Here is a 288,358-nt window from a genome sequence, read left to right on the forward strand (position 1 = left end):
TATTGTAGTTTATATAGAATTGTAACAAGATGTTGATCTGGTACCGTGATCGTACACGTTCTCTTTAGAATGTAAATACACAGCGGGCATGTTAGTACAGCTGTCGATTTCACTACTTGCCCAGAACTTTGGTTCTTGGTCGCCAAACCAATATTATTTTAAACTGTATTGTTTTTATTTACACAACATTTACTTTGTTACTGAGAGGTAGATTTCATAAATACGTAACTCACGTAATACTATAAATTCGATATAATTAATAGAGTAAATATTTATATTGAAAAATTACCATTCAATAGAACCTTTCATACCAAAACCACCAAACCGTAATGTAATTATTATAGTTATTAGTATATATTTGCGATTATGATCGTTTAAAAAAAATTTTTCTGGCTAATACCTTTGGCATAATAAATAATAGAACCACTAAATATATTTAATACGTGAATTAAAATCACAATATATCTCAGTAAATATATAGGAATAGGCTTAGATGTTAAACATATTAAATTGTTTGATAGTTGATGTTTCTTGAGTCACTTCCCTTCCGTCTATTCTAACTAGAAGTATTTCATTATTAAAACTTATTTTTATAAACGCAAGTATTTCGCTGATTACAACAGAAAAGCGCTTGCCTGTAGATATCACGTAATGTCAATATAATATTGTGTAAATTTTATGTAAATATATAACTCTTGTTTATAGCCGCTAAATAGGTTTTCGTAAATCGTATATGTCAAATTCCTAATCCATTACGCATTACATATATCACCCTATACGAATTGGTATTGTGTGCGTGTAATTATTCAAACGCGTGTTTACGTCCTCCCAAATCTGTCATTCTATGTAAAGTACGTGGCTTACTTGAGATCCTGGTACACTTTCTGTATATCTGAAGTACCGAGATAGAACAATAAACAATTTAAAATTGCTAAACTAGTTTATTAATTAAAAACTCATCAGAATTTTACTAAGTTTAAAAATAACAGTGACGTGTTGTCCTTCATAGCAAGATCTTCACGGGACATTCTTTGATAGTTGACCATGTGATTCGGTGAAGGATAGTTTATTTTAAAATATCCTTCTGTAACTACGATAATTAATGTATGAAAGTTCAATAATGGGAACAAAGCGACAAATGAACATTAATTAAATGTGAAGAAAATTATTATTAATTTAAACTTTGATTGATTTCTGCATATTTCTCTAGACGCCTATATTCTTTTTGGCCGGCCTTAATTCTTTACATATACGTACATATATGCCTGTTTGTAGTTTTAATAAAAACACTGTATAAGATTTTTCAGTTTAATGAGCTTGGCAAGTGTAAGTTCATCTTTATACCGTCGTGAGAATGAAATACGCGGTTTCCTTTAAGAAAACAGCGCGGAGCAATTTCGGCGTAAGCATTTTTCCTCATCCATCTTAATTTAATTAGTTTTCTGTGATCTGAACATGTGAGTGGATTACCAAATTGTTAATGGTTTTTCATAACATTTCTTCACAGCATCATTATGCTATTGTGGCCCTTGGGGTTCATTTCACGTAACTTATTAATCTTAGTAGCAGATTGTAAAACATGTAAATAATTTAGAATTTATAAAAAATCTTTACCCATGAGAAGTTATTAAAAACAATTTCGTTATACATTATAAATGCCCTTAATTTATGCCCGTTGACTCTGACTTTGATACTTTCATTAAATGGTGTCTCATATATGTTGCTTGATTATAAAAAGTGAAAATGATTAAAAAAAAGAAATAGAAAAAATTATGCATTCGCTTATAAAATACGGTTGCTCAGGTTAGTGTCTGTGTAGCAATGGGCGTGTTATTCTAGTGAAGTAAAATCGTGTGACCACGTGCCTTTAACAAAAAGTTGACGGCATGTGTGGCACAGAAGCCTTATAATCTACTTACCTATAAAATAAATAAATCAGCGGCGCTACAACCTCTTTAGGTCTTGGCCTCAGATTTCTGGATCTATTTCATGATCATTTTTAAAAGGCAAGTAGGTGATCAGCCTTCACACGCCGTCGACTTTTTGGGTATAAGACATATCGCTTTCCTCACGATAATTTCCTTCACCGTTCGAGCAAATGTTAAATGCGCACATAGAAAGAAAGTCCTTTGGTGCTCAGCCGGGGATCGAACCTACGACCTCAGGTATGAGTCGCACGCTGAAGTCACTAGGCCAACACTGCTCAACCTATAGCCACTGCTTACCTATACAGTAAATAAAATGACCATCAAGAAACAGATACAGAAATCCCAAAGTAGCGCGTAGTAGTAGAAACAAAAGCCGATCGTGCACTTACTCACACACTTAGATAGTATCGCAACATCTTGTCCAAGGAGTAAGTTAATGGTGAAAGTGTAATACGTATTAACAATAAGACAAGAGTATTAACAATAAGACATGCTTGGTAATAAACTCGATTCTCGAGCACTTACCTAAATAGAACATCAAGTAACCCTTGATCCCACTTCGAGACCTTTCCACTTTCACGTAAATAGCAACAAGAATCTTATGCTTAGAATTATCGTCGATTTTAAGTTGAGACTTCTTAACCGATTTTGTTTTACTAAGTACAGATTATTATTTATTGTTAAGCTTCTGATGTTATTTTAATAAGACTCTAATTATATTATTATATTATATTATTCATTAAGACTAATTCACTCTAATTACACTAAACTAAAGTACTCACCTGTCTCTTTTCACTGCAGCGTAAATACAATTTGACGGAAAGAGACGAAAATGATTAGTTACAAAACTGCAATTGCGTTAGTTTTTATGTATTAGAGGCAATACTTTTTGCTACTAGATAGTCATTATAATTTTTATTATAATTATTACTATATACGAGTAATTATATAGTTCCTCAATATAAACTAGAGAATAAAGTGATTATTTGACAATCCTCCTTACGACTCGTCGTTCGTGGGGACACAATTACGAAATAACACTAATTTAAGTTGTTATTATAACGGTTGTTGCTTGGCACAGCCCTGCGATTCTGTAACTCACTTTTCGAACTCACACAGCGGTTTTCGAATCGGCGGTCACTCTCAAATCAGTCGTGAAGCAGTCATTTTATGAGTCAGTCAAAAGTGAGTTACAGAATCGCAGGGCTGAACTCATTTCAAGCGATCGATCCAAGCAGAAGAAGTATTAAAGGAGTAAAGTCAAATTATTAAGACAGCACTTCTGCGCCAAGTTCTCACAAAATATTGTAGGAATACTTACGCAGGTAGAGCTGGTTATAAAATATAGTGAAGTTATTATTGCTATATACAACCCAAAAATGTATACCTACTCATAATATTTCAGCATACTAAATATTTGAGAACTATTTAACTAAGTAAACCTAGCTATATGACTGTGTTACGACAATTTGCGTGTAAGCTTTCGTAAGATTATTTATATAATAACTAAACGATAATAAAAGACTTATTATTAATTTGTTCCTAGACATCAGAATGAATATAAACAATATCGAGTTAAAACTTATATGGGAAAATAAAATTTACTTAAGATTTTAAATTTCATTGAGAATTATTTATTTAAAATATAATTTTGATCAATTTTAGTTCAATTAAAAAAAATATTTTGTTTAAAGAAAATATCTTTCGATTGATGGTATAAAAACAGACTTAAGCACGTTACTATTTTTTTGTCTACAATACTCGGCTCCTAGAGTAGAAAATCTATATGTCGTGTCCACCTTTATAACTGTAAAAGCAATAACATGACCAATTAGCCTGACATGTAATCGTTAGACAAACCTGATATATATGAAATAACGAGTATATTTAGCCTCTGGCTGATAATGTATATGTAATAAATTAATAGCCTCGTGACTGTAATTAATTGTTGTGTATTGTGGGAATAAATGAGTGGCGGTGACGGTTTGTGATCACGTTTTGGGTATCAATGGGAGGTAAACAAATCAATGTTGAGGTGTATTCATTATAGCACTCATGTAACTCATAATGAATATATTGACTGACTAGAATATGTAAATTGTATTTATTATTGCTAATAAATTGTACTATAAGCTTTTTTAAATACAACTTTACAATGACTTCTGTACAATAGAAACAAAAATATAGACGTTAAATTCTTCGTATGTGTATGCGTAGCTAGTCTGTAGCTTGTCCGTTGGATGACGTAGCTTGTACGTAGCATGTGTGTAATTCAGAATTGCTTCTGAAATTATAAAAATATAGACATTAAATTCTTCCTATGTGTATGCGTACCTAGTCCGTAGCATATGCGTAGGTTGTCAGTTGCACGACGTAGCTAGTCCGTAGCATATGTGTATTTAATGCAGAATTGCTTCTGAAATTATAAAAATATAAACATTAAATTCTTCGTATCTTACATGTTAAATAATATTTTAAAACGAATCAACATTGGAAAGTTAGGACGGACAATAGGACGGAGGTTCCGTCATGGCCTGTGCCATTTAGTAACAAAATATTTTTTTTCTATATTAATGATATAGTAATTATTGTCTTGCTGGAAATCAAACTAAGGAACTTTGGTTGAACCAGAACTTCAAATAATCATGTAAGATAATGTAAGATAATTATAAATAGTTAAACTCTGCATTGGTAATAATTTGACGAGAGATTTTTTGGCCATATCATAATTGCAGTATGCGTTAAATTCGGAGTTTGAAGCTACATATTTAATATATTTGATATGAATTTGTGATGGAAAATTATTAAAAATATTCTAAAGAAGTTTTAACAGCAGTAATAGCTATTCTATAACGAATCTTATAGATCTTTAATATAAGTTCAATTTCGTTAAGTACTTTTTAACGATCTAACAATTTGAGCTTAAAGCTGAGTGAAATCAAATCGGAAACGGAAATAGAATAATTTGCACATTACAAATCAGATTATAGAAGACGTTGGTATGATTATGGATTAAATAAAAAAATTCAATTGATTTTTGAGTATTATGTCCGTTTGTGCTCACTATATTTTTATTAGAGAATACCGTGATAATTTCATATGGATATTTCAAATGAAACTCTTATCATAAGCTAGCTAGATAATTCAATAGCTTATTTAATCAAAGATTACCCCCATGGTTAAATAGTCACCATAGCGTGTAATCCTAACAGCAATATTAAGGCTTCCCATAAAATAATAATTGCTTCGAATAGTAAGTAAGTACCCAGGTAAGTACTTGGTAAGTAGCGACCCTTATACTTGCCATAATAATAAATGTTACAGGCACAGATATGTAACAGCTCCTTGGAACTTTAACAAACAATAGATAGCATATGCGTAGCTTATCCGTAGTGTATGCATAGCTAGTCCGTAGCATATGCGTAGCCAATCCGTAGCGTATACATAGCTAGTCCGTATCATATGCGTAGCTAATCCGTGACGTAACATAGCTAGACCGTAGCATATGCGTAGCTAATCCGTAGCGTAAGCATAGCTAGTCCGTAGCATATGAGTAGCCAATCCGTAGCGTAAGCATAGCTAGTCCGTATCATGTGCGTAGCTAATCTGTAGCGTATGCATAATAATTCCGTAGCATATGCGTTGCTTAACCATTGCATGACGTAGCTTGTCCGTAGCATGTGTATATTTAATACAGAATTGCTGCTAAAATTTAAAAAATATAAATATAAAATTCTTCGTATCTTACTTGATAAAATAATATTCAAAAACGATTCAACTTACCAATAATACATCACAATACACAATAAGCACTCCATTCGGAGGTGATATTTCGTTTCCATTACCTGCTGTAATCTGGCTCGGCCATAAAAGGCTTTGACCATTCAATGGACAGATTTTACAAGATAAATGGCTGGACCGTCATTGTCAATGATCGCTTTAAGTCATGAATATATTCAACCCTTTTATTATACAAGAATCAAAATGCCAAGTATAATTTTACTATCACTGTTAACGATCATAAAATAACTACAATTATCATCAAAATAAATATATTTTTAATTATAAATGCTTAGTTTAGTTTAATACAACTCTAGGTTATTAGAATCTTCTTTAATGAATAAATATGTTATTTAAAATAATTACAAAACGAATATTGTAGCTTATATAAATAGGTTAAGTTAACGGTCATATTTTTCTCACAATTGTAGTTCAATTCAGAAAATATATTAATGTATTCCCACTGCTACACAATACAAATATAATCAGCTTATAAATTGCTATTAAATTATCGATTTGTTCGATTGTGCAACGTGTACAACACGCTACAAACATTTGTTAAAAAGTAAAAATCAGAAAAATAACACGTTCAATATTTTAACATATCAGCCAATTCAGCGCGAATGTAAGTCTAGATATAATATAAAATATGCTGCTATTATGGCAGAATAGACAGGCTGCGATAGAGTGCGTGAGTTATGTTTTTCCAATCTGCACTGTTAGATATTTTTTTCGTTATTAGATTTTTGAGCGTTAAATAACGTTTTCTACCCGAGTATTGCATTATAATCTTAACATCTAGTATTGCCTAATGTTAATTTATCAGCACTCCTTTAATATCGAAATTATTTTCAACGAAAATTTGTCAAGATTTTGTTGTGAAAACAGGTTTTTCATAAAATGTTCCTATAGAACGACAGCTGTACGTGCTCAGGCGAAGGTGGTTTAATCCCACCAAGATAGGGAGGACTACCATTAAAATTTTACCAAACCTGTGATACGGAAATTAAGACTACATCGAAGTCGCATACAAAATCTTATTGGATACTAAATTACCAGCATTTATCTCAACAAACTTATTATTCCTGTTAATGTTGTTTTAAGCATTCCTAAGCATCTAGGAACCTCTTAACCAGGTGATCAAGTGAGTCTTGAGACATTGTCAAATAAAAGAAATAGAAAATATCAATAAAAAATTCAGCTTTTATAACGTACTAAAATCCAAAACGGACATGTAAAGTATAAATCGCCCGGTTTGATCTCAGCATTTCAAGGCTTCTTTGGAACATTTCCAACTTATATCGCGCTTCGAGAAGGCTTTAAGATCAATTTATTAAATTAAATGCGGGCCTCTTCATCTTGGATTTTTGTATGGGTTTGTTATGATAGCAAATGTTCTGTAAAGATGTTTGGGTAAACGAAGATAAAGTACACTTGGAATAGTTTTCACAGTAATGTATAACGATAAAAAAACATGCAATAAATAAAAGCCTTCACTAAAATTTAGTTTTTTAGTCAATATCTGCATTAAGGCTGATTTACACAGGGTCAGTAGACAAGTCAGGCGCAGCGCCAATGTCGGCGCCGCGACTGACTTTAACTGTTTACATGAAGTAAGTAGTAGTGGTGCGTTTCCCACGATGAGCACACGTGTGTAAAGTCAGTGGGAAAAATGAATTCGCGAAAACAACTGAAACGACGATTTAATTATTTGTTGAAAAATTTATCAATTTTGCTGTTGAATGAGTTAATAGAAATGGTAGAAAATGAGATAACTAAAAATAAACGACAATGGGTAAGAAAATGGATTGACGATAGAAACGAAACTGGTGGCTCTGCTTTGTTGCTGAAGCAATTGCGATTTGAAGATCCTGCGGAGTACAAACTGGCCATATAATTGCACCGATTTTAAGGTTTCGTCTTCGCTAAGCTTCATTTTTATCGCCAGCGAAAAAAACGTGGTCACTCTACAACGCAGTGGCAGTGACTAACCACGCACTGACTTGTCTGTTTACGCGGGGTTTATTTGGCTGGCGCGGGGGTACGCGGGTGGCGGGGGGCGCCGACTGACTTTAAAATATTCGTGTCCGAATATTCAAGTCAGCGCTGACTTCAAGCCACTATACTGACTTCAAATCAGTTTACACAGGGTTTTTTCGGGTCAGCACTGACTTGCCTCGAATTTGTAGTCAGTTACTGACCCTGTGTAAATCAGCTCTTAAATTATGCTTTTGATAAAAACCTTTACTTAGTAAGGAAAGTAATGCCTCCATAGTTCCTTGGGTATTGCATCTTGCGAGTTATCTGAAGGACTTGGTTTCTCGTTATACTTTTGTTTTGATGCAAAGATAATATCTTAGAAAACATAAATTAGATAATCTCGTTGATAGAAAACGTTGTAATGTGATCAAATAATATTTTTATATTGTATAAATAACTTCTAAAACTGATACTTTATCTTATTAAGGATTGGCCTTCCACGAAGGACGCTTCATTAATATAATTCAGCTTGAATAACCAAATAATACATCTTCATATAGTTTTATGTCCAAAATCGCGTACAATGAAACATTATTAAATAGCATCAATTTGTCACTGGCCCTAATAACCCGGGGCAAACGCTTAATGGACGAGAATTGGAGCCGATAAATAAGAAAATTGGCGACCCCACGTGCTTCTGATGTACAATTAATTATACTCACATGCAGGCCATTTAGTTGACATACTAAATAACCCTTATCACCAATAATTAGCTGAGCTTACGCATTTCTTTCTTTTGATGGTGTTTCATTGTTTGTTATCTGCCCTGCGATTCTGTAACTCACTTTTCGAACTCACACAGTGGTTTTCGCATCGGCGGCTGTGTGAGTTCGAAAAGTGAGTTACAGAGTCGCAGGGCTGAACTCGCAATCTACATCAAAACGCGAAAACTAACTCTTTTAGTAGACTGTGCAGAAAATGTGAAAGACGAAACAGAAGATTGTGTCGCCTGTCTATGATTGGATCAGAGATGCCTCAAACGTAAGAATGAGAATAAAAGCATCCTGTTTGCGGGATCATTTCGTCTTTTGTTTTTCATTCTCACATATTGCTTTGGAAAATCCCAGCCAGTTACAAATATTCTAGAGAAATCCTTACTTGAAATCGTTTATAAAATTTCGGTTGAAATCACATCAGTATTATTTTTATTTATTATTGTTATACGAGCAAATATAGAGTAGCGTTGGTTCTTTAGTCCGTCATTATTTTTAATAATTTATTTTGTAAAACTAACATTTTGTATGCGAACGGGAACTGCCCTAGCTAAAAATATTCACAACTTTAAATAAACCTCCACCACGCATAATATGTTTGGATAGACAACAGCCCAGACCTATCGAGTGAAGTACTATTTGTTCCGTTCGTATTTTTAACTCCCTTTTTTTATCGTATCCTAGTACCTCTCAATGTTTTAATTTTTTTGAAATTAACCAAAAAACAAATTATACATTATTTTATACACTCGTATAACAAATATTTTTGGAACACTTTTAGACTGCATAAAAACATATATAGATACAAATATTTCTCGTACTCAATTGGAAGAAATAAACAAAGTGCTTAAAAACTAACCTAACTTAAAAAAACTGTTTTTGCACTTCATTTGTTCGGCCTTATAACCAGGCAACACTCAGTAGAAATTGAAGTAAAACAATGAATAGCAATAGTTATGTCATAACAGACTCAGCAAAAGTGTACAAATAAGGTGTATGTAAAATATATCACATATTGTATAATTTTATACACAAGGAATGCAAATGTAATGTGAAGATAGTTTAAATTGTAAAAATGTATAGGTGGAACAATTAATAGTAAATATAAGTAGCTAATTCATCATCAAGGTTTAAGAAAAATGCTCAAAAAGGATATTAATAGCATACCTATTTTGTGTTTAGTGTTTTTTACATAGGTACTAACAGTGTTATAAAAGGATGAAAACATGTCCAGCAGTCGTTTGTTTTCCTTCTTTACAACGTATTGTTGGCCAAAACACAATTTAATAGAAAGAGATTAACTTAGTTTAAACAATGACGTTCCTGATTTCATTCTTATGAAAAGGGTAAGTATTTGATTAGATTCCGTAAGCTGTCAAGATAAATTCCCTGATAAAACATATCCATGTCAAGTTAACTGTTATGCCTAATCATAAACAAAGTTATACAAACATTAATTAAACAAGCATACAATCAAAAGTTCGAGTCCGATGCTTGATTAAGTACAGTGGGAGTGGCGGATAATTAATTAGAGTGGACGGACGGAACACATTCGCTCGCACTGACCACAAATTGGCTAATTTATTGCGTGAGCTGTTGATCGTTTACTAGAAGTTCGTTGGAATTACACAGTGTTTGAGTTTTACTATTGACATTCTTTCGATTTATTCTTTGTTTGCTATGTCGGGACACACACGACGCATTAATACAAATCAACCAAAATGTATTTAATAAAAATAGAAGGTATAAACAAGCAAGAGCAAGAAGGACAGACAAAAAACACTCCGCCACTCTTTTTTGGAAGGAAGAATTCAAAGGAAATTATTGTAAGGAAGTGCGATTATGGACATCATGCTTCTTGAAATATTGTAACAAAATTTCATAATATTAATATTACACACTCGTAGAATTCCATGGTGGCATACAGAAGGCTTATAAGCATTACGAAGAGCCAGCGTTGACACAAGTTATGCAATATTCGGTTAAAATATAATTATCAAGGACAACGTTTAAGGTTCTCTTTTGCTATTGTTACAGTATATTTGCGTTTAAAAACAGTAGCCAACTTATGTTAATGTATAATTGTAGCTATAATAAAGATTAATCGAACTGACAAAATTTAATGTTCCTGCCAGATCTCTACGCTCGCACAGAACTTTTAACCTACCGACTCCCAGAAGCAACAATGGGTTCCGTGAGCCTCTTCACAGGATGTGTTCTACCTTGGATTCTGCCACTAACATCGACCCTTTCTCGCACTCCTCTACTGCTTCATTTAATAAGTGAAAACTATTATTGTCCTAAGCCTTGTATCTTCCTTGCTTATTATAGCTAGGTACTAGTTTGTTTGTCGTTCTCCTAATTTATAAATTTTGTGCTGTCATGTTTTGCTTTGTATAATATTTTTTATTAGTGAATTTTTTTGTGGATATGTCCAATGTTTTAGTTCCCTTAATAAACAATAGTATTTAGATTTTTTATTTTCATATTTGCAATTAACACTTAGTCCCACGAAGGAAAATATCGTTAAGAAACCGACACGTCTAGTCCACGACGTGTATCAGACTCAGAAAGCGAATCTCCTTATTTCTTATAAAGAAAATTAATCAAGAATACAGATACAGAAGTGTGTCTTGGGAATACATGACGAGTAACCATAACCAATTTATTTAATATGCCGTACTAAAGGTGCCATAGACACGCGACCCTTTACTTGATTACCCCATTTTTTTATTGAGATATCACTTAATGCCATATAATTCTTATTGGAGTGTACTTTATTTAATGTTTTATAATAGTTTCGTTCAAATAAATCGTTTATAAAAATAATATGTAATGCGCGGTTTCCGTGTCCAAAATTTCCGTAAATTTGATAGATTCGATCTATTTGGATTGCGATTAATATACGTATGTTGGATTACGCTGAGTTGAATATACAACTTGTAAAGAACATTATCCTATAAGACAGATACCATATTTATTTATTTACCAATCATGACAGGCATAACTTTAGTTGCACACTGACTGAATTCACAAGAATTGCATTATCTATATATATTATGTTTAGGTTTTTAAGTTTTTACTTGTTATGTTTATATTATGTTTTACGTTAGTTTTCTATTGTATTAGTATTAAGTTACTGTAGAAATAGGAAATAAGGAAAATAAATAAATAAATAAATAACAAATACAAGATATAATATAAATTATACGAGTGTGTAGAAGTGTAAATTATTTCAGATAAGATTATTATTTTTTTGTATAAAAGTTGAGTAAAATATGAGTTACACGACTAAAATTAAAATAAATAAAACAATAGGCACGAAAATGTAAACACAAACTGTATTAATTTTATTAGCCTGTCGGTTGCCGTAAAAAGTCATATGTTAATTTCATAGAATTATAAAAAAAACAAGAAAAATTGAATTCTATAAATAATGGACAAAGTGTTCAATAACGGATTTATATAAATAACAAGCCTCCTTCAAGTTTATGAAAGCGTACTAAAACTAATCATGATCGAACCGACATCGATCGTGTTATTGAGATGCTTACTTCAAAATCCTACTATCACACCGTTCTCTTCTTTATTTCGGTAGCAATAGATAATTAAAATATATATCCGCATTAATATCATTCTTGTTTCTAGAATGATAACAGAGTCTAAACGTATCTACTGTATAATAAATATACAATCTGTTACAACAATAATGTAAGTGGAGAGTCCACTGTATGTCGCGCCTGATGTTTTAGTTTTGTGGACCTTTCTAGTAAAATTGCAACTGTCAAAGCAGTTTTCTACACTACCGTGGATAGGAAAGTGCTTGGCTGTTAACTATTTCCCAATTTTTATAATATAATTTGGCGATTCCATTAGGTCTTAATTGTTTACATTTTAGTTAGAACGAGCTTTCTATTGTAAAGCACAGGCCCAAGGCACTGTTGGTCCTAGTTTACACTCATATCCAACTACTATTCAGAGGGGAATGACGCAATACCCACTAACTCTAAACTCTAAATCTAACTCCTGCCTTCGCCGTCAAAATTAACCCTGAGTTCGACAAGGCATTCACTTAGAACACTCTGCGCTATAGTAATGACAGATACCAACGCAGCATAGCCAGTCTAGGCCATGCTTAAGGCGTGCGACCCTCAAATCTGAGGTTGTCCGTTTAAGTAACGGCCGTGAATGGTTTTTTTCTGTATCAAAGGATTAATTCTGGAGCCAAAACCCATATAGGATTGTAACACCACTACATTATTATTATTATTATGTTTAGTAACGGGTTACTTTAGCTCAGGGTCGATTCATGATCTTGGCTAATGACCGTGTGAAACACAGGTTTATTTATGGATTATTATTTTCTAGAATGTGAGCATTATTCTTGTTGTATTTAATATTACATAATTTTGGAGGGATAAATGGATTTCGGAAGGTCTAACAATTTGATGGAAAAAATGATTGATACTTTGTTAAGGGTCCATATCCTTCGAATTTAATTTAATTATTATAACGAGGCGCTCTCAATTCCATAAGGTCAAAGCTTGATAAGTGGATCAACCCAAACGCTGTATCGCAAAATCAGACGCAAAAACCATTGTCTTCATCCGATGCTGCTATTCACTCCGCTGTAATGGAAGTTTGCAGTGATAGAAAATAGTAAATTACGTGTCGGTGTAACACACGGCCGAGTAGATGATAACTCGTCGCAATGAAATGGGCCATGAGCACTTAGATGTGTTTACTTTCCACTAGAGATACTTGGCAGCACTTCACTTACATACTTTTTGTTTGCCTTAAGAGCATTACAGAATAAGCGGTCGTAGTTCAAATGTTTTTGTTCTTCTAACATGCAGTCTAACTTTGGTTGTTAGATTTGTTTGGGCGAACTACGAGGTACTTAACACGTGATAAATATATTCCAGGTTTGATTAATAATAATAATAATAAAATCGTTTATTTGCTAAGATAGTGGTACAATTAGATGGATTAATTATAAAAAAATGCGCAATCAGCCATATATATTTTATTTACATATTTTATTTTATTAGAGGCGCAAACTAGCTGCTGTGGTCTCGGGCAGAATGAGCAGCGCTGTGGAACTTTTTGCACCTCAGCATAATGCTGAGCCAGGGCCAATTACAACCACAGTACACACACATTGCACACTGGAAGCGAACTGAATGGCTAAAGGGAATTTTTAATTTTTATTTTGAATTTTTATTGTTTTTGATGTCTTATTTTTTTTTTCTTTAAGTGTTGTTATTTTGTGTGTTTATGTGTGTGTGTTTTCGTTTGTAATAAATGTTATGTCTATGTCTATATCTATGTCCATATATAAATAGGCATGCAAATGTCATATTAATTTTTATAATGTCATATAATAAAAACATTAACATAATGTCATAATAATAAGTTAAGTTAATTAGAATTGGTGTCTAGCTTATGGTAAATTAAATACTCGCCCACGCTATAAAGGCACCTTGCCTTTAAAATTTAATAACCTTCCCCTTGATTCTTCTGCATGATTCTGAATGATGTAATAATTAAGTCAGGATTTTAAAGGTTAAAATTTTAAAAAATTAATTGAGAAGAAAAAAACATCGTATCTTTAATTGTTATTATTACTTAATGAACGTGTACAAATAAGGTGTATTTAAAATATATCACATATTGTATAATTTTATACACAAGGAATGCAAATGTAATGTGAAGATAGTTTAAATTGTAAAAATGTATAGGTGGAACAATTAATAGTAAATTTAAGTAGCATCATCGAAGTTGAAGTGAAATGCTCAAATAGGATATTAATAGCATACCTATTTTGTGTGAGCAGCGCTGTGGAACTTTTTGCACCTCAGCATAATGCTGAGCCAGGGCCAATTACAACCACAGTACACACACATTGCACACTGGAAGCGAACTGAATGGCTAAAGGGAATTTTTAATTTTTATTTTGAATTTTTATTGTTTTTGATGTCTTATTTTTTTTTTCTTTAAGTGTTGTTATTTTGTGTGTTTATGTGTGTGTGTTTTCGTTTGTAATAAATGTTATGTCTATGTCTATATCTATGTCCATATATAAATAGGCATGCAAATGTCATATTAATTTTTATAATGTCATATAATAAAAACATTAACATAATGTCATAATAATAAGTTAAGTTAATTAGAATTGGTGTCTAGCTTATGGTAAATTAAATACTCGCCCACGCTATAAAGGCACCTTGCCTTTAAAATTTAATAACCTTCCCCTTGATTCTTCTGCATGATTCTGAATGATGTAATAATTAAGTCAGGATTTTAAAGGTTAAAATTTTAAAAAATTAATTGAGAAGAAAAAAACATCGTATCTTTAATTGTTATTATTACTTAATGAACCATGCAATTATTATAAAGTCTGTATATACAAATGAGATAAACTTTTTCGTACTTTGATTATAATATATTAGATTTAAACCCAAAATATTTAATTAAAACGAACCTTATTTTTCACAAATACACATTCGAGATAATTTAATAAATGACTCTGAGTGCTGTCAATCAATAAATCCTAAACAACTGTCGGTAATTGTAGTAGAACCCTATTCACTCAGATTTGTTGAAAACAGATATCATTATCCAATAACTAAACGTATTAGGGGGGATAATCCGACTTTACCTGTGAATAATCGCATTGTTGACACCCACGTAGGATTAATCAATAGACTCACACATTAGAGATTTCATTTAGCCTTTTTTTTTTTTTTTTTTTTCTTTTAGCCTTGCGATTCTGTAACTCACTTTCACTATCATTATGATAAGGAGGGAGCTTGTAATTTACTGTTTATCAGAATGCCAAATCATAAAATTACTGCTTCACGACTGATTTGAGCGCGACCGCCGCTGTGTGAGTTCGTGAGTTACAGAATCGCAAGGCAGTAAAGAAATTAACCTAAGTCAACTTGTATGTAAAGTCTATATAATAATTTTTTTTCGCCTTAAAAAGCCAGTTTTCGAACATTTTAATTGGAATACAACACCCTTAAATAAAGTGAACCCCTAAGCATCTTAAAATATAAACTTCGCGTTTAAAAAGATGCTCTTATCTGAGGCATAGAGAATAGACGTCTGTGTCGGTTTCAGTAATACCTTTTCTTTAGTCAGATAGGTTCAGCCAGTGTTGCACACAGAAAGAAATATGTCTTGACGTGTGTAAAAAGGTCTACTATTCATCCAACCTAAAGGATGGCTCATCGAAGAATCTTACCCCTGTCTGTCAAAGGTCCTAATGGCTGATGATGACATATAGCATATCGTTTAGAAACGCTTCGTTTCATGGTACATCGCTATTCTGCATATGACGTCATCGCATGGATTGTATCCGCAGATTGTATCGATACTGGTGCACACAGTTACCACTACTCTAATATTCATATAATGTACTTAACTTAAAAATAAATCAGTGGCGTTACAACCTTTTTTTAGGTCTCGGCCTCTCAAATTTATGTGTTTGTTTCATGATCATTTGACAATCTAATGGGCAAGTAGGTGATCAGCCTCCTGTGCCTGACACACGCCCTCGACTTTTTGGGTCGAAGGCCAGTCGGTTTCCTCACGATGTTTTCCTTCACCGTTCGAGCGAATGTGAAATGCGTATATAGAAAGAAAGGCCATTGGTGCACAGCCGGGGATCGAACCTACGACCTCAGCGATGACAGTTGCACGCTGAATCCACTAGGCCAACACTGCTCGCACTTAACTTAAAAGTGGATCAAAATAAAAATGCTTTACACATATATTAAACACATAACCCGCTTGCATCTGTGCTGCACTCGGTATTATGAAGATAAATAGATTTTATTACCCTCTCGCGACTATATAAATAACACTCAAAGAGGCAGACACGAGCAAATGATATAGCACACTTTTTTTGTCGACACTTTTAAAGCGCTCTTAATAGAAAACGCAGCCCTGCGATGGTGGCTGACTATTTTTTTTAAACAAACACTGCAAGTCTGCCAAGCATGCATTTCATTTTTTTTAATTATAAAAAAACTTGATTATAACTTGAAAATATGTTTTTTTTACATTTTAAGAGGCTGTCAATTGACAATGCAGCGCTACCATGGTGGCAGACGTGGTCTGGGAATAGGGAATATCGCAAATCGTATCTAGATATTTTTCTCGCCAGCTCCCTAGCTACTAAGACAACACTGTTTTAGTATAGATAGTAGTACCAATAATATAAACTTATTAAAATAAAACTCCTGGTGGTGATGGTGAAACTATGGTGATATAAACGCGTTTTTTTTAGAATAATAATTTAGTTTCAAAGGCATTATATCAGTCATACTTAGGCAGAGAGAGGACATGTTTTATTTACAGTAGCAGTACATAAACTAAACTTAAAATAAATAATCAACGCTTTTGTATTATTCAGGCGCTTAGCACTGTAAAAAAAACATTCCATGGATCTTCTTTCTTTGTTGTAGTATTTTTTACCCTCCCGCGACACCTATATTCGCTTCCTTATTATTGTTCTCGCTGAGAAATTTAATATCCAGCAATAGTAGTATATTTGCCAATTGTTCTTTCGAGAATTCTTATCAATCTTTATAGCTTTCACTGTTTTATAAACTATGTAGGTGTGGTAAAATAATATTTTTCGGCTGCTTTCATCTTATTAAGCTTTTTGGTTGAAATTTAATACTAAAAAAATATATTTTTACACGGTTTTTAAAGAAATACGGCAACATTAAATATGGACAATATATCTCGCAGCCATATCCAACAAGTACCATTATTTTTGATAATGATTAACGACCTTCCAAGCGTTATTTAATCTTCCAAAGTCCTATTATTTGTCGACAACCTTAAGGTTTTTAAAGTAATTAAGACAAACAATAACAGTCTGTGTATTCAACTAGATTTTGATAAACTGCTGCATTGGTGAAAATTAAATAAACTCCACTTTTACTATTACAAATGGAAAGTGACCTTTATAACCTCTCCGAACAAAATACTTTAGGCGCGTTAACCAGTCCAGTCTAAGATTTGAGCATATTCGGTCTATTACAGATGCTGCATTTAGGAAGTTAGGGTTTGTCCATGTCATGGTTCGAAACCATACGGTCGAATGGTCCCCTCATGACAGGTAATATAGGGTAATGATTGAAAGGGTGCAAAAGAAGTTCCTTAGAAAATTATATAAAAGAAGCGTAGATACTACTTATTTCCTTACCTCTACCCTACTAAGAGCTTCATGGGAGTTTCTGGGTATGATTCACTAGAGCTTTGATCAAATTTGATTTAAGAATAATTTATAACGAATCGGAATGCGCATAATTTTTATGTAATAGCAAATGGGCTCACCTGATGTTAAGTGATGCCGCCGCCCATGGACACTCACATTGCCAGAAGGCTCGCAAGTTCGTTGCCGGCCTTTTAAGCTCTTTTTCTTGAAATTGACCTATGTTGGTCGTAAAGTGCAGAATTACCCCCCCAGTATACGAAGGGCAGCCTGTGCGTCCATTACCGGGTGCTGAGCGTCCCGGTGGAGGACGCCCAGAGGGGCAATCTCCACCCCCCTGTGGTGGGTGTGTGGAGATAGAAAGATTGTTGGGAGAGATTATGAGACTATACGTTCCGGACAATTATCACCGCTGCCACAACATAACCTTTTTGCTGTTTCGACTCGCACTGTCCAGCGTCTACAAGCTCCCATTCCCCGCTTACTGAGAGTAAGAGCTTAATAGATTTCTCGACACTTCGAAGAGTGACCTATTTGTGAAGCGTGTGTATGGATGGGGGGATAGGTAATATATTATGATTTAAAAATATACTTAGAAATTATTAATAATAGCAAAAGGTTTTCTGTAGATTAAAAAAAAATAAAAACATCACATCTAGGTACTCAGTGATGTCTATAACTTACTTATAACGTTTTTATACCATATGTACTTATATTTTGTGCCTGACGTACGCCGTCGACTTTTTGGGTGTAAGACATGCCGGTTAACCCACGATGTGCATAGACAGAAAGTCCATAGGTGCATAGCCGAGATCGAACCTACGACCACAGGGGTGAGAGTCGTGTGCTGAAGCCAGGCCAACACTGCTCTGATTATATTTTACTCAAATTTTCCAAATTTATTGTTCTATTGTGCATTAACAGAAAACATCTGATAAACAAAGAATTTCTAACGGATATTAGATTCAGTAGAGCTCCACCTGTCTCGGTTTATTTAATTAAAGAATGTTTTCGTTCGCAATGCCGGAGGACAAAATCTTGCTCCGATATTCTGATCAAATAAAAAGGAAAAATTTGGCTCGCTAATACAAAGTTTGAAATTCTTGGCTCACCAGCGTCCTCTTTAGTATTGGGTAATTTAACTGCCAGGATGAAATTATTAATAATTAGGTTTATTCTCTGGATTGAGAAAAAATTATATTAGAGTTTTTATAAAAAATTGTATATCTACGTTTGCCGTCTATAATGAATTGACTTATATATATTATGGAGTAAACAAACTTCGTGATACACTCTATTTTAATTTTATTATGATCAATTTGTTTGATCTGGTAGAAAAAAAATTATGTCTTATTGTCCACCATACAAGTAGTATTTTATAGTAGAAGTTTCTTTTTTTTAAGTATTTTTTACAAATTATGTATATAATAATAAATAAAAAAATTCACTATGGGGGAAAAAGTGAAACCTACTCACAAACACGCGTTATAAAGCGTAGATGCTAAGGTATGAGAATCTCTGGAAACTTGATGAAGAAGAACTTGATTAGTATTTTTTTATGAAACACGGGTAAAGGGCTTATAGGCTTACCTGAAGTTAAGTGACACCACCACCATAAACACACAATTTCAAAAATTCTCCTACCCAAATATGATGCATTTTACTAGTGTCAGCTGTAGACTTCGGTTTCCATACAATTATGATTTTAGGACAATTCCATATTTTTTACTGTTTCGCTTAACGTAACATTTCACCCATAAATATCATGAGTATATTTCCGGAGTAGTTGTCGCCCGTGCGCGGCGGGAGACGCAAAGCCCCTCACACCTAGTTAACCTTTAGAACTTTCTAGGCAAAGGGGAGATTTGACACTCCACACTGTTAGCTTCTTGGCGACATATTGGTTGGGCCAAACCTAAATGTTTAATATGCTTCCGGTTTCCCGCCACTTATGGGGAAACGAAAGCTATACCTTCAATGATTGTGCCAGCACTCACTTTACGCCGGTAAGCGGATAAACAAACACAAGTAATAAACTTTTCTAATAAGCGTCTAGTCAATATTATCTCAGCGAGCATCGAGATTTGTATCTTTGCCAGCGAGTGATTTCCCTAAGTTCATAGCCTCGCTTTTGGCGCCTTGGAAGCATGCCAAGCGGTACTGATTGCTGCTATTGACTCAGATATAACTTCATATCGACCAGTATTCAATTTTGCTTTGTAAAGGATTAATTGCTCGAGGTTTTGTCTTTGTAGTATCAAGAGATCAATTAAAAGGTACGACTGTTGGCAGAGTTTTGAATGCAACCTACATTAGAAGTATCCAAACATATTTATGGTTTGGACAATTCATGGACAACATAAATCTTGAATTAAGCGAAATCTCTGTTAAGGCGGAGTAAATATTCTTATAATAGATTTTAATAAATTAATGTTCCTAAGGGTGTCTCAGTAAGAGTGCACTTTTTAAAATTGTAATATTTTTGGTTTTCCTGCAGTTGTCACCTCTGTTTATTCCGATTATTAAAAATGGAGCGCTTTTCGAAAGAACAACTCGTTATAATTGTGAAAACTCATTACAAAAGTAACGCTGAAAACGCTCGCAAACTTCACCAAATTTTCAGCGGAGAAAGTGCACCTAATGTGTCAACCATTCGAAGAGTGGTCAAGAAATTGGAAGAAACTGGGCCAATTAGGTATGGATAATAAGAATCCTTTGCGTCAACGTACTGGTCGGTCCCTTGAAAACATTGCTGCTGTAAACGAGAGTGTCGCCGAATACCCGAAAACATCAATTCGACTTAGCAAATTTTGACTAAAGGCCTTCATGCGTACAAGATTCAGTTAACTCAGTAGCTCAAACCAGCAGACCAAGGAAGGCACCGGCAATTTGCTCAATGAGTAATGAAGCATAGGGAAGTCGATGCCAATTTTTCGAAAAAAGTCATTTTCTCCGATGAACAGAACACATTATCTCACGAAATTCTGATTTCAACTGGCCACCAAGATCGTGCGATTTAACGCCGTGTGATTTTTTTCTTTGGAGTTTTGTGAAATCTCGAGTTTATGCGAATAAACCCGAAACCATTCCTGAGCTTAAATCAAAAATCCAACGCGTCATCGGTGAGATACAGCCACATCTCTGTGAAAAAGTCATGGAAAATTTCATGAAAAGTGTAATGGCCTGTCATCGGAGCCGTGGAGGTTATTTGCCGTATATTTTATTCCATACTTAATCGGAATATGTGTTCTTTACAATACAATAAAAATATCAGAACTCTGTCATAAAATAGTTGTCTTTATTTAAAAATGAAAAAGTGCACTCTTACTGAGACACCCCTTACTTTGATTAATGGACTACCGTTGTCTGCTTTAAGATTTTTATTATTATTATAAACTCAATTTCATTAAATATGAGAGTTAAGTTGGCGCCTGGTAGATAGTATCCCCTAGATCTGGTGATTTCATCGCTCAACGGATAAGTATCGCAATACAGCGAGGAAATGCTGCCAGCGTTAAAGGTATACTGCCTCAGGGACCACACTTTTTAAATTTGTTTTAATTATCTTTTTAATTATTTTAATTATTACGAAGGTTAAGAAAATTGTAAATACTGTTAATTTGATTGTTATGTTTAGTTACATGGATAATTAAATATTAAACTCTCCACTTAATAAATAGGTTATGTCACTACCATGTTTTGAGAATAACACGGGGTTTTGGTTCTCTTTCCTCGACAAAAAAATCAAGATACAATACAGAGGCATTTAACTAATTTTTATGTGTTTTGTTATTTTTTCACAAATCCCTTTTTAATTTACTACACGAATATTATTCATAAGATCCATGATCCTATCATCGATCCTATCATTTCCGTTTCAAATACGCCGAGAGCGCTCAAGTATTTTTAAACAAAATATTTCTACTTAGTACCGTTATTCTAAAAACCAACAATTTGATATTTACCAAAACAAACAAATCTAAATATGGAAACAAACGGGCATCACGAAGTTATCGTATCCAATATATTGTAACGAGATTTAAGCTTCGAATAAAAAATCGTGTCCATTTATATTCCATGAATTTTTAAGATTGATTATTTTAGTTATCACGTTTTACTGTTGATGTGATTTAAAAAAAATATTCGCATTTCAAGAGTATAGTGACCCTATTCGAGTAGGTCTTACACAATATTAGAAGATGTTTGATAATAAACTTGTACAATTATATTTATAATATATATTCTTAATATGTTCTTTTCCTAAGTCTAAGTGACTTTGATCTTAGTTTTTAATTAAAGAAACCCCTTGATAAGATATACCGTATTAGGCCTGATAACAAACAAGGTGCAATAACATAATCAAGTTCATAAACAATACATAATTGAGCTATTATCAAATAGCGAATACCGGCAATTCTGTTGCACATAGTAGTATTTTATTGACATAACTTTTAGACATAGAAAAACACTTTTTAACGGATTTGAAGTTATGTTTTCTTATAAATTTACAATTATTTTACATAATTTTAAATTTAACCGACGATTCGCGTGCTTTACAGCGTGTGTGGTTACGTTGCCTGAAGACAAAGGGTGTTGAATGTCAAAAAGTATCACAGCTGTAGAAAAAGTGATGTACAGTCGATACCAACTCCGGGGAAATAAATACAGATAACACAACTTTTTCTACTAAATAAAACTATACTCCAAACACCGACTATTTACTTTTTAAAGTGAAAATACCCGATGTATACATATTTTTGTTTAATCTGTATGATAAAACACCCAGCTCTGTAACAAGGGAGCAAACTTTATATAATATTTAACTTCAAAGCTTATATCGCTAAGTTTCCAAGTGCCTGCAACATGTTTAATCATGTTAAGATTCTTTAATACATCACGGACCAACCGAGTAATGAAAGTACAATTACTTGGTAGAACTTGAACATCGTCCATCACAAAGGGTAACGCTTTAGCTTACTCATAATAGAAACATAAATCAAAACTTCCCGACTATACTTAAAGTGTTTGAGTATTACTCTGCAATTTAATCATGTAAGTATATTATCTAAGTAAACAACCGAGTAAAAAAATATTGGAACGAAGTTCCTTACCGCGCGTTGTGAAAGGGGGCTAGACGGAAAAAATTCTTACGAAAAGTTGTCACGACACTTTTTTGCTATTTGCTATTGAATACACCGGTTCTCGTCCGATCACCGAAGTTAAGCAACGTCGGGCGAGGTCAGTACATGGATGGGTGACCGCCTGGGAACAACACCTCGTGATGTTGGTTTTTTTTTTCGTCGTAAGATTGGTGTCGAGAAAATCTATCATACTGTTATGATACCAATTAACATATAAATTAATCGAAAGGAATTTCGTTCCATCCGGGTGTCCCTTGACACCTCTAAAGTTTTATGTTGTTAGGTGTGTTAGCCTAGTGGTTAAATGTATTCTAACCCCGGCTTAGTAATAATAAAATGTGTTCGAATGGTGAAGGAATCGTGAGGAAACTGGAATGTCAGAATTTACGACTTGAGTCTAAAATTACGGCTCTTCATGCAAATCGTCATAGTCGTAGTGACGGATCTGACAAATAGTACACATTTAAAGGGCAGCCGTTTCAAAATAATACAATCATGTTAGTTTTTGTCATTCCTATTTTAATTCATATTATGTTATAATTAAAATTGGCAAGCAAACAAAAGGGATTGTTTTGAAACAAAATAAAAATAATAACATTAAATTACACAGTTTTCTAGAAAAGTTACATGCTTCTATGAGCATCTATCAAATCCGTCACTTTACCGACTGATTAATTTGAAATTTAAAACATATTTTTTTTTTAATGTAGCCGTAATATTTCGTCAATGTGGTATCCAAATATGATAGAAAGTGGATGTTTGATTTTTTTCAAATCCGATATTGTTCTACGATCATGACGAAATAGATTATCTGTTACTGGCGTTATATTTTATGAACCAAAATAAGAAATATTATATTATATTAACCAAATAATAATAATAACTTAACACATAATAAAATATATTCTTCTTACTAATTTTTGTTGTTGTCAGCTGTTCCTTCCCTTCGTGATGTAAATAATTGCTACGCCGTAGCTCGTCGTAGCAACTAACATAGCGCGGGAATCCTCTTCCGGTGTTTGTCTTTCCTAACTTAAACAAACGATGTTATACATACACGGTAAATATAAATAGATAAGTTATGAACGACGCTGCTATCAGTTATGCAAAACACATCCAAATAATTAGTTCAATAATTTACATATTGTGTTTAAATTTATTTCTAACACTCACATCGCTCACAACAAAATAATTTACGTAGAATAAAAACATTAAAACGGTGTAATCGAGAATGTTCCCTGGGGCAAGCAAAATATACAGTATTTACAATAAGTTAACCTTAAAAGTAATAATAATTACGAATTAAATACTAAATTAAAACAAATTTAAAAAGTTTCGTCTCTTTGGGAGGGCGTGTACATTTAATGCTGGCACCATTTATTCGCTGTATTGCTATAGTTATTTGTAGAGCAAAGAAAGCACCACCTGCCTGAAAGCCTGATGTCACCGGTACTATCTACCACGCGTTACTTAAATCTTTAATTAGCGCCAGTGCACTTGAACCCCACGGCCCAAGAGTTTCTACTCCAAAGGGAACAAAATCGAAGTTGGAGGAAAGACTCTTATTATTCTAGAGACGTTTATTATTTTTCGCCTGCTCTACGGCCACGCCAGCTTACATACATATATGTACATTGTACATGCAAATTAATATAAATATTTTATTCTAAAAGTAACAAAGGTTTAAAAATAGAAAATGTACAAAATGATTATAAATGTTTAAGACGTCGAATTGTTAACTGTAAAATATTATGCATCGCAATAACTTTATCACAAGGAGCTTTTATGTATATTAAATGTTTTTTTTTTGATTACTAGTTTTCATTATATGCGTCGTAATCGATATGTCTTTTTGCTAGACTCATTATTACACATAAAAAGAAAAACTCTAACATAATGAATTCAATTATTGAATTGCGTGTTTTGTTAATTCCATGCAATTTCCTGATAGTTATAATTACCATTTTTCCTTTCGTTTACCTTTAATATAACTAAGTTAACGAGTAATTCGTAGACTAATTGATAACTATGCTGAGTTAGTGATCAGTAGTCTGTGAGATGTTTGTCTTTCCATACTCAGACATATTGGCTAGGACTTCATCAGAACTTTTGAAATTAATTTACATATTGTAATAAAATGTTCCCTCATCGTCATTGAGATGGAACTCTACAAAAGCTTTATGTTTAAAAGTTTTACTCAGAGAATACTCGAAGACTAAACAAAATGAAAAACGTTCTGTTTCTTAATTATATACAGAATATATAAAGTTCACTCAAAGGAACTAATTGCACATTTCTGCAACCACCTTATTTTTCATTCCAGGCTAGTAAATACAATTATTGTTTACGTGGAAGGACCTTTCGTTGAGGTCCATTATGTAACCAATAAAAAAAAATTAAATCTGGAGTGACATGCAAACTATTATGATAATCATTACACAAGTCCAGTTGAATTCGTTTAAGCGACCAGAATTTAATCAAAGTAATAATATAATATACCTACTAAATAATTTTACAATATTATAGCTACAAACTTTTCGCGTGTTCCTTTTGTTCGAGACATAATAAATCGATGTCTTCGCCGCAATCTATTTCGAAGCAATGCAAAGGTGTCACGTTTTGATAGTTCTAAACTCAGCCATAGAACAGAGATCGACATTCAACTATGCTATTGTCCAAGTTCTTCGCAGTAAATCCCGCCTCCAGCCAATAGTTGGAAACTCCATCGATTTTCTTATATCTCAGCCGCAAATTGTGAAAGTTGGTATTGTGGCGTTATGAACTGCAGATATCACCGTCTTTATAATGAAAATTTTTGACTCAACTGTATTTGTTTATATATAAATATATAATCTGGATGTGTATGCTATTTTTAATGTTTGTGTGAAGCTTTGATTATTTAATTATATAATACCTAATCTTTTTTTTATGTAATAGGAGGTAAACGGGCAGGAGGCTCACCTGATGTTAAGCGATACCGCCTATGGACACTCACATTGCCAGAAGGCTCGCTCGCAAGTGCATTGCCGGCCTCTAAAAAAATGGGACTGAAACTAAACGATTTGTTTCTGCACTTCTCGCACGAATCATGTTTCTTTTTTTTTTAGTTTTTCTAGGGTTTGCCTTTAACTAGGGTTGCCTGGAAGAGATCGCTTATTAGCGATAAGGCCGCCCGTTGCATCCCTTATATTTTTTTTTTTGTATTGTGTTTGATTTATTGTTTTTTGCAACGAAGTGTTAATAAATAAATAAATAAACGTCATTCGATATGTCAACGCCCAGTATTCCAATGCTAGCTGGAGAGTCTCTTCAAAGTGAGTAGCGACAAAGGGAGTTTATTTATATTGTACAACTTGTATTTTCTTGTGGTTAAATTGGACTAGATTTAGGGTCTGTTTAACAATGTACGGATAAGTTCCAAATTAGCTATTTATTACTTATTGATAGGATTAACACTATTGTTGCGTTTCACGACTGTCAGATAGCGCTATTCGTCACATAAAGTTCATCATAAGTTATGAGACCGATGAAGTGTCAAATAGCACAATTTATCTTCCAAATAATTTATGTGTTGCATAGCTATTTGGTACTTTATCCATAACAACAAACATACCCTTAGTCTACCCCAGTGCGAGACTCCACGTAGAAGAATATCGACTTCAGACACAAGTTTGTTCCGGTTCATTCGTAATGTGAAACTGGTGGTGAGTTTATTAAATTTGGAATAAGACATTCTGATGTTCTGTATTTTGGATTTTATTCTGGATTTTCTACAAAACATTCCTATTGTGTAGAATAACACCTGTCACCAGCCATTTCTCCAACGACCCGTAGCCCGTATGATGACTGCTAGCTTGAGTAGCTTCCTGTATTATAGTGAGTCCATTATGTTAACAATATCGTTAATAAATTGTAGACTTATGTGATTCATTACAAATAATTATTAGCAAAACACATTTACATATTCACTGGACTATATGTGAGCCGATTTATTGTTAAAACATTCGTTTGTCCTAATTGTGTGGTCCAATTAAAACAAAATCTACGTATATAATCGTACTAAGTAACAATGAATAAAAATGGATTAAGATTACTAAACATTTAAATTGGTTTTCATAACTTGACATTGCGAACGCTGTTAGCCTTGCGATCTATTGTCAATAATAATACTTAAAATAATTAAAGTAAACTTTCCGCTCGCTTGTAAAGTTGGAACCGCTTAAATTTGTAAGCCTTAATGAAGAACACAAAGCAAGGTATTCCATTATCATTGCAGCGTATCCGAACGACATAAACAATGATTTCCAATTTCCGCCAACCAGAGACCTTTCCAATCTTCGCTGTCGAAGTTATAGCGAGCATAAATTCTCTACAATAGTTGAACAAGTAATTCTAAGTACAGCTATCTAGCACCGGGTCTCTTAAGTTTAGTGTTTACTGAGTAAATTAAGACAATGTATGAAGTTGCTCGAATTTGTTCTAGTTATGGCAAAATTAGTACGACAGCGCGGAGTTAAAGTAATATTTTAGTGGCGCTTGCGTTTTAAGTTTTAGAGTAGTTTGAATTATTGAAGCTATTTAAATTGTAGCGATTGAGACATCTAAAACTATAAGGTAGGATGGGGGGAACCACCCGAACGTACCGTGCTTATAAAACTATATTTCACATAATAATTTGTACCAAGTATGAAATTAACCAAGCCTAACCTAACCAATTATTCTAATAAAATTCAAGAAAAATGGGGCTTTAGAAGAATACTAAAAACTACGGGATGTCATAAAACATTTAAGTTTTAAATATGCAAGTATAAATGTAGGTTCTTTTAACTGCATATTTAGTGACGACTGTGTGGCGCAGAGATATAATACATAACATTGTAATATGCCATTTCCTATGGCATATTACAATAAAAATTGCGACTAGCAAATTAATGAACTTTGGTCATACAAATACTGTATAATCGAGTTTATTTTATTTAGTAATAAAAAATATCTACGACCATATCTCTGCGTTCCGTAAGCGGCTAGGCTGGTTACCCATTCGTCAGAGACGTGATGCGTTCTATATCTCTTATTTTCCATTCTGTTCAATCCTAAAATCCCAAAAACGATTTCTAATTTTTGGGAGCCCATAGCTATAGCTTAAGCTATTCCGAAAACTATATCCTTGAAATCCCATCTCATAACTCTTCCTTATTTGGCGAATCCTTTAAGGTCTCTGCAGTGATGCTATGGAATACTTCCCGTCCCTATTAGCTTAGCTCCTTCTCTATCTTCATTTAAATCTCTACTGTACAAACATTACATGGTATCCCTAACTTTGGTACTAACTGATCTACAATTATCGTGATTCTTGTGCATTTTTCTTTTTCATGTGTCTTTTCTAATATTGTCCCAATCACTGTTTACATTAACTTAATTGCTTTATTTTGTTCCATTAGTTTTGTCTAAATATGTCTTATATATTTTTGCATTACTTGCTTACTTTATTTATTTATTTTTTTCTCATAGTAGTTGCCTCGAAGATCGTTCGAAAGCGATAAAGCCACTTTGCCCTCCTTTTCATTTAATTACGTTAATAGTATTATAGTTTTGGAACATTTCGTTAATAAATAAATTAATTAATATCTTTATTGAATAAAACCAAAAAAAAACATCTTTAAGTCGCGATTTACCTGAGCCAAAGTGTTACTAGTGTCTCCAGATGTGATATTTAATATTCTATATAGGTATTATTAACATACTAGTAGGTATTTAAGCTTGACCGATTATCGTTTTAAATTATAAATTTTAAACGAAACAAAGGATAATAAAATTGATGTAGCGCTCCGATGAAAAGCATTTAAATTAAACCTTTTTTTTAATAAAAAAGTACTATAACATATCTACAATATGCAAAGTTCATCTGTATCTAATACGAAATATAAACCTACTTAAAATTATGAATAGAAATGCAATTTACAAACCTCATCAATTATTATTCACCGACACGGATGTATGAAATCAAAACATACAAATAAATCAATTTCGATTTGAATTCGGTTGAATGCATAACAATGAAGGCACGTAGCTCTAAATAAACAATCCCGGAGCAACCTTGGCGATAGGTATATAACTACCATGCGTCATAGATTAGATTAAACGGAGCGGTAATTACCCCGGTCGGTTTCTGTTTTAAATCATGCATAGGGCTCGATCGTGTTTGGTTTTTAAGGTAAACAACTAAACAGTAATTACTTATTTTGAGGTACTTCGACGTGAGACGTATGTATATATAATAATATACGTATATAACGTGGTATCTGCCAAAGGTAAACTGATATAATTTTATTTTAAATAAAACATCAGTGGCGCTACAACCTCTTTTAGGTCTGGGCCTCAGATTTATGAATCTGTTTCATGATCATTTTTCAATCTAATAGGCAATTAGGTGATCAGCCTCCTGTGCCTGACACACGCCGTCGACTTTTTGGGTCTAAGACATGTCGGTTTCCTCACGATGTTTTACTTCACCGTTCGAGCGAATGCTAAATGCGCACATAGAAATAAATTTCATTGGTGCACAGCTAGGGAACGAACTTACGACCTCAGGGATGAGACTCGCACGCTGAATACACTAGGCCAACACTGCTCGAATATAGTCATAGGTTCGAACACCGGATACACAAATGAACTATGTCTATATGAGTATGTCTAGATGAGAAACCGGCATGTCTTAGATCTAAAAAAGTCGATGGCATGTGTCAGGCACAGAAGCCTGCTGTACTTGTTTATTAAAAAAACCAATGATCACGAACAAATATATTATACCTGAGATCAAGACCAAATGCTCCACTGGTATTTATAGTATAATTATTCAATTGTTTTTAAATATCTTGAAAATGAAAAGTCGCAATCGGATATTGTATTAAGCATATTCGTTAGATACATAAATACAACTCTATAACATTATGTACTTAGTACTTTTATTGAAAAAATATAGTGTAATCAGACTTACATATTTTTTGGGCAATGGGCGGTCTTATCGCTTAAAAGCATAATCACTAGCTGGCAACCATCATAATAAAAGATAATATTCAACTTCAGTAGCTAAAATATATAAATGCAAATCTTGAATAAAAATATATAAACATACATTCGTAAAAGCCGGTACCACGTTTGCAAATGGATCAATTGTCTTGAACAACTTGACTGAACGTCAACAACCCAAAATCAAGTAGTAACACAAACTGTTACACCATTCTCAATTAATGTCTGGTTGAATACACAACTATACACAACAGTTATGTATATTATACGCTTCTATTATGCAGTTGCAAGGCGTTGCTGTGTTTGTGTTTAACAAGCATCGTATTTGATGGCGAGGTGATTTGATTTCATGCTATTTGGGTTTTCCATTGTTAAATAAACAAATGAACGCTACAATTATAATAATTGAAGATGTATACAGTAAACAGTTATTGTATTGATTCTATGTTGATTGTAATCACAAATAGGTTTAGTCCTTAAAATATTTAGGTTAAAACTTGTAAAATAAACTTCGCCATAGTTGATGCACAAAGCCTTCGGTTCTGAGTTCGCATTGTGGCGGACAATAATATATTTGGGTAAGTCTGATTAGTAAGTTGTTTTACAAAAACAATACATTAAACACACGCAAAAATATTTCTGCATCAACTACATTAGGTTTAGTTAGGCTTTAGAGAATAATTAACAATTTTTGACTATGACTATATATTTCTATACCACATGGTCTGTTCATGTATTATATCTATATTGATATAATGCCATTTCATATTTCCCCTGCATTAATTAATCAGCTAGACATAACTGTACAGATGTGTAATTAATGATAAGTTACCGCATTGACACGCGTGTCACCGGATTACACTCTGAATGCAAATGGAGAAAAACAAAGATGTTAATTGTACTACTAAATCATATACTAACTAGTAAAGTAGTCCTGTAAATTAAAATGTAACCTAACATTAGTTAAGTTTTAGTTAATAAGAGGCGTTAACAAAATGTAAACAATCGTCGCACACTTTAAGCTAATATGAGCCCTTTAGTTTTTATCAGACTCATTTGTAATTTAACATTCTCGTTTCCAATAATGTCCAATAACATAAGTGTCACTTATTCTTAACTCTTCAATAAGTCAAGTAAGATTTTTGTTAATCCAGGGATGCAACCCCACTACATCTTAGTAAGCTTAAATTTCAAACAATTAAAGCCAGTTGCAACCCAGCTTCAAACAAAGTGTTTCATTTATCTATAATATTCCATATCTGAAAATCCATACGAAAAACCGCCACGAAACTGAATTCGTGCTATCGCTTCGTCTTTTGTTTTATCAAGGTCCAAAAAACGTCTTCAAAAATCGGTTTCTACCGATGGTGTTTACAATACACTTAAATATACCGTTAACAGACAACAAACAAGCCTTGACAGTAACTTTACCATCTTGTACAAACTACACAACAAAGTTAAAAGATTCTCATAGTTCGGTTTACTATGTCAATTTCTATTGGGCTCACCGATTCTATTATAAAACTCTTGACACTGGGAAGCTTTCACAACTTTCTGCCTCATAATACCTTGTAAAGACTTCAAGATGCAGTTATATTATATTTACGTCGGTTTGAATGTCCAAGAGGAATTTAAAAGTTTTGCTGATTCTGTATTCAGCTTTATTCCTTTGAGAATTTCTCATAAACATTGCGTTAAGAAATCATACTTGGCAATTTAAAGTTGAGGTAATGTAGGGCATATCTTTAGAAAGTTTTTCATTTCAATCGTGCTTTTTGATATAAATTAAATACTTTCTTGACTGCTTTTTCCTTGGTAGTCTTTTGTCACATAGTTAAAAAAGGTATACGTGAATTTTAGGTGACTTCTGCCCAGAGAGCGGAGCATCTTAAGAATCAAAAAGATTCACCAGATCAGGGCGAAATTTAAGATCACATTTTTTTTTTTTTTTCGTGGGGAAATGCGTTACGCATACCCTCCCGCAGGCACGGTTGACCTTGGTGGGGAAGGGTTATGTGGGACTCGCACTTCACTCGCAAGATCACATACGCTAACCCACGCCTTATAGCTGAAATGGAAATGGGCAGGGTATATTGCAAGGTGTACTGAAGAAAAGGATAGCCGAAGCTACTCGCTAGAAATTTACCTGATATCAAACTACAGTGTACTGGAGGTACACCTCCAGGAACAAGAAACGTGGGAAGACTACAAAATCCATGGACTCGATTTTTAATTATGTACTAGCCCTTAATAATTATCATTACTTAAAATTATTTTTATGAACTGCGCCATCTATCCTTAGCTGTTGATAACTTTATATCGGCGTGATTCTACGTATTTTGTTAAAATCGGCGTTGAATTGTATTACTTATTGGCTTAATTGAGTACGGACAACTACGGGTTAAAATTGCCAGTTCTTCTCTTCCGTTCCACGCCCTTGATTTGAGAACTGGCAGTAAATGTAAAATTAGAAGCATTTAATATATTTCTTTTGTGACGTTCATAATGATGACTTTTGACTTAACGAATAGTTCGTTAATTTAACATTAAAATAAAACAACGACTGTTACTACGTGTTTAATTACTACATTTTCGTTTCCAATAATTAAACATTTTTGTATATTTTCATAACAGGCCTTCAGGTTTACCCTTAAATATAGAATACAGTTCAAGTAATTGTTTATTCTTTTGATTTTTAATATTTCGGATATCCGTACGTCGATTCACGTGTATTTTAGCGCCCTCTGTGCCGGACCAAGCTTTGGCAGCTGATACAAGCCTACTCCAAGGCATTGGCCACTCTCCGCGGAAGTACTGCAATACAATTATAAGCTCTTGTGAAAACATAATTACAAATACAACCAAAAGATGGCGCTTTTAAAACTATGAAAATCATACTTAAAATGAATTTTGGAAGTTATCCTAAATGAAAATACTGTCTGATTTTTTTTCAAAAATACATTCCTTCGTAATATAATAGAATAGTATATGTTATGTTTAACAAAAAATTAAGACGTCCGAAAAATTCTTGGTTTCTAAAAAAATAAGTTAATTATGGACATTTAGACACATCACATAGTCCTAATTTACCTCATTTTTTTTATAATTTTTGGAATGGCAAGAATAGTCTAGTAGAAATGCTATGCCTGCCAATCCAAAAAAATAATATGTGTTTTAATTAAGTAAATTACATTTCCATATCTTACTTGATCAAAAGGCCGCCTTCCAATATGAAACATTATATAGAGCAATGGCGCTCTATTTAGCGGAAAAGTAACGTCACAATCGTCTTGAATCCCAAAATCCTTGTAAATCCTTTCTGAATGCGTTTGTAGATGATCATACAAAACCTAAAATAGATGAGACTAAAATACCTTAAATTATGACGTCATTAAAGTTTGACTGAGAAAATATCTAATGTAATCTATGAGCACCCGAAACTAGCAATCAGATTTACCCATATATATAGATTTTAATAACGTCATAACAGTTAAACTTACCAACAGAAACTAATTTTTTGACTGAATTAATGATTGTCCCGTTACGCTCAATGTCCCGTTTGCACAGTATCTATCTCTCTTCCGCTCGAAGACTTAAGTATGCAATCATTTCATCGATGTTTTGTTAAGACGTTGTTACGTTAAACTATCGTCCGTAAACGTAACGCAACGTCCGACTTTACAGACAACCATTTTTTCATATAAATGTGCTTAAAATTTACCTCATATCAAACTGCACCAGATTCAAAACATAAAATTCCTATAAAAAGACCAGTGTATACATAATAAAATTACCCGAAGGCTATCTCTTCCAGCCGACGTCATCAATATTTGACTAGTTAAAGCCGCGGCATCGTCTGACCTCTCCGCGTTAGATGCAGCAACGTTACCCTAAAAAAAATGCGATTTTAAATGTGTGGTACTAAAAAATCATTTTGTTCCAATTTTTATTTCGCACTTATAATAACCTCTTCAAAAAACTCCGCAAACTCTGGAAAATCTTCCAAGCCAAAAGCGTTTGAGACTGAATGTTTCTTCTTTGTTTCCTCGAACAGATTCTCTATCTCGTTCGTATGTTTGTCGTCCTCGTCTATGGAACAGAGCGCTTCGGCCACAGCTAAAGCTATTGATGATGGACTGCTGTGACTTCCGTCGAAACTAACCGAACTGGACATAGCTGGGAATATTAAAATATATATATACTATGAGAGCGAGAGAGACAGCTTTAGGACAAATCCTTTGATGGGAAGAGAAGAAAACAGGAGAAGGTATTTCCATCTCCTACCACCAGTGTATACTGCAGTGAAGGTTGTTATAGTGCCGCTGAGTTACTAGTAAAATACGAGAGCACTTACCCCACAATACCTACCGCAGGTAGTTTTAGTGGGAATTTCCCACAGAGTCTCGTTGAATATATGACTTAAATGTCAAATCAGTGCAGCCGTTCGCATTTTCGTTTATGGGTAACAAAAGTCAGTACTTAAATCTAAGATTACAATGAGTCGTAGGCATTTATGGCTTAGTTTTTGCATGTAAGAAATTACAAAAAATTGCAAAATTGGTTTTTGTATTGTTAAAATAATATTATTGGTGGTTTGTTGGATACACCTACAATCTAAATCTTACCGTTACACAGTTTTTTTAATCAGTGTAACGGACGGTCACCTTATTAATATTTGTATTGTATTGTTTTGTTGTGTATTGTAATGTAATGTATTGTATTGTATTGTTTTGGATTGCACAACTAAGCAATTAAACTTAATTAAACCTAATATTTAATTTTATCTAAAATTTAATCGGATTTTGATATATCCTTGCTTTTCGATAGAGTATACATAATACTGCAAAAAATAGCTTCTAAATAAAATAAATACTCACTTGTATGCATGGAATGTATCCTGACTTGTTTCGCCCTGGCTTGGTGCCGTACGTTCGTATTCTTTGCATCTCCACACGCTGAAGTTTAAAATATTCACTCAATCAAGCTCCAAAATATGCAAAAGGGCAGTTTTCGCAGCTCATGGACATCCATTTTAGTGGGTGTGTTGCTGGCCTTTGAGGGAAGAATATACTCTTTCTTTAAACAATTGGAGGTCGTATCTCCCAGGGACGAAACCCACCGGGAGTCGATTCCACAATTCTCTTGTTCGCAAAAGAAAATGTCTTGTGACCATGGAAGACTTTCGGTCAAAATATGTTTATTATGGAACATAAGAAACATGTATCACTTCATAAGGTTATTCATCAAAAGGTTATTCCTGGATTTAATCATAATTTGTATTAAAGTAAGATCAAGACCAATTCCGTCAAAATAAGACATTACTTGAAATAATTGGCCAAATAAAATCTTGGGGTCGAGACAAAATCACTTTACGACATCAATCATCATCTATGTATGGAAATGGTCACGTGACAGCTGAGAAATGCCGCAAATAAGTAACAGATTTCCTGACGTAAAAAAAAATTTCTTACGGCGAAAAAAATTTCACATCATCAGCCTAATCAAATCTTTCTTCATTACAATATTAATATAGAACTATAGATGCGGTATTAAGCTACAAGCTATTTTAGATTTTTGAATTGAGGAGCGTTCACGTATTACGACACGCAATTTTTGGAGATTATTGGACCCCCCCCCCATGTAACTCGCCGTAACGTTTTTCAGTACCCAAGTACAGTACTGTACCCAAGTATAGTAAAACGTTTTTTGACCACCTAGTGACTCTTTAGTTACTATTATGTGGTGTAAGTCGAAAAAAAATATTAACAATAACGAGTAATTCAATCCCCGCCCCGCATCGTAACGTTTTACAAAAGGAAAACCCCCCTCCCAAAATTCGTTACATACTTGAACGCTCCCTTGATACATAAAACAAAGTTTTAAAACCGAGCTTAGAAAGTGAACTATGGCTAACTGATTAATCACCTGCGGTTTCCTTCAAAGCCTCTTTCTTAGCCCACTTCAAAAGCTCTTCGTAGACCACAGTAATCAACATTTGCAACACGACAGAGCCGCCAACTGGGTGAATATTTGTTGGCAATGATTTTTCCAATATTTCTGCTGTATTCAAAAAACTACGTGGTATTGAGATCAAGGTACGAGATATGCAGGTTAAACAAAGGGACATTGTCTGAAATAAATGAGAAAGTTTTTGTGTAAATTAATCGTTTATTTTTTGGTCTATCATAAAAATCGGTGGCGCCACAACCCTTGGCCATCAGATTTCTCTATCTGTTTCGTGATTATTTATATTTTCTGATTGGCAAGTGAATCATCTTTCTCTAACACACAGTCAGCGTTTTGGGTCTGTCTTCGTCAGTTTTCTCAATGTCTTTATTCATCGTACAAGTGTGTTGAATGAACACATAGATTCTATTGCTGCACATCCTGGGATCGAACCTACGACCTCAGGGAATAACACGCGCAGGCTACTAGTGGTATTTGGCTGAGCGCTTCTTAGCAAGAAAATGTATCTTCAAACAAGAAGAATATAATGTAGAATATAGCTATCCTAGACCTTCGATCAATAAAACTATAGAAATAGTTAACCAATGAAATTTTATTATAAGAATGAGAAATAATTAATACCGAAACATTTCTAAACACAAAATGGCAAAAAAAATTAATAGTTTTACTTACTGGAAATTGTTTACGCTTTATCGTGACCTGTCTTAAAGAACACTTTTGGTTAAACTACACGATTACTATTAGTCGATAGGTATTAGATACTGTATTTTGTTCCATACGGTTTGTCTAAGTAATTTTATGTTTATGTAGATTTGCACTTGTTGCGATCACCTTATCTAATTATATTATTTTATTTCTTACAGTAGTAATTATGCCCTACTTTTATTGAATTATTTAAAATAATATTACCTGGTACATAGAGGCACCGGACTGTATAGCGTTAACAAGTACGGAAGGTATAAATTCCAAAGCTGTGCCAACCAATCCCATTACTCCAGCCAACCATGAAGGTCTCCTATCGCACCATACCTATTACGACAAAGTTAAACATATCAACTAAAATATATATAGAAAAATATATTTAAAATTAATCGCAAAAGCGCTTCATATAAAGCACGGGCTACATGTAGTTTTTACCAGGAAAAAACATCGTAGCCATGGTAACAAATATGCAGTCCACGTTTTATAACTTAAGCTTATGTTGAAACAAATAAATGTTATCGTCGCTGTAGAATGATAACTTCGTATGTCCAGAGAACCAAACATTACAGGAAACGAAAAATATTTCATTTCGTCAAAATATTAATGTTTTTTTGTCCATAGTTTTAGATGGTAAAAAGGAATTATTTATTAATAACATAAATAAGTCCATACTTCATGATTATACCAGTTAAATGACATCAGAGTCTAAGAATAAAAAATAAATGTTTTTTTTGACATTCGAGGTTATCATTCTAATGACGATATGACACATATTTTTAAATTAATTGCATAAAAAAATATTCGTTTGTAAGAAATATGTTTATTTCCGTCTTGCAATGAGGCAATGTGTCCATGGGCCTATAGTACTTTAGGTACCTCCTGCGTGACACCTGTTTTATATGAAAAAAAAAAACCCGTTCAAGAAGTTTTTAAGCTAAAAAAAAATCAGTGGCGCTACAATCTCTTTAGGCCTCAGATTTCTAAATCTGTTTCATGATCATTTTTGAATCTAATAGGCAAGTAGGTGATATGCCGTCGACTTTTTGGGTTCTAAGACATGTCGCTTTCCTCACGATGTTTTCTTTCACCGTTCAAGCAAATGTTAAATGCGCACCTAGAAAGTCCATTGGTGCACAGCCGGGGATCGAACCTACGACCTCAGGGATGAGAGTCGCACGCTGAAGCAACTAGGCCAACACTGCTCTTTAAGCTATACCTGTCGTTTATCCAAGCAAGCTGCCCAATCTCTACCAGATACTTCCAACGCATAGCATAAAGTGGATTTCACTTCATCCGTACTGCCAATATTCGCTATTATATGAGACAAAGCGCCCACCGCTCTAGCATACTCTTCACCATCTGAAAAATAGCAGTGATCAATGTGAGATATCACTGCGATAGTACAAAAATAATCGTAAGCCAAATTAATAAAGAAATCGTTTGACAGATCTTGACACTAGACGGTTTTAAAGTGTTTTGTCATTTAACTATGAAACTCCTTAAAAATACCTAACGCCTTTGCGTTTATCGGTCGTAAAAGTACCTCCTTTATCATATTATGACTACCATTCATATGTAAAAAAAAACACCAAAACTTTTCAATCAAATTAAAATTTATTATATATAGGTTACTCTACACTTATAAACGTTTATATAACAAAAATCTAGATTTACATTAACCAATTCCCAAACAAATGGTGTAGAGCGAGAAGAACTAGCAAGAAACTACCCGTTATTCTTGATTCGCCAAGTTTACAAGGCAATTGTAAAGAAATGCAACTATTACGTTGTGCTTCACTTAAAATACTCAACATTTCATAATAATAAAGTAACGCTTAGCATCAACACTTACTACTAACTATTATCTTAAAACGTCTAAAATTGGTTACAACACGAGTACACGTACACGTACACGAACTCGTGTACATTGACATACCCTTTTTATCCTCTGTGAACGTACAAAACCCATCTGCTGTACATAGAAACCCATCACATCTATGCCTAGTCCCATCCCCATACCACAAGCCATCGGCGGGCCACCTCGAGTTATCGCTGGACATATTTCGTATAGCAGAGATAAGAAGCATTCTCGCTAAATGACAGTTGCGCATCATTAACACCTGGAATAAAATGGGATTTTTAGCCTGCGAAAATCTGTCAAATTTTTGATATAGATAATAATGAGATGTATGTTGTCAATGTCAAATTAGAATCGTGTTAGGTCTGTCAGAGCGTTAAATGATCTCGTATGTAAAAAACGTACTAAATTTTGATATACCGAAGTTATAATTCGCGTTTCGTTTCTGAATCTTACTCTTAGTTTAAGGAAGAAGGCAAAGCGTTTGTTCTTTATCAGACCAGGAGCGGTACGTAACTTGAATAGCTATTAGCGAGCCTCACGATTCAGTATGCAATTTCGATATAGTTCTCTCAATATCCGCTCATCATTATCTTAATGGCGCTGAACAATATTGAAAAGGTCGGGAGTTCCGGCGAGAACGCGTTTTTCAACATCTCTACTTTTTTAAATTGACTACCATGGAAATGAAAAGAGTAAAAGTTGTATCGAACTTCCTTTATTAAGTTTGTTTACTTTATCCGACCAGTAAGGGATACATATCTATCAACAGATTTTGTTTGAAGTGATAAGTCATATGGGAGGGTAAACCACTTCGTTACGTAACGCGTTACGGCGCCAGTCTCTGACGCATACGACAGCGGTAGGCAGGTTCTCTCACTCTAACCCGCAGAACTAGCCGTATTTCGGACAGACGCTTTTCCCTCTCTACTCAGTGTTTAGTGTGCGTTGGCTATTTACTATAGACAGTGAGCATATAACCTCAAACTATCACCGTTTTCGAAAGTGATTATATAAAAATATGATGAATGAAGCAGACGATCTTCGGAACATTACAGAATTACATCTTCAACTTAGATTAGTTTAAATTATCACTTGCTTCAACTAAAACTATTAATATCATATTATTATTTTTTATTAAATTCACTAAATAAAATTATAGGTAGATGATTCGTTCACCCATATGACATACTAAATATGCCAGCCATAAACATGATTCATTATCATAGATACGGAACGAATTTAAAAATCTTAGCAATCTTTACCTGCCTTCTACTAACTATTAACATTAGGTACGTAGAAATATAACTTTTATTAAGAATATTAAAATGGATACTTAAATAAGTTTATAAGTAGACATTTTACCTTAACAAGCAAACTCCAGGATGGCTGTGGTTGAGCCAGTAATACAATAAGTTCCAAACCGATAGCAGTTTTATTCGGCAAGTCCTGCGTATGCGTCGTGACGTCATCGAAACCATCAAACAAATTGGGACTTACAAACGTAAACCATGGGTAGGGACATTCCTTTGACATTGTTTTTTCTTCCTTCTCTTTAAATGCCTGAAAAAAAACAATTATTTTTCAACGGTATGGACTTTTTGACAGCTTTCATGTTAGAATGCCAAAGAATTATGTTTTTATGTTACCTACATTCAGAGCCGGGATATTTAATATATAGGCCGGGAGATTTTCCCTGCAATTTAACTGGTTTAGTATCTATTTATATTTATCTGTTTAGTTATTTTTTTTTTATAGGCAAGTATCAGACTTTGTGCCTGACACACGCCATAGACGTTTTGGGTCTAAGAGCGCGGCCACACGATGCGGTAACGGTGCGGTGCGGCGCCGTACCGTAATTTCTTTGAGCTATAGGATGCCATACGGGCGTTGCAGTGTGGCAATATATTTTACCCCTCCCCGCTTCGTCTAGCAGGTCCGGCGCGCTTGCGGTGCGACGCCGCGCGGTGGCGCAACGCGTCGTGTGACATGGTATAGTAATTTGTATGTAGGATGACGTTGCGGCACCGCTCCGGCGCGCCGGAGCGCACCGTTACCGCATCGTGTGACCGCGCTCTAAGGCATGCCGCTATCCTCAATATGGTTTCGTTCACTGCGTACATAGATATAAAGTCCAAGCCAGGGTTTGCTAATACTAATAAATTATTTTCATTTAATTTACCTGATGTAGAAAGTGCAATTCGGCTCCTCTAAAAACCATACATTTGAACAGTTCATTGCACTTGGCGTGGACGTCTCTGACGTCACGGCTCTGTGTTGACTTTTGTAACCCAACCAAGTCTGAACCACACGCGCATATGCAAGGTAACAATTGAGCTGTGCACAGCAATATATTCACTATGTCATTTACGAGTAGTGGTATGTGGTCTGTGCTGGTCTAAAAATACAATTGTTGTTGACGTTAAGATTAGCCTTTTATTAATTATTTAAATAAATGTTCTTCAACGAATCACGTACATGACATACTCCACAATTAGGTACACTACGGCCGGCAACGCACTCGCGAGCCCTCTGGCATTGAGAATGTCCATGGGCGGCGGTATCACTTAACATCAGGTGAGCCTCCTGCCCGTTTGCCCCCCGTTCTATAAAAAAAAAAAACACTATCTTTATGGGTTTTTAACAATTTTATATACCTATAGATTTTATATTAAATGAATATGAACACGAATTTATTATTTGATAGCAACTCGGCGTCTGTAGGGGCCTCATAGCCTAGCGGTCTTATTAAAAAAAAAATATATATTATTAAAATTATAATTAAATTATTATTAGTAAATACTATCACCGTCGTATATGAAATTAATTTAATGAAAACAGCAAAATAATATTTATTTATTCGCACCGTTTAATTGTACTGTTACGAAACACGTGTTCTAAATATAAAAATACTAGAATATACAACTTGAACATAGTTTTTATCGATTTTCATGCCACCTAGAACTAACTTAACGATGTAGAATTTAGGTGTCGGTGTGCGCGGGCATCGTAAAAATTCACTCTCATCATTTTTCTCTATCGCGCCAAAAGAAGTATAACTTCAAAAAGTGCAAATTAAAGTATAAGAGCCTAACCACTAGGCCACGAACAGTTTTCTAAAACTCTTTGACTATTAAACAAAACCTCCTAATACCTGACAGTATCGTACTGTGAGTATAGTGAGCGTCTCATTGAGCATTCCGGCGAATATCCTCTGAGCCATACGCGGTGGTACCGTATCCCATAGATCTTTTCGACTGCCTGAAATATTACATTTATTACTGACTAATTTCACCTTAATCTAGTCGTCGTGTAACGCCGCACTTTCTGTCTTTATGCGTATATAACACTCGTACGGTGAAACACATCGTGTGGAAATCGGCATAAGTAAAGCTACGGTTTCCTATAAAAGCGGTGCCGTTAACTAACGTTTTACGGTTGTTAATAACGGCTGTGCTGTGTGTGTGTTTCCTAGAAAGTAGTGCGACCGTATTTTTGAAGTGTTATTCCAATTTCGTTCCACAAATTTCGCTTCATCTGAGCTTGTCTGTACTCTTTGGATTTGATATTGTACAAAGCTTCATCATTTTTAACAAAATCAATTAATTGTTCATCGTTTTCGCTCGTCCAAGTCATTGTATTAATTAAATATGCGCACCGCTACACGCGAAAAACGTTGAACTACTGTTTATCACCGCTATGACGGCCGTCATGCAAATGATAGCACCGCTTTTTGACTTTACGGTGACACTCAACGTTCTCTAGAAAACCTACTCCGATGTTATTTATAGACAACGTATGGGTGACGTCACCCAACGTTACATTACGGCCGTTAGTTAACGGCACCGCTTTTCTAGGAAACCGTAGATTTACACCCAAAAATTTGACGACGTGTGTCAGACATAGCTAGATCACCTATTTGATTAAACAAAACAAATACAGAATTCTGAGGCACAGAAGTTTGTAGCGCCACTTTTTTTTGTTATTAGACACAGATAAAAAAAATAAAGGTAAAATATAATTTATAGGCTAATAATTGTAGTCTATAATAATAAAAAAATTATGTCACTATACAAATTGAAGTCGAATTTTAAATATCTTAAATAAAGAAGAAAGTGTAATGAATAGTAGAACAATCTAAAAATGAGAATTAATTAAAATCGATCGCTTTCGAGTTCTACAATTAACTTACCGTTCATATAAAGCCACCAGCCGTTGACCGAGGGCGTGCCAGCCTGTATAGTCCTTTGCAAGTCTATGGGTCGACCGCCTGAGTCTTGGAGTATGTACAATGACAGAACTCTATTATGCAAGTCTAAAACTCTTTCTCCAACTGCTTCAGACATTGTTACGTATCTTTTGTAACAGGACTGGAATAAATATTAATATTTTCTTGTTCTTTTTCGATATCTTTTCATATTTTTATTATTAGAATAAGCATTTTAAAGAGCTTTACACGAAAAACAACTGAATAAAATTAATCAAATTAAAAATTTAGTTTAATAAGAATATTTAAGTTTCAATTATTGTTTAAAACTTAACAGCTTTTATACCAATGTTAAGTGACCTACATTGAATCCTAATTCCCGAACCTAAATTTAATAATAAAATGTAACAAAAACATAAAAATCATTTTCTTGCACTGGAATTCTGATCAATAAATAATTTAGAAAAATTCAATAGACTTTCGAGAAGGATCAGCTCAGTATAATTTTAAGCCACCCAAAAATTAGTAGACGAACATAAAAATAATATAACCCAATTTATTGGAAACATTTATTGGAATCGGTTTAAAATGCTTACAAATTAAAATGCTAAGTGCATTCAAGGTTTCAATATCTCATAGCAATATTAGACTATTTTCCAAATTAAACACATCATATTTTTTTTTTCAAATGGCTTCTTGTACCTGCATAATAGATTGCATTTCAGCAAGACCTGTATCTTCAATGTGCTGCAAATAGCAGTACAGACTGTTTTTAAGCAAAGCGGCAGCACCCAGGGTCGCAGTTAGAACTGGCAAGTCAGCATGGTCAAGTGCTTCTTGGGCCAGCATATGGAGGTGTTCTAATAAAAAAATAGTGGCAGTACAACCCTTGACCCAAATTTCTGCATCTGATTCGTTATAATTTTCTTAATAGCATGATCGGATTTCTGTGCTTGACACTTGACGATTTTTATAAAGGAATTCACATGCTCACATATTTTCCTTCACCATTGGAGATGTCCACGAGCGGTTAGCACTTACTTCAATGTGCCACCTGCCTACTTGGTTATTAAAAAATTACTGAACCTGTTAACTTGATAAATATTTTACTTTAAAATAGATAGATAATAAAAATCGTTTCAAGAATAATTATTTGACATTTTGCAAGAAATATAAAAAACAGATAGATTTAGGAAAAGAACCTAGTGTTGATCTATTAACTATTTCATAAACAATTTTTATTCATTAGTTGATCCAGCACCATTAAAGAATATCATCATCTTAAAAATGAATAGTTGTCTTTGGTAATATATACCTAATAAAGAATCACTTGACTTGATGGCTAGCTGAACAAACTTATCAGGATCTGATGTTTTAGCCACACCTCCTTCTATATTATCATCTTCTAATGTCACAAACATGCCTGAGCCTTGTCTGAAAAAAATAACAATATTTTATTATAGGGTCAATATTTCTGTTTATGATTCTTAAGGAACTTACTAGGTTACGGACAGACAGACAGAAACTACTTTTAAGTAACATTCTAGTCATAGGTATAAGAAGATTTTTAATATGCTATGCGTATATATATATATATATATATATATATATATATATATATATATATACAGTCAAAACCGTTTATAACGACATCGTTTACAACGACCTATCGGTTATTACAACCAGATTGTATGGTCCCGTCCGAATCCTTAAACTATTCAGTAAACAAACCGCTTATAACAACATCGGATATAGCGACATATCGCTTACAACGACGAAATTTTATCGATATTCATCGGCTATAACGACCAACCGCTTGTTGTCTCAGCAAAACAAAACAATACAAACGATTTGAAATCTTATTTATAAGCATTGAATGAATATTTAGGCATATTATTACCTACGCACTTTCTCCCAACGAACAGTTTCAGCCAACAACGATTTCCGAGGCTCTTAACGCTGTAACAATTTTGCAAAAATTTGTTGCCTTTAACGAACAGTTTGATACTGGTGATACTCATACCTTGAGGAGTATGAAACGTAAAATGCAAAAAATATTTGAGACTGGGCTAAAAAAAAAACAGACCAAAATGACTAATTACTTTTGTACCTAATTATTTCGTAATAAATATTTTTGTTTCTTTTTTGACTTGTTTACATATTATAATATTAACATACCATATTATAACCCATACCTACCTATTCTAGACCGATAACTATGATAATATAACTATATACATACATATGTACCTACTGTACTTGTGTATATGACATTGCTTATAACGACTATCGGATATAACGTCGGCAACTATACGGTCCCTTCAATGTCGTTATAACCGGTTTTGACTGTATATATATATATTTAATTTTATTGTTGTATATATTTACAACAATAAAATTAAATAATAATATATACTTCTCTAAGCAGTTGAAATTCTATCAAACAACATACTTAAAAGCAACTGAGAATTCCTCTTCAAGCCAAAGAACAATTTTTACAGCAGCAAATGAAGCACTCCTAGGAAAATCTAGCCTTCCTCCAACAACTCCACTACAGATCTTTTCAGATAAGACAGTTTGATTATTCTGAAATTATAACATAAATCACTTTAAGTATCATATTGTGCCATATTATGTAAAAGTTAGTTAATAAAAACAAATGTAAATATTTATAAAATATATTTCAAAATACTTTTTAAATATATTCATATTATGTATTTAATTTTAGTTTATTCAAAGTACTTAGCCAAGACTTCGAATGAACCATAAACAAAACAAAAAAAATATATTAAATGCATAGGAAACCAAATACATGTCGATATATTTTAATATGCAGACAAATAAGACTATATATAGATCTAATGTAACTACACTCGCCTGATAATACTCCAAGTCCCTTTGCAACAAAATAGGGATCCTGTCCATAATATTGCCATCTTCAATAACTTCCATTTTGGCAATTAAATAAAACAAAAATGTCAAAATTCCTATCTATATTACTTATTATCCTTTCATAAACAATCAATTATAGTAGGCTATGGTTACATGATTTAAAATCAACATTTTCTATAATTTTTGAGATTTCTTCTTGTAGTAAGCGATGTAGTGGTACACCATCATGCTTGTAAATCCAATAGCCCCCGTTTTTCAAAACAAGATCATAACGTTTTGGTCCAGAAATAGGAGAACTGAGCCAAATCTGCTTGTTAGGTGCTTGCCTGTTTAAAACATATGTTCCATGAGTTGGTCCTAGGTAAACTGTGAGTACACCATCCTAAAAACGGAAAAGAACTTGTCAATACTTGATACTTATGATGTTCATAGTGTCAATCTAATAATTTACAACATAAAAGTTGTATTCAATTTGTGAATTTTTTGATAAAATCAACGCATATAAATTTAATGAAATAAGGTACTTACACTAAACGTTACGTCAGCTACTTTTAGATTGGTGTTTTGGTCAATAATTTCTTCAAAATATTCGCACAAGGATTCTAAAGTTTCGGTACAGATCTCTTCAAATACTGATTGTTCAACATAATCAGAGGTTTCAATATTACTAGGATTTGATGAAAACTTACGGTTCGATGCTATATTATAACTAGAATGAAAAACTTTGATCATCGGATTGCGACGAAATATAGTTGGTGAAATATTGATTCTTTTCTGCGCTAGCCAGCGACTGGTACGAAGAACATTTCGGAACATTTTCTTTTGATACTTTGTTATTGGTCTCCAATAGTTTCCGATTCAATTTATCGGGGTTTGTACTTTTCTAGTTTCTAGGGTTTCAGCTGATTTTTGTTGTTTTTGTCATTGTATGATTGTCATTGCCATTCTTGCGCACGGCAGCATGGCACTGATAAACTTATGACAGATGACTGTAGATTTTAGAGATTGACGTTTGAGATTTTGATACCTGTCTCGTTGAACTGTAGTGTATTATCTACGGATTATATTTAATTACAAAAAATATATACACTAACATTACAGTACTAAACCAATGCGATAATTCCAAAAAAAGTAAGATAAATAAATACTGCCGTATTATGGACCTTCCCAACTGAGATTTGAACCCAAAAGCTCTTTATTTACAGTCAAATATATTTTATAAACTCACATTATTGACTTCAGTCTTCAGTAGCCTCTTCTTTTGGTAACATGTAGGCATTTTGAGGCGGTAACATCCAATGATTTTTTTGATAATTTGACGATAGTACTGAAATAGATTCTTCGGGTATTCTTGGTGTTGGTAGTAAAGAGTTGTACAAATTCCAGTGTGGGCTAATAAATAAAATTTGCCTATCTTGGCGATCTTGCACTTGTCTAAAGTTACAAAGATTGGGTTCATCCCAAGGGTTCCATAATTTTCGAAATGCTTTCATCTGCGAATTATTATGTCTACATGATTGCCCAGATATAATTAATTTCTGTTCGTAGTTTCACTCACAGGATAATTAGTAAATATCATATTGTATTGTCTTTTATTGACATAACTTTTAGACGTAGAAAAACACTTTTTTAACAGATTTGAAGTTTGGTCACGGTTATCACGCACGCTGTAAAGCACGCGAAACGTCGGTTAAATTTAAAATTATGTAAAATAATTATTGTAAATTTATAATAAAACATAACTTCAAATCCGTTAAAAAAGTGTTTTTAAATATCATATTATTAACTATAGTTTGGATAATATACCAAAGTTTCTTCTGAATGTTCATTAGTTTAAGATTAATATGATACGAACTATAAAAGAGCTTATCAACTGGTGGAAAACTTGAAGCAATTTGGGAGTTTTTCTTTATAAAGTATTTTGTCCTCACTTGATCAAAAGAAGCAAACAATGATTTGCGCGGTACAAGCCATCTAACGACATAGTTTTCACCCTGCACTGTGTCTAAACCTCCCCAATAGAGGAAGTAATCTTCATAAAACATCGGAAGCAGTCGGGACATAGGATATGGGCCAACCCGTGTATGTGTTTGTGCTTCTTGAATTCTTGGAAAGCCTTCAATTATCCAACTAAGACGATCGTCAGGATTCACTCCGTACTACGAAATACAAGGATAGGAATGTAAGATGTTGACGCCCGATAACCCTATATATATTCTACCGGAAAACGTAAACGGACGTTGCGTTAAAGAAGTTTCGTATATTGAAAAGAAAACTACCTTTTCATAGTAAAGCCACTAACACAAACAAATGAAGAAAAAGTAATAATACATTAAATGTCCATGAATTGAGAGTGTCCATGGGCGGCGGTATCACTTAACATCAGGTGAGCCTCCTGCCCGTTTGCCTCCTGTTCTATAAAAAAAAAAATTAAATAATGTTAATTTTTTCACGTACTTTGATCATATAACACACCATAACAACTCCGTCTTTGTGGCGTAATGCTTCGTCTTGTGTCATGTAATCCGCTTTAAAAAATGTCACCTATAAAAGTTTAAGGTCGATTCAGCGGTTTTTCACTAAAAATAAATAGTTAATCCTGATTTACTATTAAATATTGATTCTCTGATGCTTATTTTACTGGAGAAAATTCCCAGTATAAACTCCAGCTAGTTCAAGTTTAGTTCATTTTCTTCGAATTTGTTATCCCAAGCACTTAATCACATAACATTCTAATCTACGAGTACAATGCCAATGCATTTAGGAATAGGAGTAAAAAGGTAAGGTATAGGCAACATATAACGCGTGAATTACTTACAATATTTTTAGAGTGGTTGACGGTGATTTCTAGTATGAGTTTCGACATTTTCGACAAACTTAGTTCTATAATTCTATATTAAGTAAAACCAATAAATAAAACCTGCATTTCACCAGGATATCGCCTTTTATCGACTGTATGCTCACTACCTTCCATCATATTTTTACCCCAGTGAAAATGGACTTGTGACAGTACATGTTTTTCTAAAAACGGCCCTCCCTCCAAATATGGACGCTCTGTCCGCCATTTTGCCCCAAGTATCACTAAAATTAATGTTCAGTTAGAATTACACATTGTATAGATTTAATTAATTTTGACGTCGAAACCTGGGACCCTTTATTGGGATCTCTTTAATTAAAGGCAGTTATAAATATTACCATAGTAGTTAAGCGTGTTAATTTCGAATCTTACCCTGGCTTGGTCGTCGCCCCGACGATGCTAATTTATTTATTTCAATCATATACATAGATAGTTTCTATTGCTCGTATGACCAAAGAAAATATTGTGGGGAAAACGTTTTTAAAAATGTATGTAGTGAAGCCTGCTACTTTTTCTGGATAAATAAATAAAAACAAGACAAGGTATTTGACCTTTGAAGAGACAACGTTCTTTTAATCTACTAAAAAGCCTGTCACTTCTGTGAAAAAGGTAAGATGGGGTGTGTGAAGTCGAGGATTTTAGGATGAAATAAATTTAGAGATATGCTTGTCGGTGTAGAAAATTGCAAAATCTGTGTGATAGGATACGACGTATCTAAATCGTTAAGAGTGCCATTATAATAATAAATTTTATTTCGCTTGACGCTTTCCTACGCTAAAAGAAATTACTGCGCAATTGCGCATATTGAAGAAAATTTGTAGGTTTCATAAGGGTCGTCGACCGGCAATTAATTAGCTACCAAGACTTAAAGCTAGTGCACTATTAACCACCTGTGTATCCAGTATTCGTCAATTTTATTTTATGCGGGTAGACATCGAAGTTGTACCACTTAAGTTCCGGACACGGGTAGTATAATGATGCTGCAATAGATACATTGATCGGTGTCGGTAGGTGTCCTTCTGTTTCACTCAAGTAGTAAATCCAAGCTACACTGCCATATTGAGGTACATTTTTAACTTCTTCTTTAGGTGCTTCCTCCTCCTCTATAATGAAAATGCTTAAATTGGTTGCGCTAATATTATTATTCACTTACGGCCTACGGCGTCGTACGATTGGATATTTAATTACATATTTAAAAAATGATGTGTAATGTAACATTTAAACGGTGAAATAATTATTAAAATCAGTCCAGTAGTTTTTAAGTTTATTCGTTACAAACATACGGAATACAAAACTTTCAACTTTATAACATTAGTGTTGATGAAATTTAAGTGTCAGAAACACATTTTAATAGAATTTAATACTATTGATTGTCACGAGTGTGATTTGTATTATTATTATTTTTTTATAGAACAGAGGGCAAACGGCCAGGAGGCTCATCTAACCTGATATTAAAGGATACCGCCGCCCATGGACACTCAATGCCAGAGGGCTCGCGGGTGCGTCGCCGGCCTTTTAAGAATTGGTACGCTCTTTTCTTGTCCTAAGTCGAATTAAAAATTACCTACAAGAGAATGTATGTATTTGATACCCAATATGAATGAAAACAGTCCTAAGCCACAAAGAGCGTTTGGAAATGACTTAGAACTGTTTAGAAAGTTATTTTCTCGGAATATATTATAAGAATTGTATTCCTTGGTTGCGGTTGGAATATTAAAACATTTTTAACATGTCTAATGCCTTATTGTGGTAGATATAATCGTACATGTTAGTATTTTATAATGTAACTAAATTAAACTAAATTCGGTTTCTGTAGTACCTGTTTGTGCGACTGCCGCGGCTTTTAACATTATAAATATAACATAATAATTTGAAGTCGAAATTAATACACAATTTTTTTTGTTTACAAGTTTTCAAATCGAAATAATAACATCACATACTGTCACAATATACTGATGTGACTTTAAGATGACAAGCACGTTTTACTTTATAATTTTTAAAAGATATGTTATAATAATCAGATACCTAAGTACAATTAATTACGAATGTAATTCATGGTTGAAATGACACAGATGCAAAATGATTGTATTGTTTATGCATACGTAGCGACCAAAAACTACCACTTAATACATTGACTTGATTTGACACTTGTCGATCAAAGTAAAAAATAATTGCTAAAATATCTTTTAAAATGCAAAACCAAGAATCTAAACCAAAATATAAGGTGATGGAAGTTTATCCGGATAGAGAACTCTTAGTGTGGGAAAAATGGATAGAAATTAGAAAAGAAGAAACACTGCATTTGGCACAAAAAACTGATAGACCACCAGCTGACCTCACTATGAATATTTTAGAGAAAATACGTGAGGATAAAGAAAGAAAAGTCGTTCTGGAACATGCCCAAATCGAGAAAAAACCGACAGTACGTGGTTATTTGTGGGAACAACCACAGCGGCTAAAACAATGTTGCTATTATGGACCTGTGTACGAAATACAAAGAACAAAAGAAGAAAAGGGCCTTCCTCGAGTTATACAACATATAGGAGTACCGAAATACATACAAGAAACAGAGAAAGGTATTATTGGGGTTCCAGAACGAAAACCATGCGTAAACTTGGACCACGAGTACATGCAATACCGAGAAAAAAGGGAACAAGAGCTTAAGGAGCAGATAAAAAAAATCGATCCATTCAGGTTATATAGGTTTTTTTATACTTATGATAGATTTTATGAAATAATCAATAATAAGTTAATTTTAAATATTTTTATTTTTTACAGACCGGATATAGACGAATTATTAGTAAGAGGCAGTAAACCAAAAACACCACCTCCAAAAATACCGCCTTTACCAAAAGTGACGCTTTCTACCGTAATAACTCGAGGAGATGAAGCAACCTGTTCTATTTACGCTCTAAAAATAAACAACTCTCTTTTCATCAAAGATATACATGATCAAAAAATATCTCATTTACGCGCCATGCAAAATGAATCATGGCATGAGTCTTGTAATACATGGTCATATTATTTTAATACACCAATTAGTCGAGCTGGCAGGTGCAAACTTTATCTACAAAATCCAGGAACAGTAATGATAAAATACTGTTGGAAAAAGATAAAACGATCACTTCCATTTATTCCCGAAGAACCTCTAGAACAAGTATTTTTCTTTAATAAAAATGAAGGTAGTTTATATCCTGGCCAAGAAAAAGAATTATGTTTTACGTTTATATCAGACAAACCTGGAATATACAATGAAATATGGGAGCTTAGTACTACCAACGTCTGTTTTTTTGATACTCTTACTGAAAAATTGGTAATTAATTTAACTGGTGATTCGGTTGAAAATATAGAAAGATTGATAAGAAAGGCCAGGAAGCTAGAAGGAAAAATAAATCATGTTGCCTCACGAAATATTATTATGAGCTTAATTGACGATGCCATTACTAAAGCAGTTAGTATTAAACCCGAAGCTTATCCTTACAAAAAGCTACTTCTTGAAAGAGACATGTTCATAATGAAAAATCCAGTATGTTTCTATCATCAGACAGAAGTTACAAATCTCAGAGATTTATATTCGGAAATGCAACCTAATGAGACATGGGATCTCTCAATAACAAGCTGGAGAAGTGCAATGGTAGAAAAAGAATACGACGACCGAATGAAATATTACGAGCTTCTCAGAAAATCCCACCTTCATTTACTTAAACCTTGGTTTGAAGATGACGATCTTCTACAAGACAAATACCGAGCTGTTAACATTCTTCTTGGGCAGTTGTTTGACAAATTTGATTATGAGTACTTTAGAATTCGGCAATTAATTCTTAATCTACCGGAAGGTGATATGTCAGAAACGACAACTGTTTCTAATATTTTCTTGGAGACTTCACCAATGGATTTCACAATACGAAACATATTCTATGTAAAAATGTATGAACACGTTGCAACTACAATGGAGACGTGTGCAGGAATATTGAGCAATTTGGATTTAAATAGATGGTTACAATTTGATTTTTGTAGATGGTAACATATTACTCATGCAAATCTGTATGAATTTGGTTGGGCGATTTATTTTTCATTTTGTAATCAAGAAAACATCCAATCATTTGAAATAAATATAATACAATAACAAATATTTGGTCACAGTTTCGCTTTCACTTGTTTAACGTAAATAACGGAGTGTCCGGGTGGGTGCCGTTGAGTGGGCCTTACATTCCGTTCGATTGGCGTTTTATCGACACCCTCCAATTGCCTTAAAAGTCCCAGCTGTAAAGAGAATATATACAACATCTTTTATTTTTGAGCTTCCTAATACTGACAGTTTTATTTTTTTATAAAGTAATTAAGTTCAGTCGAAAGCACTAATAAATTGTACCCATGTCAGATAAGTTCTTAAAGGGATTGTCCCGCATTCAACTGACCACAACTAATATGAGTTTTCAGGCCTAGGAATTAATTTTAGTTACTTAGGAATTAGACAGTTAAAAAATAGAAGTACGTCAATCTTTATAAATTTATAGTACTTTTGATTTTTTAAGTAAGACCGAAAGATTAGAATTTTACACCGTTTATCTACCTAAGACTTTTTGGTTTGTCATAAGATTTTAATTTTTCACTGATGGTGTTTAGGCAAACGAGTCATATTCAATAATTTTGCTTATCAATTATACAATTTTTAAACGACTTTGTTAATTATATTCTTTAATTTTTATATTCTTAAGACAATACATTTTCATATGACGTATACTTGTCTGTAGAAAATTCCAAAATCTCGTGGGACAAACATGCTAATTCAAAGATAAAGCAACACTATTTTTCCTGATTTAAATATAATATTTTTTCTATCTAAACAATAATAATATGTTTGGATTAAACATAGATACAAGGACTTTAGCCTAAACGACCCTAATTCCTGTGGAAAATCCCCTGAAAACTAACCTGTTCGCTACCAATCTGGACTGGTTTCTCATATATGATCCAGGTAACACATTCTGTGTATGGCGGCGTTGTTAATGATCCTTTGTACGTGACGTAGCTACCAGTTGTTACTTCCGCTCGATCCATCCAAGCTAATGACGCTGTAAGTAAAGGAACTCATGTAGCAGGAATAATTGGTAAGTATATATAGTAAATGAGGACCAGTGTTAGCTTAGCAAGGCCTGCGACTCGTGATCCTGTGGGCGTACCTTTGATGCCCTACTGTTCCTGATATGTGCGTATTTATGACTGGTGTATGGGCAATATATCATATGGGAAGGATAATATCTAGAGGAATCCTAAGATCAAAAAACTTACGGCGCTTGTCAAGAAACTTACGAATATCAAGGAAAGAGCGAAACAGAAATCTGACGGCAAATCCAATAGTAGTACCTCCAATCCGCTTCTTTATTTTTTATAGAAAATATGAGTTTTTATTTTGCTTTTTGTCCTACTAAGCATTTGCTCTGTAATTTTTTTTATGTATCAAAGTTAAAAAGCAAAATCTATTTCATGAAAAAGATTGTAGATAGAAGAGGATTTTACTAAATATATATTGCTCTCACAAGTCGCTAAAAGGGCACGTATGAGTTGTTCTAGACCAGTGTTGGTTGGATTATGAGGACCACTCACCTGAAGGTAATTGAACAGCATTATCTTGCTTCTTAATTTGGTCCAAGGCTTCAACAAACCAGTCAAAGCTTGGGTTAGGTGCATCAACTGCTTCTAGAAGAAATCCCACGACTGCCAAACCATCAGGGTTTGCCACAGCTGCCTCCATAGATTCATATTTACTATTGTAATGTACGAGATGACATTCTGCTGCGTATCTGAAAAAAATATATTGTCTGATTTTTCATTCCGTAGAATTCTGTCATAAGTGTTGCTACAAACAAAGTTCTCCACCGAAAAAGGGACAAATTTGAGGCAATTAAAAATAAAATGCTACGTTTTTTTATGTTGCCTACAAAAGGGTAAATCTAAATATTTACTTGATCGAGTGATCAAATACAAAAATAACAAATATTTCAATATCACGAACAATATATCGAATTAACTTTAATTACTATATTTTATTCTTTAGCATCACTGCCTACTGTTTCCAGGTTTAGTACACCTTTAAAAACAATGTTATCATTGCTTGGGCGTTTTTACTGTTTGTGATGAAAAGGGACGCAATTATCACTCGCCGTAAAACCACTATTAATGTGAGTACCGCACTTAATAAAATATATACATTCACTAACAAATAAATTGTACTCAGATGGTCAGACTCCCATCCAGTCAAAAAGGTTTGTTATCTCTGACATGTCAAAACATGATAGCTGTCAGAATTCTACGGAATTAAACATCACAGTATAGGATCCATTGCCCATATTTCATTGCTACCCCCTTCATCAATCATCAACTTTAAGAGACGTACTAAACAGTATTGAGTTAGTTAGTTCAGACGTTAAATAAACGTCAAAATTATATCAAACTGCAATCCTTGTTTAAGCCTATTGAGAGACAAGATGGCAGAAGTTTATGATCAGCTGTTATTTGCTAATTTAAGGACATTTTGTAATAGTTCCTTCGTTGTAGATTGGTCTATTAGAGAGAAGTTTGAGGCAATATTTCTTTTTGAATTCAATTATGTTTCACCATCACAAACCTACAGGTGGCGAGAAGTAAATTTATTTTGTTTAACGCGTTTCAGGAACTTCTGGTTTCATATCGGAAAAATATTTTTGCATTCATTTACCAATATAAGTATTAAAAACTTTTTGAACATTTAAATTGTTTTGTGGAGGTTGTTGTAGTCTTTGCAATCCCGTGTAAAACTCGACAATATCTAAAAAAAAACGGCTACCAAAATCTCTAAGTTTTATCAAGAACAATAAGGTTTGCGTTATTATAGTGTTAAATGTATAAAAACATATAATTCAGATAATTTATGATCTAGATGAATTGCGTAATTTTGTTCTCGTCAAAGATAACCCCAATTATCTTCTACATTGAAAACTTTTATATTGAATTTGTATTATTTGATTTTTTAGATGAATTTGTTGCTTTATAATGACGGCCAACTGTGAAGCCTAGTGAAGACTGCATAGATATACACTTCATTGTTAAATGATTACTTTGATATATCTACCCTATGTTCAGTTTCTTATTCATAAACGCAAAAGTCACAGACACTATGAAAATATTGAAGAACTTTGAAAGAAAGACACTCTTTTTAGTGACGTTTCACATATTTCACTCGAATTGCTTTGTAAATGATAATACATATTTGAATATGAAAAGCCATTAAGCCTACGTGAAATAAATACTAACCCATGTCCATCAAGCACATGCTCGCAGCCAGTGAAGTCATCAACCGACCAATGAAAGTGCATCTGCTCAAATATGTACTCCCCTATCAGCGGACCACCACTCAGTATCGGCCGTGTTGCAGAGTCAAATGTGAAATATGCTAGAACAGTATAAAAGTCCTATTTAGTTTATCAAATATATAACGATTTTTATCAAAGCTTTCTGACGGAAAGTGACTTAGAATAAAACTTTTTATCCTATATTATTACATTCTTTACATGACTCAATGTGTCGAGTGCTATAATATATCATGGTCAGCTTATAATGTCTTTTTTTTATAGAACACGGGCAAGAGGCTCACCTGATGTTAAGTGATACCGCCGCCCATGGACACTATGAATGCCAGAGGGCTCGTGGAAGCGTTGCCGGCCTTTTATGAATTGATACGCTCTTTTCTTGAAGGACCTAAGGTGAATTGGTTCGGAAATACTTCAGTAGGCAGCTGGTTCCACTTAGTGGTAGTGCGTGGCAGAAACTGCCTTAAAAACTCTCAGTTGTGGAACGACGGACGTCGAAGTGATACGGGTGGAATTTCATATTCTGTCTCGACGTCCGATGATAGAAACTCAGCTACAGGTATTATCCGAACAACTCCTCTAAACCTCTCTCCTTATACTTATGTTAATCAAGGATAGTATTATACCGAAATAATGAATATATTCTAATTAAGTTTTTTTTAATAAATAAATCATACCCGACTCCTGACTCTCTAAGGGCCCATTTATTTTATTTGTAAATATAAAATAAACAGAAGTGTTAAAAGTGAAAAAAAGCGTTAAATTATTCAAATGCTCTTTTAAGTAATTGTAGCTCCTCCATCGTAGATGCTTCATTAAGTATATCAGTTCATAAAGTAAAAAGGAAACATATTTTTTAATACTCATCATTTTAATAATAATCATTTCTATTGGTCCAAGATCCCAGGGCCGCCAGACATCACGTATTTTCTGACGGATGAAATGTGGACGATTGGGTAGTGTTAGTATGTACTATGATCGTATGCCTACCTGCTAGCTTGGTCAAACGGCCAATTTCCAGGTATCAGGTAATTAAGGTACACAAAAACATTACTTACTTCACGTAAATTCTCATGGCTGATTTTTATATATGTTTTCGAGTGTATAGTTAAAAATAAATTGTCAATACTCCCAGACACTTTCCGTCGGCCATATTGCTTAACAGACGCTTTAAGGGTCTCAAAATAATTAGTCAACTTCACGTAAATTCTGACGCTCCATTTTTATATATGTTCATCCGACAACTATTTTAAAAGCTTTGACAAGAAGACAGACCGATCCAAGGGGCCAATCATCCCCTAAACTAAATTTTAATATCTCTATGAGTGAGAGAGCATTATCTACGCGCATGAGACTGAGTGAGACCGACTGCGCTGTTAAAGCCATGAAAATTACTTGAACAGATATTTTATAATTTTTAGAACTTTTGTTGACCAGTAAATTGTAGCAACAAAAATAAGAAAAAAATTGACACATAATAAATAATACTAAAGTTAGCCGACATTTTTTTTTTTCAATTTATTAATTAGAACTAAAAAATATTTTTTAAAAATACCACTTATATTTAAATAGCAGCAATTTTTTAAATTAATTATTTATTGGAAATTTGGAAACAAAGTGGAAAAATATTAATTCTTCAATATTTCTTAACAGTGGCTTTTAATCTTCATTATCATCATCATCAAATATCAATCTTGAAATTGAATATCTAAATCGTGATCGTCATCATCAGCATTATCCTTATTTTCTTCCTCTGTAAAAAACAAGTTAAACAATGAAGGTCTGAAAAAACTAAAAAGATACAAATAATATGAGAAACGAAAATAATTTACCTGATTGTTCTTCCAGCGACTCACTGACAAAACCCGGTAATTGATCTCCATCGAACCAATGAAAATCATATTTACCATCTTGTAGTGTCCAGCCATTGTTTTCGGGGTTGAAAATATTTATTATCTTCATACTTGCATTGTTCCAAAGCTAGCCCGTCGAAACTGTTGCCAAAGCTCACTTTTACAAGGTGGTAAGTTACAGGCATCGAAGTTTCTTAAATTCTTTCGATTGAATTCTTCATTTATATCAGATATCATGTATGTAAATGATAAACAACTGTAGTCTGGCAGCATCTACATCAATTATTCCAGGAAAATTGTAAACATCACAGATAAATTTTTGTATTATGTTGAATACACGTTCTTCTTCATCTACATCACCAACAAAATCCAACGTACCAAAACGGTGAAATGCTTTGTTGGTACTCTTCATTTTTCTTCAAAATATTAAACGGCTTTTGCTTGCCCTTTTTGAATAATAATAATTTTTCAAGTAATTTTCATGGCTTTAACAGCGCAGTCGGTCTCACTCAGTCTCATGCGCGTAGATAATGCTCTCTCACTCATAGAGATATTAAAATTTAGTTTAGGGGATGATTGGCCCCTTGGATCGGTCTGTCTTCTTGTCAAAGCTTTTAAAATAGTTGTCGGATGAACATATATAAAAATGGAGCGTCAGAATTTACGTGAAGTTGACTAATTATTTTGAGACCCTTAAAGCGTCTGTTAAGCAATATGGCCGACGGAAAGTGTCTGGGAGTATTGACAATTTATTTTTAACTATACACTCGAAAACATATATAAAAATCAGCCATGAGAATTTACGTGAAGTAAGTAATGTTTTTGTGTACCTTAATTACCTGATACCTGGAAATTGGCCGTTTGACCAAGCTAGCAGGTAGGCATACGATCATAGTACATACTAACACTACCCAATCGTCCACATTTCATCCGTCAGAAAATACGTGATGTCTGGCGGCCCTGGGATCTTGCTCTATATATAGCTGTGTTTAACAACATGTAGTATAAAGGAATTCATATGTGTGTGTGAACATAAAGAATAACATATGGGACATCTAAACAAGATCGTAAAAGTGGAGATCGAGCCAAATGAAGATTGCAAATAACAAGGAAGACTTAGAAAAAAGCATTCTGAAGCGTTACGACCCAGATGAACTTCTTAAATTCAATTAACTAAGTAGACGTTGCGGACCCCACATTCTTTTGAAATTGTACCTACATTTACTTATTGAAATATGTTTATCAACAAATCATTAGTCCGAGAGGCCGAAAAATTAAAAGGCCGGCAACGCACTCGCTAGCCCTCTGGAATTGAGTGTCCATGGGCGGTATCACTTAACATTAGGTGAGCCTCCTGCCCGTTTGCTCCCTGTTCTATATAAAACAAAAATAACGAATGAAAAAAAACATTATGCATCTTTATTTTCTAATTAAAATTGTTGTGTTCTACCTAGTTTAGGAGTGTGTAGGAAGTTAGGATTACCGCGAGCAACGTCTCCCGTATGTCAAAATCCAATACGATTTTGACATTCTTTAAGTCTTGACTCGAATTTTACTTTCAGGTTACAGCCCTGCGATTCTGTAACTCACTTTTCGAACTCACACAGCGGTTTTCGCATCGGCGGTCGCTCTCAAAACAGTCGTGAAGCAGTCATTTTATGATTTGGCATTCTGAAAAGGTGGGAGCTTGTAGTTTATTGTTTATTAGAATGCCAAATCATAAAATGACTGCTTCACGACTGATTTCAGAGCGACCGCTGATGCGAAATCCGCTGTGTGAGTTCGAAAAGTGAGTTACAGAATCGCAGGGCAGGAGTTAGAGGTTTATTTATTGTAAGCTTGTTTAAATTTAATTTTTGCGTGCCTTTAAATTTTTAATTAATACTTTTTTAAGACGGTTAACTACCACTTTGTTTATCTGAAACATTCACCAAAAATTTATTATAAAGGGTGTCCAGCAGGAATTTTTCAACTTTAAATTGCGATTATCGAAATAATAGCGGGGTGACGTAAGCAGGGGGGATATCATTCAAAGTGTACGATTTGCGGATTTGTTAGTCGCTATGAGTCACTGGTCGGGAGCGCACCGCGCTTTTGCTGTGGAGCAATATTTGAAGTGCAGTGAATCATTGGTACGTGCACGTCGCGCTTTTTGTACTCATTTTAATATTCGACGACTAAGTGATGGGCCGAGCACGCAACTTATCTGGTCGTGGGTACAAAGATTCAGGCAAGAAGGCACAATGGTAAACAGACCTATTCCTGGACCATCAACGTCAGCAACAACGCCAGAACATGTGTCTCAAGTTCGAAATGAAATTATTCGAAATCCACGAAAATCAATAAGGAAGATTGCGGCCTCCACAGGAATAAAAAAATCAACAGTGCATGTTATTTTGAAAAAGAAATTAAAGCTGCACCCGTACAAAATGCAAATTGTTCAGTATCTCAACGAAAATGACTATCCTTTGCGAGAATCCTTCGCAAGAACAATGCTGGGACGTTTTCGGACAGCACTTGCGCTTAGAAACATTTTATTCAGTGACGAAGCACATTTTCATATTGATGGCTATGTTAACAAACAAAATATGCGATACTGGTGCCCTAACAACCCTAGAGAGCGCCATCAAAAACGTTTACATTGTTTAAAAACGACAGTTTGGTGTGCCATTTCAGCGAGCGGGGTAATTGGCCCTTATTTTTTTAACCAAGGTGAGACGGTCACTGCTCCGGTGTATTGCCGTATGATCGACGAGTTTCTGTTACCGCAATTGCAGCAGTATTCAGGGTACAACAACCGAACACAATTTCAACAGGACGGTGCCACTCCGCACACAGCTAGGGTGTCGATGGAAAGGTTAAGGACAGTTTTTCCGAATAAACTGATCAGCAAGTACGGAGACATTCCATGGCCGCCTCGGTCACCAGACCTCACACCTTGCGATTTTTTTTTATGGGGATACCTCAAATCAAAGGTCTACAACAACAATCCCCGGACAATTCAGGCCCTACAAGAAAACATTCGCCATGAAATTCAAAGCATTACTCCAGCGCTTTGCCGTCGCGTAATCGCAAATGTAAGGGTCCGACTGCAAGAGTGCATTGAAAAAAAAGGCCATCATTTGAATGATATCGTTTTTAAAAAATAAAATCCGCATTGTTTTTCTGTATTATTATGAAATAAAAATAAATAAAAACGATGTAGTTTTTTTTATATTAAATTCTAAAGTTGAAAATATTCCGCTGGACACCCTTTATATAAAAAATGTTATATAACATTGGTATCAGACTTAAAATAATCAATCAGAGAAGTAAGAACATTACGTCTCTGATGACGTTTTGACATGTTTATCATAATTTTTCAAAGTATATAAAATTTACATAATATCCAGTAGTGACTGCTTAGTATTATTTATTGAAATGTGACTTATTTGATAAGATAATTCTATAGAATTTCCAATATCTTATCTCAGTTCATGACTGATTTGGTTAAATAGTTACATTGTTGTCTAGCAAGCGCGTTTGCTAACAAAGGTTAACACATTTGTTCACCAAATCTTTAAGTTCATGCTTTTAAGCGCACGTAATTGTACGTTATGGATAAGCAGACATAAATACAATTGTAAGACTATAAAAGGGGTGGAAATACGAGCTTACTATTCCCACAAATGTAGCGGTTTATTTACCTACTAAACTTAACTGATTAAGATAAAAGTCTACTTTTGCCAAACAATTTGTTATTTGAACGTAAAAATATAGCCCTCATTATTTTAAGAGTCTCTAAGAGAGACATTTCTTTGAATATTTTTAAAGTGTTTAGTCCCATTTAAGTTTCATACAAATATTGCTTAAAATATGACACGAAAGTACGAGAATATATATGTCAGGAAATGCTTGGATTATCAGGAAATGTTTTGGTCGAGTCACTTGACCGTTGACTTTTATTGTCGCTTTGGTAATCAAATAAATTTGAATTGCGCCTGAGCAGCGATAGACTTTTCTATCTATATGCGGAGTTATCACTCACCCGTGCTAAAACATCGTAAGGACGACATGAAAAAGTCGTCACCGCATATCAAATACAAAAGGCTGATCACCTACTTGCCTATTTATATATATAAATATCACAAAACAGATATATAATTCTGAAATTTAAGACCAAGATTGTAGCGTCATCGGTTATTTATTTATTTTAATTTACCTGTCTGTCCAGTATTTAGAAGAACCCCGTGGGAGTCATTATTCCAGTAGCCTTTGAACTTTAGAGGGTCTAATGATGACCAGGTTGGACACCGGTTCACTGATATTGCTATGGGTGACTGAGATGCTCGTAACTTTGATATTTGTTCAGCTGGAACAAATCATTAATAAGTTTATATTGTAAATAATGCGTACGAAATTACCAAATAAATCAGTTTAATTTTTAATTATAGTTGTGTTAATTAGCTATAAAGTAACAGACTTCGTGTTTAAAGAAAAGGGGAAACGGACAGTCTGATCACCGGATGTTTATTGATTTCGCTAGTCATGGATTTGTGCAAGGGAGCGTTCAACTATTACGGAACGAATTTTGTCATTATGTAAAACATTACGATGCGTACCTTTCCAGTACTTTACACCAGATAATGGTAACTTTTAGGTATAAAGAGTCACTAGGTGGTCACGAAACGTTTTACTATTGGGTACAGAAAAACGTTACGGCGCGTTACGTTTACGCTTACGTTACGTACGCATGGGGGGGGTCAGTAAGCTCCAAAAATTGCGTGACGTACTACTTGAATGCTCCCCAAGGTAACAAGATTTCGTAATAATATTTAATTGCTTGTCCTGTAAAGTAATTAAATTGCATTTATCATATTCTGACCTATGGCCACAGATTTATAAGCCCTAAAACAGTATGTATGTTTAAAATATATAAGAAAATATGACATCACAAATTTTACATACATACACATCAATTATGTTGGAGCATAAACATTTCAAAGACTAATCAAGATATAAGATAGATAATCATATCAAGAAAAAAAATAAATATAGTAAACTGCAAAAAGAAAAACTAAAACTATATAGAAACTTACACCTCATTAAGAACGTATTGAGGAGGGCAACCGGGGCTATGGCCTATAGCCTCCACAACAGTGGGCCCCCACGGACCATGTAATGTCAAAAGTTGGCGTAGAGATTACGGAATAAAAATGTTTTAAATTCCGACTAGTAAACACTAGTCAACAACTTTTCTTTTGATATTTTTTTATATGTTTGTTAAATATTTAAAGAATCTACTTGGTTTCACAACAAAGTGGTTGCCTGGAAGAGATCGCGAAGCGATAAGGCCGCCAGTTGCCCTCCTTTTCATTTAATTATGTTCAATTTTGTTAATGCAACGAAGTGTTAATAAATAATAAATAAATAAATTATTTATGGAAAAACTCGATTGAAACAATCGTTCATTTTATTTGGGAAAATAATTTGGGGCCAGGGGGCCTCCACTCTTTTGTTGCCCCGAGCCTAAATCCAGCCCTGGTGCTACACGGAAATGTATCAATCAAAATGCTTCAAACATCAGACGATGTGATATAAGTATTTTCCATTTGATTATGATAAAAGCCACCATTGATTAACATACAAATACCAGATTGTTTATCTAATTCGTTACGATCATGACTTTCAATGAAAAGTACTGCAAATTATAGGAAATATGTGAGGCCTAGTTATCTTTATCGATAATTTTGTTATTAATTACAAAACTATTTTACGATAACTAATCATTGACGACACGACATAGATAAGTAAAACTTAGCTTACAATTAATTTAATTTTTTACAAATTACAAATATAAATATGTAAATATAATAAACTACTCACAATTATACCTATATACTACTAAAATTAAAAAAAAATTAAATGTTACAATCTAGTGGCTAAGCTGTTGCTTAAATAAAAAGATATATCTTCTAATATATAAAATTTTCGTGTCGCGGTGTTTGTAGTTAAACTCTTCCGAAACGGCCTGACCGATTCTCATGAAATTTTGTGTGCATATTGGGTATGTCTGAGAATCGGACAACATCTATTTTTCACCCCCATAAATGTTAAGGGTAGTCCACCGCTAAGTTTTTTTTTTTTATGATACAGCATTAAAAATTACATACATCCCCTAATTTTCACCCCTCTACGATCAACCCCTATTTTTTATTATAAATGATATTACATGGCAAAACGACGTTTGCCAGGTCAGCTAGTTTATTTATAAAAATATTCCAGAATAATATTAACATAGTTTACAGACTTGATACCGCAATGAGTTGCACAATTTTATTTTGCAAACTATGAGTTTGTACGACCGTCAGTATTTAGAATATGTATTATTCACTTGGAAATTAACTTTAATATTTCATTTTTATATATATTTATGTACATTTCACAAATTCAGAAATCGGGATAATTGACTCTACTCATTTTCAATAAATATTTTCTTCCTATAAAGTATCCTTCAACTGAAAGCTGTATTAAACTTATTTCGACCCGCGTGAGCTTCGTGTGTTTTGCCAAAACTATTGCGACCTCTTCAACAATAATCGTTATATTACAGGCAATTCACACAAAACTTTGATTGATTACTTAAGTTTTCCTGAATAATCAAACTATCTATTCAAGACAATATTTGGTAATTTTAAATCGTTCATACAGACAATATAAAGATGTAAGGATTACATCTTAAGGTTAAGAACGCGAAAGTTGAAATAAAAACTCTATAACAAATTACATTTAGGCCAGACAAATGAAAACTTAATTTCAAAGAATAATTTAAGTTAAGCTGTCAATTAATTACAATAAAATAAATATATTTTACCATCTGATGTCGCGGCAGTTTTTGAACTGGACACTTTTAATCCCATAGTAGTATCCATGTTTACTACGTCTAGTTTACAACTGCGAATTTAAGAAAATGATTCGTTTTGAAGGTTGTATCTAATCTAAGATTGCTTTATCTTTTATTGATTATTTGTTGGGCATGCTAATTTTGTTATCAGACTTTGGAGTAAGTGTATTGAATTGTTTCCATCCAACTTCTGGATTGTACCTACTGTTTAATTCAACTATACTAATATATAGAACTGTTGATTTTGTTGAACGGCCTAATCTCGGGGAATTCCTAATCGCCCTAATCTTGTTTACTGTTTCTTTTTTGTATCACGCTCCGAATAAACAAGATGAAACTTCAGGGAATGACTTGGCGAAAAATTAGCGATTAAAAAGAGTGGCGGAGAGTTTATTGCCAGTTCTTCTCTTCCGTTCTACACCCTTGATTTGAGAACTGGCTGTAAATGTAAAATTAGAAGCATTTCATAATCAGGCCTCGACTTACGTCGTCTCGATTTACGTCGTTTCAAGTTACGTCGAACAATGTTTTTACACTATTCCTCAAGCATACGTATGCCGGAAATCGAAACAAATGACGTCATTTCCGGCATAGGAGAAATCACTTGTCTTGTGCAGATTTGGAGAATGCCATGAAATTTTTTGAAGAAATGATCCTAATTTTGAGAGAAGTTTCAACGTTAATAACAAAATTTGTGAGCATGATAGCAAGAAGAAAGAAGCGAAGCAATCTAGAATTGATAGTTTTAAGGCAAAAGTTTAATTTATTATGTCTCATTAGACATTTTGATTACATATTAAAGTTTATGTATATTTATTTTGTGACGTTCATAAGTGTACATTTTGTTACCTATATGAATAAATGATTTTTGAATTTGAAATTGAATTAATAGTTTTACTATGGTTTTTGCTTTTACGCCGCGTGGGCATTAAACATAACTTCACTTATGTACTCATGATATATATTCTTTAAACTTCCTCTAAAAAAACTTATTAAAATAATCTTACTTGATAATAGCAACCTACCAAACAGACTCTTCAGCTTGATAATATTAAATTTATTAGAAAAAAAGATAAAAATTGCTTTTTGTTACAATCCAGTGATTCCGATGGAGATCGTGGCTCAGATATCGTACCTTTTTAACGGAAAATATGCAATGATTTTATATTAAAATTGTTCCGTTTTAGATTATGTGACGAAACGAGGCCAACCTATTAATATTTGACTTACAGTTTCGCTATCTTTTTCAAAACTTTCCAATAATTTTACTTTATATTTCTGGCTTTTTTTTTAAAGACAATTCACACCAATTGACCGAGTCTCATGCTAAGCTGGCGAATCTTGTGTTATGGGTACTAGGCAACGGATATACATTCATATTATACATGGATAGACATATAAATACATATTTAAACACCCAAGACCTAAGCACAACACCAAATACTCATCACCTCGATGTTCGTCTAGCAGGGGTACTAACCACTAGACCAATAAGTCGTCAAATTACAAATTTATTGTTTGAATGAATCCTCTTACTAATAGTAATTAAGTACAAATATAAAGCATGCTGGGCTTGCCTGTTACAGGGTGTAAAATTCGTTTTCATTGTTATTTTTGATGTTTGTATTTGTTAATTCCTAGAGGCAATATTATACGTGTTTCTCTTGATAGAATGCTAACGCGACCCCAAGTTTAACCAATAGTGACGTGATGGGTGGGAGGTATAGTGAGTATGGCTAGCGAGTCCCCCACTCTGTGCGGAATTGTATTCGCCGCGGTAAAAGAAAAATTATGTAAATTTCTATTGTAATCCCCAATGGCAAACCTGTTTTTAAATAAATAAATAAATTAACTTACCGAGTTTTTTCGCCGGAGGAACGTCTTCGACTCTTTGAATACAAGTTCCTTCGTTTTTATTATGAACTAAAATTTCATTATGTTTGTCTGTGGGCTCTTTTAAGCATTTTATTTGAAAATAATTATGAACTTTTTCGTCATTGCGCGTAATAGCCGATTTTGTAAGATGAATTAAGCTTTTTTCCAAGTTCTTCAGTTTCTCTCTTAGAGACCTGTTCTCCGATTCAATAGCTTCTAATTCAATTTCAATATTACGATCAATGTTAAATCTAGTAGTTTCATTTAAACCATACATTTTCGTTTTAATTTCTCTAAATTCTTTACGTAATTTCTTTAAGGTATCCATTTGAGCTTTCGAGATGGTTTCGAGAAATTGAATGATTTCCTTTTGAAATTCCCTTATAACACTTCGTATATACGTTTCTTCAGGTTTGCGTTTTCTTGAACTCATTGTGATTTCTATTACCTTGAAGTCCCATTAGCGGCAATTCATTCAATTGGACCGACAAAGACGTGATCATTCGCAGTGTTAATGATACACATTACATAATAAATACAATATACATATGTAAAAGAAAACTATAAAAAAATAAACCTAAAACTACTGATTTATACATTTACTGCACTAATGTATATGAAATGTCAATAATTGTCAGTAATTGACGTTATAGTCATAATTATGACACTATTTCCCTAGATGTAAAACAGAAAGTAAATGGCTAATCAACAATATACCTACATAATATTCTGTAGTTAAAAGATAATGGCTTTCGTGAACCACATATTTACGATCTTCGAATTAAAGAGACTTACGTGTCCCAGGACATGATAGTTTTTGTTTTGAATTTGATTTATGATCGTATTATGGTCATAGAAAAACTTCTTATATCATGAAGCTGTGTCTAAATAAATAAATCAGTGGCGCTACAATGTCTTTAGGTCTGGGCCTCAGATTTCTGAATCTGTTTCATGATCATTTTTCAATCTAATAGGCAAGTAGGTGATCAGTCTCCAGTGCCTGACACACGCCGTCGACTTTTTGGGTCTAAGACATGTCGATTTCCTCACGATGTTTTCCTTCAGCGTTCGAGCAAATGTTAAATGCGCACATAGAAAGAAATTCGAATGAAGCTGTGTATAGATTATATAAAATCTCATATCGTTACCGACACCAGTTTTATTATTGATTTTACCCCCATTATTCATAAAACCTATATCAGTCTAATTGCACTGATTTAACTGAAGTACTCGTCTCTTTAAGTCAATATGTGATAAAAAGAGATAGAAGAGCACTTTCATTCAATCTATAAAGTTTTTTTAACTAACCACGCAATGGAAAATATGATTTTCTTATAATTTGAACATACAGAAGTTAAAATCCCCTTTTAACACTAGTATTTGTGTGTATATATCGCTAAATATTTTCTATGAAACCAACATTGAATTATTAAAAAAATATAAGTTTAATACTGATATTTTTTTAGCAAAAACATGTAAGTTTAAACATGCACAATGAAGTATTCTATTGACATAACTTTTACACATTTTACCGGATTGAATAATATCCAAATTAAAATCTCAAGATAAACAATCCGCGAAAATAGAGGACACCGTGAGCCATTTCTGCCAAAATCCTCCATCTTCGATACTAACTCCGGGGAAATAAATACAGATAAGCAACTTTTTCTACAGCTGTGATACTTTTTGTCTTCAGTCACCGTCGGATTTTTTTTTAAATTATATATATAATTTAAAATTATGCAAAATTATTTTAAATTTATAATATTACATAACTTCAATCCGGTAAAAAAGTGTTTTCTTTAAACATAATATAGATTAAGCACTAACGATAATTTGCTGATATGATTACTTAATCGTATCGTAAATAACAAAGTTTGATTTATATTTCGTGTAACAATTAAAAAACAGATATTTTTCTGTTTGTCATATATTTCGTAGAAATTGTTTTGGATTTATAATACAAAATTTTTAGTATTGAAACTCATTAAAATATTTGCGAATTATGTGGTTTGGATTTTCTTATTTCACTTTTCTATTTCAAAAAAGTCTTTAATAACAGCGACAAGCACCAATTATTCGATTAAAAAACTACTCTCAGCCTTGCGATTCTGTAACTCACTTTTCGAACTCTCACAGCGGTTTTCGCAGCGGCGGTCGCACTCAAATCAGTCGTGAAGCAGTCATTTTACGATTTGGCATTCTGATAAACAATAAACTACAAGCTCCCTCCGCTTGTCAAGACGTAATTTGAAATTACTTAACAGAATACCATGAGATTCCAAAAATGACGTGAGTGACGAAGGGAGTGTTTTTAGTGCGAGGAAACTCACTTCTACACTAATTTTTAAAACGTATAAATAAAGTTCACGTAAAAAATTTAAGTATCCCGGACAATATATCCCCGCCGCAGCGAAAATTAAATCATTAATACAGTGGACAATGAACTACCATTACTACAGATTATGGGTGTACCACAGCTTGGATTAAGCACTTAATAATATAATTATAATAAGTATAATTATTTTATGTAAACGTGTTAAAGTGTTTTGAGTATTGCAGACATGAGATCCAATCACTGTTTTGATTGGATAAGGTTCCATTTACCACCTTTCGAATATATAAGAAGGGTTTATATTTTCTATCTCTTTCAGGTCTCTATATCATGCAAATTGTCAGATTTATACGCATTGTCTTATAGTGCTTTTCATGAAAGAAGTCCCGCGGCGATTTTTGGAACTAAATTTGACAGGTCGGCAATGTTGTCATTCGTCGATGTTATCAAGTTCGTTTGTTGTGGTAGATTTTTGTGAATTTTTAACTAGCTTAGTGCATTTTAAAGATTGATTACAATGCCAAAAGTTGTAAAAAGTTCGGCTCGAGAAATGATATTAAAGGTGAAAGAGTTCTGTGAAGCGGAACATGAGAATCAAGGTGTTTTAATACCACTAAACAATGTTCGGAAGAGAGTTGCCGCCAAAACAGGTACTTTTTAGAGTTGACATTTAATATTTTTTTGCTGTATTGATGGGACTTTTATGATATAAATTCGTTTTTGCGACAAAATTTAACAAATACATAACGTGATGAAACTAGGTAACTGAAATTAAAACATATTACATATGACATAAGCATTATAAACTTAGTTATAATTATTTTTAATTGTTCATAATTTAATTGCAGGTGTGTCAGAGAAAACTGTAACAAGAATTACAAACGAAGGTAATATGTAACAACAGCGGCGTGTACTTCGAAAAAAATTGTAACCCAACAAGAATAAAAAATTGTATTGCTTTTCTTTACCCTATTTTCTCATCTTTTCCTCATATTTTTGTAAGTAGGTAGAACACCGCTAATATAAGTAAATAAAAATATACTTTTTACATAGCAGAAATATTGTTTCATCGAAGTATGCAGAAAATAATATTTTTTGATAAATTACATCTGCTAAATGTAAATAAAATAGGTAATTTTTTTACTCATAAATGGCAACATTACGGCATGCGATTGCAGCGCCGCGTCTGGGGGACTTCTTTCATGAAAAGGACTATACTTTAAATATGTGATTTCCTTCCGCATTTTCTTCTTTTAAATGGGCTTGTTTAATCTTATGAGTCCCCACGAGGCTTAAGAATATCCATGTTTTCAAATATACTACTATCATTATAAATTATAATAGGCTGTTTTCAGATCAAAATTTTAAGGTACCGCGGATAAGTTTGGTTCAGAAAAATTAATTCTATTAATTCTTTGATTTATCAATGCTAAGTTTTAATAGAAATACCTTTTTATTTCATTTCATTAATGCATATCTCGTTAAATGGTTAAAAATTCAGACTTCATCTAAGTATTGTTTAGTAAAAAATAGTACCTACGGTAGTACATGGACAGCGTACTAACACAGTAGAATCTGCGTGTTCTTTGTGATTAACTGATTCAGGACGCCATTAGTGCTATGCTGAAACGATGCATTAAGAAACAAAGGAATAAATACTAAAAGTTTGACACAAGAAAATAATAGCATTAAGTCTCAAACAATAGTTTTTTTTAAATGGCTCTGGCACAATTTGTGCATTAGCCAGTGTCAAGTATAGGATTTTTTATAATTCGTGCTTGTCTTTAGAAATTCGACCGTGTCCTCCATGTACGTTTTAGGCACTCGCCCGGTACCGCACACCACCACCTTTGGGAGGCCAAAGGCCGAGAACAAATTTAAATTAAATTAAAACTTGCCCTCGAACCGGGATTCGAACCCGGTACCCCTCATCTAGCTGCCACTTATTAAGTTCGCTAGGCTATGAGTCCCCTACAAAAAATTATTTTATATTTGTTGTCCTTATCATGTTTAGATATAGATTTTTACGATAGTGTATTCAATATCCAAACATTTTACTCGATATAACGTTGATAGTTTGCACTAAAACAATCCATATTATTATAGTTTATTACGGAATCGAACGTCCGCAATAAATATTAAATCGCAAGCGCGCTTTACTCGATTTTCACACAATTGTTACGTCAACGATTTGTATAGAAAAAATACTAATCATTAAAATAAACGCTAAATATTAATTAATAAGTATACGATTTTGTTATCTACTATGACTGTATAGATATAGAGAGGTCACCAATAAATCGCACCAACGGACTTCATGACTTAAAGAAACATTCTAGAGCGAACAGTAAGATTTCAAACTATTTATTATTTTAGAATTTAAAATACAAACGTGTGTATGTAGACAAATGACACTTTTGGAGATTAGGGAAACGATAAACGAATCCGCTATGATAGATGGTGCTTGTCACACACCGATTAGATAACTGACTACCACGTGCCGGCCAGTGACCAAACCGGGAAGACACAATGTTGACACTTTAAGGGGAAGACTATTATGATAAAAATGTGCAAACACTACGCAATAGAATGAGAGAACTATTAACTAGAAACAAGCTGTACGTGTGATGTAATCTGTAATCCATAACTAATCTAGCTCCAATACAAAATTAAGGAGTTCTTTGGTGCAACGAGGATATATCAAAAACTACTTAGTTTAATGTTACTACATGTAAGAAAGGTATTAAAAGGTCACGCTATGACCAATAGGAATAACTAAAGACACTGTAAAGCTTGTACTATATCACCAAAACTCTTATATTAATAGTTCTTTCGATTTGCGTTTTAATACTTTTTCAACTTTAATTAAATCATTAGTTAGCAGATTTATGTTAGCAACCTGCTGGACATATTAAATCATCAGCTATGACATAATAATAAATTTCACCGCAGACGTTGTGTGCTCGTACGACATATAAAACAAGTGAAAGTGCAATAAATATAGTCTAGACTAGTATTAAATTGAAAATGTTCTATTCTAGAAAATATGAAACGAGAAAGAATGTAGCCTTAAACAGCGGTCTTCGGATGTTATACAACTGACATGTTAAGTTCGTGGATCTAGATAAGAAATGTAGAGAATATTTGCAATTTTATTACTTCGTTATTAAGCTGATATTACTATAATGGTTACATTTGTGTCGCCTACAGTACAGTGCAATTTCATCGATCGCCGTGACCTGTGCTGATTAGGGCTTATTGTAAATAATTTATTGCAACGGCAAACGATTCGCAAGTATTTCAAGTTCAATTGTGGTCTATAAATCTTTTTCGAGAAACATTAAAATTTTGTTAATAATCCAGAATCTACGAAAATGAATGAATGAGGAATTTCAAGTTTGTTTCTGTGAAGACATATCGTCAATTGATATTTTTCAATGAATTGCATATACATAGTCAAATATTTTTCTGGAAACATTGAAATCTTGTTAATAATACAAAATTCACGAAAATTTATGAATGTGAAATCAATCGTTGAACATTTTTTTTTTCATAGGCAAGTGATGATCGGGCTTCTCTGATATTTTTGGCGTAAAATAATGTGATATTTACCATTAGGCTGCGTAATATCTACCTACTCACCGTCCACAATTTTAAAAAATGTTTAAAAGACTGGCTTCTGAACATTGAGACCTAACACGTAGTTACACATTCAAACACATTACACTCACATGCATCCACACACTCACTCATACACTCACGCGTGTTCGGGTAATTTTTGTTAAAAAGATTGGGAAAAGTTGTTGTAGACAGTTTGAAAAAAAAATATAATTGGCTAAACAAAAAATAATTATTAACTTTGTTATGGAATAAACTTTTAAGTTTGTTATGGAAGAGCTGGGAACCCTGACACAGGTATGTTTATTTAAAGGAGTTCCCAAGTCTTCTTGTAAAGCATTGTTTATAATGAATAAAAACATTTTTATTTATTTATTTACACTATGACTAAATGTTTTTATTTAAATAGCAGTGATGGCCTAGTGGCTTCAGCGAGCGACTCTCATACCCATGGAATTTCTTTCTATGTGCGCATTTAACGTTTGCTCGAACGGTGAAGTAAAACATCGTGAGGAAACCGACATGTCTTAGACTTAAAAAGTCGACTGCGTGTGTCAGGCACTAAAGGCAAATCACCTACATCATATTAGATTTAACAATGATCATGAAACAGATTCAGAAATCTGAGAACAAGACCTAGAGGTTGTAGCGCCACTGATAGTATAACTGCCATATGTTAAAATCGTATTATATTTTGTTATGACAATATACGGAAGCCTCTCTCGCCAAGTCGCGATACTGAATAGTGCTTATTTCACGGTCGAAATTCGAAGGCACGACCAGATAATTAACCGCTTAACCACTCGGCTAAGTAATTTAGCCATATGAACCTGACACATTTTTGATATCTGTCTCAATCCTCTTTTATCAAAATTTAATCACGCAAAACAGACACGGGGTTTTATACCTGTCTAATTAATTAAAGTATTTCCATTTGGCTTTTAAAATTTATCATCCGCACAAAACATAACTCTGATAGATTTCAATTGTTCATCTTACTTCAAATAGCATAGTAACATACACCACATGACTGATAAAAATAATTTAATTTTAACATTAGACGTTTTTAAAGTATCTACTCATTTGTACTTAAAAAACGTTATCATTACTTTATACGCAATCATTTGAAAAGATATATTCTTCTATCGTTGAGCGGTTGTATTTCACGTCGTAGGCTTCCTTGGAAGTCCTCAATAAGTAGAGACTTAAGCGATTTCGCTGCTTCCTGGAAAATTAAAGCTATTAAGAATATCAATCAAATATTACACGGTATTATTTTACTTAGAAGAATTTCAGCTGTTGACAAATATTTACAGAAAACGTGAAAAACCCTAAATGTACAACAAATAAGCTACAACTTTTTTACACGTACAAAATGAATATCCCACTCGTATTCGTGGGTAACAACAGTTATGACAGCATGATATGAGAACAGAAATTATCCTGATATTATGAAAATAGAAAAGCGTCTATGAAACATACAATTTCACAATCGTACATGCTGAATCTATTATTTCAAACTCAAACTCAAAATATCTTTATTCATGTAGGTAAACAAGTACACTTATGAATTGTCGGAAAGAAGTTAAAATAATTGTCAATTTACATTTACTACCAGTTCGCAAGTCAAGGGCGTAGAGCGGGTATTTGGATGTCAGCAAATGTCGACTGAGCTAAAGTTATCGAAAATGCTTGGTATTCCAATATAACGTGGACAGTGGAAGATCGTTTCTTCAGCAGCCATCGAGTCAGCATTGATGGTGTAAAGAGCTTGTTTAGTTGGGTGAATAATCAATGCCCTTCACTTCTTTTCACTGGTTTAGTTAGAACCCCGGTAGGGTCAAAAATTTGATTGTTGTTTGATGACGCGTGTATCAAGCGTATATCACTGTAATAGGGTGCAGTCTGATCATATACTTGTAACTTATATAGACAGGCATTTCATTCATCCATCAGAAACCGTCATTAATTTATATAATAAATTGACTGTTGTTAAGGTAATTTCTTACCCTTGTTATAGGCAATGTTTGATCTCTAATAAGCCAAAGTACAGCCTCTGTACAAGGTGGCACTGTCAAAGAGCCGTGATAACTGGCATAATATTTCAAGGGAGGATTGAAATGACTCAAAGGTTGCGAAGTAATGGTCGAGTTTATTCCTGTTTTTGCGTTACTCAATATGCTTCCTACGCTGCAGTGAGTGTAATTTCTGTACTGTAAAAACACAACCATGTTAGAAAATTTATAAAGATTTTACTATACAAAAGACATTCATATTAAAGTCTCCTAATACTGTATACAATAATAGTTAAGGGTACGTAAGTCTGATGATGTATTAGAATAGCTCTGGACAAATAAACTTTTTATTTTTGTCCCAATGGCGACTCATTGGTCTAGTGGTTAGTACCCTGACTGCGAAGCCATGGGTCCCGGGTTCGATCCCCGGCTGAGACGAACATCGATGTGATGAGCATTTGGTGTTGTGCTTAGGTCTTGGGTGTTTAAATATATATTTATATGTCTATCTATCTATAATATGTATGTATATCCGTTGCCTAGTACCCATAACACAAGCTACACCAGCTTAGCATGGGACTAGGTCAATTGGTGTGAATTGTCTTTAAAAAAATGAAAAAATGGGATATTTCATTATACTAGAGAGGCTAAATACTAAATATAGTTGAATATTTACGATAAGCTTCTGTGAGTTTAACTTCCTAGTAGCTTGACGATCTAATTTAGAAATAATCTATCCACTTAAGGATCTCGAAATAATCGGATCAACGTCAAAGTATTTGCAGTACTTCATAATTTTCAGAAATGTGAAAACAAATTTATCTCTGGCATTCGGGATCTTGAAGGGAAGACAGTTGGGAAAAAGTTAAATGGAGGATTAGAGAATACTTGTTGAAATAATAATGTTTGAAATGCTACTTTTAATTGACGACATTCAGTTAAAGAAAATTATAGTACATTTTTATGGGACGACAGGCAAACGTGCCGGTGGGTCACTTTGAATTCACTTGAATAAAGTGATAACCGGCGCCCATGGACACCTGCAACGCCGGGGGCTGGCAGTTGTGTTGCCGACCTTTCAGGGTATGGTACGCTTTTTCTCGAAGGCCCCTAAGTCGTATCGGTTCGGAAATACCTCTGGCAGCTGGTTCAACAAGTAGGTGGTGCGCGACAGAAATTGCCTCAAAAAGCGCTGTGATGTTGAACACCAGGCATCGAGATGGAGAGGATGGAATTTTGCAATCCGCCTCGACGTCGAATGATGGAATTCGGCCGCAAGCAACATAAGCTATACATTATTTCTAAAATATTTTTCACTTTTTAGCCGAAAGCCTCGAACAATGGACTATTAATGATAGTGTCCGTCTCATTCACACACATACTTTTTATACGTACACGCGAGTTGGAGGAATTGTGATAATAATGAACACAAAGCATGATTACTGTTTACTTCGAATATTTAATTGCTGTACGCTTCCAGCAATTGTGTATTGCTAGTACCTGCAATTACTGTAGTACTGGGAAAATATAACGTTAGAAACAATTATAATTTTCATATATTAATTTTAAGCATTATTATACTCCGCTAAGCAGTAAATTACAAAGGAACAATATATTTCTCCAAATTAATCTAGTAAATGAACTAGCAAACTCTTGTGTCTCATCCTTGAGTGGCAGTTGCTTGAGATGCTCTTCAAATGATATGCTAACATAAATGTAATAATAATAAGTAATCTAGTAGCTACAACCCGCTTTAGATATAATATAATAACTCTAAGGATGACGCCCTTTCAAGCCTTCTGACGGAACAGGTTTTGATTAGTATTTAATTATAAGTGAGGGCTGCATCGTCGCAATTATTTAGTAACGACATTAGCAGTGAAACAATTTAACATCAAGAGGCTTTTAAGCATATTATTAACTAACTTAAAAATCCAAAAAATGTTAAGGCACGTGTATTTGCAGCGTTATAACTAACAAATACCCAGTAGCTGATTAAGGTTTATATGCCATTAAAAACTCGTAAAAAAACCAAGACTCGAGTTATGTAATCTAACATTAGTTAAGTTACATATTATTTATATTTAAGTTAATAATTAGAATGAAACAAAATGTAATCATCGCACACTTGAAGCCAATATGAGCCCTTTAGTTTTTTCCACACTGAAAAATTGTATTACAACATTTATGTGTTTGTAAAGTCAGTTGTTACCGAGCTTCAAACAAAGTGTTTCTTTTAACATATTATATCTGAACATATCTACAACAACTGCCACCGAACTTAATTCACGCAACGTAGTTTTTCTACTGTAAAAAGTTGTAAGATCCATATACTCGTAATACCAAGTCGTTGAATTTATAGTCTCTACTTAAGGGACCTTCTATCTTAAGTTATTACGTAATTAGCTAACCTAACAACATCTTATATAACGATAACAATATTATAAATCTTCTATGTTTTAAATAAATACGTTTTCTTGGCCATCGCATAGAAACACAAATTATCTCAGAAAGTAATTGGTGTTATATTAAATAATATTGTCTAGTGCGATTTCCAAGCCAGTCTAATAAGTAGAAAGGCACTGTTAGTCCATTGAAATGTTACATTTGTTAGAGGACGCAATTTTATTTATGGAACATGTAGGGGGGGTCAATACAAGCTTAAACCCAAGTTTGTGGGGTTGGCGGCCTTGTCCCCCGGCCGCCATCTTGGAAAAATGGGTTAGATACATAAAAAGTCAATCTCACTCGCATTTAGCTCTTGTGATTAGCATTCTTATAGATTTTACGATGTTTAATTGTATCATTACAACAGTATCGTTACATAAATAGCGCTAATAGGAAGAAGCAAAATATACCTTTATTTGTGTAGATAATAATATATAAATTTTACCTAAAAATAAAATTTGTATTATGTTTCCTAAGACGTCCGAGGTCCAATATGAGAGTACATCGATTCCGTTTCTGCCCAAATCGCTAGTATCCGACCTTTTCCCCCCGCGCGCCACCGCCGCCAGCGCCCAGCGGTTGAAACTGGAACGAACTTTCTTACCGCGCTAAAGCAAGCCGCCATAATTCTTGTTCATTGTTTGTCTCATAATAAGAGAACCAGGAAGAGCTTGTTTGGACCTCGGACGTCTTAGGAAACATAATACAAATTTTATTTTTAGGTAAAATTTATATATTATGTGTTCCGTTTGACGTCCGAGGTCCAATATGAGAGACGTGTTTGTTATCTCCTGGTGGCTTGTAAAGTTATTATATAACTAAAAACGCAACAATGTGATTTGAAATATTTATTTCCGATAGAATCATGATAAAATAAACATAATGAAATAAAAAAACCTGGCTAATCATTAAGCGGCCGAAAGTACTGAGAAAGAGACTTTTCTGATTGAGTCTCAGCATTCTGACTATTATTATCTAGATTTCGACAATAAAATTTTTTAAATGTACTCTCGTGACGCCAATTTGCCTTGGCAAGAATTTCATTTACGGGATATCTTTCTAAAAAATTTAGCGAAGCAACAGCTGATCTACAACTACCTGGCGATGCTTCGATACCTGATTCCAAAAGAGTTTTCTTAACCCAACCCCCAATAATTGTGGGCGTAGCTGGTCTTACAGGATCTCTGGTTGTAATAAACAAGTTTGTCAAGGAGCCTCGCCTATTATTAGAGACAGTTATAAGTGTCCTAAGCCAAAATAAGGGATTTAGATGCTTATCCGGGCAAGACAAAAACGTCCAACTTGACTGTCTATACGTTCCTGTATCCGTTTTAGAACCGAAAACCGGATGCAAAGTAATGGAATCACCGTTATCAATAAAATGCTGAGGGTCGCAATGCAAGAGAGTCAAATCATGAACTCTGCGCCCAGAAGCCAATAAAATTATTGTGGCTGTGCGTTTCGAGATATGAAATAAATTTTGTTCATCCAGTTTTAGGCTTTTCAAATAGTTTATAACTATCCTCGCATCCCATACTGGCAATTTCTGCGCGATTGGTCTAGCTATAGATATCGCTTTAAGGATGTGTTTTACTAATTTATTAGATGAAATTTTAACATCGCTTAGAGTCTCACAAATTGATGCTATGACAGATTTGTGAACTAAAATAGATCTATATGCCAGATGATCATTTATAAACAGTTTTGCTAAGTATCTAGCTACATCAGGAGGAGCCGGGAATCGATAGTTTATATTATTTTGTTGACACCAATTTACCCATTTATACCAAATAGGGGCATATGTTTTCCTTGTGGAAGCTCTCCAACACGACGAAAGGAGTTGTTTTTCGTCTCGTGTCCAGTTGTCTGTTAAAGATTCCCAGCCAAAATCAGCCACGCTTCCAACTGTAATTTCTGCACTTGAGGAGGAGGTTGACCCGTTACGGTATTTACCAGGGTTTTGTTTAGATTCCGTATTGGTAGCGAGGGTGCAAGAGCTCGGCCTTTCAAATCCGGGCGCCAAAAAGGCTTCCTCCACCTGGGTGCTATTATTATGAACTTCCCTTGGGATAAGTTGAGATGGTGCAGCACTCGTGGTAGAAGCGCTGGTGGTGGAAATATCCACGCTAGATCGTATCGCCAGCATTTGCTGAAAGCGTCGTGAAAGCAAGCGTTTGAGTCTAATAAGTCTAGCGACACATAACTTGCCACGACATGAGCCTTTCGTGAAGCGAAAAGATCTATTTCGGGGGTTCCCCATCGTCTGAATATGTCCGTGGTTGCCTCTTTCAAGAGATGCCATTCGGTGCCCCTGCGATTGCGCGAGAGGTAATCGGCTTCCACGTTGTACATTCCCGGCAAGTGGTGAGGGATAAGTACAATATTCAAACTGTCCGTCAGTGCCAGAAGATCTTTTGTCAATTTTAACAGCATTTGGGACCTTGTTCCTCCTTCGTTTTTTATGTACGATACAACAGTTTTGCTGTCGCTTTGCAGGATTACCGTCGAGTTCTTTAGGACCTCGGATGTCACAGAGATTGCTGCTACCACAGCGTGCATCTCCTTCAAATTGCAATGCCACTCCATCTGACTTTGAGTCCAAGAACCTTTCAGGGGTTTGTTGTTGACTAGCGCTCCCCATTGTAGATCCGAGGCATCGGTGACAATATAATTCACCTGCCTTGTTTCGAAGTGAATCGGTGTCTTGTGACTGAGGTTGTGTAACCACCATACCATGTCTTGAATCACCTCCTCTGCAAGAGGACTCGGGCAAAGAGGAGATCTCTTTAATGCATTGCTGTGTCGCTGCAGCGTTCGGCAATGCAACCTTCCCCGGTGGGTGATGAAGGTCGCAAAATTGAGATACCCTAAGAGGCGTTGGGCCTGCTTGAGGGTCCAATTGCCGGCTGACAAGCGTGTTATCAGGCACTGACGAATTTTGATTACTTTTTCTACGGGTAAGGACTTTGCATTTGATAGTGTGTCCCACGTGATACCCAGAAAATCGATCGACCTCGTTGGAGTGCATATCGACTTCTCTAGATTTATGGTCCAGCCCAGGTTCTTCAAAAAGGTCATGGCTATGAGAACCTGGGAGTTTAGAATTGTTCTGTCCTGGTGGACCAGTAAGTAATCGTCCAAGAAAACGATCACTCGTAAGCCCTGACGGCGCAATAGCTCGGCTGTCCAATTTGTCACCGACGCAAACATTTTCGGAGCTATGGCCAACCCAAAAGGTAGACATGTCATTTGAAGTAGCCTTCCCTCGTAACTGATACGCAGAAAGCAACGATGTTCGAGGGAAATCGGTATATGGTAATAGGCTTGGCTGAGATCCAGCTTTACCATCCAATCGCCTTTTTGTAGGAAATTTGGCATTTGGTGGTGATGAAACAGATGAAAAGGTTCTGGTTTCATGAACTGATTTAAGGATTTTAGGTTGAAAATGACTCGATTTTTTCCGTTGTTCTTCGTTATTATAAAAAGTGGAGATATGAACGACGGAGTCAGCGGTGCTGGCTCCAGTATATGGTCTCGAATCATGGTATGGATTTCCAACGACATCGAAGTTGAAACAGGTGTTTGCAACTTTTTTAGGATTTCCCGGGTTGGTAGTACTAATGGCGGTTTTCGATTGAAAGGTATTCGAGCGGAGGTTATTATTTTTAGAATGGAAAAAGGAGGTTTTAATTTCGCCCAATTTTTGTGATAGTACCTTAAACAACCGCCCAAAAAGCCCATCGAGTCACTTATGCTTGTATTTATTTTGTTTGTTATATTTGCGCCCCCCTTTTTTCTTATTTTCGTGATCATTGAAGATATGACTCTTTTGTCCTTGTTTTGAGTTGTATCGGTTACCAAGAAAGGGCTTTTGACTGACCTGAGACGTTGAAGCTACAGGCGATTTAGAACGTATGGGTGATTTAACGCGTATTGATTTCGGTTGGGACCCGCGAATTCTGTCAATTTTATCAATACCACCAACTTTTTGCAAATATGAAGATAATTGTTCTGGATTAAACATGTACTCCGAAGAGGGGGGAATTTTATCTAAATCTTCTCTAACATGTTTTCGTTTAACGTTTTTTAGCAATGATTTACGGCGAGATTCTAATACTTCGGCCCGCTTGCCGCAAATAATTTGTAAAACATCGTGAGTAACGGCTTTATAGTCTGAAGTTTGACCAAAACATTCTTGCAATTTATCATGTATAGAATTTGAATTAAGAATCACGGTCGACTGTGAAGACCACTCTAAAACGCTACGTAACGCCTTATTAACAAACTCATTTTGAGCTAAAAACGCATTTGATAAGGCTGCAAAACTTCGTTCCATGAGGTACAATTTTGATGAATCCTCTAGGAACCTTAATTCTTCATTTATTTTTAAATCGGTAAAAGCAGGAAAAGCAACGTATTTCTTTTGTATATCAATATAACGGACACGGTTCCAATCAGAAGTGTTAAACCTCTGCATTGAAATTAATTTTGTAACTCTCTCGGGGATCGCTTTTGCAATTGAAGGTTCTTGAACCGACACGTCTAATTGTGCAATGTCTTTAAAAACAGCCGCATGGTTCAAAAATGGGTCGTCTAGGTCTGCATTATTACATTCGGTTACTTTATTAAACATGCTAGACGACGCAGCAAAATTGTAAAAAGTATTATTTAGATGACTCACCAATTGCTGCGACAATTGCTCAAACCTTAGATCCAAATCTCGAGAAGAATCACGCGAGTTACTGCGCACGGGGTCATTACGTCTTCGTTTTGGCGGCGGTTCTTCATCCTCTTCACTCGTACTCGAACTTTGCGAAGAACTCGGCTTGTCAGAACATGCAGAGACAATATCTCCCGTGATATTAGACTGCTTTGTAAAGTGCGGGTTAGGCACGTTTGACCGCGTGGTCAACACATTTTCACTGATTTTAACACTTTCATTAGCCATTTTGAATTATTTAACGTGAAAACCCGAGTTCACCAATTTACGTAATAATTATTTCCACTTTGAAAAAGAAATTTTAGGTCGATATAACTTAAATATACTGCTTCGTCTTTAAGTTTGCACTAGCGACTGTGCTAGACGAAAAACGACGCAACAATGAACAAGAATTATGGCGGCTTGCTTTAGCGCGGTAAGAAAGTTCGTTCCAGTTTCAACCGCTGGGCGCTGGCGGCGGTGGCGCGCGGGGGGAAAAGGTCGGATACTAGCGATTTGGGCAGAAACGGAATCGATGTACTCTCATATTGGACCTCGGACGTCAAACGGAACACATAATACAAATAAAATATATCAAAAACTGTACTTATAGTACAGATATAAATATGCGAACACAAAAATTAATGCTTAATAAAAATGCTACAAGTGCCTACAGCCGGTGATAAACCCTAATGAATTTGGCTGTTACAACGCTTAAAAAGTTGGAAAAGTCTGCGTGACCAGAAATTTAACTAATAGGCTACGAAATTATTTTATCGTTTATATAGATTACTTAAACTTGGCAATTGGGGTAAAATACGTTCAGTATCGATGGTTAGCTAACAGTCTGCAGACCACGTCTGTTGAAAGGTGCTAAATATTGTAATACACGTATACCAAAGATAATAACTAAATTACTTAATAGCACGCATCACACGTCCCTTTAAAAAGACAAAAAAGTGCGTGAACACAATGTACACATGTCAGAAGTGAAACTTCTTTGGCCAACGAATTTTTAAGTCTTAGAGGGAGGGAAAAAGGAAGATATGTTTTTTTTTTTATTTTTTTTTATAAGTCTTTATCTTGCAATCAGTCAGCTAGACTATGAGCAGATGTGTTGAGAGCTGTTAGGCGTTCAAAGCAAAATCTCCATCGAGACTGCTCCTCTCTTTCAACCGTGTCTATCAAGACTTAGGATTTGTTTTATTAGGTCCGGTATGGTTAGTTGCGTGGCAAGCTTATTAGGATGCATTTCTAGCCTTTTTTTGTATTTCATACTCCAGGTCTTGATCTCCTCTTTGACAGTCCTGATTTTGAGGTGCTCATGAATTTCCGATGTTTTTATAAACCACGGACAGTTGGATATTTGTTTCAAAATGTAATTTTGAACCCTCTGTATGATACTTATGTTAGAGTCACACGCCGAACCCCATAGTTGAATCCCGTATGTCCAAATTGGTTTCAAGAGCATTTCGTAGATGAGTAGCTTATTATCTACTGACAGTTTGGAATTTCTGCCAAGAAGCCAGTAGAGTCCTCTCTATTTCAGGTTGATTTCTTCTCTCTTCTTCTGTATGTGTTGTTTCCATACGAGTCTTCTATCAAGGTATATTCCCAAGTATTTTACACAGTTTTCTTGCGGAAGTTGTTGATTGCACAGAGTTACTGGCGGACAGTCTCCTCTACGGAGAGTGAAGGTTACATGAACAGATTTTGTCACACTAGTTTTTATTCTCCACTTTGAAAGCCAGGTTTCAATTTCTTGCAATCCAGTCTGTAGGAAGTCTGAAGCTTCGATTGGGCTATTACTACATGCCAGTACAGCAGTATCGTCTGCGAATGTTGCTAATGTGACGTGTTCGCTTTGTGGTAAATCACATGTGTAAATGGTATATAAGACTGGGCCCAGGACAGACCCCTGCGGTACTCCAGCTTTGATTGAGTGAAATGGCGATGTACAATCTTCTTCTCTTACTTGAAATATTCTTTCTGTTAGATAAGATTTAATGATGGGGAAGAATGTACAGGGTAGAAGAGTTTTTACTTTATACAAGAGACCTTTGTGCCATACTCTATCAAACGCCTGCTGCACGTCTAGGAAGGCAGAGGAGCAGTACTCCTTTCTCTCTAGTGCCTTCCTTATTACAGAGCAGATTCTATTAACTTGTTCCACAGTGCCATGCTGCTGGCGAAAACCAAACTGGTGGTCCGGGATTATGGCTCTTTGATGAATCTCCTCCAATAATCTGTGCTGTAGGACTGACTCAAAAAGTTTTGAAGTTACGGTTAGCAGACTAATCGGCCTGTAAGAGCTAAGTTCGTTCACTGGCTTCCCTACTTTAGGTATCATAATTACTTGTGAGACTCTCCACAGCGATGGAAAGTGTCCAGTTCTTATTATGCCATTAAATAAGATGGTAAGAAAAACTATGCCTTTTTTGGGAAGTTCCTTCAAGACTTTTTTGTCTATTAAATCAAACCCGGGAGCCTTTTTGTCCTCCAATTTTGAGATCGTTGCGACGACTTCTTTCGGCGTTGTAGGCCTAATCGGCAAATCAAGCTGGAAGTCTTGACTTAAGACCGAATCTATGAAGGAATCATCAGTGTCTGGGTCAGCTTCATTAGGCGTGACTACTTTTGCTAAGTGAACAGCGAAGGCATCAGCTTTTTCTTGTTTTGTCTTTGCCCAAGTGTTATTCTGCAATCGTAACGGCGGTTTGGGATCTATCGGTCTATTATAGTTCTTACAAGCTCGCCATAGAGAGTAGTTTGTAGCATTTGTTGCAGTTAAGGAATCTAGATAACATTCCATAGTTTTGTCCCTTGCATTTTTTATGGCAAGTTTAAGATCCTTGACTGCTTTGTTAAGAGCTCTTTTATCTACTGAAAGCCTGCTAGTGTGCCATACTCTTCGCAGTCTTCTTTTGTTCAGAATCAGTTCTTTTATTTCAAACGATATCTTATTTTGCCGTGGCCTGTTATTCAAGTGCTCTGGAGAGGTTTTCCAGCAGGCAGCTTGAACTGTTGTGGTGAAATGCTTTGTAGCTTCTAAGGAAGGAATGTATGTTAGGAATTTAATTGTCATTAAAATATTAAGTGTCGAAAATTAATACAAATTATACATTTAATTTAAATGAAAACACGTGGCATTTTAACTAACAATTCATTATTTGAGATTTCAATAAATTATTTTGCATAAAATATAAAATACTAATATTTTATAAATTCTCTTTACGAAATTTTAATTTTAAAAATAGAGTTTCTATAAGGTAATTCGCTCTTCTCACTCTCTCTCTCAATCGGTCTCAATCGCTCTCTCCCTTTTTTTCGACATCTTCGTGACGCTAATACTATTATTATTGCGTTTCATCCGTAAAAAAATTAACCTCATGCGCCTAAATAAGTTTCACTTCAAAAAGAATTCCCTGTATTAAGATCAAGCATGATGATCACAATAAAATATTGAGAGAACTTTAAATCGTGGCTCGAAAGGGGCTTCAAGCAATGAAAAATAACTGCTTAGTTGGTTTCAGTAAATAATGTAATAAATATTTAAATAATTTCAACTTATTAGGAACGAATTTGAGCTCCATTCTGTGTTTAATTACGCATTAATTATGAGTAGAGTACACAGGCAATGGTAATTACCGACAATATTTGGAAAGATATTAAAGCTTAAAATCAAAGCTTATTAAATCTTATTCTGAAATACCATGGGTTAAACTATAGTAAGTATAATATTAATATATAATATATATAACATTAACGCATAATTAGTAATTACCCGATTACAAAGCTAAAACTACTATTAATATACAACTCTGGGTACGGCAGGGGAAAACTATTATTAAAAATTATTATATAATTATTTACTTTAACAATATTATATGTTTATCATGATTTTTGTTTGGCAATCAAGTTTTACCTTCGTGACTTTTTCTTCGTTCTAGGTTAGATTCAATATGGATTTTTAAAAATGTATAAAAGTTTTTAATTACAGCTTAAAAATACACATTATACACATACACGGTACAAAAGTTTAACAGTGCTATTAAAAATTTAAAGAAAAACGCTTTTACCGGATTAAAGTTAATACATAAGTATTATTATAAATTTACAATTATTTTGCGCGCGTGGTCACGGTCACCGCACGCTGTAAAGCACGCGAAACGTCGGATAAATTTAAAAATATGTCAAATAATTGTTAATTTATAATAATACATAACTTTAATCCGGTAAAAGCGTTTTTCTTTAAATGTGTAAAGGTTATGTTAATCAAAGACAATACTAAGCGCTATTAAAGTCGATAATTGACCGCTACAGCTTTAGATCTACGGCTGCTCTTATGTGAGTGTACGATGTACAATACACAAGCTCTTTTTTAATTTGCACAACAATTACACTTTGGCAAAACAACAATAAGTACGAACTTTAATGAGGTCAAATTCTCACGCACGCTTTTTAAAATTAGGAGCAAAATGTTTAAATATTATAACTACACAATGGGTCATTACACGTCGTTCGTCCGCTATGGACTCCTTAACTACTTAACCGATTTCAATCAAATTTGAACACCCTGTGCAGTTTGATCTAATTTAAAATATAGGATAGCTTACATATATATATTTATACTGTACGTGTGTATGTCACTAAACTCCTCTTTAACGGCTGGACTGATTTGAATGATTTTTTTGTATGCATTTGATGAGCCCAGCCTTGCGATTCTGTAACTCACTTTTTGAACTCATAAAACAAAATATTTTGTTCTGATAAGAAGGGAGCTTGTAGTTTCTTGTCTAACAGAATGCCAAATCGTAAAGTTAATGCTTTACGACTGATTTGAGCGCGACCGCCGCTGCGAAAACCGCTGTGTGAGTTCGAAAAGTGAGTTACAAAATCGCAGGGCTGGATGGTTTAGATTCACAAATCAGCCCGGCAGATGGCGCTGTACTCAGTACTTTCATATTTTGTTTAATATCCTAATCGCTTGAAATATTATGCAGGACAACGTCTGTGGGGTCCGCTAATAATATAATATAAATTACCATATACAAATTGACGATGCTAAGAAAAGCGAGCCGATCCTTCTTTGAAACATTAATAGCGTCATCAAATGTATCATAATCCGCCGAGACATGCAGCACTTGGCTTTCAAGTGGGTATTGAAGACCACCCACTGAGTGTTCAGACGGCCAGTGAAGTGTAATTGAATGGAAAACATAACGTCGATTGTGAGCTCCTCCTCCGTATATCATCGGTCTGTCTTTCCTACTCCAATCTCCGAATAAACGAACTGAAAACGAAAGATTTATTTGTTTCCTACTTTCACAGTAACTTAATACTAATGCAATGGAAAATTTATTAATATAAAAATTAATCTACTATATAAAAATAAGTCGGGTTTTCCTTCCTGACGCTATAACTCCAGAACGCACGAACCGATTTCCACGGTTTTGCATTCGTTGGAAAGGTCTCGGGCTCCGTGAGGTTTATAGCAAAAACAGTTTCAACAGAAAAGCGGGATCACCAAACGAAATGTTACATAAAACGAAGCCAAACGGTGGCGAAACGTTCGTCGAGTTTGCTAGTAAGTTATAACATAATATAAACAAAACCAAAAACCTAAACCTACTTATAACTCATTATAAATAATGCAATTCTTGTAAATTCCGCCAGTGTGCACCTAAATATATCCGTCTCACATGCAATAATATTCAGTGTGCGCAAGACACGCGTAAATTGTGCTTTAAAATTACTTAACATAAAACAAAACATTTTGTTGAATCATCATTTATTAATTATACTATTTTTGACGTCACAAAAATAAAATACATTCCTATTTATAATACATTCCATTCCTATCCCATCCATACCTAATATAATTGACTGTCTTAAAGATTTTAATCGATATAAATGATGTAATCAACTTTCTTCTTCGGTATACAAATGCTTCTGTAATAACTAATATTAAAAAGTATTGCTATAATATTATTGTTGTTTTTGTATTAATGTTGCAGTTTTATATATTATAATATTGAGACAAAATCATTTATTTTGCTTGAAATAACGAACAATACTTTTCATTAAGCTCTCACTTAAATTTCATATCTTGTATAAAGTTGCTCTACTAAGGTTCCAATTATATGATAAATGCTACAGAATTTTCGTAGAGTTCGCCTAAACGGAAGTTACAAAGGAAAATGTAACTGCTACATAAAATCGTAGCAATAGCTACGCGTAGTGCAATAAAGGGACGCATTAATGTAAGTTGAGATAACGTTCTTAGTAATGGTGAAGCGATAAACTTCATTTTATATCTTTTTCGGTATAAATAGTGCTCATCTCAATGGCCCAGATGGAACTTTCATAAAGAGCAGTGCTTTAACGAGACTGGGAATTTCCTTGTTATAGAAAGTCTCTCAGTTCTGTTCTATCATGATTTTTTTTGAGATCAAACTCAAACGTAAAATAAATTTATTCATATAGGTAAACAAGTACACTTATAAACGTCACACACAGAAGTTAAATTAATTCGAAATTAAGCAGTCTTGGACACCACGTCCTACATTGCCAAAAGAGTGCAGGTCATTTTTCTCGCCATGCCGCGCTCAACGATATTTTACGCGGCTCTCTATTTTGCCTCCGTCAATGTTCCAGCAATTTTGGAGCCAACAAGCATCGCAAGAGACGATGGCAAGCGGCTAGAAGCAGCGGCAAGAGCAGGCAGAAAATAACAAACGGCACAAATATGAGTAAGACACAAATAAGAGTCTTTCCTCCAACTTCGATTTTGTTCCCTTTGGAGTAGAGATAGTACCGGTGATCCAGAGCTGGCACTTTCCTGGTTCAATGAATAAGTATCGCAATACAGCGAAGAAAATTTAAGTAAATTTACTTAAATAATATAACCATTATTATTAAAGAGACCGCAAACACAGGAAATACAGGAAATTCACTCGGATGAAGCTACGGGTGGAAGCTGATAAAATGTTCAAAGCCTCTTATAAGGATGTAAAAAAAGCTTAGTGACCAACCTCCAACAGGAACGGTTGTAAGTTGTCCCACATTTATTTTATTTTTCAAGGATTTCCTTTGAAGGTAGTAAAATTACTTTTTAATCTGTATTTACTAGCCAAAATGGATATTCGGTTCGGTTCAAGGATACTTTATTTCTCAAAGAATTACATTTACTTAGTGAGAAATTTTAGGGGTTAGTAATGTACATCGTTTTGAAACTATTTAAAAATAAGCTATATAAAATCAAAATATTTGTCGCTAAGAGTATGTACAATATTTTTTTACAAAAGTGCAGGTAAGACGCATCGATGTTACACCATGCGCATTGAGTGACTTATGAATAGTAATAATTTCTTAGATATTTGTAATCTAAAGTATATATAAAATTCTCGTGTCACAATAATCGTTCCCATACTCCTCCGAAACAGCTCCACCCATTCTTATGAATTTTTTATGCATATTCAGAAAGTCTGAGAAATGGACAACATCTATTTTTCATCCCCCTAAATGTTAAGGGTGGTCCCACCCTAAATTTTTATTTTTAGACAAAAAACTTTAAATACACACATAAATAAACAAACAACCCTTAATTTTCACTCTTATTGGTTAATTAAACCTTATAACTTGAACTGAGAGGTTTATATAGAGAAAAATCGAAGAAAAACCTAAAACGTTTTTATTCCAGAAAACCGAACAGTCTCTGGGCTAGCATAGCAAAATGTTCCATGTTGGTATGTACTAAAAAGGTAGGCTAAGTAAAATCACATTAAGGAGGAACGAAGTTCGCGGGGGCAGCCAGTTAATCTATATAATTGTTACTTTACTATTTTCAACGGCACTGAGCTCGCAACAGATAAAAAAATATTACCTCTTTCAACTAAAAGACGAAAAATTGTTTTGATATCTTACCTCTATTTCCATCATTATCCATATATAATGCTTCCGGACGTTTATTGTAATTAGAAAATATCATTTTGCGACCCGCTTTTGTCTTTATCAAACCATTAGGAATATCTATTGGTGACTGCGAATGGCCACCACACTCAGGATAATCTAAATACCATTTCATTTGATCTGGAATAATATAATCTGGACTTAATGACAATGCCAACTTTAAAATAAATACAACAGAAACTGACGCCGCCCGGCGCCGATGACTGGCAGTCGAATTTTTGAAGTGAAATTCTGTAATAATCTTAGTAGTAATGAGGTAAAATGAAATAATTGTATTAATTGTATTCATGTCTATGATAATAAAAGCCTTTTGTTAAACTTTATCTAATTTAACTTTACTTAACCAATTTCTGTAAAGTTGCATATAGTAGATCATTTTTCGAAAAATAAGGTCAAAGAAGTTTCACTTCTTACGTGTGTACACTAGTACACGCACACATTTTTACGTATGACCCCCAATAGCATCTCAGGCACGCGATTAGGCAGATCTGTGTGTCGAGAAGCTAGGCACCAGGTGGCAAATATATTTTTTTCCTAAACTAGGTCTGGTGGGATTGGCGTCTCCCGCCGGGCCCGGAAGGCATCTACTTCGACATATTACATTATGAGATGGCGAATGGTTCACATCGCTAGATTATGTCACATGTTTGGCGCTAGGAAATCCTATTTATTAAGATTAACAGTATTGCAATTTACATAAAACTATTTTACTTTTATTACCCTTTTCCGACTTTACAAATTTGCGGTAAAATATGGAAACTGAACTGACTTTTTTTAAAAACAACCGCTCGTTATTGTCTGCACATGATTTTAATAATTGCTAAAATATATTTGGCTAATATTCTAAAAGCAAAAAATAACAATACATACTTTTATAGTCCCAACCAACATCTGAAATTATACAAAAGATTTATTACACAGGGACAGAAATATCGTTACATAAATACAAGTATGTACAAGTTTAGGTATCTCTTCAAGAGGGTTCAGCGTTCAGCAATTGTTTCATTATAATCAAATGGCGATGATAAGGTGCCGATTGACAGCACCCCGATAAGCATAACCTTATTACAACTAAGAAAATATCAAATAGGGAAGAACAACATTGAGTTCTATTTATATTTTTCAATTTTCCTTTAACAATTTGATTGTGCATTTTAAGCGTCATTAGCACATGGTAGCTGTGATGACGTAATGTGTAAATAAATAAAAAGTCTTACCGTTTTTCTGCAATTTGGAATTCCTGCATCTTTTAAACTGTTTCTGAAAGCAGAGAAATTCAGCTAATAAGTATTTTAAAACGAGATACGCTAAATATAGTTTTTTACTTAGAATTGATTCGGTCATTTATTTAAAGGATTGGCAAAGGTTTGATGCACTAAAAAAATCAGTGGCGCTACAACCTTTTTAGGTCTGGGCCTCAGATTTCTGTATCTGTTTCATGATCATTTGTCGATCTATTATGCAAGTTCAGCCTTCTGTGCCTGACACACATCGTCGACTTTTGGATCTATGATCTTCCTCACGATGTTTTCCTGCACAGTTCGAGCGAATGTTAAATGACATAGAAATTTATTAAATTAGTCTATTGGTGTACAGCCGGGGATCGAACTACGACCTCAGAGATGAGAGTCGCATGATGAGCCACTTGGCCAACATTGCACTAAATCGTTAATTTCATTTTAGCATGAACTTTTGCATTTAAATAATCTAAAGGGTTAAGCAATATCAACTAACAAGCAATCTTTTTTTTATTAGCGCCATGTTGAGTTCCGGTGTTTCCGTCGGTAGGCGAAAAACCCACACTGTTGTCGGCTGAAAATATATTTAGGTGAAAATTTCAACAGCCCTAAACGTCAATCAACTAAAAGAGCCATTGAAACGTATAATTCATTTTACACACCAATTATTGTTCCCAAATTTTCTTCCTTTAATTGGTTGATTTTTAATGTGAGAATATTTGGTTTAAATAAATAAAAAAGGGCATATAAATACACTTTACTGGATTAAGACTACTCAATCCAAGATCGTACAACGTCTGAATTATTTTTGTAATTAATAAAAATAATTACAATCTTATTTTTTAATCAAACTTTTAAATTGTAACGTAAGTAACAAGTTCAAAGGTATGTGTAGATCAAATTTATTTCAACCACTAGACAGCCTTTGACAGACTAGGCTTTGTACGGTTGGATAATTTTGTAGATATTTTGTAAACAAATATATTATGTGTTACTTTGGGATATTAATAGCATTCTAATGGTGATATAATATTTGAAATCGGTCAATAAATTTTCAGTTTTTTTTCTTTATAAACCCGGTTGGGGTTGCCTGGAAGAAATCGCTTAGCGATAAGGCCGCCCGTTGCCTAATAAATTATGTAACCTGTTTTTTATTTTTTTTTGTTATAGGTATGCATGTTTTTGTATGAGGTAATAAAGTGTAAATAAATAAACCTCTTTCCTTGGCATATCCTTTATAATCATAAATACATTCAATAATTTGATCTCACTTTTAACATTCTGTCGCGCGCTTCATTGTCCAACTGTTTCTGTATGTCATCTGCGTCATCCAACAATGTGTTCGCCCGCGTACTTGTCTGGTCTTGTATTGCAACTAAAATATCAAGGTAACAGCTAGTATGATTGTTAAGTTAATACGCACGAGCAGTTTTTCCTGAAAACGATGATTGACGCTACTTGCGAGGTACCGCTAAAAGAAAATTCAGCCTCCAGCCAAACGGTTATAACCCGCACTATCAAACGAACATGGCGGCGGACGATGTTGCCATGTTGTTTGAAATTAAAGTTGACCCATCGGTCAACTTTAACTTTGTTAGTTTTGTACATATACGAGTATTTTTAATATAATCAGTCGTATTGTGCCTTTTTTTGAATCCCGCGACCGTTAGTATAATTTTTCTTGACAAAGTCGTAATTAGGATTCGAAAAATCGAACGTAACCACTGAAGAAGAAAAAGAAATCAATAATATCTCATTAAATATAAATTGAACTTATTAATTTTAGATACATTCTAAAATCATAAATCTGCGCATTCGTTGACTGTTAGGCGGAACGAGGTTTTTGGAAGTATTTAAACTGAACTTGTGATATTCTGTGGCGTTTGAGTCTCGGTAGAATTACGAGTATATCACGAAATCATGAAGGATAATCTTTAAATCTCAAGATAAAAGTGTACATAGAAGTAAAATTTTCTTCTGACAGCGAACAGCTACCTCGTCTAGACTTGGTTAGTGTGTTCGACTGAAAGTAATGATTTGCAGTCAAACATAATACACAACAACAGATGAAAAGGCTGAGTAGATACGAAAATCAAAACATGCCATTTTATTGGAGCTGTTAAAACTGGCAGTGCACTTCTGACGTGGATAGACCACATTAAAGAAACAGCATGCCAGGTGGTACATGGCAGAGAGGAATGGCGGGGTTGGAGGAGGTCTTTGCCAAAAAAGGGCACACAGATACAATAGAAGAGGATTAAAATGATAATTATTATTATATTACTCTTTTATAATTAAAGTAGCACTTACTGGGAATGGGGATCTTTATACAGAAAATCAGTATCGTCAAAATATTCTTGTATGTAAGTAGCATGACCAATGTATGGCAATCCGTTTTCATTTACAATATTTAACATATAATTCTTACATCTTAAATATTTAATTATTTTGACACAATAACTTGACATATTTTTTCAAATAAACCCTGATTGTTTATTGTGTCAGTAATGGAATCAAAAACTTATTGTCTTTGGTTTACACGATGAACGATTTTTATATATAATAGACTACAAGCCCATGAAATAAAAATACCTGTGAAATGAACCAACGTGAATAACGCTTAGAAGGCAGTTACTATATCTGAAAATTATGCCGTCATTTCTGAGCGGTACATGTGAGTATGTGAGTGAATGGAATTTCTCAGGTATAAATGAGGAATTTCGACTAATTATTAATGTACGGCTTTGTTATAGTGTACCTATAGATGATTAAAAATAAATGTCAAAAAACCTAGTGCCGTACTAAAGTGATGGTGCCGGAAGTCGGTGCAAATTTTTAATTCGACGATAGTTGCAGAATCAATATAGGTAATTTATTAGTACGGCATTTGTGTAATTCCTTTTGGACACATATACAGATACTTTACTCGTAAACGCCGTACATATTTCCACATAACTTATAGATAAACTGATTGCCGCGGGCACATAGTGGGTAGTTTGTTGGATGTGTTGAATAATTTCGGGAAATTGAAATTCCAATGGAATGACCTCGGAACCAACGGAAATAAACAAAATCCTTGATTCTCGTCCCCAAATAACAAATAGGTGATATGTTTTTTACTTCGTAAATTCTAAAACTGTTACTTTTTTATAATGCTGTATATGTATAATAATGATTTTACATTTTACATTACATAAATAACATAGACAAACAGAATATAGCAATAATCTATCAATTATAAATCAACGTCAACTAAAATGTTACTACGTTTTAATTTATTCTTATTAATAAACAAGCCTTCTTAATTAATTGTCGTACATTTAGGGTCTGTTTCACAATATATGGATAAAGTACCAATTAGCTATGCAACACATAAATTATTTGGAAGATAAATTGTGCTATTTGACACTTCATCGGACTCATACTTATGATGGACTTTATGTGACGAATAGTGCTCTATCTGACAGTCATGAAACGCAACAATAGTGTTTATCCTACCAATAAGTAATAAATAGCTAATTTGGATCTTATGTAGAACATTGTGAAACAGGCCCTAAAGATTGCGTCGCAGCTCATGGATACTAGACCACCAGACAATAAAGTATAAACACTACGCCAGTGACGTCTTATTGAGCTGAATTTTTATTTTGAATTTCGTTATTAATTTTGATTTGTCTGAAACTAAATTGAATTTTTGATGCTGCATAATGCTGCAAAGTTACGTAAACAAGCAGGCAGCTCGCCAAAATTGCTTCTGCGGTAGTACATTTACATTGAAAAGCAGATGTTTGCCTGTGGATTTTCATAAGAGATTATGATGTAACTCCGTTTCAGAGTTATTTGTATGAGCTTTGATTATATAGACACATTTTATAAGGACTGAGAAGGCTGGAAATTTAATATTTTGGAAATAAATACACTTTAGGTTACTCAAGGATTTGTTTTTACTAAGGATTTGTTATTGAGTTTATTCTTTACAAACATACAAAATATCCCATAAAGAACCCTACCGAAGATTACTGTTTAATACTTTGTGTCATAGTTAAACACTAATAATAATGATTCAGTCGTGCAATCTATTAAGAAAAAAATATATACAGACACAAAAATCCGAAGTCCAAGATCAAGATCGTTTATTTTTATAACCGACAGGCTACTACTACTCCTTTCTTGGAAAACACTCTTCTTAAAGCCTCAGCTAGCATCGGTATACTGGGCGTTGACATATGGAATTTTTGAAAGGCCGGCAACGCACTTGCGAGCCTTCTGGCAATGTATGTCCTTGGGTGGTGACTGGTGGTATTACTTAACATCAGATGAGCCTCCTGCCCATTTGTCTCCTATAACATAAAAAAATCCGTGGACCAAGAAGTAAATGTATTTAAAAAAATAAAAGAAAAACTGTCAACTTAGCATCTGGAAAATTAATCCAAATTGCGATTGCAACTAGAACATTGCGCAACTAAACGTGACAACAATTTTATACGCTACATTCGTGTCACGAAATATATTATTATTTTATACTTTATAAAGGACGTTAATATTTAGGGAATGTATGTTTGTGACATTTGTGACGTTTTTCTGAACGTGCTTTCGCTTTAAACTTTTCATGTAATGAAAACTGTTTATTCATTCATATAAATGATTCTGTTTTCTATTTACACAGGATAATGAATCACAGAGATTGTTATATTTGTATGGGTTTAACAAATTAAAGCGCCGCTACCACATCCTTCAATTAATTATAATGGGTAAAATCCAGGGTATAGGTATGTTATCTAAAGCTGGCGGCTTCAACATATTTACACTTTGTGCTTGTGTAGTGTCTGTGAATAAGCGCGAGACGTGATGTCAAACTGACATACAATCACAAATACATCACCAAAAGACTGTCCGTCTCTCTCGCGCTCGGTCAAGCTTATGAGTATAAAAGAGACAGTTATTGTTTTTCTTTTGCTACTGTTTATGTTGATCTTTACTGTTTTATATTATTATTATTTTATACATGTTGATCTTTTTTCAAACATTACCAGGGCAATCTCGTGAAATGGTGCACAATGTTTTTAATAATTTTAAGCATATTAATAAAAACAGTTTAATGAAAAAAATTTATATTTAATATGACATCAGATGCGACTGGGGATTCTAAGAGGAGTATTGAAAGAATAGTATGGAGTAGTGAAGTAAAAGTGAACTAGATGGAGCTTATGTCGAAAAATGAAAAATTATTGACACAAACTACTCTTATACGTTCTTGGTCGGGCTTAGAACTTTTGGATCCACCCTCGTATGCACATAATATTTATATGTATTTGACACATTTTTATTTATTTACAACCCACCCAACCTTACTAAAACCAGAGTAGACTAAAATATATAGCTTGGCAAAAAAGTAATATTTTTAAACATACTGTATAGTGAAATTGCATTAGTGTGAGTACTGTGAACGCGCCAGCTTTCGATAACCGACCTATAACTGTCGTGTTGGTAGAAGGAAAAAATCATGGCTTCGCAACGTTAAGGAGTGAAAGGGTTTTAACGACTGCGGAAGAGTTGCTGCATCAAGACAAGACACGCTTCACGAGACTGACGGTCAACCTCCAGTATTGGAGAGGCACCAAAAAAAGAAAAACAAAGTAACTCGAAAAAAAAGAACGATTACAAAAATGTTTCATCATTATAATGCTACGTTATCCCTATCATATAAAGTGTTAGCCTTTTTTCTATTAAGATTCATAATAGCATAGTTAGTAAATATGGTCTTCGGTTCGATGCCCGCAGACAGTACGGCTGGCAAGTAGTTTCCTTTCCTTTCATATTGTGCCCTATTAATGTAAAAAATCTACAGCTTATGAAATATGTAACTTATTAAGTTTTGCTTAAAATAATAAAACAATTACAAAACAAAACGTTTATTCCAAATATTGAGGCGTAACTTTAAACTTAAAACATTCAATTATTATTACAATTAATTATTACCTAAGGACTAGTAACTATTATTAAATTACAAAATTACAAAATCTCTTTAATGCCGATATAGTTTTTATACTGGATTTTAGTTGCGTAGTATCATTACATAATGAAAATTACTGCGCGGACCCCCTGCAACTCCCAATAGAGAACCTGATTTTAATCTTAATGTTCTATACGCTAATATGAGAGCGATCATCGGAAGTAGTTTTGTCTTAACAATATTAACCTTATTAGATTGCACATTAAAAGCAAATTAAATATATTTATAACTAACTCATTCTTACAATCAAAATTTTGGTCCTATTGAACAAATTAATCTCACTGTACAATACGCAACACAATCAGACTTATAATAAAACGCGGATTCGATTTTGATTGAGGTTTTGTTTGATGCCATAGACATATTTTTTATAGAAAATACGTAACCATGGTAACAAAGACGTGGTATCCAGCGTTTTATAATATAGGCGTATATGACCACTATATGTCAAACAGTGGTACCGTCGCAGAAATATGAAAAAATTTAACTGCGAAGATAAATAGATAATTGTTTTGTTTACACGGAGAAAGATAGGAATTCTGAGAAGCACTGCCTATTCCTTTGTTTAAAAACAGGAAAAGTTCCGAGAACGAAAATAATAGTTGTGTAATACGAGAAATATATTTCCAACGAAGTTCGTTTAATATTCTTACTTAAAATTCTCCGATTAATGTGTACTAGAATAATAGGTTTGGTCAAATTATAAACAAACAGTTGGCTACTTAGGTACACACTACTTATTTTCGAGAACGATATTTTGTTAAAATCTTTGCAAGTACTTGTACATTTTTATAACAATACGTGTTAGTAAATATAATTAGAGTTTTTCGCCATCCAAATGTTGTACATTGTAGTATGAATGGTCAGGGAATCGTTCTAATTCAATATAGTCCATTTCAGTGCACAACAATCGCTCTAACATAGCGACGATTTCTTTGAATTCCGGCCTCGAGCTCGGTTCCGCCTCCCAACAATAGTACATAATGTTGAAAAGCTCTCGACGGCAATGTTCCGGTTTGTCCAGACGATGACCGTCGCGCACCTGCAAATTTGTTCAAGTTAAATGAATTCCAAATTCGAAACTTACATTTAAACGATTCCATTGAATTCAAATTTAGAACTATTTATGCGTACTACTTTTCAGTTACGAAAAAGGCCACTTTTCCCTATTTACTGATGATTTTCTTTACATTCTATACCTGAATATGGTGGACTAGGATAAAAGGATGTATCCAAACAATGCTATTTTAGAAAAAGAATTATGTGAATTATTTAAAACACATTATAAAGAAAAACAAGTGGCAATTTTTTTCATACAGACAACATCTAATTTCGCAATTAAGAAACATAGTTCGTTGTGTATAAATAACTGAAAATTTAAGTATAATATTTAATCAATTTTCAATTTAATCGAGTCAATTTAAAGAATTTATATTCGATATTATTTGACTAATTCCAGTATCTTTATGAATTTAGACTTTGTTAATCCATATATAGGCATAATATATTTGCACGCAACGTCAAGTACGTAATGCGAGAATAATCTATTTCATGAAGTAAATGTCAAAGCGAAACGAAACAAAATACTATAATATTTTTAATGGCGCGTCTAAACGGGCCATGTTTTGCTGCAATTGATGGCTGCACTGTTGGCAACTAATTGTCCGGCCATTAGAAAAATATTTTAATGCAGCTGATGGCCGAACAATCTATGGCTGGGCAATGTGTTGCAATATGTCTGCAATAGTATGGCCCATGATGCAGACTCCTAAACGGGCTATACAAACCGGCAACAATGGCTGACGAAATCACACTTGTCCCAGCAGCTTATATTGTTTTAAAAAAGAAACAGAAAAAGAAGAGATTGTGGATTCGACCTTACTTAAATAGGCGTGAAACTGGAGACAATTTGAGTCTAGAAATAAGTCTGGATGATAAATTATTCAAGAACTAGAATGTCAAAAGCAGTAATTTTTACGTAGTAATCTAACGTCAAATACAGCTGATCGCAAAACACAGAATATAGCAACAGGCACACTTCACTCATAGCAAACGTCATGTCGCGTAGAAAAGGATACACTGTGCTATAACAAAGAGAGTGACTGAAACAACAATAGAACTGGCTGTGCAATATTGCAGTTGAATTCGATAGCCTAGCGATCGTCCGGCCACCCATCGGGGCAATATCGGCCATATGTGGCTATACAAAACATGTTTGGCTATATGGCCGGGACATTACTGCAATATTGCATAGTGTGGCTGCTATTGTTTGCAATGTTGCCGGCCACAGTGTTGCAGCCATCAATTGCAGCAAAACATGGCCCGTTTAGACGCGCCATAACAAAAAATGAGATCATTCACAGATATTATAAAAAATATTGTCTTCATATATATGTATTCCGTAACGCTTAACTAAATTAGTATTGCTTGTATAATTCAAGCCTTTCATTTCTTTTGTTGTATAACATTGTGTTTGAATCGAATTACATGTCCTTAAGGACATAATCCTGTCTTATCTTGTTGAGTAAACATAGTATACTTTAATTAAAGCACTGGCAAGTTTACCTCGGGTACGTTTGTGGCTGTATTTGCCCTACACAAATGGAAATAGGATCTTAATTATACGTCTAGATCAGGCAAACGTTATTAATGGCGGGCCACAAAGTTTAAGATATTCTAGGAGAGCCAGAGTTATAGAAAAATGCATTGTGTTTTAAAGCTTTTATTCATAATAATATAAAAACACTAGCTGACCCGGCAAGCGTTGTTTTGCAATTTATATTATTTCTAGGAAACATTTTTTAGTTCAATACAAATAACTATCTACTATAATAAAAAATAGGGGTTGGTCGTAGAGAGGTGAAAATTAAGGGTTATATTTGTATGTTGTATCATAAAAAAATAAAAACAAACAAATTTGTCTAAAAATAAAAAATACTTTTTCTGGGGTGGACACCCCTTATCACATAAGAGTTTGTATGATAGATAATAACTGATTTTCAGACTTACTAAATATGCAGAAAAAATTTCATAAGAATCGATCGAGCCGTTTCGGAGGAGTATGGGAACGAACATTGTGACACGAATTTTATATATTAGATTATAAGTAGAATCTACTCGATCGTCAAAACATAATAATAACGGGTCATATACTATACATGTCGATGGATCCTCGGCGAGTCGGATTAAATACATTCGCGGGCCGTACTTTGACCATCACTGGTCTAGACCAGTCAACGATCAACATTATAAACTATCTAGATAGTTTATAATGTTATAGATAACATAGATAGAGTATTACAGTGGAATATTAGTTTATATTTCGAATGGCGAAACTACGACGTTCCGTTTAATGGTTATTGATTATCCAGTGCAATGTATATGCGAGATTATCCGTCCTTCTGTTTGAATAACGAAAATTGGCATTTCATATTTACAGACGAAAAGCATAGATTGTGATATGACGCTTCAAACTCAAACACAAAATATCTTTATTCATATAGGTAAACAAGTACCCTTATGAACGTCAAAAATTAAGTTAAATTAATGGAAGAGATCGCACGAAAGCGATAAGGCCGCCAGTTGCCCTCCTTTACATTTAATTATGTTAAAAACAATTTAATTAATAACAATTATTTAGATTGAAAAAAAAAAAAAAAAACTAAACTTAACATAAACTAAAATATATCATTAAAAGGAGTCCCTTTAGGCAACGTTCCGAAGATACTGGCAGCGTTCCCCCTTTGAATTGCTAGACTAATTCTTTGTCCGAGGTAGCTGCCAGATCTTCGGTCTCCTGTGATGTCGACTAACCTTTTTGAAATTTCTTTGAAAAGCCTTAAAGCGTTAGGACCCCACGGACCAAGGGTCTCGACACCGAATGGGACAAAATCATATTCTGAGCCTAGACCCCTGTATTTGCATGCTTTATTTTTTTCAGCCGCTTCACAAGCCGCACCAGCTTTGTAGTTGGTTCCATGTAGATGGGAAGGGGCCAGCGTGTCTGAACAGGTTGCATCCCATACCAGTACCCGACCCATCTTCCATGGAATCAAACTCATACCGTCCGGTCTCTTGCCATCGTCTCTTGCAATACCACTCGGCTCAAGTATACTTGGCACGTTGACGGTGGCAAGGGAACGGCGTATGATATCGTTAAGTGCGGCATGTCTCGAGAAGCGGCCTGCACTTTTTTGGCATGACAGGCCGTGATGTCCTAACTTGTCGACATCACTGCCACAGGGACATATATGAGGAGCGCAGACCGGAACCCCAAGCCGTAGACAGGTTGCGATTCGAAGCGTGTCAGGCTCAAGAAAAGTTCCTGTATTTGTCGATGGGTAAGCTTGAAGCCAGTAGCCGGCCTCATGCGTACCCACGGCCAAAAGCCTAGCACGCGCCGAACCTGTACTACAACTCAAAAGATCGTCAAAAGTCAGTTTGCAGTGTATGTCATCCCAGCTCCTCTGTGAATTTAGAGATAATGGAAAATTTTGACCTGGGCATGCAATCAAGAAAGCGTTTCTAGCTTCTTCCAAGCCAGCAATCTCAAAGTTTGAAGGGGAAGCCCTTAAAATTTTACTTATGAGATTTGCTGAACTATGGACAGAAGATAGAAAGGCTGGCAAAGCGACACTGGAAATTTTGCGAATCCCTAAACCACCATAACGGATGGGTAGGGAAGCTTGGGTCCAAGATTGCTCGTTCAGCTGCATATTAAGAAGTGATTCTAAGCTAATTTTAATTAAGTCGTCTAATGGTGTTAAAAGATCTGGGTGATTCCAAAAGGAGCAGCAACGGAGCACATACGTAAATTTTGGGAGAAAAAGACAGAATTTTAGGATGCAAAGTGCATAATGTGGACTAATTTCAAGGAGACGGTCAGCAGAATTTTGAAATTTAGTAATTGAAGTATGAATATAATCAGAGATAGATTCATTAAAAATTGGAGAACCTAAAAGGTAAAGGGAATTCCTGTTAACTATTTTAATGTTTGGAGCCAAAATTTGAATTTTTTTTTTTACATCATTTAAATTTAAGTCGCAGTTATTTATGAAAAGTTCGCATTTGTCAAAATTAAGCTCCAAACCAATGGCTTCAAATTTATTTTTGATTAAAAGAAGGTCCGAAAACACAGTATCCACATCACCTCCTAGGGTTCCGTCGTCCAAATACCAAACATTGAAATTAGAATTTAAATTTTTGATTATCGGATTTATAGCCAAACTAAAAATTGCAGGCCCAAGGGGATCACCCTGTTGACAACCTACTTCCGAGGAAAGTTCATTAGAACGATATAACAATTTAGTTGGATCAGCGTAACTGAGAAGAAGATAATTGTATATTTCCGGTATATGTTGTTTTATTTCAGTCAGCAGGGTATCCCTATTCACCGAATTAAATGCATTTTTCACATCAATTTTGAGCAACACGTCTGGCTGTCCGTGACTTAGGAAAGAGCGTAGGGCATGGACGGCTGCCTCACACCCTCCTTTCACACCGAAGCCTAACTGTACAGGTTCAAATTCTGAATTTAATTTTGGTAAAATATGTCGAACAGCAATTTTGGAAGCCAGACGTCGTAGTGTTGATCCAACAGCAATTGGTCTCACCCCTCCGTCCTTTTTAGTGAGGGCAATGAGGTTCGCGCCGAAAAGAATGGGAACAATTTCTGTATTTACATCCCCGGAATACATAAAATTTATTAATTTTGTGATCGAGTTAATAAGTTGCTCGCCTGCATCACCCACAGAATGCGATGTTAAATCTTTTAAATGTTGGGGTGAGATACCATCCAATCCTGCAGCCGAACCTGGTTTAAAAGATAAAATTGCATCAGTTACATCTTTGTTTCGAATTTTAAGGCATGCTTGTTCTGCTGTTGGTGGGTCGAGAAAATATGGGTTTACTGGAGCTGGGGGATGTTTTGTCCGTAATGCCTCAAGGGTGTCAGGGGTATCTGGTGATAGCACGTCATTGGAGAACAAAAGGCGAGCGGCACCTTTAAGATCTCCGTCACAAATTTTGTTCTCGATGAGTTTTTTGCGATTAAAAGGGGCATCATGTTTAATTAGAGGTGCGGGAGAAGGTGAGGAACTTACAGCACAGTTATTCTTTATCTTTTGTGTCAGGGATAAATTCGGTTCATCAGTTTTTATTATGTGTAGTGTACTGTATGAAAATAAAAACAGGTTCTGCCAGTCTTGAGTACAATTGCTTATATAACATTTCTGGATTAATTTTGACAAATGTGTAGCAACAGTTATTCGAGCTCCTCGAGGGATTCTTTTAACAATGGGTACATTATTTTTCAAATGGCTAAGTAATGTATGGAAAGAAGTTGGAGCGTTGGCTACAGAAACAGAAGTAGGCGCACTCGGAATAATGGGAAGGATTTCTAAAAGTGAACTGGTTTGGCTAATATAGTTCCTGTGTGTTTTAGTAATGTGTATTTTGAGGCCTTTCAAAGATTTGAAAGACTTGTTGCAAAATGTACATATATGGGACGCGTTCGACGTGCCATCACAAGATAGGGTCACGGCCTGCATTCACAACAGTTAAGTACTTACATAAAAAAAAACAATAACTTAAAACAAATTTAAAAACACAAAAAAAAAAATACTTAAAACAAATTTAAAAATACAAAAAAGTAACTTAAAAAGGACACTGATAACAAAAAATAGGTCAAAGTCAAAAATAAAAATTAAGGCTGCTGGTTTTGGTAACACAACGCATTCGTGGTTTCGTCACAGGATGGACTTGCAATTGGACGTTGCCTTAGCAACCGCGTAGGCAAAAAAAGGAGCACAAACACAAGCAAAAGCGGGAGCACAGAGAAAACAGGAGAGTTCAGGTTTAGGAGGAAACAATGCTCGTCTGGCCACTATTCATTGGTCCATTTCACAAACTTTGCACAACACAAATTTTTTCTCATCTCATGTTTTTTTGTAATTTAATTTTTTATTGAATTTGTTTACTTCCATGTAATATTTGTTTACTTCCATGCAATTTCGCAACATATTCCATTTATAATCATTAATATATATTTCTAAATTCTTATAAATACAATTTTTAATGCAACGAAGTGTAAATAAATAAATTAATAATTTTACTTTGAATCGTAATCAATTGCTTTTAAATTAATTGTAAATTTACATTAACTACCAGTTCGCAAGTGAAGGGCGTAGAGCGGGCAAGAAGAACTTTTAATCGCTAAGTTTTGAGTAATACAAATTGTTTGAACTGGAGCAAATCAATCCCAAGGATTATCATTTAAATATTCGTCAAATTTATAAAAAGCTTTATTGATTAATTTACGTTTAACGAGGGCTTTGAATTTATTTAGTGATAATTCTCTAATTTCGCTTTGGAGTTTGTTGTAATAACGAATACAATTTTCACATAAGGAATACAATTTCCGTATATTATATATATATTTTTTTAAGTTAAAACATTATTGAAAACAATTTTTCATTAAAATTTGAAAAATGCTTTATTTTTGACTATTTAAACTTAATATTTATATTAATAACAAACTTTTAATATCGTATCAAAATAGTAATAACAGAGCAACGTAAATATATTTTTTCAGTTAAAATTAAATTGATTATTAATGTTCAATAACAAACTTTTAATATCGTATCAAACTAGTAATAACAGAGCAACGTACCTAAATATATTTTTTCAGTTAAAATTAAATTTGAATGTAATGTGTAATGAAGTTGTTATAGTACGAGAAATTCTCGTACAATAACAATTTCCAGTCCAGCCTAGATGAAAACTAAATTGTGTTCTTGTGAGATTTATTTCTCTTAAATTCCAATAAAAAACACCATTAAATTGGGATGAACACATAAAACGGTTTTTTATTGGAACACAGAACAGGGCTGAGTATTATTGTTCAGTTTATATTTAATATAGAATTTTTATCTTCAAATGGGACTTTTATTTTATTAAGAAAATAAATAAACAATTAATTAATAATAATAAAGTTATACAAAGGTTAGTCTTATCGCTAATAAAGCATAATATAAATAATCTTAATATATATAAATTACGCGTCACGTTGTTTGTCCGCTATGGACTCCTAAACTAATAAACCGATTTCAATCAAATTTGCACACCGCTTGCAGTTTGATCTAACATAAAAGATAGGATAGCTTACATATATATAATTCTACTGCGTACAGTAGAATACACGTATGTGTATGTAACTGAACTCCTCTTAAACGGCTAGACCGAAATGAATGAGTTTTTTGCATGCGTTTGGGTGGAGCCCTGGATGCTTTACTTTCATACTTTGTTTAATATCCTACTTGCTTGAAATATCATGCAGGACAACGTCTGTCGAGTCCGCTAGTAAGAATATAAATATCATTAACGCTATAAAAACTCAAAAAGGCGACGACGCACTACTAGCCCTATGGCAATATGTTTTACTTTGTTATCTAAAAAAAGACTAATTAATTTTTACCTTTCTCATGACGTCACCAGCTGATAGGCCAGGGTAAGGAGTTGAACCCAGGGTCACGATCTCCCACAGCAAAACCCCAAAGCTCCAAATATCCGATTTCACACTAAATATGTCATCATACAATGACTCTGGGGCCATCCATCTGAAAACAAGTTAATATCTTTTAAATTTTTAACCCTTTTTTTCATTTATGTTTTTTGTTTTAGTATTTGTGTACGAGCCAAGAATGTTGCTCACTCAGGCTTTTTTAGTTTTATAAACGTGACGATTTTCTAAATCGGAGTTACGCCCCGAGAGTATAGCCAGACGTAGGCACTCTCTTCAACTGTTACATTGCATTCATTCGTAACATAGCAATTACCATATCATTATTTCACTTATATTCTATGCACTTAAATGCTCTATTATTTAAAGCACCCCGATTACCCAGGAACCGTACAGTCATAATTTGAACATAAAGTCTTGATTGTGTTATATATATCAGGTTTTTTTGTATTATTATACGGACTTGGGTCTGTCAGAAATTAGATCCCCATATAATTGCATCCAGTCTTTAGACATTAAAGTATAATCCGAAATATAATAAGAAAATATTTCACGATCGCCAATATCGATAAAAACATGATCGCGTAAGCTACGCAAATATACGATGCAGAAAGATATCGAGTCATTATTAAACAAGCGATTGGAAATAAATTGATCCGACTTGTGCTCTCGTGAACACAAAATAACAACTTAAGAGAAGTCAACAAGTCGAAGTCGATTAATGTAAACATGTTAGAAAAACACATGAATATGCGAGAAGCATACACGAAGGTGAGACTGTTCAGTTGTTCACTGTATCGTAAAATAAGAAATGGTAGTGAGTAATAAAATATACACGATTTTTTGCTTCAAAACCTTCGTGCGATAAACTTTACATCGCTTAGGATTATTCGTACAGTTATAGTTATATAGCTCGGGGGATGAAAATTGTTTTACAAAATAATTTGATTTCCAGGAACGACATAATGACGACGTCGTGAATAAATTATTACTAGGAAAAATTCAGATTTTCCCTTTATATACCTGATTGGTAAACGGCCATCGCTTTTTCTTTCATATACATGCGTCCCTGCGACGTCTCGTGCAAATCCAAAGTCAGCAACTTTACATGTACGCTCATCTGTTATCAGCACGTTGCGAGCGGCTAAATCTCTGTGTATTATCTGTAATTTTAACAAAATATTAAAACTGATAAATGTGAGTCTCTTTTTAAAATATTTCCACAGATAACCAGCGTAGATTAATTATACCCATATGTCATAATAAAAAAGGGTTGTAATTGATTTAGAACAAAAAATGGATCGAATTTAACTCTTTTCTCCCTTTTTGAATTGTTGTTATAATTTTATGCAAGTTATTATGTTAATATATCACAATAGAGATTAAAGTACTTAACTAAACTGTATAAATAAAAATTAATCGTAAAACATGTTTCTAAGCACAAAATCTAAGACGTCTGAACAAATTGGAGTAATTTTAATTTAAATTTATCGCTTGAACTCTGAGTAAGGTTTTTATCGAGAAATAAATTGGATATATATAAAGAACCAAAATTTAGTATTTAGGTTGTTATTATTATTAAAGGTTCCATATGGTATGTAGATACTAAAAAGGTAGGCTAAGTAATAAAATAATATTAAGCCCCAACAAAGTTCGCGGGCTAATGTAATATAATAATTATGTAACTAATCATTGCATGAAATGATTCAAGCTGGAAATCTACATAAAAATCAGTTTTAAAAATTATTAAATTACCCTTTTTATATTTACATATTATCCAAGGCTATGAAATATAGCTTGATACATTTTACTACATGTTGTAAGTTTATTTATTTATTTATTAACGTTGTCGTTGTCGTTAACGAAGTCGTTGCATACAGAAATATAATTCAATTGACATAACTAAATGAAAAGAGGGGCAACTGGCGGACTTATCACTTTCGAGCGATCTCTTCCATGCAAGAAGAGAAAAAATTATGTGAGAAGAAAAAAATAAATTAGATAAGGTAATCAAGAAGTGCAAAAATACATACAGTATTTTTGGAAAAAAATAAAACAACAACTAAACTAAAAAGGACACATGAAAAAGAAAAAGTGCACACGATTAATTAATCGTTCGAATTCTTCGTTGATCATACCAATAAAACTCTATAAATACATATTTATTATATAATCTTTATAGGATTTTTATTTATTAGATTTACTTACTCCCTTAGAACTAAGAAAGTCCATTCCGCGCGCCACTTGGAAGGCGAAATGTGTTAGATCACGTGATGTGAGGAAACGGCTCCCTCCATGAGTATTTCCATAGTGACGTTCAGCTCTCGAGTCCCTTAAGAACTGCTGTAGCTTACCCAAGCTCACGAATTCCATTATCACTAGCGTAGGTTCCTGAAGGAGTACAAGAAAGTGTTACTCGAAATTTACAATAAATAATAAAATTCAATACTTAATATCGGTTTGATTTGTAGTTTTAATGATTTTAATAGGTCTACAAAAACACTATTACAATAAGGCAGCTACTATATATTTGCACAGTTTGACTGTTATAAAATGTTTTAAATATTATATGATTAAAAATGTATTTCTTTATTTCCCACATAATCTTAACAGTTATTACTAATACGATAGAACTACACAATAAATAAAATACACCGACAATTCTATAATTAAAAATACATTTAAAGTATATATATATATCTATTAACTAATAATACAACCAGCAGCTCTTGTAAACTCAACCAGTGCACAAACAAATAGGTCTACCTCGACAGTAATCTCATTTATTACATGTATCGCTCGTGAGAGGCGCCTTGCTTACCAAGTTAGAGTGTGCATGTGGTACATTTAAAAGTTCAAAAGTCACTCAATATAAACTTATGAACGTCAAAAAATAAATATACATTAAATGCTTCTAATTTTACATTTACTGCCAGTTCTCAAATCAAGGGCGTAGAACGGAAGAGAAGAACTGGCAATAAACTCTCCGCAACTCTTTTTCATCGCCATGTTTTTTGTTTTACACAACGTTTGTAAGGAGTCGTCACTTCCAACCCAGATTCTAGCTTCAAACCCGTAAACCCAGTTTCTCCATTATGTCCACATTATGCACCCAACCCGTAAGTATCCTAAATAATCATACTGATGAAGCAAGCTCTCTTCTAAGGCGTAGCTAGTAACCCACCATACTCTCAACAACCAGGGTTGTGTACATAGGCAGAGGTACATACAAAGGGTACATTCCATACAGTCTATTGTAGATTTAACGGGTGAATTAATTTAGTATTCGCTCTAACATGAGACTGTATTTAGCTTCATATGGGGCGCTACAGTCTGGAATGAAATGGCGTCAAATATCTCCAGAACTTTATTTAATGAAAACTGTATATACAAGCGTAAACATGAGATGTTGGTACTTGTTTTAGTTAGATCTAGACAGATTATAGGGGTTCAGGGATATTCATAGACTGGAAGTTAGCTAGAAGCTTTAGGGCTGTGAAATCTACCTTTTAATAAAACTTAATTTACAAAGGTAACAGTTATTTCTACATATATGCTATGTTATTTTGCTTAATATTAATACATTTTGTCTATATGGAAGTAATACTTCGGTGGTTTATCAAAGTGTAGAGAATTTAATTTACAATTATAAAGTGATTTCCGCGTTCGGTAAGGTTATTATGAGGAAATTCTCTATCAATATATTGAATATTCCTTAATTTTAAGACAAGTCACAGACAGTAATTATAATGAAAAGTATTTTGTAATTAAAATATTATCTTTATATAAAAAACAGTGGTACACAACCTTCCAGGTCTAGGGCAGAATTCTTTATGTTTCGTGATAATTAGTTTTTTTAACAGACAAGTATGTCATCAGCCTTCGGTGCCTGACACACGTCGTCGACTTTTTGGTGTCTAAAGTATTCCTCGCTATGTTTTGCTTTACCGTACAAGCGAGTATTAAAAGCGCACACAGAAACACCCATGTTAGACATCGAACCTGGACTCTCAGGGATGAGTGTCGCACGCTGAACCCACTGGACTATTTAAAAAGAAAACAATGAATGCAACAGATGTAGAAATATTTGGCAATAAAGATCTGTACGCTGGATTTGTTCGACGCGAGATTATTTTAATATCATTATTATAGAATATTGCCTTTTGATAACGCTACACATCAAAACAAAACTTATTTGATTTGTATACACATGCGAATTAATTATTTATATAAGTTTTGAGGCACTTATTTAAATAAGTATATAAATGATCGTTTCATATTATTAAAAAAAATACGTTAGCAAAATAATTAAATCGTAACTAACTAGTACCTTTGCTAAAACTAAATTCAATAGCGCAATTCAATTTAAATGGTTGCAGAGACTAACAAAGTCTAACACTTGTAATTGATGTATAGAAACAACGACTATATTTTGTTGTGATAGTATGTAGTTGTATGTTATGATGAGTTCTCCTAATATCGCAATTTGTTTCCGTGATCACTTTGTTAAATATACAAAAAATATTATTGTTTTGCGTAATGCGTAACTCGTAAGCCATGAGAATTAGGATGATACTATTGCACTGTATCAGTAGTTATTTTGAGTAGAGTATCAAAAAATATATTAATATATAATATAGTTACCTATATAACATTAAATACTATTAATAAAAGCAATAAATATTCTTTAAAAAAAACCACGCGTAAGGATTTTTAATTAAAAATGTTATTACGGAAGTTTTACAGATATCACAGCATAATGATATCTGTTTATTTATTAAGACTACATTACTGCATGCATGATGGCTCTCATGTATAACTGAAATATAACGGCACTGCAGCTTGCTTTGTGTAAAGTTTCTTATTAAAAACATTACTGACATATTTCAGAAGCAACGAACATTTTCTTAAACCTTTATTCAAGCTTTGACAAAGCTGAAGTTTATTCGAGTAAAACAATTTGTCCAAGTTAATTAAAAAGCTCCAACCTTTTCTGTGCAACATCCAATGAGTCTCACGACGTTTGGATGCGTCCCCAATGACTTCATCACAGCTAACTCCTGTAACAAGTCCGTTTTTTCTTTCTCCGAAGCGTTGCCCTTCAATGTTTTTACAGCTACTGTTTGTTCGCCTTTCTTTCCTGGAAATTAAATTAGTTGATAGTTTATTTAAGCATACAATTTGTAATATTTGAATATTATAATTGTAATATACTGTGAAACCAGTTAAAAGTTAAAACTTTAACAAAATAACTTCGTCGTAGCATGTGGAATAATTTAAAGGTTTGTGTTCAAATCCTAAACAATTATTGCTCGGCATCTATCTATATATAGATATAGATAGGACACAAAACAGATCACTGCGAGGTAAGGTTTTTAGAATATTGAAAAATAATCTAATTGCCTTAGAATCAGAAAGAACTAACCAAATAATATATTTGCTTCAAATACTGCAAGATGCACATTGCACACAAGCCGTAGAGTGGAGAGTTCATTTTATAAATGGAACTTCCGGTCAGTAGAGAAACACACGAAGCGACTAAGCCAATGTTACCAATCCTTTAAGCTATATATAAATTGTTTGTTTTAATTCTACAAGAGAAGTCTACGAACAGTATCAATATTTCTTGTTCACTTTTCTATTCCATAAAGAGCATTGATGACAAAGAAAATTCAATTGCTGTTACGATAAAATGATATACATTTCATAACTATTCTAGTTCTAGTTCAAGAATTCTGCAAATTAATTTCTTGACGTTCTCTTAAATACGTCGACATCAAATGGAAAATTAAATTGTTTTGAATTGACGTGAAATTTAATTTATATCAAATTACACTTTTCACAAACATTTAAATATTTATTTTTTATAAATTACCAGCTGACCCGGCAAACGTCGTTTTGTCATGTATATCTTTTATAATAAAAAATAGGGGTTGATCGTAGAGGGGTGAAAATAAAATTATTAGATAAAAAAAATTTTTTTTATCTAATAATTAAAAAAAAAAAATAATTTACGGGTGGACTACCCTAAACATTTAGGGGGATGAAAAATAGATGTTGTCCGATTCTCAGACATACCCAATACGCACACAAAATTTCATGAGAATCGGTCAAGCCGTTTCGGAGGAGTTTAACTACAAACACCGCGACACGAGAATTTTATATATTAGATTTGGTTAATTTCACCCATTTGGGGTAATTGTTATGTTTCACCTTACTGAGAGACTTTATACTTCACACATATGCACATGCTCATACTATTTTATCGTAAGGGTGGGAAGGAATGCGATATACTATTCGATACAATAAACAAACGCGCAAGACTGAGGTAACTGTACCCTCTAATGAAATCCGGGACGTCTCATTTGTGGTGTGAACTGATGCTAGTAGAATTTCCAACTTTTCAGCGCTCAAAGAAAATACTTTATATCTAATAAACAGTCTGACCTTTATCGACTGACAGTCTCTTTCCGCGCTCTGGCAATATCTATTAAAAATAAATCGATGGAGCTACAACCTTTTAAGGTCTGGGCCTCAGATTTCTGTATCTATTTCATGATCATGTGATCAGCCTCCTGTGCCTGACACACGCCGTCGACTTTTTCTGGTCTAAGGCAAGCCGGTTTCCTAACGATGTTTTCCTTCACCGTTCGAGCGAATGTTACAGGCGCACATAGAAAGAAAGTCCATTGGTGCACAGCCGTGGATCAAACCTACGACCTCAGGGATGAGAGTCGCACGCTGAAGACAACACTGCCCAATATATATTATTATAGTATATAGAGTCCCGTACATCCCTAGTATATAGAGGGAGTTTACAGGATCTTTCTTACCATCAATATCAACAGCCTGTGCTCGCCATACTTGACCGAAAGCCCCTTCGCCGACAATATTAAAGATCTTGAGATGGTGACGAGGAAACTCCCATTCATCTGTAGGATCTTCTTTGCTTATTGTAGTCTCTTCTGAAATCTGAAATGAATATTTTTGTTTTAATAGACACTAAAATAATATATACAGGCTTAGGTGGTTATGGCTTAAAAGCAATATTTTTTATAAATGTCCGCTGTAAATAACACAGCGGAGAGCAAAAAATATATAATTTATTCTGATTTTAAAGAAATATACTAAGTAAAATACGTTTCCCTGTTTCATACAGAAGTAGTAAAATATTTGTATTAATTGTATACATTTAATATATTTGAATAACGCTTCTTTAATGGATATTAACGCAAATTTATTACATTATTATATAACATGACGTTTTGAGGGCTTTTCAGCTTTCGAGTCTGCCAACTAGCGAAAGGCTGCTACATAAAGTTGGCAGATAACTATTTAATATTATGATTAGTCTATCAAAATTATACATGTATAAATATTATATACTAAATCAAATGCTATAAACTTGGATGTAAGAGAACATTTTATCCGCTTTTATTACCCCGTTATATATTTATAGTATTAAAGAAAACCTGTGTAAAAAGGCTTATAAATATATAAAGTTAACGATTATCTAGTTGATAAAAGGGCTAGTGCTACTTCTAATTAATTTGCGATATTTGTTTTAAAATAAGGGTTGTTTGTTTGATGATTTGCTATTTTAAAAGAGTACTGAGAGTTTTTTACGCCGGCTTTTTGTCTCGGCCTACACCCTTCTTTGCCGATGAGTAGGGATGTCTATTCAAATTTAATGACGTGGAATAAGTGATACCTGTATCTAATGTTCCATAATAAACATATGTTATTTATTTTATAGTTTTATAATTATATAAGGAAGGAAGTGTCAACCTATAGCAAGATATACGCGATTCGTTTTATGATTTAGACGTCAATTCATTTAACATAATTAACCTTGCCATTTACATCTAACGCTTATCGTAAATTTTGTGTCTACGCCATGACAATTTTGACTATGATTTTCTTCAAGAAATAATGAAATTACGCAGTTCTAACGTAGACTAACGAGTTGAAATTATCATGCAACTGAAACTGCATAAAAGCAGATTTTAATTTATTGTTTTCGTCTCAGATTCTTATTAATTTCCAGCGCATATAAACACTTTTTCCCGACTATCTCAACATTACGTTTTAAGTTTTTTCTGCGCTATCTTGTGATGTTAAATAAATAAAATCATTTTCTGAATTACGTTATGTATCTGTAGACTATGTTATACCGAATTAAGAATTTAAAATTTCTGGTCCACAAAAAATGATTTTATAAGGATCTTCATATATGTTCACATTGTAGAACTTATTTATCAATAAATTTACATTTCAAGATTAGTTTAGCTAGTGTATTATGAGTATTACTTGAAACAGAGGAAATAATTTCTTGAAAATCTTGCTATACAAATAACTTATATTTTAAGATCGATTATCAGATAAGGTGTCGATCAACTGTGCATTTGCATTCAGGTAAGTATGTCTAGCAGCAAGGCTCGACTCTGAATCATACTCCAAAACTTGTAAGAACGTGATTGTTTTTATAACTTCTAAATTACTTAATGCTATTTAATCGCACGCTTAATAATTGTTATCGTACCAGGCTTTTCTTTTTTAAATCTTAAATATATTGTTTGCCAGGCCGCCTCCAGTATATTTTATTATGAAAATTACGAAATATAATAATTATACTATACAAAAAACTAACTATGTCTGATGATACTTATCTATTGCTAGCTTTTTTATAAAAGTATTAAGACCTTAAAGCATGTTTTAACTTGGTAAATTATTTAGATTTTAAATAAATTTATATTTGCTATATAAAACGAATGAAATACAGCATTAACAAAATTAAATATAATTATACTAAAAATTTTCATACGCAATATGTTTAAATGTTTCTCGTTTTATGAGCTTTTGAGCGAATATTTATGTAGTTAAAATTAACTATTGATTAAAACTTTTGATCAACACGAAATAATGCCGGTGTGTGGCTTCGTCGAGACGAGACCATTAATTATATTTTAATTTAATTAGAAAATAAAAGCAAGTCACATATAAGTTACATACAAGTTCAAATTTAACCACAGTCACTTTCAATAACCAATAATTATTCAATACACAAAAGTTTCTTTCTCCTAAACATTTTGTATTTTGGCTTAGATAAATTAAGGTTCCAACTATCCGTCACTAGCTACGAGTCTTTTTAATTGCTTTGTATTTCCTCTATTCTATATATGTAACCAATAAACACGAGCACAAATGAAAAATTGTATAAACTCCCTCGAGCCTTTTTTGTGGTACACAAAATATTTAGTATTTTAAATTTTAGACAATGAACGAAAAAAAAATATTTTAACTATTTTTATAAAGGACATTAATTAATTAATATTATATCAGAACGACTTTTTAATTATTAATAATTTCAATAATATTCATATAGTCAATCGGTTACAACTTACAGCCATTCGACCCGAATGTTAAGTTTTCGTATGACGTAACTCCAAGTTTACGACATCAGCGTTAAGGATATTGCAAGAGCTTTTTGGGTATATATACTTAGGTTTCTCACTCGATAACGCCGCTTAGATTCTTTATTAAGGCGTGCCAATGTTGGCTATTAATTAACTAATCTTTGAAAACTACATTGGATTCAGTTAGTGGGGCCTAACCTGCAAATGACCGCTGTCCCAAGATTTGTACTGATTGGAATAAGCACGTGGGCGATCCCACAAGTTGCCAGACGAATCTTGCAGAACAATCCCACTTGAGTCTTTGCTCTGTGGACAACGGATTTACAATGAATGAAGATAAAGCTCAAAAAATGTTTGGGATTTTAGCTACGATCTTTGTGGTATGGAAGTATTATCACTATATATAATTTTTCTAAGCGTTTCATGGAGTTGTTAGTTGCATGTTAGTATTATTTATAGAACAACACATACCATATCATCCTTCGTACTTTTCTTTCCTTTTACATGCCTCTTTTTCCAAACAAATATTATGACACCAGCTACGATCGCTATTAAAGCACCAATCGCAACTAACGGTATAACAGTTAAGGGTACTTCATTACTCGGTCGTGTTTCCTCATTTGTATTATTTTTTGTTTCTTTAATGCCAACTTTATTTTTTTCTTCTCGCGGAACATCTGCCGGTGGTTTAGGTGGACTTAAAGTTGTAATGACTGTTGTTTCAGGTACTTTTTCTGTTCCTTCTGTTGCTTTGGTGGTTCTTTGAGGTGGTAAAGGAAAATTTGGTTGTAGCGTCATAGCAGTATTATAATTTGAAATGGCGAAGGCTGGTGGACTTGGTACTTTTGGTCGGGCTCCAGACGCATCTGTGACGGTTGCAAATACTTCTGTTCTTTGCGGGAGTGACACGCCATCATCAGCCGTTACCCAGAGAGAGTATGATTTACTTTCCTGAAACATTTTTAATCAATTGTCAAACATGTTCTCCTTTTATGTGCATATATGAAACAGCTTTGACCAGAAGGGTTTGTTGAAACCCATATCTCCGACACTTGTCAAAAATATATATGAAAAGCTATATTTTTTAATATATCACGCTAGATTATTGACCCCCCCCCCCATGTAACGCGCCGTAACGTTTTTCTGCACCCAATAGTAAAATGTTTCGTGACCATCCAGTGACTCTATATACCTAAAAGTTACCATTATGTGTTGTAAAGTGCTGGAAAGTCGAAAATAATATTAACAATAACGCGTAATTCAATCCCCACCCCGCATCGTAACGTTTTACAAAAGGACCCCCCCCCCATCCCAAAATTCTTAACACAGAAGAAATAAAGGAGGTTAATAATAATAATATATGAGGTCACGTAACAGGTATGAATAAAAACATCTTATTGCAATTTGAAAAAAGGAATAAGCTTTTAACCAAATAATAATAAATAATTACCTTATCTGCAAGCGTATCATTAACAAAAACAACGCCTGTGTGAGGGTCGATCGCAAAAGGTGTTGGAGGTCCACCAGTCTCCAAGCCGAAGGTCACGTTCTGCTTCCCAGTCCGTTCCCTCGTGACCCGGGTCACTATTGACCCGATTGGGTCAGAGGACATCACATACCAATTGCGGGCGACTTGCGTGATCGCAGGTAAATTGAATCCCGGGGGGAGTTGCAGATCTGACGAGGCTGGAATAAAAAGGTAAAAATAATTGTTAATAAACATTTTAAAGTCCTGTGAGTCATATTGTATTGTTCACTTATAAATTTTTAATATAAGCAGATAAGCTTTTTGTTTTTCCACTCGGAATAATATTTTGCCGGGAATGGATTCTAGAATCGTCCTATACACTACGTTGCTACGGCCTTAAAGTATGTCTTTAATTTAAAAGTATTTACAATAAAATAGGCAAGTGAAGAAAAGTCCCATAACTAGATAATGACATATGTATGCATAGTTTTTATTGATTTCCTTGGAATGCCATCCAACCTACACTTTTCATATATGTCCAGGCTTAGTGTATTATAAAACCAAGATGATCTAGCCTCCCTTTTTATAAAAAAATATCAAAATCATTGCACACATATGTCTCTTTTCATGACAGTGTAAATACAACTTGATAGGAAGAGACGAAAGAGTACTTTAATTAAGATTGCTTAGACTGATAAAGTTTTTATGAATAAGGAGGTCAAGTCTAATCAACCAATTATGACTCGAAACTATAATTTTCGTTGCTAATTTTAAAAGTTCGTTTAATCAAAAAGATTTATGAGGCAACAAGAAAAATTTGTTTCAAATGCGATACCAGAATTACAACTAAATTTAGAACTTTAATTAAGCTGATTTATTTATTACGGTGTAATAAAACACAACACTTTACAAGAATGGACACTGGACAGTACAAATATGTATTGTAAGACATTTTATAATACATATTAATTCTTAAAGCCGTTAATATATATATAATATACGTATATATGTACCTTTTTATAGTAATATATACATTTTATATCTAAGCTATCCGTTTAAATATATACCCTAGACTTTAATATCTACAGCTCACTCTAATCCAGCTCACCATACAATTTCGAATATAATTATTATAATATTGTAAATATATTTTTATTCAAACAAATGTTAATGATGCCCTATTGTGTACACAGTATCTAATTAAACATGTCATTTTCTCGCGTAATATTAACAGTTTACTAAGAATCCGATAGAAGTAATTAGTCACCGCTATCTTAGTTGTAACTTGGCGAAAGACCGGAAGTTGTGAGCACTAAGCAAACCTTCTTGAATTACTTACAAACTTATCTCATCTACCCCAAACGCTGTATCGTCTTTAGGTAATTTTCCTTATTTATATTTTCAGTAACACACAGCCTTTTAATTCAGATTTTCATTTAACTTTACATTTAAATCTCCTTTTAGGTATCTGCGTGCTATTTTTTGGCAAAGGCCTCCTCCAAATCCCGACATTCACTTCACTGTACCACTCTCTGCCATGTATAACCTGCTGTTTCTTTAATTTGGTCTATCTACCTTCTAAGTTGTCTTCCTTTTTTGGTTGTTTGGTTTAATACAAATAATCTTAAGTTAAACGAAAAGAAGACAAAATGTGTTAAATTTGTAACTACAAATGTAAAAAGTAGTCATTCTCAAATAATAATTAAAGACGAGGAAATAGACTTTGTTGATAATGCGGTGTTCTTGGGAATTACTTTAGATAGTAAACTCCAGTGGGGCCGACACATAGAAGGTCTTTCGAATAGGCTAAGTTCCGCAGCGTTCGCAGTTAAAAAGATACGCGATCTTACGGATGAGAACACAGCAAAGCTTGTTTATTTCAGCTATTTTCATAGTATAATGTCATATGGTGTTATTTTGTGGGGTAATGCAGCTGACATTAAATCGATATTTGTAGTGCAAAAGCGGGCTATAAGAGCGATCTGTGGGTTGTCCCCACGGGAGTCGGTCCGAAGCAAATTTAAGGAATTACATATTTTGACTCTGGCAAGTCAATACATTTATGAGAATATTTTGTATGTGCGGAAAAATATAGATATCTTTAAAAAGAATAGTAGCTTCCATAATTATAGTACTCGTAATAAAGACAAAATTAGCGCACCAACCAGAAGGCTGCATAAAACGAGTAATTCTTTCCAAGGCAATTGTATACGTTTTTTCAACAAAATCCCTAGTGAGATACAAGCGTTGTCAATAAATAAATTTAAATCGTACATTAAAGTAAAACTGCTTACTAAGGCTTATTATAATATAAATGAATATTAAAACGATCCTAGTGCTTGGATATGAGTTGCTCCAGTATATATTATAGGTAACACGACTGAATCTCTCGGCTGCATTTCCAGACTCTGGGGCGATCGTCAACATCCACGACTGTTTTAATGTAAAGTGGGAACAAACCGTGATCCATATGGTATCCAATTATTTCAGTATTATTATTATTTTCTTATGTAGCCAAGTCCACATTTCAAGGATCGTCATGCTCGCTTAAATGTCATTGCTTGTGGCGGCGTCCATGCGTCGGGCTGTCTCTCTCCCTAAAATATGGCGAGGGGGCCGATGGCTGGCCATGCGTCATACTCGTGAACGGGTGCTGCTTGTGGTGACTGGTCGTACTTGAATTCGTGTATGCGGTGATGTTAATTATTTCGACTATGTGTTTGCGTGTTGTTCCCACGAGAATGTAAGTGCGTGCTCCTATTTCACCATGCCTCCTGCTGATAGGGGACAAGTCTTTGTTTTTATTTATGTTCTTATTATTAATTACTTAAAATGTCATGTGGAACATGGTGTAATGGTTGCAGCTCCTTACAACCGTTGTGTAAAAAAAAAAAAAAAACATGGCGATTAAAAAGAGTGGCGGAGAGTTTATTGCCAGTTCTTCTCTTCCGTTCTACGCCCTTGATTTGAGAACTGGCAGTAAATGTAAAATTAGAAGCATTAATATTTATATCTTTAATGACGAATCACAAGTGTACATTGTGTTACCTACGTGAATAAATGATTTTTGAATTTTGAATTTTGAATTTTTTCCTCTATTTCGTTTGTTTGTACCTTGGGCACCAGTTTTTGCTCAACTTTTCTGTTGGCATGTGCACCGCCCATTTCAACTTTAGTTTATGTTTTTTATTATAACATCTGTTAGTTTAGTTGCTTTTCTTAAAGCTGTATTCTTTATTTTGTCTGTTATTATTCTTTTTTTATAATTTATTTAATTTATTTTTGATTTTTGTAATACATATACTAACTACTGAACTGTTCTTATAGTTAGTTATGTTGACGAATAATGTAATAAAATGTGTATATATACGATATTTTTTTATTTAAATGTGAAGTAACCACACGTGTAAACTAAAGTCATATATATAATGCATTTTATCTTTCGTTTCAATTACAAAATCCTTAAAATACTTTTTTATTATTATTATATATTTTACAGAATATGATAAAATCTAAATGCATTAGAAAACCGCTGTGGTTTTTTTAAATGTAACCATAGCATTCAATGATATGTTGGTCCTAAATATGGTACGTGAATGGAAACATTTTTTCCGAAACTAATCGAATAATAACAAGAGAAACATGTGGTTCTCAAATCAGTATAAACTTTGTAAGCACTCTAAAGCCCAAAGTTTTAGACCGTTTCAAACAACCACTGTGTTCAGAAATAGTTTGCGAAATTGTGGAACAAATTCTAGATCCTTTGTCGGGCCGCAGTATTTTAAATCTCATCAGACGAGCTTTCACAAGGCTAAATCTAGATCACATATGTACTCTAGATGTCAACCTTATCGTATAAATAGAACTGCGTTGGCATAGAGCATCGCTTTTATGTCGCGAAACAAAAAAAAAAACAAAAACTTAAGTAAAACAGTCTTGCGACCCAGTCACTGTGAAATTATAAAATAAATGTACATAGTGCACTATTTTAAACAAATCTTTTGGCCTATATATAGTTTGTATTTATTATTTTTTAACAGACTGCGACCCCCTCTTAAAACTCGACTCTCCGCTTAAGAAACGATGGCCTAGAGGCCGATATGCATATTTCGATATGCAGCATGAGAAGGAAAACAATGTGAAGTGCGCCATGGCGCAGTGCAAGCATGGCAAGTCATGACTTAGGCTCGAAAATCGGCGTGTGTCACGGAAAGCATACGTACTTGGCTATTAAGAAAAACAAAATATCACGAAACAGAAATCTGAGACGAAGATTGTAAACTGATTATTATCTTGGTATGCTTTGTATAGTAATAGTTTTTGGTTTTCGAGTAGTACTTTTAATAATACATTGATGGATATAAATTAGAATTTATAAGATAAATTAATTTAAAAAATCGCTATTCTATCATTATACAAGTTTTATAAACAACTATTGTTTTATACATATCGTATTTCAATCATAATTCCAAATTAAGATATTTAAATTAATAATCCTTTAAATCGACAATTAAATAATTTTATATAATTGAAAAGCTTTGATAATTAGACTAGCTATTAGCTCCACGACTTCGGACGGTTTACTTAGATACTATATAAATTAATCAACACAAAATAATTTAAATGTTCTTGGTATAATGATATTAATGCGAAATCATATAATGTCCCAGCTACACGCCAGTTAACTAAAACAAGAGAACATCACGCCATTGAGTCTTTTGTCTGTAATCCATGAATTGATTCGGCCATTAGGCCCATAGTCGTAATTAATTATAAGATACCCATCTATTTAATTAATTAAAAGGCTTATCAACGCATAACTTAACAAAAAATAAAATCTTGAGTATTGGCGCCTGGTACATAGTACCGGTGACCCCGGAGCTATCCTCGCTCAATGAATAAGTATCGCAATACAGCGAAGAAATGCTGCCAGCTTTAAAGGTACACTGCCACAGGGACCAAACTTTTAATTTTTTTTTATTTTCTTTCGTATAATTTTTAATTATGTTTATTATTACTATATTAAGTATGAATCACAATTAATGCTAGATTCTAAAATACAATAAAAAAAGAATATAAAATTCAAAAATCACTAATAAACAGTAAAGTATATGGTTAACAGATGTTTACGTAGAAGAGTTTTAAAAGACGACGAAAGACTTTTCTAAAAAGAATGAGCTGTGATATGGAATTTCTAAAATTCAACAGAGGAAGTCATAAGGACCTAAGAATTTGAATGAATTTTTAAGGTAAGAGGGACTTCAGAGCAGAGCGAAAGAGATCGTTGGTCAAAACATTTAGAAAGGGGGAATTACGTAAATACAAAATAAGCATAAAAACTTTACCGAAATTTCTCTCGTTCTACTATTAGAATTATTTTGATAGAATTCCAGCAATTTGGCAGTAAAAACAAAGTATCTTTTGACGAATTATCTTTGAAAGACAATATCGTATAATAATATGGCATGTTTATTTTCTTGATACCTAATAAGGGCTAATAATGTTACAATGTTCTATGAAGACAATAAAAAGTCACTGAACTTGCAACACATTGAATAATACATTCGGTTTGCTGAATAAAATTAATTGCAAAATTTTAATTAACATTTCGTAGAAAGAACATTTTTTCATTATAAATGTTATTTAATTTAAAGTGTCCGAATCCCCCTTTTGTATTATACATAAGGCAAAGGGCTCACCTGATGATAAGTGGTGCCGACGGACATAGCACTCAAAGTGTCAAAAGGCTCGCAAGTGCGTTGCCGGACTTTAAAGAAGTGCGTTGCCGGACTTTAAAGGAAGCTCGCTCAAATACAGACAGAACAGACATTATTTATAAGACTCGATTTTTGTAACTTTTATAAGAGCGGGTGATAACCCTTATACGTACTTGACACTTCTTCTGTCTTCCTTCACGGGAAAGAGTTAACAGTGCAACTTTACGTGTTAGAACGGACATGAGGTGTTAGAAACGCATTCTTAACCACTAACATAGTTTACCCGAAAATTAATTGAATTAAAAATTCACCAACCCACGTCAAATAAAAAATGCCATTGTTCATACATGTGATTTTTACATAGATAATAATTATATTTTTCCTAAATTTGTAACAGATAAATCTCTCTATCTCTTAATACCCGCAGGACCTACGTCTGAATTAAATTTTTGAAAAAAATTAACAATTTACTCACAATATGTGTGTTTTTAAATAGTACGGTCACGACATGACAGATGATCTTTAAATTTGTTTTGTAGAAATCCACTAGCCTAGTGACATTTTGCTAAGAAACTTTACAAAAGGATTATTAAAAGTAAATAAAGTTCGCCCTAAAAATATCAAGAATAAAGTAAAAAAGATAGTCCAAAAATAGCAATACAAGTAAGTAAGGAGTTCATTTAAAAACCTTTTTGTATTGGCCTCAATCATTGGGGATTAGATTTTCTTTGTACGGCAAAATATCTAGTTATTCTAGACTTCAGCGCTACGAAATACCAGGTTAGTATGAGATGAAAACAATTTGCAAAACTGTAACAAGTTTAACAAGATGCATGCTTAACTCGTTAATACAGCGTGGTGTGGTGAAAGTCACTTTCACTTGTTACAACATTACTTATCACTTACATATTCCTATCATGTGCTGTAACATTTTTAAGTATTAGAAATTGTTATGATCCACCAGGCACAAAAGCTTCGCTAATTATGACAACGAAGGATTTTTTTCTTTTTTTTTTAGTAAAATAATTATATAGCCTTGAAGCTTTCTAACCCGGGTAAACTTGTCACATCAAGACTAATTTTTTGTAAGTCCACAAATAAAACGTAGAAACAAAATAGATAAGAAAACGGTTACTGAAAATGTTTCTCAAAACAGAGAAATAACTAAATACGTCTATTTACGTAATATTTATGAATTAGATTAATAATAAAATAATAGTAAAACTTAACAATTCTCTAGAGAATCCGTACTTCAAACGAAAATAATAACTAAGGACTAATGTTACGTCATGGTCTCACAAAGAGCTGATATGACACTCCGGCGCCCACCATTAAACATTCTGTTTAACTTGCCATTCGCTTTTTACAGATGACGTGTACCAAAAGCCTGCGGAACATCGATAAATTCCTTAACCCGATCACCTTGAACATCCGACACAAGCTGTTTGCGTTTAATTCAAACACGCAACATTAAAATAAATTGCTATATAAAAACTGTTACAGTAAACTAGACCGACTTTGGATGATAAAATATCAAATAAAAATATTTATTTAACTATTTCTGAACAATTATTCTTATTTTTAATTTTATTTTATTTACTACTAGCAGACCGGCCAAGCGTTGCTGTGGCTATGGTAGGGGAGCCCACGATGCTAAATGGGGATTTACTCGAGCGTCGTAGAGACCTATTGGGATGCAAAGCTTAGATAAAACGAAAAAAAAAATGTTATATGATAAATTCCTTTTCATCGGTGGGGGAAGCGGCTATAGATAGTTAAATATGCAAAAAAAAACTGTTGCATGGACATCCTCGAGCGCGTCAGATATTGATAGCATCTATGCCCTACGTATTTTTAATAATGTACGTATGTTAATCTGATCGTTTGCATGATGCGGGGTTTGCATGATGCGGCGATGGTTGTATTTAAGGGTTGAAAATGAAAAAAAAAAAATTTATCGAGCGCGTCAGATTTTCTAAGGGAGTGTTAAGTGCACCAAAAAAAAAGCTCTCATTCACTAATCTGATGATTTCGATGGGACGCAAACCCACGGCCATTTTCATAATATGCAAAAAAAAATCGCAATTTTGAAATACTCAAGCGCGTCAGATTAAGATATATATGGTTCATCTTTATGTTCTAAACGTACTGTCTCATAATCTGACGATTATCTAGAGGGATTCGCCTGATCTGACAAAAAAAATTTAGAAAAACGATTCACCGAAAGGGCCATTCCTGCAACTTCCCGCTACTTCCATTCCTGGGCGCTTAAAATTGATATTTTGAGCTCGCTGAACAAAGAAATAACATGTCTATACATTTGAGCTCTCCCAGCTCGAAAGTCTGATATAATTTTCATAGAACACTATTTTTGGAATTTTCAAACCGCAATAACTTTTGAATGGATCAAGCAATTTTCACGCGGTTGGCGGCATTCGACGCAGTTTTATCATCATCATAAGTAATTTTGCAATTTTAATTGATAGAACCACAAATTTCAGAGTAATCCCGAAAAAACACTTTTTCGGGTTTCTTTCGTTCCCGATATCTCTCGAACTAATCAATCGCTTTTGACGAGCTTGGTGGCGATCGACGTGGTTTTTCAAGCTCAAAGGCGGATTAGTTTTTGAAGTTGATCAATAAAGAAACCACTTTAAAAAAAAATATTTCTTATTTTTTTAAGATTTTTCAAAATTTCTCAAAATCTATCGGTCCGAATCGGTTCAAATTCACAGGAAATGTAATTTTGAGGGAAATATTTAGAACGCCGTTTAGTAGATTCCGATCGGTTAAAGGAAATGTATGCATCACGCAGCTGCACTCATTTAACTTTATCGACGATTTTTTGTTATTTCGGCTTGCGGAAATCGTCAGATTATATATTTTTCATTATTCTTGAATTATTTCCTTCAAAATAAAAAAAAAATTAGCTACGCTCGAAAATGTCGAGACGACGTTTTTTTTTTACAACTTTGTTGCCCTCCCCTTTTTTTCCGTCACTCTCAAATTGTCCGATTAGTGGAATATACACTTTTTAGGACGTAATTAACTCACCCTACCTTAATCTGACGCGCTCGGGAATTTCTGATGGTCAATTTTTTTTTACTAATCTGATCCTGTCTCCTTCACGGGCGGCCTTATATATGGGCCTCATATTTTGTGGAGGTACTTAACCGGGTACAAGGTATCCCCCTATATATTAATCTGCCGCGCTTTAGTAAATCCCGAAATCCCCTCTTGGGCTCCCCTACCACTAAGGTACAACCACAACCTTGTTCTTTAAAAGAAAAAAATCTTTAATTCTTTCTTTTATTAGTGTTATTTTGTGTGTTTCTGTGTGTGTGTTGTGTTAGTAATAAATGTTATGTCTATGTAAATACAACAAAGTATCAACACAAATCGTTATAGGCGCTTAAGTAGAATATTAACTAGGTATAGGTAACACACACATAACCAACAAGGGAATTGCTGAGGCGTAATTAACATATATTAGTCTCCGACATTCCTCTGTGATGTAACAATGAAACTTCAGCGTTTAACAATTTCAGATTTGACCGCTCGGCTGAGCCCCTGCAATCTACACGAGATAGATATTCATTAGTTATTATTTCTACTACGACCAGGAATTTAAAGGCTTTATTGTATAATTATATGAGACGAAATATTTATTGATAAAATCCTAAGACGATTTCAATAAGAACCAACATTCCTTATCACACCTATACAATAGGAAAGAGATGGCAAGCAACAGGTGCATGTGAGTATGACCTTGTAGAGTAAGCTGGGTCAGGCTTCAGAAATGACTTAGAGATACTCTTCAAGAGGAAAATGGAAAATTAAACTCTATGACAAGCACAATAAGATTTATATTTGAAAATGAAAAATATATTCTGTGGGAGCTGGTTTGTTGTTAGGGTTCGTTTGTACCAGGGCAATAGAAATGCGTAGGAAGTTCATAACGGACTTTTCGGAGGACGGAGTATAAATCACATTTTGTATACGTTTTAACAAAATATTCAATACAATTCGACAAAAATATGACTGTCATCATAACTAATTCACGCAACAGTTAAATTGAAAAGGGTCTGATAAGAAACTGAGTAAACACTCTGAACTTCAATACGTCACAAAATTAATTTCCGCCTGACTTTGTACAGTTATGTATGACAAGTGAAAAGTTTGTATGATTTAAATGTTAATATACAATCGGAACTGTAGGTTTTGCGGTTTCTTCAATATGGTTCAACGATTCCACCTCGCAACATTTGAATTAAATGTGATAAAAATAATTTTTATTCGGTTTTTACTAGTAACAACTTGTATGTAGTAAAAATACAATTGATTCTCATTGACATTTTTTACATGCAACGTTGCCGTTGGGTTACGTTTGTGAGAACATAAAGGCAATATCATAATATGTATGTTAGGCAAAAGAGGCCGCGCGGCGCGAGGGCCATCCCCTGTCCTGCCCCAAATATCTTTGGACCTCTTTGTTGGTCTATCACCGTGACCGAAATTGTATGTAATTCATCCATTTGCAGCTCATCCGCCGTGTTAATTCTAAGTTTTATGAATAAAGATGTTGTCATTGGTAAAAACCCAATATGAATTAATTAGTGATAATAACTTAAGTACCTAGGGGGGGAACACCTATAACATATGGGTACAAATTAATGTGAATGAATACTTGCTAACAGTCTTCTTAGAGATACATTACGGCCATTATAAGATAACCGTCAAAGTTGCCACAAAAAGGAGTAAAAAACTTTTCGGAAACAACAGTAACTGTATTACTAACTACATAAGTTTTTTATTCTAGAACGAGTTAGATTTTATTCAACAAAAACTTGTACATCATAAAATAATACATACAACATGAAGTCATCCTAAAATAATCATTAAAAATTATTAAAACTAAAATTTTACGTCGATTAGGCGTATAATTAAAATGATGGAATTTATGTTTGCACAACCAATCTCGACTCGATTAAAAAGCTGAAATTTATTCGACTCCTAAATACCACTTAAATCTTTGTAATTCATTTAAGAGATATTAACCAAAGTTTCAGTAAGAATAGTTAACTAGCTCTTGATGATACTTTCGTGAAATTATTCTGATGCTGAATTATTAATACTACTTCTGGATAATAATACTCTTGCTAATTAATAATAAAAAAAGAAAGGTAAGGAAAAAAAGGTATTGGATTTTGACATAATATTATGTTGGAAATCATATGACATTAACCAAAATTCGTCTCCTTTAGTCAATTTGTGTTAATACTTTGATAGAAAGAGACAGATAATGTTATTAAAAACGGTGGATTTTTAATGAATAATTGTGTTTAATATAATTAAAATTTTAAAAAAAGTATAAAAACCAATGTAGAAACAAGTATCGCTGGATTGTGATTGGTCAAAAAGATCGTGCCTCGTGTTTGTAATTGGCTAGGTTGTTGTCGTAACCGAATAGTTTTTGTGTATTCTAAACCAAGTTTTATTTCTAATGTAGTATTACTTTCATATTTTTTTAATAGTAAATTAAAATAATTGCGTATTAATATTGTATTTTTAAGGTACGTAGTAAAATTAGTTTTAAGTTGTACTAACAAACCAGAATGGACCTTTGTTAACTTAAGTACATAATTAAATGGTTATTATAAGCTAATACAAATCAGTCCAGAATTTAATCTTTGGCGTTTTTAAGTCGATAAGAAATTAAATTTCGTTTGCGGCATGTGAGCTCTGCTTTAAATTATTGTATTATTATAATATCCCCGCCGTTGCAATAAAATTTATTTTCAAATGAGCTAAGCTTGACAACTAAATGAAATTTTAAGTTACGGCAGATTACTGTTATGTGCAGTTCATTCTATTAGGTATGATAATTTGGTAATGTATAATCTAAACGTTGATAAAATATATACAATATATAAAAAACGACGTTCGTCTTGACCGCTGCCAAATATGTCAAACCTCATAAAGAAAAATAGTTTGACAGCTCTTGAAATTAGATTTATTTGACGTTCTAGAATACGCGGCGTAAACACAACAATTTCTTTGAAAAACAAAAAAAAAGTGGCACTTCAGCCTTTTAGGGCTTGGCCTGAGATTTCAGTTCTGTTTCAAATGATTCTCTTTTATGGCAAGTAGAGGATCAGTCGCCGGACGCCGTCGACTAAGTTGGTCTAAAGTTTCCGGTTTCACGAGTATTAGATGCGCACATAGACATAGAAAGTACATTGGTACACAGCCAGGGATCGAACCTACTACTACTTAGAGATAAGAGACGAACCCTAAAACCACTAGGCCGACATTACTCTCTCACTTAATTATACAACATTCATTTAATACTTTTTGTTGAAGTTTAGAAAAATATTAACTTTATATTTTTTTAATAGAAAATTAAATGTATAAAAATATTGATAAGGAGGTTGGGGAATTAGATGTTACAAATATATAAGCGTCGCAAATATTGAGCAAAATCCATTTGTGAATTGGTTAAAAAACTCATTTTGTGGCGATGTTGACAAAACGTTGATTACGCTTTGGTCTTTTAATTACTTTTTATTGTACCATGTTTCCGTTGATAGCTTATGCCCTTCGTACAAATGTGACGGCTAAAGCTATTTTCTAATGTTGAAATCAAATAATTTTCCAATTCACCGTTAGAGCTATCTAAACACATTTATATTTTTTGTGGTAATGACTCTGATGAGCGACAGAGTTATTTACGGAATGTCGGACCTATTGGCAATTGCAATTATAATCTCACACATTCTTAGTGCCCTAGTATTCCATGATATCGAACATCGTGCAACATAATGCTTACATATTCGATTCAATGAGTACGACTCTAAACTTTTTACGTATCAACAGGCTAACATTCTCTCTCTTTCGCACACTATCATTTGTACCAGCTAGAACGAGACGTAAATAGGGATAATAGAAAAGTTGTCTATGTGTGCTCACGTGAACGTTCGGACATGTCTGGAACTCTGGACGTGTGCTACATATATGAGAAAGCTAGGCTAGATAGACCTGTTGCCGCCTCCTTATATCCTAGTGTTTTCTAAGAACATCTAATGCTCTGAGGAATTCTAACACAGTCTCATCTTAATTGACTGTATCCTCAAGACTGTATTTTCCATTGGATTATTATTGTGTATGAATAATAAATACAACACACAAATACATAAAAAAATTATACCTACAGATAGGTAAAATTTATTTAGGTCCTAATTAGACAATACAAAAATTATATTAAATTAATAATAGACGTCAAATTATTTTAATTATGTATAGATATAGATAGATAGAGCATGTTTACAGTCTATTTTAGAAAAGGAAGGCATTTTTGAAAATCAATAAATTTAAATCTAAATAAATCTAAAACGATTTTGTTAGTCACATTTTAACCCTTCACCTTGCCATCTAAAGTACCAGGATCGCATGAACACGAAGTACTCACCCAGACACAGACATCCCGCAAGGATCCAAGCGGCCAACATTGTACTAGTTACTGGTGAGGTAGACGCACTCTTCGCCGCTTCATTGGTTTCGCACACGATAACCACATCACACACACATAAATGTTTTGTCTCACTTCACAATTATCTTACTACTGTTTATCCGATATCTGCAACAAAAGACGAAGTAATTTTATAATCATTTATATGAAATAAAATGTAGACGCCAAAACGGCGTTACATTGTCAGACAGAATAGATTTACTTGAACTAGAACACTGGGTCAAATTTACCAGTTGAAATTTATGTTAAAGCTTATTTACTGTGCTTTTTAAATATGTATATTTAAAAAAAAAATTGTCACTCCGCCGGACTGTGGGTTTTCCCCACTGATTCACCGAAATATTTTTAGTTTCAACTTATCGGCAATTTTATTTTGTAAAATTGAGATCCCGACTTCTATATTAAGTTTTTGTATACAATTTCGATTTAGTTATTATAATACCTATAGCGATGCCGTCGCAAAGCTGTCACTCGACTTAGGGCTAATTTCACCAAACTCAGATAAGTTTTATTCCAAGGAATTAACCCTGGAATAGCAAATTTTACATTTCACCAACTACTTAACCTGAGAATAAAACGTTATTCCAAGGATAAGATTTATACGCCCAATTTTGAACGAATACGGAGATATTCCTTGGTTAAAAATGGCCGCCATGTCATGTCAGCTGTTTTCTATTTATTCTTCGATGTTTCATTTGTGCAAAAAGATTTCGTGTTTTGATTTTCTCCCGTTTTAATATTTCATTTTTAATTTTTATTTCAACTTCAAATATTTTTTTTCCTTCCTCTCTCTCCTCAGCAGCAAAATTCATTTGCATTTGTACAGCTTTTATTTTAATTTTATGTAACTCTTCTAAAGTTGAAGAAACCGGTAAAGTAGGTCTGCGTCTGCTGCTCCAATTTTTTTTTTGAGTGAGAGGGGTATTTCCAGCATCCTCTACAGATATTAAAGCACAGTCATCAATATCCATATCCAAGGCAAGAGGCGTCGATTTAGCTGGCTGAACCACAGGCTGAACTGACTGTGCACGCAGAGGAGCAGATTTCTGAGATTGCAGCATCTTTGGGGTGTAGTCTCCCCAATCAGCAGCACAGTCACCTTGTGATTTATCATTATCGCAGGTAAAATTTGCAGCATCAATATCCAAGTCAAGAGGCGTTGACTTGGTCACAGTGGTGTTCGGCACAAATATGCCTGATACATCTGGAATTTTAACTGTAGCCAATGTTTCATTTTCTTTTAATATAAAATTATCGCAATCATATGGATATTATTTTCTTCTTTCAAATCAAAACCAAAATAAACACTCAGGCAAAACAAAGCTTCTATGACCTGACCACAGATTACAAAGTAGGTTCCATGACAGCTTCAAACTGACGTATAATCCAACTAAAGTAAAAAGTTCTATTTAACCTTCATGTTCTTTAAAGAAATTGCACATTTAATTTGTTTTCATTATACACTCATTCGTTCGTTCACTCAATATACACTTCCACAGATAAGCAAAACGGCTATTCCAAAGAATAGCTAATCTGAGACTAGTTTATCGGATGTTTTACATGGTGAAATGTAAAGTGAGTTATCTGGGATTAAATTCAAGCGAATATGTTTATCCTTGGTATAGCTATTCTCGGATAACTACGACATTGGTGAAATCAGCCCTTAGAGATACGAATGAAAGGATATAGTCTAAATGGGAATAGAATTTAATTGTATCGAATATTGTTTTATCCGACAAAATTGTTCCTTCTGTTCATCATAGTTATCACACGGTATTTTCTGATTTTGAAATAATCTTTCTAATTAAAAATATACGACACAAGTAGGACGGAATTATAATAATTATAAATTATAATAATTATTAGAATTTTAATTATTATAAGATTTTGATAAATTAATAATCAACACAAATAATTAATATTTGTCAGAGTAGACTAAACAGCCGTAACACATAATACCTAACATACTTAGTGTTTCCTCGTAACGTACACTTTTGCGGTAAGCCTTCGACTTTCACATCGCATTTCTATCTAGAAATCAATTCACGAGAAGCTGACATATTTTGCCCTGTCGTTCCACTTGGATCAATCAAAGTACGTGGAAATAATTTATTATTCCCTTTGAAATATGCCGTCTTTCAACTAAGTTCTGAAGACTTAATTATAATTTCACTGCAAATATATCGATCTCAAATTTGTGAATGTGTGTGATTTTATTTCAACATATTATCGACATAATAAATTACACTTAGTTATAATAACACAAATTTTACATATTTACAGATTCAAATTTAATTACGTGGAATAAGTGATACCATGTTCCATAATAAACATATTTTATTAATATTTAGTATAGAATCACTAATCACTTTCGACTATGGAATAGTCGTTAATTTATATACATTGACAAATGGAATAAACCACAAGGTTTTAAACTGATTTGATTTTGACGTTGTTAATTTAAAACCTCCGTGACATATAATGATAATGGCAGCTAACAACGCTCCGAAACACAATTTTTTTAAAAGCAAATTTTTACTTTTACTCATGTACGATCGCTAGACCAAGATCGTACAGAAAATTTACGATTTTTCCAGCAAGTATTATGTTCGGGGAATTACCCAACAAGCTAACGTATGCCTAGATCTTTTACTTGAATGAAGACCCTTGTTTCATATAAAGTCTGTATTTGTGTGCATTGTTACAAAACTTATTATTTTTGAAGAGAAAACTTCTTTTGAACGTCGCAAACGCGTACACTTTTTTGGAATGGGTACAAAATGTTAAACTCGCGTCAGGACACCGACACAGTGACCTGATCGAAAATTCGTAAGACGGATGGAGAGTAGACAGCTGGCGCGGCGTATTTTATGTAATATAAATTGTCATGTTTGTGTACGATAGCGCAATAAATAAATATTGTGTTCTACCACATAAATGATAGTACTTTTATACTGATAATTAAAGCAATTCGTGCAAAATTATTCCCTAACCATTCCAAAATATCAAAAATGCTGAACGTTAATATTCAAGTTTTCACTTCAGCCGGCACTCCCGGAGTGCAACCTGTCGTTTTTTCTCATGTAAAGACTTATATTGGAATAGTCAAAAACCTGTTTTTCTCATCAGTCTCGAGCTCTAAGTGATTATATCCTCTTTTGATCTGCATACTGTCCTTTAATTTTTTGTGTTACTTCAATACGCTTAAGCAAGAATGGGCAGTGAAAATTAAGAAGAGCGACCTGCGCCAAAAAATAAATTAGCTAAAAGAGGAGAGCGTTCTGCATTCTGCAGAGGAACAAACACGGAGCACAGAAGTATCGTCCCGATTGGGAAAAATTAGTTTTATTTAAGGACTGTTTAGCCGGTAAAAACCAATTTAAAGCCAGGTGCACTGGTTGTGACGTCGAAATGGTTTCAGAATATAGAGTTTTAAACTTACACTATTTAAGGCAAAGGCAGCCAGTCATTTTAAATAAAAACTTTCCACTTTTATGTTGTACGATCTTTTCATTTCAAAATTTCCTTGGAATGTTCTTTCCGATCATGTTTTTTTTCATCTGGCAGCCCTGCCTGTAGAATTAAATCTAGGTCATTAATAATAAATTCAAATAATATCTGAATTTATAAAGATTTTGTTAAATAATTGTTCAATATTTATTATTTAATATGTTTCCTGGATAATGTTCGTTCGGGAAGAATATATTACCTGAAACGAGTCCCATCTCGTGTTTTAATTATTAGCGTTTGTTTTTTTTACTATGAAAATTTCGCATTTATTTTGACAAAAAAAAACCACTATTTAGGATCCGAAATATCTTTGATTTTGTTGCCTCTGGAGAAGAGGCGTAGCGTTCAAGTGCACAGATGCTAATTAAAGATTACAAGTTGGCGCCTGGTAACCCTAGAACAGCCTTGCGATTCTGTTACTCACTTTTCTAACTCTCACAGCGGTTTTCACAGCGGCGGTCGCGCTCAAATCAGTCGTAAAGCAGACATTTTACGATTTGGCATTCTGATAAACAATAAACTACAAGCTCTCTCCTTATCCCTCCAGCATCGCAAGGCTGGTGCTTTCTTCGCTCAACGACTAAGCAATTCAGTCAGAAAATTCTGCCAGCATTAGAGGTACACTGCCACAGGGACCAAACTTTTTAAATTTATTATAGTAATCTTTTATACTACTAATATCCATTTTTAATGAAGATTTTAATTATTACTATGTCGGTTAAGAATATTGTAAATACTCTATATTTGTGTGTTATTAAATAAAATGTCATGTTAAGAATGCCAGATCAAGTACTAAATTATTGTAACATTTAAGAGAAGAGATTTTATGCTTCTTTGAATTCAGAATCTACTGGTTGATTGAAACATTCTTATTGGATTGTTCATTTATAAGGCTGTAGGCACGAAGATGATAATATTATATATAATTTTTTTTCCATAAGTTTTTCATATATTTAGCTGTAAGTTTGACTTTTTTGTTAACAAAAATTTAACCGTTCATTATGTTAAAAGGTTTAGTCGCCTTGTTTCTAGCATTCATATGTTGACACAATTTTGTATCACTAATGTATTTAATACCAGAACTTCACACAGAAGTACATATGTATGTTTTTAAGCGTTTAAGTAATTTGTTAGTTAAACGTTGAAATAAATAAATTCAAAAGGATTTTAACTGTTTCATTTATTACTTAAATAAAATATTTACTTAATAAAAGTGTTTAAATATTTAAGATCCATTATGTTTGTGCTAAGCAAGTTCAAGTTAAACTTTGTTATTTAAACTTATCGAAGTAATTTTGTTATCTCTTAAAACCCAATCATTCTAAGGATATCTAAAAGTATTATATCTAAACGAACTACTATTCGTACTCAGACTAGTTTATTAGAAGCAATTTAACTAAGTGTAAAGTAAGTTACCTATATTAAAATATTTTGGAATTTAATTCGTATTAAGTATATTATTCAATTCCTAGCCGTTTTTTATTTATTTATTGTATTCATTTACACTTCGTTGCAAATAAAAGAAACACAATACATAAAAATTATAAGGAATGCAACGGGCGGCCTTATCGCTAATAAGCGATCTCTTCCAGGCAACCCTAGTTAAGAGAAAAACTTAAAAAAAAATAAAAAAGAAACATGCATGCGAGAAGTGCAGAATCCTTAATCTAAAGTAATACAAAAAAAAAATATATTAATAACAAACTAAAAACTTAAAAGCTAATCTTACAAATACATGAACAGCGAATAGTGATGTAAAAGGTGTTACAAACTATTTTAGAATTTAGAGTAGGAATTTAGTAAAGAGAAATAAATAAAACAGCTGAGTTAGACAATGGTGCGAACCGCTCAATTTCTTGGAAAAGACAGGGGCGATATATTTATTATAACAGACTACATTGACAGATACAGATTACATTGACTGATACAGACTACATAATATTAAGTGGATGCGTTCAGTTTAACATCCTCCCTTGAACGCAAACCCATAGCGATGAGGAAGTGCTGGTGTTTGGGCTTCGGTAGGGCTTTGGTGAGGCAGTCAGCAACCATCGAATCAGTGCCCACATATTCAATCTTGACATCACCACATTCAACTTTGTTCCTCAGATAGTGGTGACGAACATCAATGTGTTTACTCCTAGCATGATAACTGTAAGTACCTGTAAGTTTAATAGCACTTTGATTATCACAGTACAAAGTAATAGGTGTAACCTTTAAAGAAGGCCACAGTTCACAGTGCAACTGTCTCAGCCACATAGCTTCTTGAGTAGCAGCTGAGAGCGCCATATACTCTGCCTCAGTAGTAGACAAGGCAACAGTTTGCTGCCTTTTTGAATTCCAAGATATCGCTGCACCCTGGAAATTAAAAATGTATCCAGTACATGATTTTCTGTCTTCAGTACAGGAAGCCCAATCAGAGTCTGAGTATCCAGTGATTTCTTCATCAACATTACTTTTGTATACAAGCTGTAGATACTTTGTACCTTGTAAGTATCGAAATAACCTCTTAACAGCATTCCAATGCTCTTCTGTATGAGAACTATTATATCGACATAATGTATGCACTGCATAGCATATATCTGGCCTTGTTCCTTGTGAGATGTATAATAAGCAGCCAGTGGCTTCCTGGTAAGGTATACTTTCAAATTTTTCAGAACTTGAAAACTTTTATTCGGTTCCATTGGAGTTCCTACTGAGTTACATTGTTCCATACCAAAACGTCTTAATGTATTTTCTATGTACCTAGTTTGATCAATGGCTATTCCTTCTGAACTGTATGAAATACAAAGTCCAATATAACAATAAGCAATTCCAAGCTCATTCATTTTGAAATTATTCTTCATTTTTACTTTTATATTGTTTGCTGACTCCTGACAGTTGTGAAACAACAAAATGTCATCAACATATATAGTTATAAACATAACATGTTCATTTTCATATTTATAGTAGACACAAGGATCTACATTCGATTTTGAAAATCCAATACTACTCAAAAAATTATCAAGCTTTTTGTTCCAAGTTCTACTGGCTTGCTTCAAACCATATATTGATTTATTCAATTTGCAAACTTCTTTTGTCCCATTATCATATCTGGATGGTTGTGACATGTATAGCTCCACATCTATGTCACCCTGTAAAAATGCTGTGACAGCATCCAGCTGTTCTATCTTGAGCTGATATTTAGCTGCTATTGCAAGCAGGTATCTAATGGAACTTAATCTCACAACAGGTGCGTAGACTTCATTGTAATCTATATATTGTTTCTGCTGATAACCTTTTATAACCAACCTCGCCTTATATCTTGTGACGTTTCCATCGCCATCTATTTTAGTTTTAAATACCCATCTGCAGGGAATAGCAACCCTTCCATAAGGGAGTTTTGACAGAGTCCATGTATTATTTTCCAATAATGAATTGTATTCATCATCCATGGCACTTATCCATTTTTGTGAGTTTTCACATTGCAAGGCTTGCTCCAATGTTTCAGGATCTGGCTCAATAGATTTCTCAATTTCTTTCTGACAGAGGAAGGTAGGCATAGCTCTGTGTTTTCTAGGCCTTAAATTAATTCTGTTTATAGGTGATTCACTCCTGGATATAGAATGCTCCGGGACATAATCATCATCACTTGCACAGACTGCACTATCAATTTCCTTTAAAGTCATGTCAGTAGTATCATCTAAATTATCTTCATTTATAACTACTTGCGATTCAGTAAGTGGTAGAAAAGCAAAATCTTTATTTACACTTTCTTCTAGGAACATTACATCTCTGCTTCTCATTACTTTTCCTTCAGTTTTGTCAAACAATCTATAACCCTTGGACTCTAAACAATAACCTACAAATATAACCTCTTTTGACTTACAGTCCCATTTTAACCTCTTCTCCTTTGGCACATGCATCATAGCTCTGCAACCAAACACTTTAATGTTACTGATATTAGGTTTAATGCCGGACCATAATTCCTCAGGAGTTTTATATTGTAAAGACTTTGTTGGTGAGCGATTGATAACATATGCAGCGGTGGCTACTGCCTCAGCCCAAAACTTCTTAGGTAGGCCAGAATTAATAAGCATACATTTAGCACGTTCTGTTAAAGTTCGGTTCATCCTCTCACTCATGCCGTTCTGTTCGGGGGTATAGGGTATAGTGAGTTGACGTTTGATACCAGAATCCCTACAAACCTTATCAAATGCTTCATTGACATACTCCTTTCCATTGTCAGATCTTAGTGTTTTAATTTTAGCATTTAATTGATTCTCTACTAGTAGCTTAAAATCTTTAAACTTTTCGAGTACTTGTGATTTAGAGCTGATAAAGTAAACAAATACCTTTCTAGACCAATCGTCGACAAAAGTGACATAATATCTGGCACCACCGAGAGACTTTTCCTCCATTGGCCCACATACGTCTGAATGCACCAACTCCAGGAGGGCGGAAGCCCTTGTGCCAGCATGTTTGAATGGTTGCCTTGTTTGCTTACCTTTTAAGCAAGTATTACATACCACATGCTCCTCTCTACTTGATTCTATATCTGCTCCTTCTGTAGACTCATTAAGTTTCTGAAGATCATTATAATTTAGATGACCCATCCTTTGATGCCATAGATGTACAGATGACATCAAAGCATAAGTTTCATTATGAACCACATATAAATTGTTCTTTATATATCCAGTGAGAATTAATTTAGACTCTTTATAAACATTACATGTATTCTTACTAAATTTTACTTGACAGTTATTCTGTGTCATTTGGCGGACTGACAGAAGATTAACAGCCAAATCTGGCACATATAAAACATTTTTTACTTGTATTGTACCAATTTTTAATTCACTTTCACCATCATATGTTTCTATATTTACTTTACCACAGCCTTTTACTGTTAATATTTTGTTGTCTGCAACTTTAATGTTTGTTACTAAAGCAGGTCCGTAGTCATAAAGCCAATCTCTCTTGTTTGTCATGTGCATTGCAGCTCCTGAATCAATGTACCAGCATCCACTCTCTAGGCCTGGTGAGGCTGGAAACGCTGCAACATAGCTAGAAGAAGTATTAATAGTTTCAGACTTATTCTTTTGATTTGAGCTATTTGAGGCACAAAATTTGGCTAAATGACCATGCCTATTGCACCTAAAGCACCTGGGACCTTTACTATTTGCTTTAGAACCTGAACATTTACTATTCTTTGCCTTGCCTTTGTGGAAATTTGAAAAAAAAACAGATGAGTTGTCCGGAGACTTTACATCCTGTAAAATCTTTGTTTTAACTAAATCAGCAGTGATGGACACACCTGAGCTTTCCATAGCCATAATCATAGGACTATATGACTCTGGTAACCCGGCTAATAATAATGTGCCGAGCCACTCATCATCTACAATGAATTTTATATTACGAAGCTTGTGTGCACATGTGATGATTTTGTTGACATAGTTCTCAACACTACCACAACTTTCCAGATCTGTTGTAATTAGTTCTCGCAGAAGACCTACCTTCCTCAACAAGCCGGAGTCATCAAAAGCCTTTCTCAGGTTATCCCATACCTCCTTAGCCGTGGTGGCATCCTGGATATGAACATAGTTCATAGGGTCAACTAGAAGGACTATTTTTGACCTTGCCTTCGTATCTTCGGTCTTCGTAAAAGCCATGCCCGATGTCTCGACACATTTCCACAAATCTTCATGCTCTAAAAAGGTTTTCACCGCGAAACTCCATGTAGGATAATTATCACGGCCCGCCAAACGATCAATTTGAGCAAAACGGGGGTCCGCCATTGTAAGCTGAAAAGTTAATGACGTCGCAACGTATCACGAAATCAATTTGCATCAACGTGATGCCTATCACTTTATAAATCCTACTTCCCTATTTCTATCCGGGCGTCTGGGCCCATAACCTGTTACAAACTATTTTAGAATTTAGAGTAGGAATTTAGTAAAGAGAAATAAATAAAACAGCTGAGTTAGACAATGGTGCGAACCGCTCAATTTCTTGGAAAAGACAGGGGCGATATATTTATTATAACAGACTACATTGACAGATACAGATTACATTGACTGATACAGACTACATAATATTAAGTGGATGCGTTCAGTTTAACAAAAGGAAACATAAGAATTATACAAGTCACGATTGATGAGGATAGGATAAGGTTAAGAAATTATTATACAGAAGAGTTTTAAAAGATGACAGAGAGGTAGCCAATCGTACGGAGTCAGGCAGCGTATTCCACAACTTAATGGCGGAGATCGTAAATGATATATATGTTTTATTCAGGGATACCATTTTTTTTAGATAGAATAGGCGGCAAACCAGCTTAGCTGATGTTAAGACATACCGCCACCTATAGACACACTTGCTTAAAGGCTGCAAGTGCGTTCGCCGTCCTATTAGAATTGGTACGCTCTTTCTTCGATTTGGTAATGGTGAAAGAATTTTTAAGTTTTTGAGACAAATATACAGAAAGAATAATATTAGTACATTATCGGATATTAAATTTTTTGAGTGACACCGTTTTTGAAATTTAAAATCATTATTTACAGACCATTAGTGATAGTCCGTCGTTTTATAACTAAACGTTTTTAAAGCAGTTTTTGCCGCGCTCCAAAACTATGTAGAACCAGCTACCCACCGATGTTTTTCCGAACAAAAAATGTCCTTCAAGAAAAGAGCGTACCGATTCTTAAAAGGCCGGCTAAGAACTTGCGAGCCTTCTGGCAAAGTGAGTGACCATATCGCGCAGCCCGGACATACAACGACCAATGTTTAAGCTTTGACTTGTTTAAGCTATCGCGGAATATATAGGAGTATTAAGAATATCCATAGCCCAAAATCAAAATTTTTTGCAGCTGATGACCTCATCCATCCCCTATTTGCGTTTGATCCACGACTTTTTGGCCACCCTGTATAGTCGTCTATATAAGTATGCGGTGTAAACTGACCAAATTTTATTCTTTAGTTTCAAACTGCTATACATTTCTTCATAATTGGGTTAGTAGTGCTCTATACAATAGTAGAGCAATTTTAATTGTTCGTGCCATTATATCAGAGATTTATGATATAAAACACGCGAAACGCGATCTAATAAACGATATCTACTTTTTATAGCTAATGAAAAGTTAAAACGAATAATTCATTCAATTGTATTTTCTATAAAGTAACGGAGTTCAGAGATGTTACAAAGTCTTGGGATTTCTCGAAATATTCCGGATATTCGAAAGTTACAGCCTAAAACTTATAATTTATTCTTGTAGAAAGAAAACTTAATTATTCGACTTTAACCTTTCAAATTAAATAGTAAAAGAAAAAAATTTGAATGAAGTGTTTTAAAACTAAAAAAAATCGTATTTATGAAGTTGGTATATTTTGATAAGGATCAATACCTAGGTACGAATAAAGAGCCTTTTCTAGCGGTGGTATTTTAATGAAAAAAAATAATAAAAGGACGTTTATTGTGACGTAACTATAAAAGATAGAGACATGCTGTTGCGATATTTTTTATAGATAGTGATGAGTCCTGAAAAATTTAGTTAACTTAATTTTATATTTTATACATCATTTTGTTCTATCATTAATAGTTTTCGCAGCGCACGCGATTGAAGGAAGTTTTTTGTTTATTTTTTTTACACCTTGGGTTAGATTATTAAAGTTTTAGTAAGCATCCCTAATTTTTTTGTAAATGAAACATAGTCTATGTCACTCAGGAATAGTGTAGCTTGCCAACGGTGAAATAATTTTTGAAATCGGTCCAGTAGTTTCGGAGCCTATCCATTTCAAACAAACAAAAAATCTTACCTTTCCTCTTTATAATATTAGTATAGATGTATATGAATATTGTGTTTCAGCAAAGACGCATACACAAAAGTACATGAATAGTAAAGTCCAGGCGTTAATTGGTCAAAAAAATGTACCTTGTATTTAAACTATTTCGGTTTTAACGCAAAGTCAAAATAACTTTATTAATATAGGTAAACAAGTACACTTATGAACGTCAGAAAATAAGTTAAAGTAATTCTAAATTTACATTTACTACCAGTTCGCAAGTCAAGGGCGTAGAGCGGGCAAGAAGAACTGGCATGGAACTTACCGCCACTCTTTTTAACCGCTAAGTTTGGAGTCATACAAATTGTTTGAACTGGAGCAAATCAATCCCAAGTATTAGAATTATTTAATTATTCGTCAAATTTATAAAAAGCTTTATTGATTGATTTACGTTGAACGAGAGAATTTATTTAGTGATAATTCTCTAATTTCGCTTGAGAGTGTTGTCAAACCGAATACAATTTAATTTACAATAAAATCAAAGATGTGGCACATAATCTGGTATGTTAAGGTGTTCGTCTATCACGGAGAAAGCTGTGTTTACGGCGATCACGCTCTACTGACTGTGGTCAAGTGGATCAGCCGATGGATAGTGGCCACGCACGCTTGACCTTTTTATATTCCTTTAGGGTGTAACTTATTTTCGATATTATATATAATTTGCAACAGGTTAGACTAACAATATTAATAATTTTTTTTTATAAAAATGTATTATTTGCTAATGTAATTTTACTCTAATGTTATTTATTCTATTGATTAAAAAGATTAATATTTAAAGAAAATTTATTTTTATTAATACATTAGTAAAAATTGCTCCGCAACAATTAAATATAATAGTGAAATACGTTTATGATGTACAAGGGTCTTAAAATTACATCTAGTATTATATATTCAATGTATATGTTACCGGAAATGTATTTAATCCGTCATTATATACATTTCCTCGGAATTGTATGTAAATCCTAAAATCGCACGGAAATGTGTACAATAAATTATACTAGACACATTTCATAGGAAATCTATACATTGTCTAATTAGCAATCGGAAATGTAAATATTTATAATAGATACCAAGCGAATCTGATAGATTTTCAGCCCGACGATAATAACAAATTTATGGTGTATCATGTATGACGACTCATTGGTCTAGTGGTTAGTACCCCTGACTGCGAATTCATGGGTCCCGGGTTCGATCCCCGGCTGAGACGAACATCAATGTGATGAGTATTTGGTGTTGTGCTTAGGTCTTGGGTGTTTAAATATGTATTTATATGTCTATCTATCTATAAGTAATATGTATGTATATCCGTTGCCTAGTACCCATAACACAAGCTTCACCAGCTTAACATGGGACTAGGTCAATTGGTGTGAATTGTCTTTAAAAAAAAAATAAAAAATTCAAGATCATCATTTGTTGTTTTAAAACCACTTAAAACAAAACAAAATGTAGAAGTGGAAGGTTAGGTTAGTTTAGGTCAATTAAAGCATTATTTTTATACATTTCCTAATACAATATTAGAATTACATACAATTCCTAGGAATTGTGCACATTTCCTAGGACATTTATATATTAAATAGTTTTCGAAACCATATTTTATACATTTCCTAAATAGCTTCGGAATTATATAAATTTCCTAGGATTTGTAAAAAATTCCTAGATTTCATACATTTCCGGTAACATATACAAGGGCTACAAGCCACCTAAAACGGACTTCGCAAATAATGTATACGGAGAACGGACAATCTCATATATTGTTCCGCCTTGTTAATTACCCTCGAATCTTAAAATAACACCCGAAAATTGCAAGGGTAATTAAAATGTATTTTTTAGCCAACCTGGGATGTGATTGCTTGGTTCCATAAATATAAGATAATAATATTCTGTTTAAGGTATAAAAACTTATTTCTCTCTGTTTGTTATAATGTTATCATTTCGTTTTTTGTATTAATTGTATTTTTTTAACTCTATGGTTTGTGTAAGGAATTTAAAATGACTGCTTTTGGTGCTTTCTTTACTAAATATATAGATATAAATCTTCTGAACATGCAAATTTAGGAAATTACACTGTTGGAGCATTAATTATCATAGGTAACATTATCGTACGGCAATTATTATACATCGTTATTATTGTAGAAACTCTAAGGTTGCAGCTCCTTACAAACATTTTGTAAAACAAAAAAATGGCGATTAAAAGAGTGGCGGAGAGTTTATTGCCAGTTCTTCTCTCCCGTTCTACGCCCTTGATTTGAGAACTGGCAGTAAATGTAAAATTCGAAGCATTAATATATATTTCTTTACTGACAAGTCATAAGTGTACATTATGTTACCTATGTGATTAAATGATTTTTTTTTAAAAGTTTTAGCGTAAAGTTAAAAAAAGCGTTAAAGTAAAGCACTCTTGTAAATCAAGATTTTACAGAAATTGAAACAACTCGCGCGTAATTCTTAAAACACTAAACTTTTACGACTTGGGGCCGGCGTCGTAAAAATTTACAATTAAACAAAACAGATAAAATACAGTTAGAATATTGTAAAGCAATTTTAATCACGATAACCAACCATATTTATTGCTATTCTTCATCAAATTGGTCATAGACTTAAGCATTTAGGTCAATACAACAAAGCTGACCGAACAACAGTTTCACTTGGTGTTTAGTCGCTAACATCGCATCGCTTCATTACCAATGAAAGCGTATAAAGTGCGCGTATAAATTTTGTGCTTTTGTTCGGTACTTTGTGTCATTTGAAACGCGTTTAATCGTAAATATCAATAATGAAGTCCCGACACCAGTACTAACAGCAAGTAATGTTATAGAAATGTCACTACAGATAATACATAGAGTGTAGGTACCTACAAAATCCGGAAATTCCTCCTTGACTGTGTCCATGGACTGCAATAGAAACCCTTTATGACCGACTCGCAGGCCGCTCTATCGTAAAAAAAAATATTATTGTTTCTCATAGATTTTAGAATCAGTACGAGTCCGTTTTCTAATATAGCTTATAGTTGGAGTGATCAGCACAGAGTTTAGGATCATAGGTTACATAAAACACTATTCGGGATGACGTAAGAGAAAAAAAATTGGCAAAAAGTAAATATTTGTAACAACAGGAATGAAAAAACTGTCACATGGTGTGCATTTTCTGGAATAACAAAAAAATATCCATTACTTCAAAAATACATGACTTATTTTTTTTTCTTTTTCTGATAACTGGTGTGGCATTACCTATGAGAAAATTTCGACTTTACGTCGACTTTTGGAACACCCTGTATATACGTATATAAGATATAGATAAGGTTATTCAATTGTAAATATAATTAATGCCTTATCTAGGAGGAAAGAACCAGCTATAAGGTCACCGGTACTATCCACCAGGCGCCAAATTAAATCATTAATTAGAGCTTGTGCACTTGTACCACACGGCCCAAGATCTACTCCAAAGGGAACAAAATCAAAGTTGATGGAAAATACATATATAGTTATAATTTTATGTTGGTTCCCCAATATCTTCACTAATAAACCTAAATATTATATATAGTAAAGTAAAAAATCATTTAATCATAAAGGGAAAATAATGTACACTTATGACTCGTCAGTAAAGAAATACATATTAATGCTTCTGATTTTACATTTACTGCCAGTTCTCAAATCAAGGGCGTAGAACGGAAGAGAAGAACTGGCAATAAACTCTCCGCCACTCTTTTTAATCGCCATTTTTTTCCATACATATATTATGATATAGATAAGGCATTAATTATATTTACAATTGAATAATTAAAATGTCCTAACATCTTACTGTTGTGAGTACAAGTTTGCTACGAAGAAACTGGAACCCTAACAGGTAATCTTTTACTTAAAATGGCTCCGTAAATCTTACAATTGTAATACATAATTATGACGAAGAAACAAATTTTTATTTATCAAAGTTCTCTTTCGTCTTTTTCCTGAAAATGGTATTGTGTGGTGAAAAGAGACAGATATTATTATTTCGCATTGACCTATAGGCCGTACTCAAACCGAAATATAGGTTAATAATGTTTTGTCACGTTTATTCATTTCGAAATGATTATAAAACTGATAAGGACAAAACATGCGAAAGCTATTTCAGTTGATGTTTATGAATTGTTCACTGTTTTACAATGTACAGAGGTACATTGTAAAACAGGCCTACCTTAGGCATTTAATTTTCATTGAAATAAAAATATTTCATAAAATGTAAATGCTTTCTGTTTTGGCTTTCTGTACTGTCTAAGTGTTTGTTTTATAATATTATGTATGTTAGCCGTAAGATTACTTATAATTAAATAATTAAGTAAAGTATTGTATTGTGCGAGTATGCCTCTGACAATACATAAATAAATAACGTGAAAAGCAATAATAAAAGTAAATTTAAAAAAAAAACATCAAATAGCTGTCAACGTTATATATACCTATACATATTATAAATGTCCTCCTACCTGCCAATACCCATGTATCTAAAACTACTTAACCGATTTCAATTAAGCTTAGACTCCTCCCTAATTTGATTTAATCCTTAGTTTTTGAGAAAATTGTAGAATAACATATAAATATAGACTTACGAATCAAATCCTTTATATAGGTGATAAACACTTATTTCTAACACAAAAATATACAGTATTTATTATATTCTTAACCTTCATAATAAGTAGAAATTGATAAATAAAAAATTAAAGCAACTTTAAAAAGTTTGGTCCCTGTGGCAGTGTACCTTTAACGCTGGCAGCATTTCCTCGCTGTATTGCGATACTTATTCGTTGAGCGAGGATAGCACCAGCTCTAAGGTCACCGGTACTATCTACCAGGAACCCCACGGCTCAAGAGTCTTTACTCCAAAGAGAACAAATTCAAAGTTGATGAAAAATACATATATATATAGTTATAATTTTATGTTGTTTCCCCAATATCTTCATTAATAAACCTATAGTAGTTATTCTTATTTTTAACTTTTAATTTTATTTTTTTTACTATACACCCTTACACACGTTTTTCATTACTCACACTGCTAACTTTAATATTATTGTTATTATTTTCTACTTAGTATTATTATTATTTTTTTTATTATTCTTCTTTGCTACTGAGGCGCAAACTAGCTGCTGTGGTCTCTGGCAGAATGACCAGCGCTGTGGAACTTTTTGCTCCTCAGCATAATGCTGAGCCAGGCCAATTACAACTACAGCACACACACATTGCACACTTGAAGCGAACCGAATGGCAAAAGGGAATTTTTAATTTTTATTGTTTTTGATATGTCTTATTTTATTTTTTCTTTGAGTATTGTTATTTTGTGTGTTTATGTGTGTGTGTTTTCGTATGTAATAAATGTTATGTCTATGTCTAGTAACTTGTATATTCAACGTTCAGGTGTTTCTACAAAAACACCGTGTACAAATCCGAAGTCATCACTTATGACGCAAGAGTAGAAAGTACGTTTTAGCTACAGTACCAGCATTCACTCTCTATTGAAGGCTGCTATTATCTGATCGAAAGTTTTTGATATAATAAGCGCCTACACATATTGTTCCCAGACACATGTGGAGGATCCATAATAAGTTCATATTTCAATGTTATTTAAGAATAATTATTTCTGGTTAGAAGTCTTATCTGGCAACGAAATGATCGGCCTCAATTTCAAGCTTTGAAATAATTGAAGGGAAGAAATATATCAAAATAATAGAACAGAATCATGCATGTATGTTAATAAAATAGTTATCTAAAAGTACTCCGGCAATTTATAAATAGAGGTTGTGGTTGCAATGACAAAGATACAATATCACATATAAGAATATAAAAATATCATATCAAGAAAAATGAATAACTTATTCATAGGTTGCCATGGTAACCAACAAGTTTTTTTCATTAAAACATTTCTTTTATTTTCTCCCATATAACATTTGAAGCAATAATACGATTACAGTTAAGAAGGTATTGGGGAGACTGGCTAGGTAAGATTACTCAAAGATACAATTGCGCATTCAATTTCCTTTGAAAACGATCGTTTAATGTTTAACGCAAATCTGTATATAATATTGATGAGAAATCAAAGAGGTATTTATGATCGGATCCGGCGCGGCCAAAGCATAGCTACCGTTATACAAAGTCACTGACCATGACACGTGCTCTGCAGTTTAAACGATTGTATTGTTTGTGGTAAAATTACTATAATACTTGGCTTTTGAAATGGCCATAGTGTATTAATATGTTTTAATGTATTTTTATAACAAGGCGCGGCGGCTGTTGAGACGCGATCTACATTAGAAATTGTAATATAAATAAGTCGGGTTTTCCTTCCTGACGCTATAACTCCAGAACGCACGAACCGATTTCCACGGTTTTGCATTCGTTGGAAAGGTTTCGGGCTCCGTGAGGTTAAATTGAAAATTCAGGAAAAATTTCAACAGAAAAGCGGGATCACCAAACGAAATGTTACATAAAACGAAGCCATCTGGTGGCGAAACGGAGTTCGCCGAGTTTGCTAGTTTAATATATAAAAACGATTAAATCCAACAATATCTTCGTATGTGTACACGCAAACACTTCGTCAAGTTTCGTTTGCAAAACGCTGAATAAGTAACTCTACCATGACTGACTAATAACGTCTCCGAAAATGTAGTTTAGGCCAACAAGAGACGTTTGAGATAACGCAAATCGTTTAATACTTGGTAAGAAGTTGGCTAAAGGTCCATTTAGATGGAGAGAGTTTCTCGTCTCGAAGGTACGATTATCGAAAGAATATAAAAAAGTTTCTTCGTCTAAACATTCACACCTCTCGCTCTTCCACTTTGGCGACAATTGCCTCGTAATGGAAAATTTTATGTGGCCGTGTAAACAGAATTTCAAAAGCAATAATCGTATTTCGAGGTTTTGGGCCAATTGCTATCATGAGTGCAGTGCGTGACGGTGTTTAAATTATTAATACAAGAATTAATTAAACGGAAACCGAAAATAAGATTTTGGGTAAAAAATAGGTCTAATTTTCATTTTCCGTGTTCCATAAACACTCGTAACTTCTAACTTAAAGTTCAATTAACTCAATATTATCGGCAGCCCCAAAATTAAGAGGATTTTTGTGTCATTTTTGAGACCAATACCCTGGTAATCACTAAACTCGAATGATAAATCACTGGCGAATCTCGTATGACATAATCGTAGATGAGAATTTAGTTCTTGCCTAAATGTAAACATTTTGAAACGATAATGCTTTGGTGATTATTACTGGTGATAGTCGCGTACGATTTCTCGCACCAAAACGTGCGAGAAACTCTCTCCATATAAATGGGCCTCAAGAGTAATCGTAAAACGTACTTCAAATATATTTTGTTCGACATCAAATGGTAGAAGTCAAAGTTTGATATACTCCGTGTTATAGCTCCAAAAAAATCAAGGCAATCTGGTTTTTACGATGTTTTCCTTCACCGTTCGAGCGAATGTTAAATGCGCACATAAAAAAGCCGGGTTTGAATGTACCATCTCAGGGATGAGTGTCGCACCATAAAGCCACTAGTCCGACACTGCTCTAAGCACTGCTTAAAGCTACAAAATTTTAATCTAATAACACACAAATAGAATTTATAATGTTTTTAACATACATAGTAAGAATAACAATAATTAAAAATGGATTAATAAAAAGCTAAAATAACTTTTTTTGTTCTCTGTGGCAGTGTTTAATGGCTGCATTTGCTCTCTGTATTGCGATACTTATTCATTCAGCAAGGAAAGCACCTGCTCGGGGGTCATGCAGTACTACTACCAAGCGCCAACTTAAATCTTTAATTAGCATAAACGTTCAAGAGTCTCTAGAACGTAAGGACTATACAATATACACCTATTTAGGTTATTCATTCTTTTAACGTGTCCGTCTCTTTCTATCTAATTATGTTTACGCTTTGACGAAAAGAGAAAGACTTCAACTTTATTTGATGCTAAATAAAACTTCTTTGGGGAATATAATCGCCATTTTGTTGCATTATTTACATAATTCGTTTCGTAATCGAGAGGACAGTAAGTTACCATTCCATGTGTAAATATTTCGCGTATAGTCCTTACAAAAGTTTTATATAAAAGTACATTATTTGGCAAACCATTTCCGCGTACTACAATCCGGTTTTACTTTCCGGGTTGAGTTTTTCGTTAAATTCTTGGCCCTCACTAGTTTGCTTGACAGGTGAAGTTGATGCATTTTGGGTCGTAATACCTGTTGTTTGTAGAAAGTTATTCATTTTAAATGTTTTGTAAGAAAAGTTCGCTCACGGCTGTGCACCAATGTACTTTTTTTAAATGTTTTTAACACTCGCTGTGAAGGAAAATATTGCGAAGGATGCCTTACGCCTTAAAAATCAACGGCGTGTGCCAGACAGACGGCTGATCTCATACTTACCTATAAAAAAACAAATGAATATTATTCATAATTAAGATACAGAAATCATATGCGCATGGGTTGTACCGCTACTTTTTTCAATATACACCCATTTTTTTCTATTCTAACATAATATGTCGTTTGCTTAATTATATGTCCAAGTGGACAGTCTTATATATCTATATATTTCTGTAGTTTAAACATGAAACTTAAAACAACAAAGAAGTCTTAATTAGTTTTCAAATCTGCGCCCATACTCTGTAATTTCCAATAGCGACGGCGATACCAATCCCGACATTTTTATATTCGTTGGAGGCCTCTCAATATCCGCGCTGATGTCGCAACCTTGCACGCACGGAACAAAAATTATTTTTTAATTTACGTTAGGTGCATAAAATATTGGCCATAACATAGCAGGGTTAGAAAAAGCCTATTGCGGAAATAATTTGATTCGCAACACGATTAACACGACTCCAGCTATTTTGATCGATAGAGATACTTTTTGTAATCCGGAACATATCAAAATATTATAATAGTCGCTACGTTTGCCTTGCTAGCTAAAGGTTTGATACAAATGTTACTACACTCTGCGAAACCCCAAGGTCGCTTCGTGGGCTTAGAATAGGTTACTTCTGCCTGAATCACTACTGCGTTGAATATGGCCTTGTCATGCCGCTCACCGCTAGACTCAATATAGGTACCCAGTAAGATAATGACATAGATATGTGGCGAACAAAATATACATATTACGATGGACCTACTGAATTGTTACTAACGCATTTCACAAAATATGGACCAATCATCCAATCTAAATCACTATTATTATTATATTCAGTGTTTCCTGAACCTTGTTGAAGTTAATTCAGAATTCAATCAGATAAATACAAAATAGATTTGGTATATTATGCGCATTATATATAAGCTTTTTAAATTCAACCTTTTTTACATTTTAGTATTTCTAAAGCTTAATTTTATTTGATTATTAAATCAAGTTATATGCAGTGAAATACTTACCAACCTTAATCTTTGAAAAAATTATGATATAAAATAAATCTATCAAATAAATTATTTTTTATTTCCTTTTATTTATCTATGCCTTTGCCCTTTACTAAAACATCATGGAACATTACGATCTAGCCTTACTTAAGACTAATAAGTAATTTAAGTCTAAACTCAAACTCAACTTTTTGAAAAATTTCACTCACTGTTTAGCACTTAATACTAACGTGCACTAACACTAATTCATTACTTTAAATGGTTTATTAATTAAAGTAGTAATATTTTTCATTGGTGTTATATTATTAAACGCAAATTGATTTTAAAAAAATGTTATCATTCTAATATATAATAATATAACCAGTGGCGCTACAACCTCTTTAGGTCTGGGCCTCAGATTTCTGAATCTGTTTCATGATAATTTTTTAAGTAGGCAAGTAGGTGATCAGCCTCCTGTGCCTGACCCACGTCGTCGACTTTTTGGTTCTGATACATGTCGGTTTCCTCACCATGTTTTCCTTCACCGTTCGAGCGAATGCTCAATGCGCACATAGAAAGTCCATAGGTGCACAGCCGGGCATCGAACCTACGACCTTCAGGGATGAGAGTCGCACGCCGAAGCCACTAGGCCAACACTGCTCTCACAATCAGTCTTATATACTGAATAAAATATTCGCATTAACAAACAGACAGTAAGTAAAGATATTTATAGAACTTTGTACATTAAACTTCACTTGTTCAGTGAAACCTATCAAACTTCATTCCCGAAGTAGGTAAAGCTTTTTTAAATCACTTTAAAATTGAAAAAGTTCTACGACATTCCTGCAGTTAAAATGATATTGAGTTCAACTTAAAGCTCTTGTGATCACGTGTTCATATTACATTCAGCATGTTTAATAAAACAGTTTATGTAGGTCCGGCTAGTACATGGTTCACTAGTCAAGCCTTTTAGGTTGGACGAAGAGCTTAGCTTAGTTGTTCAGTAGTGCTGTTTCACGCCCTTGATTTGAGAACTGGCACTTTATGTAAAAATTAGAAGCATTTAATATATATATCACATATATATATATATTATATTTCTTTTTTGACGTTCATAAGTGTAAACTGTGTTACCTATATGAATCAATGATTTTGACTTTTGACTAATACTGAAAATTTAATATCGTCAATATCCGGTCGCCTTACATAAAACTGAATTAAATTGGAATGAGGTTTCGAATCGAACTTCAACGTCTATAAAGGTTTTGACCGTATTATTTTACAATTGGCGATGTATTGGATGATTCGCTTTTGTAAAAATTGAATAGGAAGCGATAGAATTGAGCTAATGGCTTAAGCGTGCGACAACTATGAGGTCTGCGATCGAATCTCGGCTATGCACCAATGGTTTTTTCTTACACCCGAACCCAATAACCTATCTTCTTTCTTCTTTAATCCATTTTCGAGATAGTAATCTTAATCCAAATGTTGTAACAACTGTGCTAATAACCAATCGACGCATTGTAACAGCCATCTGTCGATACAAGCTATCCATGGGAGGTCGGATCGGTGCCTGTGGTACCTTTGTATGCAAATGATGGTTAACGAAAGCTCGATTTATTTTTATCAACAGACCAACAGTTTATTATTTTTACTGATTTTAACTTACACCAGTTTTTTAAATAATTAAAAAAACTGTTTGTTATGTTTTAAACATTGACATGTATATTTTAATGTTATTTATACGGTTTTATTTACTTTATTTTGTTTACGATCGACAAAGATGAGTGTAAACTCGGAACTAAAATGGAACGACAAAGAGCATTTTATCAGTTGAAAAAAATGGATTGTCTTGTTGGGTTTGGTTATTGGGATGCAGATAGGAGATCGATCGTCTGTCACGGTCTGATCTCAGTTTGTGTTCAACCTGAGATTGTGGATTAATTATTGGGTTCGGACGTTAGTATGTGGGCAATTAACACTTCCGTCTACGATGAAGACAAACATCGAGAGGAAAACGGATTGTCTCAAACCCAAATAACGATGACATTTGGACACAGAAGCTCGATCAGGTTAGGTTAGGATAAAGCCATAAAATTGTAACTTATTTTATTCACTTCAAAAATCATGATGTTTTAATTAATTAAAGAGAATAAGAATTTGTATAGCATAAATTATTTTGTATCGTTGTTTGCAATTCACGTCTCATAAGGAAATGCTAGTTCTTTTAGAACGCTTTTCCCTTAAAGTATTGACACCTTTTATAAACAAAACACAAATTACCTTATGGGTAAATCCATTAAAATTCTTATCAGAGATATTTTCTAAATTAACGTTTCTGGCTGGGTCTAATTGAAAGCAATTTAAATCTCATTATGCGTCGAACAGTTATTTAGAAAATTCAAACATACTTTCTACAAACATGAGTACGGTTAGGTAATAAATTCCATGATTAATTAGGGTTTAATAAGATTTATAACATCAGCATAGCTCAGCCATGCTAGCTCCTCTTTTGCAGCGGACATCGAGCAGTTCCGACAGAGCCCCTCCCCCTCCCACTGGCGGTGTGACTGTTCGCGGCCTGCTGATGCGGGATAGGGTCGACTCGTCTCATACTCAGTGCACGGAAACACTCAGCTGTTGATTGCAGTCGCAAGTTAGAAGTCACTACATATTTCTCAGCACTGTTTTTGTTAGCTTTAATTATTTCGAAGGTGCTTAGGAGTGATAAGGGCATGTTATATAAATAAAGTCTAATTTTATAAGTGCTTAATGGAAACTTATGTAATCGTGGTATCGTTTTCTAATTTTCAAATTTAAATTTAGAACACCTTTGTGGTTTAAACAAAGGTGTTCTAAATTTACAGTCTGCACCTCACAAATCAAGTGTTTAAGAAAGTGCGAGGTATTAATTATTCAAAATAAATAAAGGATTAAATAAATATTTAAAATTACCAAAAGTTATTTTTGTACTTATATTCGTATTGGTCCAGGATAAGTGTATTTTACTTTATAAATGGAACAGGCACAGAATGTCTCAATGTGCAAATCACAACATCACATTCATAAAAGCTGTTGTTTTAGTTTATGATATAATGTACCTCATCTCACCTACTTACGAACTATGCATCATTTTTTTTATGGCTCTGGCACGGTTTGTGCATTAGCCAGCGTCAAATGTAAGATTTTTTTTTATAATTCGTGCTTGCCATAGAACTTCGACCGTGTCCTCCATGTACGGTTTAGGTGCCACACAACCCTCCCAAAGGCCGAGAACAAATTTAAATTAAATTAAAACTTGCCCTCGAACCGGGAATCGAACCCGGTACCCCTCACCTAGCTGCCACTTAATAAGACCGCTAGACTATGAGGCCCCTGCATCATATTTAAAATCAACACAAATTTATTCATATAAGTGACAGTGTACTTATAAACCATATATAATCCACCACTCTTTTCTATACGTGATTGTCCAAAACCATTATTATAGCTTTGTCATCATTGAATAAGCTTTCTAATTAATTAACAAAGTTTCTAATCGTGATTCAAAATTTAGGCCTAACATTACATGAGCTGCTAATTATAATTTAACTCGGTACTAACTACACTATACATGAATTCATTATATATTTCAAAGGGGTACGTCCTTTGCATAATATTCAGTAACAATGTTCCATTGGGACGTACTCCACGGCGAAAAATTCCTATTTTAAGCTAATATTTTATGAAATTTCAAAGCGAAAAGCTTAAATATCTGGCTTTGTAACCTTCATTACAAGGAAGCGAAGACTTCTGGTTATTTTCTGAATGGTAATATAATAAGCGGACAATTATCAAACGTAATTAGATTGTTATTGCGTGTTTTTTATCTCGTTTCAATAATAAGGGAAACGTTATTTAAATATAAATAATCTTTGATAGAAGCTTGGTTCTTACCTTTTACTAGTTAGCATAGATAAGGTAATTCAACTAGATCTTTAAATTAACGTTTGTCGTGATTTTCAGTAGTTTGGGTCACCGAATCTCTCGCGATGATTCCCATATTGTTTTAAAACAATAGATAGTTTTTAATATAGAAATAATTGTATTCGACATCCTTTCACTATTACCACACACACTATTATATTTTTGCTGACGATGTGGTTTATGACATTTTCTTTTGAATAATTGTAATTTAGAGGGAGGGTAAAACTGGCTGGGCTTTCTTACCCGTTCTTCTCAGAACAAGGCCTCCTGGTAGTTTTGCAAACGGATGGCGTAGTCTTGCTCTTTCGCGAATTTTGTAAACGTTTTTGACATTCATAAGCATGCCCTAAGAGTTAAGACGCGTCTAAACTGAATAAACGTATTTGGATTGATTTAGAATGTTATTGATTTTACTAATTATTATAAATATTTAAGTAGATGGAATTGGTCCTGATTATCGCTTAAAGCTTTAATCATCATAAAAATAATCTATACTTTTTCCTTTTTGAGCAAAATCATAGAGTTCTCCTTAATATATTTTCTTAATAAAACCGGAGATTACATATTTAAATTTTATATTTAGTGAAAGTTCGTAACAGTTATGACATCCGGCCGCCATTGATTGCATAACAATTAATGTGTTACAGAGATCGAGAGAGTAAACTCTATGGGTAAATTTAAACAAAATATATGGAATGTAGAAGTCAAAAATTGATATGTATCAATGCATATTTTCCTAATAAGTATATGTAGTTTATTATAATAAATCAAAAAGAACATAATATCAAGAAGGATAATATTATAACGTTACTATCAGAATAGATGTGTCCCACATACGGGGCAATTATGATAATTGATACGTAGTATAAGCTGAAAACTTATTTAAGGAAAATTGAAGATACATAAGCTAGGTTTTATAATATATGTTTCATCTAATATAGCTAACTGGGAACGCGAATAGGATAGGAAATGTTAGCAGAAACCCTAGTGGTTTTGGCCTATCATTTTGTTATAAAGAACGAAAGAGAATCTTGAAACTTGTTACAACATGCTTTAAATTATAGGATGTATTGAGCTAATGCCTACTGAAAATGAAATCTTCAAATGTTTTGAATGATATTCTTATGCAATTGGAATAGGATTGCAAAATTCTTGTTTTTTTGAGCTAAAAAAATTCACTTGTCATCCACTGCCCTTTGACTTTTAACACGGGTTGCCAGTCACCATGTCACCATAAGTAAAAAAATCGCGTTTTTAATATTGTAAACTATATTTTTTTCTTCAAGTATATCCAACGTTTTCGATATGATGAACTTTATGATATTCGACATGGTTCTGTTTAAATATTATCTTTTATAAAAGGGGTTAAGATGGCTACTGAAGATTGTTATACTCAACTCACTGACTTGTCAATAAAATTGAATGGCAAACATGAGTGCAACTTAACGCGAAATTAGAAAGTTACAAGATTTCCCCAAAATCTCTATTGCATCTAATTGAATACTTATTACAAACCCACATCATCAATAACAGTAATAATTACCTGCAAGCAATTACCGTCTTTATATCCAATGTTTAAAGCCGGAAATCACATAACATAGCCCCGATATTCACTAAATCACTTGCACTTAAGGATATAGAAACGAATTTTAAAATCATACACTTTCACTATACACGGTTCTGTTTCGATTTTTTAAAGAAATCGTTAAAACCGCGCTCGTTAATCGAGCGTCAGCGTCACACTGGCTGCGCGAGAGCCTTCCCCCCCGCACAGTGGCGCGACCAACTCGTTTTACTTCTTACATACAGGTTATTTTCGACCTTAAGACCATTTAATTAAGATTTAATTTGATTTGTCAATAATTATGATCTATTCGAAGGTTCCATCGATTGATTACACAGTGATTCGATTTTTATATCCGTGCATAATTGACACGTTCACGATGACGTCTTTGTTGCGTGTTATTAACTACTTCTAGTTTGAATGGGATATTTTCTTTGTTGACTTTAACAAAAAGTTTATCTCTTTTATACAACCAATCGCTTTAACCAGTTACGTGATACAGACGCGTTATATACAACTTTCTTCTCATCTCTTCACTACTTACTTATAGGGCATTTTAGGTTTTTTCCCACAAAATTTTCACACGCGACATTTCCTCCACCATGCATAAACTCGCCAACTTTTATTAAACATACAACGACTTATATCTAGAGCTTATTTCACTTGGTAAAGTATAAATTTAAAACTGTAAACATTAAAGGCACTTTTTCACATAGTCTTGTGACTTCAAAAAACCCGAAGGACATACACATAGTATGTTTAATGCTCCAGCGTCCGTAAATCAAATTAAATGATTGATATTTTAAGTGATAGAACTAAAAAAATTTCAGAAAGAATATTGCAGTGTCTTATAACTTATAAGCATGTAGTCTCATAAAGTTTTACATCCATTCAGTATGTATTTTGTGAATTAGGCATAGACATAACATAGAGATAACATATATTACTAACAAACAAACAAAAACAGAAACACACAAAATATCATAATAAAAAAAAAAGAAAAAAGAATGAGAGATAACATGTTTTTTTTTTTCTTTTAAAGAATAAGGTGCGTTTCAAGTGTGTAAAACGTGTGTGCTGTGGTTGTAATTGGCCCTGGCTCAGCATTATGCTGAGGACCAGACTGTTTGTGGAACATTCTGCCAGAGACCACAGCAGCTAGTTTAAATTAACCATACCTTTTTTTATATCCAATGTGAATTTCCATCTCATAACAATGAAGGGTGCTAGGTATGTTGGTCTCGATCCAAGCCAGACTATGCTATTCAAAGAGCCGGTCCGGCAATTTCCTCTTACTTCCCCTCAGGCCGCATATTGCAGAGGCGTTTGGGGACGCTATCGCATGATTTTTAATTAAATTGGAACTTGATGACATGGCATCTGGATCCATCTTAACAGGCCGTGAAATCAAGACTGATACGGGACAACTTTTAATTGGTGCATTGTAAAATACACTTCGGGGAAAAAATAACAATAACAGAATACGACAGTCCAATGTGATGATGAAACATCGACTCTCCCACATCCTGCCAAACAAACGAAACTCGACTAAATGATCTCCAATCTGGAAGACATCGGAAGGCACGGCGGCACATATTTTAACGGAGGGCAGAAAAACAAGTATAGGAGAGGAATGAAACGGAAATTAAGAACAAGAAGATTTTTACACTACAAAGTTTTTAAGCCGACGCGAAGCACGACTAACCACGTAAATAAAAATAAGCGCAACGCTAAGATCTATAAAGACTCTACGTCGGCGTTAGATGCAATTGTGAGTAGACGATCTCTCGATCCCCAAGTAGAGGTCCACCAAAGCCTAGAAGAGTTCTGGAAAAGTGGATGTCATACAAGTATATTCTGGGTAAAGGCACACGTCTGTGGACACGTTAACTAAAGAAGCAGCGGAAAAATTAAAAACAGCACCTGAATCCGCCGCATACCCATATGTATAGGTCACCACTAGCTTATTTAGCCGTTTAATTAACAGCTTAGTCTATTTACTAAACAGCGCCGTTGAACTAGCGGCCTGAATGATTTTCAGTCATTTGACCAAACAGCTAGGCAAATGACTTGAATCGATGACGTTACATTACTTGCCTATCCTGTTCATTTCAATTTAGTTCCACTTTCTGCCAACCACTTCAAACGTCGGCAAACAAAACATTTGATGATGTTTACCAAAGATTAATGAAAAATAGTATAAAAGAGTGTATTGAGACTAAGAAAAAGCGTAAGAACACTAATTAGTTATATTTTAAATATGTATATTAAATAAAGAATTTCTTATGTCAGATATTTCAGCTTTTTTATTTGTATCAAATGATCATATGAATGGCCTAAGTATAAGTTAGTCAGTTTATTAAATGTAACAAATGCTACGGCTGAATATAATTCAGGCCGCTAGTTAAACGGCGCTGTTTAGTAAAGAGGCTAGGCTGTTTATTGAACGGCTAATTAAGCTAGTTGGTTGCAACATATATTAAAGACCAGATAAGACAAAATACGTAAGAAGTATGGAATGAGCGCTACCTGGGAGGTGAAACAGCTGAAACTACAAAACGTTCGTCACAGATGTTACAGAGCTGGATGTAAGCGACAAATATAACAGAAGGGAAGCGTTTCACATCCCAGAAGGCGCAAATTCTTACAGGACTCGGAGTCTTCGCACATTATCCAAGATGTACCGGCAATAATGACGAACAAACGGTGGAACATGTGCTCATTGCCCTATATTCAAAAGTCAAAATTATTTATTCATATAGGTAACACAATGTACACTTATGAACATACAAAAAAAAGTATATATATGAAATGCTTCTAATTTTAAATTTACTGCCAGTTCTCAAATCAAGGGCGAAGAACGGAAGAGAAGAACTGGCAATAAACTATCCGCCACCCTTTTTAATCGCCATGTTTTTTGTTTTACACAAACTTTGTAATAGACCACAAGCCCATGAACAAAAAATACCTGTGAAATGACCCAACCTGAATTACGCTTAGAAGGCTGTTACTATATCTGAAAATAGCTCTGAGCACTATGCCGTCAATTCTGAGCGGTACATGTGAGTACGTGAGTGAATGGACTTTCTCAGGTACAATGGGGGAATTTCGACTAATTATTAATGTACGGCTTTGTTATAAGTGTATAGATGATTAAAAATAAATGTCGAAAAACCTAGTGCCGTACAAAAGTGATGGTGCTGGAAGTCGGTGCAAATTTTTAATTTGACGACAGTTGCAGAAGCAATATAGGTCATTTATTACTGTACGGCATTTGTGTGATTCCTTTTGGACACATATACAGATACTTTACCAGTAAACGCCGTACATATTCTCAGCGGAGCGGTCGAAAGCCAAGGGTCGGAACCCTACCCCTACACCCATATACCCTAAGGTCATTGTAAAATGTACGGCAACATGTTCAAAATATTATTTAACACGGACAATAATGTTTTATAATTATGCCGTCCAAATATTATAGTTAATATTTGTGTAATTAAATATTTATCGAAATTTCAGGATTTACCAAGTTCTTACTGCTGTAAGATCAGAGAATAATGTACGGCAACTTGTTTTTTTACATAATGTTACTAAATATTACCGTTGTACATTATAGCCGTTCATTATAAATGGTAACAAATAAAAATATTATGATAAAAAATATATGAAATTTCCGAAATTTAGATGACTTTTCAAATGCTCCTAGAGTAATATGGGGAGTACTATTTTCAAAGATTATTGTTATTTTATATGTAACAAATATAAATAAACAAAAAAAACCAGATGCCGTACATTTTACTCCAGGTTATTCTTTACAGCTGATAAAAACTTCGACGACGTTTGAGGTGTCCCTTAAGGTCATTAATAACTGTACATATCTGAGTATACTACCATAAGGCTGTAAAGTATATTTACAGCCTTATCGTACCAGCAGAGAGAGGTAAAGGAAAAATATTTTTAACAAAAATAAAAATATAATACAGGGCGTCCCAAAGTTATGAGACATGAAGGGAAAGTACCTTAAATATCGCAGATAGGGTATTTTACTAAAAGAAGACTTTATGCTATTTTTAAAAGTTAGTAATTCTGCATTCAAAGATTTTTTAAAAACTACTTGCCTCGTCTGGAAATCGAACCGGCTTAAATTTAAAAAAAAACACCCCTACTTTTATGATGCCAAGCGAAAGAATGGCCAAAACCTAATAACTTTTCTAAAGTAACAGACTCGTAGGGGATTTTTTTAGGCCGAATACGATAGATAATGTTTTTAATTTGATTAGAAAGATATATTCACGCTCTTACTTTCTTTTAAAATACTATGTTACTTAAGAAGAGTTATTAGTTTTTGGCCATTCTTTCGATTGGCATCATAAAAGTAGGGGTGTTTTTTTTACATTTAAGTCGGTTCGATTCCCAGACGAGGCAAGTTATTTTTAAAAAATCTTTGAATGCAGAATTAATACCTTTTAAAAATAACATAAAGTCTTCTTTTAGTAAAATACCCTATCTACGATATTTAAGGTACTTTCCCTTCATTTCCCATAACTTTGGGACGCCCTGTATTGGTAGGCGGTGGTAGCGGACTATCGAAAGTGTACGGCATTTATCTTTTATTGAAGATTGTCTAAAGTATTAATAACCTGTGTTATTGCCGTACAGATAAAAGTCACCGGAAAATGACTCTTTTCTGAGGAAAGTAATTTACCCCATACACCTATGTGTTCCACAAAAAATGTACGGCATGCTGGAAAATGTTACCTATTTGTGAAGTACTCTCAAGATCATTTAATTTTATGTTGTTTCATATCATCATCACCTATATGCTAATCAGACATATGTTGCGACCCTTGGCTTTCGACCGCTCCGCTGGGAATATGTACGGCGTTTACGGGTAAAGTATCTGTATATGTGTCCAAAAGGAATCACACAAATGCCGTACAGTAATAAATGACCTATATTGCTTCTGCAACTGTCGTCGAATTAAAAATTTGCACCGACTTCCGGCACCATCACTTTTGTACGGCACTAGGTTTTTCGACATTTATTTTTAATCATCTATACACTTATAACAAAGCCGTACATTAATAATTAGTCGAAATTCCCCCATTGTACATGAGAAAGTCCATTCACTCACGTACTCACATGTACCGCTCAGAAATGACGGCATAGTGCTCAGAGCAATTTTCAGATATAGTAACAGCCTTCTAAGCGTAATTCAGGTTGGGTCATTTCACAGGTATTTTTTGTTCATGGGCTTGTGGTCTATAAGGAGCTGCACCCATTACACCATGTTCCACATGACATCATAAGTAATAAATAATTACGAAATAAATTAAAAATGAAGATTTGTCCTGTATCAGCAGTAGGCATGGTGAAATAGGAGCACGCACTTACATTCTCGTGGGCACGACCTGGAGCAATGAACACAGATAGACCGAAACGGCCTACATGACATGTTATAAAAGCACAGACCGTGCCTTAAACGGTTCTGCGACAAAATTATTACATATTATTATGTAAAAGAATAAAAGAACGAGTTTCGCAAGCAATTGCGCCCCGGCTCGCCCATGAATATTGTAAATTGTAATATTTCAGCCAGCCATTTCTCGCAAGACGCGCCACACAAATGATTTTATGATTTTATTTTATCTACAACTATCTTTTTAGTGAGCAGTGTTGGCCTAGTGGCTTCAGCCTGTGACTGTCATCCCTGAGGTCGTAGGTGCGATCTCCTGTGCACCAATGTACTTTCTTTCTATGTGCGCAATTAACTTAACTTGAACGGTGAAGGAAGACATCGTGAGAAAACCGGTTTGACTTAGACCCAAAAAGACGACGGCGTGTGTCAGGCATAGAAGAGAATCACCTAGTTGCCTGTTAGATTGACAAACGATCATGAAACAGATATAGAAATCTGAGGCCCAGACCTAAAAAGGTTGTAGCACCAAAGTTTTTTTTTATATCTTTTTAGTACAAAAACGAGTACAAACGAAGATATTAGATATGGAAAGAAGTTCCTGGACACTATCCTATCAGTGGAAACATCCTATAAGTAAAAGCTAAGCTAAGTAGCTAAGACCTCTGAACAAACTCTAACGTTAAATAACCCATTTCACCGTTTTCTCGATAAAAACTTATTTCAATTGCACTTTAGTAAAAGAAGTTAAAAATGCAGCTGCAATTTAATCAAGTTATGTTTAAAATTAACTTACATCCTTATTTTATTACCGTTAATATTTGATGATCACTTAAGAACATTTTCAGATGTCTGTAATAAAATTTGTATAAATTTTTATCGTGCTCTTGAGTGCACTCTGTTTTTTTTTTTTTTTTTTTTTAATATATCACTTCTCTACTCCCCTGCCATTGTGTCCAGGGACCTTTGCACATCACACGTCTCGCGAAAGACGCCCCGGCTACATCTGTAATATTTTTGTTAACAATATTCATGGGCGAGCCGGGACGCAATTCCTCGCGAGACCCGTTCTTGGGGTTTTGTTTGCCGCCTTTATATATTCCACAATTTTTTCGCAGAACCGTTCCAGGCACGATCTGTGCTTTATTAACATGTCCTGTAGGCCGTTACGGTCTACAGTCATCTGCATTTGTTGCTCCAGGTCGTGCCTGGACGATGCGAAAATAGGGCAAAGTATGAGCACATGTTCTACTGTTTGTTCTTCATCGCCGCAGTCACATGCTGGGCTTGTCCTAGTTTTAAACCTATGAAGGTAATGTGCAAAGGCTCCGTGCCCTGTAAGAATTTGCGCCATCTGGGGTGTGAAACGCTTCTCTTTTATTAATTTGTACGCAGTTCTAACATTTGCGATAAATAATTTTGTAGTTCCAGCTGTTTCACCCCCCAGGTAGCGTTAATTCCATACATCTAGAGTCTTTTGCCTTATCTGATGTTTTACATATGACAGGGGGTATGCGGCGTATTCAGGTTTTGACCTTAGTCTTTCCGCCGCTTCTTTTGCTAACGTGTCCGCCCTCTCGTTCCCTGGCGTACCAACGTGCGCCTTTACCCAGAAGAGGCTTATATGAGTTCCTCTTTTGCGGCACTCTTCCAGGCTCCGGCGGATCTCGGCTACCTGGGGATCGAGAGATCGTCCACTCACAATAGCATCTAATGCTGACCTAGAATCACTGTATATTTTAGCGTCACGCTTATTTTTATTTATGTGGCTAGTCGCGTTTCGTAGTGCCGTCAATTCAGCTTGAAAAACTGTGCAGTGGGGCGCCATCTTAATCTGATAAAATGTGGATGTGTTAAATATCACATAAAGTGCACTCTGGTTACTTTGATAGTAGTGTAGTGTAAAGTTGGCTCCTACAAGAAATTATACAGCAAAGTTGTTTAAGTTGTAAAACTATGAAGTTTTAATAACTACGAATAATACAATTTACCAAGAACAAACACATTAGGTTAATTTACTAGTTATTGTATATGTGTATTGTAACTTATGTAATAAGAATGTTTTTAAATTACCTTGAATAAACTTGCCGGCATTTTCGTCTGGGGTGACCATATAAAAAGTAATTTGATCGAAATTGCTTTTTGCTCGTGTCAGATTGCGAACGAATCTGTCTTTACGCACAACTAATGCGTCTAGACAAATCTGACATGGAATATTCAATCTCTTTTTCATAAATGTTAAATATTTTAAAGCAAAATTTTCCGTAAGTTTTTACTCGTAGTAAGCCAATAAATTATTATTGTTTAAAGCTCCGCAACATTCACTATGCTATTACTATGAGTGAGAGATGAGTGGAATCGACTCCCGGTGGGGGTCTTCCCTCAGAGATACGACCTCCAAATGTTTAAAAATCGAGTGTACTCCTCCCTCAAAGGCCGGCAACGCACCCACTAAAAATGGGTGTCTATGGACTGCGATGACTGCCCTTTTTAGTCGTCCCGCAAGCTCGTTTGTCCCGCTATTATATACAAAAAAAAATGATATCCTACGCGCTACCTATGCTCGTACCTATGAACATATTAACACTACTCTTATTTCTGTGGTATAAGTTTAACTACATTTCTCTAAGGAACTTCACCAGCCCGAATTGCTACTTGTGATATATATACTTCTACGAAATAGACATAACATATATTACTAACGAAACACATAAACAAAATAATAATAATAATAATCAAAAAATTAAAGAACCATTAATTTTTTTTTAAAGATAAGGTACATTTTAAGTGGAATCTGGATCTAAAGGGATGGTCATTCACACACTGGCCACAACAGTTAGTTGTGGTCTCTGGAACAAAGCACAAATACGGGGGCGGCTGTCAATTATTCACGTAAATAATATAAAACTATTTGCATTTATTATTTATATGTCATAATTTTTTTATCGTGACAAGATACCGAATAATTAAATAATGTTTCGGATATATTTATTGCATGAAATGCCTAGGATTTATATTTTATAATCATTACACTAAGTAGCTCCCGACAACCTTCTCCATCATGCTCCATCGAGCTCCATCATGGAGTTACTCTGAGAGTACCAGTGGTACCGGCTGTGCAAATATGTTCACAATATATGATCCTACTGTTGTGTCAAACATATGTTTAAAAAAATAAATATTACCCATGTAAGAAATCTGCCCCAGCTATCAAAAATTCCGATGTACGTACTGACGTCCCTGAACATAGCATCGAACAATCTGAAATTGTAGCTGAAACCATTTCGATGGCGTTAGAATTCTCACAAAAAATTCAGGCAATTCCAATGCAAAAATTCGAACTATTTTTGCGTCAGGGGATTATAAAAGGGTGTATACCTAGAATGTTTTCCGAGAATTTCCGTGATAGTCATCTTTAGGCGTCGACAAACAAGAGCGGAAAATAAGAATACATTTCCATGTTAATTTTTTTCCTTAACGTGATTGCTAAACCACATGTGCTTAACTAGCCCAACACTGTATATTTTTCATAACATACATCTTTTATTATCTAAGAAGATATGATATATCAACAAGTGTTGGATTCAAAATGATCACATATGATTACAGGAAAATGTAGTCCAAAATAAAAGAAAATGTAATCCAACTATAAATGGATTGCGATTGTTTATCATAGCAAAAAGCATAAGAGCGGAAAATTGTGGCGACGTCATTACAGGTAACAAAGAAAAATTAATGACGTTGGACGTTACTGGAAATCTAAAAGATGGAAAGGCACGCACCCTTTTAAAAATAGGAAATTAACTTTTACTGAAAGACTTAACGATAATATTTTAGATTGCATTAATACTACGACTTATTACAGTAAAAATATATATAAATATTTTTTTTCAGTACCTCACATATTATCATAATTAATAACTTATCTTTCCCCTTTCCAATATATATTTTACATGGTTTACCATATACTATGATTTCATGGATACAATATATTATAAATTATAATAAAAAGCGTATAGCTGAGAGCGGTACATTATAATTTACGACTAATAATATTTAATGTATTAAACGAAAATGTTCTTACCCGTATCATGCGTCATTCATGGGTGGTATTACTTCACATAAGGATGACGTAAAATATCAGGTTTTATAACCGATAATTCGAATATAATACATTTTTAAATAAGCTAAGGTTCGCAATGAAAATAGGTATATCAACTACGTTTTGTTAGTTTATCTAACATTACTTAGTAACTTATAGTCCTATCGAGTTCTCATAATTTCACTTCAATTATTTTAATTTTAATATAATCTCTTAAGTTATTAAATAGTTGTATGTTAATTTGATGTGGCAATCTCATTTCAGTTACTGAAAAGCCTTCGAATGGTCGAGTTATGTTTCAAATGTCTCTCTCCCTCAACTATGGCGAGGGGGCCGATGGCTGGCCATGCGTCATACTCGTGCACGGGTGCTACTTGTGGTGACTGGTCGTACTTGAATTCGTGTATGCGGTGATGTTAGTTATTTTGACTATGTGTTTGCGTGTTCTTCCCACGATAATATAAGTGCGTGCTTCTATTTCCCCATGCCTCCTGCTTGAGGACAAATCTTTGTTTTTAATTTATTTTAATATTATTTATTGCTTAAGATGTCATGTGGAACATTGTGTAATGGTTGCAGCTCCTTAAAAACGTTGTGTAAAACAAAAGACTTGGCGATTAGAAAGAGTGGCGGAGAGTTTATTGCCAGTTCTTCTTCCGTTCTACGCCCTTGATTTGAGAACTGGCAGTAAAAAAAAATCATATATCTTTTTTGACATTCATAAGTGTACATTGCGTTACCTATATGAATAAATGATTTTGACTTTTGACTTTTAATCTAATAAATTCGCGTGTATAGATAACTCATTAATACAAACTATTGTCATTATGTTATGAAATCTAATGCCATAATCCTCCGGGGAAATAGGAACAACAAACACTAACTGAGGTTGTTACTGCAATTATACTTAATCATTCATATTTCGATGCGAAACGTTGTGACAGTTTCATAATTCTAAATTTAAAAGAATTATACATACCGTGGAGGGTGCACGTCATGCGAGACAATTCTAAATGATACTGGTTTTAAACGTGGGTAGCACATAAGCGTGTTTAATTATTAATGTAAATTTTCCTGACGGTGTAATTGTTCACATCATAAATGCGCACGTGGTATTTGAAGATTATTTAATCGCGAAGTTATTTTAAAACTATGTTAAAATAACAAATAATAATAACATACTTTCTTTTATACAGAAATCGAATAATGTATTTTGTTTTTAAATAAATTCTTATTTAAAGAAAAAACTTTTTAACCGGATTAAAGTTATGTATTATTATAAATTCCCTCCCTCCATCTTCTAGTCGATACCAACTCCGGGGAAATAACTACAGATAATGCAACTTTTTCTACAGCTGTGATACTTCTTGACATCCAACATCTTTTGTCTTCAGTCACCGTGTCCAAGCACGCTGTAAAGCACGCGAAACGTCGGTTAAATTTAAATTATGTTAAATAATTGTAAATTTATAATAATACATAACTTTAATCCGGTTAAAAAGTTTTTTCTTTAAATGTGTAAAGGTTATGCCAATTAAAGACAAATACTATAAATTCTTATTTCAGAATGAATATAATGAAAATACCTTGGCCTATAATGCATTATTTATAAAACAATTACCATAATAACTGTCGTAGTTATTAAAATACCTGTTATGCTAATATTAATCTTTTCAGTTTCAATGGGATCCGATCTGATAAGAGGCAGAGATTATGAATTTTATTTTTATTTTTTCAATACAGACGTTCAGTGTTCATCTTATCAAACAGTTTCAAGTATTACGGAATCCTTTGTTAGCTATGAAGATTAAATATTTTTCATTAGTATTGGAATGAAAGGCAAGGCACGTTTCTTTGGAAATAATTCACTCAGTAAAAAAAATTAAGTTTTTACTAAAGGTTACACACAAGTTGGCCTAGTGGCTCCAGCGTGCGACTCTCATCCCTGAGGTCGAAGGTTCGATCCCCGGCTGTGCACCAATGGACTTTCTTTCAATGTGCACATTTTACACTTGCACGTACGTGAAGGAAAACATCGTGAGGATACCCACATGTCTTAGACCCAAAAACTCGACGGCGTGTGTCAGGCACAGGAGGCTGATTACCAACTTGCCTATAACATTTAAAAATGATCATGAAACAGATTCAGAAATCTGAGGCCCAAACCGTAAAAGATTGTAGAGCCACTGATTTATTTTTATTTTTTAAAATAAAAATAAATCAGTGTGTGTAACACGCTAGAGATCATAACATTATATAGGTAATCTCGGGCGCTCAAGGTGAACGCTTACAATTTCACATCTAATTATAAGACTGGGGGCGGTTGGATCAAATTAGGACATATTTCAGTAATATACAAGCCCTAGGATGGTCTAACGGACTAAGTTTGTAAAATTAATGAGTTACCTGATAGGGTTGAATGGGAAACTAGGCTAACTACTGTCCCTTTGTTGATTATCTACCTAAAAGGCGATTTATTTTGTTTAATTTATCAACGCATGAATCAAATTTGATGGAGACTTACTATAGACGGTCTATGCCCTATGCCTCATTAGGTGAAAGTAAGTCTAGACTTACCTTGTACTTTAAGATTGATCGTCGGCGCATGGAAGCACATAATATGTAAGTTCTAATTTGCGAGGTGAGGAAAAGTTCTACGCTTCAACGCTTAATATTAGATTAAGAGGCAATTTTGATCTCTCCAGTACCTAAGTAATTCTTAAAAGGCCGGCAACGCACTCGCAACCCCTCTGACATTGAGGGTGTCCATGGGCGGCGGTATCACTCAGGTCAAGGTAAGCCTCCTGCCAGGTTCTATAAAAAAACAATAAATATAGTTATGTCGCTCTATGGCGGCTTATAATCTTTTATATTTAAATTCTCTTAAGTATAGTCAACCTTTGAAATATTATTTCTTTTCAGTTCTGTACAAAAGGGTTTCACAGCTTAAAGCGTTATAAGCGATAGAAATAATAATCTCGATAACATTGTCGCTCTAAACAAAACAAACACAAACAACTAGCACTTTCAGATTGTATAACATTATCTATTTATTTCTTAAATTTGTCATCATCATCATTATCTAAATTGTACTTAACTGACTGGTTAAGAACAAAGAAACTAAGCAAATGGCTGGTTTTTTGTTGTTTATGTCTTAATGTCTTGTCTTGTCTTGTTTATGTTTAAATTGAAACTTATTCAACGGAATAGATAATCCTTCCTATACAACTCAGGGGAATATTAAAACGCATTTTAATTGAATTCGGATTTAATGGTCAATTATTATCATACAAACATCTCATAAAATTTGTTAACAAAGACATATTTTAGATTTTTTTAATTATAAATCGATTTTACACAACATATCTTAGATGACTAATATTTACAATATTTTAAAAGTAATTAATACTTTAATTTTTTTTCACATACATACAAATTTGAGTTTACACATAATATAACAACACTTGACAACACTTTTTTTTAATTAAAATATGTAAACAGCAGTGTTGATACTAAAAAGCGACCGCTTTTTTAAATTTACTTGATTAAATAAACAAAATTAACGATTTAATTTGTTTTTGAAACATCCCTAGATAAAAACTGTACCGCCAGACCCATATTGTCATTAAATGTGTAGGGTCACGAGACAGTCGAAGGTTAATTTGAAATATCTAATACATTCGTACTAATTGAATTTCACATAAAAACCATATTACTTATTTTTTCCTCCAATTTTCATTTTGTTCCCTATGGAGTAGAGGCTCTTAGGCCGTGGGGTTCAAGTTAATTGCTAATTAAAGAGGTAAGTTGGCGCCTGGTAGATAGTACCGGCGACCTCAGAGCTGTTGCTTTCCTCGCTGATCGAATAAGTATCGCAATATAGCAAACAAATGCTGCCAGCGTTAGAGGTACACTGCCATAGACAGGGGCCAAACTTTTTAAATTTGTTTTAAAAAAAAAATTATTATTACTTTGTAGGTTAAGATTGTAAATACTCTATATTTGATTGTCATGTTTAAATTAATTAACAACATATTTAATCATGTTTATAATGGTATCAAAATAATAAATATATTAATTACAAAGTTACCCTGAAAGGGTTATAGAACACTAATTTCCAGCAAATTTACGTATAACTTAAAATATAACTTGCACAATTTAATGGTAATTGTTCTAATCGAACCCCACTCGATACACTGAGATACTCGAATAAGCAGAGACAAGTTTCAGGAATAAAACTATGTTACAAATATTATCTTAATAAAAATACATATATATATATATATATAAATATTATACTATTATTTTAATAATGCTTGATTTTTACAACTATATTCACAAATACAAAATCGCTGTTGTGTTGCTGTATTCCAAAAATACTGGTTTATTTAATTCTTGTTACTTAGACGTTACTTAGAGATAAGCGGTTTTAAGAACTAAGAACTGAAGAATTCAAAATATTTATTAGATTATGTATCTATAAAACAACATAAGTATACTATTATAAATTTTAGCAATATACAAGTTTGGTTTTAGTACAACAAACCAAAACAATATCGAATATTCGGATATTTGATATGAGGAAACTATGAAAACGTTACCGCTGACAGGAGTACAGGGTATCTCAGCCCGATTTTAAACTTTAAATATTTATTAAAAGCAAATTATATTTGTAATATTATTTTAAAAAATCGATGGCGCTACAACCTCTTTAGGTCTTGTCCTTAGATTTCTGGATCTGTTTCATGGTCATTTAAAAATCTAATAGGCATGTAGGTGATCAGCCTCCAATGACACACGCCGTCGACTTTTTGGGTCTAAGACATGTCGGTTTCCTCACGATGTTTTCCTTCAACGTTCGAGCGAATGTTAAATGCGCACTGAAAGAAAGTCCATTGGTGCACAGCCCGGGATCGAACCTACGACCTCAGGTATGAGAGTCGCACGCTGAAGCCAACAATGCTCAACAATACTGAACAAAACAAACAAAATTTGTTATATTGTTGCAGTAAATTATAATGTATTAGTGCGGATTTTATGTACGGAATATTACACCGTCAAGATGTCTGCCACGGTGAATGGACTCTTCAAAGCGGATTAGCGAATTTGCAGACACGCAAGGCGTCAACTGATATGGCTCTCACTTCTGTCGTTATTTTAGTCTTCAACTGCACAAAATTCATAAGAGGGTTATCATACACTCTTGCTTTGAGATAACCCCATAAAGAAACTCAGCTGGGGTTAAGTCAGTAGATCTGGGTGGCCACAATATTTCTCCTCAGCGGCTTGTGATTTTTCCCGGAAACAACGCTTTTAGTGTGTCCATGGAGACACATGTGTGGGCTGTGGCCCCATCTTGCTGAAACCATACACCTGACTTGCCAATAACCTCTTCTTGCAGCTGCAGTACAAAAAAAATATGAATCATGTCAATATACCGCTAGCTCCTCACTGTAAACGGTGCACCTCGGTCATTCTCGAAGAAAAATGGCCCGAAGATTTTCTTCGCGGATATTGCACATCATACAGTAACTTTGGGGCTGTGTAATGCTTTCTGATGTTTTTGTTTTGAGTTGCTTGTTGACCAGTAACGGCAAATTTGACGTACCGTTCGAGGTGAAAGTGTGACTCCATCACTTAAATAAACATTTTCCTCTAAAAAAACTTGTATTGTGCGTCACTCAACGAAAACTCATCGCAAAAGTCCGCCTCTACTATGACACGGGTTACCGATAAATTTGTGTTTAAAGTTTAAAATCGACGCTGAAACACCCTTTATATTTCAACTTAGCAAGTTAATAAATGCTTTCAAATGATCTAAGTCTTGGAATTACGGGTATGTCTAGAATTAGCGCTAAGCCAGACTCCCGTACATATTATATTGTGTCAAAAACAATGTATACATTAGATAATAAAACAATTTTTTACCGGATTGAAGTTATGTATTTAAAATTATTTTTCATAATTTTAAATTTAACCGACGTTTCGCGTGCTTTACAGCGTGCGTGGTCACGGTGACTGAAGACAAAAGGTGTTGAATGTCAAAAAGTATCACAGCTGTAGAAAAAGTTGTATTATCTGTATATATTTCCGGAGCCATTTTTTTAAATTATGATAAATAATTATAAATACATAACTTCAATCCGGTAAAAAATTATTTTATTATCAAATGTGTGAAAGTTATGTCAATAAAAGATAATACAACGTATACATTAGGTTATTATTTTATTCAGTTGTTTTGATATATTATCTGTTATAATAGGCTTTTCTATACTTATATAATCCCTGTGAGAAACTTAATATATCACATTTAAATTTTAATTAAATCGTTAATTTACTGAGCATTTCGTTCCTTTATGTTTAATTCACACTTTGCGTCCGTGTATGTAAGCTGAAAACAGAAGAAAGCATAGTTTAAATAATTACTTAAGGCAGTGAGAAAATTCCCAAATCGTGGTCGTAAATATTTCAATATAAGTACATTATAAAACATGTTCGCATTTTTTTTTATTTTTCTAGTATTACAATTTTTATTCCCAGTAATCCATGCTTAGTAATATAATTATAACGTCTATGAAATATAGCTTTGTAACACAGGATAAAAACATCACACGATATAATAATCATACACGATTTATAGGACTTTTGCTTCCTTCGATTTAATTGGTTGAACGTTGTCGTGATAAATTTTGGAACTATGGGTCAAATTAAATCTTTTTGTGCTAGATAGTCTGTTTATTCAGGAAGGCTATGACGGGGGAATCAGTTATCTTACACGTTGTAGTTACCTAAATCATATAATTCTAATCAAAATTTATTTTATCATATTGGTAATTATGTTCACATATGAACGTCAATATTTCAAATGGAAGATTAAATTTACATTTACTGCCAGTTCCCAAATCAAAGGCGTAGAGCGGCCGAGATAAACTGGCAAGAAACTCCCCACCGCTCTTTTTAATCGCCAATTTTTTCGACACGCTTCCCTTGACATATTGAAACCAAATGTCATAATAATAAAATAACAAACACTTAGCATCAGTAGACAAAATAGAGCTTCTTATCAATTGAGAGAAATTCGCGATTCTTTTATAGTCCTTTCAAAGAGAAAAAGCCAAAGTGTGGCATTCCATTTATGTCGAGAGTTATTAGAGACATCATAACCAGTGAGCATGAACTTCGTTACTTTATGATTATTTCTGTCAAGTTCCAACGTGCGTAAACATTGTTACATTTACCGTCAGAAATAATGTCGAGACTTTGCGCTAGCTAAAAAAGTACTAAAATTATTTACCTACATATCTCTTGATTTAATTAGGGATTATATTGATAAGTCACAGTTCCAAGAATGTTGTTGACAAAAATCAACAATATCTATGGAATGTGGTTGATCCCTTGGAAAATGGGTCGGGCTTTAGTATGGGATGCTACCTGTGAAGACACGTTTGCCCCGTCTCACTCCTTCGGACAAGCAAAACAGCTGGGGTGGCCGCAGACCAGGCAGAAAATAATAAACGGCACAAATATAAGAGTATTTCCTCCAACTTCGATTTCGTTCCCTTTGGAGTTGAGACTCTTGGACCGTGGGGTTCAAGTGCACAGGCGCTTATTAAAGATTTAAGTTGGCGCCTAGTAGATAGTACCGGTGACCCGAGAGCTGGCACTTTCCTGGCTCAACGAATAAGTATCGCAATACAGCAAGGAAATGCTGCCAGCGTTAAAGGTACACTGCCACAGGGACCACCAGGAACTTTTAAAATTTCTTTTGATTAATATTTTAACTATTTTTAATTATTTCTATTATTACTTTGTAGGTTAAGAAAATTGTAAATACTGTATATTTGATTGTAAATCGATGTAATTTTAATAAAAAGTAATTAATTCTATGACTTGGAATAAGTGAAACAATATCTTTGAAAGAAAGAAAAAACTTTATTACATTTAAAAGATGGGTGTTTAGTTAGAAGTTAAAAGAGAAAATGTACTTGCCCCCACACTACCCAGTGTCGTGGGCAGGCTTTTCCATTTGACATATTAATACTTTACAGTACTTGACGTAATAATTTCTACATAACACTTACAATGTTATAATTAAACGACTGTTGCACATTAAGAATTCTTTCCATTTCATAGAAAAGGGTGGGAAGATATTTGTTTAATGTAATAGAATAAATAATATAATAGATATTTTGTAATGTTAAATAATTGTAAATTTATAATAATACATAACTTTAATCCGGTTAAAAAGATTTTTCTTTAAATGTGTAAAGGTTATGTCAATCAAAGACAATACTATTTGTTTAATAATGTTTTGAATCATTAGTGAATACTCTGTTTACTGTTTGCGTGTTGTTCCCACGAGAATGTAAGTGCGTGCTCCTATTTCACCATGCGTCCTGCTGATAGAGCACAAGTCTTTGTTTTTAATTTATTTTATTATTATTAATTACCTTAGATGTCATGTTGAACACGGTGTAATAGTGGCAGTTCCTTACAAACGTTGTGTAAAAAAAACATGGCGATTAAAAAGAGTTGCGGAGAGTTTATTGCCAGTTCTTCTCTTCCGTTCAACGCCCTTGATTTGAGAACTGGCACTAAATGTTAAGTTAGAAGCATTTCATATACATTTCTTTTTTGACGTTCATAAGTGTACATTGTGTTACCTATATGATTAAATAATTTTGTCTTTTGACTTCGACTTTTAAGAAAATAGATAGATACACAGAAACGTCAAACTCTTGAGTGATCCCAGTTACCTGCGTAAATGAAAGTCCACCCAAGTTCTACTTCGCTAATTGATCCTTGAAGCTCTTCAATGACCCACGACGTGATAAATTGTATCTTTAGTATATAAGTTCTCATGTAAGTGACTATTGTCTGTTATGAGAATAAATGTCTTTAAACCTAACTGATAACCTCATTTTGTTTAAAGACAAAACATGGTGAACGGTCTCAAATCTGAATTTTTCCCTTAAACCCTTTAGAATTTAGAAGTTTTACCATCGTATGTCCTATGTGGGCACCGCGGGCAACTAGCAAGCGAAGGCTGTCTCGGCAACTGGCGCGGTCCCTCCCGACACGAGAGCGGCCAGACGACCACTGCATTTCCTCTTGATTCTTTGTGTGCCTCGATACCTGTAGGAGCAGATACTTTGCGAGCATTAATTAACACATTTTATTTGAGTGTTCATTTATTTATATAGCCGCACCAACCAGGTCACACTTAGGAAGTAAAACGATATGATACGAAGTATACGAGTGGTATAAGGGACCGTTCAAGTATTACGTAAGCAGAATTACTTCACTTTATTCCCCTTCCTCTTGTCAGCAAAAGTAAACAAAGCTATCAAAAATAATAGTACATTAACGTATTAATTTTTTGTAGGAATCCTCGAAAATGCATTTCATTTTCAAGGATAGACAATGCGTGGGTAATATGTGTAAAAAGTAAATAATTACTGTTGACGTAATCACCAAATAAGAAAACCAAAGACCCCCCTCCCTCTATGATGCTTATTATTAATACTTGAACGACCCCTAATCTGAAGTGTGGTCTCAATAATATGGCCGATGTCGTGAACAAACAAAATGTTTATAATCTCTTACATAAACTAAACATAACAAAAAAAGTATAACGCGATTAGATCGCTTCCTATAGAAATAATGGAACAAATATGAAAAACGTTATTGCCCTGCTAATTCAGCAGACTATTGCCATACTGTTTGGAGCGTAATATCCTAGATCTCTTTAATAAAAAATGTATCTGTTAACGTAAAATTGTAAAAACCGTTAGATTGTAATCTATCGGTTATCGGTTATCGGTATTCGGTAGATTGTACTACACTAACTTAGTTATCATTCAAACTTCTTTGGTCAATTACAGATTAATTTTACTTCCCAACAATTTCATATAACTACCGAATAATAATACCTTAAATTGCAAGCAGTATGTTGAGTTGACAATCTTTCGACAGTTTACAATCTCGCGAGATAGATTACAATCTAACGGTTTTTACAATTTTACGGTGACATATCCACTGTTTTGCAGCGTTTTAAACATCTAAGAAAACATATATTTAATAGCATTTGATCCGATTTTCCAATTCAATTGATAACAATATACTAATATATATTATTTACACTTATAACATATAAAACAATAACTAACCTTAAAATAAAATAACTAAAATATATTATTAAAAGAAGTCCCTTTAGGCAAGGATCCGAAGATAATGGTAGCGTTCCCTCTTTGAATAGCTAATACAATTAATATAATAAATAATATATTATTTTAATATTTAATTAAGATAATAGGTTGAGTCTAGCTTATTGTTGCTTAGTTTAAAAAGAAACAGCATCCAGCTGATATAGTCATAATAAAATAAGTTTATCCTCCTATTGTTGGGCACGTTTGTATTTGATGCGACGAGGTGCCCAAATTACAAAGACGTATTGACTGTTATTTCCCGTGAGGCAAGACTGAGAATGAGTGGTTATTCTCATCAATCACTCGATGATATATCAAACGTAACAAAGATATAAATGTGTGTTATATATTATATTAAATTTCTTAATTATTCTATATGATTTTAATGACACAAATAATATATAAGTTTGTCGTCATAAGATACCAATCTGTCCAAGCCATATAAAAATTAACAATAGGTTATGGACTCCATGTTCAACTAACAGTAGTACTAAATGTTTTTACACAGGACCGATCAACGCGCGCAGTTCTTTTTGTAAATACAGAAACGAATCTCGCTTATTTACACACCCACAGCAAATAACGATTTGTAAGGAAATATCAAACAATTTTTTAAAACAGCATTAAAAAAAAATTATACTACTAAAAAAATTTTACTTTTTTATCTATTATTATTTACGAATATTTCCAAGGCTCTATCTACTGACCCCTTTTATCGTTGGAACAAAAAATTTAAGAAAGTAAAATTGATTTACATAAATGTCAAACGATAAACAAAGGAAGAAATATCAAAAGAAAATCTATAATTTTACATAAAATTAAGCTCACAGTAAGAGGTTAAATAATTCGTTGAAAGATTATCCAGCTGTTGCTTTGTCAGGTTCTTCGAAATGCGAATTTCAACAAATCATTGAATAAACTAGAATCCAATGATACCCTCGAGAGGTAATTGGGATAAGAATCCGATATCACTAGAAAAATAACAAGATGTTGCTGAATTTATGTTCGGATTTCTACGTCTTTACGAAGACAAATATGATTGTTAGTCATATTAGGTAATTTTAATATTAACTGTTATTTTTTAACGAACTGTGTTGTTTTTAAAAATGACAAATAATCGGGATAAAATTCTTTTTTTTTGAAGTTATACTTCTTTAGGCGCGTTATGAATAATTGATGAGAGTGAAATTTTACGATGCGCGCGCACCGTGACACAAAATTAACAGAATGAAGTTGCCCACGGTAGATGCTACGGCATTGGGCATAATTTAAAAACAACATTCGAATAATAATAGAATTTATGTTACACTTAAAGTAAGAGAATAATAATAAATATTTATTTATTTAATTTTTCAAATGTCAACTGAACTTTATTGAATATAATGACTCCTTTTCTAGTCTGATTATTTAATTGTAATTAATTATTTGCATGCAATCAAAAACTATTTTTAATAATGCCAAAGAAGTATAACTTCTTACGCGCGTACATATAAGTACACGCACCCTTTTTTTTTCATTTAGAATCAGTTGCGTGAACTATAAACATTAATTAAGCCTACATATACAAGGAATTTGAAAACGTCCCGACGGATGAGAACGTAAATCGAAAGATGAAGCGATTGTACGATCCGTTCGAATGTGATTGGTTTGATGATTATGTATTTGACCCTACTCCTATACAATTTGTATGACTCTTTACGCTGAGGGCGTACCCTTGACTTTGGAACTAGTAGTAAATGTAAATTAAGAATCAATTTAACATCTTTTCTGTTGACGTTCATAAGTGTACTTCGTTACCTATATGAATAAAGTTATTTTGAATTTGAGTTTGAGTCCAATACGCGTTGACACGCGATATAAAGCGTTATTACGTCCGTTTGACCAATCACAATCGAATGCAACGTTTTGCTTTGCATCTTTCCTTTTACATTATTACCCTCGACATCTGCGAAGAACAGTTTAGAATATATTCACTTTTGACCTTGTTTAGAAGTAGAGTAGAGAACTATACATTTAGTACGTTTGTTTAGGATGAGCAAAGAGCAAGAGAGACTCAAACATGTGTACTTATGATTTATGTTTTACAAAGATTTACTAAAAAATCAGTGGCGCTACAACCTCTTTAGGTCTTGGCCTCAGATTTCTAAATCTGTTTCATGATCATTTTTAATTCCAATAGGCAAGTAGGTGATCAGCCTCCTGTGCCTGAACACGCCGTCGACTTTTTGGGTCTAAGACATGTCGGTTTCCTCACGATGTTTTCGTTCACCGTTCGAGCAAATGTTAAATGCGCACATAGAAAAAAAGTCCATTGGTGCACAGCCGGGGATCGAACCTACGACCTCAGGTATGAGAGTCGCACGCTGAAGCCACTAGGCCAACACTGCTCGCTTAGAAGGAAGATTTATTAAATCGGATGATATTACGAAATTGGCGCCATGATTTTCAAGATTTATACAATAAATTACTATCTACCTATTTATAATAAATACATAAATGATACCAAAGATATCACTTTTAATAATTACGTTAACGAGTAAAAACCTGATCGGGATCTGCTGCCAGACATAGACTGCATGTCTGGCGGTGAATCTGGCAATGTTCGTTTTCGTCGGAAGCAACTGTCACGCCATCTACAAAGGATCGCCGTCCGAAAGTACGCCCGGAATCTGTTGAGAGGTCAAAGGTTGGGTTTATGGATAAAGTTTAAACCCTTAGATTTCGAGTTGTTTGCCTTTCATTTGTATGAACAATATAAGTTTGCCACTAAAATCACAAAACAAGTTTCGCCTCAATATAAATCTAAACATTTAAATATAATAAAAACATTTGACGCGAAAATATTCCTGTGTAGTATTATTATAATTATTCTAAAATCTTTTCTAAGCTTAGTGAATCTAAAATCCTGAGAATTTCTTTTAAAAGCTCTCGTGTCGCTCTAAAACGGATCAGCGTCTTTCGCTTTTAGACGTATTTAGTTCATATATTTTTATTTGTATTGTAGTTTGTTATAGTGCTTCTTAGCTGGTGCCCGCGACTTCGTCTGCAGAGGATTAAAATAATATTTGTCCAAATGCTGTGGCGTGACAGACAGACAGATTTTATCTACTTTAAATGCCAGAAGCGATAAAAGTATCTATTTTCATTTAGGCATCAATTTATTACTACCAAATGTGCATTTGAAATAAAGTATCAATTTTTATTGTTGTTATTCTGATATATAAGCTATATTATTGTAAAGTTTTACTAAAATCCATTCAATAGTTTTTACGTGAAAGAGTAACAAACATCCATCCATACTTACAAACTTTCGCGTTTATAATATTAGTAGGATCTACATAATGTACTAAAGAAGTACTATTTAAGAAGTTTACTTAATGTTCTTGTAAGATTTAAACAAATAATACTAGGTAGTATTATTAGTGTTGGTGACTGTGTTTTTCATATTATACGAGTATATAAAACAAAGGGTGAGCTTTACCAACATACTTATATCAAAATGAGTAACAATCAGTTTAGCATTTAATCTATGATAGAAAGTTATAAATGTGATAGTTATTTAAGGTAGTTCTATGATAGAACTCCTTAAACTTCGTTTAACATCACGAAGTTAAAATACTTACTTAGCGTTCATCCAATAGTAAATTATCGGGTTGACCATCGCATTCGCCATTGCCAGCCAATAGAAGCCAAGATATACATGTTGTATATACTTCATGTATAACACAGATGGGTAGAAGTGTGTGAAAATAAAGTAACTGTGATACGGTAACCAGCATAGGCCGAAAATCACTATGACTAAGATGAACATCTTCACAACCTGCAAAAAAAACATATTACAACATGTTATTATATCAACGCGTGAATCGTTAGAACGATTTTTTCTCTGCAAAGGAACTAAAGTTTTACGGACCCTGCGAAAGGATGTCCAAGGACTGTATGAAAAAAAATGGTTATCTGTAAAGTCGGTTAACCGACGATAGTTTAGTTGACATTAAACTATCGACTTTCGACAACTAAAGTATTAATAAAACATTGATGAAATTATTGCATACTTTTATGAATAAGACGGAATCATTTTTATTGAGTCACTATTTTGAAATAAAGGAGAAGTAAATCCTAGGACGCATAGGCCAATTGAGTGGTAGAGAAATAGATGCGGCGCAAGTGTGGGCGTAACGGGACAATGAGCGTAACGGGACAATGACCATGCTTTTTCGTGCGTGCATCCGGCGTTCATCGATTTATTAGACTTCACGTTGTTACGCTAAACCATTTTTAAATAAAAAAAATACCAAATTAGAATCTTCCTTTAGATTTTTTGAAATCAATTTAAATAGTTCGTGTCAAGTGCTTTGCGTTGATATAGTATAGAAAAATAGTGTAGTCTCTAACATACTATTATATTACTAAAATCTTAATGAAATTTTCCTGTTTTATACGAAAAATTACAGTGTAATACGTATATTGTTTTACAACTAAAAATTAAATTAGTGGCCCTGCGTAGCCCGAATGAAACTAATAAAAATAAATAATGAAACGTATTCTAAACAGGTACAAAGAAAAAAATACTATTGAAAGTTTGAAATATTAAGGGGCGTCTACATTGATTATAGAAGCTACGAGGACCTGAGTCACGTGGGAAATCATAGTGTTCTCAGTTAAATCGATTATATAATAGATTCAGTAATATCTAAATTCAGTTAACTTAAGTAATTTTCCTCGTAGCTAATATATATTTTTAAAGAAAGTAGTGTACAATGTAGTAACGATTTTTAGAAATCATTAATATAATTTATAAAATACTGTTTACGTGTCAAAAGGAAGAGACTGGCTGCCCACAACACAGGGAATCCTAGTGTGGGGGCCAGTGCACTTTACCTTATCTAAGTAGCCTGTATATTGTGTATAATTAAGTTTTTTTTATTCTTTCTATCTCTAGGGATTCGGATGTGAACAAAGTGTATGTGCGCAACACTTGCTTGTTTGGTACGTAATAATGATTCAAAAGCGTATCGCGTAGAATCAAACCAGCTTTCTAAAGAAGCATACCATGTATAGAGCAGTATTGGCCTGGCACGACCTACTCGTAACGGCTATGTGCATTTATAACATATGATCATAGTGCGAAGAAAAAATATCGTGAGGAATTCGGTATTTAGATCTAAAAACAGATGGCCGACACAGACGGCTGATCATCTACATGCCTAATAAGACATTCAGATATAGATAATATCTTAGTTAAATAATAAAATTAAATACTAAATACATATTTAAAAATGGATAAGATGCTTATAAATTGATAAAGTTCACACAGTTTTTAATAGAATATATGTTCTGTCCTACCTTTCGTTTCGAACGAATGGAATCCAATTGTCTTTGAGTCAGTTCCCCTATAGACCGTGATCCCCAAAGTACTCTGCCCATCGCTGAATAGAAAAATGTCATACCCATCATTGGAACAGCGTATGTTACTATAAAAAACAACACTTGATACCTGTAACAAAATCAATTATTATTCATACCCTATCGGTATCTCGTAGACGTCAATAGCTGAAGTATTACTTACTAAATTAAACCTAGCTTATAAATACAAAAAGAAGAACAATGAAAACAATAACTAACCTTAAAAAATAAAAAAAATAAAATATATTATTAGGGTTCCGAAGATACTGGCAGCGTTTCCCCTTTTATTGTAAATAAACACGAGTATTTCTTAATATAAGTTACCCTAGATAAAATCAATGATTAGACGAATCGTCAGGGTACAATACAGTTGTAAATATATATTTTATATTGTGATCCCGAAGTTGTTGTATGAATTTTGAAATCGTTCTCTCAATATCCGTAGCGCTGCTATTGTTACCTTGGTGTCATGCGGTAAACACACCATTGAATCTGCATCGGTATTGAGAGTTACAGGAGTACAGACTACAGATAGTGCAGGGTTTTAGTATCGGATAGAAACGGTAACAGTGTGAGATATGTTGAGTGGGAACTCATACACATATATCTAAGATGAAATTGTTACGAATATGTGCAGTTAATTTTAGTATTGTTGTAAAGTATTATTCTATGTAACCTAAGATATGGTTGACATAATAATGTATTAAAGGCATTAACTTATGTATAAGACATACAGTGTTCTGTAGTTATAATAAATATTCAATCAAATAATGGAAAACGAACTTTATAAGTGGAAATTTGTGAAACGGTTGTAAAATCATTAATCAGATTAAGTTATTAATTACTATACTGAAAACTTTTATTAACTTTTATATATATATATATATATATTTTATTAAATGTACAATTCAATAAGTAATTAGTAGTAATTACTTAGATAGTATCTTAGTGTTCTCACACACACACACACGCATTGTTCTGCATTGTTTTTTTTACTTTCGACAACAATAAAGATTGGTTTATACTTTTTTCCATTAAAAATTTAAAAAATCACGTACATTTGTCAGTCGTTTAAATCCTTTAACAACTAAAACTAGTAGTAGTAGTCCTTAAAGAAAAGAGCAAACCAATTCTTAAAAGGCCTTGCGAGCCTTCTGGCAATGTAAGTGTCACTTAACATCATTTGCCCATGTTATATAAAAAAACTCACATAAAATCCATATATGATACATCGGGTAATCCATCTGGCCATGAGAGAAGACACGCTGTTCTCAGCGTACCCTTGGACCTGTTCAAAAAAAAATAATTTGTGACAAAATATCATATAAAATATTCCGATAGAGCAGTATTACAGGTTAACGCCCGAACCCAATAATTAATCCACAATCTCAGATTGTTTTCAATCTGAGATTGTGGATTATCAGACCGTAACAGTCGATCGATCTCCTATCTGCATCCCAATAACTAAACCGTAAATAAAACCGTACAAATAACATTAAAATATACGTGTCTATATGTTTAAAACATAACAAACAGTTTTTTTAATTATTTAAAAAACTCGTGTAAGTTAAAATCTGTTAAAAAAACTAACTGTTGAAATCGAGCTTTCGTCACCTGTCATTTTCTTACAAAGGTCTATCCACAGACACCGATACGACTTCCCATGGATAGCTTGTATCCACAGATGGCTATTACAATCCGTCAATTGGTTATTGGCACACTTGTTACAACATTTGAATTAAGATTACTATCTCTAATAACGAAAATGATCCATGAAACGTATGGAAAACTTGTGTTGTTGTAATAAAAATCGATTTGGTTATCAGACCATCCAATTTGCTAATAATATTATTACCGTACACCAAGAAAGGTTTATTTTTAAACTTTTCACTTAGACCACGACTTAAGACAGGAAAATTTCTCTATTTTAAGCGATTTGATAAGAAACAATGGAAACTCGAAAACAGCTAAAGGCGATCCAGGAAAGGCGACTTTCGAAACTGTAAGCAACAATAGAAATAGAAGTTAATGTTGAATATTTTTTTTATACTTTAAAACATGATTTTTTTTAATACTGTCAGGTGATAATCATAAATCTTTATATATATAATTCTTCTGTGAGTGTGTATGTCACTGAACTTCTCTCAAACGACTGGACCGATTTTGATGAAATTTTTTGTGTGTGTTCAAGGGGATCTGGGAATGGTTTAGATTCACAAATCAGCCCGGCAGGTGGCGCTGCAGTCGGTACTTTCATACTTTAATATCCTAATAGCTTGAAATATCATGCAGGACAACGTCTGTGGGGTCCACTAGTTGTATATAAATTTACAACAACAAACTAGCACTTAGTGCTGGAATAAATTGAAAGATTTACTTATTTCTTGCCTACGAGCAAGACGTAACTATATATAGGAACTATTTGGACTTGAAAATTATTTTTGTGTTACATAGTCTATTTAAATTAAACATCACGGGTCGGTAGAACTGCGAAATGATGCATAATCCGCGGGTACAGCAGGTACATGAAACCAAAAACTTTATTCAATTAAAAACATTTTACATTCGTAAGTAATGGCATTTTTTATTTAATTGACAACATAATTAATTCCAAATTAATAATATACAAAATTGTATACTTTATCCTAATATTACAAGTAAAATTAATAAAACCGCAAAGTACCGTATTATAATAGAATTTGGTTTAACATGTATTCATTATCTTCATACAGTGCAACATCGATATAACATATTATCGGTAACAAGTAAATATTCGTTATATCAAGAAATTCGTAGAACTGAGGTATGTTATATTCAGAATAGGTTGGTCTACAATTCGTTATAAAGAGGTAAAAAATTTACATTAAACTACAATTATCGTTTTACGAACAAAAGCGTGTCGAAACCTGTCGCGACATGAATCACATACTATGAGATGATATGAGTCATACATTGATGCGAATATTATATAAAGGTTTTGGTTTGACACAATTCGTTAATTAGAGGTATTTATACTTTTTCATGATAATTGAAAATTCGTTATAATGAGGTTGTTTGCAAAAAAAATTAGTAATGTAAAGGGATATTTTACATTGACTGTAGTTGTAGTAGACGAAGAGATGAAGATGTAGATATGGAGATAGTCTACATCTACATAGACGAAGAGTTTGTTAAATCGAGGAAGTCGATATTGAGGCTCGTTATATTAAGGTTGCAATGTATGATACTTAATATAAATGAAGAAATAACATTTCGCACGCAATTATTCCACGAGAAAATTATCATACTCATTTTTCAAAAAAGATTGGAATATTAAATGAAATATTCATATTATCAATGGATTTTCCAATCTGAGCGTATAAATAATATTTGCGAATACGTACTTGACATAACCTTGCTATCTATTTTAAGCATTAACGAGCTGAATACAAATTTTTATTAAGGATACTTTATATAATATGATCAATACATACGGTATTGTAGATTAATAAATATAAGATTTTTGAAGTGAAACTTCTTTCGGCGCATGAGGGTAAAATTTTTACGGATGAAACGTCACGAATATTGCAGCGTTTTTGTCGAAGAAAAGGGTGAGAGCGATTGAGACCGATTGATAGAGAGTGAGAAGGGCAAATTACCTTATAGAAATTCTATTTTTAAAATTAAAGTTTCTTAAAGAGAATTTATGAAACATTAGTATTTTATATTTTATGCAAAATAATTTATTCAAATCTCAAATGACGAATTGTAAATTAAAATGGCATGTGTTATTATCGAAAAATAAATTTATAATTTGTATTAATTTTCGACACTTAATATATTAATGACAACTAAAATCATTAAATTCCTAACATATCTTCCTTTTTCCTCCCTCTAAGTCTTGGAAATCTTAAGTTTTATATTTGTATAAATATAAACAAGACCTTAAAATTCGTTTAGCAAAGTAGTTTCGCTTCTGACATTGTACTTTATACGCACGCACTTCTTTTTGCTTATGTTTCAAACGAAGCTACCTTTACACTTGTAATAAAATTATTCGGAAAACGTGAATGCATATGTCATCTGCATAAACACGTTTTCTCTCCTCTGAAGCGGCACGTAGCTTGATATAATTGACGAAGCATCATACTCGTAGTTGCTACGCCGTAGATTGGGTTACGCCAATGGAGATGCGTGCCAGTTTATATAATGTTATTATTATAATATTACCTACAAGTTTACTATGAATTTATGATTGAACAAACACATATACACATACTTTTCTTGGCCGGTAAGAGCGTCGCTGTCATGGATATTAGTATTGCCAGTAAATAAAAATTTACCGTTATAAGGGGAATAATATGAAGTCATAACTAACTTATTAATTTATTTAAATGTCTTAATAAAACAATGTATAATAGTATCTAGAAAATACAGTTCTTGGCTTAAATAAATGTGACGCAAAAATTGAAAAAAACTGATATGATAGGTTTTGTTACCTGTAGGTACTATTAATATAATCTAAATAGATAGCTAGCAATCAGAACTGTTTGATAATTAAAACATTGCCATTGTAATTAATAATGTAAGGAATAAAAATAAATAAGTTTTAATCGATTATTTATTAGATGTTGGTAGATAGTATTATTATTGTACGCTCCAAGAAATTTGAAAATGTCTGACATTTCAAAATGGCGACGGTAGCACCAATTTCAGCCGCCGGCCAAGAAAAGTATGTGGCACTGTACGTAAATATGTTTTATAAATTAATTTATTTTTTACTTTAAAAACAAATTTGGCTATCGATTTTTATACAGACTATTCTGATCTTCGTAAGTAGATAAAAAAATAGACGTTACCTGTATTCCTTTGTAGTAGAATATAGCAAACAGGGTATTGCCAGTAACATTCCGCTAACCCAAATTCCAGCAATCATGATGAGGGAGCAGCTTTTTGACATTCTAGGTCTCATTGGTCGTACAATCGCTTGGTACCTATTGAATAATAGAAATTATTTTAAACTGAAATCAATAATACCTGATTTCAAAGCTCGAAAGTCGAATATTCGGTTGCAAAGAATTTTGTAATGTGGAATTGTAAAAAATTCTGTTACTGATATTTCCATATATCTGACAGCAACAGCACTATTAGTCTTAGTGGTTTCTCTTACTGTGGTTGCGCGTTCAAGAAAGAAAACAGGGATGGCTAAGACCCAAAAATCACTACGTGTCAGGCACAAAAGGCTGATCATCTACTTGAAAAGCTTAAAATTACTGCTTCTAGATTTATTAACACGAGTTAAAAACTGCTGCATAGTTTAAACTATTATCTTCTAACTGAATTTTGTATAAAATGGAATACTTAGGCAAAGAGCAATGATATAAAAGATGCAAACGATATGATTGTTTAATACGCAAATAGCTTTATTAAATGCTTGTTTGAAGACAGATAGCATCCGACGGCTATCAAGCAAACATTTGCTAGGCAACTAAAAAAAGAATAGTTATATAAGATACTTTACTATACATTATTATATTACAAAACACACGGAAAACTTATCAAATAGGATAACCTATTAGACCTTCTTGTACTTAATGTAATAACATCGAATTGAGCTTTTAAATTAAATCTAAAAACTACCCAAATCGTGTGTGACCTGAAATATAATTAATTAATAACATCTGCAATCGATTGCAAATATTTCATTATTTTTAGTGTGTAATTTATCCATTTCACGGCATGTATATACTGTAAGTTATCGTAATATTCACATAGGTAACCGCGGAATTTAAGTTTCCTTTGAGTGGCGAATTTTAGTTGCCTTATTTTGTTTACAATGTGTGTACTATTTCTATGTACTAAAATTCATCGTTAATTCATGTGAGGCTTAGGTGTGTAAGCAGACAAACTCAAATTGCTAATTAAAGTATACGGATTCATTTAAATCATGACAGTTACAACCGGCACCAATTTTTTTTCAAGGCAGTTTTTGCCGCGCCACCACTTTGTGGAACCAGCTGCCCACTGAAGTATTTCCGGACCAATTCGACTTGGGGTCCTTCAAGAAAAGAGCGTACCAGTTCTTAAAAGGCCGGCAACGCACTCGCGAGCCCTTTGGCATTGAGAGTGTCCATGGGCGGCGGTATCACTTAACATCAGGTGAGCCTCCTGCCCGTTTGCCCCCTGTTCTATAAAAAAAAGGTAACTTTAGTTTAACTGAAATATTTTCATAAACATAGACAAAAAATAAAAACTTTAGAGGTGTCAAGGGACACGCGGATGGAACGAAATTCCTTTCGATTAATTTATATGTTAATTGGTATCATAACAGTATGATAGATTTTCTCGACACCAATCTTACGACGAAAAAAAAAAGCCAACATCACGAGGTATTCCCAGGCGGTCACCCATCCAAGTACTGACCTCGCCCGACGTTGCTTAACTTCGGTGATCGGACGAGAACCGGTGTATTACAATAGCAAATAGCAAAAAAGTGTCGTGATAACTTTTCGTAAGAATTTTTTCCGTCTAGCCCCCTTTCACAACGCGCGATAAGGAACTTCGTTCCAAAAACAAAATGCATTGTACCATGCATTGTTTATGAGTATCCGTCCAATTACAGGGACGTGACACGATCTATGCGTATTGGCTTCGTATTTATATAAATAAGTTATCTCACCTGTCGAAGGAAATGCCTGTCAGAGTAAACACACTTGCTGCCACTGTGACGTTCGCTATGAAATTGCTGAGCTTGCAATAGCGCACGCCAAATACCCAGTCACTACAAAACAAAATTATCGTTTATGTTTGATTAACGTAATCATAAAAATAATAATAAGGCAACTTTGGTTATGTCCAGAAATATATAGACAGTGAGATTTGGAACGGTTTAGATTACATCAAGGCAAATTGGTTTCCGCGGCAGCGACTCAAGGAGTCAATTTGTACGTCATTAGCGTCTTAACAAGTTTACCAGCATGGGAAATAGTTTAATTTAAATGAAAACATTAGAGTAACGTTTATTTTAAAGCGAGATATGTAGATTTAAGTTTAAAAGAAATTCAAATCAATAATTATGACGTATGTATGTAAAAATTCACTTCACATTATAATACACTAACTTTATTAATTTCCGAGTAAACAAGCCGATAATAATAATTTATTATCAAAAATATGGTACAAAAATGTTATGGTGGTGGCTAATCTTCGCATATTCTGTCACACATAATGGCGAGCAAATTTGTCTAACATATTAATAAAAGGTAGAATTTTACACAGTAGTTACATATTACATTATATTACCAATCAATCATAGTCAATTCTTATATAATTTAATACAACATATTATAACATTATCAAGTAAATAATAATAATAACGTTTCACTGTAATCATTAATACAATAATTGTAGTTTATTATATTGTACATAAATTAGTAAAAGTGTACGAGTCGGTGAATGTTTTGATCCCTGTAGCATCCTCCAAATAATGCTGGCAAATATGAACAATTGAGCTACAATTTGTACTGCTTAAGGATCATAATTCAAGTATTCTACGTGGCAAATTTCAGTTACACAATAACGAACAATAGCTGGGTTTCAGAGTTAATATAATATAAATATCTTAATGCTCTTTATTCAACTATATTTTTGATGTATTAAAGTAAAGTAAAAAAAAATAATTTAATCATATAGGTAACATAATTTACACTTATGACTCGTCAGTAAAGAAATAGACTTTGAACTAAGAAAAAAAGCATTGTGGAATGTCCAGTATATCCAAAATATGTCACAGTAAACACACGTAGAAACTGTCATAAAGCCGACGAAATCGAAGACAAAAGTTTGTAATAGAAGCTAATCTACCTTAGCTTACATAAGAAACCTAATACAAATTTATGAAAGAAATGCAGAATCCTGAGCCAAAATGGGCACTTGTTATGAAGCATTACTCCTTAGGTATGTTATGAATTTAAAATATCAAATGTTTAAATTTTTGGATTTTATTCATGTAGCCACAACAGTACTAACTATATTTAGCAAAGCATTATCTGCTTAATTAGTTAAGTCACGGACTTCTCCAACACATCGACATTAAATACACGAACTTTAGGTTTTTGAAGGCGGCTAAAATTGAAAGTAATAATTATAAAGGAATTCAATGTTAGAATATTAAAATAATTAAGTGAGATAATAATCAAAATTAAAATACCTGTGAAGCATATAGATAAAGTTGAAGAGACAATTGAGCAAGGACATCATCAGATCTGCGAAAGACAGGTTCACCAGGAAGTAATTGGTCACGGTTCGCATCCTTCGGTGAGCTGAAAAAAAATTATGACATAATTTTTACAAGAATATGAAATGAAAATACTTATGAATACATCGGACGATTATACATTTTTCATCAATAGACAATAGATAGAGAGAATTAATTAAAACATTATTTATGTATACATTTTAAGTTAATAATAATTAAAAGTTATAAGATCATATGAGCTATTTTTGGTAGTCGGTGTTTCACTGTTTATACGCTAACGTGAGGGTCACGTGGGAGAAATCAAGCAGACCATAGACCATAAACAGAAATAAGTAAAAAGCTTAAATTGTTTTAATGTGCAATATTATATTTATCCAAAGAATATGCGTTAAGACTCAAAAAAATTTAATTTTGCACTTGTAGTATCAGCAGTTTGACTTCCATTATTCGTGGATAATATTTTTATAAGCAAGTCAGTGATCCGTCTTCTATATCTATCACACGTCACCTACAAGTGTTAACAGCCTTGCGATTCTGTAACTCACTTTTCGAACTCACACAGCGGTTTTCACAGCGGCGGTCGCGCTCAAATCAGTCGTGAAGCAATAATTTTATGATTTGGCATTCTGATAAGGAGGGAGCTTGTAGTTTATTGTTTATCAGCTTTATGATTTGAGCGCGACCGCCGCTGTGAAAACCGCTGTGTGAGTTCGAAAAGTGAGTTACAGAATCGCAAGGCAGAACACATATTGGTGCAGTCACGGTTTGAACGCACATTCCCAGGATTAAAACGCTGTAACCCCGAGACACACATGCAAAGTCAAGTGATTGTCAATTGTTATAGACTTTGCATAGGTATGTTTGTGAGTTTGCTGTTGATGCATAAATTAAGTGAGGGCCAGCGGTGAATCCCAAAAGCAAAATGTATTTAAATTACTTTAGTTAATTACTAGTACAATAATTGAGACTTAACTAAATATGACTATTTAATCGGCCCGATATGAGGTGCACGACAAATAATCTATATTGAGAATTTGACCGGTCCGATGTGAGGTATCCGATCAAAGCTGTTGGTATCTGTTGTCCGATTCCTTTTTATAATTGTGTTGCGTCAGAGGGGTACAGGTATTGGTTATGCGGGGCAAAGGGAGTGCAATGGATATGTAACACATATTCCATCCTTGTTTATAAATGTCACGTAAACATAATTAAAACGGACTCCACATTTTGTACATTCAGCAACGGTTGATTAATCAAAGGGCAATAAGAGAAATAACAGCAATATTGGTTGGTTTAATGACGCCGCAGTTGAATACAATTTCGATAAAACACTATTTACTGAATAACTGTGTACTGCTTACATACATACTTGTATAGACTAAATTGTACTGGCTTGAACGGGATTGAATAGAGAAAATTATGTTATTTATGTATGTGATTAAGAATTTATCAGCAGAATTGTATAAATTAAAGTTAGTTCTTAAATAATTTAAATAATTTAAAGAATTGATGTACTGTTTAAAAATGATAATATCCTTTCAACGCGATTACGAAACGATTTGACGTAGTCCAACGTGGTAGCTTTGTTGTATGTATGCAGAAATCGGAACATCACACACGCATGCTTTTATAATGCGGAAGAGTTCTTCGATTATAATTTTTAATATATCTGTTAATTGACATAATTTAACTTTTTTTAAATCATATTTTGACTTTTTTATGCTAATTTGAATTTTAGGTTTATATCAACAAAATTACAGAAATTATGAAAATTTCATACTAGACGGTTGTAGTATTTGTAAGAATTACAACAAACAGTATAATACTGTATAACATTTTCACTTCTATCGTTTGTACAGTTTTACAGCTAGCGACGGCTGGCTATTTACGACATAAAGTTAATTAATTTAGCTGACACTCGGTACTTTATTGGCTTTTTTAACTATTTCAGAAATTGGGACACTTAATTACAAATCTTGTTTCGAAAATGTATTGTTGGTAATTTAACTAAAATAAAACAAACTAATAATAGAAACGGCTACTAATCCACAGCACAACCACACACATTATTATATTATTCTATAGCTACAGTCTCCGCCACAACTTAAATAAATAAAAGTGGGCGCCCAAAGGATTTTAGGATTATCCTGCCAAAACTTTTAATTAATCGGTCAAAGTAAACTTTAAAATATTATGCAAATTTCAAAACAACAATATCATTTAAATTTAACATAATTCTGTGTTACGAATTATGTTAACCATCTCATACAACGGCAATCACCGTTCATCCCTATTTTTTATCAACTACCCTCCAATATAAATGTAACTTGAGTCTTAATCACGAATCATACACGACTGTTTTTCTCTTATTTTTCTGTATAAAATCAAACTTTTAACGTTGTTTTATAGAACGACAACTGGCGACGTTATTCGGATGCAATTTCTCATTTTAGGGACTGGAGAAGATGGAGAGAGAACATACAAATCTACATTATACAATGGTGGCTATACGACGACTGCGGTCAAATAAAAAGAGAGTCGAAAACCTCCCACCCAAAAAACGTGTACTCTATAACAATATGATATTGTTATATTTCATAACACCGTTTAACGCGTTGAAAAGCACAGTTTGAATAGCCATTGAAAGAAAACCTACATCGTGGCAATTTCCAATGATTTGAATACTTCAGTTTTGCATTTTCATTTCCATATAGACGATTTAGGAATTGTGATTTCCATATTCATTCCATTTAGGATTATCGAATAGACCACATTTTGAGTGACTATTACACTATTGATTGTTTTTTAAATGTTAGCATTTGTAATCTTAGTAAGAAATCAGCATTCGTTGCTCTCAGCATCCCTATAATGTGGAGGAGATACGGAGACAACTAGAACCAAAATACTTTAAATGGCCCATGAGGACAACGCATAACCATTTATGAGAACAATTTGAATACCACGCAATTGTACGGATAATTTACAGGTTTCCAGGAAGTTTAAGAAACACCCAATTTTAGGTCGTCTTTTGTTAATTTTAAGTATAACCACACATTTGTGTGTTTCAAACGAAACTTGAGATGCAATACCCGTTTTAAAGGATTCGCTTACATATGTAATTGAATGTAAAATATACTGAAGCTAGTCATAATATTAAAGTAATTAAAATAAATTAAACCAACGTTATTATCCGTTATCCAGAAATGCGTGAATATCCATATATCAAAATTTACAGAACCGGTTTTAATGATAATTTTACTGTTCGCTAAGTTACAATATGGCTCATTTAAGGTGTCTCGATACTTTTTAGTTTTCGAGATTTTGTGGACAAACATACAAAACAAAATTTAGCAAACGTGAAATCCTACATAGATATTTATTAACAAACCGTATACTTTCGTACACGTATACTATTACTGGTACTTACGTATTAACGCCACCGCGGCAAAAATTTAAATTTCCCATATCGCCGGACCTGTCCATAAAACCTATTATTATTTATTGTTTGGTTAGGTAACTACTAAACTAATATACAGGTTAGTATATTAGTTTTGTAGTTACCTAACCAAACAAAAAAAAAAATTACCAGAATTTTTGCCGCGGTGGCGTTAATACGTAAGTACCCTATTACTACTTAAGAAAAACGTTTGATGCCTACCTGTTACTATCCATATAACGATAGCATTCCCCCCTATGGCAACAGCAAGCATGGCAGCAAATAAGCAGATCCAAGAATTATGGGCCCAGGGAGGCATTCCGTTCGTCGTTGATGGTACTGTGGTGGCTCGGGGTACTAGAATTGTGGCTGCACTCAACAGGCTGCGATTGAAATCCATTTCCCATGTGTACACCACCTTTTAACAATTATGATTTAAGTATTTAACTAATATAATATTGGTTCAAGACTAAAAACTATTCATCAAAAAATTTTCTGTTTAGTAAGAAAATTTCTCTATCTAAAGCATCATAATGAGCTCATAAGATGAAAGAATTTTCTTTATAAAAGTTTATCATCTACCTTCATTTTCAATTTTATTCGAATTATTACCAAATCGCACAAATGTCAGTTGTCAGTATCTGTCACATTAACAACTCGGAGTGTCGCTTAAAAAAAATAGACCGAACGTCAAACAGTATTCATTTGCATTGAAGGGATACGAGGAACATGGGTATATGTCAACAAGGTCCTTTGTCAAAGACTGACCAATTAGTCGCTGGTATGACTGAACTACATGAAGTCCGCTTGTTGCAGAATCGGTCATACTTAACTTCTTTACTTCTGCACAAAAAATCTACAGTGAAACAAAACTCATGAATATAAAACAATTATTTAAATACAAACCAGCTTATTAATCTACAAAATTTTAAATGACTATATACACACTAACATTACTTTCACTAAAATAAATCAAATTCAGAAGCGCAGTTCATAATCTAATTATACCTAAGTATAGAACCAATTACGGTAAAACGACTAAAAGACTTGAGTGATCCCAGCTCTCTACGTAAATGAATTTTCACACAAGTTCTACTTCGCTAATTCATCCTTGAAGCTCTTCAATGACCCACGACGTGATAAATTGTATCTTTATTATATAAGTTCTCATGTAAGTGACTATTGTCTGTTATGAGAATAAATGTCTTTAATCCTAATGGGTTTGGCAGACAATGGTACATAGTAATTGTTATTAAGTTAAAGCAGACTGTCGTAGTCTGTTTTTTTTGTATAGAACAGGAGGCAAACGGGCAGGAGGCTCACCTGATGTTAAGTGATACCGCCGCCGATGGACACTCTCAATGCCAGAGGGCTCGCGAGTGCGTTGCCGGCCTTTTAAGAATTGGTACGCTCTTTTCTTGAAGGACCCTAAGTCGAATTGATTCGGAAATACGTCAGTGGGCAGCTGGTTCCACAAAGTGGTTTCAAAAGTGTGCAATTATTTTGGGCAAACCTTTTAATTAATCTAACCCCAGGTGATACTAAACCATTCTCAATGATTATTCAGAGTAATACCCGTTCAATATACCAATCTATCAACTAAGCTTAACGAAACGGCTTACGTAAGCACTAAGCGAACAGCGATAGGTATTAATTTCAGATATATCATAAATGTTTTGCTGTCATTGGTCACCCGGTCCCCGCGGTTTCTGTGTTAATTTGATTATTACTTTATTATAGTTGTGAAGGTAACTTCACTATAAAAATAATAATAAATTAATTTTATTACTAAATTTAATTCTTATTTTTATATAATTAAAACAAAGTATAAAAAAAATACTTAAAATAGTAATATTTTGGTCAAAATTTATTGTTAATATCTTGCAATGCTGTCGCGTTTATTAAAGATTACGCAGCCCACACAACAGGTCAATAAGGAATAATTTTACCATTTTGCAGAATCTTTTAGGCTTCACTCCCATTGCTGACAGATCAAAGGTCCCTAGATCTATTCAAAATATTAGAAAATAGTTTAATAATATAAAGTTTGACTAAAGTAATTTATATGATAAAAGGTATCTGTTTACAATGTCCCGGAAGCATATTTAACAATGGACTGTAATCCATAGAGGCAGTAATAAAATCTCCCTGCTGAAACCAATTATGTAACATAAAGCGTAGAATTAATACACAAAATACACACTATATAAGAAATTAATAATACACTTGAGGGCACGAAGCTCACTCCGTAATGATTCTGGCGACAGTAAAAAATATTTTAAAATGTTAATTCTTAAATACAAATTCAAATATCATTTAATCATATATAACACATTGTATACTTATGATCGTCAAAAACAAGAAATGTATATGAAATGCTTCTAACTTTACATTTAGTGCCAGTTCTCAAATCAAGGGCGTAGAACGGAAGAGAAGAACTGGCAATAAACTCTCCGCCACTCTTTTTAATCGCCATTTTTTTTACACATACTTTGTAAAAGTTTCGTAGCAGCGCCGTTTATAGTTCAATTCAACAACAAAAAAAATTCAGTAGAGTTGCACAGAACTATCTGACAATCATCTGTCTCTTCACAGCGTTAACTCAAATAGCCTTTTAAGCTTTAACAAACCATAGTCTATATTGCAATCTAGCGGAATATAATCTCCAAGTTTGAAATATTTTTCCCAGCATGTCAGTCAGCGCTCAAAGAGAATTTATGACGATCGAAGGTTACAGAAGCGAAAAACTAATTTCCCTACAAAATCTTTGTGGCATATTTATCGTGCACTCTGTTTCGGATAGGTTATTTTGCGTTTATAAATATAACGTGACTTGACATAGTTTTATTTTGGCAATGTATTTGAATTGTCCTGTTACGTTTAGGGTAACTAAAAAATGTATAAATAAATCAGTGGCGCTACAACCTTTTTAGGTCTGGGCCTCAGGTTTCTGTATCTGTTTCATGATCATTTGTCAATCTAATATGCAAATAGGTGATCAGCTTTCTGTGCCTGACAAACGCCGTCGACTTTTTGGGTCTAAGGCAAGCACCCTCACGATGTTTTCCTTCACCGTTCAAAGAAAGTGCATTGGTGCACAGCCGGGTATCGTACCTACGACCTCAGGGATGAGAGTAACACGATGAAGCCACTTAGCCAACACTGCTCATTAGGCTAACTAAAGTGACCTTAATTAAAGAGAATGCGAAGTCGGTTACGTCTCTGAGGCTTTCGTTTACAATGTAACAGCCTGGCCACGGGACATTCACCGATGCGAATATTCGCGCGATGCGAACGGCGAAGCGGCTAGCGACTGAAATAAATTCATAGCAATGTACTAATCAAGCCACGCGCAACGGCGACCGGCGAAATGTACCGAGCGAATCGCGCGGGCGACTGGCGTCGCGACGGGCGAGCGAAACAAAGGCATGAATCAGTACGGCACGGGCCACGGAATCGAGCGGCAGTCGCAGCGAATAGAGAAGGGAATAAATAAGTTTAGTCGTGGTCGCGGCGAAAAATGAATACAGAGTTTTTTATTGCTGAAATACTGGCTAGACCAGCTATTTGGAAGTATGGCCATCCACAGCATAAATTTAAGCATGTATTGAAGAGATTGTGGGAAGAAATAAAAATAAAATTTTCAGATTCAGCGGCACTTAAAATTCTATTTGCATTAACTTTTTTCTCAAATTCTGTTTGAATATTAATAAGAATATAATCGAAGGTTTAAATACTCTCTCTGGTATACTCAAAAAAATTTCTGGATATATTCTGTATTTCTCGTACTTCTTGTGGAATTCTCCATCTATACCTCGATTCTTATTTAAATCATGTACTTCACAATCTCTTCCAAATATTAGGTCTTGAACCAAACGCTATTACTTTCCAAGCAATATCGAGATGATTTCGATAAAGACATATCGCTGTCGAACTTCATTACTGGTCGCGGCGGCGAACGTGACTGGTGCGTGGCCTGCAAACGGCGCCGCGTGAATGGTCGCCTCGCCTGCCGCTTCGCCGTTCGCACCGCCGACCCCCGTGGCCAGGCCGTAACGTTTTAGTGCGAATCGCGTATGTAAATTTTGATCAGTGCCTATGTAATGATATCGTTCCTAAGCTGAATGCGATCTAGTTATGTAAAATCATAGCTTGATAAATGTCAATGATTGATGATTACGGCAGCTATGATTTACGTATAATTTTTTTTTTTTCTTAAATATCACTAGCTGGGCAGCAGGCCATGACAAAAACGACAGCAATGAAGAATACTACTGAAAAGAGAACGTCAATAAAACGAATGTCTCAGTATTCCATTTACTATCAATTCTCAAATCAAAAACGTACTTAGAACGAATAACCCTGCCGCTTTTGCCAAGTATTTTGTTTTACAAGATGCTTGTAAACTATAACTAGAACTACCACGACACGGAAATATGATTCTATGAAAAAATATTGGTTGTTGAAATTGAAATAAAAATGTTTATTATTTTTATTAAGTTTTACTATCTAATTAGCTTACAGAAAAGTGGAAAATAACTTAAAAGTGCACACTTTTACTTTTTATTTTATATTCATAGCTACTTTCTCTCAATAAACCCCAAATATAGTCGCCCATCATGTTTTCATTGTATTGGCCTCCATCAACGCTTGATGGAAACGTTCTCATTGCTCTTCGGAATAGGCTCCCATATTGTTTTTAAATTTATCCAAATGAGCATGCAGCATATGTACTTTTAATGACATCCTGCAGCCCATGGCCTTAAAATTTGTAAGCATATCCTCAACCAACTTTTCGTAGTTTTCAAGGTTTTCAGCTTTATTATTTCCTAAAAATCCAGAAAAATCCACAAAAGCAAACTTTATACCGAAAAAAGGTATTTTCTTTTCGTTTTTGTGCATAACTAACTGGAAAATAATAGTATAAACTTTAGGACAAAGAACGAAAATTTTTTTGTAGAGTCGTGTAATCAATATAAAATATAGTGATAAATGTAAAGGGCGAATGCAATGGGTAGCCTTATAATTTGTGTGACCTCGTCCGCAAATGAAGAATTTGTGGCACATGCGCACGGGCATTCTTCGTTTAACTTTGAAGTAATACAGTTTGTGCAAAATAACTGAAGTGAATGAAGTGAACTGTTGTGGATCGAGTAATTAATGGATTGTTTTATTTTCTACCCTTGATGTAGTCTTTGTAACTTAGATTATACATCCCTACTAAGAAGATTGTGTTTCCAAACTCTAATAGTTCCTGTTCCTCTACACAGATACCACGTCGCCAAGTGGAAATTCAGGTCTCTATATGAACGAAGCAACGAGGACGTATTTTGTTTTGTGATTCGTCAACAGCGGACCAATAACAGACACGCGACTTGATTCCGTTTGGTGAATCTTATTTATTATTTATTTATTTATTTATTTATTTTTCTCACAAAAACTTAAACTTAGAACATATGCAAGTGACAGTTATATTCTTACTTCTGTTAATGGAAAAAGCAAGTCTGTGTGAGACTGATGCCTGCTAAAGGTAAGAGTACCTGTGTTACAGGTCATCAGGCCTCCACTACTTCGGATTGACAGAAGATACAATACAATACAATACATTACAATATATAGTATATAGAGGAAACAAGATAGGGTATGTGTGTATGTGTAAATTATGTATATGTGTGTGGGTGTGTGTCTGTGTATGTTTTATACTTTATTACTTAAGTATTAGTCTATTAGTATAAAAGCTAAAACTATTATACTAAAAATCAACTCTAAACTCAACTATTTAATTATTGTCAGCATTTTATCTGTTTCCTCATAGTTGAGGTCCAGTAAAAAATTTGTGAATCAAACACAAACGAAAGACGCTTTTGCTATTCGTTATTCGTGATATAATGTGATATCGTCACTGTAGATGATAACCTCGTATGTCAAAAAAACATTTAAATTTGGAGTTATAAGGCCCGGTACGGAAATTTTATGAGGAGTAAAATCAAGTGTAACATGAAAAGTTGAGGCGTTATGTAGAAAGAGACAAACATATATATATGTAGGATTGAACGTGTAAAAGAATGAGATGGAATACATTACAGAGACTTTTCTATTTTAAATTCACGTTTTGACAGCCACGTTACAACATTGTCAGTGTTGACAGGTGTAAAAAAAAGTAGATTGTCTAGCGTGCCATAGAGTTTTGTCAATCGTAATGGTCAGTGAAATTAAAACTAAAAAGATTGTTCATTCTTTTTCTTCTCTTACTATAAAGGTAACTTTGGTCACAGAAAGAAAATCCTATTTGGGCATAGATGATGTAGGTACGTTTTATTACTACTACAAACATTTATATTATAAAAACATATATTCTTACCAGCTTTAGTATGAAAATATGGTCGACAGCCACATGGCACATAACATTATCGCCATTTTATCGTTCGTAAGGAGTAAACTCCAATGCGTCGTAGCTGACACACACACACTTTTTTTATTCTTAGACTTTTATGTCATTTAACTGGTATAATCATGCAGTAAGGACTTATTTAACGTTTCCTGTAATGTTTGGTTCTCCGGACATACGAGACTCATCATTCTACAGCGACGATATGTTAAAAATATTTCCGAAATCTAATACTTACTAACCTCTAATTCATCCAAATGGTTATTTTTCTCTATAGTCACATTTGATGTCTCCTCCGTTTCCATCTCCATTTTAAATATTCACCGCTCTGTAGCCGTGATGTTTTAAGTTATGAAATCGCTCACAGTGAGTGCTCGACCTATTTTCAAATAAAACATTGTTTTACATCGGAACCTGAAACAAAAATCTTTATATTAAAATTCTCATGTAAACCTTTTCCAAATATTAATTTTATTGTTAAAGCATGCCGTGGCTTACGAATATTTCTGAAAGGGATTTAACGAAATATATTTTATAGGTTGTGAAATTAAACAAACAAAGATTTTAAAAGAACTGCATAATCTAAAATAATAATATTTATATAAGTAGTTTCATCGTTTAATTTCACTTTGGTTTGAGTGTTTCTTTAATAATTTTTATTTCATAGATAAGTAGGTTATCAGCTTTATATTATGTCTGATAGTATTTTTTTGTATCTAAGACATACCGGTTACGTCTCAATATTTGCCTTCACCATGGTGTTAATTGCACACATAAATAAAGAAAGTAAAAATCATTCTTGCACAGACGGGAATCGAACGCACGACTTCATGGTGTAGCGTCGCAAGCTTAGACCAACACTACTTTATATATATATTTTTTTACATAAAACACTTGTTATAAAATTTAACGTTGAGTTAAAAAGTGGAATTAATAAGACATCGATCACCGTCTAACAAAACTGTCAAAAATATACAATTCAGCTTTAAAAACTCACTAAAATCTATTTATTTACTATTGATTGATTAAAAAACAAATAACGACCTAACATACATTTTATACTATAAAAACAATTATACTAAACAAATAGGCAAAGATGGAATACATAATATATAAGGTTCAAACATTTACGCAAATAAAAGATCAATAAAAATTATTATTTTTATTATTAATTGTTGTGCTATGATGGTGTGAAAGTAAGTGTACGTGGTGTGTTTTAGCGCTACGGATATTCTTAATAATTTAGCATATTCCGCGATAGGTTAAACAAGTCAAGGCTTAAGTGGTCGTTGTATTTTATAATTATAACTACATGATAATTAAACTACACATAGAATTATGATTATATTAACTAAAAATGCATCAATCAGCACACACGCTTGTAAAAAACCTAAGGGTGCGTCCACATCTGGTGACTGTGCAGCTCGCGAGCCGTTTGCGAGCTGCGCGCGTGCAGTCACGGCAATGGTTTTATGCGCGGCGCGCGGATTGCGTGCACTCAATTCTCGCGCTTACAGTTCCGTTTACTGGCGTGGGCGGAAGGAAGACGCGAGCCGCTAGCGCGCCACCCGCGCGCTGATCGCGTACGACGCTTAGGTTGCGCGCGAACAGCGCACGGGAGGCGCATGAGCGGCGCACGAACAAAAATACACGCGCGCAGCTCGCAAACGGCTCGCGAGCTGCACATTCGTGGCATATTCGCCAGATGTGGACGCACCCTAAGATAACGGCTAAGACAGTCGAATCTCACCTGTATCTCAAATACAATACATTTATGAATGATGGGGCTAAATCTTACGATTACTTCGTTGCCTCCTTTGAATTGTGAATAATTTTTATATCTAATATATTTATAGTTAAAATATTTGTGTTTTGTAGGTATATCTTTGTACAAAAACTAAATTGAGAGAAATAAACAACATAATTGAACGGAATTTTTTTACTTTGTCAAATGATTTTTACATCAAACAACCAATCTATTTTCGATTTCATTAAACAATTTTTGTGTTGACGTAGATTGGTAATTTGGGAAAATTTGTACTTAAAGAGAAATAAACTACAACAAGGATTGACCACATTTATGTGTATTAAAAAGTATATTAGCATAATAAATGAACATGAAATTAAGCTCTGAAAATTTAACCATATGGGGAAACAATCCTATAAACCGACGCATTAGCCTTATAAATCCCAAAAGGGTTTTTATTGTGTATTTACGGTGAGCCCTCGCTAATTATAAACTTCCCTGTATAGTATATGATAAATGTATAGATGTAGTGTGAAATGTATTTTTTGCCTGTGACTTCCCAGCTACATTCTACGAGTATGTGTTCCGAGTAATCTATGTCATTAATATTTATTTTTTAAATAGTCAGGGCTAAACATAAATATAACTATTAGAATATAATTTTAATATACAGTATTTACAATTTTCTTAACCTACATAGTAATAATAAAAATAATTAAAAAATAAATAAAATGAAAATCAAAACAAATTTAAAAAGTTTGGTCACTGTGGCAGTGTACCTTTTCTTGCTGATTGTAATAGATAAAATTCAGAAAATGAATTATTATGTACTTGTAACAATAATTTAAAGACTATTTTTTCATCTAGCAATAGTGAACCACACGTCGCAAATTAAATTTTTAAAGAAAAGCAACACAGGCTTTCTCTTTAAATTCTCTATTGTAACAATATCAATACCTACATTTCATAATACAAGTCCTATATAAAAAAATAAATCAGTGGCGCTACTATCTTTTTAGTTCTGGGCCTCAGATTTCTCTATCTGCTTCTTGATCATTAATGTCTAATAGGCAAGAAGGTGTGCCTATCAGCCTCCTATGTCTGACGCACGCCGTCGACTTTTTAGGTCTAAGGCAAGCCGGTTTCCTCACGATGTTTTCCTTCACCGTTCGAGCGAATATTAAACGCGCATAAAAAAAGAAAGTCCATTGGTGCACATCCGGGGAGCAAACCTACGACCTCAAGGATGAGAGTCGCACGCTGAAGTCATCTCGGCCATCACTGATCTACAATTCCTATATAATTAAATTTTCATATATTTACACATATTTATGTATTCAACACACATTAATTTTCAAACTGCCCTTTGATTGAACACACTCATGAATAATTAACGTCTCCCAATGTTTGTTTCGTAATAATGGTACCTTTAATAACGCGGAGCATATTGTGCTAATCATGCATTTAGAAATCTAACTTTTTCACGATAGTTTGTACGACATCATTTAAAGCTTTAGGTAAGATATACTTTAAAAACTAATAATAATTTTTTTTCCTCGATCTACTCTCCTACCATTGTGTCCAGTGACTTTTTTGCATCTCTTACATTTTACTAAAAAGATACATAAATTAAAATCATACTCATTCGTGTTACGCGTCCCGCGAGATACGCCCCGACAACATCGGTATATGAGGTGATATTGAGTTTACTGTTTTATCCCAGTATGTATTTAACATTGTTTGATTTGGTATGTCAGGATGCGAATGGAGAAAATACCATTTATATTGCGGAAATGTTAGTGAGGCTGGGACTGCAAGTATCAAATAACCACTCAGCATGGAAACCGTACAAACTTAGATAATGGAGAACCGTACACGCGCTTACCGCTCATCAATATGGCGTCTGAGGTTTACCATAAAAGACATAGATGTATATTTATACGTGATTTGTTTTTTATTGAATAAGTGAGATCACTTATTTAAATTCTCAGTTCCTTATACTATTTATAATCTGGATATAATGGAGAGACTGGGTCTACGAATACCAAGTAAAAACCTGAGGTGGAAGTCTCAACTTTTGGATGTTCCGCGAATGTGCCCAACTTGGTTAGCGAAGCGCCACTCACGCGAGCAATACAAATAATAAACAGAATTTCTATCGAAGTAGACCTATTTGTTTGTACAGTGTTGTGTTGTGTTGAGTTCACAAGAGTTGCTTGCTATATTGTTAGTTATAAGACTAGACTAGAAATATATTTTTATTTATGTAGGATAATCGGTGTCGATATTATTGTGTCGTATCGCAGTAGTAGTAGTAACCGCTGTTAAGATTGAATAATGATGTGGAAATCTATATATATAAAAATGAAACCCGTTTTGCGTTGTCACGACATAACATGAAAACGGCTTGACCGATTTAGCCAATTCTTTTTTTATAATATTCTTTGAAGTACGAGGATGGTTCTTACGGAGAGAAAAATTAAAAAAATTGAGTGAAAAAGTCTAAAAACAACATTTTTCTATATTCCCATACATAATATTCGTAATAATACTTAAAAGTCAATTTGAACTTTAATACCATAACATAAAGTTCAAGTGTTAGTGGAGGGGTTCCGGGAAGGTAAATTTTTATTTTTTTACATTTGTTGTCTTATCAACTTTTTTTTTATCTTAGCTAGACCGGTGTCCCGAATAGCAGAATAAGTATTTAAAAAAAAAAAAAAGAATCGACTGTTAGGCGGTACGATGTTCGCCAGGCCAGCTAGTAAATAAATAAAAATTTTACGCTCCTCTAATATATGTTTTTTGGAAGTTCCATCTCACAGTTCCTTATTTATAATTTTGTTTTTCTTGATTTGGTTATGCACTTCTTGTAAATTACCCTTAATATTTATTTTATAGCTTTTTCCAGGGTTGCCTGGAAGTGATCGCTTTTTAGCGATAAGCTTAAGAAGACAAGACTTTAACATTTGTAGGTATATTTTCTAAGAAATCCTAGTTTAAAATTAAATAATAATTTATTTTTATATCCAATATGCAAACCAATAATAATAACTGATTAATTATAAAGGTTTTACGCCTCATTAAGAATATAATGGTCCGTTCAATTTTATCGGCGTTGTTACAAGATAATAAAATATTCATTAACATTTCATCATGTTTTACGCCAACTTGATTTTATATATTAATTCCAATATAAAAGTATTGAAAGCCTGTTATGAATATTTGGTTCCAACTTTATTTTATTATAATAAATTAAATATACAAGTTTCAGCACTTCTTGCAACCCCTCACAACTGTCAGGACCTCTTACAGTGCACAATCTCTTTAATAGGTACGGCATTTCTTTGTTATTTTATACGCTAATACTTAATAAATATCAGTCTTATTGCTACATTTTAACTAAAGCCGTTGGGTTGGCTACCATAACATCTTAGGCAATCTTCAGTACTCAGGATACAATTATCGTAACTAACGTCTCACTAACAAGTCAAAAGCAGGCAAATAATAATCGGTATAGATATAGTAATTTATCGTGTATGCGTGTGCCATTGCGTAGGTTTCAATTGTAATTACGTACAAAATCCGTTGATCTTTTGTGACGTGAGAATATTAAAAAAACAAAATCGAATGAAATTTCATCCATATTCGACAAGTGTGTTTGTATTACAAAGTTAATTTCGTGGAATATTAAAATTCTCAGTCACGTTCTATTCAGCAATTAATTCCATAGCCTTTGATTTCTGGGAAATATAACCTGAATATGAATTTGGCATCAAATGTTTGGATTTCTCATTTGTGAACCCAATTGTACATCGTGTTTGGAATATTTTAATTTGTCAGGATTGCCGTGTTTCATCGGCTTATTCCATGAATGGAGTGTTATGTATGATATGATTATGAATGAAAAGTTGGCAATTAGTTGCATAGAAGTCACATAAATTCATTTGGAGGTTTTAACTAAGTGCCGTTGTATGTATGTAATAACCCTTTAAAACCACTGGGGTCCTACCTTGGCCTCTAATGGCTAATTTATATCATGAATTCGAATATATTTTCTCCTTTTTATATTATAAAATCAATTTTAATTACAGAGAAAAACAGCTATGCTTCAGTTATAACGATACAACAGAAATAATTTATTTTTTATAAACACTAGCTATTTTCTGTAATCTCAAGTTTGACTAATTTATTTAACGATTTAAGTTAGCACCTGTGCTTTCCTCACTCAAAAAATAAGTATTGTAATACAGCGAGTAAATTACAGCATTAAACGTACAGCACAAGGACCAATAGAATCCGATAGAATCAATAATAAAATCATAAGAAACCACACGAAGATTGAAGACGTCACAACGAGGACACGAAGATTGAAATGGAAATGGGCTGGAAATAAGAGGTATAGAAAAGTGGAACAAAAAGATCATATATTGGTACCCAAGAAATAAGAAAAGAAAACGAGGTATACAGTTTCGAAGGTGGGAAGACGAAATAAAATCCGTAACTGGGAAAATTTGGACAAGGAAAGCTCAGAACAGAGCAGAGTGGAAAGAAATGGAGGAGGCCTTTGCCAAAGTTGGGCAAACAGATGGGTTGTCGGTGTCACCGACTCACTAGTGATAATAGTTTGTTTAAAATTATGTAAAATTATCTGTCTGAATAAAGGCTTTTATTATTATAACAAGGACCAAACTTTTAAATTTGTTTTAATTTTCTATTCATAAATCTTTAATTATTAATATTATAACTTAGGTTAAGAATATTGTAAATATTGTATATTTGTGTATTGGAAATAAGCGATTAAGAAAATAAAATATTTTGCTTAGTTAGTATAAGTTTAGAAGTTACGAGTACTCGCAACTGCTAAACTTTTACTAAGTTTTAAAGTAAATAACTTTAAGTAAGTAAGCATCTCGGTTTTACAGTAAAAATAACTTGCTAGAACTGGCAACCTCAATTAGGGTTGGAAGATATGGATTAAATGGCCTATACAATATCCATTTTTTTATCAAAACGCCTTAAAGCTTAAACTATAAAAATCTGTCTTTGATACATTAATATATGAGGACGTAGGCCTTTTATGTGCAAGACACATTTGACACAAGACACACATATTTTTTTTACGCAAATGTGGTTTGTGAAATGTTTACTTTTGTTTTATTTCCGGGATTTTATTCAATACCATTTTTGTTTAAAATAACGTTGAAATCTTGGTAATAAACCACAAACAAATAACATTAAATTTGTTCATTAAAAAAAATACTAATTGCTAATATTATTCGTTTATATCACAGTCCAAAAGTCTTCAAAGCTTAAAAAATAACTTAACTAAAAACAATAGCTAACCTTATAATATAATAACTAAAATATATTATTAAAAGTCCCTTTAGACAAGGTTCCGACGATACTGGCAGCGTTTCCCCTTTGACTAATTTAATTACTTTGGCTAGACTAATTCTTTGTCCGAGGTAGGTAATATTTGTAAATATTATATTAATTAATTTCTAATTAACAATAGTTTCAAAAGTATTAATTAAAACAATTATTATTTCACATGGACGCTAAAATTTATTTTAAGTCACGATAAAGTTGTCCATTTAAATAAGAAAAAATAATTGATGGTTACATCGGCTGTATGATTTTCTCTAAATAGACCTGTATTAAATAAAAATAGTTTTGCTTAGCTTTAATAGGTAAATAACGTACCTTAAATATTATTTTTAAATTTTATTAACGTTCCTTAAATTGTAATTTCTATGTTGGTAGAAATAAATAAAAAGCAATATACACAATCACTCTTTACACAATAAACACTTGCTCACTAAAGTTAAACGCAATGACTAAGTCTACGATCGCAGCAAAGTTCGATACGAAAGCTCCGGCGAACGCCCGTCATGAACAGGAGTCACTTTCATACTGAATATAAACGGTAAAGGGTCAAAGGATAGAGGCCTGTATGTGATAAGATATAGTATACATAAACGTTGCTCACATTTCATTTATTATGTTGATCTCGCCAAAGCTTCCATAAGCTCCTTTAACTTATTCAACACATTATGACACATTCGATTAGTCGATGTTATTGTTGAATCATTTCTATATTGACCTAACTCAGCAATTTCCTTACGTCTAAGCCTCTTTGTGAAAGTAAATTATTTAGCTTCGAAAGGTCTTAACAAATTTACAAATTATATTCTGTAATGGCGCAAAATCGCTTATCAAAAATTAAAAAGGGTTTTTTCTATGGTAGCACTGAAAATACTGTAAGGGTTACTTCATAAAATTTATAATATTGTGGCATTATTAGTCGGTCTGTCACAGCTTCGCGCTACTGGACTTAAATTTTTTCAAGTATTTTCGACGGATAATATAGCACTGTAATGGTGAAAGATATTTTGAAAACGGTGCAGTAGTTTATGAGTTCATTCATTGCAAACCTGCTAAATTACAAATCTTTCTTTGTTATAATATTAGTATAGATCCAAGGTTTACTAGTGGTAAATTTAATTATAATAGGTACTAAAATATTCAATTGAATTCAATGTGTTCTATAAATAGAAATAATTCAATACATTCTTCTTGGAAACAAAAAAAAATAATACAGGATGGCATAGCCCACAAATTATATAGGTATAATAATTATAAAAAAGTTTGCTTCGTGCATTTGATTGCGTCGTGTCGGAATGTGTTCCTAAAACTGGATAAAATTTAAGTTCGCGTGGTGATAAAATATCTGCTTAAAAAATGTATACTACGGAGTTGGTAAATTAAGTGTCACCGTACACGGGCCACACGCCACAGCCACAAACGCCGCCACGAGAAGCTAGAAGCGGCTACAAAGGTAGCTGAAGCGCGCGACAGCCACTTGTGGCCGGTGGTCGACACTTGCGGTCGGTGGCTGCTACTTTTTTTAACCCTTGCCTGCAGTATCATAATGGACTCTAACGAAGAAGGTTTAATTGCGCTACTTTTGATAAAAAGACGTCGTCGTAGAAGACGAAACCGTAGTTATTGGATACACAGAAAGACATTAAATATCCCCTCACCACGACAGGTCGGTAATCGACAATCATTGAACTATACATGATGAAGCATTTGGCCTCAGTGAAAATATGATGAGGCCATATTCTGGAAAATATTTGGAATTAGACATAAAAGTTTTCAATTATTATTAAGGTTAAGGTTAAGCCGTGCCAGACGTTGCATTGAGTGTACCTTCGACGTACTAGCAAACAAATGGAGAATATTACATCGCCTATTAAACACTTCTGTTCATTTCTCAGAAGACATTGTGAAATCTTGTTGCATTTTGCACAACTTTATTCGCAAAAGGGATGGTTTCAATTTTCGTCACACTTTGAAAATAGTGGGACTCGAAAATATACAAAATACAGACTGGCCAGTAACACGAGCGTCTAAAGTAGGGACAAATGGAATGATGTAAGAGGAAGAGATCAGCTTTAGAAAAATGTTATGCGAAGTGTGTGAATAAAACAAATGTGTATAAACCTGAAAGGTGAAACCTGGTGATTGGTGAATGTAATGGTGACATCGAAAAATTAATAACATTTAATAAAACAGAATTGTATAATACTCATTATCACCTTTTATTGAACACCCCTAGTATGTTTCAGAACATGGTAAAGGTTCTACTTGACACAACTGACACATAATTATCATTACGAGGCAATGATATCTATAATAAATTTCTTCTATTTACGAAGACGGCTTCAATTAAATAAATTATTAATAATGTCGGACCTTTTATCGATCCATTATTTTAAATTCTTACTATAAGCCAAATAGATTTATACACTTATGACAGTTATAAAAAAGTAAAGTACAGGGTTGACTTTTCAATATGTCAAAACAAAGTGTCAGAGCACCGAAAATGTACTAGAGTTTTTTAAACAAAATTCATATAAAATCATAAAAATTCTAAGTAAAACTTAAGCAATAATGCCGAACGCAAGGCGACGAAAATTTTCCGTTCAAAATGAAATAAAAAGTCGTGAAACGACAAAGTCACAAAATGGCACACAAGTCAAGTAATTAATAGGTTAAATGTGAACTATGTGTATGTAGAAAGATCTTATTTAATTTATTATGTTTTTCAGTGTATTCAATACTGACGATGGACCCAATAAGAATAAAAACAAGTCGCGGCCTAACACTTCAAAACGCTCATCAATTCTTGAAATGGTTGTTGAATGCGAAAATGCCATTTCGGCCACCGCATGCAAAAAGGAATTCTCAACTAATGATAAAGACGTCACAGCTAGTTCCAGCAATATTGACTTGTTTAATATTCTTAGCGCAGCAGATGGAAACATATCTAATAAATTCCTTGATAGTAATGAACATGACGTAGATATGAAGCATACAAGAGAGAAGTTTCAATCGCGTCGTGACAAACATCCACGACAGCATAGAATCAAAGTGAGGAGCCCAAAACGCAAACCACTTGTAATTGATAAAGTCGAATGTAATAGACGATCTATAGGTAGTTCTATTGACTGGAATGAAGAAGAAACAGCAGAAGTAGAAGTAGCTCAAACAGTACTTAAAGTAGAAGCCGACGTGATTGAGAATGTGGAAGAACAGGAGAGGCCTAGTAATTATTCAATAGATGATATGTGTAGAATATGCCACGGTGGAGAATCCCTGACTTCAGAGTTAGGGAGCCTGATATCTGCATGTTCCTGCCGAGGGACTGTTGGAAGAGTTCATGTTAAATGCCTCGAGCGCTGGTTGACGGAATCTGGCAAGTCAAGATGTGAACTCTGTGGAACACGATATTCAACACGGCGTGTACATAGATATGGAATAATGAAAGCTCTTGTGATGTGGATATTGAGTCAAAATGCTAAACAGGTAGGTATTCTTATTAAAGGTCCATAAAGTATTTGCAGCAGGGGTAACGATTTAGAAATCCGTCGCCCGCATTTGATGATACTGATTATGTAAGTGTCTCGGGGGACCTTGATTAGAACACCAAGTGATTTTTGCTGCCGGAATTGCGTCTAAGTATTAAAAAACCGGGCGACGTAATTCTAAATCCAACCCGCAGCAGGTTTAGAGTACTATAAAAGATAAATACAGATTTTGGTCGTCATTATTTCATAATTTTTCTCTTCATTGTTATATAATATCTACTAAATAGATATTGAAATTCTCTTACATACTGCGTAAAGTGGTTCATTTGAATTAAACAATATAAAAATTATTATGGACGTTTGCGACCTACTTCCAAACCGAGTTATTAAGATCTTTTGTTTATGCTTTGGAACGTTAATGAAACGTTATAAAAGAGGGTATTTTAAAAATAAATTGTATAAAAACATTAACAAGTAGAATAACAAAACATAGTTGTATATGCTATACAGAAAAATTATATTTAATTGGTTTCCGTTTGTACAATTTGCCATGTTTTAGAAAGATTTGAGCAATTGAGCCAGTTTTGATTTTATTTGTTGGGATAATAGGCGCATCGATTCTCTGACTTTTCAAATGTTTTTGCAAAAAATAATGCTGTTTTAAATTACTCCGTGTATACCGTGTGTAAACATTATAATGTTTAATAAAATATTCACAGAACCAAAATCTTCTGCCTTAGATTTCTCACATCATTACAAAATTTTTCCAAGGGTTCCAAGTAAAAAAATGGTGACAAAATCTTAGACGTATATTTCTTTCCATTTTTGATCTTTATTTTAAAACGGCATTTGAGTAGACCATTGGCAATTTCTATGGTTTCATAGTGTGGTTTAACATCAATGAAGTTGAATCGGTTTCAAATATTAGTAAGATATGTAATTTTTTTTTGCAAACGTAATGTGTTAATGACATTAAGTAGCTATCCAAATCTGCGTACATAAAATATTCACATGATTGAATTATAAATTCTATCAGCCTTGCGATTCTGTAACTCACTTTTCGAACTCACACAGCGGTTTTCGCAGTGGCGGTCGCGCTCAAATCAGTCGTGAAGTAGTCATTTTATGATTTGGCATTCTGATAAACAATAAACTACAAGGAGGGACCTTATCAGAATGCCAAATCATAAAATGACTACTTCACGACTGATTTGAGCGGGACCGCCACTGCGAAAACCGCTGTGTGAGTTCGAAAAGTGAGTTACAGAATCACAAGGTAGGTATATGTTAGGTTAGGCGTTAGGTCCTCTATTTTACATGTTCTATTAACATTTAATATGCAGTACACATGTATTACCTAAGCGTAAACAGTGTATTCTTAAGAAGTAAATACATATTGTATTTCTGACAATAATTATAAAGTCTTTGTTTATAGTACAATAGATCGGATAACCGGTTCACTTAGAAATTAAGCTGTGTATTAATTAGTCATGAACAAACTTAATCATAACGGAGTCCAACCGGGTTATTTATAACATTGTAAACTGAAAGTTTGTATAGGATGAATATTACGCCTTATAATATTCGGGATTTACCTACGAAATTGGAGATTTGTATGAAAATTTTACCGTATAAAAATGTTGTTATTTTTATAAGGCTAATCAAAGTAGTGTCCGAAATTATCTATATTCGTTTTTTTAACGAAGTTTTTACTGTAGAAGTCTGCCCAGTGCATGTTAAATGTTTTCCCTCATTATTTTGGAAAATCTAGAATAATGTTGGAGCAAGGTCTGATGGGTGACGGAGAGTTGTCCAGGCTGTAACTATTGTAGCTTTGATGGTCTGTCGTAAAGTGTGAGCTCACGCGTTGTCGTGGAGAAGCAATGGGGAAGAGAGATTATTCAGTCTTGGTTATTGAACTGCAAGCTTCTCTATCATTGTTTGCAATTCTTGGCATTGGACCTCTGCCGTCTTCTTCTTATTCTTATAATATATTTTTTCTTATTATAATAAATAAATGAAACCCAATTATAATAATGCATTGGTACTAAAATATATTATCCTCTTTCAGTTAATGGTGGACAGTCTGGGCATAATGCTGATGTCACCGCTTGCTGTACTTGCCGCTTGGTTGTCTGGTCGCACGTTAGCTGGTCTAATGACGCAGGAGGCTCACATTACACCTTGGCCATTAGCCTCTACGTTTGTGTTAGCTTGCATGACCCTTGTGAGTACCATTATATATTTACACTAGCTGATCCGGCAAACTTCATGACCCTTGTGAGTACCATTATATATTTACACTAGCTGATCCGGCAAACTTCATGACCCTTGTGAGTACCATTATATATTTACACTAGCTGATCCGGCAAACTTCATGACCCTTGTGAGTACCATTATATATTTACACTAGCTGATCCGGCAAACTTCATGACCCTTGTGAGTACCATTATATATTTACACTAGCTGATCCGGCAAACTTCATGACCCTTGTGAGTACCATTATATATTTACACTAGCTGATCCGGCAAACTTCATGACCCTTGTGAGTACCATTATATATTTACACTAGCTGATCCGGCAAACTTCATGACCCTTGTGAGTACCATTATATATTTACACTAGCTGATCCGGCAAACTTCATGACCCTTGTGAGTACCATTATATATTTACACTAGCTGATCCGGCAAACTTCATGACCCTTGTGAGTACCATTATATATTTACACTAGCTGATCCGGCAAACTTCATGACCCTTGTGAGTACCATTATATATTTACACTAGCTGATCCGGCAAACTTCATGACCCTTGTGAGTACCATTATATATTTACACTAGCTGATCCGGCAAACTTCATGACCCTTGTGAGTACCATTATATATTTACACTAGCTGATCCGGCAAACTTCATGACCCTTGTGAGTACCATTATATATTTACACTAGCTGATCCGGCAAACTTCATGACCCTTGTGAGTACCATTATATATTTACACTAGCTGATCCGGCAAACTTCATGACCCTTGTGAGTACCATTATATATTTACACTAGCTGATCCGGCAAACTTCATGACCCTTGTGAGTACCATTATATATTTACACTAGCTGATCCGGCAAACTTCATGACCCTTGTGAGTACCATTATATATTTACACTAGCTGATCCGGCAAACTTCATGACCCTTGTGAGTACCATTATATATTTACACTAGCTGATCCGGCAAACTTCATGACCCTTGTGAGTACCATTATATATTTACACTAGCTGATCCGGCAAACTTCATGACCCTTGTGAGTACCATTATATATTTACACTAGCTGATCCGGCAAACTTCATGACCCTTGTGAGTACCATTATATATTTACACTAGCTGATCCGGCAAACTTCATGACCCTTGTGAGTACCATTATATATTTACACTAGCTGATCCGGCAAACTTCATGACCCTTGTGAGTACCATTATATATTTACACTAGCTGATCCGGCAAACTTCATGACCCTTGTGAGTACCATTATATATTTACACTAGCTGATCCGGCAAACTTCATGACCCTTGTGAGTACCATTATATATTTACACTAGCTGATCCGGCAAACTTCATGACCCTTGTGAGTACCATTATATATTTACACTAGCTGATCCGGCAAACTTCATGACCCTTGTGAGTACCATTATATATTTACACTAGCTGATCCGGCAAACTTCGTTTTGTCATGTATATCATTTATAATAGAAAATAGGTGTTGATCGTAGAGGGGTGAAAATTAGGGCTGTATGTATTTTAATGCTGTATCATAAAAAATAAAATAATTTAGGGGTGGACTACCCTTAACATTTAGGGGATGAAAAATAGATGTTGTCCGATTCTCAGTTATACCCAATATGCACACAAAATTTCATGAGAATCAGTCAAGCCGTATCGGAGGAGTTTAACCACAAACACCGCGACTCGAGAATTTTATATATTAAATAGTACTTCCTGAAATAAGAAAACCACATAAATGTCTAATTAATCAAATAAATAATAAATATTTGTATAGATAAAAAAATATGGGTTTTAGCGAGAGCACGTTACTTTACGCGCTTGAAAGATATTTCAGTAAGCTAAACGAAAAAATAACAATTTATAAATAGTACATAGAATACATTTAACTGTTGTTAATGTTTTTAGTTATTGACGATAATAAATAATGCAAATATATTTTTCGAAGTTAACCCACCACTATGTGCTATTAACTGAAGTATTTTCGAACCAATTTGACTTAGGGTCCTTTAAGAAAAGGAGCGTAGCAATTCTTAAAAGGACGGCAATGCACTCGCGAGCCCGCTGCCATTGAGAGTGTCCATGGGCGGCGGTGTCATTTAACATCAGGCGAGCCTCCTGCCCGTTTGCCACCTGTTCTATAAGAGAGTCATAGTCACAGTCATTGAGAAACATGTGAAAACATAAAATTTCAATCTTAGGGACATAACTCGTTCAATACCTGGATCACTCGACATATAATATCAAAAATAACATTTTAATAAAAAGCAAGTGAAAAAAAATACTCTTGTCCACTAATGCTGTAAATAATGTAGATAATAAAATCGCGTTTACATCCGTAAAAAGTTTTATTCAAATTAGCTACCGTCCCCCCGGCATTGTGTATTAGATATATTTTAAATGTAATTTTCTTTGTATAATAGGGAACAAATGAGCCATGGCAGCCCATGGACACTTTTCAAGGCGTTACCGGTCTTTGAGGGAGGAGTACACTCTAACTTTGAATAATTGCAGGCATATGGGATATGAATTGTGGAATAAATAATGGGTACCGGGTAGGAATCGATGCTACGACCTCCACGGCCGTGGAGATTTCGTGACTATCGATACTTAGAATTATTAATCAATAGTACATTGTTACTTAAGCCATTTTGTAGTGAATTATACAAATTAAATTCAGAATTATACGTGGGTAACACGGAAAATATTTAGAACTGGCCAGTTAGAAACATTGCTAATGAGAACTTTTTTTGAACTTCAATTTTATAACTCTTTGGTAACCTAATGTAGTATATTGCGTTCATTTGTCATTTGTTTTTGTGAATTGGCGGCAAATCGATATCAGCACCCTCGAAGCAAGATCCTCCTTCACCACGACAATGCTTCAGCACACTCTTGAATATTTGACTATGGCAGGTGTGATATATATATCAGTATATATATATCAGTATATATATATCAGTATATATATATATATATATATATATATCACACCTGCCTATATATATATATATATATAGGTGAGATAATGAGTCATCCGCCATACAGTCCTAACCTGGCGCCCTGCGACTTTAATTTTTTTCAATATTATATATTTATATCATATCCCAAGAACTAAAGATAAAATACGAGGTATTCTCTTTACGAGCCCTGAAGATCGGTGAAAGCGTACGAAAAGGCCATAGAAGAGACCCCTAAGGAAGAATGGGCCTACTGCTTTTCTCAGTGGTTCCATCGAATGCGACGATGTGTAGAGAGGAACGGAGATTACTTCGAAAAACAAAAGTATTGGCAACTTTCTACATTACGCCGCTTTTCATTTTCTAAACATTTTCAGTGTTACCTAGGTATTAACATATCTAGTTATTATTAAAATAGATTTATCTGGCCTATTAGGCGAGAGAAATATACAGTTTTATTCCCAAACATAAAGTTTTAAAATACCTACTTCAGTTTAAAGTGCTTTTTCAAATTAATCGTAACTGTTTCATTGTCTTTAGGATAGTTAATTAACTGGTTTCATAGTGAATTCCTTTGGTCGTTAATTGCCAGGATAGCTGTGGTATAGAATATAACTATATGGTCACTTATAATTAATTAATATATATAATATATAAACATTTTAAATTATTTCCTTTCAAATATTGTAAATGAATGTGTGTGTTCCTGTGATGTTCAAAATTATTTTACACCCAACTATATCACCGTGTTAAAAAAATATGTATCTTCAAAAGATGGCGCGTTTAGTCTTAATAAAAAAAAATACAAGTTAATTTTTACAAGTACAAAAAAAAATTACTACCTATCATGCGACTTCGACTTGATGTTGATTTATGGAAACTTGTACACGTAAGAAAGTCAATAACTTTTCTGTAAGAAGTTTATTATATTATAAAGAAATACTATACATTTATTATATTAAAAAATATATATTTAGAGCCGATAACAGTGAGATTCTCCGTGGCTTAATTGTCTAAAACATGGCGTATTCATAGCGAAATTTATCTACTTAAAAGACTACAATATTCAACTACAACTCAAATTCTATACTCTGATTTTTAATTCCGTAGAATTCTGACAGTTATTTTTTTTGACATGTCAGTGATGGCAAACCTCATGAAGGTTTGCCATCACGGCCAGGCACATTTTTCAATTTCAATACGAGTCTGAACATTTGAGTCTATTCATACATTTTATTTGTTAGTGAATGCATTCATTTTATTAAGTGCGGGTGGTCCACATTAACAGTGGTTTTACGGCGAGTGATAATTACGTCCCTTTTCATCACTAACAGTAAAAAAACGCAAAAGCAAAGATAACATTTTATTTTTTAAAAGGTTTACTAAACCTGGAATTAGTAGACAGTGATGCCAGCTAAAGAATAAAATAAAGTTATTAAAGTCAATTCGATATATTGCTCGTAATATTGAAATATTTGTTATTTCTGTATTAGGTCACTTGACTAAGTAAATATTTAGATTTACCTTTTTGTAGATTGAACGTGAAAAGTACGTTGCATTTTATTTTTTATTGCCTTCAAATGTATCAAATTTTTAGTAGCAACACTTATGAAATGTCAGATTTCTACGGAATTAAAAATCAGAGTATAGTATATTCAAGAACGTTAAAAAACATGGAATACCATATTCTTTATACCATAGCCGGGCAATTGTCAGCTTAACGACTGAAATTTTATCGTAATCCAATAATGGTGCGGTTGATCAAAGTCATCGCATTGAATGAAGTATTCTTCCGTCTTGTGTCAACAGTTATAAGGATAAAACCTGAGATGTGGGTTAAATCTCTAGTTGTGAACCAATTTGAACTTTTGCATACACAACACGCGCACTTGTTTGTGAATAATCGGGCAAACTGGAAATAGATACAAAAATTGCGGGATTGGATTCTTACGCAAATATGTCTTATGACCTAATAATAGACAAATCAAAATTCATTTATTCAGTTGAATCACGTGATCACTTTGAATTGTCAACTCTACCGCCTACTTATCTTACTTACTCTATTAAATAGCTGGAGCAAATTATTTTTAATTCCAAGCTTTCTTATCTTCTAGGTAATCCGATATTTTATAATAAGCTTTCCTAGAGAGCTTTTGTTTTATAATTTTCTTAAATTTATTTTATTTGACAAGTTCACTTGGTAGTTTATTATAGAATCATGAACCCATGAGTAAAGTGACGATATTTGATTTTGTTTAAACAAAAGAAATACGCTACATTTTTGTAAAAACTATTATAATCCTGAATCAACTCCAATGGCGTAGATACAATAATATATGATGGTGTAATATTAGTTTATTAATAAGTAAAGTTAAGAAATCTTTAACATGAAGATTGTCTTTTACAATAGGGAATGTCAAATTAAAGATGAAAGATGATGTGGATTTGTTTATCATTTTACAAATAGACGTATCACTTCACGTATCAACGCGTGTTGGAAGAAATTCAGACTCATCAAAATCGAACGGAACGTTGCGTCTTTTGATCAACGTTCTCAAACATTGCCTTCAGTTTCGCGCTCTAAATTTCTGAAGGTCGTCTCCTTAATGAACTATTCATCATTATTACATCACTAATTATCCACAGTATTGTATACAATCAATCATTTATTACAGGTATGTTACTACTGTTGGATTGTATCAGCTGCTACACGCCACGCTTTGGGCTGGTGGATTTGGTACAGATCTCAGTACGAAGTAAGACTTCAAATCGACCAAGTGGATTAATATATAGTGTAAAGTTTAAAGAATTTTCGGTGCTAATAAAAATTATTTAATTTATTGTTTTGTTAATAGGAATTGCGTTGCCTTAGGAAAGAAAAAAATGCTAAAATCCATTGAAACGGTATAACGATTCAGGTTAATAATAATCTAGTCTTGATATAGAAGGTCTTAGCAAGTTTCTTGGCTGTTGTTCTCGACACTAACCAACAGTAACATTTCAATATAACTATTAAATAACGTAATTAAATCAATCAAAATACGTTTATTCAGTTTAGATGCGTCTTAGGGCATGCTTATGAATGTCAAAAACGTTTACAAAATTCGCGAAAGAGCAAGACTACGCCATCCGTTCGCAAAACTACTAGGAGGACTTGTTCTTAGAAGAACGGGCAAGAAACTCAGCAAGTTTTACCCTCCCTCTACATTACAATTATTCAAAGGAAAATGTCATAAACCATCATCGTCATTAAAATTACATAAGTAAAAAAAATATAAATCTATTCTGTGATTTACCACATTCACCATTACAATCCTAATGTTGTCTAAACTAATGAAGTCTGTATTGCTTTGTTTAAAGCTATGAAAAATAAACAGGTTTATTTGGTAGACGGTGATAAAGATTAGAAGACTAAGTGTTGCCCGAGGGACGTTAAAAAATATCATAGTCTTAACTCCTCACGTGACAAGTGTCATATGTCATTCACATATGGCTGACGTGACGAGCCACGCTTGCAGAAAGAGGTTGTGTCTCAAGGGACAGCGCATGTTAGATTTATGTACGTAGATGATCATTAGGTGGCTCGATCTGGATAAATTACTTGAATTTGAGAAGATCGTAAAGGTTAGAAGTTTCTGTCTCGACACAAAAATCTAAATCAAAATTAATTAAAATAACTAAATACCTAAGTAAAAAACATAATTAAGAATAAAGGGACTATGGTTGGCGACTGAGTGAGCGACGGAGCATAGAAACACGTGCAAACAACTGGCGACGTCGCCAGGTAGCCAGCGTCGCCAGTCGCCGCATGCGGAGCGGTCGACTCTGGCTACGCTTGCTACTACGTCATCCGGCGGTCGCCAAGTTAGTTAGCCGGCATACATTTCAATAAGAACTAGTTGCCATGGCGACGTCGCTGGCCACGTCGCCATGGCATCTCGGTGAGGTAACAATGGCGCGTTTCGGTTGATTGTCTCAAAGGCAAATCAATCTATACCTGTAGCAAGAACTTTACAATACATTCGCCAAGTATTCGTACCCTTCAAATCGATGAATTCGCCTTTACACACAAAAAATTGGTGGTTACAAAATAATAAAAGCAAAACGTTATTCATGAATGCTATAAAATAGATTCATCATTTAATTTAAGTTTATTAAACTTTATTCAATCAATAATATTAGAGAAATTTCGTTCAAAACATCTTTCTTATAAGTATTTATTCAACAGTACTAGGTGTATAAGCCAAGCCGTAGTCGATATTAAAAGTATTTTTTTAGCTTTTATTCTTAATAGATGTAACATCTTCCAACCACTCGGGCCAGGTTCTTATAACTTGGTACAATCGTCTTCCAGGACTCTGTGTAGCGATTAATTGCTTGTGGCCAACAACTTTGTAATCTGCTGATAAATGACCTTCCTCCACTCCACAGCGTAAAAGTTCCTTTACAGCTTCGAGTTGGGCACTTGTTGGATCGTCATCTGCAAGATGGACAAGTATTAAAACAGTAATTCTTCCATACGTAAACGTTCCTTTATATTTCACCGGATTAAAAAACGTTTAATAAATTTAGATGTATGATTAATGAAACCTCAATGTGTTGCTGAAATAATTATAGAAACAACATTTAGTTTGTTATTTCATAAAAGTTCTTTAAAAAGATTATTTTAATCTAATTCCAAATTTAAATCCGAAAATATTCAAAAATTCTTCTTGTAAAAATTCAAATGACAGGCCAAATCTCGTGACTTTTACCACAGACTATAACAATATCACAATTAAATAAAAAGTCAGTTTTGTCACAGAACAGATAATTAAAAATGTAAAAGGATTATAATTATTTATTAACGTATTTTCTATTTTTATAACCATTATTATCTATCAAATTCAAAATTGTGATCATTGAAACCCGGAATTTGTTTAACAAACATTTAAAAGCGTGCGACTCTTATCCCTGAGGCTGTAGGTTCGAACCACGACTATGTACCAATGAAGTTTTCTGTCTATGTGCGCATTCAACACTTACTCGTATGGTGTTGAAAATTAGTGAAATGTATTAGATCTAAAAAGTCAATGTCGTGTACACAGATGTGGCACAGATGGCTATTCACCTACGTGCCTATTAGAAAAAAACACAATACAGATACAGAAATCTGAGGCCCAGGCCTAACAGGTAGCGCCTTGATTTTTTGACACCAATTCTAAATCATTATTACCTATTTATTTTATTACAAAAGCAATTAATGTGTTTTCCAGTTGTACCTTTTTTATACACACTACATACTAGGTCAGTTGATACAAAACTAAAATCAAAATCTGTGAGCGGCGAGTTTACATACAATTTGTTTTGTGTTTCAAAGAATATATATGGGATACAAGTCTTCAAATTACTCATATACGTCAAGGATGACGAACGTATAAACCGAATCCCAAATCAAACGGGTTTTACGATGCGAACTCTGCAAGTACTCACTATTATAGTTCCCTATAAAGGATATGCCGATGGATTTGCTGTTGTAACCGTACGTATGGGCGCCGACGTGGAGCCAGCCACAGCCTTCATATATTTTCCCATTACCGCCTACAAGAAATCTGTAACATAAAAGTTTTACTTCAAGACATTTTATATTCGTTTAAGTATTCATATAAACATGCTTATCTATGTTCCTTTTATGTCAGTTCAATACGTTAACAAAGTTTCTATACTATATTTTATTTATCAAATTTTCAAATTGTACTGGATATTCAGTATATTTTCTACTTAAATTTCTTTAAAATAAACTGCAGTGTGTGTTAACTTAAAACAAAAGAATGGCGCGTGTTATTCTAAATGGTCAACAGCGACATGTGACATTGTTACCTATTCTTTCTGTGATTCGCGTGACGCGTTTCGTTTGACAGTGATTGGTCAACAAAAGCGCATCGACTTTCATTTTTCTCCTAAGTTAATTTAAAAGCAATATTGTCGCTTCTTTTATTTAACATTCCTTCAATACACTAAATTTTATAATAATAATAATTTATTGATTGCAAGAATATGGTACAAAAATGTGTAAGGTGGTACAATTGTAAGTTCGCATACTCTGCCACACACAATGGCGCGCAAATTTCCCTTAAGGAATTTTATATTTTACATTATTAGTCAAAGTCAATTCTTATATTATTTGTATCGTACATATATTATCATACTTTATTAAATTTATATCAACTACACTGTCTCATGCAAATAATCATTTATTGAATAGTACATTCGCTCCAAAAGTAATACACCATTGTTTAAGTGATTTACGGAATATTTCTTTCGCTTTTTGTAACTTCTATATAAACACTAAAATATACTCACGACATGCCAATATCCCAGTATCCTAACTCATCGACTTGATAATTTTGTATACTCCGAGCAGCCTCAGTACAAGTGCCATCAGTCGAACAAAATGGAGTAACTGTATGCTGAATAATGACTAGGTCTACAGGCCTGAGGAGGTAGCTCACGTGAATGGGTTTCAAACCTCCCCACTCCTTCTTCGACACGATAGAGGGGCATGCTGTAATAGATTTACATATTATTTTTAATAGATTTACGGTGCTGTTATTAACAAAGATGCTAATAACGATTTCTAACAACTGGAACTTCTCTCGGGGTCTCTTTCGCCTTCGATTCGAAGAAACAGATACAAACTATTGATCCTACATTAATGTTTGATACTAGTTATGTATAGATTTAATATTCCTGTATATTAAATATTTTTTAAGTGAAAACTTCTTTAGCGGCGTTGTACCCTTGTTGGAATGGGTAAAAAAATTTAAACTCGCGTCAGGACAAATTCGTAAGACGGTTGTTTTTTTAAAGGAATATTAACCTTGGTGCTATATTGTTACGGTTTCAATTAATTTGTCTCTTTCCTCAGATACATTGATGCATGTGGAATTGGACCTTAAGTCTTAATTTTGCGAAACGTCTAAAGCTTTATTATTAATGATTTGGTCAGACTGACGATGGATGGAGAGTAGACAGCTGGCGCGGCGTATTTAATGTAATATAAATTGTAATGTTTGTGAATGATAGCCCAATAAATAAATATTGTATTCTACCACATAAATGATAGTTCTTTTATACTGATAATTAATGCAATTCGTGCAAAATTATTCCCTAACCATTCCAAAATATCAAAAATGCACAACATTAATATTCAAGTTTTCACTTCTGCCGGCACTCCGAAGTGCAACCCGTCGTTTGCAAAAAAAGAGTACGATTTTACATGAATAACAATCTAGTCTATACAATAATAATTATGGCTAATAAGTAATATTATGTTGACTTAATTTCCTGCAATACTAATAAATAGCTTAAAATAATGTTCATTAACAGTCCTTGTGTTCCGAGAACCGCATTTGCACTTATATTCTCTACACAATATTTTTTTACACAAAAGGTTCAGTTCTCTTAAGGCGTTTTATTTCTGTTGTATCAAGATGTTTATTGCCTCAGCATTCACATGGCTATGTAGCGAGTTCTAAGGCAAACGGTTTCGCCGTATTTAGGACTGTATCCATATCAAGATCCTTGTGGATACTTTTAATTTTAATATACCATGGTGTATTGGCAATGTCCTGAACAACCTTGTTCTGAAACCTTTATCAAATATTAAATATAAAACGCCTATTTTTATACAATTAGCAACTTAGTTTGGAGTTGTCTTTTGTTCAGAAGATAAACTACTCCTTACCTATATGGAAATTATATTCGTTTTTGCAACAAACTCTTAAGCGACAGAGAATTATCACAGAATAAATTTAAAAACTCTCGTTAATTGTTAATCAATCAATAAAGCTTTTTATAAATTTGTCGATTATTTAAATGACTCTATTGGGATTGATTTACTCCAGTCCAAACTATTTGTATGACTCAAAACTTGGAGATTAAAAAAGAGTGGCGGAGAGTTTCTTGCAAGTTCTGGTCCGCTCTACGCCATTGACTTTCGAACAGGTAGTAAATGTAAATTTAGAATTAATTTAACATCATTTCTGTTGACGATCATAAGTGTACTTGGTTCCCTATATGAATAAATTTATTTTAAGCTTCACTTTGAGTTACTAGATTTCTTAATACTTTAATCATTTCTTTTTTGTGCTTGTATACAAAGACATCATCCAGAAGGTCTCTAACGAGAAGGTTCTGAAACGAGTTGGAATGTCGAAAAAACTTTTGCAGAACATTAAACAACGGAAAGTTGCGTTGGGCCACGTGTTGCGCCATGACCGCTACCACCTTCTTCAATTAATTATAATGGGTAAAATCCAGGGTAAACGGCGTGTTGGTAGAAGGAAAAAATCATGGCTTCGCAACGTTAGAGAATGGACAGGTATTGCAACTGCGGATGAGTTGCTGCATCTGGCACAGGACAAGACACGCTTCAAGATACTGACGGCCAACCTCCAGTAATGGAGAGGCACTAAAAGAAGAAGAAGGTATGATATGCTGAACATAATTGAAAATAACTGTTAAAATGTAAGTAGATTTATTTCCTAGCAAGGTTTCTAACAATAGCTCTAATTCCTTCACATACGTACAATATACTACAAGATTTCTGTAGAACTAAAAATACACACTCAAATCATTTAATTTGACCTTATGAGGTTAAGAAAATGCCAGTTCTATCCGGATGTTCCTGATTCACATTTGCAGCGTTTTACCAAACTATACTATATCTGTCTCTATCCCGCACATACATTATTCTGTAATTTTATCTCGATCGCACATTTTTTGCCAATAAATTTTAAACTTTATTGTCTATTTTGGTTCATTTCGTGTTATTTCTTATCTATTGTTGATAAGTATTTAAGATAATTGCGGTGAAACCTCTGATTGTTATTAACTTTATATTTGAACTATTTGAAACATGAAATAGATTTGTTAGTTCTTAAACTTCTTATATATAAAGTCATCCTAAAGCCCATTTGGACATATGGCCATATATAAAAAAGATTTAATAGTTCAAATACATATTACGTATACACAGATATATGTAACCTAGTTGTCTTGATTCTAAATTTATATTTTTTAATTAAGTCATTTTTAGGAGTCTACTGTGTCTTAGAGGCAAATACTATTATTGTTTTAATTTAAATACTACAAATTATACTGCTATAAACGTACATTTGCAGATATGAAACATAAAAAGTACTTTTATGAATATTCAGTGACACAAGATAACGTGAATTTGCAGGATTGTGTGACGGCAGAATCTAATACTTTTATGATTTAAATAACTTGTTTGATAGAACAATAATAATTTATTTTTGTATGGACGTCTCACACATTAAAAAAAAACATTAGCCGTTGTTTAAGAAAAATACTATTGAATGTTAATATTTATCTGCATATTTTAACGGTATAAATAGAAGGCTATTTTCGTAACTCTAATAGCCAAATAAACAAAAATATTTAAATCGACTCACACGCATCTGCCAATGTCAATCCCAACACGAATATGGCCGTGAAAATTATCATTGCAGTGTCTTCACTTCCAAAGTCAATGAAACACTGACCCGGACCAGTCAGGCCATAGTAAAATAAATTATGGCGTGACTGGTTCTGCGAGATATAAAATTGTTCGATGATATTAATTTATCAGAGTTGTATTAATTGTAAGTTTATAATATATTTAATTAATGTTATTTACCGAAACTGGGTTTCATTCCCGTTGAAACAATTGTTGTTTCAAGTTGGATGCTGATGAGAACTCTAAAATACAGATTTGAAATACTCTATGGTTAAGTAACTTTAAATGAAGAACACGGACGTGAAAATTAGACTAAGGGTCTGTTTCACAATGTACGGATAAGTTCTACATAAGTTCCAAATTAGCTATTTATTACTCATTAGTAGGATAAACACTATTGTTGCGTTTCACGACTGTCAGATAGCGCTATTCGTCACATAAAGTCCATTATAAGTTATTAGTCCGATTAATGTCAAATAGCACAATTTATCTTCCAAATAATTAATGTGTTGCATAGCTATTTGGTACTTTATCCATGCATTGTGAAACAGACCCTAATAAATATTCTATCAATAGTGACAGATTGAAATTCTTGGTATTATTGTAGTTCCGTGTATTTAGCAATTTTAAATTCTGATTAGAAATACGTATCTTACTAATTTTTAAATTAATTTAGTCTCAGATAGTTGTATATTGGAATTACGCCTCCATGGATTAATGATTAAAGCCTAGGTCCTTTGACTTCTAGTGCAATAAAAATCGTTTAAAACTAGGACAAAACATAAAAAAGAATATTCATGAATAGTACCTACGCAAAATGTCGCAGATGTCCAGAGTGAGTCCCAATCGCGTTGCCTCTCTGCTACTAGCTATGCTGCTAGCTATTGGGAACATTTAAATTCAACCAGATATATTTTTATACCATTTACTTTACACAAATTGTCCAACACATACTTAAATATCACACCGGAATTGTCTAACAAAAATTACATTTAACAAACACATTATTAATTTGTGATATTTGTAGTCAAACAGGTAAGTCAGCGGGGAAATACCGCTCACCGAAGCTTACTCATCAAAAAACACGTTTTAAATTTGTTATATTTAAAATAAAACTTTAAAATGTTTTATCAATTCACTTCCTATCCTTCCAATTTATATATCAGTGTTACCCAACCTTTTTTGTCCCATGCCCCACCTTAACCTATCTAAAAATATTAGGTTTGAGGAAGAAATTACTAGGAAATTATTAACGAAACACAGTAATCTTCGAATAGTCATCGAATCCCCTTAATAGTTAAATGCCCCCCCTGTGGGGCGTGGGCCCCATTTTGGGAAACACTGGCCTATATTTTTTTCTCATTTTATCACTAAAAGAGAAATGATCATTAAAAACATGTTTAATTAAAATTATCAAATTTAGTCACGATATACATTGTGGACGCAAAGTAAAGTGACGCAGATAGGGTAAGATTTAGAGAGACTTAGCTCAAATCTAATGAATACGATGTCAAGAACATAATGGATTTCCTTAGCCTTACATTTCTGTATCCATTTGTTAGATGTTTGTTGATGTGGGTTAACAGTCTACTGTGTCTGACATACATTTGGGTCTTAGTGTCTCTTCACCGTACGAACAAGTATTAAATGCGCATATAGAAGCGCTTAATCTAGTATATAAAATTCTCGTGTTACAATGTTCGTTCCCATACTTCTCCGAAACGGCTTGACCGATTCTTATTAATTTTTATGCATATTTAGTAAGTCTGAGAATCGGACAACATCTATTTTTCATCCCCCTTAATGTTAAGGGTGGTCCCAACCCTAAATGTTTATTTTTATTTTTCGGACAATTTTTATTTTTTTATTTTTTTATGATACAACATACAAAAATTCATACAACCCCTCTACGATCAACCCTTATTTTTTTTACTGAACAACCCTTAGTTATTTTTATCGAACAAAAAAAATGTTTCCTAGAAATAATATACATGCCAAAATGACGTTTGCCGGGTTAGCTAGTATATTTATATCAACCCATAGACCATAATGTAACTGTTTTGACTTAATCTCGGAATATTATTCCGAAATAAACTTTTCACCGTTCCCTTATAAAAATATTATTACATACCGTATCTTATTTAGCACAATTACCCCGTTAGATTATTAACATAGATGTATATATATTATATATGTTATCTTAATGAGCAAAGGTCAACGTAAGATATGTTCAAGTGAAAACAGCAAAGCATTCCCAAAGAAGATTTAGTATAGGGATTTATCGGGATGTAGGCGTTATCCAAACTCTAATAAATCACATGATCAATGTCTCTTAATAAAATTTATTTTAATTTGGTCTACGCAAAATCTTGAGTGAAACTCCTTAAAGGACAATACTCTTGTTCAATATATTACGTATTTTTATACGCCCACAAAGGAAGATCTATCTCACAATGATGAAAGAAAAATAGAACAGACATAAATTTTGTAATGAAATGAAAATTTACGATCTTATTTTTGTAAATATTACTTTTATATGTTTTGAAGAGTCTGTCTTGAATTACAATTTTGACTTAGGGTCTTGATCACAATGTATAAATTATTAAAAATAAATATTTAGAAGATTCATTGTGGTATATGACACTTCATCGGACTCATATCTTATGATGGACTTCATGTGGCGATAGCGTTTACTGTCCGATAGACAGTCGTGAAACGCAACAATAGTGTTTATCCTACCAATAAGTAATAAATAGCTAATTTGTAACCTATGTAGAACTTATCCGTACATTGTGAAACAGACCCTAAATATTGTATTGTACGTTTCAACGTACCGGAATATCATAAGTAGGTAGTTGATAAAATTTGGCAATCTGTTTTTCTCACTAAAATCAGCTTTAATATTTATTATATTCATTATAGTACTATTCATTTAATTCACCCGACATCATTATGCAACTTTTGTATTTTATTTTAGTTTATGTTACTTATTGTAATGTTTTTAATTATACAACCTTGAAGATGACTAAAAAAACCGAGTTGAGCTTGATGTACAGACCCGAGCTGTAGCGCAATTCGGCTCTATACTTCGAGAGCAAACAACGTCTATGTTGAGAGAACGTTGAGGTATTTGCTACCGTAGCTAAGAAATTGACTACTCGGTCAGTTATTAGATAGCTTAAATATTTATTTTTATATGCACTTGTCGCGAGACTGCTATTGTATTAATACAAACCATAGTGGATTTCCAAATGTTATATACTATGATTTATATTGTATTATTCTGTAAAATTAAAAAAAAATGGTATATATTTGATACATTAGCAAGAAATGTGGACTAAAGTTGTGTGGTTCTATAATAATCATACGTCAAAAAACATATACTAACAGATATATGGATGTTTAATGCAAAAGGCAAAGATATTCTTGTATCAAAACTTCAAAGAACTTTTACGGTATACTTATACAAAAAGATGTTCAATGATGTTAGTTAATGTATGTATTATATATACTATATTATTATATATAGGAATAAAAAATAAGAAGAGAGATCGTTGACTGACTTTCAATTGAAGTAGACGTTTTTTTGAGACAATAATATCATTTAATTAGTGTTTATTTCTCTGTTACTCTGCAAGTAAACCTCATAAAACTTAACAGATTTGAACGAATAATAATACAGATTGTAATGAATAATAAATTATTAGTAGCTATTGATGCAGATTAATGGCGGTTTTGGTAGTACCTACTAATAGTTAGGTACAGAAGAAGCTATTTAGAATTTAACACACCATTGCGTTCTTTAATTTGGCAGGCGCTAAATCAAAATTCTATTTGGATAATCCCAATCTTAGATTATAATAAGAAACTATAGGAAAGATTTGTATTGAATTACATTAAAAACATTTTTCTATAAACTTATGATATTTTTGCTGAATCCTCTGCTTTGACGAAACAAATTAAATTAAAAAAAAGAACGACGCAAAGTTTTCAGAAGAGTTTCAGTACTCATTGTTGGCGTGTTTTCAGTTCACAACTGGCCAGGAATGGAATTTCAAGTAGTTTTACGAGGTTTTTGAAACGAGAGCTACATTTCCTATTATTTCTAACTTAAATTTGAATATGCTTATGTAGGATGTTTGATGGAATTGTTAATTTTAGTCCAGATCCAACATTTGCTAAATTGAATATGATTTCCACATGAAATTTAAAAAAAGAGCGTGCACACAAAGTGCACATGTCAGAAGTGAAACTTCTTTAATTAATTATTAGCGTATGTTTGAAGATATTATTGGAATCTCTTCGGATGGCCTATCCATGTCCACTTACGTGGCTAGATGTGCTGGCTCATCGGGGTTTCTCGGCAGCACTCCCAAAGTTTATCGTTCGAGATCTTCTCGGGCCAGCAGATACCAAGAATACGGCGAAGACAGCGGTTGACACAGACTTGGAGACGGTGCGAGATGTCTTTAGTGAGACGTTTCCCACCCTTTGATAAATAGATTGAAGATTCAGTTTATATAATTTATCAGCAGTTGTTATCTAATCGGGCGTTCAGTTCCGTTGAACTGTACAATTCGATAAATATATATAAATCAACGGTTAGAGACATTAATAGACTCAACGACCCTAAGTATTTTATATAAAGGTTGAATAACTCAATAAATTAGTCGCATATAACAAACATTTATCAAGATAAACATACTATTTTAAAATATTTAACGTGATAAAGTATAAACTCGTTACTATAAAAGTTTAAAAATATCTCGTTATAATTTAATCGCTTGCCGCACCCTGAAAACCTATAAATACGTAAAATATGCAAAAATATAAATATCAAGTATGTGTTGTAAAAATTTAAATTTTTGGGATTTTGTTGTGTTGATAGATCATGTTGGCCTAGTGGTTTCACTCTCATCAGGTTTGAACTTTCAAAATTCGCCCGTACTGTAAAGAAAACATCGTGAGGAAACCGGCTTTAAAACATGCTTTAAACCCAAGTCAAATGCTAAAAATAATAATAAAAACTAAAAAACACGCTTTTAAACTATTATTTATTTTTAATTTTTAGTTAAAAATTTTTCATTTTTTTTTTCGGATTATTGCATTGTCATCAATCTTTGACAGGTGCGCAAAGTTAGAATTAAATCTGTCCGTTAAAAGTGGGTCAAAATCGAGTCCGAAGGCTGATCACGGGCTTGCCTATAAGAATATGTTTTACAAAACAGACACAGAAATCTAAAGTCCAGACCTAAACGGATATAGGGACACACATAAAAACCATGGCCAGTGTTCTCTGATCCCCAATATGAACGTTTTTGCATCCCATTTCAATATAATTTCAATATTCGTAGCGCTGATCTCGCAATTTCACGTACAAAAACTAAATATTGATATCGGGGCTGCTATTGTTATTGGAACAAAGTATCAAAGCGCTCTGATATAATCTATAAGATACAAACATACTCGCTAATCTCAAAATCTATATCGTTTTTGTTACAAATACATTAACAAAAACTCGGAACAATTTTTTTTGTACGTGTGTCTTTACTAGGATGATAGAACTATCCTAACTTGATGCTAATAAGTAATTTAAGTCCAACCTACTTTACTAATAAAGATATTTAACATAAAATAGTGTCCAAACAATACTTACAGTCTCTATTAAAAGCAAGACACTCTGTTCTTGTGTTCTATTTTTCACTCACCGTTTAGCACTTAATACTAACGTGCACTAACACTAATTCACTAGTTCAAATGGCTTTGTTATTTTCAGTTTTCTCTTAGCTCGGAACTAAAGTTTTTGTTGTGTAATAAAATCATATGATACGCTAGTAGCTAAGTGTGAATTTTAATATGCGAGAGTCATAGTTCTCGACTGAATCTTGCTTATAAAAAATTCACCAACAAACGAAATTACGTTTCATTTATTTATACACTCACGCCTTTTTATCGCAGGCATTGAGGCAGAATCTTCACTTGCTACATCTCTTGCTTCATGTACTCTCATGACGTTCACCGTGCATGCTTGTCAGTTATGGGTTCTTTTGACCTGTTCCTTGTCTAGTTCGTCTTGGTCAAAGCCTACCCAACCCCACCTCACCATCCATGGTTGCCTTATATATTCTACTCGAAAGCATAGCAGCGTAATGAGCTGCGACCATCATCCGTTCTACATGGAAGAGGTTATAACTGGTAAAAATACAGCTTCACACCCAATTATCAACAAATGTTTTATATAAGTATAAGTATACAGATTTATGACTTTCTTATGTATTTTCTTCTCACAGCGTTCGTCTGAACTTTAGTGCTGATTACGCGCGCAGGATAATTACATACAATATTCAAGAATACTTGAATAACTGAAGTCAGTTACGTCTTACAGAAAGAATAACTTATGATAATAATTTTGTATTGGACATAAGTAGATATACTATGTTACGACAATCTGCACAATATTCGGTTAACCTTATAAGGTTAACCCTTTCCAGAAATTTAAATAAACCAATTTTTTTAGTAACTAACTAAACGTACAGGTAATGTTACCACCGTATAAATATTTAATTTATACGATTTTTATTAATTTTTCTGCACTAGTGTTACTAGAACGAAGAAAGCCCTATGTGATCGATACTTTGAGTTATTTAGATTTTAATATGCCTTGAGAGTTTTTTCAGCATTGGTGTGTAAGGATGTGATAATGCCTAAGTGTGGATGTGGAGTGTGGCCAATTATCAGTATCCACACTTGTTTCACTCAATTGTTTTGCCTTCCCGGAACCCCTCCACTAACACTTAAACTTTATGGTCTGGTATTTAAGTTCAAATTGACCATTAAGTATTATTACGAATCTTTTGACTGGAAATATAGAAAAGTGTTGTTTTTAGACATTTTCAGGCTTTTTTTTAATTTTTATCTCCGTAAGAACCATCCTCGTACTTCTAGGAAAATTACAAAAAAATAATTAGCGAAATCGGTTCAGTTTCCGATCGATTCATTTTTTTATTATAGATGTGTTAAGCTCGCACTCACACAGTGAAAAATAAACCAAAAAGGTATATCAAATAAAGCACAGATGGTAACAGATGGGATGTAATATGAAGATCGCTTAAAGTCTAATATGAAGAGGATAATTTACGGTAAAACAAATAATAAATACCTAATTATAAGGTAAAAGAGAAATGTTTAATGCGAAAGTAGGAGATTCTTAAATGAGCTCGTCTGTATTCTAGAGGTAAATATTCCCAAATCAGGAAACTTTGCAACGTAAAGGTGTTTGAAGAATTCCCGGGAAATTACGATCTGCACGGGAAGGCAAATCGTAATTTTCACGAGACGATCATCAATTTTCGAGTGTTTTTTTTTCTGTAATAGGAGGCAAACGGGCAGGAGTACTCCATATCCGAATTTTACAATAATCGTTTTAAAATTACAATAATCGTGGACAGCAACTGCCGAATCAAGATGACAGATATAATTATTTGATATTACGATTAGTTTGTTAAAAGTTTACCATGACAACGCCATATATTAACGTTGAGTTATGTCATTTTCCTTTATATCCGTAAAAGAAATTGTGTAGTACTCGCGTTAATCAAAGCCAGATTTATATACATATATTAGAATTTAACCCGATTTCGTAGAATCATTTTTATCAGTCCAGAGAGTTCTTGAACTTTGTAAATTTACATTCGTGACGTGATAAAAAATATTTTAATTTTGGACAATCAAACCGCCGTAATAACCATTTCGATTCCTTGATAAACAAACGTTTATCGGGTTGAAGCAGTAGCAAAACCTTTAAATGACTTCCTCAAGCCAATTTTGGCGTAATGATGACCAGTCGTTTAAATTTCGTTCAAAAACGTGCCGGTCTCATGCTTTAACGTAGTTTAATCAAGCATTTGTATTGTAAAAGGCTTACAAAAAGTTCCATAACTTACCGTTATGGCTCGAATGTCGGCGAATACGAATGTCCTAATTCGTTTGAGACGGTTTCGGCGCATGGTCAAACATGTGACCGACCAAACACGTGCAGATTACATCATCGCTTAATTACCGGAATTTTTTATAGTATCAATCTTTAATGAAAAATATATAATGCTATTATAATTTACAAGATTAATCTGTTTTACAATGTTATATTGACTATTCTTCAAATTTGAATATTAGCCCCCGAACTCTTTGTTTAGTTTTGGTTCTGTACTAACTACTAACACAAGTTTAAGAGTTGTTATTCTAAACTGAATAAAACTCAGTCAATGAAAAACTACCAAAGAAAAGCTTTTGTCTGTAAGATATCTTTTATAAAACTTAATAAATATTTATGTATCTTTTTACTTGATATTTTTTTATAGACACATAATGTGATCCTTTACTGTATGAGCACGTAACTATAAATTACGTAACTCAGTCGTGTATCGTATACCCTCAGATTATAACACAAATTACCAGCAAATAGATATATGTATTAAATGTAACTGTTTGACTGTGTATTCCGTTTTTGGCTTTTGTGTATAATATTATTGTATGGATATTGTTTAATGAGTAGCTGTAGGAATACTGATGAGCAAAAAATTTGTAAATAAATGTATAAATTACTTGCGCGCATAGAAATACTAAACGTACTAAGCCGGAGCTAGAACGCAGAAACTGAGAACCTCTCGATGGTATTTTTTTTAATAAATTGCAATTTGATGTAGATTTCGAGCTTAAAACTCCTAATTACTGTCCTGAATAATAATTTTGCTTGAAAAAAAAACAAAATATTATTCCTTTAATAAAACACAATTTTGACCGGATTGAAGTTATGTATTATTATAAATTTACAACTATTTGACATAATTTTAAATTTATCCGACGTTTCGCGTGCTTTACAGCATGCGTGGTCACGGTGACTGAAGACAAAAGATGTTGAATGTCAAAAAGTATCACAGCTGCAGAGAAAGTTGAATTATCTGTATTTATTTCCCCGGAGTTGGTATCGACTAAAAGATGGAGGGTTTTGGCAAAAATGGCTCACGGTGCCCCTTTATTTTCGCGGATTGTGTTTCTTTTTGAGATTTTAATTTGGATAGATCCCACAAACAAGGTAATAAAACAAACATCTAGCCTCCTTACTAAATATTCCGAAACACTGTCATTAGACGTCAAATCTTTAACAACAGCCTGCGTAAAACCTCCAAAAATGTATGGATTGCCAAAAATACACAAACACAACAATCCTTTAAGACCCATAGTCAGTCATATCGACTCACCCACATACAAATTAGCCAAACACTTAGCGTCAATATTATCCCCTCTCAGGGGGCACACTAGTGCTCATGTTAAGGACTCTTACCATTTTGTGGAAACATTGAGAGATCTCAAATTACTCCACAATGAAACCATGGTGAGCTTTGACATTGAGTCACTATTTACAAACTTACCACTAAATGACTGCCTAGATATCATTGCAAAAAGACTTAGAGAACAGAACATGTCACCAGATTATGTAGATATTGTAAAACACTGTCTCACATCAGGATACTTGGATGTGGAAAGATGAGCAGGTTGATGGAGTAGCCATGGGTTCTCCAGTGTCACCTATAGTCGCTGACATCTTCATGGAGGACTTTGAGGAGAGAGCTCTGGCCAATGCCCCGGTTAAACCTCGACTGTACAAGAGATATGTCGATGACACATTTGTAGTACTCCCCAATGACAAAATATCTGCATTTCTAGCACATTTAAATTCAATACACAAGAACATTAAATTTACTGTTGAACAAGAAAACAACAACCGTCTGCCCCTTTTTAGACATTTTAATTATACGCAAAGCAGATGGCACACTAGGTCACACAATACACAGGAAGGCAACCCACACAGATAGGTACCTCAATGGTGAATCCCACCACCACCCTTCACAACTGCTTTCTGTCGGTAAATGTTTGTTTCAGAGAGCCCAACGTCTTTGTGATGATGCCCACCTCGAGGAGGAACTACAGCATGTCAAACAGGTGCTACACCGAAACAAGCTGCGCATCCCCCGGCTACATCACAAAAACAAAAACAAGACACAAACAGTTCCCCGCCAGCCAGCCTACTTGCCATATGTAAAGTGAGTTACAGATAGAATTAGCCGGATCCTAAAACGAGCTTCTGTTCATACAATTTTCAAGCCGCACAAGAAGATTCAGCAATTCCTAAGACCAATCAAAAGTAACACCCCATTGCAAGATGCAGGTATATACAAACTGGATTGCGACTGTGGCCTGTCTTACATAGGGCAAACTAAACGCAACATGTCCAGCAGACTCAAAGAACACATTGCAGACATAAGACATAGACGACACACAAAATCAGCAGTCTGTGAACACATACTAGATAGGCCTAATCACTACATACGCTTTGACCAACCGAAAGTACTGCGAAAGAGATAAGATTCTTCCCAAGATTGGTACGCGAAGCCATTGAAATCAAAAAACACCCCAATTTCAATAGAGAAGACGGCCTAAAATTGTCAAACACCTGGGATCCAATAATATCCAAATTAAAATCTCAAAAAGAAACACAATCCGCGAAAATAGAGGACACCGTGAGCCATTTTTGCCAAAACCCTCCATCTTTTAGTCGATACCAACTCCGGGGAAATAAATACAGATAATTCAACTTTCTCTGCAGCTGTGATACTTTTTGACATTCAACATCTTTTGTCTTCAGTCACCGTGACCACGCACGCTGTAAAGCACGCGAAACGTCGGATAAATTTAAAATTATGTCAAATAGTTGTAAATTTATAATAATACATAACTTCAATCCGGTCAAAATTGTGTTTTATTAAATGAATAAAAGTTATGTCAATCAAAGACAATACTATATATATTCCTTATTAAGTTATTTGAATGTTTTAAATAGTTTTCGTTATAAACAAATGAAAGTTATTTTTCATATACTTATACAGTTTCTTTCAGGTGTAGAAGATTAGAGATTGTGCTGTGTTGTTGAAAGCCAGGCGTCGAGGAAAAGATGAACTTTGGCATTCTGGCTTGACTGGATTATGAAATTCAGATGCAGGACGGAACAATGCTTCAGAGTACTCCCCACTACAAAAACTAAAAGATTTTTATAAAATACATCAGTATAGTCAGTGTTGGCCTAGTGGCTTCAGCGTGCGACACTCATACCTGAGGTCGTAGGTTCGTTCCCCGGCTGTGCACTAATGGACTTTCTTTCGATGTGCGCATTTAACATTTGCTCGAACGGTGAAGGAAAACATCGTGAGGAAACTGACATGTCTTAGACCCAAAACGTTGACGGCGTGTGTCAGGCTGATCACCTACTTGCCTATTAGATTTAAAAAGGATCATGAGACAGATTCAGATATCTGAGGCCAAGACCTAAAGAAGGTTGTAGCTCCACTGATTTATTTTAGATACGTATGAACGAGACAAGTCCCTTGTACATACAATTGCTATAACGTACAACGATTTACGAGTATGTATAACAACTAAACCTTGAGCGTGCGTACCGAAAAGGCGAGAAATATTTAGTAAAAATCGGCCATTACTGAACCGGACATCCGGCTTTCTGAAAATAATGGACCAGAAACTTGACTTTTCTTAAAACTTTCCTATAATTTTAAACTGAAATTGGCAGTTGAATGAGTTATGAGATAAGTTTCGTTATTAAGCATTCTTAATGAAATAGGTCTGATTAATAAATTAGGGTTTCATTACTCGTATATATACGAAGTTTATAAAGAAACAAGAGATATATATTAACTATATGTTTATGAGCGGAGGATTCTTAGTCAAGACAAAATTTAACATTTACAGGTATAGAGAGAGTTTGTTCGCTATAAATCGAATTAAAAAACATACCCTTTGCAATATTGCAATACAAACTTATGCAACTACAATTGTGGAATGAGGAGGGTTTTACCCGTGAGGGGTCTATATAAATACAATACAGTAAAATCTCTTTATTCGCGGGGTATACGTTCCATAAATATGCCGCGAATACAGAAACCGTGAATACAGAATGGTAATTTATATGGGTTTATAGGGGTTATGTTCCTAAGTGCCAAAATAAAAAACACAAATATATAAGAAAATTAATTTTATTGATGTTATTGAACATTTTGATTATGTAATCATTATCCTCATGCTTAGGCAATGGTTTGAAGAATTTTGTTATTTTCTCTTGCTTGACAGTTTTTAATAGCTATATCTTGCGATTCAAGCAATTCCTGAATGTCACTTGATTCTGTCCGTTCGAACCCATCTCGTCCTATTCCATTTGCAATTTTGGCTATGTTTGCAGTCAAAGTTTGAACTTGAACGGATTCTTCGTCATTTTCCGCAGTCAGAGCAGGCCATAGTTTTTTCCAGCATGACTTCAATGTGTGTGGTTTCAGTTCGTCCAATGATTCTTTTATGTTTACGATGCATTTTGCTATGACAAATTTCTTCCAGCATTCCATAACATTCATATCAGGATTACAGTCCATATTATCTATATGATATTGCGTTAAACACCTATTGGAATTTTGTATGAAATTTTAGATCCGCGAATAAAGAAATTGGGTTGCATTTTTTCCGCGAATAGTGAAAACGCGAATAAAGGAAGCGCGAATAGGGAGATTTTACTGTATTTGAATTTATTATTTACTATTCATGTCTTGAGTCGTATATGTGTTTATATTTTTTTTAAACAAAATAAAGAAAGCAATTCGCTCATAATAATAATAATTTTTAAAATATTCTTATAAGTTCTAAACGGTCCTGATATACTAAGATGGTCTTTACTCTATCGCACGACGGAGTTTTAGTGTGTTAGGTTTTCGTCTCATACACCATTCACAAATTCCAAAAGTGACAGAAGTATCATACCGCGTAATTTTTTTTTAGATAATAAAAACCAGTGCGTTACGCCATTATTTTTTTGATTGGTACAGAAATCTGAGGCTGAAGAAGAAGAAAAAAGTGATAACGAAATTGATTTGTGCCTAGAACGAGAACGATTTTTCTTAATACGCAATATGATTACTTGTAAACCGTGTTAATTGCGCACATAGAAAGACTTTCCACTAGTGGGAATAATTGGAAGGCGTAGGCTCAAGCCACTTGGCCAATATTGTTTGATAAAAACAAAATAAAAATCTTGTCTCGAAGCAAAACACGCACGATTGCCCCCGATACCGATATTTAACACGTCCAATTTTTGCTGAAACGTTGTTAACCGACAAATCAAATCAAAATGTCATTTATAGGTAACTTAGTGTAAGTGAACGAAGGTAAAATTTAATGATTCTAAATTTAAATTTACGGCCAGTTCTCAAATCACAACGGACGAGAAGAACTGGCAATAAATTTTAAATCACCTAGGTTTTTTTACAACATGTTTGTAAGCACCTGCAAATTAATGGTTGAATGATGTAATCATCATGCTTCTCATCACATGTTAAAGTCGTTTATTAATGACATTATTTGTGGAAAGTGAGAACCAATAATAAAGATGTAAGTGCTTACTGATACATAACAAATCAGAGTCAATATCAGTTTCAGCTTGGTGAGTTTCCGTCGAAATCCACGTCCGGAATGATATCTGGCAAAACACATACCTTCACAGTACATTTCACACAAGAATATTGCTTCTAATAATATAGCATTAATTATCTAGTGGGAACAGTAATTATGATGCGGTAGAAGCGGTGAAGTAAAGTAACATATATGTATATGTAAATAGTTAACAGTGTTGGCCTAGTGGCTTCAGCGTGCGACTCTCATACCCGAGATCGTGCTGTGCACCAATGGACTTTATTTCTATATGCGCATTTAACATTCCCTCGAACGGTGAAGGAAAACATCTTAGACCCAAAAAGTCTACTACTCGCACTTTTTCCCTGAAGTATAAGTCGATTTTCAACCAATATATAACGTTGATATCGCGGACGTAGATCATTCGGCTACGACTAACAAGGGAATACGAATACTCTTTTTCAATCGCTTCGTTGACATTCGATTTACTTTCATATATTGGAAGTTTTTGGATTTCCATAGTTTGTGAAATCTGTAGATTTATGAGTATTCAGTTTACATATTTGTAAGGTACTATAACTTAAATAACATACATACATACATGCCTGCCTTTTTAGATCGCATTTAGCCACTCAAATGTCCAATACGACACCTATTATCGCTTTATATGTCCACACGCGCGCGAACTGCGTCCAGGACCGTGTCATTAGCAATTTAAAGTGTATTTGTCAGTTAGTACAGAAAACAGGAGAATAAAGCTGAATTTCTAAAGAGTTAAGTAGTAAACATAAAATATCACAGCCCACAACATATAAACAGAATGTTGAACTTAAAAATATGGGTAAAATTTAAGTAATTATTTAATTTCAAGAATTTTTACGAAACTGTTTTGACATTATTTATATATTATTAAACTGGATTTAAAAAGGTTTTCTACTAAAATAACATAAATGGAAATGAACAGTGTAACATAATAAACTGAAACAAAGAACCCGTTCCTACATAAATCTGTTAACCCCTACGATAAAGAACAGACGGCAAGATGGCCGAACGTCTAATGCAGTGTTACTCAACCTTTTTTGTCCCATGCCCCACCTTAACCTTTCCAAAATGTTTATGTAACATATACATAATATTTATTAATACAAAATTTGGTTGTTCACCTTAGTAACTAAAACTGGTTTGAGGAAGAAATTACTAGAAAATTCTTAACGAAACACAATAAGTAAAATTTCAATACATAACAATCAAATTGGGGCGTCCCCACGCCGGGAAACACTGGTCTAAGGGGTTTTATTCACATTATTTAAGAATAAAAATAAAATAAATCAGTGGCGCTACAACCTCTTTAGGTCTTGGCCTCAGATTTCTGAATCTGTTTCATGATCATTTTTAAATCTTATGCGCAAGTAGGTGATCAGCCTCCAGTGCCTGACACACACCGTCGACTTTTTTCTAAGACACGTCGGTTTCCTCACGATGTTTTCCTTCACCGTTCGAGCAAAGGTTTAATGCGCACATAGAAAGAAAGTCCATTGGTGCACAGCCGGGGATCGAACCTACGACCTCAGGTATGAGAGTCGCACGCTGAAGCCACTAACCCAACACTGGTCTATCATCTATCATTATCTAAGAATAGGGATATAAAAATGGCATAATTTCTTATGTTGCATAATATAGTAGAGTAACTTACTTAAGGTTCGCTAAACAGAGAATGAATGAATTGAGGCTCAGCTGTCATGACAAATTATTCTTTGTAAACCATCGTCAGTCCTTAAAGATAAAAAATAAAGAGAGGAGAATTCGCTTCCTGGAAGCGTTATAAAGGTTTCACTGAATTAAATTTGAAAAAAAAAACCTGACGATGATTAAGTTTGGTGGCGGTATTTTTGTATGGATGTTCAGATATGTAAACACTTTAGATAAATGAAACACTTTGTTTGAAGCTGTGTAACAACTGGTTTTAATTGTTTAAAACTTGAGCTTATAACTATGATAACATAAGGGGTAGGTACTGAATAAACAAAAAACTATCATTACTTATATGACTTTAAAAACTATATTGAAGAGTTCGTTATTCTAAGTGACCCTTATGTTATTGGACATTATTGGGAATGTTGAATTACAATTTTTAAGTGTGGTAAAAACTTATAAATTATAATTTAATGTATTTGTGGGTTGCTTACATTTTCTTTACGCCTCTACTTATTTACTAAAATATATAGGTAACTTAACTAATGTTGGATGACATAACTCGATTCTCGAGCCGTAAGTCCGTCACAATTAGTAATGTGATGGAATTTACGAATGATAATAATATATTTTAAAATTATGTTTATCATTCTCGTGTTTTCTTATAAATACGACAAAACATTAATAAACTAATCGAGGCTAATGCTACCAGAATATAAAGGTACAAATAATCGAGTAAATTGCTTGTAAATGTCACAAATTAGTCCGCTTTTACAATAGCAATGGAAAACCAAAGGCCACTTTAATATGATTTATTCATATAGAAGCTCGAGCGGGAGCACTGAAACCTTAGTACACTTACTTCGAGAACGTGTCCGGCTTAAAAATAGACACGAAACTTACTTAGATTAGTTTACAGTGCCACAAACTTTTCTTGGCCGGCGGCTGAAATTGGTACTACCGTCGCCATGGCGCGTACTTATTTTACTATCTACCAACATCTAATAAAAATCCAAATTAAATGTATTTATTTTAATTCCTTGCATTATCAATTATAATTGCAAAGTTTTAATGATCGTATAGTACACGTAACAAAACCTATCATATCAGTTATTCATAAGTTTGTGTCACATTTATTTAAGCCTGTATTTTCTAGATACTAGTATACATTGTTTTATTAAGACATTTCAATAATTTTTATTTACTAGCAATACTAATATCTATGACACGAAAAGTATGTGGCACTGTATCTACTTTTTTAATTGTCAAATAATCATATATTAGCGCTATCTCGTTGCAAGGTACCAAATTGTTTTGAAATTTTAATTCCATAATATATCTCAGTTGGCTAACTGTTGATCACTATAGAATGTACATAGGCAAATGGCATGATTTTCGTAGGTGTTGAATTTCGCCGATGTTAGCATCGAATAACCTTATAAGATACATCAAGTTTTTTAAACTAAAAGGCAAAAAGTATAAGAAAATTGGTATAATATTTTACTCGCCAACATTCGTCAGTAAGTCTATTTTTAAGCGCTTATGTGTTTTATAAATTTGACAGAGTATAGAAGCTTATCATCTACGTGCAACGTTTGTATGAAAAATGTTCTTCGCGCTGTACATTTTTTATACAAATATTTTACACCGACCTATCTAAAATATAATCTGCTGTAACGTATTCTTCAGCACATTTAATGTATATTTCGGGTAAATATTCTTATTTAATATCATAATTTAATGTTTCAAACACTTGACCGAGATTGAGTAATCTTAGTAAAGTTTAATTCGTTATTTCAAAGCCTCTGCGGCAAAGATCGTGGTAATATTTTGCCCCCCCATGAGTCACGGTGTAGACACGTCTTTTAGGATGAGCTCAAACCCAAAGAAATTTTTGTTCTATCGAAAGATAGTCACACGTATATATCACGACGCTTATACCATGTTTGTTAAATGCCACTGAGAGGATACAACCAGCTTAGCCAGTTAGTAGCGTATTTTTTCGTCGTTAGTGTTGGATTACTGCGACGGATCTTCACAATGGGCGGGGAGAGGCGGACGCAACCGCCGCATCGCATGTCGGGAAGCGAATAAGGCTCTGCTGTTACCGCATCCCACCTAAGGCAATTGTTGGTGGCGCCTTGGGGTTTTAGTGGGTATGCACAATTGCGAGTCCCACATAACCCTCCCGCACTAAGCAGTCGCACCGCGGTAGGGTATGCGCAATGCACTTCCCCAAGTAAAAAAAAAAACTGCGACGGATTACTGTTTAATTAAAAGTAAACGTTGCAACTATATATATATATCACTAGCTGACCTGGCAAACGTCGTTTTACCATGTATATTATTTATAATAAAAAATAGGGGTTGATCGTAGAGGGTCAAAAATTAGGGGTTGTATGTATTTATTAATGCTGTATCATAAAAAAATAAAAATTTATCTAAAAATTAAAAAAAAAATAATAATTTAAAGGTGGACTACCCTTAAAATTTAGGGGGATGAAAAATAGATGTTGTCCGATTCTCAGACATACCCTATATGCACACAAAATTTCATGAGAATCGGTTGAGCCGTTTCGGAGGAGTTTAACTACAAACACCGCGACACGAGAATTTTATATATTAGATTAATCTAGTAGAAGTTCAATGCCTTCCAATATTGATGAAGGTTTGATATACGAGAAAGAAATGCAATATGATATACATTCTTTAGACAGCTAAAAAAGTAAAATTATGTGACTCTATCAAAATATTTACTATGTTGTGAAATACAAATATACCAGGTTACCCATATTTTTATTTTTCCTTATTAGATAAGACTCTCATTGATAACTCTTGGCCTAACAAAAAATTAATTCGAAGACCCCATTCTTATATAAGTTTCGTAATTCCGGGTTGCTTCACCTAGTGACAGAAGATAAATGTTGTATACATGTGTACGGACCTAATGATAATAATAATAATCATTTAGTTTATCATTATTTAAGTTACTAGTAACGAATGTTATCGTAGAAATAATATTAGAAAATTTTGAAACACTATTCAATCTTAAATACCAGAAACATGTTTCGGGGACTAAAACTATAAATATACTAGCAGACCGGACAAGCGTTGCTGTGGCTAAGAATTTTGTTATATTACATAGTAGTAAACTATTCAAGGGAAACGGCGGTAGAACACCAGTCCACCATGCTTTTTGGTGGTAATGCCATTAAATTGTTGCTTATTTTACGTTGGTACTTTCAACACAACGCCATCTGTTAGAATTGTGACTACCAAATAATAAACTAATATTTTGCAATAAAATAATATTGCGGGTACAAATTGAGATGTAAGCTATCCTATCTTTTAAGTTAGATCAAACTGCACACGGTGTGCAAATTTGATTGAAATCGGTTCGGTAGTTTAGGAGTCCATAGCGGACAAACAACGTGACACGTAATTTATATATATTAAAATTATAGCAGAGGCAGAGAGTATATAAAATTGCAGCAGAAAGCAAGTTTATTTTATGAATTCGCCATTCTGACATTTTGGGGATAGAAAATTCTACATGTGTGTATGCCATGCATATTATTTTAAATATTATCTAGCTAAATAAAATACATAATAATAATTGGCTTTGGTTTTAACGAGGTTTACAAATATTTATTTATTATTCTAAATTCTCGTGTCTCAGTGTATGCAACCAAATTTCTTTGAAACATCTTGATCGTTTTTTTTTCGATCTACTACATTTCCATCTCTTTTATTTTACTAAATAGATACATATATTAAATTCATAGTCATTCGTGTTATGCGTCGGTAGTTCAGACAATAGTTCATATTTTTTAAGTAAAAGGGAATAGCTATTTTTTTATTAATTTGGAATTAAAAGTACATATTACCCTTTAAGCACCAACCTCCTTTTTCAATAAAGATATACAAAAAAAAAGTAAAGTAAAGTACTGTAAAAATAAAGCACGTGTCTTTGATAATATTCTATAAATATGATTCAAATATTTAAACTAATATTAACTATTGCTATCTGTAGAGATAAACAAATTATGTAATTATAAAAAATATGCGAAGAATTAACATACAATTTACAATAATATTGTGACCCCAAGTCACCGACAGTGTTGCCATTTGTTCTTGTCGACATTGTAACCTTATCATTTTTTGTTTGTGATATTTTCGTACTTTTGTTTAACAATTGTAAATAGATAATTTTCAATCTATTGTTAGGTTAATTTATGTAAATTAATAGTTATTACATTTTTCTTTTTATCCAAAATTTATATATTGCACTTACAATGCAAACAATTAAATGAAATAGTAGTAAACATCAGAAATCTTGGATAATAGGCAAGTTCAAGAACGTGCTGATGCCATTATCGTAAGGCCGTTTCTCCACTGCTCCGGTCCGGCAAACGTTATTTACCGATCCGATTTAGAAACTCACAACAGTACTTACGTGCTTCTCCACTACTCCGGCATCCGGTTTTTAACGTTCCGATAACTTGCTAGATCGGAACGCGGTGTTTTATCGGTCCAAGTATATCCAAGAGGTTATAAATTATTATTAGTTTCTTGAATTTGAAAAAACCTGCATAACATGGACCAAACCAAATTATGTTACTATTTATTTATATTTTTATACCATAGTATTAGTGAACTATTTATTACTTAATACTATCTATAATCTACTTAGATTTTATATTTCAAGATAGACAATATAAAAAAGTAATAAACTAGCCAGGGCAATAAAATATTTAGAATTTAGAACGTTTTATTAATAAAATAAAATAAATGGGTTTCAGTTAATATATGTGTTGCATGATAAATACACAAGTATCGATTATTGTCGGATCGGATATAGTGGAGAAGCGCAATCCGGCCTTCCAAAATTTTTCTCATGACTCATTCCGGTATCCGACGTCGGACCGGAGCAGTGGAGAAAGGGCCTAATTGGACAAACGTACTTTATGACGCATTATAACGCGTAACAGATGTTTTGACCAATCACAGTTAAACGGAACGCGCTGTCAAAGTGATATGAAATTGGTGATCGTTCTCAACTTATGGACTCCAGGAAACAAATGCTCCATTTTTAATATTTTCTTTTACTATGGCCCACTAGCAGCGCAAGTTGGGTGGCGTTCTCTTGCCACGGAGGCCAAAACTTACTTTGCTTCATTGCATTCAGCGTAAGTAAGTAATATTAATATTTGTGAGAGATTCCATTTCATATTCGAATCCAATTAGCTAAGTACTAAAAGCTAAGTTGTAAACAACTTGACTTTGAATAAATATTCGAACTAAGAATCCTTATTCAAATTGCAAGCATATGTTCTGACAAATAATACCATGCCGAGTAGCAATAAGGAAGTTTTTGTAATCTTCTAGAGATATTATGTGAGCGTGACATTCATTTTGCTGGCAGTTCGTATCCTAATACGGCCTATTTGTAAGCATTGGATGTCCATCTTTAAGGACAACTGATGATAAAATAGGACCGTACTTACGAAGATTTATTTGCCTAGCTATGGAAAATCAAAGAAAAAGGATTGTTGAAAAACTCATTTTGCATAGAATATTTACTAGTTCAGTTTCAGGTAAAATCAGTATGGAGAGATGGAGACCAAAGGCTGATCACCTAATTTATAAAAGGGCTGTTAAACACGCAGAATCGGCTCTTCCCTGAAGGTAATGCAATTTTAAATCGTATATTTTTTTTCATTACAAAAACTCCTCGAGATATAAGATATAATAATGTTATATTTTCCAATCATATACAATGTATATAACCAATAACTATTCGAGGACATTCGTATTCCTTTCGCGTTATTTTAATTATCTATGACTGGGAAGAAACATAAATATGAAAATCAAAGAAGTTTATATCCAATAAAACACAAATTCACTGAGTTACAAGAAATATTTTATAAGATTTTTTTGTTAACATTAACATTAAAAAAATTATCATAGTAAATCGAACGTTTCAATAATTAGTCAAATAGACCACCTATACGAAGATAGACTCTTGATTGACAGATAAGTTCAACGAACCAAAATCCTTCACAGAACATAAAATTAACATAGTGCTGACTAAATTAAAGAAATGCAGCTGTAAATTAACTTTTACGAGTCTATTAGCCTCATGCTTAAATTAACAGAAATTTAAGGCGAAAATGTTGTACGTTTACGTAATTTATACTTATAACAAATTATCTCGCCAATGTTCCCAAGTCTCTATAACCTCCTGAAGCTTAACACCAGGACTTATAGTTGGGGACAACTGACCATGCCCAACCAGTATATAATTTTCATCCAAATTTTCATTCTTAACACTGCATGAGAGAAAATCTTGAACCGCTTTCAACGCTGCGTTAGGTGGAGGTGTATCTGAAATTTCCAGTATTTTATTGTTCCGTTAATTAATCTTAATTTGAAGAATTAAAACTAAATCCACTCTGAGAGATATGCATTGAAATTAGAATTACATACCACAAAACTTAGCACTATTTTACTTTATTAATAACTCCTACTCTCTTTATAATAATAAATATACAAACGATGATAAGTAATAATAACCATATAATAATAACGATGCCAGTGGCGCACAATGGCGTGCAATTTATTTCGATATTTTTACACGCTTTATATTAGCTTCACCTGTATGTATGTATGTATGTATGTAACCGACTCCTTCGGACTCGATTTTGACCCACTTTTAACGGACAGATTTAATTCAAACTTTACGCACCTGTCTAAGATCGATGACAATGCAAAAATAAAAAAAATAAAAAAATAATAGTTAAAAAACTAACTAGTTTGTAACTATTATTTTTTTTTTCATTTTTTAATTAAATATTAAATTACAAAATTATCTCATAACTAATAATTACATGAATGAAAATATAATAGTCTTTCCTCAAACTTTGATTTTGTTCCCATTGGAGTAGAGACTCTTGGGCCGTGGGGTTCAAGTGCACAGGCGCTAATTAAAGGTTAAACCCCTCGTTGGAGCTGGTGTTTTCCTCGCTCAACGAATAAGTAACACAAGACCTAACTTTTTAAATTTATTTTAAGTTTCTGTTATATTTTTTAATTTTTGTTATTATTATTAGTTTGTAGGTTAAGTATGTTGTGTGTTGGATATAAATATAAATATATTATTACATTATTTTATATTTAAGTTATCATATTATTGAACAACATTATTATATCATCAAATAAATATATAAATCACAATGTTTCTTTCAAGTAGTCATTAATAGAATATTTTTTACAGGATGGGGAGGGAGTTCTTTTTATATTTTATTTAATCTTTATTACCATAAAAATTGTATTTTGAATATGTTGTGTTAAATGTGTTTCTTTCTAAACATACACAATCAAAATATATTACTTTTAAGATTTTGTAACATATCAAGTAGTATTGTAGTAGTACCTCTAAAATCTCCAATGAAGGACACTCCAATCGACTTGTCATTGAATCCTCGTGTGTGCGCACCAATATTCCACCCAGCGCCTTCGTACACCATTCCATTTCCACCAATGTAGAACCTACAATATTGAATAAGTTAACTAGGAATATTTCATTGAAAATTCTACTAAACCAAATATGTATGTGACTAAAAGTAAGATATTGGTAGGAGTTTGTTTTAGTTTTTTTTTATGTTACAGGAGGCAGACGGGCAGGAGGCTCACCTGATGTTAAGTGATACCGACGCCCATGGACACTCGAAGAAGGCAAGCAAACGCGCTTTAAGCGCCGGCCTTTTAAGAATTGGTACGAACTTTTCTTGAAGGACCCTAAGTCGAATTGGTTTGGAAATACTTTAGTGGGCAGCTGGTTCCACATAGTGGTAGTGCGCGGCAGAAATTGCCTTAAGAATCGCTCAGTTGTGGAACGACGGACGTCAAGGTGATATGGATGGTATTTTGTATTCTGCCTAGACGTCCGATGATGAAACTCGGCTGCAGGTATTAGTCCGAACAACTCCTTTGAACACTCTCCATAGTAAATGAAAAAAAGTTAAAATATGTCCTTATATGTATGTGATACGAGAGCGGTTACTTAACATTACTTGGTTATGACTTGCACATAGGTTTTAAGTCCAAGACATGCCAACTACCTCACGCTTACATTTACCGTTTTGCCTCTTCATACATAGTATAATAGAAGTTCGAACTAACGACCTCATCTGGATGCTTTGAAGGCGATCCATTGTTACCACAAACGAATACCTTCTTTTGTTTTTTCTTTATTTTATTTTTACAGAAAAATACAATCTAAATCATAGTACACATTTGAAAACCATTGTGGTTTGGATTAATAAAACAATAGAAGTCTTATCAGGAGCGCGACAAATGCATATATAAGTAATTCTTCAACTTGTTTTTTTATATTGGTGTTAAGCTATTTAATAACTAACCTAATTCCTAAAACCTAACTAAACTAAAGTATGTTTACTATCCGTGGTAGCAAATACTTCAACGTTGTCTCACCATAGACATTGTTTGCTCTCGAAGTACTGAGCCGAACTTGCGTTACAGCTCGGGTCTGTACGTCGTGCTCAACTCGTTCTATGTTATCTCGAAAAAAGTCCTCGATTAGAAGACATTTATTTACGTTTTCTGTTATGGGCAGTATTTTACAGTGTTTCAAATTTCTCTTTCTTCTATAGTCATAGTGTAAGTTGAATCACACATCCTATATAAATTTTTTTACTAAATAGAACCAGTATGTGTATACTGGTCTATTTGACTAAGTACATTTTACGGTTGAAAAGCACTGAAACTAAATATGAGTTTGCGTATAGATTGTTGATACTTACGAATTTCCAATATCAGTGAATTTAAGTTTTTCAATGTGGTTCTGTCTGACAGCTATTAAAATGACTTTGCACGATTCATCATCAGAGCAAGTTTCTGTAGCAGTGTGCTGGACGATCACCAAATTCACTGGTTTCGATAGAGGAGGACGTTCATTGCGAGGATTTGGGCTCCACTGTGCGTAATCGATCACGTCACATTCTTGATCTGCGGAAGGAAGTTAAATGGACTTTGTATTACGATTTGCTACAAGTTAATGATAACTAGACTTTCGACAGGAATATGCATTTAATATGGATATAATGGTAATAATATTAATTAATCTAGCTTTAGTTAATAACAAAATATAGGTATTAAAATTATCTATCGCCTAACGGTTTTAGTCGAGTTTAAAGAATAGCAATGATACCTAATATATAAAATTCTCGTGTCGCGGTGTTTGTAGTTAAACTCCTCCGAAACGGCTTGACCGATTCTCATGAAATTTTGTGTACATGAGATATGTCTGAGAATCGGACATCTACTTTTCATCCCCCTAAATTTATTTATTTTTTATGATACAGTATTAAAAAATACATACAACCCCTAATTTTCACCCCTCTACGATCAACTCCTATATTTTATTATAAATGATATACATGGCAAAACGACATTTGCCAGGTCAGCTAGTCTCATATAATTTTCTTCTTTGCGCCTTCTTGGCACCGCACAATTTCCTTCAATCTATCCTGTCTACGCCTCAGCCTTAAGCCTTAGTGCCTGTGTGATGGTAAGACTTGTAAGGTCTAGCGAGTAAGAGATGGTGCTTGAGGCCTAGTCCACCACTCTCCCAGTCACAATGAGTCGTTCTAACTTTTCTGGGCCGTATGTAACAAAGTAGAAGACCAGTGCAACTGTCATAGTATGTTGTGAAAAAAGGTGACACATTAATTCTCTTATCTGGCAGGCATCCTCCGCCAACACCATTTTCAAAGCATCTATTTCCCCCTTTCAGATGTTCACATTTCTAAAGCATCCTGTATTTCGCACTTTAAAACAAAAAACGGGGATACTACAGATTCTTTTGTTTTTAGGCAAATGTTCAGGTCTCTATCAATTAATCTGGTTCCCTTCGAATTTCGTTTTAGCTTCCTCCTTGATTTCTCATCAGGAAACCATCCATCAAGTTAGTAAAGCTCGCCTACTATGTTTGCTCTTCCAGCGCACCAGTGCCATCAATTTTACTGAAGTGTATTTGTAGTATTATATAATGAAATTCAAAAATAGAATATAAATATCCATTAACATACCTGCGTTTACAAATATTAAACAGAGGAGAAATAAATAATGATACATCTTCAAACAAGCCACTTAGAGAACATAAATCGTTAGATTACATACATTTATTCAGCCGTCTATATATAAACAAGTTTTATCCTTATAAGGTGAATCCCATTCTACGAGAAAATATGACTTTTTAGTATGACTAACGAGATTGGTTTTTCTCAAACCTTGTAACGTATCGTTGGAACATATACATTTGGGGCATGGGGCAGACTTATTTTATTTATGGGCAACTGTAACAGCCTTCTGACTGCCCCTTTTCATTTTTGAGAAATTTGATCGAGTGGTAAGACGGTCTAAACTTACCGCTAAGAGCTCTACCAGTGTCTTACTAACAGTGTCATAACTTAATATTTAACATATAGACATCTGTAATATAACATATGTGAACGGGTGCTACTTGTGGTGACTGGTCGGACTTGAATTCGTGTATGCAGTGATGTTAGTTATTTCGACTATGTATTTGCGTGTTGTTCCCACGAGAATGGAAGTGCCTGCTCTATTCCACCTTGCCTACTGCTGATAGAGAACAAATCTTTGTTTTTAATATATTTTATTATTATTATATTACTTAAGATTTTATGTAGAACATGAATTGCAGCTCCTTTCAAACATTTTGAAAAACCAAAAAACTTGACGATTAAAAAGAGTGGCGGAGAGTTTATTGCCAGTTCTTCTCTTCCATTCTACGCCCTTGATTTGAGAACTGGCAGTAAATGTAAAATTAGAAGCATTTAATATGTATTTCTTTTTTGACGTCCATAAGTTTACATATGTGTTACCTATACATTGTTAAAAGAAATATACGAAACAGAAAACATAAGTCAATTAAGTACAATACATACCCTAATACCAGTACTACACCCTAATATTTTAAAGAAAAAGGGATGGTTACTACAAGCATAGACAATGTGTGGGTAATATATTGTGTTAAAAAGTAAATTACTCTTAACATAATCACCAAATAAGAAAATCAAAAAACCCCCCCCCCCATAATGCTTACGTAATACTTGAACTTGTTTACTTAAAGTTTTTTTACTTAGCTAAAACCCGAAACATTAGCTAATTATATTATTCATATTTGTAAATACGCTATGCATTAAAGGCAATACAATCCCAAAAATATACTATCCCAATTTTTATACCAAGATTTCTTTATTTCGTCATGTGTTAGCTGTTTACATTAATGAACATATTTAATAACAATTAGTGTCCAACAGACCTTGGCAATGTCATCAATCGCCAGTAGCATTGTACCTGTAGTGTGATTCACATGTTTCATTGTAATCGACTGTAAATCACACTTATTTTATTTCATAGTTCGAGGCCACACTGTGGCTGTTTTTGTTCAATATTTAACCAGACTAATCGTTTTGGCAACAGACGTAATTTTTTGCCATTTGGGTCTTGTGTTTGATTAGGTATTCGTTCCAATTTAAAAGAAAAAAATCTAGGCTAGAATTCTAGGTGTTAATTTAAATTTTGAATTCAAATTAACACCTAGCCATACTTCTTACTGGGTGGCACGAATAGTTAGATACATACAAATTAATAATAAATATAAAAACAGTTATGCTTAATCCCTAAACGGAATAAATTATTATGTTTTCTGATAACTAGATTTTGCTAGAAAAGTGAAATATGAAATATTTTATCATTAAAATCTTTTATTATGACAAAGATGGTATTTATATGAATATATGTACTATCTATATATGGTAAATATTCTTATATATACCAAGATTACTGTGTGTTCGATTATTCATTTTTCTACATGCCGATTTCCTTTCCTTCAAGAGCGAGTATAAATTGCACGTGTCGAGCATTCAGTGCTTAGGAACGCAAAAATAGGTGCAGAATACCTAGATATATTTTTATTAGGATTATAGTATAAATTATTATTAGCCTATACTACAGGTAAAGACGTCATAGAGTTAACTGGAAGTGCCTCCAAGGATGACATTCAGAGCCGACGCTTAGGGAGAACTGTGATTTCCGTAATGCAAAATCCAATACACTTGTTACATCTGAGAGTCAAACTGCTCCAGAATCGCCTTTACTTCTTACAACCTTAAAATATAATTTACTAGACTATTAAAAAAAAAGTATAATAAAGTTAATTATCGTGCCATAAACTTTTATTATTACCCACACAAAAGGCTTTGTTGAGTCAATATTATGTCCTAAATATAGCTTATAAGTTACATAATCTCACAATAAAGGCGTTATGTAAACATAATACTTAATATCACTTTAATAACTATATTTACGTTGAATTGACGTAAAGAATTATAATTCCTAGAATAAAGGTAGTATTTTTGCTGTAACCATTAACTTATGATCCATACATTGTAAACAAGCATCATATGTTCACACTATTCATTTAGGTAACACAATATACACTTATGAACATCAATAAAGAAATACATATTAAATGCTTCTAATTTTACATTTACTGCCAGTTCTCAGTGACGTACAACGGACCAGAAGAACTGGCAATAAACTCTCAGCCACTCTTCAATCGCCTATTTATCTTTTCTTTATTGACCTGTTCTTGCTCCAGTACTCTGTAAATTCCAATAGCGACAACTTTTTTTTTTTTAAAGACAATTCACACCAATTGACCTAGTCCCATACTAAGCTAGTGAAGCTTGTGTAATGGGTACTAGGCAACGGATATACATACATATTATGGATAGATAGACATATAAATACATATTTAAACACCCAAGACCTAAGCACAACAGCAAATGCTCATCACATCGATGTTCGTCTCAGCCGGGGATCGAACCCGGGACCCATGCATTCGCAGTCAGGGGTACTAACCACTAGACCAATGAGTCGTCTGAATGAAGTCGTTTTAATGAAATCGGGATCGCAATAGCTAATGGACGTTACAAAGTACTGGCACGAATAAATTTCAGCGGTAGGTCAAAGACTTAAAACCTGTCCCTGGCCTTGACCCTTGGATCTAGAATACCTATAGCGATCCGCTAGTGCCTTCACAATATATGCCCGCGCAATAGTCGGGTTAGAAAGCACCTTATAGATGTTATAAATAGGAATTTCATTTTATTAATAATTTAAGCACGTGGATGGAACCGAAATTATTTATTTATCCTAATATTATTAAGAAGGAATTTTATCTGTATCTAAATAAACACAAATACTATAGAATCCATTTCAAAAATTATGTACAACAACAACTACATTAAAATTATGTACAAAATTATTGTCAGCCGTGCGAAGCCGGAACTAACAGCTTGGGCTTTATAAACCAGATTACCTCAGACAAAATGCTCGCAGCCCGTTACTTAATAATTAATAATGGATAAATAGAACTAAATTGAAATGATAAACCAATTTTGAATCTTTCATTAGAGCAATTGCTTTTCAAAGTAATCGAAACTAAAGTATGTCGATCAAACGAACATAGAGTCGAAAAAACAATTAAAAAGGCGAGTTAATAATAACTTATTGCAAACTAGTAGGTAGCAGAAGATGGTACAATTATTTTAAAATATATGTCAAGGATTTTTATTTAATTCTTAATGAATTTAAAATAAGTTATTCACCACTACCAGGATCTTATAAACACGAGTTAGTGAATATCACCTTGACCTTGTATCAGTCCTATGTTAAAGACCTTTCTACAGTTCTTTGACATTCAATTAGCTTCAAAATAACTTAATATAACTTGATATACGCCCTTAACTTACTTAAAATATATAACAACGTTTTCCAATTTCGATTTTGTTCCTTTTGGAACTCTTGGGCCGTGTTCTAGTGCATAGACGCTAATTCAAGATTTAAGTTGGGGCCTGATATGGAATCGGTTGAACCGGAATGGCAGTTCCGGTGACCCCAGATCTGGCACCTTCCTCGCTCAGCGAATAAGTATCGATACAGCGAGGAAATGCTGCCAGCGTTAAAGGTACACTACAAGGACCAAACTTTTTTAAGCTTAAAAGTACTTATAAAATAAATACTTTATTATGGACAAGTTATATTTTGGGTAACAGAGCGAGGAGTAGTAAAACTCAATTTTTCTATGTATTTAAAAGCAAGAATTAGATGATGATATTTACTAATAAGGTATTTCAAAATTCCATTATACGTGGGTAACACTGAAAATGTTTAGAACTGGCCAGTTAGAAACATTGCTAATGAAAACTTTTTTGAATTTCAATTTTAGAACTCTTTGGTAACCTAATGTAGTATATTGCATTCATTTGTTTTTGTGAAATGGCGGCAAATCTAAAACCCTTGTTACACGTGAAAATATACCTAACGCGAGAAAATTTTCTGTCAATGATTTATTATGACTTTCGCTGTGAGCTTACTCAACAACAAAGCTATGATACGCTGCGATTAGCATTTCTTAATGGAGCCCCATCTCGTGCCACTATTTACAATTGGTTTAACGAGTTAAAGCGTGGACGTAGCAATCTCAATGATGATCCGCGTGAGAGACATCCTTTAACAGCGACTATTGAAGATAACCTCAGTGCTGTGCGACGCATGATAGAGGAAGATAAGAGAGTGACCTATCAACAGATTTGCAAGCCTAGGCTTTGGTATTAGTCAAGTTCAATTAATAGTACACAAAGATTCAGGCGTCAGGAAGCTTTGTACTAGATGGATGCCAAATACTTTAACCGACGACCAGAAACACCTTCGCATGGACTGGTGTCGCCAAATGTTAGATAAGTTCAATGGCGGTGACGCAAATGCTGTATTTGACATCGTCACAGGTGATGAAAGCTGGATATGTTGCTACGAACCCGAAACCAAAATACAATCAGGTGTTTCCTTTACAGGATCGGCCAACTAAGGTAAAGAAAGAAAGAAGTCAAGGAAAAAAGATGATTGTCTCATTCTTTGGTCGGAAATATCATTTCGCGACAGTTGTGCTAGAAGATGGAAGGACAGTTACTGCAGACTGATATGTCATCGCTGTTTGCCTGTTGTCTTGGAAAAAATTCAACACCAACACCCTCACAGCAAGATCCTCCTTCACCACGACAATGCTTCGGCGAACTTCGCAAACCTGACTGTTAAATATTTGACTATGGCAGGTGTCGAGATAATTAGTCATCCGCCATACAGTCCTGACCTGGTGCCTTGCAACTTTCATTAATTCCCAAGAACTAAAGATTCGAGGTATTCGCTTTATGAACCCTGAAGATGCGGTGAAATCGTACGAAAATGCCATAGAAGAGACCCCTAAGGAAGAATGGGCCCACTGCTTTTCTCAGTGGTTCCATCGAATGCAACGATGTGTAGAGAGGAACGGAGATTACTTCGAAAAACAATAAAAGTATTGTCAACATACATAAAGCCGCTTTTCATTTTCAAAAAAAAATTCAGTGTTACCTAGGTATTTTCTATATATGTTGCAGATTATGAAATAGCATTAATGCATTCAATTAAATACAAAAGGTGAACAATAATTATGTTTAGGATGAGGATAATGATAAAACATTTAATTAAATATATGGAAATGCACCTTATTGCCACGTGTTTATGAATTCCGCACGTGAGAGCAACAATTCTCTAACCTTAGGTGCATTAAAGCTAATTGTAATATTTATTATTGTTTGTACTTGCAAATGGAATAACTGAGACAATCGCATCTATTGAGGACTTTTCTCACATAATATAAAATTATTATACATGAAATCAAACATATATTTTTTTAATAGAACAGGGGGCAAACGGGCAGGAGGCTCACCTGATGTTAAGTGATACCGCCCATGGACACTCTCAATTCCAGAGGGCTCGCGTGTGCGTTGCCGGCCTTTTAAGAATTGGTACGCTCTTTTCTTAAAAATATTTCTGGCTCAGTTTATTCTAAAAATCTAGTTCTGTTGAGAGATTTTTTAAAAAAAACAGGGAAATAACTATAGGGAATTAATCTTATTAAAAACATGTAAATACAAAAATTTAATTGTAACATGTTAAATTTAGAAATGGGCTTTTATTTATACTTAAGTTGAGGATAGATATGTCTCATTACTATTAAATCTTTAAAATGATTATTATAGTATTCACACCAATTCACAATTCACACCAATTGATCTAGTCCCATGCTAAGCTGGTGAAGCTTGTGTTATGGGTACTAGGCAACGGATATACATACATATTATAGATAGATAGACATATAAATACATATTTAAACACCCAAGACCTAAGCACAACACCAAATGCTTATCTCATCGATGTTCGTCTCAGCCGGGGATCGAACCCGGGACCCATGGTTTCGCAGTCAGGGGTACTAACCACTAGACCAATGAGTCGTCAGTATCGTGATAGGTTGTTATTCACCAATTTAGTAATCGATTAATAAACATTTAATTATTAATGAACTATATAAATCTCAATGAACATTACTGAAACCGGATTTAAAAATAATTAAGCGTCACCACACACGTCATTGTTTTGTTATTATGCCAAGAGACATATTTATAAGGTAACGGAACTTGAAGATCAAGAAGAACTGCAATATACGTCACTTCAGTTAATAAAAAAATATTACTTTTTCGGAAATAGATGCCATTAGATAAAATAGATGCCTATGTGTGTTTCGTTAGTAATAAATGTTACATCTGTCTGTAATAAAAAGGTAGTAATAGCACGAAAATCTCTCTCTCTCTTTTCTCTCATATTTACTAGCGGTCAATAATTCGGTTAAGGCTATCAATTCTTTTTTTCTTGTTAAATAACCGACATTCGCAAAAACCAATCCCAAATTTCCGCTTATTAAATAAAAAAGATTTTTAGGATGTGTGTATTAAATGTGTACACAAACTAGCCTTCGTCAAAACAAGTTACATTCCGAGATGTAGTACTACGTCATCAAACCACAGATTTGGGAAATGTGTGAATACCTGTGGTCGCTTCTTGTATTAACTTACGTCATGGACTACTTCATAGTTAAATTGATTTAAAAACCCAGTGTTAATTAAAAGGCCCTTGAAAAAGGCCCTCATTACAAAAATTATTTTTTATTTACACGAGACATTTAATATTATATACGAACGAGATACATGTCGCCATCAGACTAGCCCAATTTTAGTCTAATGGGCTCATTCTGATGTGTATCACACTGTATCTTTAATGCCCTTTTGAACTGATTAATCACGCTAATGTTACGAACCTTAGACGGCAACTGATTATAGATCAATTTTTGCCGCGCACCACCACTATGTGGAACCCTCTGGCATTGAGAGTGTCCATGGGCGGCGGTATCACATCAGGTGAGCCTCCTGCCCGTTTGTCATATGTTCTATAAAAAAAAATGTTTAATCCGATTTTTGATATACGAAAAATCTAAAATAGTCTCAAGTCAACACTGAATTTCATCCTAATAACGGATAAATTTAACAAATTTTCGCAGCTATACCGGATAATTGCCTAAAAAATATTAGTAAAACAAATGCAGAAATGAGATACAAATCCACGCCCCAAGAAAAACTTGAAGTCCGATATACATCTACTCTTGAAAGGTCGTTTCGCCTGGTTTAACATTATATCACAACCTTGACTTGATGAGGTACCTGGTTATACAAATACATATATCACGAAATTATTGAAATATCAATATTTATTAAAAAATTATGAATCTACCCTTGTTTACACGTTTTTCTGTAATAAAAAGTTAATTAAGTAGAGCCCTAAGGTATTAAATGTTTATTTGCCGGTCTGTGGTAACGTTATAATTAGGTCATTTTCTGCGTGAATTTTGAACCTTATGATTTCTTTATTTTTGTCTTTATTAAGACATCATGGAACATTTCGATCTAGCCTAACTTAAGACTAATAAGTGATTTAAGTCTAACCTAATTTACTAACAAGGATATTTACCACAAGAAAGTATCTGTTTAAAGGCCGGCAACGCACTCGCGAGCCCTCTGACATTGAGAGTGTGTATGGGCGGCGGTATCACTTAACATCAGGTGAGCCTCCTGCCCGTTTGCCCCCCGTTCTATAAAAAAAAAAGTATCCAATAACACGACTTACAGTCTCTATTAAAGGCAAGATACTCTGTTCTTGTGTTAAATTTTATCACTCACTGTTTAGCACATAATACTAACATGCACTTACACCAATTCACTAGTTCAAATGGTTTTTGTCCTTTTCAATCTTCTCACTAGGCCCGTGGTGTCAAGGAGTTGAATAGCCTCGACATTCACGTGATTGTGGAGCCTATGTTCGTGGGCTCCAGCAGTCTTTTTTATTATTGTGGCGACCTCCTCTATATTACGGTCACGATGGAGGTCGTAATTGCGAATGTACCTGGGAGCATTGACTATTCCCCTTGAGCACTTTGTTTTGGAATCGCTTGATTATTTGGATGTGACTATTACTGGTACAGCCCCACAGCTGGCAATCATAACTCCATACACCTCCATACACTCCATACACCTGACACAACACCTCAATGATTATTAACACCTCGATCGTATTGTACTCTTATAAAGGATTAAATAAATATTTACTTTTCAAAAAACATTATATTCCCGGAGGATGCTATTTGGGAACCCTTTTTCTTTTGTTTTTTGTTGTAAATAAATCCGGAAATAAATGTTAAATAACTGTTTGAAAGCCCTGGAAACTCTGCGAATATTTAGATTCAGATTAGCATTTTTATTTAATTCTTTATTAGACTAGTTCTTCCACAAATGTTAAGTCGCTTTTTGCCGCTTTTATGTGGAACCAGCTGCCCACTGAAGTATTTACGAATCAATTCGGCTTAGGGTCCCTTCAACAAAAGAGCTTACCAACTCTTGAAAGGCCGGCAACGCACTTGCGAATCTTCTGGCAATGTGTCCATGGGTGGCGGGGAGGTATCACTTAACATCGGTGAGCCTCTTGCCTGTTTGCCTCCTGTTACATAAAAAACTTTCCTAAAATAGGGAATCCAAAATAATGTTTCCAGCTTTTCCTTTTAAAAAAAGATAATTTGTGTTTGCGTATCTCGTAAGTACTGAAAATCTATTTGTTGATATGTGAATGCTGTTTAAAAGCGAAACCGGATTACAAGTGTTTGTAGCATGCAAAAACATCTTACATACTAGGGGTATTCAATAAAAAGTGCTAATGACAATGACGCAAGTATATTTTATTAAATGTTATTTTATTTTTCGACGTAGTCACATTTCAGGTTTATACACGTTGTATACCTTTTTTCTAAAGCTAAAAACCTGATCCCTTAAAACCCGTGTACCATGGCGGCAACTGCGTCATCGTCTTCAAATTTAGGGCCCCTGAGATGTTACTCTGTGGGGTGAAGGTGAAACAAAACACGTTAGCCAGTTTGCCACGCCGTTGCTTGCGTATTTCTTCCCGCAACTTTGTTATTTGTTCTGCAAACATAGGTCCCCGTCATATTTCAAATCAAATCAAAATACGTTTATTCAATTTAGATGCTTCTTAGAGCATGCTTATGAACGTCAACAACGTTTACAAAATTCACGAAAGAGCAGGACTACGCCATCCGTTCGCAAAACTACCAGGAGGCCTTGTTCTGAGAAGAACGGGCAAGAAACTCAGCAAGTTTTGCCCTCCCTTTACATTACAATTATTCAAAGGAAAATGTCATAAACCACAACGTCATTAAAGTTACATAAGTAAAAAAAAATAAAAATCTGTTCTGTGATTTACCACATTCACCATTACACACATATTCATACATAATTAGAACTATTGCCAAGCATTTTTATCTTCCAGGTAGTCATTGACTGTGTAGTAACCTTTACACATTAAGGTTTTTTTTATATGTGTTTTGAATCTGTTTAAAGGCAGTTCCAATATTTCACTAGGAATCATGTTATAGCAGCGTATACTTAGGCCCATAAATGAAGTATTTATTTTCTGCAACCTGTAAGACGGCTGGAAAAGTTTTCCCTTATTTCTTGTATTCCTATTGTGAATGTCGCTGTTCTTTAAAAGAGAACTAATATTACTACGCACAAAAATGATACAGTTGTAAATATATTGGGAAGGTACCGTCAAAATATCGATTTTCTTGAACAAATTTCTAAGTGAAGTGCCTGGTTTCAAGCAATAAATTGACCTAATAGCACGTTTTTGCATTTTGAATCCATGATTAAGGTATTTGATAATTACCACCCCTATGGTTGTGCCAGATAATCCAGACCTATATCTTAACGGCGGAATCGTTTTATTTTTATACTTTAATTTTAACCGTTCCGACATGACGCAGGCAAATGACTTCTATTTTTAAAAAACAAAAGAGATTTGATAGCTTTTATTATTATTATATCTAATGTCTAGGCTATGCCTGCCAGTATTATTTTTTTTCCAAGAAGAATGTATTGCATTATTACTATTTATATGAATGAAAAAAATTCCAACTTTGAACTTTACACTCGATAAACAACGTGGTCTAGATATGATAGAAATGTGGCCTCTCTAACCATATTTTATGTCATACAACTAGTCAAAGTTGAGGAAAACTGTCATAATAATATTTGTATCAAAACGACGCGACAGCTTAACTTGGCATTTATAAATATATTGATTTACAACGTACAATCTGTTGTTGTAGTTTGATAAATTTATGATGGGTAAAACGTATACATGTTTCTGTAATGGCACACTTTTTCAACGGAGATCAAATAGACAGAGGACTCTCCTTATGTTAAGTGATAACTTCCAACCCATGGGCACACGGAAATCGAGTGAGTTGTCGGCCTTTCAGAAATTGATGTTTCGGTGTTTTATAGCAAAATCAGCTCAATAATTTGTATGCGAAACTTAACCCTGACATCGTGCGAATCCAGGCGATACACAAGTGGAGATTATCTAGAAACAGATTTTTACTCATAAGTAATTTTAGAATCAGTTATGGTAAAGTTATTGTAGAGCAGTGTTGGCCTAGTGGCTTCAGCGTGCGACTCTCATACCTGACGTCGGTTCGATCCCCGGCTGTGCACCAATGGACTTTTTTCCTATGTACGCATTTCTATGCTCGAACGGTGAAGGATAACATCGTGAGGAAACCGACATGAGACCCAAAAAGTCGGCGTGTGTCAGGCACTGGAGGCTGATCACCTACTTGAAACGGATTCAGAAATCTGAGGCCAAGAACTAAAAAGCTTGTAGCGCCACTGGTTTATTTTTATGGTAAAGTAATGGAAATAGAAATCAGGACTTAATATATAGAGAAACTAGTATTATCAGTAAATAACTTAATATAAACTTTAAAAGCAAAATACATCTTGTTTACAAGACTATATGTGTTCAACTATTTTATTAAATAATGTAAAATATTGTTGTACGGTTCCTGGGTCATCGGGGTGCTTTTAATAATAAAGGATTTTAGTTTTACTCTATATTAACCATTACAACAATAGAATATAAGCGAAATTATGAAATGTTAATTGCTATGTAACGTATTAATGCAATGTAACACTTGAGTGCCTACGTCTGGCTATACTCGGGGCGTAACTCGGACGATTTAGGAAATCGCTTATAAAATGTACTAGCTGCCGCCGCGAACTTCGTTTCTCCTTAATGTGATTTTACTTAGCCTACCTTTTTAGTACATACCAACTTGGAACATTTTGCTATACTACCCCAGTCTGTTAGATTTTCTGGAATGACATTTTTTTATTTCTGTGTATTTTTCTCTATATAAACCTCAGAGCTCAGGTCATAAGATTTTAATTAACAAATAAAAATAGGGGTTGATCGTAGAGGAGTGAAAATTAGGGGTGGTATGTATTTTTGAATGCTGTATCATAAAAAGAAAACAAAAAAAAATGGCCAAAGAAATAAAAATAAAATGTTAGGGGTGGACAACCCTTATCAATAAGCATAGCCTACCGAATATGCATGTAAAATTTTATAAAAATTGGTCCAGCCGTTTCGGAGGACAATGGTAACTAACATTGTGACACGAGAATTTTATATATAAGAAGAAGCCTGAGTGAGCAAAATGTGCAGCCTTGGCTCGTACAATTGTAAATAACACACGTGCATCTCGCGTCGCGGAAATCATGACATAATGATCGACTTGTACTATGTAATCCGACTAATTGGATATCCAATGACCCGTGAACCCAATACGCGGAACACCTACGAACTCAAATAAATAACATGCATTTACCTGAATGCAATTATTTACTTCGTACAAGTAAGCCGAAAGCTTTGAATTAATTCAATTTCAAACTAATTGGAACACGACAGTTAGGTTTCCCGTTACTTTATTATTGGGTTAAAGTGATCTTTTGTCAAAATTATAATAATTATACGTAATTATGCGATAATAACGCACTTATGTACTTTATATAAGCGTTTTTAATTTGAGAGTACATTGGTTGTTGTTAGAGGAATGTCTAAATAAAATAAAACTTTGTTTCAGCGGAGTACCTATTTATTGAGGACAAAAATACTGTTCTTATAACTAATTAATGGAATTTTAAACAACATGTAAATTATTTATTTTGTATTAAAGAAAATAGACAAGAATATTATATTATTGTTAGTAAAACGTTTTTAATGGATGTAAATTTATAAAAAAATACTTTTATTCAATAGCAAGTTACATTTTTAACAGATATTGGAGCCCCTGGAGTCTAGGGAGTCCTCCGCTCTTCCAATGGTATAACGAAATAGTAACTTAACAATAATTGAAATCAAAATACTATATTATAAAGAAAAACATAAATCCAAGACTAATTACTAAACTAAGGATTTACAGGTTTACATTTGTACGCACCAGAATGATAATCTTAAGGAAGGGATGGATGGGGTGGGAGGTGGAGGATGGTAGTGTAAAAAACTTTAGAGGTGTCAAGGGACACCCGGATGGAACGAAATTCCTTTCGATTAATTTATATGTTAATTGGTATCATAACAGTATGATAGATTTTATCGACACCAATCTTACGGCGAAAAAAAAAAAGCCAACATCACGAGGTGTTCCCAGGCGGTCACCCATCCAAGTACTGACCTCGCCCGACGTTGCTTAACTTCGGTGATCTGACGAAAACCGGTGTATTACAATAGCAAATAGCAAAAAAGTGTCGTGACAACTTTTCGTAAGAATTTTTTCCGTCTAGCCCCCTTTCACAACGCGCGATAAGGAACTTCGTTCCAATAGTGTAAAGTGCAGTGTGGAAATTAAGAAGCCACGATGCCACTTGGTAATTAATAAATAAAAATAATTCGAATAATAATTTAGGGTAAATATTAAGGATTCTATTAAGTTTGTTGTATAGCTGACTAGACAGATACGAAAATTCCCGGTGTGAGAATTTGGTTTTACATTGAAACGATGATGTAAACGCGAATTTAATATCGTTAGCAGACAACTGCATGCTGGCTATTTCACCTGATGTCATTTTGATGGGACGGGACATTGCGTTCTGACTGATCCTGACCTCAACTGATCCATTATAGTGCTATGGAAGCGAAGGACGCGTGATTCGAGTATGTCATGTTTGATTTGTTTTGTAGATTACTTACCTTTCTGATCGTCAAGAATATATATGTTAACGTAAAATTTTAAAAACCGTTAGATTGTAATCTATCTCGCGAGATTATAAACTGTCGAAAGATTGTGAACCTCAGCTTACTGCTTACAATTTAACGTATTATTATTCGGTAGATTGTACTACACTAACTTAGTTATCATTCAAACTTCTTTGGTCAATTGCAGATTAATTTTACTTTCCAACAATTTCATATAACTACCGAATAATAATACGTTAAATTGTAAGCAGTTCGTTGAGGTTCACAATCTTTCGACAGTTTATAATCTCGCGAGATAGATTACAATCTAACGGTGTTTACAATTTTACGGTGACATATATAAATAATGACAATTCGAGTGAACAATTTGTTAACGATGCGATGTTATGCTCCTTTTAATCACGAACTTTTGCTCAACAACAGGAAATTGTAAGAAACTGCAACTATTACACCATCATTCACTTCACATATTGTTAGTATATAATCTGTAAATAAAACTAAGTATTTGTTCAAAGAGGTAAATGAAAAAAATATTTACATATCTTTACTTCATCAACTCGTTCCTAACTATACAGCACACACATTTTATACAGATATAATCAGTGTATATAAATGCCCTAATCGGAATTAACTGTGTGATAAGGATATAACCTATGTTAAATTAATATAACCAGTACAAGGGAAAAATTTATAGTACGTGACTTCAAGCATTCATTGTTATTGTGGTTTCATTATTATCCTTTTGCCTATATAATGTGTAAGGAAAGTTTGTATGCGTCAGAAATGTTTAGAATTTGAAAACGAATTTTTCAATAATCGATCGTTACTTTGTTTTTAATTTATAATAAAATAAATAATAAAAACTTTATTAATTACAGAAAGGTTTGTTACAGAAATCAGAAATCGCTAGTCCCCACACTAGGGAGGCCCTGTGTTGTGGGTAACTAGAAGACAATTATTTCGTGGTACATACATGTTAAAAATAGTTTAAAAATGTGATATGAAAAAATGATAATAAAAAATAAAAAATACCAATAATAGTTATAAATTTAGTGTTACGTATGAAGTGAATGAGTGAGTGTGTGAATAGGTGAGTTTGCGCATGTATTTGAGAATGTAGCTGAAAGTTGTTATGATCGTGCACTGTGTCTGTGTTTATGAAACCTCAAAGTCATACCAAGATATGTAGTAATGCCTCTGTGGATTCGAAATCCAATTTGGCTAGTGTAGTTTCTATGTGACTCGCTAATTTGTATCTGGATAGTTTTACGATCTCAGAGTCCATAGATTTGGAGAATTTGTTATAAAGGAAGGGGCCCCTAAATGCAAAGGAGCGTTGTCCAAATACAGTCCTTCGTTTTGGCGTTGGGAATGCAAAACGTCTGTTCTTAGATGTGTCCTGAATTGTGAGCCCATGAAATCTATGATATCTTGAACAGGTCGCCAAGATGTAAAGCTTCCTTACCGAGAGGGTTTTTGTTTCTAGATGGAGTTTGACTGTGGGGTATCTAAACGGCCTGCGATAGGCAACTTTAAGGATTGCTCTCTGTGCACGTTCCAGCTTAAGCAATAGAGATTCAGCCGCTCCTCCCCATGCCGGTATACAATATGTAAGAATGGACTGACAAAGTGCTAAATAAATTACTCTAACAACCTCGTCCTCCGCTACTCGTTTCAGTCGATTAAATATTAACATAAGTTTTCTGAGCCTAGAAGACTGTGCGTCAATGTGCTTTTCCCAAGTAAGGTGTCGATCTATTATTATTCCTAGATATTTTATTTTTTCGGTGTATTCGAGAACAGGACACTGGCATGGATATTGGTTATAGCACGTGTGGAGTTTTATGACTGGTAGGGTCGTTGGGCGGGAGCGATCTGTTATGCTGAAGCACATAAATTTGGTTTTGCTGAGATTTAGACTAAGCAGATTGTTTTGAAGCCAGTTGGAGACGCAATTTATAGCTTAATTTTTATTTATTTCCAAAATACAATCCTTATTGCATTATAAATATCATAATTCTCAAATCGTAACAAAATAATGAATTTAGCTGTTATAAGTTTGTGTGTTATAATATTTTTGTTTTAGCTAAATGAGAGTAGGTATTTCTACTATTTTATAAATTAGCTTCCTACTTTATATATTTATAGATAAGACAAAAAATCCTCTCTTCTTCTAAATATATTATTTAAAATATTGATTTATTATATATTAAAATAATCAATTAATTATTCAAAGGTCAAAACGGATAAAAATAGATAAATTTACGTAATCTAAATAAAAAACACATAAAATGTTATCACTACACAAAAACGTGTACCTAAAAATAAAAAAGTCGTAAAGAAAAATGTGAATAAGAATTCAAAATTATTGGGTAAAATTATTATTGCTGTTTAGTCCAATGTTAAAAAAGGAGCAGTGTTGGCCTAGTGGCTTCAGCGTGTGACTCTCATCCCTGAGGTCGTAGACTCGATCCCCGGCAGTGCACCAATGCACTTTCTTTCTATACGCATTTAAGGTGATATCAGACGGTTCACTCGAATGATTGTTCACTCGAGTGAATGCTTCATTTTTTTTCATTCTATGTTCACACGGCTTAGACGAAATGATACAGAAATGAACATTCATTGTTCTTTTTTTTAAATATGTCATCGAATGAAGTCGTACGTCTTGGAATTAGTTTAATTTGTGATCATTAAATCAAAGAGTTGACAAAAAAGAAGCAAAGAAAACGTCGACGGTGGTGGGTGCGACCATGGATTGAAAGAAGAAATTTATTAGGAGCTTTCAATACATTGTTGAGAGAACTAGCCGTTGAAGATCCTGATTCATATTGTAATCATCTTCGAATGGATGAAAGTAAAAAAAAAAAATTTTTAACTTCGTCGACAACGTGATGTCCGTTGGCTACAGGACTCGCAACAAAATGGTCGAATCCGAATGAACGTTCTCTCAGAGTTCAGACCGTTCATTTCTCGTTCATTCGGAGTGGGAATGAAAGATACTGAATGCCAATATCCAACACTGTTGGATCGGTTCACTAATGATTTCATTCGGCACTCGTGTTTCATTTTTTGTTCAGACATTTCATTTCGAGTGAAATGTACCGAATGAAAGGTGAAAATGAACAAAAAATGAACCGTCTGATATCACCTTTAACATTCGCTCGAACGTTGAAGGAAAACATCGTGAGGAAACCGGCTTGTCTTAGACCCAAAAAGTCGACGGCATGCGTCAGGCAAATGATCATGAAACAGTTACAGAAATGTGAGGCCCAGGCCTAAAAAGGTTGCATTGATTTAGTTTTTTAGTCCAATGTTAACCTGGGAATAAGTCTTTTTGTGAAATAGTGCTTTTTAAATTTTATGCTTTTATGTCAAATAATCTCCATCCATTGCGACGTTTCTGGCTGAATTTCTTGTATCAAGGCGCATTTTTTAAATAACATTTGTTACAAATACCGGCAAATTTCTTGAGCATTAAACAAGAGAGTGGGGGAAAGTTTGCGCTGCGTGGGACACAAACGCAAACTGATTTACCAATCACGCAATCGACACGTCACTCTCCCGCAGCCGCGCACCACCGCATGTGATACCTAAAAATCGCTTCTGCAGAGGCAAGGGCATATTTTGTTCAAGATGTTTGCCGGTATCTGTAACGAGGGCTTGTTGTGATATCCATAACAGTAATCTATTGTTGTATGTAACTCTAGGAATCTTTGATGCTAATAGCTGTTCACACAATTCATGGGAAAAGTGCCTAGCAATTACAACGTTATTTGCCTGTAGCAACGAAATAAGTGATAGATTTATATAAAATACACATTTTTCAACCTCAAGGCCTCTTACTGTTATATGTCGGACGATAGTGAAAATAAAGAGACGTCCGCCTTACGCCAATTGTAGGAAACTTTAATTTCCAGTTAAAATTGGGTTTTATCGGTTTTGTAAATCAGATTCCTATATTTCCGCGTTCCATTTGTTAAACCAATTAATGTGACCCCTCTACGTGAACTCGTAGCACTAATTCGTAGCAATTTCTCCTGTCGTTTTTCGTTTAAGTGGCTTAGTGGTTACGTACTTTAACCTTTTGGTTTTATACCAATCGATGTTTCTTTTTACGTTTGAAATTAATACGTGATCATATCGAAAAGGAAAAAAAATCTTCATATTCCAAATATTCGATGGCACATGTCACCAAAAGGCTGATTGCCTATTTACCTATTAAATAAATATACTAACAACGTATAATACTCATCTGTCTCTGTCTATCATGTTACAAATTAAAAATACAAACAAAAAGAAATATACTATGATGGGGTTTTGTGACGTTTGTATGGAAACCCAAGCATCATATTATGTGTATGTGTATATGTGACTCAGTATTTCACATACTATTGGGATCCAGTAGTTTAAATAGCACTTTATGTACAATGATGTAAGTCACGATGACACTTCGTACAAACAATATACATATTTGGTACCACATCATTTAAGTTCATTTGTCACTTCATAATCTAAGCCACCGTATAGTCTTACCAAAAGTAGTTTTCAGTGAAACTTAAAATTGAACTAAAAGGCTATGATTTAATTACGGGCGAGGTACTTCAACATCTTCCTCGTAAAACGTACCACAACCTAAATTAATGCCTCATTTCGACTTCAATTTGTTCTTAATATGTAATAAGTTGCGGAAGTTATAATGATTCCCAAGCCAGGAAAACCACCACACGAAGTAACTTCTTACAAGCCAATCTCACTTTTAACTATTCGCGAAACTCTTTCTCAAACGTCTTAACCCTATTACCGACAAAAAGCAGCTGAGAGTCTTGAACTGATATAAATAATATTAATCAGTGGCGCTCCAACCACTTTAGGTCTTGGCCTCAGATTTCTAAATCTGTTTCATGATCATTTTTAAATCTAATAGGCAAGTAGGATCAGCCTCCAGTGCCTGACACATGCGACTTTTTTGGGTCTAAGACATGTCGGTTTCCTCACGATGTTTTCCTTCACCGTTCGAGCAAATGTTAAATGCGCACATAGAAAGAAAGTCCATTGGTGCATAGCCGGGGATCGAACCTACGACCTCAGGTATGAAAGTCGCACGCTGAAGCCACTAGGCCAACACTGCTCTTGAACTGATAGAAAAATGAAAATAAAATGCCGAAAGTATTAGTTGGTAGGTCACACGCTACGCAATAATGCAGATCATATTTCCAAATAAGCTGTAAATTGGAAACCCTAAGGAAACAAAATATGGCTTCAATCAATGTAGAGCAGCAAGACAGCAGACCAAACAGGTTGTACTATACTATTTTGGATGCTATTTGCCTTATCTCGCGGACATATGAGTTTAAATGACTCTTTTAGATGCTTCTTCTTCTCTCTATATAGGGAACTGTACCTACACCACCTAGTTCCCTATAAAGAAGGAGAACATGCTTGGGTTTCAAAATTTATGCTAGGGATTTTAATTATATTTTTTAATAGGTAAATAGGCAATCAACCTTTTGCTGATATATCGATTATTTGGAAAATACCGTACCTACGGCTATGTTAACTTTTCATATAATCTATCAATGACAATTTGGTGTCAATGAATCTGTTTAGGCATCTTTAGGCCTGCTTGTATGACTATTAATCTAAACAGAAATTAACATATAGGTGCAATATTTGCCATCTTTATAAAATACTACTATTTTATATGAATGGAAAATTTTATTGTTTTCTAGGTTAGAATTTTCCCAAGGAAGGATACAGTTATTATTTTTTAAGTGCTAGTCTAATTACGACGAATACAATTATAAAATAAAAAAAATGTTTTTTTAGTTTTAAACAAACACAATAGCTCTAGGGGAACACAAGTTTAATCTGAATCTTATCTTATATAGTTAAACAGCCCATCATGAGTTTGGCCATATTTCGAAAATCTATTTCATAAAATAAATTATATTATACAAATATTTAGGTTTAAATAATTTGTTAAGAAACAATACAAAATATTCCGAGTGCACAAAAAATCTTAACATTAAAGCTCTGTTTTGAAAATCATCAAAACAAAAACAACATAACAAATTTTCTAGTTACGTACGTCTATTGACCGAGTCGTAAATCTATTTTTTATTCCAGTAACGTCATTCACCGTGAGAAGCGCTTGAAAAAAGGATTGATTTCAACCGTACATCAACAATTAATAACATACTAACACTTTTGACATGGGTTCAAATGACGAACAAAAAATTGTGACGTACGTAGACGACTTGTTGACCTGCGCACGCGTCACGACATCAATATATAACGAGCGGCAACCGCAACCATTCAGATTGAACTCAACCTTCAAGTGAAACACGCGTATGTAATAAAGTCGTAACAATGTACACAAATCCCTTTGAAAGAAAACACTCCGCGTTGAGGCAGACCCTTGACCGGCTGTTCAGAGGTGAAGCCAGACTGAGCTTCAAGAAGAAATCTTCCCTTTCCAAAAGCAACAGCAATGCTTCATCAGTGTCATCTTCGAATGTGATCCCAAAGTACAATGAGAAACGCTGAAGGAATGCTTAGTGTTGTGACAGTGCAAACATGTGAAATGCTTCCTGATGCAGGTTGGTATTTTTATGTTCACGACAAACACACAAAGTATTTTCGGATATAACCGGTTTAAGGGCAACTGTTAGGTTATTTAAACGTGAATGTAATGTAGAGATAAGTTTCATTATGAGATATGCGCGCTATATAACAATAATATTTATTTGGTATAGAATTCTAAATTAAAATAAAAAAATAATAATACTTACTCTAAATAGATATTTATAATCATACAAATTCCTGATTTTTGTAAGCGGTCTTCCAAGCAACTAGTTTTAAGAAAGTTAAGAAATGCAGTATTAATATTCAAATCATATACATCGTACATGAGTTATGATCACAACAAAAAAGTAGATTTCCCTAATAATATTGACCAAAAGCAATCTATTACAATAATATTTTAATATAATATAGAGAGCGGGCTGACGTCAATTGAAAAAATAATCTGAATCAAATGCCTACAAATCAGATAGAAAGTTTCCATCAAATTTTACAACTTAACACCCAAACAGAGTTGACACTAATAAATGACTGAAAAAATTATAGTATTAAAAAAACCTTGCTATATTTCTTTTAAAACAATTAGTAACCAAGAGCACTTTATGAAAGCCATTTTTCCTATTACATTGGCAACTTTAATAACAGCTCAGAAGATCTGTTACAATTTTAATATTTTATGACCCGGCTTTTAATCAAGCCTTATAGTAAATAATACAAATATTTAATTTAACGAATACTTAATTTTAAATTTGTGTGCATTAATGTATCTTAATACAAGGCAATCGAGTAGTAGTACACACGTGTATTCCAGACAATATTAATAATAGTAATTGTATAGGTTAAATCAACAAAATCCATCCATCAGCTAATTCGCGATTCTAAATCTCATTTTAAAGAGCTTAGACAGTATTCTCTATTCTTAATAGATCTTAATTCTAGATTAAAAGTAGATCATGTAATGTTAAATTATATAAAATATTAGAAACACAATCATAGGGTCAAGCAACTGATACACACATCCTTCCTATGATAATTTTATCGGAACATATCCGGTTCTTTAGGAGTTCAATGCTATTGTCGCTGTCCTTCTATTTATCAATAATTACATATATATTATAATATTATTTTATAACAAATCAGACAAAAAAGAACTTAGATATTTTTGTTAAATGTCAATTTATTTAAATACACAAAGAATTTTTTTAAAAATGGATGACATTTTTGCGCGATGAATTTGCATCTGCACATTTTAGATGTGTCCCAAAATAATTCATAGCTAAAAAAACTTACATAGCTGAAAATTATTTTAATTTAAATAGAAAAATAAATTTGTATAAAACGTACGATTCACTAAGCTATTTAAAAATATTGAAATAAATTCACCATAGTTTTAATAAGAAGCAGGGATCATTCATTTAATCACTCTTGCGCCGTTTTATCTATATAATTACGAATTACCGTCAAAGATAATAAACACTATATACAGCTAACAGCATTCTAAACATATTTTACTATTATTTACGTTTATTTCTTATCTTACTTTATATATCATTGTGACGTTTAATTATTGCTTTAATTAATTTATGTTATATAATAAATTTCATAAATGATTATATTATTACGGAATTGTTTATTTTCTTTGGCTGGCGAAAGAGTTTGCGATATAAGCCGTTGTCCTATTTAAGCGTAGTATTGTGCGGTCAAAGTAAATAAATATGTAGTTGTAAATGAGAACCTTCATAACATCCGCATTCCGACAGTAATTATAACACACCTGTATCACTGTAATAGCAACGTAATCTATGGTTTTACGTCAAAAAGGAGGATGTATGGAAACTTTTTAATTATTATATAAAGTTAAGGTTAGAAATAGTTTAGATTTGCTGCACCACCTCAATTAGATCCACAGAGTTCTTGATAATTTTCACGGTCAAATTAGTTAAACATTTAAAATAATCTTTCATAAATTTATTGTAATAAAAATAACATTTTAAAATTCCTAATTACATTCTAATAATGCGTGAAATAAAGCAAAATATCTCTTATTAGAAATATATATTATAGAAGCTGTTTAAATTCCGTGAAACGAACCTTTTAATCTTTCTTTACTTCTAACTTTCTTTTTCAATTCAACTTTTAACATGAAACACCCGATGATTATATAAATGTATAATCAAAGAATATATCTTTAAATACTGAAGAAATCCGGTTAATTGTAAATAAGGTTTTATATGAATAAGTCCATCAGACAAAAATAAATAATTCAACGCGTAACTTAACCTCCATTATTAAGAAAATCCCAAGTAATTAAATATCAATGAAAACGTCATTGCTACCTTGAAATAGCTCGGTGAATCGAACTCAGTGCAAATACAGTCACTATTGATAAAAAACCCATGTCACTTCCACAAAGTAATGCGTTCAAGTAAATGACGTCAATTGTCAAATGTGACAATAAACTGTTCAAATTGTGGTTGCACAGATTTTGTGTAAACAATGATTTGAAAAAAATGTAAATAAAAACGTACTGGCTAGAAGGCAATCAGTAATTAATGCAAAAGTTGCTTATCTGTGATTCCTCTGAAGTCTGAAGAAGATTTTCAAAGTGCTTGGTTAGACCACGGTATTACACACACAGTTAAACTATAGTAGGTAATTGTGCACACATTAAACGTTGTCATGATGACGAAAATGATAATGAACTATAGACAATGTTCTTTGTATTCTAGAACGTCAATCAAACTTAAATTAAAACTAGTTTCAGCAGCTGTCAAACGATTTTTCGTAAATGATTGTACTGTTATCGAAGCAGAATATGGACCTAAATGAAATTTATATAAGCAGTTTCGTGGCGATTTACATCGAAATTTTGTACGCAACATTTTCGTTATTATGACCCCATTATATTTCAATAAAGGAACAAGTATGTTCAGAAACACAATATGTCATAATAATGCCTCAAGCATTTAAAAAGTATAATAAATTGTATTTGAATAATGTTTTCATGTATTTATTCTTTGTCCACAGAACTTCAAACGGTAAATGTCGGACGTCATAACATGAAACCGGGCCATCGTTAGCTGCGGATAGCATTCGTTATGATTTATGAAGCAATTATAATATACATTTGAGATTTAATATTGTGTTTTAATTCCTCAACAAAAAGTCACGTGTTTAAGCACGTTCCTTGATTAATAACTTGTGTATAAATCAAGTTTCAAATTCTTTCGAATACGATATGTATGGAATTTATCATGTCTTTATAGATTTTTATAACAAAAGTCAAAAATCATTTATTCATATAGGTAACACAATGTACACTTATGAACGTCAAAAAAGAAATATACATTAGATGTTTCTAATTTTACATTTACTGGCAGTTCTCAAATCAAGGGCGTAGAACGGAAGAGAAGAACTGGCAATAAACTCTCCGCCACTTCATTTTTTTTTATTTACACAAACCTCCTTACCAAAGCTGCTAAATATAAAACTCATATCAACAGGAAAACGCTTACAATTTTTTGTTACTGGTAAGCGAATTTTAATGACCAGTCAAATTTCTCTATCGTTACTTGTCTATAACGAGAGGTAGAGTGTAAACTTTTTGTGTTAAAGCATTAACAGTCATAGTCGTTTCTAGAACATTAAACTCAAATTTAATTTCAAGAGCTGTCAAACCATTTTTTCTGTATGAAGTTTGACAGCGGTCAAGACTGTCACTTAAGATATGAATTAGAGTATATGACCGTAGAGTCTTACATGGCGAAGGCAGCATGGAAATCGCATCAATGTAATAATTATACCAGATAGCCGTTCCTATAATTAGTTTCAGTAAGAATTATAATATCCAGTGGCGCTACAAACCTTAGATTTCTGAATTTGTTTTGAGATTTTTTCATATCCTGCCTTCAGCAACACGTCAACTCCCTAGCTTCCAGCCTCTTGGAAACGGCGGACTTGAGTTGAGAAGGGCGAAACTTGCCAAGATAAAAACCCAGGGGGTGAATGCAGATGGTTAAAATGAAAAAAAACCTGCCTTCTGTGCCTGACATATGTCTTCGACTTTTTGGGTCTAAAGCATAAAGAGTATTAAATGTATACATAGAAAGATAGTAAAGTTCATTGGTGCACAGCCCGGGATCGAACCTACGAACTTAGGAATGTGGGTATCATGGCACTAGGATAACACTGATCCACCAGGTTTATGCTAATATGAAACCAAAAATTCTAGATCATTTTTTTTCTCGATCAGAAATCTCAAAGATCAGGTTCGTAAACCTTTTCTTTACAGCATTACTCAATTAATAAAAAACAACTTCTTCAAAAGAAAAAACTGCACCACATATTCAAATATTTAAAATAATGTTCTTTTTTGTATTTAGAAAACTACTAAAAAAGGCTACAAAAAACTTATTAGCTCTAGCGATAGAAGGCTGAACAAACCGCACGTAGCAAAAGTTTGACAGAATCAAATGAAAATATTCTTCGACATAGCTAGTTATTTTTCTGCAGCTGAGTTTGCTTTTCGCGGTGGCAGAATACGAAATTTCATTCGTATCTTTCGATTTTATATTGTATGTTTTTATACTTTTTTTTTTTAACGACAATTCACACCGATTGACCTAGTCCCATGCTAAGCTGGTGAAGCTTGTGCTATGGGTAACGGATAAACATACATATTATAGATAGATAGACATATAAATACATATTTAAACACCCAAGACACACAACACCAAATGCTCATCACATCGATGTTCGTCTCAGCCGGGGATCGAACCCGGGTTTCGCAGTCAGCACTAACCACAATTTTTTTTGGTTTTTGGTACTATGGTTTATACGGCGTATTTTGTTTGCGCACCGCTGTAATGTAGATTAGTCCGTTTAAATCTAGTAAACATCTAGGCCTATTATGACTAAACGTTTTTGTATCTGCCATAATAACCTTTTTCCTGTTTCAGCATTCTGAGCCTACCAGATTGAAAGGCATTGCGCTAATGTTCAATTTGTTTCCGCAGCTTAATTCCCGGATAACGTCTTATGGCTTCAATATCTCTTGTGGAGCAATGTGTAATTATGAAAACAATAAAATAAAGACAATATTCTACAAGTGTCCAATATTGCACGTGTATCGTACAAGGAAAATAGGCGGAAATAGCCAAATCGTGATGAGAGTTATCAAGCGGAATGAGATCATGTAATTGAATTTTTCTTGTTTTATCAAATTTGGATTAGGGTTGATTCAGAAATAATGTTTCAATTATTGTTTGATCTTGGGCTCTCTTTATATGTATGAATTATAAAAATGTTATATTGGTTGGAAGAATTCAACAAACTATTGTCTTTTTACATTCACCACAAACACATATCCTTGTATTATATACTAGCTATAACACTCTATCTATTAAAAAACCGCATCAAAATCCGTTGCGTAGTTTCAAAGATTTAAGCATACATAGGGACAGAGGAAGCGACTTTGTTTTATACTGTGTAGTGTAGAACAAGCAGTGTTCTAACCCTGCTTGAAATTTTCTTACAATATGCGCTTTAACACTTGTTCTCATGGTGAAGGAGAAACCAACATGACTGAGATCCAAAAAATAAACGATAGTGTCACACGGAAGGTCGATCACCTTTCTATATAGATATTATATAGGTAAAAGAAAGGTGCAATCTGAGGCCAGAACTCATATAGTACCGCTACTGGATTATAATTAAAATTATATAAAATATAAATTATGTTATCCAGATCGAAGGATTTTAATAGTTCGTAATAAATGCAATATTTTACACCTATTATGATTTTAACGGTAAACACTTTAATTGCCAGACAAAATTTCGCATACATTATATGTATTATTATTATTATTTGTTAATTAAACCATTTGTTATTTTAATCTATTGAATTGCTAATAACGATTCTAAAATAGAAATTGTTTTGTCTCAATAAGCGAATATTCTACGGCATAAAAACAATTTAATAAAATATTTTCGTTGTAATTAAAAAGCAATAAAGTGTTTTAATATCGATGTTTGGATTGTTACGACTTGTTGACGTTCATTTTAATTAATTTAACAATTTGTTGTTTGGAAAATTTGTTTAACGTCAATAATTAATTAAGACCATTGACATAGATTAGTATTGTTTGTAGTAGAAAATTCCCAGCATTGTGCTGATTTCATAATAACATTCTCTTTTACCTAAAAACGCCTCTCAACTTTTTAAACAGCATTTAAATATGTTTACTTACTCATAAACCGAATTGAGCGAAATCAAATAAGTCTCTCAATTGAAACAATTGACAGACAAGATGGCCGATGACCAGCTGAGGCAAATTAACGTGATATAAAATATCAAAATTAGAATAATCAAAATGGATATCTAAGATAAATATTGTATTTATGATATAGAATTCTAAAAATTCATATTGAAGCCCATAAGACTTCATTGTAAGGACTTTTAAAAAAAGCTCTTAGACTAATATAGGTAAGGTACCTACGTCTTTACGCGAGTACTTCATATTTATTTTAATTTTAATCTGGTTCTACATAGAATGTCACCGAAATTGGAAGTCAATTAGATGCTTTAACTAGTATTGGATGGTCCATCTAGACATACAATGATTACTCATACATAATGTTACAACTAACCGTAATTCCTTCCAGTCAATCGATAGTTTTTCATCCATAATTTCCTTTATGGACACTTCCTTAATTTCGGGTGTATCGAACCCAGGACGAGAGCTTTACATAATATGCATATGTCGCAGCCAACTAGCTTAATTAGCCGTGCAATTGACAGCCTAGCCATTTAACTAAACGGCGCCGCTTAACTAGCGGCCTGAAAGATGTTCAGCCAGTTGATTAAACAGCTAGGCAAATGACTTGGATCTATGACATTTCATTACTTGCCTAGCCTGTAGACTGTTAATTTAAATTTGATTCCACTTTCTGCCACTCGAAACGAATATCTATCAGGCCGCTAGTTAAAAGGCTAGGCTGTTGAACGGCTATTTAAGCTAGTTGGCTGTGACACATATCTATATATGTATATAAAAATGAAACCCGTTTTCCGTTGTCACGACATAACATGAAAACGGCTTGACCGATTTGTCTGATTCTTTTTTTTATAATATTCCTTGAAGTACGAGGATGGTTCTTACGGAGAGAAAAATTAAACAAAATTGAGTGAAAACGTCTAAAAACACTTTTCTATATTTCCATACAAAATATTCGTAATAATATTTATAGGCAATTTGAACTTTAATACCATATCATAAAGTTCAAGTGTTAGTGGAGGGGTTCCAGGAAGGTAAATTTTAGTTTTTTGACATAATGTATTTGTTGTATTATCAACTTTCTTTTTTTTTATCTTACTAGCTAGACGGGTGTCCCGAATAGCAGAATAAGTATTAAAAAAAAATTAAGAATCGACTGTTCGGCGGTACGATGTTCGCCAGGCCAGCTAGTAAAGAATAAGTCAGTGAATTTACGAATACTATTTGTTGCATATTAAATAATAACATTTTCACACGAGGTATGTTAGGTTCCGAAAAGACGGCATTAATTAGCAAATATCTTTAATATTAAGTTATGCAATACGCTCTCTTATTTCATACGATAGCTCATATAGCCCATACTATAACGACTTTCAAATCTTGTAAGTAAACACCACTTTTCAATATGCAATCCCTCTACTCAATCGTGATTTTCGTAATTTATGTACTTTATAATTATTTTTAATGTTCCGCTTTTAAATGTATCCGTGAATTGTGATTTATGCACATTTAGGTAAGCTGTTTTAGTTTAGTGATTTTACAAATTGTGTCGTTCAAATAACGTAGACTTAACTCAGTAGCGCACCTTTTCTCTGCCCGAAAAGTTGTTTGTCGTCATTACCAGGATTGTTAAGGGTGATCACTTTTTCCTTTTACGTTCTATTTCCCTGCCATAGTGTCCAGAGACTTTTTTCCATCACTTATATTTTCTTGTAGACATTTTTCTTGTTGGCCTAGTGGCTTCAGCGTGCGACTCTCATCCCTGAGGTCGTAGGTTCGATCCCCGGCTGTGCACCAATTGACTTTCTTTCTATGTGCGCATTTAACATAAAAACATCGTGAGTAAACCGGCTTGCCTTAGATCCAAAAAGTCTACGTCGACTTTTTGGCTGGAGGAGTAGGAGGACACAGGAGGCTGATCACCTACTAGCCTATTAGATTAACAAATGATCATGAAACAGATAAAGAAATCTGAGGCCCATACCTAAAAAGTTTGTAGCGCCACTGATTTATTTTTATACATTTTTCTTACATAAAATGAAATCGTATACTGAGAACAACGTAAAAGATAAATGTACCAATGTGTAAACTAGGTACCAAACTATGAAAGTTGTTTATCTTCCTTACCAGTATTCCCTGGAGGAGATCTCCAGGCAATCCTGGTAAGATAAACTACTGGCGGATTAGTGAGCATCTTTTAGTTCTCGTTTTGTATATTACATGCAACGACATTTTTGTAGTAAAATATTGGTTGTTTGTAAAGTAGGTTTACGATCGAGATGTTTACGTGATAACGTCTTATTGGTGATATAAGTTTTTGGGAAGTAAGGAATTAATGAAGATAACAATTTTTCAAATTTTAAATTACATCTATCGTTTTATTCACACTTTTGATGATAAATTTCGGGTGTAAAATGACAAGTTTACTTATTCGACTATGATATACATTTTTCTTCATACATTCACGGAATGACTGGCAGCGCTCGAGATGAGACGGGAGATCGGTCCGTCTCTCTCTCGTTATACCTGCGATCGCGCTCGTGAGGTTTTGGTGTGACACAAGTTTCTGAACATGTCACCCGACTAAAACGATTTTAAAGACGTTATCACGTCAAAAATAAAAAAATATAGTACCTTTTCTCGATCTAACATTAAAACCGTTTTCCCGTTTCACCTCGACGTCCGTCGTTCCACCTCTGAGCGTTTTTTAAGACAGTTTTGGCGTCACTATGTGTACCCAGCTGCCTATCGATGTATATCCAAACCAATTCGACTTAGGGTTCTTCAAGAAAAAAGCGAGACAATTCTTAAAAGGCCGGCAACCCACTTGCGAGCCCTCTACCAATGTCTGTCAAGGTCTATGGTTGGAGGTATCACTTAAAACCAGGTGAGCCCCCTGACGTTTGTTATATTAAAAAAAAAACTAGCTGTAAATGAAGCGTGTGGTATGAAATTTAAAAAGTCTAACAATTTTGCCAGTTAAAAACATCAGGCATTAATATTTTTATAGAAAATAGGAACAGAAAAAAGACAAGAGTATAATTAGAAAATCCTTAAGCTCACTCTTAACTTCTTCTTATAGTGCCATCTCCTGGCGAAGGTTGGCGATCATCATGGCTAGTTTAATTTTGGATGCCACGCTTCTAAACAATGACTTGGTGCTTTGACCAAATTGTCTTAAGTTTTTCAACCAAGACATGCGTCTGCGACCAGGTCTCCTTCTACCTGCCTTGCCTTGTATGAATAGTTGAAGGAGCTCGTATTTTTTGGAGTTACGTACAACGTCCGAAATACTCAAGTTTCCTTTTCTTAACCGTCACAAGCACTTCTTTGTTCTTCTGCATTCTATCCAGCACGGTTGTATTTCGTATGCGGTCTGTCCAAGATATTTTAAGCATACCTCGATAAACCCAGATTTCAAACGATTCCAGTTTTTGGACATAGTCTTCACAAGAAGTCCCCTTCAGTTCACCCTTAGCAAGAAGTCCCATTGGTCACAAAACATCTCACTCGCGAACCCTCTGGCATTGAGAGTGTCCATGGGCGGCGGTATCACTTAACATCAGGTAAGCCTCCTGCCTGCCCCCTGTACTATAAAAAAAAGAACAGTAATTTCGGAGCAGTGAGGCCGTGAAGCCTGCAAAGTATCCAGGGAACTTCTGAGCTTCTGGAAGGAGCTAGGGTGGCTTAGTTAGCCAGGACTTTCGGACCCAATGGGCATTGAAGTGTGTAAACTGAATCCACCCCACTTGCATACGTTACGTCTCCGGCGTTTTGAAAGCGGTACAAGGCTACAAATTAAAATCCTCATTCATTACACAACAGGTATGTATTCTATATAGGAAGTACGGTCCTTTGAGAGGAATAAATTTGAATATTACATTGTATTTGACATAGGTACATATATATTGCTCTATAGCAATAGGTCAATGTGAATAATTCTTATATGGTTAATCAGAACGAGATCATCTTGTTAACGTATTATAAAAAGTGTTTCAATTGAACAATTAGCCTTGTGGTCATGGGTAATTATAGGTTTCTGCGTATTTCAATTTGTAATGAAATATTTAATATTGACAAATGAACAATGAGAATTTATTACATAACTTAAACGATGTTTCATGTTGTAGTATCGTACTCATGGCTAGGCCTAGTTTAAATGCTAGTAGAAACGCTAGTAGATTCGTTGCCTATTGTATGTTTACGACCTTTAGAATGTAAGTAAATAAATATAGTTTAAAAAAACTATAAAACACGCTCTATAAAACGGCGCTCTTTGATTCGTTATAAGTGTACAAAGTTTGAATTAAATCTGTGCGTTTAAAGTGGGTCAAAATCGAGTCCGAAGGAGTCGGTTACATACATACATACGTGTAAAAATGTAATTGTATTTTCGTCAGATAAAGTGATTTTTCTTTTTTTTTCTTTCGTGTCGACCCAATTATAGTTCGTCGGGAATCAAAAGCCGGCACAGCACTTGGCAATGTGAGTGTCAATGGCGATATCACTTAACAACAGATAAACCCGTTTGCATGTTACATAAAAAAATCAAACATGTACCGTACCTGGAAAATATGTTTATGTTATCAACACAAGTTCAAAGTATCAAAAACGCCACATCTAAAAGTATACAAATACGATTTTACGGTTGAATATATAAAAGATTACAAGTACTACATTATTGAACTTGACCCGTGGTTGCTCAATCGAAAGGCTTCGGTTGCAAATCGTACGCATTCTCGCCAAGTCCGCTGAATCGTGCACACCTATGCAGGTATCTTACGATGTTTCCCAATCCATTCGATAGAAAACATTCGACGATACGACAAGTTATCGATCGACTTTTCGATTCGAGAAACGCGCGCAATGGATTGTCTCGCAAAGCGAGCAAGCGTAGCAACTCATCCACGCTCTCGAATACCTCAACGTCGAGTGGAAAGATATTCGTTTTCTCGACTCGTTCGTGAATCGGACCCGTGTTAAGTGCTGATTGCATCTTGTGTTTCGCTACTCTACTATTTGGTAAGTACTTACGTAAATTTGAATTCCAAAAATTTGTGAAATTTGTTTCGTTAAAACTGGGCCGAGCTTTGTCCGTGGTAATTTGATATCAGTAGGTACATTTGTTAACAGTAAAACATAATAAATTCCAACAGTTTCGATACTTCAGATATGTTGAAATCGATGCTTAAATAAAAAATTATAAAAACTACTGGCGCTACAATCTTTTTAGGTCTGGGCCTCAGATTTCTGTATTTCTTTCATGATCATTTGTCAATCTAATAGCCTCCTGTGCCTGACACACGCCGTCGACGTTTTTGGTCTAAGGCAAGCCGGTTTCTTCACGATGTTAAATGCGCACATAGACAGAAAATCCATTAGTGCACAGCCGGAGATCGAACCTACAACCTCAGGGATGACAGTCGCACGCTGAAGCCACTAGGTCAACACTGCTAAATTCGATGCTGCCTCTTCGATTAGAAATAATTACGTACACGAAAATCCGCCACTTACATGAATGAGGGCATAGCTGTTATAATATAATTAGATATTGTATGTTTTTAATAGCAGAAGAAGGGTTTTTGACTCCCAAATAAAAATCAACATATATAATTGATAATATCCTCAGTCAAATCTATACTGTAGACGTTTAAGTGCGTCTTTAACACTCGTATTTTGTAACCATAAGAATACCAACATGTAAATACAAAAAAGTCGGCAGAGAATTACGGCTTTTATACTTGCTTTTAAGTAAAATAATCACGATATAGATGTAGAAATTCGCCAAGCCTTAAATGTCACACATTTTAAATGTTTTTAACATCGCGGTCTCTCCATTTGTCCGGAAATTATTGACCTTTTTTAGATTAGATTGTTACATGTTTACTAAGCTAAGTATTTTGCTATATGGTAGCTGAATATTAGCTCTTCTCCGTTCATGGGTTTAATTTAATCTAATAATTAGTGTTAACATATGACCGTGCTTTTTTCAGTTCACTATTAGCAAACTTTAGTATGTTAATATCTAAATTTGAGTGCAAAACATTTACGACTTTTACATAATCACAATATTTTCGGTTCCTATTCAAAATGCCAAACGCAGTTGTCGTGAAAACAAAGTGTAATAGAACCAGCGCCCTTGCTCTGGTCTATACTAACCCAATAATGAGTCTTTGTCCGCCCGATCCCAATTATTAGTTAGTTATTGAGAGAACTACATCCAAATTGCATACAAAACCGTGGGGTTCAATAACTGTTGCCATTGGAAGTTACAGAGGGCATGGCGGAATATTGTACGAGTATCCTAAGAACTCAGAAACCAATTAAATAATACAAATCTAGTTAATTCTAGAACAATTCTCATGACGCCATCATTATGTACGATATGTTGTCATTGGACGACATTACTGCATATATACAGTTAAATCATTATTTCCAATATGTTTAGCCTACATAGTAATAATAAGTAGAAATGGATAAGAAGAAAACAAATTTGAAAAGTTTGGTCCCTGTGGCAGTGCAACTTTAACGCTGGGAGCATTTCCTCGCTGTATTACGATACTTTTTCATACATTATTTTGTGATGTGTAACTGGCACAGTTTTGATATTTTAGTTTCTTTTAATATCCTTAATAGAAGAACACATGTAAAAATGTTTTTATTGTCAAAGGTATTTTGTAATAAACAAATGTCATTTTATTAGTAATCATAACAAACAAATATACAGTATTTACATATTCCTTAAAAAAACATTATTATAATATACGTAAAATAATAAACATATTAACATAGAGATCTATAAAACTCTATCTATAAATCGTCACGTATATCTTATCGATAACATAACATAACATCACGACGCGAATTTAAACCTATGTTATATTCATTCGTAGTTAAAATATTTTTTTTATTCATTCATTTAAGCGCCAATAAAAAGGATTCTAAATTGACATCTACAATTAATATTGTCGTCGACTGGACGAGTCGAGATTAATCTTTTTGAATGGCTTAAATGAAAAAATAAAACAGTCCTATCTAAAGGCAAGAATATGGGTAAAAGGTAGTATTATATATAAAGGTAGTATTGCCGCCTTTTAATAATTATTAATTTATAGTAAAACATAACTTCAAATCCGTTAAAAATGTGTTTTTCTAAAGATAAAGGTGTTATAAAATTTTAAAAAACGTTGAAGAAATACATCAATCACATTAGCATAATACTTGTGTAAAAACAAAAGCGAAATCGTGACTCGCATTACGGAAAAATATTCATTTTAATATTTTAAACGTCTAACGAATTTTTTTTATGTTATTGAATCAAATCTAGTTATCTGATTTAAGTTAAATGCAATTTATAAAGTTCATTGTATACGTAAATATGTGAAGACGTAATAAAAAATAATAGTTTTTTTATCATTTCTCCATGATGTCTCAAAACTGCCTTGTCCTTATCTCTCTCGTGTCCCTGTAAATGAAGGAACGTGACAAAACATACATTAAATAACTGAGGCTTATCATAACATCACAGTTATCGAACATCAATACGGGTTCTATATAATATGTAAATAATAATTTATTCATTCAACCAATCAAAAGCCCAATTTTTGTGGTGAGATTTGGCTTAGTGTATTCAGCGTGCTATTTCATCCCTGACGTCGTAGGTTCGATCCCCGGCTGTGCCCCAAAAGACTTTCTTCCTGCGTGCGCCTTTAATATTCGCTCGAACGGTGAAGGAAAACATCGTTAGGAAACCGGCTCTCTAGACCCAAAAGTCGACGGCGTGTGTCAGGCACAGGACCACCTACTTGCCTATTCGAGTAACAATTGATCATGAACAAACAGAAATCTTGAGAAAGTTTGAGTTTGAGGCCAAGATCTAAAAAGGTTGTGGTGCCACTGTTTTATTTATTTATTTAAATATTCAATTAAAAGATATATAGTATCACATATTATTATTAACACGTCATCGCAACAATTATAGTTATACCGTGTACACGCAGTTCATAGCAATGATCCATATTAGAGCAATCTTTTCTCTCTCGCGAGCCCTCTGGCATTAGGAGTATCCATGGGCGGCGGTATCACTTAACATCCGATGAGTCTCATGCCCATTTGCCACTGTTCTATAAAAAAAATCTTGTCTTATCGCTATCACCTGATTAAAATAATTCAGCCGAGCAACACCGCACATTAGTCTATGTTTTTATGAAAGCTACATTACGTGCCTAGAGTAATAAATTCCGAAATATCGTTTTCGTATTGTTCGAATTCAAATGTTTTCATGAAACGCGTATTATATACCAGATATCGTTATATTCTTCTAGAAAATACTTTGTCTGTGGTTCATTGACCTAATGTACCTACTAACTAACCTCTTTAACAGAATCGAATAGATTTTCATTTCTAAGAAACTTATTATAGGACTGTTATTGTAACGATCCTAAATCAGTCATGGATTAAAAATTTGTTATTCATTTTGGGGGTTAATACCTCAAGCAGTTTCAATAACTTTCCGGTCAAGTTTTGCAATATCTAAGATAATAATGATAATTAAAAATGTACACTTCTGGACACATCTATTGGCCCACCTTGAATTTTCAGTTTCTTTTGGTCCTACCTAAAAATTTATATTAGGTCGAGTAAAAAGTTTTTATGCAGTTTTGAACCTGATACATTTTACCATCTTTTTCGATCGTATTGTTTTAAATTTGCATTTCCTTGATGAATTGGGATACATGGAGCGAGGTAAGCACCAAGTCCAGGCTCACCCGTTGTATCCACCAAGCACCAACATAAATCGTTAATTAACTGTGCACTTGAACCCCACGGTCTAGTCTCCAAAGACGAAAAAATAAATGTTGGAGGAAATACTCCTGTATTTTTACCGTTTATTATATTTCGGCTGCGCCAGCTTTTGTCAATATTGACATTTATCTTCCACTGTATTTATCACGAACGATCTCCTTCCGCTATCTCGAAATTCATCTGACAAGAAATGCATTCATTCCTCCCCCATTTTGATTATTTCCTCTTAATTATTTTGATATACGCCAAATTTTGTGGGCGTAAGTTTCCCCTTTGGTTTACCCACTACACATTCTCGTATGTATCCAACTCCAAACTTGTGGCGGGAAACGTTTTAAGTATTTTAAGCATAGACTATTTATCGACCATAGACCATATGAATACCAAAACTGACATTTCAAAATCACTGCAACTGCGCTGTTACATAATAATACATGTACCACGTCATATTGTTATTTAAACAGCAAGTAACAGCCCCTAGTCTGGGCCCTTATTTGTTCATTGATTACATTTTATAATTATAATTTATATTGTTCGACTCCAGAAATTTGAATCCAAAAGTTGGTTATTTTATGTAAATCAAGTCATTGGCATTTTAAACTTAAAAATTGAGGGGTATAAAATGAATCTGTGTGATTTAGAATTTTTATTATTTGAATATAGGTACTAAACGACGGCCGACGGTTTTGACACCCGGTGAAATCATTGTTTGCGTTTCGTATAATCAGTTTTTATCATCGGCTTGCCCAATTTGGGGCTTATGGTACTTCATACGAGCGTAGGGTAATATACCATAATAATATAATACAGAAAACTCGCGAGTCATCTGCTATTGTGCGTTTTCTTCGTGTTCATAAAAATACATGATAATTAAAAATTAAAGCAAAATCAACTTAACTTGATTTCAACTTAATTTACATTTACTAGGCTAGAGAAAAACGGAGACTATAAAAACAGTAATTTACATTTATTTACAAGTTATTATAATTGCTCAATTGCAACACAAATATGTAAGATATAATCGCGTCTATCGCGTATAAAATAATACACGATTGAAAAGCATCAAATTAACATTTTATAGGAGTTATACCTATATTCTAATTAATTTGCGATATTTGTTTAAAAAAAAGTGTTATAGATTTTAAAAGAGTAGGCACCGAGAGTTTTTTACGACGGCTTTTTCTCTCGGCCTACACCATCTGTCTTCTTTGCTGATGAGTAGGGATGTCTACCGATTCTTATTTAATGACGTAAAATAAGTGATACCTTACACTTATTTCACGTCATTAAATATTCCATAACAAACATTTGTTTTATTCGTTAACTAACTATCGTGTATTTATGTTCGTTAAAACGGACCTTTGTTATAGTTTTAATTAAATAAAATAAAAATCCTTTAATGCTGTTTAGCTTACATACTAAATAAGCACATGTGCCTAAAGTAATATAACATTTAGTGCCAATCTATCAGCTTGTCCTTCAACAAAGGCCTCCTCTAAATTTTTCCGAACTTAGCATTCTGGAACTGCTAGAGAACGTTAGTTTGACCTTATAAATCAAATAACGACACCGTTTTAAATACCTCTTTCATCTCATTCTAAAAAATAAATAAATTTCGTTGTTTGCGATAAAAGAGCCAGCTGAGTATAAGTCACTTAAGACGGGGCAAACACACTTGTTATGAATGGGGCTTGGACTTAAAATATTTTACGCCTTCTGATTTAGAGAGTGTATTTCGATTTTCATAGTTTTAGAAGTGTCTTGATTCAAAATCTAAAACGTTATTCGGGTTGCTACTAAATGTATATCGTATTAATAATATTTGGTAGCAAGACTGATAAATCCGCTTCTAGGTTTAATCGTTAAAAGGTTTTGACTGCGGTATGTGTACAATACAGTGTAAATCAATATTAGTTTGGAATTTCGAAAGAATCGGTTTTCATGCATCAGCGATATATCAGTAATTTGAATAGATTCAAATTGTTAGGTTATTCAAACAGACTATCTGATAGCTAAAGTTAAAATCCTGAGTGTCCGAACATTGAACTGGGTGTTAAATTGCATTTTTTTCATTGAAAACTGTTTAGCATATAAAATCGCTCCATTTAACTTTTATCTGATATAAAGGAGATCCTCAATTCGTTACAGTGATTTATGAATAATAAAATAAATTGATGAAATCAAAGTGATGACAAAGATTGTATAGTTTTAATCCGAATAAAAAAACTGATGTAAGAATCAATTTGATTCAATTTTTTTTCCTCCACTTCAACTGCCGACCAAACAATCTTCATACAAGGCCAATGAAAACAAAAAAATATTTAATACTTTTTAGTGCATTTTGGAGTCGATTAAATATTTTTTTTAAGAAATCTGTTTAGAATGCATATAAATATTTGATTAAATCACATTAAGTGCAACTGTGAACCGAAAAACAAAAATTAATTTAAATGTTGTAAAACTTGGAATGAATAATTTTAAAATCAAGTTCTCTGAATTTAAAATATGTCTACATTAATTAAGATAAAGTTATCATTATTTATTTTGGAAATATTCGCGTAAAAAAAACAATAATTATGTTTTGTTCTGTATTTTAACCTTAACGTGGTGTAATTAAATTTAAAAACTTAAAAAAAGGTATTTATGACAAGATTACAAGACCTTATGTATGACCTTACTCAAGGCCGACAACACACATGTATCATGTTGCAAATATAACGTGTCCTTTCCTCTTTTACTCTATACAATTAAAGTAATAATTACACAAATAATAGTTCAATAATACTAACAATCAGTATTGTTGAAATCTCAAAACAGTTCTTATTAGTTTGACAAAGAATTAAACGAATTGCTTAAATTTTTTTCTTAAGCCTAAGTACTACAGTTTCGTAAGCCTAGTACGCATTAATCCTGCAGCGGTATCTTAGACCATAAGAAATAGAGTCAAGTTAAAGTTGGCGTCTGTTAGAAAAACAAACAAATTGTCACTCCTCAAAGTTTAGCGGTCAGTCCAACAAAGCCATTATAAAACTTACTTACAGAGATACTTACTTACTGTGATTTTCAAGTGAACTTTATAAAAATAATGAAAAACAGTACATAAGGCGAAAGAGGCCACTCGAACTCCAGGTAGTATGTAACATACTTGACAAACATATAATGCCGAATAGCTTAATACTTTGCCAAACTTATGATAGACCTACAGGTCATTGACCTCTTACGCCGATCTGGAAAATTCACCGCAATACTGCATGTCGAAAGGTAACTTTCAAGCGAACGTGTGCCGGAAGATACGCCCTTGGCCAGTCAGAAAAACTGGTTATAATCGTTGTAACTTAAGGTGATTATAATTGCTCCAAAAATAATTAATAATGGATAAGTCGCAATAATAATATTGAGAACTGCATTTATTACTTTAATAATTAGAGGTAAAACAGATTTATAATAAAACAATTTTCAACGTCAGTTTAGGGTCTCGTATTTCCTACACTGGACTAAAACATTTCTGCCGGGAACAATTTTATTCATTTTGCCAAAACTAATAAAAACTGAAATTTCACATCACTAATGCGCACTTCAATACTTGCTTCATCCAATCTCTATTGCTTGCAAATTCTTTCTAATTTAAATAAAACCACACAAAGTCTTGTGTCATCAAGCGTGAAACTCGAAATGACAAAAGACAGAAAGAAAAGTTGAAATAACATACAACATATCATGGTATTTTAAAAAAGGTCACACGCCACAGGAAACAAACTTATTAAATTTGTTTTAGTTTTCTATTTACCCGTTTTT

The 288,358-nt window shown here is 33.7% G+C and overlaps 9 protein-coding genes and 3 long non-coding RNA genes across 21 annotated transcripts in view; 4 read left to right on the top strand and 8 right to left on the bottom strand.

Annotated features, from left to right (window-relative positions):
• Positions 1 to 32,427: 32,427 nt before the first annotated feature.
• LOC125053179 lies at positions 32,428 to 45,604 on the bottom strand. 3 transcript variants are annotated; one of them, XM_047654411.1, is made up of 17 exons: positions 45,475 to 45,604; positions 45,050 to 45,183; positions 43,913 to 44,031; positions 43,300 to 43,457; positions 42,583 to 42,760; positions 41,545 to 41,651; positions 40,573 to 40,788; positions 39,756 to 39,953; positions 38,469 to 38,652; positions 37,749 to 37,891; positions 36,740 to 36,859; positions 35,789 to 35,993; positions 34,741 to 34,818; positions 33,831 to 34,039; positions 33,658 to 33,753; positions 33,070 to 33,213; positions 32,428 to 32,677 (listed from the first exon to the last, which is right to left on the bottom strand). In XM_047654411.1, exons 1-17 carry the CDS (start codon positions 45,547 to 45,549, stop codon positions 32,489 to 32,491), a joined length of 2,553 nt encoding a protein of 850 aa, XP_047510367.1. In that variant the 5' UTR covers positions 45,550 to 45,604; the 3' UTR covers positions 32,428 to 32,488. The 3 variants fall into 3 exon arrangements, with proteins under 3 accessions (XP_047510367.1, XP_047510368.1, XP_047510369.1); XM_047654412.1 differs by lacking the exon at positions 39,756 to 39,953; XM_047654413.1 differs by lacking the exons at positions 33,831 to 34,039; positions 35,789 to 35,993.
• Positions 45,576 to 46,435, bottom strand: LOC125053180 (frataxin homolog, mitochondrial). The gene is made up of 2 exons (XM_047654415.1): positions 46,018 to 46,435; positions 45,576 to 45,871 (listed from the first exon to the last, which is right to left on the bottom strand). Exons 1-2 carry the CDS (start codon positions 46,303 to 46,305, stop codon positions 45,623 to 45,625), a joined length of 537 nt encoding a protein of 178 aa, XP_047510371.1. The 5' UTR covers positions 46,306 to 46,435; the 3' UTR covers positions 45,576 to 45,622.
• Positions 46,436 to 50,515: 4,080 nt separating this feature from the next.
• On the top strand, positions 50,516 to 52,370 carry LOC125053091 (MYCBP-associated protein-like). The gene is made up of 2 exons (XM_047654301.1): positions 50,516 to 51,040; positions 51,125 to 52,370. Exons 1-2 carry the CDS (start codon positions 50,538 to 50,540, stop codon positions 52,368 to 52,370), a joined length of 1,749 nt encoding a protein of 582 aa, XP_047510257.1. The 5' UTR covers positions 50,516 to 50,537.
• A 75-nt stretch (positions 52,371 to 52,445) lies between these two features.
• LOC125053348 (carbonic anhydrase 1) lies at positions 52,446 to 71,130 on the bottom strand. Of its 5 annotated transcripts, none has more exons than XM_047654679.1 (7): positions 71,034 to 71,130; positions 66,289 to 66,754; positions 61,750 to 61,899; positions 55,640 to 55,778; positions 53,954 to 54,150; positions 53,282 to 53,421; positions 52,446 to 52,609 (listed from the first exon to the last, which is right to left on the bottom strand). In XM_047654679.1, exons 2-7 carry the CDS (start codon positions 66,737 to 66,739, stop codon positions 52,484 to 52,486), a joined length of 1,203 nt encoding a protein of 400 aa, XP_047510635.1. In that variant the 5' UTR covers positions 66,740 to 66,754; positions 71,034 to 71,130; the 3' UTR covers positions 52,446 to 52,483. The 5 variants fall into 5 exon arrangements, with proteins under 5 accessions (XP_047510635.1, XP_047510634.1, XP_047510637.1 ...); XM_047654678.1 differs by having other exon boundaries at positions 66,289 to 66,867; positions 71,034 to 71,115; XM_047654681.1 differs by having other exon boundaries at positions 66,289 to 66,747; positions 71,034 to 71,106.
• Positions 71,131 to 91,126: 19,996 nt separating this feature from the next.
• Positions 91,127 to 93,043, bottom strand: LOC125053290. Its single transcript, XR_007117557.1, has 3 exons — positions 92,941 to 93,043; positions 91,902 to 92,005; positions 91,127 to 91,204 (listed from the first exon to the last, which is right to left on the bottom strand). It is a non-coding gene; the product is annotated as an uncharacterized LOC125053290 (long non-coding RNA).
• Positions 93,044 to 96,665: 3,622 nt separating this feature from the next.
• LOC125052952 (tyrosine kinase receptor Cad96Ca) lies at positions 96,666 to 155,689 on the bottom strand. 3 transcript variants are annotated; one of them, XM_047654059.1, is made up of 11 exons: positions 155,493 to 155,689; positions 129,231 to 129,398; positions 116,028 to 116,263; positions 115,049 to 115,528; positions 114,776 to 114,883; positions 111,995 to 112,133; positions 110,150 to 110,301; positions 107,370 to 107,552; positions 106,185 to 106,324; positions 105,117 to 105,258; positions 96,666 to 97,685 (listed from the first exon to the last, which is right to left on the bottom strand). In XM_047654059.1, exons 2-11 carry the CDS (start codon positions 129,268 to 129,270, stop codon positions 97,461 to 97,463), a joined length of 1,845 nt encoding a protein of 614 aa, XP_047510015.1. In that variant the 5' UTR covers positions 129,271 to 129,398; positions 155,493 to 155,689; the 3' UTR covers positions 96,666 to 97,460. The 3 variants fall into 3 exon arrangements, with proteins under 3 accessions (XP_047510015.1, XP_047510014.1, XP_047510016.1); XM_047654058.1 differs by having other exon boundaries at positions 155,479 to 155,689; XM_047654060.1 differs by lacking the exon at positions 114,776 to 114,883 and having other exon boundaries at positions 155,479 to 155,689.
• Positions 155,690 to 171,227: 15,538 nt separating this feature from the next.
• On the bottom strand, positions 171,228 to 199,105 carry LOC125053426 (tachykinin-like peptides receptor 86C). 2 transcript variants are annotated; one of them, XM_047654809.1, is made up of 11 exons: positions 198,934 to 199,105; positions 192,526 to 192,721; positions 188,820 to 188,931; positions 187,290 to 187,391; positions 185,470 to 185,604; positions 181,842 to 181,919; positions 180,572 to 180,722; positions 178,849 to 179,045; positions 177,770 to 177,894; positions 174,018 to 174,152; positions 171,228 to 171,408 (listed from the first exon to the last, which is right to left on the bottom strand). In XM_047654809.1, the coding sequence occupies exons 1-11, from the start codon at positions 199,000 to 199,002 to the stop codon at positions 171,383 to 171,385; spliced, it is 1,326 nt and encodes a 441-aa protein (XP_047510765.1). In that variant the 5' UTR covers positions 199,003 to 199,105; the 3' UTR covers positions 171,228 to 171,382. The 2 variants fall into 2 exon arrangements, with proteins under 2 accessions (XP_047510765.1, XP_047510766.1); XM_047654810.1 differs by having other exon boundaries at positions 177,754 to 177,894.
• A 9,076-nt stretch (positions 199,106 to 208,181) lies between these two features.
• LOC125053365 lies at positions 208,182 to 217,374 on the top strand. Its single transcript, XM_047654705.1, has 4 exons — positions 208,182 to 208,486; positions 208,556 to 209,312; positions 211,386 to 211,541; positions 217,210 to 217,374. The coding sequence occupies exons 1-4, from the start codon at positions 208,398 to 208,400 to the stop codon at positions 217,318 to 217,320; spliced, it is 1,113 nt and encodes a 370-aa protein (XP_047510661.1). The 5' UTR covers positions 208,182 to 208,397; the 3' UTR covers positions 217,321 to 217,374.
• A 1,265-nt stretch (positions 217,375 to 218,639) lies between these two features.
• On the bottom strand, positions 218,640 to 224,124 carry LOC125053308 (peptidoglycan recognition protein-like). The gene is made up of 4 exons (XM_047654628.1): positions 223,993 to 224,124; positions 220,877 to 221,078; positions 220,007 to 220,125; positions 218,640 to 219,014 (listed from the first exon to the last, which is right to left on the bottom strand). The coding sequence occupies exons 1-4, from the start codon at positions 224,042 to 224,044 to the stop codon at positions 218,809 to 218,811; spliced, it is 579 nt and encodes a 192-aa protein (XP_047510584.1). The 5' UTR covers positions 224,045 to 224,124; the 3' UTR covers positions 218,640 to 218,808.
• A 21,069-nt stretch (positions 224,125 to 245,193) lies between these two features.
• LOC125053155 (peptidoglycan recognition protein-like) lies at positions 245,194 to 249,455 on the bottom strand. The gene is made up of 4 exons (XM_047654385.1): positions 249,362 to 249,455; positions 248,075 to 248,279; positions 246,685 to 246,800; positions 245,194 to 245,636 (listed from the first exon to the last, which is right to left on the bottom strand). The coding sequence occupies exons 1-4, from the start codon at positions 249,405 to 249,407 to the stop codon at positions 245,449 to 245,451; spliced, it is 555 nt and encodes a 184-aa protein (XP_047510341.1). The 5' UTR covers positions 249,408 to 249,455; the 3' UTR covers positions 245,194 to 245,448.
• Positions 249,456 to 268,959: 19,504 nt separating this feature from the next.
• On the top strand, positions 268,960 to 272,621 carry LOC125053325. Its single transcript, XR_007117559.1, has 2 exons — positions 268,960 to 269,500; positions 272,511 to 272,621. It is a non-coding gene; the product is annotated as an uncharacterized LOC125053325 (long non-coding RNA).
• A 7,845-nt stretch (positions 272,622 to 280,466) lies between these two features.
• The window catches only part of LOC125053129, a 9,990-nt gene continuing 2,098 nt past the window's right edge, over positions 280,467 to 288,358 (top strand). Inside the window, exon 1 of the long non-coding RNA XR_007117532.1 lies at positions 280,467 to 280,780. This is a non-coding gene — a long non-coding RNA (uncharacterized LOC125053129). The remainder of the gene's footprint in view (positions 280,781 to 288,358) is intronic.

Source organism: Pieris napi, chromosome 10 (assembly GCF_905475465.1).
Source record: "Pieris napi chromosome 10, ilPieNapi1.2, whole genome shotgun sequence".
In the NCBI taxonomy this organism is placed as follows: Eukaryota; Metazoa; Arthropoda; class Insecta; order Lepidoptera; family Pieridae; genus Pieris; species Pieris napi.

Bases quoted from the DNA above. Each gene is read 5' to 3' on its own strand.
- LOC125053179 (XM_047654411.1), bottom strand. From the start codon at position 45,549: ATGGAAGTTATTGAAGATGGCAATATTATGGACAGGATCCCTATTTTG. The intron at 45,184-45,474 runs GCGAGTGTAGTT...TTATAATTTCAG, and splicing joins GGGACTTGGAGTATTATCAG to AATAATCAAACTGTCTTATC. The intron at 40,789-41,544 runs GTATTAGGAGGT...TTGTATTTTTAG, and splicing joins TCACAGTACGATACTGTCAG to ACCAGCACAGACCACATACC.
- LOC125053180 (XM_047654415.1), bottom strand. From the start codon at position 46,305: ATGTTCCGAAATGTTCTTCGTACCAGTCGCTGGCTAGCGCAGAAAAGA. The intron at 45,872-46,017 runs GTAAGTACCTTA...TTCCGTTTTTAG, and splicing joins TAGCTGACGTAACGTTTAGT to GATGGTGTACTCACAGTTTA.
- LOC125053091 (XM_047654301.1), top strand. From the start codon at position 50,538: ATGCAAAACCAAGAATCTAAACCAAAATATAAGGTGATGGAAGTTTAT. The intron at 51,041-51,124 runs GTTATATAGGTT...TATTTTTTACAG, and splicing joins AAAAAAATCGATCCATTCAG to ACCGGATATAGACGAATTAT.
- LOC125053348 (XM_047654679.1), bottom strand. From the start codon at position 66,739: ATGAGTTCAAGAAAACGCAAACCTGAAGAAACGTATATACGAAGTGTT. The intron at 54,151-55,639 runs GTTAGTATTTAT...TATTTTTTTCAG, and splicing joins CATGTGCTTGATGGACATGG to ATACGCAGCAGAATGTCATC. The intron at 53,422-53,953 runs GTGAGTGGTCCT...CTTTACTTACAG, and splicing joins TGCTGTTCAATTACCTTCAG to CGTCATTAGCTTGGATGGAT.
- LOC125052952 (XM_047654059.1), bottom strand. From the start codon at position 129,270: ATGTTGGCCGCTTGGATCCTTGCGGGATGTCTGTGTCTGG. The intron at 115,529-116,027 runs GTAATTATTTAT...AAAATGTTTCAG, and splicing joins ATGATACGCTTGCAGATAAG to GAAAGTAAATCATACTCTCT. The intron at 97,686-105,116 runs GTAAAAATTAAT...ACAAATTTGCAG, and splicing joins CTGGTGACGTCATGAGAAAG to GTGCGCGACGGTCATCGTCT.
- LOC125053426 (XM_047654809.1), bottom strand. From the start codon at position 199,002: ATGGAGATGGAAACGGAGGAGACATCAAATGTGACTATAGAGAAAAAT. The intron at 179,046-180,571 runs GTAGGACAGAAC...TTTTTTTTGCAG, and splicing joins CCATTCGTTCGAAACGAAAG to GTTGTGAAGATGTTCATCTT. The intron at 177,895-178,848 runs GTAAGTATTTTA...ACCTCTCAACAG, and splicing joins TACTATTGGATGAACGCTAA to ATTCCGGGCGTACTTTCGGA.
- LOC125053365 (XM_047654705.1), top strand. From the start codon at position 208,398: ATGCCGAACGCAAGGCGACGAAAATTTTCCGTTCAAAATGAAATAAAA. The intron at 209,313-211,385 runs GTAGGTATTCTT...ATCCTCTTTCAG, and splicing joins TGAGTCAAAATGCTAAACAG to TTAATGGTGGACAGTCTGGG. The intron at 211,542-217,209 runs GTGAGTACCATT...CATTTATTACAG, and splicing joins TGTTAGCTTGCATGACCCTT to GTATGTTACTACTGTTGGAT.
- LOC125053308 (XM_047654628.1), bottom strand. From the start codon at position 224,044: ATGATAATTTTCACGGCCATATTCGTGTTGGGATTGACATTGGCAGAT. The intron at 221,079-223,992 runs GTGAGTCGATTT...AATCTATTACAG, and splicing joins ATTGACATTGGCAGATGCGT to CATGCCCCTCTATCGTGTCG. The intron at 220,126-220,876 runs GTGAGTATATTT...TTTATGTTACAG, and splicing joins TACTGGGATATTGGCATGTC to ATTTCTTGTAGGCGGTAATG.
- LOC125053155 (XM_047654385.1), bottom strand. From the start codon at position 249,407: ATGTATCATTATTTATTTCTCCTCTGTTTAATATTTGTAAACGCAG. The intron at 248,280-249,361 runs GTATGTTAATGG...TTCCTTCCGCAG, and splicing joins TTTAATATTTGTAAACGCAG to ATCAAGAATGTGACGTGATC. The intron at 245,637-246,684 runs GTACTACTACAA...TGGAAATTTCAG, and splicing joins CTTCATTGGAGATTTTAGAG to ATACACCTCCACCTAACGCA.